This window comes from Poecilia mexicana, unplaced genomic scaffold (assembly GCF_051168715.1).
Source record: "Poecilia mexicana isolate PSO_F unplaced genomic scaffold, ASM5116871v1 scaffold_22, whole genome shotgun sequence".
NCBI lineage: Eukaryota > Metazoa > Chordata > Actinopteri > Cyprinodontiformes > Poeciliidae > Poecilia > Poecilia mexicana.
Genome location: NW_028263391.1, coordinates 22756485 through 23044842, shown reverse-complemented (window position 1 = coordinate 23044842; position 288358 = coordinate 22756485). Strand labels below are relative to the sequence as shown.

The 288358-nt window shown below is 37.7% G+C and overlaps 15 protein-coding genes across 21 annotated transcripts; 9 read left to right on the top strand and 6 right to left on the bottom strand.

Moving 5' to 3' along the window:
* The first annotated feature begins 26801 nt into the window (after positions 1-26801).
* Positions 26802-51480, top strand: begain (brain enriched guanylate kinase associated). Its single transcript, XM_088002902.1, has 6 exons — positions 26802-27036; positions 28137-28298; positions 31983-32049; positions 43142-43249; positions 46606-46689; positions 49619-51480. Exons 1-6 carry the CDS (start codon positions 26966-26968, stop codon positions 51149-51151), a joined length of 2025 nt encoding a protein of 674 aa, XP_087859028.1. The 5' UTR covers positions 26802-26965; the 3' UTR covers positions 51152-51480.
* Positions 51481-54570: 3090 nt separating this feature from the next.
* On the bottom strand, positions 54571-94375 carry wdr25 (WD repeat domain 25). Its single transcript, XM_014983431.2, has 7 exons — positions 94282-94375; positions 92065-92679; positions 68713-68860; positions 60727-60857; positions 56769-56939; positions 56487-56627; positions 54571-55759 (listed from the first exon to the last, which is right to left on the bottom strand). The coding sequence occupies exons 2-7, from the start codon at positions 92665-92667 to the stop codon at positions 55538-55540; spliced, it is 1416 nt and encodes a 471-aa protein (XP_014838917.2). The 5' UTR covers positions 92668-92679; positions 94282-94375; the 3' UTR covers positions 54571-55537.
* On the top strand, positions 83360-86863 carry LOC106915677 (uncharacterized). The gene is made up of 4 exons (XM_088002813.1): positions 83360-84622; positions 84782-85018; positions 85118-85216; positions 85328-86863. Exons 1-4 carry the CDS (start codon positions 83360-83362, stop codon positions 86861-86863), a joined length of 3135 nt encoding a protein of 1044 aa, XP_087858939.1.
* A 196-nt stretch (positions 94376-94571) lies between the features above and the next one.
* On the top strand, positions 94572-101257 carry wars1 (tryptophanyl-tRNA synthetase 1). The gene is made up of 11 exons (XM_014983433.2): positions 94572-94725; positions 95014-95137; positions 95858-96074; positions 96171-96279; positions 97212-97331; positions 97448-97630; positions 97706-97806; positions 98913-99025; positions 99106-99279; positions 100216-100356; positions 100429-101257. Exons 2-11 carry the CDS (start codon positions 95024-95026, stop codon positions 100585-100587), a joined length of 1431 nt encoding a protein of 476 aa, XP_014838919.2. The 5' UTR covers positions 94572-94725; positions 95014-95023; the 3' UTR covers positions 100588-101257.
* Positions 101258-104470: 3213 nt separating this feature from the next.
* On the top strand, positions 104471-115410 carry slc25a29l (solute carrier family 25 member 29-like). 3 transcript variants are annotated; one of them, XM_088002711.1, is made up of 5 exons: positions 104473-104813; positions 109557-109600; positions 109759-111154; positions 112057-112140; positions 113148-115410. In XM_088002711.1, the coding sequence occupies exon 5, from the start codon at positions 113148-113150 to the stop codon at positions 113901-113903; it is 756 nt and encodes a 251-aa protein (XP_087858837.1). In that variant the 5' UTR covers positions 104473-104813; positions 109557-109600; positions 109759-111154; positions 112057-112140; the 3' UTR covers positions 113904-115410. The 3 variants fall into 3 exon arrangements, with proteins under 3 accessions (XP_014838924.1, XP_087858837.1, XP_087858838.1); XM_014983438.2 differs by lacking the exon at positions 109759-111154 and having other exon boundaries at positions 104471-104813; XM_088002712.1 differs by lacking the exons at positions 104473-104813; positions 109557-109600 and having other exon boundaries at positions 109608-111154.
* A 105-nt stretch (positions 115411-115515) lies between these two features.
* On the bottom strand, positions 115516-162732 carry fancm (FA complementation group M). 3 transcript variants are annotated; one of them, XM_014983435.2, is made up of 24 exons: positions 161636-162732; positions 160163-160335; positions 159136-159213; positions 158875-159033; positions 139749-139880; positions 139231-139363; positions 139031-139123; positions 138454-138549; positions 137532-137698; positions 136843-137049; positions 135852-136092; positions 135617-135765; positions 134795-134959; positions 124794-126195; positions 124051-124136; positions 123542-123610; positions 122191-122310; positions 121416-121581; positions 121110-121216; positions 119710-120119; positions 118884-118962; positions 117612-117975; positions 116805-117099; positions 115516-116343 (listed from the first exon to the last, which is right to left on the bottom strand). In XM_014983435.2, the coding sequence occupies exons 1-24, from the start codon at positions 162327-162329 to the stop codon at positions 116214-116216; spliced, it is 5715 nt and encodes a 1904-aa protein (XP_014838921.2). In that variant the 5' UTR covers positions 162330-162732; the 3' UTR covers positions 115516-116213. The 3 variants fall into 3 exon arrangements, with proteins under 3 accessions (XP_014838921.2, XP_014838922.2, XP_087858836.1); XM_014983436.2 differs by having other exon boundaries at positions 124051-124133; XM_088002710.1 differs by lacking the exon at positions 123542-123610.
* Positions 144746-155965, top strand: soul3 (heme-binding protein soul3). The gene is made up of 5 exons (XM_014983440.2): positions 144746-145354; positions 150257-150351; positions 152205-152346; positions 152506-152689; positions 153662-155965. Exons 1-5 carry the CDS (start codon positions 145111-145113, stop codon positions 153831-153833), a joined length of 837 nt encoding a protein of 278 aa, XP_014838926.2. The 5' UTR covers positions 144746-145110; the 3' UTR covers positions 153834-155965.
* iqcc (IQ motif containing C) lies at positions 162620-166157 on the top strand. The gene is made up of 5 exons (XM_014983442.2): positions 162620-162716; positions 162875-163018; positions 164127-164385; positions 165283-165404; positions 165986-166157. Exons 1-5 carry the CDS (start codon positions 162675-162677, stop codon positions 166043-166045), a joined length of 627 nt encoding a protein of 208 aa, XP_014838928.2. The 5' UTR covers positions 162620-162674; the 3' UTR covers positions 166046-166157.
* Positions 166158-167567: 1410 nt separating this feature from the next.
* dcdc2b (doublecortin domain containing 2B) lies at positions 167568-176539 on the top strand. Its single transcript, XM_088002351.1, has 13 exons — positions 167568-167836; positions 167920-167971; positions 170369-170439; positions 171286-171417; positions 171959-172093; positions 172207-172246; positions 172856-172921; positions 173156-173324; positions 173959-174068; positions 174749-174817; positions 174985-175044; positions 175132-175176; positions 175834-176539. Exons 1-13 carry the CDS (start codon positions 167568-167570, stop codon positions 175924-175926), a joined length of 1311 nt encoding a protein of 436 aa, XP_087858477.1. The 3' UTR covers positions 175927-176539.
* A 363-nt stretch (positions 176540-176902) lies between these two features.
* Positions 176903-179892, bottom strand: tmem234 (transmembrane protein 234). Its single transcript, XM_014983458.2, has 5 exons — positions 179512-179892; positions 178534-178685; positions 178375-178441; positions 177514-177606; positions 176903-177422 (listed from the first exon to the last, which is right to left on the bottom strand). The coding sequence occupies exons 1-5, from the start codon at positions 179522-179524 to the stop codon at positions 177313-177315; spliced, it is 435 nt and encodes a 144-aa protein (XP_014838944.1). The 5' UTR covers positions 179525-179892; the 3' UTR covers positions 176903-177312.
* Positions 179893-180241: 349 nt separating this feature from the next.
* Positions 180242-199950, bottom strand: ncmap (non-compact myelin associated protein). Its single transcript, XM_014983454.2, has 4 exons — positions 199682-199950; positions 190859-190962; positions 182071-182155; positions 180242-181066 (listed from the first exon to the last, which is right to left on the bottom strand). Exons 2-4 carry the CDS (start codon positions 190947-190949, stop codon positions 180793-180795), a joined length of 450 nt encoding a protein of 149 aa, XP_014838940.1. The 5' UTR covers positions 190950-190962; positions 199682-199950; the 3' UTR covers positions 180242-180792.
* On the top strand, positions 182540-190028 carry LOC148152850 (uncharacterized). The gene is made up of 3 exons (XM_088002811.1): positions 182540-182786; positions 183104-189617; positions 189935-190028. The coding sequence occupies exon 2, from the start codon at positions 183406-183408 to the stop codon at positions 189328-189330; it is 5925 nt and encodes a 1974-aa protein (XP_087858937.1). The 5' UTR covers positions 182540-182786; positions 183104-183405; the 3' UTR covers positions 189331-189617; positions 189935-190028.
* Positions 199951-203838: 3888 nt separating the features above from the next.
* rcan3 (regulator of calcineurin 3) lies at positions 203839-246270 on the bottom strand. Of its 3 annotated transcripts, none has more exons than XM_014983455.2 (5): positions 245428-246270; positions 243528-243770; positions 210001-210174; positions 209190-209361; positions 203839-206299 (listed from the first exon to the last, which is right to left on the bottom strand). In XM_014983455.2, the coding sequence occupies exons 2-5, from the start codon at positions 243735-243737 to the stop codon at positions 206145-206147; spliced, it is 711 nt and encodes a 236-aa protein (XP_014838941.1). In that variant the 5' UTR covers positions 243738-243770; positions 245428-246270; the 3' UTR covers positions 203839-206144. The 3 variants fall into 3 exon arrangements, with proteins under 3 accessions (XP_014838941.1, XP_014838942.1, XP_014838943.1); XM_014983456.2 differs by lacking the exon at positions 245428-246270 and adding an exon at positions 245211-245416; XM_014983457.2 differs by lacking the exons at positions 243528-243770; positions 245428-246270 and adding an exon at positions 227252-227675.
* Positions 246271-246408: 138 nt separating this feature from the next.
* Positions 246409-252683, bottom strand: nipal3 (NIPA like domain containing 3). The gene is made up of 11 exons (XM_014983449.2): positions 252458-252683; positions 252158-252226; positions 251642-251813; positions 251480-251539; positions 250112-250257; positions 249881-249977; positions 249663-249798; positions 248895-248983; positions 248710-248773; positions 247507-247601; positions 246409-247418 (listed from the first exon to the last, which is right to left on the bottom strand). Exons 1-11 carry the CDS (start codon positions 252491-252493, stop codon positions 247231-247233), a joined length of 1152 nt encoding a protein of 383 aa, XP_014838935.1. The 5' UTR covers positions 252494-252683; the 3' UTR covers positions 246409-247230.
* A 2775-nt stretch (positions 252684-255458) lies between these two features.
* grhl3 (grainyhead-like transcription factor 3) lies at positions 255459-287309 on the top strand. Its single transcript, XM_014983461.2, has 16 exons — positions 255459-255509; positions 276006-276098; positions 277383-277548; positions 277648-277700; positions 279055-279304; positions 279392-279631; positions 280116-280227; positions 281190-281284; positions 281764-281922; positions 282025-282100; positions 282502-282623; positions 283409-283434; positions 283554-283639; positions 285163-285248; positions 285361-285425; positions 286350-287309. The coding sequence occupies exons 2-16, from the start codon at positions 276082-276084 to the stop codon at positions 286465-286467; spliced, it is 1671 nt and encodes a 556-aa protein (XP_014838947.2). The 5' UTR covers positions 255459-255509; positions 276006-276081; the 3' UTR covers positions 286468-287309.
* Positions 287310-288358: the final 1049 nt, after the last annotated feature.

Here is a 288358-nt window from a genome sequence, read left to right as displayed (position 1 = left end):
TGAAAAGGCTCCACCTGCAGAGAGGTGCATTTGGTAGCAGCACAGTCCGATGAAAACACGGCTGCTTCCTCAGCATCAGAGCTGCAGGTCAGCTGAGAGCCGCAGCCTCATGAGCTGCTGTCGTTTCTAATCCTCTAATGATGAAACAGAGATTTTCATAAATACAAAGGAACTCCAGTAAGAGCAGCACCGCTTCAACGTGTTTTTACTCAAGTAGTAAAAATATTACTTTTCAAAAAAGTTACTTAAGTCAATGAAGTTGAGTCAGTGCAGTTGCTACCCAACTGATAAATAGAATAATTTAATTTAAAATATACATGGTATTATTATAACATATGCTGTGGAAGAGGATTATTTGTTTCTTTAAATATTTTACATAAAAAAAGCATCTATCAGTTTTTGAACAGCGGTGATACTAGCTTGGTTTCCATTCATCATATAATTGCGCAATTTGACATTTTGAAAATAAATACATTAAACAAAACACAGAAATTTTGCTAAATGTTTTTTGATTAAATCGTTTTGCTGCTATAGGATAAAGTGTTTTTCTTTTTTGGTCCAAATTGGTTTATTTTTGCAGAACCACATTGGAAACATTTATTTGCATCAAACGAGTCATGTGATCAACAACCAGATGTTGCCAGTAGCTGCGTTTCCATCACAAATAAAACTCTGTCAATACTCCACTAGTGTCAAATAAACGCAACTTTGCAATTGCGATGAATTAAGAAAAGCAATTAATTAACACGTGAATAAGTTTGTTTATGTGACAAATCATTAAAAAAAAACATCCTCCTCTTTTTTCCTGTCGTCTTCTTTGTCGTTTCCGCCAGTAGTAACATCCAGTTGTTGGCCAGATGACTATTGTGATGCGAAAAAAGTGTTTCCATTGCAGTTTTGAGAAAAACATAAATTTCGATATGGCCAACAAAAAAACAAGTCATACTAACACAAAAATGTTTTATTAAAAAATGTAAGTTCTGCAGGTTTCCATTCAGCAAACTTATTTTTGTAATTCCAATTTGCGCAAATTTATGGTTAATGCTACGCAAACCAAAAAGAAGAAGAAAACGACAGGAAAGGGTTGAAGGACGATGTTTTTTAATGATTTATCGTGTAAAGAAGCTCGTGATTTTATTTGCATCTTATTTAAAGAAATTACCGCAATTGGAAATTTATTTATTTTTTATACATTAGTGGAATATTGATAAAGTTTTGCAAACATTTGTCACAGAAACGCAGTTGGCGGCGTAATAGTGTTTTCATTGTGGTTTTATGAAAATAAACTGAATTTGTCATGGCCAAATAAAACAGCTTATCCACCAAAACTACTTTTTAAAAAAAAAAAACTTAAATTTATTTTAGAATCGGCGTGTTTGTTTCCATTAAGTGTATTTATTCTGAAAATGTCAAAATGTAAAATTATATGGTGAATGGAAGCCCAGCTAGTATTTACAGTGTTCTGGAGATGCTTTTTTGATGCTAAAATATTGAAAATAATAATAAATAAAACAAACAATCCCCTTTCACAGCTTATTTTATAGTAATGCAGCCACTGCCAGGATTCTGGGTTGTTTGAGTTTTGATTCTTTGTTTTCTGTTTCTTCTCTTTTTTCAGTGCAAGTCCTTTGTTAAATTTTTTCACTAGAAGACTTTTTGATTTATCTGTTTTTCTGCGATGGGTAATAAATTATACGCATCATGACAGATACAAAGTTTTTCCACCAGCTTTCTGAATAATAATCCATAATTTTATACTTTTCTTTTGCTGCAAACTGTTTTAAATGAATAAATGTATTCATGCACAGTTTTAATTTATTTAGCGTTCTTTAAAGTCACCATCAGGTCAGACGTTTATTTAACACCAGAGCTGATGAGATGCAAGTACATGCAAAGATTTTCTTGGTAATGTCAACCTTGCATGTTAATAAGAGAGAAGACGGATGCTACATCAAAAACTTCAACAAAAACTGGATGAAGATGAAAAACTTAATTAAAATTCTTGGTGCCGGCTCCTATGGGGTTATATCAGTCCCTTTATGATTTATTTGAGCCGTTCTTTATCAAACATACCACTGCAAACATTTCAAAATAAAATGAATGGATTATGCTCCAAAGATGAGTCCATGACAGGAAAACAACCAAATCCAATTAACTCTGATTGATTCTGCTAAAACTGGTCAAAAACAGCCTGAAATGTTGACAAATCTTATTTTTATGAGTGATTTTTTTTTTTTTTTTTTTTTGCATAATCATGGTGATTATGGCCCTACTTACTAAGGCAAAGTTATCCAAATGGAGAAAATACAATTTAGTGTCTGTGTTTAGGTCTGAACTTGGTTTTGAGTGAATAAAATCTGCAGTAAACTCTAAATTCAGTTGTTTTTAAGGTGATAAATAATTTTCAACACGTTCCCAGTGATGTGTTGTACCGTTTTGCTCCACTGATTTCTCAATTATGTGAAATGTCTTTCAGATTATTACACGGAAACAAATCTTCACTTATTCTGTGTTTGGTTGTTTTGCAGCTTGATTAATGTACATTGACAAATCTGTTTGTTTATAATGTTCTGCTATGTTCAGAAAATGAAAACAAAACTCGATCTTAATGATATACCTGTGCTTTTCTGTTCATTTCTAATTCAAATGTTGTTTATGGCTGAGGAAGGAGTAAAATGTTTGTTTTTATTCAGAAAAAAATCATTTAAAGAGCTTTAAATCCCCCTTTTACAGAAAATAGTGTTCACCTATGAGTTCATTCACCATTATTTTAAATATAGCTTTGGATAAGATTTAAGATTTGAATTCATTTTGATTCTATTGAATTCAGAAAGGGAAAAAAATTAACTAATTTTATTTATGTTTATTTCAAAATTAGACTACTTAATGTAACATTTTGTGGATTATTAAAATTGTAGTCCATACAACTTTGCAAACAGAAAATCTTACAAAGTATTTTTGTAGTTTCTGGTGCAAATACCACAGTTCACAAAAATAAGACAAAACAAAGTAACTTTTCAGAAATAGGGGCTTGTTTTAAGTAACTAATACCTTAATATTGACAAAACAGTATTTTGCCTATAACAAGAAAACTTTCACATTTTATAACTGAATAATCTGTTAAGGAACTAGTCATTTTTTATCAATACTAGGGAAAAACTAAACCAAACTTTCTGGAACGCTGCTTGGGTTGCTAGGTAACGGGCTGGCTCTTCTACGGTTGCTAGGTAACGGGCTGGCTCTACTAGGGTTGCTAGGTAACAGCCCCAGCGCCTGGGAATGTGGCTCAATACATTACAAATGAAATAATCTGCCAGTGGAGCTAATAGTTTTTTAAATGAAAAAGCTCCTGTATCTTGCTGAAACATTACTCATAAGTTAGTTTGTCTTATTTGAAGTGAACTCAGATATTTAGTCTATAAACTAGAATGAGAATGCTTGGTAAGAGTTTGTGTTTTTTTACTTATTACTAAACACATTTTTCACATTTTTCTAGTCTTTATTTTCTAAAGTTCCTTCTCTTCCCCTTTAATTTTTTCATTTTTAACACATATATACATAAATAACTGTCAGGGAGCAAAACTGTCTTACTTTGTCCGTAAAAGTGTTGGTTATTTACATTTTTCTCTACTCATGTTTTCTTTATGTGAGTGGAGGCTGCTTGTCTGGTTTTCTTTCTTTTTGAGTTTGTTATACAGAAAGTTAAACAGTTTGTTCACGATACGATAATGTACTGTACAATACTGTACAATTTGTTAAAAAAAATAAAGTTTAGAAAAAGTTTGTCTATTATATAATGTGATAATTATATTCTCATTTTATCACATAAGATCTGTATTTTATGTGATAAAAAGTTTAATTCTATTGTGCTGTTACTTGAGGAGGGCAGAGTACCCAGAAATTGTACTCAAGAGAAAAATTTCAACTTATTTTTAGTAAATTAAAAGCAAATTGTAGCCAAAATTTTACTCAAGTAAGAAAAGCTCCAGTCTGAAATCAAGATGTCAGAATTGATTTCACTGGACTTATTTCGAGCGATTCTTAAAACTAGGCAACGAGATTCTTTTAAACACTGTCACTGTTTTCACATTGTTTTCTACAGTTGTTTTCTATATGTATTATGTATCGCAGACTTCTGCCCAGGTCCTTCTTGAAAATGAGATCTAGATCTCAACTGGGTTTACCTGGTTAAATAAAGGAAATAAAAAAATGCTATTCTTCATAATAAAATTACAGAAGTAAAAGTAACAAGTACCCAACTCTGATAATTAGAGTAGGATTATAAAAGTATCTAAACCTCAGGAAAACTTTGGGGATAATCCCTCATATTTTAATTATGAAGTGGGATTAAGACCTTCTCTCTGTGAAATTACTAACCTCGCTGCGTTCCTCTTAGCATTGCCATTCCAGGCATGCTCTCCTAATCTGCACAATTACTGCTCATGGGTTTCACTATAGCTGTATTCCTCTATGCTGCTCTCAGTTTTCACTTATTCTGAAACAGATAATTGGTCCCCGTGTGACCAAAACCCAGTCATGTACTCTCTCTATATGCACAGATCGGCTCTGCGTGGCCATGGTTACAGAGAGCAGGAAACCCCGGCTACGTTTGGGCACACATACATCAGTAAACCATAAATCCCTCTGTGTTCACATCCAGCTCGTTTTAGAGCTCATCTTTGAGTTTGTCCTTCTTTTTAAACCCTTCGTTGTTCGCCTCAGGTCCAGCAGGTTCACTGAATTTATTCTAACAAAAGAGGAAACAAAGTTAATGTACAGGGGCAGCAGCTATACATTAAATAAAATACAATAAATAACCCTAAACAAACTACAGACCAATAACTCCCAATGAGCAAAAATTAAACATAGCTAAAATGCACAACAACAATAACAGTTAAACACATAAACAAAAAATAGCAAAGTTACTCATGAAACACTGTATACGATTAAATTTGTCTAAAATATATGTTAAAATATAATACTTGTAAAGAAAATACAGAGCTGATCCTGATACACGGTTACCAACGGCAACAGAAAAAAGGGGGAGGAGCTGTAGGTTGCTGGTTGCTATGGTAACACCAAACAAATTTTGATAAATTTGACATCTATAATATTGTTAAAATAAAACCTTTTCACAAACAGTCGTGGGTTTGATGGCTTGTAGGGAAAAAAGCTGCAGCATGTTAATGGTTTGACTTTAACTGAAGATAATATTCTTACAGCTTGGTTCGATTTTTTACATCATAAAATCACAGCTCCCACTCACCACTGCGATATATTTATTAAAAAAAAAAGATCCATTTAAACGTTTGTTTTTGCCACGTTTGTTGGTTCGTCAGCGAGAAACAATGAGCTCCAGTCTGATCCTTTGCCACAATGAATATTGACTTTACTGTGCAGCTACAGGTTGGAGGCCTGACTCCATAAAGAGGCACCTGAGCAGCATGCAGACCTGCAGGAAGGTCTGCCTCTGCATGCAGGTTGGAGGCCTGACTCCATAAAGAGGCACCTGAGCAGCAAACAGACCTGCAGGTCTGCCTCTGCATGCAGAAGCAGACCTGCAGGAAGGTCTGCTTCTGCATGCAGGTAGGAGGTGTGACTCCATAAGGAGGTACCTGAACAGCATGCAGACTTGCAGGAAGGTCTGCCTCTGCATGCAGACGCCTCTAGTCTCAACAAATACAACAAATATCAATGCTTTGTTAGAGGGGAAAAAATAACGGATTCAGTTTCTAGATTTATGCACTTTTTGGACTACATTAGTAATTTACTGCACTGCAAAAACACAACATATTACCAAGTAATTTGAGTTCAGTTTCTAGTGCAAATGCCTTATTTAGTATTAATGCAAAGGTGCTAGTTTCTTTGTCAGATTTTGACAAGACATTTTCCCATGTTAGAAGTGAAATAATCTGCCAGTGAAACCAGAACTTTTCATCAAGATGAAGGAATTATTTACTAAAACAAGCTCCTATTTCTTTGCTTAAAAGCTACACATAAGTTAGTTTTGTCTTATTTCAAGTGCACTAAGATATTTACACTAGAAACTAAACCAAACATACTGAGTTAGATTTTGTCTTTGCACATGTTTAAATAAATGTGTCTTACTAGAATACTTTATCGTTTTTCCCCTCAATCTATTCCCATCTGTCTCAGAACGCTCCTTTTCTTCTTTCACTTCGCTCGACCACTGGGAGATAATTTATCATTCAAGCCTGTTTTAGACTTTTTAGCTTCATTGATGCACAAATTGAATCGTTGCTGCAAAAAGCACAAAGCAAGCTGAAGGAAATTAGCGTTACAGATTAGAAATGGAGGTAATTTATGGTAAATTCTTAATCTGAAAGACTCACATTTGATCCTGTTTAATATAATTTCAATTATTCTGACTAGTTTGCACAATTATTGCTACGATTTAGAGTTATGTAACTACAGTGGCTCTCAGACCAAAAGTCTAAATAAAAAATCAGTAACTAATTATTGGACAGTCAGCGTCGCGTTCCTTCGTTTCTAACAGAAACTCTTTATGAACGATGCAACAAAAGGTTATTTTAGTAATGGAATATTTTGAGAATCGGATTAAGAAACTGGGACATTCTGCAGATTATTCATTTCCCCTCTTAAGCTTATTTTGTACAAAATTAGAAATTTACAAGACAATGCAAATAAATAGTATTTTTTTAAAATAAAGAAATGTACATTTCTTTCACCTAAAATGCAATAATGTAGCATTTTTTATTGAATGTTTGGTCATCTGTAGCAAAGGATGCATCTGCAGATAAAAGAAATATGTTATAAATAAATTTATATAAATAACTTAGATTAATCGTGATTAATTGTGGTTAATCCGATTAATCGTTTCATTTATAGTTTCAGCTCCTCAAATTTAAATTTAAAAATAATTTATTGATCCCAAAAGGGAGTAAATAAATAACAATAATAAATTTGCACTAACTGTTATGGATTATTCCTGTATTTTCTTATTTTATCTCATTCTAATCATGAATGACTGTTGTAGACACATTAATGCAAATAATAAAGTTTTTAAGTTGCATAATTCCTTAAAGTCATTGAGAAACTTAAGAGAAAGAATATACTTTAATATAATTGTGAATAAACACAATTAAATTAAAATTAATTAATTGTTTCTAGTTTCTCCAGATATTCAGATTTTGTATATATAAAAAAAACTGGTTGTCTTTCACCACTGTGTGATAAATGAAACAAATATTGAATTTGTTGCAACTATAAAGTCACTTTTCTCATCTAAAAGCTAAAAAGAGTCTCAGCCTTGAAAAATAGTTTTGAACTTCTAGGAAAGAAAATAAATCACTTTTCAATTAAACCTTTTAGTTTGTGATAATAGCATGAAATGTGAAAGGATAAAAAGTTAAATTACAGCTAAAATCATAGAAATTCGAGGTATTTCTGATTAATATTTTAGACATGTAGTGGAAATATACGAGAGCTTTGAATAATTATTTCTGAATTCTCCTGAGAATCTCATGGCAACATTTTCCTTTCCATTCCTGCCTTTCCTGTTTGTCTTCTGTGGAAATGCGGCGTGTTATTAACTCGGCGATATTCATGAATCCTGCCCAGGCATATAAACTGATCATTACCGACAGCGCTAAACGCTCAGGACAGCTCTATTTCCCATTAAACCTCGTTTCCCTGCAGGGTTCTGCAGGAACCACTGGACTCGTCTCATCTCCGTCTCCTTTCCTTCAGTTTATGTTGTTGACACAAACAATCACTAAACCTGCTGCTTTGAGCTCCTAATTAATGCTGTTTAAGATGCAAAGCAGGAACATTATGCTGGAAAAATAATAACAATAATCAGAATATTTATTCAGTTATCCCATTAGCATCTGAAAGAAATAAACTCCCCAAAAAAGAGATTTTACACGAGTAAAAATGGGATAAAACGTAAGAATTTTTCTAAATATATTCAGGTTTTTGAAAATTTCTTATATCTTAAAGCTTTTCCCCAAAACATGTTAAACCAAAAAGAAAATGTCAGTTTAGACCAATTATTAATTTACTCTGTAGAAAAACCAGAATGTTTGAAATATAAAGCATAAATTTATTGAAAAAGGAGCAACATGTGAAATTCTTGAAATTCATACAAGGTGCAATCGTGCAATGAAAAAAGAGTAAATTTAAAAAGGACAGTTCTGACATTGACAAATCTAAAATTTGAAAGAAAAAAAGTCAGAAATTTTGAGTTTAATTTTCAAAAGTTGAAAATGTTCAAATTTTGTCAATTTTCTGAGTTTCCAAAGTATAAAATTTTCAACTTTTGAACTAAAAAATGTCCAGGTTTTTTCTAAAAAAATTCTTTTTTTGATTAACATCAAGTTTTCTTCATTTTTTTCTCATAAATTTTTGAACTCTTCAAACTCAGAAATGTTCAAATTTCCTTGGACAATTTCTGAGATGAATCTAAAAAAATTTTTTTTCTCGAAAATTTTACAGTGCAGGAACTCAAAAATTGTCTTTGTTTGTCTAAAAAATTTCTGAGATTAATCTCAACATTTCTGAGTTTTTCTTCACATTTTTTTTACTTTGGAGCTCAGAAATGACCACATATTTCCTAGAAAATTTCCAAGATTAATCCTAAGATTTCTCCTATTTTTGGTGGAAATTTACTCTCCCTTTTTTTTTTTTTTCTAAATTTAGTTTGGAAACAAACTATCTTTGCTTCAAATATCAAAATTGGTTCTCTCATTTCATTGCACGTTTGAGGTTTTAATGCACAAATTATTCAAACGTCTGAATGAAAATGCTTTGAAAAACATAAAACCATACAGAGTTATTATGCAAGATGTAATCAAATGATGTCACAGTTTGTCATTCAGAGGAATTTGAAGACGAAATGACCAGGAAACAATAAAAAGGCGTTGTTTCCCGGTTTGCCACATGAGGGCGCTGTTACACAAACATACATAAACACGTAATCACTTTGATAAACCAGAGAAGACCTGCGACGTTTCAGTGACGTCGCGCTGATATATACAAAGTTTTCACAAAGCAGAACCATTCATTTCATTTTGAGCTGCTTTAAAGCCTTTCCCCCTCTTAAATAAAATATTAGTTTTCTTTTCTTGCCGTTGAAGTGAGAAATGCGGCTCAGTTGGGCCATCAGGTTCCGTCTCTCAGCCAGAAACTGGATCTGACATTTCATGTCCGCTTTGTATCGCTTTGACATTTGAAAAAGAAAAAAAGAAAAAAAAAACATGATACTGATTGCTCAAGCACACAGATAAGAAGAACTGATCCAAATCGTAAGCCGCTGTTTCCATGGCAACGTCAGTGTTGACAACGCAGTGGAAACGGGGAGTTTGTTGTTGTTGTTGTTGTTGTTGTTTTTCACGGCTCTTTATTCTGGATTTTCATAAGAGAAATAAAGTTAAATGAAAGAGTCTATTGTTTAGCTTTTTTTAAATCAGTTGGAGAAATTAATATTATTCTCAGCCGAGTTTAAATGTTTTTTAAATGTAATTTTTTTTATCAAATCTTGAGCAACATTTCAGTGGGAGCATCTTGAAAATTTTATGTAGGAACAAATAAGACATCAGATTTGTTTTCTGCTGAGCTTTGAAAACTGTAGAGAATCTGGTTAAAAAATATATTCAGTATTCAAAGAGAAATTAATGTGATATTGATTCAGATTTCCAAATTAATATAAAAAATAATTTTTTTAAAATATTTTTATTTATGCATCTTTTTATGTATGGCTTTCTGGTCAGGGTGCTGTACAAAATGAGAGAAGCCATTGTAAAAAAAAAAAAAATAAAATAACAATAGATGTATTAGTTCTACTGAAGGAACATGTTATTGCTGTCAGTAATAAAAAAATTTTTTTATACGTTTTTAGATTTTATGACAGTTTTTTGTGACAGTTTAATATGAGGCAGATAATTAGTGAAAATAAGAACTAGCTTCTGTTTCTTTTCTTCCAGTGAAATTTAGAAACAACCAATCAGAGCCAGGAGGCGGGTCTTACTGCTGTCATTCACCTCCTGTCGTCCCCTTTGCCCTCTGCTATGCCGCAGCTAGCATAGCCGATTGTGAATGCTAAAGCTAGTTTGCGTAGCCCCCGATGGCAGCGGATAAACGGTTTTCCTGTAACGGTAAGTTGTTTCTCTGGTGCGAGTACATGAGTATGATTGATAGCGCTAAGCCCCGCCTCCTCGCTCTGATTGGCCAGTTCAGAGAGGAAGTGGAGGAGATGGATCTTTTCACAGATTATCTCATATTATTCTGTCACAACATAATGATATTTTTAACATATGTAAAAAATAAATATTTTTTTATAAAAGTTACAAACTGCAGCTTTAAGCTCCGTAAGAAAAATATTCCTGAACAGTCTGGGAGAAAATACCAAAAATAACAAAAAAATATTTTAAACTCTACCCTCCTGATTTAAAAACGCATATTTGGGGAAACGATGAGATTTATTTTTGTCTTTTGAAGTAAAGCCGCCTTGGACAAAACTGAAGTTGTGGCTCGTATAATCGCTGTGAGGAGTGGAGCTAAGGACCAGATTTATCACAGAGTAACCGTTCTGCATGTGGTTAATGGACGAGTCGCCCTCGGCTCTACAGCGCGCTGTAATTAACGGTTCCACTGGTTGAATTTAAAATATGATTAGTGCGAAACAACTACTCCTCAGAGGCAGATCGCTGAACAGCAGCACTTTCTCCAAGGGTTCATTTCGTCCTCTCTAAACTCAGCCTCCATCATCTCCGCCGTCTGATTGCACCTTTTAGGGTTTTATTCATGAGAAAGGAGCGGGTTCATTCAGCAATACCTTCTGAAATATGTTCTTTACTTTACAGAAAAGGCCTAGCTGAACACTCTGCTTTAGCTAAATAAAGTTCTGTGTCCAATCAATGAAGCAAAAAAAATGAATAAAATACAGACATATAAAATAAATATGTGGATTAGTAGCTCATATTCACATTTAGTCAGGTTGGTTCAGTTTTTTCCCTCTTAATTCATGAAATCATCATTTGGAAACTGCTTGTAAACTAAATATCTAGATCCAAACTAAATATTAATTTTACAAGATTGCTCAGTTTGAAGCTGAATATTTAACCTGTTGGTAATTATTTAGCTTAAAACTGTGACTTTTATAAATATGCTCATTTGTTTTTCTTCTGTGAGAAACAAATTATTTAGCCCAATAATGGGCTAAATAACCCAAGTTATTGCTGCTAACTGTGTAGCATTAAAAAAAAACTAAAATAGACTAACATTATATTGAAGCACCACTGAGCTGTTTGAGAAGCTTTCAAATAATATATTTAGTCTTGAACTGTTCCACTTTTTCTGTGCATATTCCTTTAATGATTATCAACTATAGTTTGCTTTAAAATGAAAATGATACGAGACACTGTTGCATATCTGTCTGATCTTGTGCGTAATTAGTTGTATTTTTAAGTTCCCAGTAACTTTCATTATCCTGTGAGCTTCAGATGTGATGCTCCTGATCACAGCTGGCGTCTGGACACACAAACATCTGCTTCAGGTTCTCCTTTGCATCCAATCAACAGGGCACAGATGCTGCTTGTCAACCGCATCACTCTCACAGAAGGTTTCTCTTGAAATGTACATTTTCTGCTTCGTGATGAGCTCGTTAAGCCTCATTGTTCCAAAGCGTTACTGGCAGAACGACCGACAATAAAAACGACCATGTGGGACCAATCAATGCTTGGCTACTTTGATTCCCTTCTGCAAACAAACCAGATTTCACGTGGTTTGCTTTCGTCAATGTTCCTGACCTGAATACTGTGCTGTACTTCCACAGCACCCATGTCAATACACAGATTCATTACAGACGGTGAACAGCTGCTAATCTATAAAGCTATTTTCAGAAAGAAGAACTGAATGAGAGAAGCAATGAGTTGTTTGACTATCAGATGCTGACCTCTTTGTGATTTCATTGTGCGCCGTGTTGTGGCAGCAAAAGTGTGTCACCCTGCAACAGCTTGGGCGCACCGTCGGACGCCAGGGCAACTGGGGCGGACAATTAAAACTGGGCAAACCCAGAGGACAGGAAACCATCGGACAGGGTCTGGCATGGTTAAGTTGCTCGTGTCTATTTCAGACGATGGTCTCAGGCTCGAGTCTGTGCAGAAAGGATCACAAAAGGTTTTTCAGAGCAAGAGAAGGAAGGTGATAAACATGGCCACCTTGAGGCGACAACCGAGATCCAGAACCGGTTCGACTCGACAAGACCGGGGATCGTGCTCCTCAACTGCGTCTTGTCCAGTCTTCTCTGGAGCCTACAGTGACCAGGAGGACGAGTGTCCACTGCGCCGCCAGTCCTCCCCGGTCCTAAAGGGCTCTCTTTCCAGTCTTCGTAGCGCCACCAGTCCAAGTTCAAAAGGCTCCTTCCCCAGCCTTCAAGGATCCGTTCCGTGTCTGCAAAGTTCTTTGCCAAGTCTTCAAGGATCTTTGCCAAGCCTCCAAGGCTCGCTACCCAACCTTAGGAGATCGATTTCTCAGCTGAAGAGGCGGTCGCTGGGCAGTCTGGAGAACGCCAGGCCCAATGAGTGGACGGCAAGTCTCCACAGTTGCAATGGTAGTTCAAGTGACGAAGATGGCAGCTGGGATACCAACAGCTGGAGCTCAGGGGCCACCTGCCTCTTACGGACGCCCATCAGTCAAGAAAGCAGCCAAGCTTCGAGGGAATCGGACGGTAAAAGTTGCCCTGCTGACCAAACGTCCTCTGGCGCCAAATCTGAGGACGAAATAATTTACCAGAACATTGTTTTTTCACGTAAGGCTGAAAACAAACCAGAATCCACTCTGGTAAAGGCTGTGCAGCAAAAAGACACCTCTTCATGCCCAAGTAAGAAGGCCTCTACAGTTTTGCCACCTCAGCAAGACAAAAAGGCAGCAGACAGGCGCAAGTTCTCCCAGTTTCTGAACGAAGTGACCTGCAGGGTGTTGAAAACTGATGGTGAGTCTCCTCAACAACCGCCCACGCCTCTCCATCATGACAAACCTCTACCAGCGCCAGCAGTGGCTCGGCTGCCCCTTTACCCCGACCCAATGAATCCTCCGCCACTCTCTACATTGGCCACAAACTTGTGGTACAGCCCTACCAGCTGTAACCTTCAAACCATCAGGGAATACGACTCCAAAGACCTGAAAAACTGCATCCACCAGTGGAGCAAGACGCTTCCTAGCTGCAAAGTTTTGGAGCCTGAGGAAGTGCTAAGAAAATTAAAGAGTGAAAGTCTCTCCAAACCAGAGCACCATGTAAAGATATGTACAAAGATCCAGACGCAGCCGACCACTGGGAGGTTTTATCTGGAGACGGACATTGACAGAGTGAGGCGGCTGGATGAGCTTGTCGCTAATGGCACCCTGGGGAGAGAAAAGAGCCTGAACAGTTTGGAGAAAGGAAAGGAGAGAGGAAACCGGATTCCATGGGAGAGAAACGGAGGCTTGGGATCAGAGAAAGACAGGAAGGACCGAGAGAAGAGAAAAGATTACCCATGGGAGCGAGATCGAGGAGGAGAGAAAGGCAGACAGAGTGACAGAGAGAGAGAAAAACCTCCCTGGGAGCAAAAGGCGGAAAGAGGGAGAGAAAAGGACAAGAAAGCGGGATTTCCAAGTTATGAGCAGCGTCCGTGTCAGCCGTGTCCAGTTTTCAGCTGGCCAGAAGGATTTCCTAGAGTCTCCTACAGGTCTACGTCTCTGCCCCGGCCTGCGAACATCTCTGTGAGTACATCCGGACAACCGATCGATCGGTTTGTCACCGACTTCTGTCTGACGTTCACGCGTTTTAGTCAAGTTCAATCAACTTTATTGGTACAGCAATTCAAAATGCTTTACACCATAAAAACATTAAGCATTACTTCAACATATTTTTACTTAACAAAAAGTATCCAAGAAGTTACTCAAGTCAGAGTAAAAAAGTATTTGGTGAAAAGTTTAATCAAGTACTGAATAACTGATCAAATTATCAATCATTTCTGCAGCTGTGTGTCTGGTGAATTTCTGGTTAAAACATGTTTGTTTTTCATTCAGTGGACAGAAAACCCAGAAATTTTACTCAAGAGCAGCGATACTTCAAAATAAAATTACAGCTACTTTTTACTTTTACTTGAGTTAAAATATGAAAATATGTTGAAGTGGTGCTGCTCTTACTATTTTTGGGTGCTCTGTCCTCGTCTGTCAGACGCCAAATGGTGGAATAATATCTAATAAAGCTTTATAAGCGCTGGTGTCCAAAGTGCGGCCCGGGGGCCATTTATGGCCCCTGGACTGATTTTGTACGGCCCCCAACTGGAGTTCAAAAATGATACAAATTTGGCCTGTTTAATTTATTCAATTGAGCCCAAAAGAAACTAAATCGATTTTTCTTTTAATACAACAAACATGCAGGGTAGTAAAAAGTAATACATTTCTGCCAAAAATTTCACAAGTTTTGAGAGTAAGCTAAAAAAATTTCTAAAAAAAAACAAGGAAATTTGGTAGAAAAAAAATCAAATTTTTAGACTGCCAGAAATTTTCTTGAAAATAAAACAACAAAACTACGAAATTCTCCGAAATTCTCTAGAAAAAAAAATAAAAAGATTGATAGAAAAAAAATCTAATTTCTGGAATAACATCAGAAATATTCTAAAAAAAATCAAAATGTAGAAAATTCCTGAAATTAATTACAAAATTTCAGAGTTTTTTCCAGAAATTTACTCCTTTTTTCCAATTACCCTAATACAACGTCGTAAAAATCCCTTTCAGATTTTGGATCTAAAATAAATATCGGACTTCTTTATTAGATTCATTTAAGGTTGATGTTTTTTGTCGACTTTGGAGTCAAATATTTTGGCCCACATTGCAAAGCTTTGGACTCCTCCTGTTAGAAGCAAATCAAACATCCAGAGGTGATGAATGCGTATTTTGTTCCCAGTTTATTGGCTCCATTTTTCCAGGCTGCCCTCTGCAGAGCAGGAGGCTGGATGGAGGGATGGATGGAGGGGGGATTTCTCTGCTGTCTCATTCAGGGGCTGTATGAGTCATCCTGCTGTATCATTCACTATGTTTGTAACACCCACACCGCAGCCCGGCTACACGCGCTCACAAACGCTCTCCCTGCTCCCATAAACTGCATGTTCCTGCTGCGTACCTGTGACATTTATTAATACACCGTACTGATTCCTCCACATTAAACCCCAGGGGCTGGCTGGAGCCGTGCCTGCACACAAACATTCTCCAAAAACACACACAGAAACGTGTTTTATCACTCATATGTTGGTTCTGCACCAGAAATACCAAATATTTTAGCCGATACGTGTCTGTAAACCTTCGTTTCATGCATAATGCATGGCCACAAACACGACTTGCTTTCCTGTTTTCCTTGCTGATACATAATGCTGCATTCGTGCAGGCGCCACTTTGAATCAGGATGTAACTTTACAATAGGTGGCTAATAAATATGTGATTCATTCATTTACAAACATTTTATAAATCATCAATGACTGTTTATTATGTATTTATTAAGGGTGATAAGGAGACAAAATCTATCAGTTTCTTGAGCCAAATCTGCTAAACATTTAGCATTTACAAATGCATATTGTGGCTTTATGTCACAATAATAGCTATGCTAATTTAGCATGTTTTAATTAAGCATAGATTATATGCTAATGTCTTTTAGCATGTAATCTCCTTCTCCCCTTTATTTAATGCTTAATAAGCAGTTATTAATGGGGATGGACGGTATATCGGCGCCAACTTCGGGATCGGCCGATACTTGTCATATTTTAAAGTATCGGTTTGGTAAATAAAACTGCGCTGATGTGAATAACCAAATTATTTTTATCTTGTCGCCTTCTGTTATATATAAAAAGTGGTGAAATATATAAAATATTGGTAAATATTGGTAGTTGGATATAAAAGCAATATTAAAATTGGATATCGGCTCAAATTTTCAGATTGGTGCATCCGCAGTTATTAATGGTTTATAAAGCATTCATGGATTAATTAATGACATTTCTTTGCCTGTTTATTATCCATAGGGTCAGAAATAAAGACCTAAATCTAATTTTGGATCGGTGTATCGTGTCGTGTCCAGGACACTTGGAATCCAAATTTATTTACCTTTTCACTTATTTTCCTTTAAGTTTTTTTGTTTTTCTGCGTTCCGATAAGTAAAAAAAAACCTAATTTATCAGCTTTTGGTACTTTCTCTGCCTCTGCAGTACAGCATAAATAAATTCCAGTAATCAGCTACAACAGTAACATTAAAATCGTATATTAATATCGGCCCAAATCCCCAGTTATTAATAATGAATTATAAAGCCTTCATACATTAATTGATAACATTTCTGTTCACTTATTAGCCATAAAGCTGTCAGAAATAAACATAAAGACCTAATTCTAATTCAAACCACACTTGGAATCCAAATTTATTTACCTGTTCACTTATTTTCCTTTAATTCTTTTTGTTTTTCTGTGTTTCTGATAAGTAAATAAACCCTAATCGATCAGCTTGGGTACTTTCTCTCTGCCTCTGCAGCACAGCATAAACATATCTTCTGTTCCCCTCCTTCTTCCATACAGAGAGTAAAATAATGGATATATTTGTTTGCTGAGGCGCAGAGACCCTTTAAACAGCAGATAAGAGGTGCAGCAGCAGATAAATCTGCCTGATAAATGCACGCAATCATTTCATCCCGTGTTCTTCTCCTCCTCCCAGGAATCTGATGGAGAGATGCGGCACGACAAGAGGTAAGCCACTTCCACTGTTACCTCCTCCCTCCATCACTCCCACAGCTCCTCCTCCTCCATTCAGTTCGCGGATCTGCCCCTCTCTCCGTTTTCTCCTCTCCGCCGAGTCTCCAGTCAGAATTGGAGGAGTCTTTTTTTTTTCTAAATGCAATAAGCTCCGAGGAGGGATTTTTGTGATCTTATCTTTCCGAAAATGAGGCGAAAAGCTCCTAAGCGGTAAGGCTGTGATCCGGACATGACTGAGTGTAGTTGCTGTGTCACATAGTGATTGTTTGGAGCGCGGTTCGGTTCTTCTGCTGCCCATGTGTTGCATAGAGACAGGGCGCCTGCAGAGACGCAAACGGTGCGCTACGATGACGGCAGGATGGGGAGTAAATTCAGTTTAACTGCTTCTAAGTCACTGCAGCAGAAACAGCTGACGGTTAGTTTCACTTGCAGCAAATCTGCGCTTATTTATTCAATTATTCAATTATTTATTATCTGCTGTCACTATGATTTTATTAGTGTGCGAATGATGAGGCGCCAAGTGTTCCTCACAGCCCTCAATTAGCTGCTGTATTGACGGGGAAGATGATGCCACAGAGAGGCAATTACAGCTGAACAAGCACATCATGAGCAAGAAAAAACTAAAAAGTTCCTCTCACCTGGTGCAGACTAAATACGTGTTTAGCTTAAAACTGTGGGTGTGAATGAGAGCTAAACATCTGAACACAACAAAGTGAATACAGCTTGTAAGTTTGTAAAAGAAATATTTAATTTGGTAACAAAATATTTAGTTTGCATCTAAATATTTAGATTGTAAAAAGAATGTGAAGCTTGTTAACTAAATATTTAGTTTGGAACTGCAGCATTTGTTTAGTTTGGAGATAAATGTCTAGTTTTTAAATTGAAAACAGCTTGTAAGTTTGTAAACTAAAAAAATACTTTGGTAACCAGATATTGAATTTCCAAGAGAAATATATAACTTGATATCTAAATATTTAGTTTGCATCTAAATATTTAGATTATAAACAAAATGTTAAGCTTGGTAATTAAATATTTAGTTGAAACTGGCATTTATATATAAATGAGAGCTAAACATTTAGTTTAAATATTTAGTTTTTAAGCAAAACATTTAGTTTGTAAAAGTAAAATTTAGCTTGTTAATTAAATATTCAGTTTGAAATTGTGGTAGTTGTATATGAATGTTTTAGTGATATTTTAAATATCTTAAAATGTTAATAAATATTATTGTCTAGTTTCTAGTGCAAATATCTTAGTTCACTTGTAACTAAATTACTCAGCAAGATACAGCTTGTTTAAGTCAATAATTATTGAATATTGATTAAAAACATACTAGGTCTGTTGATTCTTTTCCTCTTGTAACATAGAAAAAACGTCTTATTTTCTATGTGTTGTTTTCAAAATGTCCTCCATTTTTATAAACCCTGCTTTGGTGTTTTTAGTTCATCATTGGTCAATAAATGGCAAACAGTTATTGATTGATTGATTGATTTTAAGGAAGTATTAACATAAAACAAGCTTCTATATTTTGCTGAAAAGTTACTTGTAACTTAGTTTTTGTCTTATTTCAAGTTGACTAAGATATTTAGAATATAAACTCGACTAAGAATACTTGGTAAGAGTTTGTTTTTGCAGTGCATTTACTTCGATTTTCCAAATACACTCTTTTTTTGTGATCTATTACAAATTCAAAATATAATTCAAAAATATTTCACTGATCATAAAGGGAAATTAAATGTTGTAAGTCAAACAGTCAGATTCTTCAGAGAGTTATTGTAGAAAGATTCCTCGTAGCAGTCTGTATTACAGCGAATCTGAAGAAGCCTCTGACTGAACACACTCTGTTTTCCCATCAAAGTTTTGCCATCACATATGACAAAATGTAAGAAAGCTTAAATGGTTTTAAAACTTTTTCAAGGCAGTAAAACGGGTAGAGCAGCTTATTGAGACATTAAACCTTTTGATTAGACCTCTACAAATGTTTCACCTCCACTTTCGACTTTATTAAAACTGTCAACACCTGTAAGACGTCACAAACCCAGGATTTGAGAAAACTGCTTAAAGTGTCTTTGTTTATCCGTCTGCAGGCTTTCGCTAAGCCGGGCACGTAGCCCACAGAAGCAGATGCTCTGTGAAGTCTCCCTTCAGGTTCGCCTGGAGCAGTTTACCACCTCCTTGCTCTTTCATTCTCCTGCCTAATTATTTCCAAGACAGGAAGATCAGAGATTTACGCAGGCACCGTTTCTGAGGGAGGGCTACTGTAGCATCCGAAACGGGTCTCTGAACGACCCGTGTTGGAGAAAACTCCGGAGATTTTGGATGTTTTTGCTTCTTTTCTTCAGCGTGTGAGAGAGAAGGTGCACCGGTGTTTGAATCTTTTAAATTATTTTTATTTTGACTTGTCGCTCAGTCGCCCTCGTCACTCCAACGACTGATTCTGATTATCATTATTGTAAAAGTTACACAGTAAAAATTAACTACAATAATTTGGTTTGTGTTAAGGAAGAATCAACATTTGCTTAGCCTGTCAAAGAAAAAATGGAGGTGAAACATTTGTAGAGGTCTAATCAAAAGGTTATGCAGGGAAAAATAATTTCATAAAAAGCTAATGAATACATTCATGAACACAAAATGAATGTTATTGTATCCATAATTTCATTTTGTTTCATTCAGTTTAATAAAAGCATGACAGTTCCAGTTAGTCATAGTCTTTCCTTATTAATTACCGTTTTATAAATGTCAGTTTTCGTCCTATTTTTCATTTAAGTTTGATATTTCAAGCTTGTGAATAAGTTGGTTCAGTCCGTTTTGTTTTGAAGGTTTCGAGGAAAGCTTTAACTTCCTGTCTCATGCCTTACACTGCAAAAACAAAGTTTTACCAAGTATTTTTGGTCTAGTTTCTAGTGCTAATATCTTAGTACTCTTGAAATAAGACAAAGGTAACAAGTAACTTTTCAGCAAGACATAGGAGCTTCTTTTAAGTCAATATCTAAATATCTGTCACAAATTGTTGACTTAAAACAAGCTCTTATTTTGTTGCTAAAAAGCTACTTGGAAGTTAGTTTGGGTTTCAGACAATTGCACTGGAAACTAAACATGGGAAATACTTCATAAAAATTTGTATTTTTGGTTTCTGAATACTAAGACAACAAAGCAAGTGTCTCTTCCAAAGTGACACAGTGAAAAATAGCAGCTGACCAAACATGCTGGAGCTCCACTTGGGTTGCTAGGTAACGGCTGGGGTTGCTAGGTAACGGCTGGGCTAGGCTGGGGTTGCTAGGTAACGGCTGGAGTTGCTAGGTAACGGCGCAGTGCCCCTGGAATGTGACCCAACATGTTACAATCAAAATAATTCCCCAGTGGAATTAGCACTTTTTCATCAATATTAAGAAATTATTTGCTTCAAACAAGCTCCTATTTCTTCCTTCGGTACTTCCTCAGATGTTTCTTTATGTACAGTCTGTTTAATTACATGGATCTGTTCCTCATTCATGTGGAAAAACATTCATAAAACATTGTGTTTATACCCAACAGTCGGTCGTCTTACTTTGAATTTCCTCTCCCCGTTTTCTGCCAAATACAACTGTGCTAATTATCATCTAATGATTCAAACAATTTGAAAGATTTGGTAAATTTACTTCTTTGAGCAAAACCTGTGTGGATAACATCAGAACAAGACAAAGATAAATGCGTAAAATCAGGAAGCATCCTGCTGAGACTCCTGCTGTGGCCTCTAGCTGCGCTCTGACCTGCTCTAACGTACCATGAAATAAGCTTGCAACAGCCGTCAAAGACAACCAGAAGCTACTTCTTCACATGTTTGCAGAGTGCATGTGTTTGAAACTAAGATCATTATCAGCTCCAGCTAATTGATGCTGATAAGTTTTATCTTATTATGGATGTAAAAGGCACAATTATTTACTGTTATTTGTGCAACTTTTTAACATTTTGATGATTTCATGATTTTTGTTCAAGCTTGCAGTTCAGGATAATTTTATACGTTTCCATATCTAAAATTAGGAAATAATTTTAAAATTTGTAAAGATCTTTAAATTTTAATACAAATATCTCTAAAGTAGCAGCACAAAATTTTTGATTTGACTGCAAAAAATTACAAAAACCATTGAAAAATCTATCCTGTATATATGGAGGTGCAGATTCAGACACTAAAGGTTTTAGTTGTTGTCCAAAAATGATTTTAAGGTTTTATTTGTACCTTTTAATATTTTTAGATCCCAAAATGTTGTAATATTTGGACATCAAGACATAAAGTTTTCCTGCTTACCAGATCCTTACAGTTTATGCGCTGGAGTTTTTGATCAGCTATCCTCCTTCCAAAGTGTTGATATTGCACATCAGTTGCAGTAGTTGCCTCAAGGCAGCAAATCTGGTTGATTAATCACTGCTGTTGCTCCAGTGATTTAATCCCTAGAGGTGTTTTTCTGACATGAACAGGAGACAAACGTGTTTCTGGAGGGAAGAAACGTTTTGTATCCCCTCATGTAAAGCCTGAAACACGGTGAGGCGGCTGCAGCTCAGGAGGAAGGGTAAGCATTCAGTTGGTAGAAAACGCAGAAATGTTACTCCAGTAAGAGAAGAAATACTTCATAATACAAGTAAAAGTAAAAAGTGCAGCGAAGTAAAATTACTCCTAGATCACTTCCAGTTTACTACGATTCCTACAGTAAAAGCAGATATCATGAGTAGCGTAACATGGTTAGCTAGCAGAGTTAGCAATGGCGTCATTTAGCACAGCATTAGCTTATGCTAACTGACAAATCATGTTCCTGCCAAACAACAATACAAACACAGAACATTTAAAGGGCAGCAGTTATTTAGTTGTTTTGATAAAAATGCAACAATATCAACTACCTCAGTTTTCCTTCACACCAGTTGCTGGTGGATAATTACATGATTATGACTTGATCATTAACCTTCATATTGTTATTACATTTTCATTATCAAAATGCAGAAGTTTTCTCTAATTATAACCAAATAAATGATTGCACCCAACAAAAACGCAGCTCCAGTTATCCTTCTTGCAGTGATAAAATGCGTAACTATTTACAGAAGCTGATGTATTTGTGCTGTGAGTTCAGAGGAGACGGCACTGTGGTCATTAAAGTTTAAAGCCCTTATTTGGCCTCTGTGAGCGGCGTATGTTGCAGGTAGCAGCTCCCATACTGTAGCTTGTTCCCAGTAAATCAACATGCTAACGTCTCCCCCTTGTAAAAGGAGAATACATGTTGGCTGTTAGAGATCTTTATGCGTTCTCTCCGGCTCTGCTTCCAGAATTAAGCTGCAGCTGAGGCCATTATTGAGAAAAGCAGATGATGTGTTATTTTAATCATATCATTTTAACGGTGTTGTGTTTTACAGCCTTGCAGCCATTTATTGTAGCCTCTGTAGAGCATGCTGTCAAATAACCGTGACAAGTTCGAAGGCATTTCAGATTAATGGGTTCACTCGTACTTTCATCTGCACTACAAACCGGTCTGAAAACCTGTGAGGAAAGGGAATAGTGATTGATTTTCAAATCTTTTGCTGTCAAAATGTGTTCCATTTGCCAAAACAATACCTCAAGCACCATAATCTGTTTGTCTCTTAGAGAGTTGGGTCATTTAAAGGTGACCTATTCTCTGCACAGGTTAGGATGTGTCTATGGACTATAAAAACATTTTCTTTAAATTTATTGCAAACCATTCTTAGATAATGAGGCCACGGCAACCCCAACTCAATGTTTACACTCCCTCTTGAAAATGGCGGCAAACAGATGCACAATTATGCGACCGTACACCTTTAAAAATCAGAAGTAGAGCCTCCTGAAGTAGAATGCGGCAAGTGGTTTTTGGATGATAAGTCAGCAACAAACCACTGTACAGTGCATGCAGTGGTAAAACCAACTGACCAAATAAGCTGAAACTCAGCTTTGGTTGCTAGGTGATGGGTGGAACTCAGCTTCGGTTGCTAGGTGATGGGCGGAACTCAGCTTCAGTTGCTAGGCAACAGGCTGGGCTTCATTTGTGTTGCTACATTCTGGAGATTTTTTACCCTCTTTATTTTCCAGAGAGTAAACAACATTAAGTTATTGCCATAAAATTTTCTAGGTGTTCATTTTTGTATTTTTTTATGCTTGGGCTATTCTTAGAAGCAGCAGAGACCCAAATGGACGTACAAAAACTTTCAAACTGTGAATTTTGCATAATAGGTCCCCTTTAAAGCCCTCACTGTACCCAGCTGGGCAGCAGTAATTGTTTGCATATGAGGACAAAACAATTCAGGAACTATTCCTGTCCCTTTTTTGTGCTCCTTTCCTGCTACTAGTAGATAAGAAAACAACCATAGCAACAATATTAACCACGCTTACAGAAACAGTCATTGTTTCTTAAGCCAATGCTGAGAGGCAATTAAAAACAGTAAGAGTAGTCCTGGCATTAGAAGTGGCAGCCAGCATCAAAGCGTTTATTATGGCCTATTGTTGAACTGCTAGCCTGTCCGCTCTGATAAAACATGCTAAAGCATGCATAAAACAATTCCTCGGTCTGTTTTGATGCCATGCCTCCTTGGCTCTCAAGAAGACCCCTCAAATATTAAAAGCCATGAAATGTGGCAAAATGTTCTTGTGAGTGATCTTTTCCAATCGTTGGCGTTTTGAGACAGAGATCCTCCTTCTTGAGGTGAGCATCTAAAAGGTGCGATCTGCTGCAGCTACATCCCATAATGCTCAGAGAGAGTGCAATCACAGGTAAAGCAAAAAAAGAGAAAGTGAAATAATGACTTCTGGTGTGAGTTTCTAATTGTCAGGGTGACAGATTTATATATGGATGTTTTATTTAAACACATCAAACGAGATGTTGGCATTTCTGTGTCATAAACCAGAGCTGCACTCTGCAAAAAAAACAAAATCTTACCAAGTAATTTTGGTCTAGTTTCTAGTGCAAATATCTTAGTACTCTTAAAATAAAACAAAACTAACTTACAAGTAACTTTTCAACAAGAAATAAGAGCTTGTTTTAAGTCAATAATTCCTTAATAGTGATAAAAAAGTACTAGTTCCAAATCGCAGATTATTTCACCAACATGGGGAAAATGTCTTGTTATAAGTGAAATAATCTGCCAATTAACCCATTTAACAAACACTCAGAGAACTATGTTGTCTCCATGCAGCTCCTTGCATGGAAACGACAGTTTGAGAAATTCTGCTTTAAAATCTTAAATAAATCTGCGTCAGCTACAAGTCGTAGAAATAAGACCAAATCAAACTTTTTATGCCGCTAAAACCATGAGCTAGCCTCTTGATGATTAGATAACCTTCCCTATAAGTATCTTCACAGCAGCTTTGAGAAATTATGTTTTTATTTTATCAAGCCCTGTTAAATTATAGAAGATGTGTGGCCTTCAGTTTGTTCTGTTCATTTTTGACACCCATTGTGGAGAAGAGCTGCTTGCAATCCTCTTAACTAAAGTGGATTTTATCCATTTGAAAGAGCAGAGTTATTGTTCATTTGGACATTTTATCACATTGCTCGGAAACGTGTGTGTTTTGCACTGATAGCTGCAAGTCTCAGCAAATCTGATTTAATAAAGAGAGATGTGCAGCTCATAATTGCAAGTGACAGGTTATTAAGTTCTTACAGCGTGTGAGATCCGAGTTCAAGCCCCAGGAGATCAGTTGTAGTGTGTAAAGTAAATTAATGCAACTGCTCAGACTCTTCCAGCACAACATGTTGATTTTGAGTTTATTTAGATAGAAGTATCTCCAAAATTGCTTAAAAATTGAAGACCTGCCAACACAAAGACATAAAAATTAAGAGCTAGCCTCATGTCAAGTGGTTTTCCACCTTACTCAAGATTAGCCACTTAGCTTTTAGATATTTTCATGTTTTTTTGGCTCCTGTAAATTTTGTTTACTGACTACATAAATCTGCTCTCCAATGAGTTTGTCTTGTGCATCATCTTCCACAGCTGCTGTGAAAGAGCTGCAAGCGATCCACTTAAGAAAAATGATTACTATCCATTTGAAGGAAGTTTTTTCTTCGTTGTCTTACGTTGCACCACTAACAAATGCATGTTTACACATAACAACGAGCCTCAATCTGGCCTTAATGAATAGAGATGTTCACCTCACCCTTCAAAATGGCGGGTAATGGAGGAGATCCAAGCTCAAGCACCAGCACTGCTTCTGCAAAGCACAAAATAAGTCAATGCTACCAGCCAGGTGATGACACAGCAACATTATGACCAGGAATGTTATTAAAACAAGGATGTCTCTGAAATTATTTTTTAAAAATGGTTGTTTCTCTGGTGAAATTTTGCTCCTTTTTTTTTTTTTTTTACTTTTGGACAGTTATGATGCATAACCATTTCAACCAAGTGTTTGTTGTTTAACAACTTTAAACAGCTGAATTAGCATCTCAAAGTCTTGAATAACTCCTGAACTACGACCCCAAATTAAAAGGAAATTAAGAGCAATGCTTCATGGATTCGAAGAGCAGAGAAAGAAGCAGGATGTTCAAACCACCAAGCATCAAATCCCCTACTCCAGCATCTCTCTATAACACAAACAAACTGAGGTTTAAAAAGTAGAGACAAAAACAAACGAGGTGGAGTAGCAGTGTTTGCCAAAGGCTGCTGGTGTCATCACGATACTGTGGAATATCATCATCTGCTGCCTGGAAATTTAGCTGTTAGCATGTCATGTTAGCATCTTCAGTCAGAGGCTTCTTGAGGTTTGTTGCGAGACTGACTGCTACCAGACATCAACATCCACAATGACTCTGAAAAAACAAAGCATTCATCTCCCTTTGGGACGGTGTTGTTGAATTGAACTGAAGACAAATGTTAAAACAAATGTCATATTGCAAAACCCAGAGTTCCCAAAAATTGTACTCAAATAAAAGTAGCAGTACTTCAAAATATTTTAATGTTGAAGCAACTAAATACTCAAGTAAGAGTCAAAAAGTAATTGAGTTACTCAATTACAGAGCAACTGATCAAATCATGAATCATTTAATGTTTAAAACTTACATCATCAGAACCAAAATATAAAGTTAAGAGGAAATTTTGGTATTTTAAGGACCAAAATGACAATAATTCTCATAAAAAAAAAAAATAATAACATTTTTCTAAATCAGTTTCTTTCAATAAAAAAACTGACAAATTTAACAAAAACTGCAGCTTACTCAAGTAAAAGTAATTGAGTAAATGTGACTAGTTACTACCCTACTCTGGCTAAAGCCAGTAAAATAAAGAGACTACCTTAAACAAAGTAGCAGATTTGGGAAATTACATCATGTTGTTACACTATATGTTAATTTCTTTTTATGTGTTTTCAGCTTTTCAAAAAAAAATTAAATGCAGAAGACATTTGTCTTTAAAATGATCTATAAACATGTCTCTTAACTAAAACAGATGCTCTACATTTGGAGGAATGATTTTTTTTCTCTCTCTCTGCAAACATGTCGCCTTGCAAATGCATGTTTGCACTGATAGCAACAAGTCTCCACAAATCTGGCTAGACGAAGAGAGACGTGCGCCTCACGCTCACAAGTGACAGGTTATTAGGTTCCTACGATGTGGGAGATCCAAGTTCAAGCAGAGGAAGCAGAAACCCACATGCATTAATCATAACTGATTTATTGAGAAATAACCTCAGAGGGCAGCTGGTCAATTTCTCTGTGCCCCACAGGGCACTGCGGTTTGCTGCTGCTGCATTAATATCCTCACAGCAAGACAAATCATTTACCAATTCACTTTAAAAGTGAACATAAGACAAAAATGTTAGATTTAGTTTCAGTATCTTTTAAACAGGTGATTAAAGACATTAGAAAATAAGTTAAAAACTTTCATAGAAAGTGTAAATTTAAACATCATCTATTTTTGTTTGGTTGTTGAATTTATGCAATTGATGATCCAGCTCCAATCTGTCATACTCTGCAGACTCATGTTCTGAATGCAGATAAAATCAGTTTTTCTCTGCAAAGAATAAAATGTGCTGCCGAGTCTGTGAGACTTCAAAGCTGTTTTTCTCTGCTCTCTTGCCAGGGTCATCACAGATAGCCGGCAACTATCTGGCTCCCCAGGCAAGACTTAAAGCTTTGACTAGTGGTATGCGGTTAGAATTCAAACCTCGGTTCAGCATTCAGTCGAGCAGCAACAACAGCAGCAGAAGTAACAGCCGCACACACATGCAAGCTGAGGCAGAGTGAAAACTATGAAAAAGATATATATTGGCAAAACAGCCCTGAAAAGCCAGAGAAATGGATGCAAACATCCAAAAAGAAGGTAAGAAAAATCGGCTTGAACCGTCGTTTTAAACTTTAAACATTGTTCTCATTGTTCATCTGCACATCTTCTATTATCCACCATCTGCTTCCACTTGAACAAATAAACCATTAATCTGATTATGGTGCTTTCTCTAACTGAAAAAGGGAGGAATCTAATGAAGTTAGGGTCATAAACAGTGGCGCCCCTACAGGGGGGAAAAAGAGGGACCATAACCACTACTGTTGAAAACAACAAAAAATAAACAGCTATTTTGCTGACTACGAATTGTTGTCCTTCCATCTGATTGTTTTGTTCTTCCGAAGGTCTGAAATAAACCTAAAGCTAACAGCCACACAGCCGAAGGTAACAGGTGGAGCTAACGTGTGAAGCTAACAGTCAAAGCTAACATTTGAAGTTAACAGATTAAGCTAACTGTTGTTTTGCTGATTCTGCATCGTTTTCTTTCCATCTGACTGTTTTGTTGAATGAAATAAAGCTGAAGCCAAAGCTAACAGCACTTAGAATTGCCTTGATGCTGAAAATGTGCTATATAAATAAAATTACCTTTACTTATCCAACAGATGAAGGTAACAGGTGAAGCTAACGGTACCCCTTAGTTGGCGGTGCAGAAACTTTGAGATGTTGCGACTCAAATATCCATCAGTTCAGCTAAAAGTAAAAAATGAAGCATCACTGGGTCTCCAGTTAGTGTGTTTTTATTGGAAATTCTTAATTTCTTCTTCCATTTTACCATCTAGCTAAAAATAGAAGCACAGAAAGCTTCTGTCCTACACTTTTAGACCTCCTTGTGACTCACCAGTGGTCTGTGTCTGTGGCAAAAATCCGGTCCTCTACATTCTGAGATTGGATTAGGCCGATGTGTAATGAAATTCACCGCTACACCAATGGGAGATTGGGAGATGTTTGTCCTGGTCATACCGCCTCACTCCGAATGAAACATTTTTAGTATTCTTCCTCCATCCATCTCCTCCTTCACATTTCTCCAAATCCAAACTGAGTTACATTTCATCTATGCTTCACTTCCTCTCCCTTTCTTCGCCGTTTTCTCTCTGTTGTGACGATGAGGTTCTCCTAACCGCCCCCTAACATCTGTTCAGCTCTTTCCACGACCACAAGGACGACCTCCGCAAGCGCCTGTCATACACCACACACAAACTAGAGATGGTAGAGACAGAGTTCGACTCCACCCGGCAGTACCTGGAGACGGAGCTGCGGCGCGCCCAGGAGGAGCTGGAGAAATTCACAGAGAAGCTGCGCAGGTGTGTGTGTGTGTGTGCGTGTGTGCGTGTATGTGTGTAATAACTAAATCATGATGTGCTATGTCAAATTACTGCTTGGTATCACAAACAACATGCTTGTGTTTTAGTATTCTGTTTCTATGGTGTCACATTCCTGCCAAAATCTGAGACAGATATACAACTTCTTTTTTCTTACCATACTTGTTAAAACTGTCACTATGTTATGACAGTTTGCTATGAGATAAATAATCTGTGAAAAAAAAATCTATTTCCTGCAAGTCCTCCCTGAGATACTGAAGAAATGCACCCAATAAAAACCAACCAATCAGAGCCAGGAGGAGAGTGTTAGCGCCGTCAATAATCCTCATGTACTCGCTCAACTTACAGTTACAGGAAAGCCGTCATGCCGCCATTATCTGAAGTCATAACATGCTACGCTAGCTGTAGCGCAGCAAAAAGAAAAGAAAGTGGTGACTGACAGCGCTAAGTCCCGCCTGCTGGCTCTTATTGGTTGTTTTTAGTTAGCACTGGGAGAAGGTAGAGAAGCTTGATTTTTTTTTATGTATTATCTCTCTAATGTCACAATAGTGACAATTTAGACAAATATGTAAACATTTTCTGTTTTGTGTCCATAGTTTAAAAAGAAAATGTGCCAAATATTAATATAATACACATCTTCAAACAAGTTGTCATCAACGCTCCTAAGCCTTATTTTAATCATTTTATTTTAACCATTGTTTGAGTAAAACCTGATCAATGGAGAGTGACCAAGAAAACATGCCAAACAAAAATAATTAAATCATCATAAAGACTTCATGCAATAATTTGAAAAAGGTTTAAAAACACCAGTTATGATTCTCATTTAAACTATTTCTAGGGAGAATTTTAAATCAGTTTCAATGACTTTTGCTAATTATTCCATAACCAAGGAGCAGCGTAAGACAAAGCTTTTATATTTTTTATTTCACTCCTGACACGTTTCCCAAGGCAGCCTTTTAAATAAATAATGATTTTTGCCACAAGAGCAAAGCAAAAAGTTCAACTTAAATGTGAAATCAGAGTAAAAGTAAAATCTGAGAGGAGACCGTTACACCTTTACAGGACATGACGTAGCATAATTTAGCTTATTAAACTAGATTAATGTTATTAATACTCCTCTCAGTCTTATGATCTCTAATCAATCTGCAGGATTGAATCTTGACCTTCGCATTAAGTGAATTAGCACTAAAAATGTACTTCAGTTAATGATTGCCTTAAAAATCTATGGGAACTGGTAATCAGCTCAGTTTTATCATTAATCACATTAAGATCTGGAGTGCAGTGAAGAATTTCCTCTCTCGTTAAGAGTTTTCTTCTGTTTTTGCTGCGGGTGTTATTACACTCCAGGACTTACTGATTATTGCTTTTAAAGTTTTCACAAAATAAGCTTCTTCATATAGGAGAATTTTTGACATTTAAAGGGGGGATAATTATGCAAAATTCACATTTTGTATTTTTTGTACTTCCATCTGGGTATCTACTGCTTCTAAAACCCCTCCAAGACAGTTTTTGGTGATAAGTTAACAGAAAATGAGCTGCTTTAAAAACATCCAGGATGTAACGTACAAATAAGCAGGAACTCCCCGTTACCTAGCAACCCAGCAGAGTTCTGCCTGTTACCTAGCAACCTGAGCTGAGTTCCAGCACACTTGGTCAGCTGGTTTTACTGCTGAGTTCAACGTTTCCTGGAAAAGACAGTGTTTTGTTGTTGACTCTCCATCCAGAGACCACTTGCTGCATTCTTGCTGGTTGTGCAGGACGCACCACTTCTGCTTTTCAAGGATGTATGATGGTATAATAGCACATCTGTTTGCAGCCATTTTCAGATGCGAGTGTAAACATTGATTTGGTGGGCGTGGCCAGCAGCAGCTTATTAGGATTTAAAGTAACAGATCCCTAAAACAGTCAGGCAGAACTGAACAGACTAAAATCTCATTATCCAAGATTAATTTGGTACAAAAAAAGTAAAAACATGTTTTGTAACGCCCACAGATCTGTCCTAACCTGTACAGGAAAGCATAACAGGTCACCTGTAAGCTTCGAGTTTATTTACCTGCTTTGTAAATAAACTTCAGAGCAGCAAGATTGAAAGCACCAGGATAGTGAAATAGTTTAATGTTTTCTGCAGCCACAGTAAAAATCAAAGCGATGAACCTGATCCCTCAACAGACTTTCCCATTTTGGCAAAAAAAAAAAAAAAAGGGAGAACGCAGTTAAAGGTGCATAAAAAATGTTCAATCCCTATTTATTATTGACTTTTAAACTCTAGAATGGTTCTGATTAGCTGATCTCTGTCGTCGCCCTCAGCGTTGCCTCTGAAGATGACGGATTTTATTTCCCCTCGTTTTCCTGCCGTTGCTTTGTTATGTCCAATTATAATCCTTATTTTGCCTCTCGCGCCTCTAACAGGCCTGAGTTTTATGACTTGTTTTGTTTATGGTCTCTTGCGCCCACACTCCCCAGATCTGTCCGGTTAATGGAGCCATAAACGGCTGTTTATAAACCACATGAGTTAATATTATAATATGTGCTGAATAAAAAGGCGAGGTAGTAAAAGAAATGCTTGGACTGTAACTATTGATTCTTGGAAGTTTAATAGGAATACTGAAAGCAAGCCAGGGAGAAAAAAGGCTGCACAAAAAGCAGAAAACAAAAACTTTTACGTTTTACTTACTCAAATGTGGTTGTAACTGATAGATGTGGGCAGAAAGAATCTCCTGTAGCTGTCTGTGTTACAGCAGATCAAAAAAGCCTCTGATTTGTAGCATTCAAATCTCATGAAGCCAAAATCTGAGTTGAGTATCTTGAACAATAATCTCCAGATTAGATTAGACAGTCTCCATTTTACAGAAAGTGATGCATGGATGAAATTGAAAAGCTTTAAAAAAAACAACTATATCACATAGAAGCTGTGTTTCCATTGACCAGTTGCACAATTTGGAATTATGAAAATAAGCTTTCTTAATGGAAACACGTAAATTTAGTTAAAAAAAAGGACATTTCGCTAAATGGAAACAGTTTTTTCGCATCACATCAAACATGTGATCAACAACCAGATATTAATACTGGCGGAAACGCCAAAAAAGACGACAGGAAGTAGTTGGAGAATTATGGCGCAGCTTGTTTTTTAATGACTTAAACTTATTCCCATGTGATTTTAATTGCATTTCTCTTTTAATGGAAATGCTGAAGTTGCAAAATTGTGTTTTTTATTTTCGACAATAGTGGAAAATCGACAAAGTTTTGCTAACATTTGTAAGAGAAGTCCAGAAATCTGATGATCAATTTTTTACTCACTGGTTCTGATCTGTCACCAGCTGTTTAGAAGCTAAAATTATATATTTTTCTAGTCTGTGAACGCAGCACACCTATCAATTTGCACTAACGACATTTTTCCAGTGGAAGAAACTCAAAGTTAGATATTTTCTGTATCTGTGGAAGAACAGAAAATAAAAAAGCTGCTAAAACAGAGACAGTTCACAGAAAGCAGCTGATTACATGTATGTACCTTTCTTTTGTTTAGAGAAAATTTCAAAATTTGAGATTAAAATTCACCCAAAAAATCTCTGATCAGTGCAAGATGATTATGGTTATTTTATATAATTGTTGTTATGAATGTTTTAGTTCATATTTTTCTTGTTCTTTATTGATTTCTCTGTTTTTTAGGATCCAAAGTAGTTACTCGTCTCTTCAGAGGATCAACCAGGATTTAGAGGACAAGATGTGCAGAACGGTAGGAAAACCTGATATTTTATAGCACAAGTCTCACCTTGGTTAGCCTTAGAAAACATGTATGTCAGAAGATGCAATCAAAGTGTATTGATTATATATTTAATAGATTGGTTTTTACTTTCTGTTCTTCTCCACCTTCTTGGTTTTTACATAAAACCATTTCATTGTTGCTTTTTAATGCCTTCACTCAGTTTTCATATTTGAAATGTTCCTCTTCATAAACAACTCACATTATTTTTGATATAATGAGCTGAATTTTATTCAGATGGAATATAAAATGAAATTTGTAAACATAAATGCATTGGAAATCCATGTGTTTTCTTAAGAAAATACCTCAAAATTAAGCCGTTGTGAATGTGTGTTGGGTTGTTTTTTCTGGTATTTTCAGTGACTTTAAAAGAAAATAAAGTATTTTAGTATAATTTAATTTTGAAAGGCACATCAAACATTTACCTAGTTTGGGCTGGAATTACTTCAGTCAAAAACATGAAATTGTCCAGTTACCAGGAAACCAGGAAAGTGTTAGTTTCTGTTTTTACCTCTGAAGTTACAGTTGCCTTGGCAGCTTTTCTCTCCTGATGTTTCAAGATTGTTACCCTCACAGATTTAGCATAGCTGCAGCTACATCACCACATTTTGTCTCTAAACTAGGAGAAAATTTAAGTTTTTTTTTTTAAAATTGAGACAATATGTGTTAATGCACATTTACACATACTCTAATCTTACTCTATTTAAGTTATTGTGCAGAAATTTGGGGCAATAATTACAAAACTACACAACAAAATAAGAGCAGTAGGGTTGTAGAAGTTGCTAACCGCTGGTCTAAGCAAACATAATTGGGAACTAAACATTTTTGTCAAAGTTTCAGGGTGTTTTGGTTCAACTGGGGACCAAAATTGCAGCATTTGTAACATTTTCAGCTGCTGCAGTTCGCTTTCACGCAGAGCCAAACCAATTGAAACAGCTGTTCCCCTCCTCAACTGTGGGGGCGCTGCACCAAAATCTACTGAAGAAAATGACACAAAAACCTCTAAAGAAAACATGATCACAACTTCCTTCTTTACAAAATATGAACAAAAATTAGGTAATTCCAGATTTTAGTAGCTGTAGGATTTCCCTTTTGGCTTTGGTATAAAACTGCAAGCCATTTCACAGCCAAAACACAAAATCTTACCAAGTAATTTTATTCTAGTTTCTAGTGTAAACATCTTACTACACTTGAAATAAGACAAAATTAACTTACAAGTAACTTTTCAGCAAAATACAGGATCTTGTATTGAGCAATAATTCCTTAATATTAATAAAACGTTTTGTCTTATTTCAGGTATACTAAGATATTTGCAGTAGAAACTAGAGCAGAATTACTTTGTGTTTTTGCAGTGTTCTCCCGCTAACAGTAGACTATGTTCACCATCTCTGGGAGGAAAACTGGAGAAAATCCATGTATGCATATGGAGAAACTGTGAACTCCAGCAGAACTACGACTTATTTTTACTCAAGTAAAAGTAAAACGTAGCCAAGAAATTACTCAATTAAGAGTAAAAAAGTATTTGGTAAAACATCTGTACTCAACGCTGAGTAACAGATCTAATATCAATCATTTAATATTTAAAATTCACATTACCAGACGGTCCAAAATAGAAAGTTAAGTGAAATTTTTGGTATTCTACGGACAAAAATTACAATAATTCATATAAATATTAAACAAATAACTAACATTTTTCAAATCAACAAAAACTGCAGGTCTGGTGAATTTTTGATTAAAACATGTTTGTTTTTCATTCAGTGGGTAGAAAATCCAGAAATTTTACTCAAGTAAAAGTAAAAAGAAAGCAGAATTTTTTTTAACTGTTACTCAGGTAATTGAGTAAATGTAACCAGTTACTAGCCCTGCATTTCCCATAACTGTTACTCATCTTTAATTCACTAAGAAAGCTATCAGTCATGTTTATGAAGGTGCAACTTCACACAAAAAAAAACAATCTCCCAGTTTTCAGATTTGCTCAGAGGAGTAAAGAAAAAAAGTCTTACATTTGTCTAGCCCTGTATAATATGCTGTTGTTCTCACGCTTTAATCAATGACCCTATTAAATCTTTTCAACTGCGATTCTTTAGAAAAACCTACAATGCCGACCAGGATTTTAAAACCTGCTGAGGTAGAAAGAAAAGCCTAATGAGGATAAATACAAGCACTTCACATTATCATATAATGCAGAGATTATAATAAATGATATACTCCAACAATAAATTAACATATTTTCTGGGTAACAACTGTCCTCCGTTGCTTCTCAGAGATTAGAAAGCCGCTAAAATCAATTCAGCTCACCTGTTCAGCCGCAGAAACGCACTCATCTCTCTCGCAGCAATTACACGATCAAAGGTGGCTTCGTGAAATCGATGTCTGAAGTAATTGGTCTCAGCTGCTGTGCAACCTTGTTAGGAAACTGTGAGAGTTAACAGTTCAGCTCTCTGATCAGAGCAGGTGAAGCGATTTTCAGCCGTTTTCCTCCCAGTTTTAAGCTATGAACTCCCTGCATGTTATTGTTTACGTCTGGAAAATTCGCGCATGCGTACAACGCTGTAGGGCAAAAAGACGATTCTTTAAATTGACATCCATTATATCCGCGCTGGCGCGGTACAACGATTCCGTTAGCTAAATGAAACCTGGAGATGTAGGTGGTATTAATTTAGTCCAGTGCGCCACAGCAATAGGAAAAATAACCTAGAAAATCACTATAGAACAACTAAAACCCACTATTTTCTCGCTTTCTGTGTAGGCTAAGCTACACGCAGACTCGTTGCCATAGCAACAGACGACAACGCCCCTTTATGTATCAGGATTCAACACCAAAAAAACAACAACACTCAAACATTTCCCATATAAGTATCAGAACATTCAGTCCATTACAGTTTTATGTTTTTAGGCTCGATGTTTATTTTTGCGATTATCAATAAGTGATCGATGTGTTAGCTTAGCTACCGCTGCTAGTAGCTAAGCTAACAGCGGAGGTTGATTAGCCAGTTCTACTGATGATCGGTCAGAGTTGGTGTTAGGTCGCCTGTTTTCATTTTTTAACTGAACCGAAACACTGAATTTCTCATCACATCTACATGTTATGGTTGTCGTAGCTAGCATAAGTCCTGCTTTCCTCTCCTTTGCATTTTTTCTTAGTTAAAAGTTTTTCCTGATGTTGCTAGTTTTCGCAAAGCACTGCGTCCCTTTTTCTTATATATTATCAGGCCTACATTTAAGATTTAGCGTGTAATATTGATAACTTAACAGAAAAAAAAACAATGGTAGTCATTGTCAGCAAGCACTCACTGGTCTTGTATGAAAATTAAATGTGTAAGAACAAAAAGGAAAGAGAAAACTGTAATGAGAAACTGAAAACTGATTTCCACAAAATAATTAATTTAGGTAAAAAATTATGCAATTTACCAGATTGAGGTCTAGGCTTTAACAAGGCCACTCCAGAACTTCCACTTTGTTGTTTTCAAGCCATTTAGTTCCAACTGGACGCTAGAAACAAAATATTCTCTTAGATTTCTATATATCTTACTGCATTCATTTTACCTTCACTTATTTAATATGGTATTTATTCATTAATATTTAGTCTTTTTTTATTTTTAGATACATCAGTTTTCACTTTAACATTGAAGGGCTTTTGGTACTTTTTTAATTTAAAAAATAATCTGTGAAACCAAATAAATGGGTAAAAATATTTAATGCATTTATACAAAATATTTGTTTTTGTAGAAAATATGTCACATTAAAGTTGGAAAGCTTTTTTATGGATTTTGTTGCTTTTCTTACATTTTTTCAGTACAGAAGCTGCCATTTCTAATTATGTGTCTCAAAGTGAAGCTGTGTAATATGTATTGCTTTGTTTTATATGAATAGACTGAAAGCTTACATAATTTCCCTTTCATTTTTTTATCACAACACTCATGGATCATTGTGTTCTGCTGATGTGAAGATGATTTTGACTTTTCAAACAGATTATGTTCTGAGCTGAAGTCCTTCATACCAGGAGACAGTAGCCTGTGAGATTTATTTTTATTTTTTAAAGTCAGGCCTCACTGGGTTTGTCATTTCTTTTGATGTCATATCATGCAATGACATTTTAAGGTTAGGAACATGCGCTGTTTTTGAAAGACATCACCAGAAACCGAATCAAATCCGACATTTTATCAAAAGATCTGATGGGTCAGAACTGTGGAGATTAATTGAAAATAATAGCAAAGAATAAATTTTATTCATAAAGAGCAAAGTGAGAAATGAGAAGAAGTGACAAAATGTCTGCAGCAACAACTCTGAGAAAATCATCCCAGCTTTGATTGGGATGTGAGTAAAATGCATAAATTAGCATTTCTTCAAATAATCACCACGCTTAAAAAAAAATCTAGTTTTAGTAATGCTTGGTGATTTGTTGTAACATTTAGAAATTTGGAGCTTCTCTTTTCAGACACTGTTTATGCATGAATAAATTTACATTCTGGTTGCGTTTTTATCTGCTGTGTCCAAAATATATTCAGCTTTCACTTAAGAAAATATAAAAATAAAAGAACACAGACTGTATAAACAAGGAAATATGAAAAATAAAGGCTTCATCTGAAAAAACAATTTATACTTAATACCATGTTGGATCTGTGCAGGCTGAAAATTGTTTTTTTCTCTTATTTATCGCAATCTGTCGCAGTGTTGGTCAAAATGTGAGCAAACCATGGTGACTGAGCTTTTACAGAAATCAATAAAAAAAACTAACATTGTGAAATCCATGACTTGGTGACAGAATAATGCATAAAACTTTACAGGAATGCAGAACTTATAATACCTAAACTTTTTAAGACAACAAAAAAAAAATCAGATACTTTATTTTTATACTAAAATACTAAATTATGTTTGAAAAAAGTGAACAAGTCTGACGTATTTTGTAAAAAAGTTTATTTTAATGATGAATTTATTGTGAAATATTTATAAAAGGTGTAATTACCTACAGTTGGTTTTGGTTTCAAAAGGTTTATGCGCAAAAGACACGTTTCTCCTGTCTGAATTTGTTTTGATGTCACGTCACTGTTCTTTTTATTTTTTAAGACAAAACTTGCCCTTAATATTATATATAAATTATAATTTTTATATGTTGTCTGTCTGATTACATATTTTTACAAGTTAAATCAGATTAATCAGTATCAAATGGATTACTAGTTTATTGAAGCAAAAAAAAATATTTGATCCAAAATTATCTTTGTTTTTTTTATTATTTTTGGTTTTTTTACAAATTTTATTGCACTGAGACACAAACCTTCTGCACTGAAAACAGATTTAAAGTTTGAAAGTAACATAGTATTCTCCTGCTGCTACATGCATGTTTGCAATTTTCTCTAAAACCAACTTCATTTAGTTAAAATGACACTTTTCTTATGAGTTTGGAGGGAATTGAAGCCTGTTTTGATTGTAATTGCCATAAAAAGTTGTAAAACATGGCTGCAGAACAACAGGTTATAATCACAATCAGAACTTCAGTTTATTCAACACAAATGATCTGCATCCATAAAGATTAAAATTACACCTCTGTGCAGAGTTTGGAGAAATGATAGAATGAAGTTCGTGTAAAAGAATCATCAGTTTGATTTACTGCTAAACATGGCAGATTCTGATGCTGGCAACCGAAGACGCTTTTCCTCTTTCTGCCTTAAATGCTTGGCAGGTTTTTTCAGCAAACGTTTGGCTGATGAGGAGCAAAGGGGAGCAATCCTCCCAGCGTCAGCAAACTTACTTTACATAAACAGCGCAGGGAGTCAAACGCTCCCACTGGGAAGGTTTGGAAGTGTTTGGGGTGAGCCTAATTAAATTTAAGGGCATAAATGGGTAGCTAAAGACACAGAACATGTTGGAAAAATGGTAAAAGCTTTAGTATTTGCTAAAAAGAAGTGTTGCAACCATTCTGATTAAGAAAAACCAAAGCAATATAGAATGAAAATACATTTACTAACTTGTCCATTCACAAGAAAAGAAAATGTGAAATAACATATTTTTGATTTTTTTTAGTATAGCTGCATTTCCACTGACAATATAAAATGGTGCAATTTCACTGCAAAAACAAACATTTGTTATCCAATAGATGTAGCTATCCAGATGCGCTAGCACAGCTCATCAGAACAACAGATTTTACAAAAAGAAAAATAATGTGGAAAAAAACAGAAAATCTGACCAAAGAATTTTAAATGTAACATATTGAGTCATATTCCAAGGGCACTGCGCCGTTTCCTAGCAACTTTTCCTATCCCACTATCAAGGGATTATTGACTTAAAACAAGCTAACATAACTTGCTGAAAAGTTACTTGTAAGTTATATTTGTTTCATTTTAATTGTAAAAATATAGTTGCACTAGAAACCAGACTAAGAATACTAAGATTTCCTGTTTTTGCAGTGCATTTCTTGGGAGCTGAGTCTAAATGCCAAGTTTTTTCAGTAAAATCCGATGCTACATAAATGTGTTCTATATTACACGTTTTTCTTCCTCCTCCTTCATCTTGTCCGTTGACTCGAGCTTTTGTTCTCCTTGCTGCTGTTTGCAAATCTGGTTTCTCCAGGCCACTCCAGGGTATTGTTGGTGTTTTGATTTGAAAATCCTCTTTAACAAGGTCAGAAATCTGCTTTGTTCCTTTTTCCTCTAAAATAAGAGCGTGTTTAAAATGGAGTAGCGAATTCTGCTCTCCTCTCTGAACCAGCTTGCTCTGTAATTGCCCCTCTTGGGACTCGGGCTTCATTTATTGCCCAGTGAGGAGGCAGAATCTGCTGCAGAATAAGTGAAACAATTGAAGGTATCTTAGAAAACAAACTTCTTCTTTTTTTTTGTCCTGTTATGTCAACAATCTGTCCAATCCACCATTAAAACAAAGTTTTCAAGTTGGTTATGTAAAGATTTTAATCCACTAAGTTTCAATGTAATTGCATGGAGTTACAATCAAAAGAAAGAAGCGAGGCTTTGATTCGTTAAAGCGCCATGTATTGACTAAACAAATCCCTTTTCACCCACTGGGTCAATTGCTTGTCCAGATTTGCATATTCATTTTCCTAGATTGCGTCGTCTTTCATGTTTGAAGCCAACTGATAAGGATGTTTTGGTGATTACATGTTGCAGGAAGAGATATTTAAACAAACCCTCACCCATCACACAATACACTACTAGATAATATTCATAATTTTAAGCCTGCTAAGACTGTCCTTTGTTCCTCCCTGGAGTCAGCATGCTGTTTCTCTGTCATTATGCACAGTAGGATTGTCACTTTTTCAACACGAGACATTCAAATATATACTTAAAGGTGGAGAATCATGTATTTTTCAGGCACATAATTCCATTTTGTTGCACATTTAAGTAACTATTTTACCTTCAAATATGACTTTCTAATTATGCGTCTGTCTGTTTAAGAAACTCTTGCTCTTTCTGAAACTCTGCCTTCAGGAAGTCATCTCAACATGGCTCCCCTATTGTGAAGCATATGTGGTTTTGTGGCATTGTTTTATTTTCCAAAAATTTAAAAACAAAAATCCTCCAGAAAACTAAAAATGAGTCATTGTTTGGGGCTTCTGCAGGTTAATGATCTAAAAAAAAATAACCAAACCAACAAACAAACGGCTCACCAAACATAAAACCAACCATCTTCCACAGAAATCTCAGTCCCCAGCCCGACATCCAATAGAAAACCTTTGCAGTAATTTGTTTTTTGTTTATTTCTAACATGAACTTTTTTGGCATTTCAGGCATTCCATACAGGGAAGCTGGATCCCTACATGTGCCAGCACAGATTTGCTCCACAAAAAATACATCTAATCATAAATCCTAATTTGATTGAATTTATTAAATCAAGACAGGATCCATCGTTAAGTAGGCGTCCCACACTGATGTAATAATAACCTGCGCTTGTCTGACCTTCAAGTTTGACCTTCAGCCGCTGGGATTATTTCTGTCTCTCTTCAAATCACCTTTGCAGTGATTGGAAGAGAAGAGAGAATAAGTTAGGATGCAGAATTTTGAAGGATTTAGAGGGATTATGCAGGTAAGAGCCATCTAATGAAATGTCAAAGAAAACAAAGAACCATTTATGAAGATTCTCACTCATCCAGGGGACGCACTACAAAAAATACAAATATTACCAAGTATTTTCATCTAGAATCCAGTGCAAATGTATTAGTACATTTCAAATAAGACAAAGCTAACTTTTTAAGATGATGGGAGCTTGTTTTAGGTCAATAATTCCTTAATATTAATGAAAAAACAGGAAAAAACTAAAACCAAGCAAATAAAATTGTCTGATATTTATTGTAGATCCAGAATTTTGAAGGGATTTTTTACGACGGCATATTAGAGCCTTTGTAGATTAAATAAAAGACTAAATTTCCACCAATAAATCAGAAACTCTGTGATTAATCTAAGAAATTGTTTTTTTTTCTTGGAAGATATTTACTACTTGTTACTATTTTAAGTTTTCATGTTTGCTGCATTAAAACAGACGTCCAGTTTTCAGTTTCTTTTGGGCTCGACTGAATAAATTCATTTTCAGTTACAAGAACAGGATTTGGGTCATTTTGTTTCAAAATGTTCTCTATGTATAGTCAAGTTTAACAAAGAATAAAATCTGATTTGGGAGCTGCAGAGTCGGCTTTTCAGTAAAAGTCTCTTCATTGGTTATAAAAACATAAAACTTGGTTATAAAAACACAAATAATTTGTGTTGTACTTTACTTTTTCCTGTGTAAAAGAAAATTACACAAGTTTTACTCTGATTATAAATTAAAAGTCTCCATCTGCATCTAATTGGGCCAAAATTTGTTTCATTTCTGAGTTGCAGTTGGCCGCTCTGTGGACACCTCTGGTTTAATCCGTCCAAATCCTCTGAATCACAGTTTAGCTCAATAAAACGGATGAAGCTGTGAGGAGCAGTGGTGCTGCACAAAGAAACGGTTGGCAGCAAACCGCCACAATTAGCAGCTAAACAGACATTTCCCTCAGCAGCAGGCGTCGACTAAACAGAGGTAAAAGCAGAGTAAATATTGAACCTTCAGCAGGTGGAGCATGCTAATGCTAATGCTAACGTTTCATGACTTGATACTAAATAAGTTACTGGATGCTAACAAGTTGTTTACAGCTACAAACAACACTAAAGGAGGGTAGATTTTTTTTACAAAAGTGGCACTCTGTCAACATATTTCTACTCATGCAAAAGTAGAAATACTTCATAATAAAATTACTCAAGTAAAAGTAAAAAGTACAGCACAGTAATGAGTAATTTTTTTTAAATTAATTTTTAAAAAAGTAATTTTTTTTTCTTAAATTAATTTAAAAAATGAATTAAAATTGAGGAAAAAGTTCTAGTTATAAGTGAAATAATCTGCCATATATTTTAACTTATAAATGACTTGCATTTATAAATTAGGAAAAAACTGGCAGATTATTTCACTTATAACTAGAACTTTTTCCTCAATTTTAATTCATTTTTTAAATTATTTTTTTACTTGAAAGAAACTCCTATATCTTACTAAAAAGTTATTTTTAAGTTAGTTTCGTCTTGTAGTTTATTTATAGCAAATTATGAAACACTTAATCCAACTGAACTGAAAACTTAACTGGCTGTTAGTATGTAAATAATAATGTTTTATAATAAAATGTACCAAAAAGTTAAAACTTTAGAAAGAAAAAACGCTTTATTTCCGTGTTTCAATGAGTTTCAGATGCAAAATAATTGTAATGATCAGTTTTTTTAGATTGCTGCCGTTAATCTCTGCTGTTAGTAAAACTAATGGCTGGAAACCCAGTAAGTGTTTCATTTGTCATTTTCTCTTCCTGGTTTTATTTCCGCCTACTCCCTCTGCGTCTTGTTCTTGTTCTCCCAGAGTAATTGATGCGATTTGAGCTCTGCCAAATGTAATCTTCTTTTAATTAAGTCGTGCTGGAAACGTCACTTTCAGACTCTTTCTTCTTCTCATTTTTCTTGCTGTCTTATCATCTTTTACATGATTTGGTGTCATTGTTTACATTATCTCAACTCTTTCCTTTAACTCTTTGCATCTTTCACCTATAATCTACTACAGGGTTGTCCAAAGTGCGGCCCGAGGGCCATTTGTGGCCCTCTGGCTGATTTTGTGCGGTCCCCAACAGCAATTCAAAAATTATACAAATTTAGACTTTTAATTTGTAATTAGGGTAAAAATTATTACCAGCATAATTTTTTTACAAAGGAAAATGTAAAGTACAACAAAAACTATTTGAGATTTTATAACCAAGAAACTTTTACTGAAAAAACAACTTTGATTTTCAGTAAAATCAGCTTTTATTCTTTATTAAAGTTGGCTAAACATAGGAAGCGTTTTGAAAGAAAGTGACCCAAATCCTGTTCATTTTACTGAAAATAAATTTATTCAATTAAACCCAAAAGAAACTGAAAACTCTCTTTCTTTATGAAACGTGCAAATCATAAAAAGTAGGAAATTTCTGCCAAAAATTTCAGAAATTTTGAGGAATCTTAGACATTTTCTTTAAAAAAAAAAAAAAAAAAAAAAAACAAGGAAATTTGACAGAAAATAATTTAGATAAATATCAGAAATTTTCTGCAAAAAAAGTGAAAAGTTCTGAATTTCAAATGTTGGAATTTTTTTGAAGACAATTTTCAAGAAAATGTATAACTTTTTGGCACTTCTTTTTTCGTCAACGTTTGCCCTAAAACACAGTTGTAAAAATCGCTTCCCAGTTTTGAATCTTTAATAAATATATTTCTTTTCGCTCTGCGTCTCCTGCATTAAGTGTTTTGTTATTTTCTCTCCCATTTCTGACATGATGTAGCCTCTGCTAAGTGTAATCTTCTTTTCATTAAGACGTGCTGAAATCGTCACTCTCAGTCTGATGTTATGCTTTCTTTTCTTGCCCTCTTATCATTTTTATCGACTTCGCCGTCATTGTTTTCATTATCTCAACTCTTTCCTTTAAATCTCTCAAACTTTCATCTACAATCTACTGACTCATTCCTGTTTTTTCTGCTTTTGTCTCTGATTTCTCCTCTGCTGTGCTACGTCCGTCCTTTCTCTGGCGCTGCAGTCTCAGCACCACGAGGAGGAAAAGCGAGCACTCAGCCGGGAAATCATTGTTCTCAACAATCACCTCATGGAGGCAAAGATCACCATCAACAAGCTCAGAGAGGACAACGTGAGTAAGCGCCTCCCAGGAACTGATTTCCGCAGATTTGAGTTTTCTGAATGAAACATTTTCCAGCTTCGCCACGAATGAAAAACCCACCTACAGCATATTTTTGGGAGGGGACATATCTGCGTTTTCTTTGCTTAGTCAGTGATTTTTTTGGAAGCAGAAATGACAACTCTTCAAAAATCTGCTTCCTCCCTCTCACTATTGATGCTTCAAGTCGTCGCCACTGTATTTCTGCTGCATCCTGGATATTTGTGCTTCAAGGTGCCACAGCAGATAGAGGAATTAACTCTAAGCCACTGGGTGTTTTATAGTGATTATACAGAAATCAATGAGCTTCCTCGGGGCGGGGAGAAGTCGGAGTCTGATTCTCAGCTCAAGGGCACATGGCAATCTAGTGCCTCGCTTTCTTTGAAGTGATTTTACTGGCTTTCAGTGTGCAGCCTCTAAGTTCGGTTGGGTCTTTTTTCCTCCCTCTTTCTCCTCTATGGCCCTTATTAGCACTTCTGAGGTACATAGCACTTTGCCAATTCCCCTCGATCCATCTGAGCCAGCAGTTAGGCAGACATTTCCTCCAGAGGAAGAGTGCAGAGAGAGGGAGACGTGCAATGCTTTGACTCCTCGTAGATTGCATCTGATTTATTTTTGTCAAACTAGACGCTTTAAATGGGACCTTTTATGTAAAATTCACATTTTGGATGTTTTTATTCTTCCATTTGGGTCCTAGTATGTTTTTTAGAAGCAGTTAAGTGTTTTAATAAAATCACCCGATTAGCTTTTTGGTGACTGGAAAATGAGCGGTTTCACAAACCTCCTGATTGGTAGGTCATGCTTCGCCATTACCTAGCAACCAAACTGGAGCTTCAGCACAATTGGTCAGCTGGTTTTACTGCTCTACACTGCAAAAACACAACATCTCACAAAGTATTTTGGGTCTAGTTTCTATGGCAAATATTTGAAATAAGACAAAACTAACTTGTAAGTAACTTTTCAACAATATATAGGAGCTTGTTTTGAATCAATAATTCCTTAATATTGATGAAAAAGTTGTAGTATCTCTGGCAGATTATTTCACGTACAACAATTGTTTTGGTATAAGTGACATAATCTGCCAATGGAACTAGATCTTTTTAAATCAATATTAAGAAGTTATGGACTAAAAACAAGCTCATATTTCTTTGGTCAGCTGGCTTTACCGCTGTACAATGGCTGCTGGAAAAGACAAGTGTTTTTTGTTATTGGCTCGCCATCCAGGCTACTTGCTACATTCTTGTTGATTGTGCAGGAGGCTCCACTTTTGCTTTTCAAAGATGTGTGGTTGCGAAATTGTGCATCTGTTTGCGTGAGTGTTAATGTTGAATTGGTTGTTTTTTTAGAAGCAGTTAAGTGTTTTAATAAAACACTTAACTGCTGATTGGTGAATCAGTAAATTTAAACTATTATTCCAACTGTCATCGACTTTAAATGACTTTATTGCTCATAATCCAACAAATCTCACAGATTACCGGAATAAAACTGTTATAACTGAAGATAATTTATCTATTTATAGAAAGAATCAACATGTGACATTGAACCATTTAAGGATTGTGAAGAAAAAATCCCGCCTTACATTAATGAAGCAATGCAAAATGTAACAGTTGGTTCATGCAAATGTTTGTTTAAAAATGTAAAGTTTGCTTTTGAATAGCGGCTGGTTGGTAAATATCAGAGCTGGTCTGAAGCTGAAGCACTCAGAAGTGTTACAAGAACTGACCTTTTTAAAATGAACAGACCCACTAGAAAGGAACAAAGGCAGAGGAAACCACATAACCCTTCATTATCGTTTGGGAAATATTAATTAAAACCCCCCCAAAAAATCAAGATTTCATGAGACGGAGCGCAGAAGGAGGAATAGTTTTCTCTTGTTTCCTGTTCTGGAGGGCGCAGATAAGTGAATGTGCTGCTTTAAAATGCTTTAACAAGATTAGCAAAGCCTGCTCTGCATAGATAGGAGACGTTCATATTAAAAACTGGTGATCGTTTCAACAGCCTGCAAGCCGCTAATGTCAGACAAGCTACAAAATATGACAGCATAACAATAAATCCACTAGTTTCAGCTGGATTTTATTTTATTTTTCAGAAATGAAAGAACTAGTTTAGTCGTTTAGTGTTGGCTTTTATGCACATAATAAATATCTAAATGTGTTGAAGTCTGGGTGATTCCAGCAGTTTCTGTTTTATCCATTATCAAACCAGATTAAATGTGTTTGAGTCACTTTTCAGCTTCTGCTGTTGATTCTAAGTGAAATGATCCCTCAGCATGATGCTGTCACCACCACACTGCAAAAACAAAGTCCTACCAATTAGTTTCTAAAGCAAATATCTCAGTACACTTAAAGTAATAAAAAAACTAACAAGTAACTTTTCAGTAAGATATAAGAGCTTGATTTCAGTTAATATTGTACTGGTTCCATTGGCAGATTATTTTCTTATAATAAGACATTTTTCCCATGTTATAAATTAAATAATCTGCCAATAGAACTGGTACTTTTTCATAAATATTAAGGAATTATTTACTTAAAACAAGTTTTCAAGTTAGTTTGTCTTATTTCAAGTGTACTCAGATATTTGCACTAGAAACTAAATCAAAAATACTTGGCAAGATTTAGTATTTTTGCAGTGTACTTTGTACCAGAGTTATTATGGCTGTTGATTTTAAAAGAGCAACAAACTAAAAATAATTATTTGTATTTTGAAATGCAGAGTAAAGTGCCACATTAGTTTAACAGTTTGAAAATGACAGCAGCTGAGAAACAACAGCAGTAAACAAGTTTGATGTTTTATATTTCCCCAACTGAGGCAGCAACAGCAAGAGACGAACCATCATTTATGTAACAACGTTAAATTCAATACAAACTTTGGTTTTCAGTGTTTAACATTTAGTTTGTATTATTTAATGTTATGTATTTATGTTTTTGTTGCTGAAAATACTAGTAAGAAAAGCAGATTTAGAAAAAAATAACATTTTGAAGAAAAGTCTGAATTCTGACTTTAATCTCAAATTTCTGACTTTTTTTCCTCAGAATTTTAAAGTCAGAACTCTGCAAGATTCACAAATCCCTTTCCTATAGAAATCAGACGAAAATATGGTAATATTTATCTTATTATTGAACAAAACATCTTCATAAGTTTTTTGCAGAAGAAAATATGATGGAGGTATATAAACGTCTGATTTGCACTGATGAAGAAGAAGTTATTTTGTAGATTTCTAATCATTCAACGCTTGTTACCGTGGCCATCTAAGCCAATGTGCTTCCATCAGAAAGTGTTGGAGAACTTCCTGAGACTCAGTATTTTCAGTGATCTTTTGTCTCTTACAGGACCTGTACAGGAAAGACTGCAACCTGGCCGCCCAGCTGCTGCAGTGCTCCAAGTCTCACTACAGAGCTCACAAGTCATCTGAGGTGAGCAAATGTGCATCAAAGCAAGGCAGCAGGACTGAAAAACTTCTAAAACATACAAAATGTCCTCCATGTCGATTAGCAGCTTCTAATTGGTGCACGAATCAGTCTGGAGTTGTTTCTGTGATAGAGAGAGAGAGCTGCTGAGCCAAATTGAAACCTTGATGAGTGGATTTCACAAAGAGACGGAGCAACGGCGCTCTTGGCCTCTTCAGTCAGACTGATGGAGGTCTGCTGTCTGAAGAGGTGTCTGCATAATGAATCAGCAAATAAAGGGCTGTTTACAGACAGCAGCTGATGCACAGGACATTAAAACAGAAGCAAAGAGGAAGGTTGAAAACTGTCTGGCTCTGCATGCAACATGATTTGACTGTTTATGCAACATAAAATACATTAAAAAGGAATTTCAATCTCTAGTTTCTCATGCAAACATCTTAGTACAGTTAAAATAAGACAAAACTAATTTATAAGTAACTGTTCAAAAAGATTTGTGGCTGGTTTTAAATCGAGATTATTTCACTTATTTCATGTTAAAAGTGAAATAATCTGTTTTTGTTCAAATTAAGGAATTATTTTTCTAAAAACAAGCTCCTGGAAGTTACTTGTAGGTTAGTTTTGTTAGGTAGTTACATTTACTGTAACGTTTTTGAAAAAATGTACTTTAAGGAGTATTTTAATGGAATACATCCAAAATAAAACAACAGAAACAGCAAATGAAATCAATTATGAAGTCTCTGTAAATAAAATTGTCCTTCATGGAAAGAGCTAGGTGAGACCAAAACTCCAGACTTGAGTTTTATAATCCAGTTTTTGGTAAAAAGAGAGAAAAGCGATGCATCATGCAAATGGAAATTATTGAGCTTGTTTTAATTGATTGTGCGATTAATTGATTTATTGTTTATTGCACCAGACTTAACCAACACAAATTAGTATATAAAAGTGAAGTGGAAGAGAAATTGAAAACTGTTTTCAAAACTATAAATCTGACAAAGTGTGTCAGGCGTTTGTCCTCAGCCTCCCTGGATCAAAACTTGTTGGATCCATGTTTTTCTGCAGTTATAGCTGCAACTTTTGGCGTTTGTCTCATCTATAGACTGAAATATTTGCCCACTTTTCTTTACAAAAATCTCTCAATCTCTGTCAGATTAGATGTAGAAGATTTGTAAACATCAAACTTTCCAGATCTTTAATCCAATTACCTACTTTTTACCTCAGTGTCTGATCTCTGGTTATTGACATGGAAAGATCCAGATTTTGAGTGGAACTAATGACTAATCAGTTTTCCTTAAAAATAACAAAATGGATCAATCAGTTTATGGTTTCCTGTCCCACTCCGGTTGGAATCACACTGTGATTGTTAATTAAGATGTGATTTAGATAGGACACAATGCTGAGTTGGCTCGCTTGCAGAGCAAACTCCACATTATCATACGCTGCTCGTTCAAAGCCTCACCTACTTTCCATCTCTGTTCCCTGTGGGAGAGTCAATAGCTACTAAAAATAGCTCCAACTTTAAAAATGCAGCTTATTTCATGCAAGAACCAGCATCTATTTCTTAACAAAGCCAAAAAAGACAGTTTTTTTAAAGCCCAGCTGGAGACTTAGACCACCAGTTTAATTTAAATATGACTTGGTCCCTGAGGAACCGATATCTGAGGTTTTTTTGATGGCAGATAGAAGAAAGAGACACTGAGAAAATACAAAGGGAGGGGGAGAGAGGGCGTCTCGGCTGAGAAGGCAACGAAGCTACAGAGAAAAGATGAAAGGATAAAAAAGAGGGGAAGAAGAAAGAGGCTGGTGTGGCAGCAAAAGTTTCTGATCAATTTATTGGCTACAAAGAACCAGCAGTTTTTTTCTAATAAGCACAGAGAGAAAAAGAAAGTCTGAAGAAACAATTTAAAAAGACTTGGCCTGTTAGGCAGAACTACTTTTTAATTGAAACATAGCTAGATGTGTTTCCATTAACACAAATTGCACAAATTGGAGTTACAAAAATAAATTTGCTCCATGAATACACGGCAATTTCGAAAACAGTCAAGTGGAAGACGGCAAGAAGTGGTACGGTGGTTTTAAAAAAAATCTTATTGCATGAACAAACTCGTTTTGATTAGAAAGGTGTGCAGGGTGGGGCGGGGCAACGGTAGGGACCTCCTGGTTGGACGAGGAACCCGAAATAACTGCTCGCAGTTCTAGTTTTGATTGTGTTCCTTATATTTTTTTACATATTTGTTGAAACTGTCACTATATGGTGACAGTTTGGTATGAGACAAATAATCTGTGAAAAATTCAAGTTCCTCTACCTTCTCCCAGTACTCCCAGGGCTGCCTAGAAATGAGCAATCAGAGCCCAGAGGCAGGTCTTAGCGATGTCAATCACAATCTTGTATGGTGCTGCCCACTTTTCCCCATCAGCAGAGCCTGTTGTGAGTGCTCAGGCTAGTTAGCGTAGCCACCGATGACAGGAGATAAACTGTTTTCCTATAAGAGCAAGTTGTTTCTCCACCATAGCACATTTAGCAGCATGTACATGAGGGTGAGTGACAGCACCAAGACCCTCCTCCTGGTTCTGACTGGTTGGTTTTGGTCAGGAATGGTGTATTTCTTTAAGTGGCAATAACAGCACATGTAGATGGTGGAGATCGATCTTTTCACAGATTATCTGACTCAAACTGTCACAACATGGTGACAGTTTTAACAAATATGTAAAAAAAAAACATTCTTTATAAAACTTACAGCAGCTTTAATGGAAACACCACAATTGCAAAATTGTGGTTTTTTTTGACAAACGCAGCTAATAAAACAAGTACAAGAAAAAAGTGAAGCTATGTACAAGTTTGTGGAAAAGAAGACAAACCTCAGGAGTTACAACTATATCAAAACACTGATGTGAATCTAAATTTTAAACCCAAATTTCTTTGGCTTCTCTTCCTTAGCTGCCGCTGGACTTCCAGGAACGCATCAGCTCCTACATGGAGAAACATAGCCGGGGTAGAGGAGCCACCATAGCAATGTGTCACCCTAACTACCCTGAAGAAGTGCCAACAGCCGTAATTGCCAAGGTCCTGGAAAAGCCTGAACCTGGAAGAGATTCCCCTGTAACATGTGCCACAACCTCCCATGATCAGGATGGAGACTTTCTAATAGGAACAGGAAGCAACGATCACCTAAACCGCCGCATTTCGTACAAGACATCGGACCTGTACTGTAGCGACACGGCCTTGTATTGTCCTGAGCGATGGCAAGACACAGAGCGCAGGCAAAGCGTTGACCTCCATGGTACTGCCCTGCTTCAGCTGCACGCCCAGACCTCCTTAGAGAGTAACCCAGATGACGATCCTTTCCAGTCCGGCAGCTTCTCCCACCATGACCCCCCAGCGTCTTTCCACCACCACGACGAGTTTGGGACTGGCAGCTTCCCTGCCTCGAGTTCGTACTCCAGCTTCAGCCTCGCATCGGATGAGAAGGGAGCAGTTAGCGGTGGCTGTGGGCGCACTGCCAGCAGCGCCTTATCCTCGTCCCACCAGGGTCTCTACATAGATTGGCGAGATGGTGGCAGTGGGGACTATGAGCGCAAGAGTTTGTCTACATATGACAAAGAAGTTCCCGGGTTCTCCAAGTCGCACAGCATTCAACATATGGTGACCTCTAGGAGTCCCCAGAAGGATACGTCACCGTCGTACACAAGGACAGCTTCGTGCTTCAGTGAACCATACCACTCGAGCTCCCCTCGCCTCGCCTCATCCCACAGCATGGGGTCTACAACTGGACTGGGCCAGGCTCAAGGTGGAGCTTTGGATAGCCGAAATGACGTACCTGAGGATGACTTGAGTGTCCGCTGGAAACAGCTCAGCGTGGAGGACATCCACACTTTCTCGTCTTATCGCAACATTGCAGGGCGGATCTCACCGTACAGCTTCTCTGAGAGACAGTTTGCAATGGGCCCTTCCAGTAAACTCAAAGAGTCTCTCTACAGCAGCTTCCAAGAAGGAGATGACGTCTTCCACAGCCACGTGCTTGACCAGTGTTTTTCTATGGGCTCCCTTTCACCCAGCCACAATCCGAAACCCAAGGAGCATCGCAAGTCAGAGAAAACCTCTGTGCTGTACCGAGCCAAGAATGACAGTCAAGACTCCGAGGGAAGTCTGTTCCTCTCAGGAAGCTCTAAAGACAAGGAAAGCAGTGGGGCCGCAACAACTGCGAACAGTGCAAAGAAGGACTATGTAAACCTGAGCGTGGACAGTTCGGCCGAGTCCTTACACCACAGCTCACTGGAGGCCTCGAGTCTTCAGCACTACCCGGTGCCGAGGCCAACGATCCGTCCTCGCCCGAGTTCCAGTTCCGCTCTCAGCGTAGGCCCCGCGCTCCCAAAGAAAACTTCTCCAAGGTACCAAAAATTTGGGAGCACAGGATTGACAAGGAAGGACAGCTTGACCAAGGCACAGCTCTACGGTACACTCTTGAACTGAGTGCGCAAGAGAGGCTTCAGTTTATGCATGACGATGAGTCCATACTGTTCTGCACTGTATGTCTCCCCTAAAGCAAACAAATTCGTGCGATAAGGTGTTAAGCTGTGGTCCCTTTTTGTATCTTAGCCAAGGCATGCTTCATGCAGTCTGTAACATGTTTTCTATTGTGCATCTTGATACACTGTAGCAACCAGATATACCAGCTGTAAAGAAAGTTTTATTCATAATTTATTTTCCAGGAATGGCCACCAGTATGCTGCTAGCACAGTGAGGAGCTAAACACCATATATCACCAACAACATCATCAAAAACTCTCATTCAACACTAAAACCGGCACAAATCAGAGAGAAATTGTAACTTCTGCTTCCTTGATGTGAAGAGGCATGCGTCTGCATGCTATAAGTGTGCAAGCCTCACTTTTCTCCACATAATTAATGTTTGCTGGGGAGAGGCTACTCACACTGCAGTAGTAACACTTTCAAAACGACACCGTCTGTCATGCTACTTGAGGTCTGAGTTTTTAAGCTGCACTTATAGAAGTTAAAATACTCGTAAACAAGCATACAGCAGCTTCAGACATGAAGAAAAGGACAAACAGAAGAAAGTGATCTGCAGATATCAGCAGATGTTTTGTAATGAAAAATGACACAAAATTGATGTAAAAAGAAAGTATTTTCTTACCTGAGGAACATTATGCTCACAAACAACACATATGCAGAGTCGTTTGTGAGCATAATGTGTCAGAGACAGTGATCTGATTGGTCAGTGGTTGTTTTCCAACAGAGGAGGCTGTTTCAAAGGGTGAGAATCAATCCATTCATTTATTAATGTTTCATAGTTTATGTCTTTTATGATGATAATGGACAACATGTGTTACAGAGTGTCTTATTTACTCATGTTAGCAAGAGATCTATGGTGTGTTGTACACTGTGCTGACTGTAAGCTGTTAAAAATCTTTATTTTGTCATATGCAAATAATGCATGTTTCATTAAACAAAAAGAAAAGCCAAATTAGTTTGCACAGGCACATTATCAGAAAAAAAGTATTTTTTTAAAGTCTGCTTTATTTGGCATTTAATTTTTATACATAAAAAACATTTATTCTCCTTCAAGCTACATTTAAAACTTGAATACTGAGATAATTAATTGTCTTATGATAGGATAAAAATAAAGTTAAAAATGCACTAGTGAAACAATTTATAGATTCATTAGAAATAACTAAAGTGCAGTGGAAACAAGAAATTTGACAATGTGACATTAAGTCATTAAATCAGGCTAAAGCGTTCCTGTTTTGTGTCAGAAATACCAGTGATTTCTAAAACAATAAAATTTTCTTCAAATTTAGAAGTTTACTCACGTTTCCCAGAATGTGCGTAAAGCACACTTCTGTTAATTTGCTAACAGCAGAGCTAATATTTTTTGTTCAGTTCTTTAGCAGGTTTGCTAACTCTGAAGAGATTTAACTCACTAAGCTTTTACCTACATGGATTTAATTGAATTTATAAAGTGCTAATTTGTTGCAACACATGATGTGCTATGAACACCCGATTGAGTTTAGCACTTTAACATTACCTTCTGATAGATACCTTGTTGGCAGCTTTAGCGTTTGTGGAACTTGTAGAATTACCAGTGATTTCTAAATTAATAAAACTCCTTTTCTTAGATTTTTCTTCAAATTTAGAAGGTTACTTACATTTCCTGGAACAATGGTAAGCACGCTTCTGTTAATCTGCTAAGAGCAGAGCTAATTTTTTATTTATCACTGTAGCGTTTTTGCTAACTTTGAAGGCATTTAGCACATTTAGCTTCCCCTACATTGATTTAATTGAAATTCTAAAGTGGAAATTGTTGTAACACGTTATAACTAATAACATACATTGAGTTTAGCACGTTAGCATTAGCATCTGATAATACCTTTAGCATTCATTAGCACTTTAGAGTTAGCGCACCTAACTTTTTCATTAGCAGTACATCAGTTCTGGAACTTAGGAAACAATAAATGATTTTTTATATTCTGCTAAGACCTAAAATAGGGAAAGTTTAGTCTGATTTGAAGCCAGAAAGTGAGAAAAAAAATGGTTTTGTAATGCAGCGTGCATTAATTTTTGCGGTTATCTGCAAACAAAACAAATAACAGCACAGTAGGAATATAAATATAAGCTGCAGGAGTCTGATTTTATACGGCTGGAGTTTTTCATATTTTTATATCAAAATTATATGTTGAATTTGGTGGCTGTACGGCACAGTAGTTAAACCAGGACATTTTGCCTTAACCTCTTTCACTAGACAAGCAGAACAGTTTCCTGTACAGACTCCAATATGCTGTGTACATACTGTATATCTGAGCTTCTGTCTCTGGATGTTCACAACATCTTTTCTGCATTTCTTCTTCCTGTCTGCAAGAACACAAGGCAGATTTGTCAAGGATCAAACCTGCTTCAAACAGAAGACATGTTTATCTGAAATATTTCTTCTGTGCTGGTATAACATCCAACACTGTTGCCCACCTGTAAGCCAAAGTAAAAGTGCAGCTACATTAATGTTTCGGCCGATTCCTGTACTGATAGTTTCGCCCAGATTTTCCCCATCAAACCAGTAAAAAGATGAACTGAAAAAGAACTGGTTGAGTCTTCAACCGTAGAGTCACTGTGTTGCTTTAAACCAGCATGCCCAGTTAGGCTAAACACTGTGAGAAAAAAAAAAGACAGATGCAGTATAAACATAAACAGATAGGCATGTTGTCCTGTTGGTAGGTGCAAAAAAAGTAAAACAAATACGAAGAAAATAAATATAATATGGTTTATTTAAAAAGAAGAGCTGGATTCTTTTGCTGTTCAGTTTCATATTAAAGTTTGCAAAGTGACCAGGGTGCAGCATCAGTTTTCTTCCTCCACTGATGTAAGCAACGCCGACGGACGCGTTGCCACTAACTTCGCCCTTGATTTGTGATGGACAGATTTTATTTTGGATGCCTCTACCTCCTTAATTCACAGAGATCTGAGAACTCATTCAAACTATCAGAGATGTTTTAAAGATTTTGTACGACTATGAAACACAGAAATCCTTCCAAACTAGAGTGATATATAAATAACAAGATGGTGGAAAATATGAATGACTGCACAGAGGGGATGATATTTTTGTTGTTGACACAATGTACAAAAGCTGATATTACATATATATAATAACTGTTACACCTATATGACTATTTTTATCTAGTTTTAGTTGATGTTATATTTACTGAGTATTTTGACCCTGAATGATAGGACTGAAGCGGTTCTGTTCTGTCCGACCTCCAGCCCGGTTCTGGGACCTGCAGGCCCGTCGTCTAAACGCCAACATGTCTGTTTGTCTGACGCATGGTTATATATTTTTTCTGTATGTTTATTTACTTAATAAAGATGAGTGTTTGGAAAAAGGTAATTATTTCACATGGTTTGTCCTTTAATGTAGATTTTCATTACAAGACAAAGTTCATTTCCCCCCCAAAAAAATCACTAAATGTAGTTTATTGTGTGAAAACAGAATGTGAGATAAAAATAATTAGTTTGATGAGTAAAACATTTCTCTTTATCTTTTATTTTACAAAAAACAGGGGAAATGCATGGGGTTAAGTTAGAGCATTTTACAACATACAAATTATTTTAGGAGGTAGAAATCCACAGTAGACTTAAATACTCCAACAATCTTTCTGCAGGTTGTTCTGTGATGGTGAATTAGGGCCATCATGGCCACAAAAAGATAAAAAGATAAAAAGAGGAGTAAATTCATGCCAAAAAACTCAAAATTTCAGATGACTCTCAAAAAGTTTCTAGAAAAACTTGGACATATTTGAATTCCAAAAGTCAAATACGTCTAAATAAAGCCAAATTATTTTTAAACTTTTGGACCTCAGAAATATCCTTGTTTTTTATTAATGTTTTTAGCAGATTTTAAACTTTTTAAACTTAGAAATGTCCTAATTGTTTTCAAAATAATTTCTTAGATTTATTTCAAAATCTCTGAGGGTTTTTTTCTCGTAAATTTTAGACTTTTGGAGCTCAGAAAGGTCCTTGTTTTTTGTTTTTGTTTTCTGGAAAATATATTTGATTAATGTAAAACTTAATCTAATACATCTGAGATTTTTCTAGCAAATTTTCATCTTTCCAAACTCAGAAATTTCCAAGTTTCATTCTGAAAAAATTCTGATATTAATCTGATATTTCTCTCAAATTTTCAACTGTTGGAGCTCAGAAATGTCCTTGTTTTCTCCAGAAAATTTCTTATATTAATCTTAAAATTTCTGTGTTTTTTGACGTAAATGTACTCCTCCTTCTATCTGCCCCAATATGTCGTCGTATTTTTGTCTTTGCACACATTCTAGAGTGAATCTGAGCATCTTTTTCCAGTTCAGTGCCAGATCTTGATTTCACCTGCCCAGTCACAAGTGGCCGCCGTCGCAGGAAGCACAGGATGCAGCGAAACGCACATGCATGGCTGGCTGTGCACCTGGATGGCGTGCAAAGCGCGAGTGCTTTGGTAGTCGTAGAAGTGGGCCGAACCGGTCGAGCTCCCCGAGGCCAAGATGGCTCCATCCAGGGAAAAGCCGCAGCGGACAGCATATCCTTCCACCTACAACCACATTCATGTTGTAAAACCTCCATTCAAACCTGGTTTTAAAATCAGCAAGTTAGAAAAAAATCTATTTTTCTTTATATTTCCTGAGTTTTTAGTTTGTTTTCTTAGTTCTCAGTTGATTTTTACCACAAAGCTGAGGCAGATTAAATTGGCTTTAAAATCTGAGCTTCTTTTCTGTGGTTTGAAGATGGAAATATTTACAATTTAAAAGGCAAAATAGATCCAATCTACCTATGATATTTCAGGGTTACTGCTTGTTTTAAGTGTTTTAACAATGAAAAATATGAAATGTTTAGCAAGTATTGTTTTTGTAGGACGGAGTATTAGGGCCACACTAAAATAAAAATTATAAAAATAAAATTAAAAGTACAAGTACAAGAAAAAAGTCATAAAATTACAAGAATAAAGACGATATTTCAAGAATAAAGTCACAATATCACTTATTCTCATAGTATTATGGCTTTGTTCTTGAAATATTATGATTATTTTCAAAATATTACAACTTATTCTGATAATTTAATTTTTTCCTAATATGGCCCTGCATTTTATTTAGTGAAATCACAGTAAAAGAGGATTGACATAAAAGCATGCCACACTTTTCAGAATGTTGCTAACCTTATATAACTGTCCTTTCTGTTCACAGTCATGCATTTCTTTGTGCTGACTTGTCACCGTTTGCAGGAATTTGTCCTGCTGAATCCAACCTGCGGTATTTCCTGACCTTATGTCCATCGAATCGTCGCCTCTTGTTCATCTTGAAGGGCGTCTGTGAGGAGAACAGCGCCACGTAGTTCCCGTTGGTTTGGGCCACAAACGAATCCTCCACAGGGTGGAGACCCAAGCTCGGACACGTGTATCGCTCCTGTTGGGAAAAAAAGAGTTCCTTCAACACCAAAAACAAACAACTGAAATCCATCGATCCTTCATTCCAAACAATTCCTTCAGATTCAGTAAGATTCTGCGAGATGGAGCCAAATTTCATTTTATTTTTAAATCTGCTTACGTGGTAGATCTGGTTGGAGATCTTGGCTGTGCTGCGGTAATCCCAGGCGATCAGCGTCCGGTCGGCCGAGTCCCGGCTGACGCAGTCAGAGCTCGTTATGAAATCCGTCCCACCGCGAAGAAACAGGATGTCCAGGGTCTGCTGGACGGCCGCTTTGTAGGTTTTTACCACCTTCAGGTGAAAACACACGCACAAATATTAAAACCATGACTGTAACTAAAAGTGTAGGTTTATTTCAATTAAAAACTTATAAAACTTTAACAAAAACTGCAGGTCTGTGAATTTTTGGTTAAAACTATAGTAAATGTTGGTTAAAACTATAGTAAATGTAACAAGTTACTTTATTTAAAATGTCTTTCAGTTCCAGTGGTAAATGTTCTATTAAAGTTTAAATAATATGGGCAAAATGTCTTGTTATAAGTGAAACAATTTGTCAGTGGAAAGATAGTTTTGTTTTATTTCAAGTGTTCTAAGATATTTGGACTAGATTAACAATTTTTTGTAAGATTTTCTATTTTTGCAGAGTAACATAAACATTCCTTAAAATCTACTAAATATCAAACCTAAAGTTCTGTTAAGATGCAACAATGATCTGCTTTTGCAAATAAATCTGATTTTATGATTTACAGTTTCTTATACATGAAACTGATGATACCCTTGAGTACAAAAAAAGAGAAAAACAGTTGTGGTAAAACTAAAAAGTGATAACTGTATTTAATTGGTCAAGTTAAGCAGCTGCTTAGCGCCTCCACACCACCAGGGGGCCCTCAAGAGCACCAAGCTAGCATAATAAAAGAGATGTATACTTAAAATAATATTGAACAGTACAAACTAAATGCTATTACACATGACAAAACAATTTCTGTATTATGTTTTTATAGCTGTTGCACAAATAATGGCTAATCTCTTCTAAATTCATAATTTTTTAGTTTATAACTCCTGTAAGGTTGAAATCAATAGCTGTAATAACACTGGTTGCTTTTTCACAAATGATGCTAATGATAGTAGTTACGTATAGATAGATTAGCTTAGGAATTACAAGGCATTTGATGTTAGCATGTTGGTAAAGGGGACCCCAAATAGAAATCTGCTTAGGGCCTCAAAAAGGATTGGGCCAGCCCTGAGTGTGACTTTCCCAAAGGAGCTGAGAGCAGAAATGGATATTATTTCAGAGTTTTTCCTCAAATATTAGTCAGAGAAACGCTTCATCTCCCACTCTGCAGGTCAGCAGCATGTTAAACATTAAATATCAAGTTAGGAGGATCAGAAAATGCAGGCAAGTACGGCTTGTTTGCAAAGTTTGATCCCTGTTTGCAAACCAGGGATCAACTTTGGATCGTTGTCCAAAGTTGACCTCACACTTCCTCAGTCGGAGCACAAAGTGTTGATCACACAAAGATGGCGTCAAATCTGAGGCCATCTGTCCGACAGCTGAGGCGTGATGGAAACCGGGACAAAAATCACAAACAAAACACTTTGGAGTGACTTAAACTTTTCTGCATGGCATAACACATATTTAGAACTAATTTGAAAGGGAAATCAGTTCTTCTGAGTGGAAGTTCAGGCATGTTTGTGTCAAATAGATGCACGGTTATACAATCGTACATCTTCGAAAAACAGAAGTGGAGCCTCCTGCACAACCAATAAGAATTCAGTAAGTGGTTTCTGGATGGAAAGTTAACAACAAAAAACTTTTTGTATTTTCCAGCAGCTATTGTACGTTGACCATCCTCTTCGTGAGACTGTCTTGAGAAAACAGAGTATCTTCAGTGAGAGGCTTCTTCAGATTCGCTATAATATAGACCGCTACAAAAGATTTTTCCAGCCAGAAGTCATCACAACCTTCAATAACTCTTAGAAGAATCTGAATTAATGAGCTACAACATTTAACTTCCCTTTGGAATTAATAAATTATTCTTGAATGTGAATTTCAATTTGAATACAGCGGTAAAACCAGCAGACCAAAAGTGCTGAAACTCAGCCTGGGTTGCTAGGAAACGGGCAGAATTCCACTGGGGTTGCTAGGTAACGGCACAGCGACTTTTTGAAACGGCTAATTTTCCAAACACTCAAAAAAACATGAACTTATTGCCAAAAAATGTGTTTGAAAAAAATTTAAAAGAGTTGGGATGTTTTTAAGAAACAGCAGAAACCCAAAAACATCCAAACTGTGAATTTTGCATAGTAGGTCCACAAATTCGACCCAAATCAGTTAAAAGAAAAGCTAAGTAATACTCATACATATAATAAATTATGTGAAACAGCTACAAACAGCAGGGGAGCCTTTTTCTTACTGTGGAAGAATACTTAATTATTCTGGTTTAACAGATCTGATCTCAGTCGGAGGCGGCCGCTCTCACTCCACCTGCGCCAGTCTCCTCTTTTGCTCCTGTCAGAGAGCCTTGACGTAACACAGGAGGACCTCCGGAGTCCATCCGCCTTCAGACTAAAGGTTGACTGGCTGAGCCTCTGGGCGGACTGGATCTGATCCGTCGGGGTAGTTTTACTCCACAGAACAGCAGCTGAAGCCTGAAAGCGAGCCACACCCCCGGCTCTGCAGCTTTACCAGCCTGTTTTCAGAGAGGACTGCGCTACGCTCTGTTTGCAGCTCATATTGACTCCTGCTGGCAGCAGCATTTCCGCTGCGTTAAACCTAAAATCCCTGCTAGGAGCCGAGTCGGGTCGCTCAGGGAAGAAATTACATGCAAACACATAGATGCAGAGGAAGTGAGCAGGATTATCATATAAAGCAACCCATTAGATTTAATAGAAACGCCAGGTTGCAGCTTCACAGGAACAATTTATGAGAATTAAAACTGTTAGTTATACACAGAGTAGCTCTACTTCAACTGGGAACGCACCAATACGAAAATCTGGGCTAATATCCGATATTAATATTTCTGTTATGGTCAGTAACTTATATTTACCGATATTATATTTACTTCACTATCATTTCAGCACATATGGAAAAGCCCAACTAGAAATAAATATCGGTTGCTCATATTAGCCCAGTTTTATTTTTCAGACCGATGCCGATTTGTTAAAAAATGACTAATCGGCTGAATCCGATGCTGAGGGTGATGACATGTCGTACATTTATAACTTACATTTACTTGAGTAACTTTTTGAAAACATTTGCTTTTAGGAGTATTTTTTTCTACGCTGTACTTTTTACTTTTACTTGAATAATTTTATTATAAAGTATCTCTACTCTTACTGGAGTAAAATTTCTGGATTTTCTACTCACTGGATGAAAAATAAAAATGTTTTAACCAGAAATTCACCAGACACAGACTCACACCTGCAGTTTTTGTTAAAGTTTCATGAGTTTTTTATTGAAAAAAACTGATTCGGAGAAATTTATTTTACCTGATTTTGTTATTTTTGTGACTTATATACATTATGGCCATTTTCATCCTTAAAATACCAAAATGTCCACTTAACTTTATATCTTGGTTTGTCTGATTATGTATTTTTTAAATACTAAATGACCTTAATTTGATCAGTTAATCAGGACACTTTTCACCAAACACTTTTTTACTTTTACTTGAATAAAAATAAGTTGAAGTAGTTCTACTCTTATTTGAGTACAATGTTTGGATACTCTGCCCATCTCTGATTTTTTTACATTATGCTCACAAATTTCAATCCACTTTAGGAAGATTTATATTAATACCACGTATGACATTAACACAAACAGCAATGATGTATGATTTTCACATTACAAATACATTAAACGTTTCTTAATTTTTTTTTTCAAAATTAAACTGATCTACATGCAAATCTAACACTGTTTTCCTAAAGTAAGAAATGTTGATGGCAACAACAAATATGCTAGCTTCTGAAATAAATAAAAAAAGTTTGTGCTTGTAAGTTTGTGATAAGAATATGGAAAAGTTAAAGCGCTGTGAAAACTTTTTCTAAATCTGACGAAGACAAAGGGAGATGAAGGTTTCACCTTGCAGCAGCGGGAGTCCCAGGCTTTCACCACCGAGCTGTGACCTCCACACAGGAAAACGTCTGGGCTGCCGGGGTGAAGAACCACACACATCACCTTAAACTGGTTGTCCACTTTCACTGCTGGCTGCCCTGCAAACAATAAAACTCCCATTTAAAGCCCATTTTTACAACTGAAAATCATTAAGTTGTACAAATTAATAGGTAACATAATAGATTTAATCAGTGGAAGCAGTTTGACCCTGACATATATTTATAGTTAGGAAATGGTAGGATTTAAATGTCGAGATATGAGATTTTAAAAAACGGTGATCTTTGGCAATGTGTTATTTTATTAATTGGTGCTTAAAACTTGTGAATTTAGACAGAAAAAGTGCAGGTTGGTGTTTCTGTAAGTGGCATAATAAAAAAAATATGTGTTATGTAATTCTAAAAATGATATCAAGTGGGTTTTCTGGAACATTACTGAATAGTGCATCTGTATTGGGATCAAGAGTGTGGAACTTACCAGAGCTGGATACTAACTAGTTACTTTTAATCAATTACATTTACTTGAGTAAGTTTTTTTAAGTATTTTTATTACTTTTTACTTTTACTTGAGTAATTTTGCTATGAAGTATTTCTTCTCTTGAGTAAAATTTCTGGATTTTCCTCCCACTGAATGAAAAACAAACAGGTTTAACCAAAATATTCACCAGACAAAGAAACAATAATTCCTTAATATTGATGAAAAAGTGCCGGTTCCATTGGTAGATTATTTCACTAATGGTATGGGAAAAATGCCTTGTTATAAGTGAAATAATCTACCAATGGAACAAGTATTTTTTCATCAATACTAAGGAATTACTGACTTAAAACAAACTCCTATATCTTCCTGAAAAGTTACTTTTAAGTTAATTTTCTCTAATTTCAAATGTAATTTGATATTTGCACTAGAAACTAGACAAATATGATTGATAATATTTTGTGTTTTTGCACTGTTTTTGCAGTGAAGGCAAACGATGTTGGTGTTATCTGTGTCTAAGATGATGAAGAAGATAATTTTGAGAGAGAAAACCATGTAAAAGAAAAATCCTGTTTTGGCTAGAGGCTGTGTTTTCTATGTTGACTTAGAAATGTCATATATAAGATTAAAACAAGAGCACAGAGGAGCTTAAGTATAATTAGTTGTGACAGGGTGGGACCAAAAGTGAGTTTTCGGAGAAAACATGAGGCCCGAGTATGAGGATGAACTCAAAAGGTTGCTCAGGGCTCAGCGGCTCTTCATTAATTCATCGAACAAGCGACATAGACCCACTGCAAGCCCTCAGCACACACACACAAAAAAACACTTTATTATGAAATTCTCCCTACCAAGTGTCTCTCAGTTCATTGTGAACTAGTTTGGTCCAAAATGGGACTGAGTGGATCTGAACCAAAGTTTTAACAGGTTCTTTCATCAGCTCCACACGTCACGCTTAATTGGCTTACCCGCAGCAAAGATTCCTAACAAAGATTTGAAACTCATGTTTGGAGCGTTTATTTCATAATAAATGGGGCATCCTCATGTTTTAATTAGGCTAAATTAATTAGCTGTCTCAGGATGTCGGATAAGCTAACGGGGGCGACCCATTTGGGATAGTTTATATGTTCAGCTGACATGGCTTTATGACCTATGGAGTGACTGCAAGGCCCTCAGGGCGGAGAGTCACATTAAACCACTGAAGAACTCATTCTCAAACTGTGGTCCACGGGGCCGTTTATTGCCGGGACATGAGCTCAATGTGTGACGTGTGACGTTAGCATACCAAAGGATTACGTAATCCAGTAGACTCGGTTCGATTAAGGGGCCAAACTTGCAACATTTGTTACATTTTCAAGAATCACAGAAGGAAACAACACAAAAACCACTGAAGAAGAGCACAACTTCCTTTTTCACAAATTGTAAACAAATTTGGAGTGGTATCAGGATTTCTCCCTTGATGCACATTACTGGTTTGGACATTGCCTGTTAGCCGCTAAAGCTAGCGACACTCCTGCAGGTGAGTCATTGAGTCGTCTCTGCAAAACCAGATTGCAGGATGAGGAGGAATCTGTCACAAAAATGGCTGTATCGTTCTTACTTCTTACCCAATTTCTATAAAATCTGGCTTGTAAAATATGTAAAACGTTATTTTCTCTGGATATAAATTTACAAATAATTCAGTTTCTGTCAAGATGCAAGAAAGCACTAAGCAAATTTCTCTTTTATATTGGTCAATAATTCCATTTTACTTAGTTGCAGCTGTTAAAATTACATTGTTAAAATTTAACAAACCATGGCTCCAATCCTTTATGAATATTTCATCCGAGTTGATGATAACTCGTCTAGTTTCTGTCTTTAATAAAGGTTTAAAAATTACAGAGTGCAACAGCAAACAGAAAATAAACTATAAACAGGTGAAAAACAACTTTAAACCCTTTATAACCTGCTTTTCCTCACTCTCTGTGTCGACTTTACTCTACATGCAGACCTGTTGCCATGGCTACCGACAACACCTCCGCTAACCCGCAGAGCAAAGAGTAAAATAATGACCAGAAGGCCCAGAACTGCAGTCAGCTTCCCGCTTTTGAAGTGGTCTCCAGTCCGCTTACATTCACACTTCATTCAAACCGCATCAGAGTTTACTTCAACTGAACTGAGACTTGGTGGACCAGAGTTTGCTTTTTCAGTCCCCATTACAGGTCAATTGCGCATCCACCCCTCCCCAAACAAACGGACTTTCTAGACAAACAAACTAGAGTTCAATTAAGCAGACTAAACAGGGCTGATGTGAATGCATCCCTAAAATAATAATGGAGAAGTGGCTTAAGACCGAAGCGGAAGATACAGATGAAAAGTAAACACCACCAGGAATACCGTTATGATTGGAGGAATTCACGTCTGTAGGAATATTTTAAAGTTTCTCAGGTGAGTTGCAGAACTTTTCTTTTGTAGTATGACATTAGGCCGGCTGTGTTGAATGGGATATGACGGCAATGAGGCAGTGAGCAGCGCTGCGTCCGCACTGACTAACTGCATCGTAACAAATAAACGCGGAATAATTTTAAGTAATTCAGTGATTTATAAACAAACATAATTATTTTAAAATCTATTCTTTGAGTGTAAGGACTTTAGAACTGGGTGATGCACTTTGTCTTCCTGGTTTTAGTGAGAACACCAGCAGCAGGATTCTGGATCAGCTGCAGCTGGAGGATTTTCTAGGCAGAGCTGTGAAGACACTGTAATAATCAGTGCGACTAAAGATAAACGAATGGATAGTTTCTCTAGACCTTGTTGGGTCTTTAGTCCTTAGGCCTGTGACAAAAACTAATTTTTCTTGACGACAAATTGCCCCAGTAGTTACTGTAATAAATGATAATGTTGTTGTTTTGAGACCAACATTGTATGCCATTACCATACAATGGTAATGGCATAATAATTCAAGAACATATTCTCAAAGATCAATAAACTTTAAATTCTAAAACTTTTTAAATATCCAAAATAAATAAACAAAACAACAAAAACAACAAATAAAAGGAATCAGGAAGTCTGCAAACAAATTTTCCCTTCAAAATAAGGGTTAGTTGAGACCAAAACACCAGACTGAAGACTTTTGTCATCCAGTTTTGGTAGAAAAAGAGAGAAAAGAGAAAAACGATAAATGATGCAGATGGAAATGACTAAGTTTGTTTTAATTTATCTTATGATTAATTGATTTGTTGCGTATTGTGAATGGCCTGTTAATATTTTAAACCTAGATATGTTCTTCAAGAATGGCTACAACATAATTTGCCCATATCTCCATCCAAAGCAATAATTGATATGAGAACCATAGCAACGGTCAGTCTCCATAGCAACCATTTAATTTAAAGCTTTTCTAAATGTTTTTAGCAAACATGCCAATAATTGTGGAGGGAAAGGCTCAAAAAGACACAATGCATCTAAAACACTTGGAGGGATTTTAAGGATGTTGCTCATTTTCCTTGTTTTCGATTATAATCAAGTTTAAAGTGTCAGCGACTTAATTTCAGCCCTTTCACATTAAAGTGCGATGAAGCCATGAAGGAACCGGGCTGCGTTCCCAACTCCCACATTAATATGCAACTAAATTGAATTCCCTTCATCTCGCGCTGCCATAGGAACGCGGCCTTGTTGCCCTTTCCAGGAAGCACTCGCTTGCAGGATTCTCGCTCCTGGAAACAATAGACTTATAATTAATTTCTAATATGAATGAATAATAGTAGTGGGAGGAATAAAAAATGTTATAAGAGAAAAAGGCTTTCATAGGATTATGCATGAGAGGTTTTTGGATGTGTGGCATTTCTTTAGCTGTTCCTTTGAAGCCGCTTTGTCAGTGGCGATCAAATAAGCATTTGTCTGTTTACGGTTGTGGTTAGCGACGTCCCAGTGTAAGGTCATGGCAGCTGCCCCCGTGGTGATGTATCCATTATTGATTCCCTTCCTGGAGCTGCCTGCGTGTTTAATGGGCTGGCCAAGCTATTATCCGTAGGCTTTATTGACAGAATCGACAGACGCTCGGAAAGAGGAAGTGCAGCCATGTGCTGACCCTAAAGATGCAGATATCATGGTGGCTTTATTTTTTATTTTTAGTTTCGGTCATTCTCTTTGAGCTTGAAAAATAAATCGCAGTTTGTAAAAGTTTGACCTACGATTGATCCAACGGATTTGGAGAGAAGTGAACTATTTATTTTTTTAGACAGCAAAACCATGTTGCTGATCTTATTAAGCCGGATTCTTTGTCATCATATATATGTATTTATTTCCAGTTAACACAATAAGATGTGTGTCTGTTTCGCTAAATTCAACTTTTATCTTTATTGGTTGAACTCAGGCAATCAAAAAAATATATATTTGAGGATAAACTTAGCTGCTGATAACTGAACTATAAAATGCTGCTTATAGCACTGCAAAAACACAAAATCTTACCAAGTAATTTGGTTTCTAGTGCACATATCTGAGTACACTTTAAATAAGACATAACTGTGTTACAAACAAATTTTCAGCAAGATATTGTAGCTTGTTTTAAGTGAATAATTCCCTAAAATTGCATTTCCATTGGAAGATTATTTTCACTTATAACAACACATATTTTCCATATTATTAGTGAGATAATCTGCCAAAGGACTTCTAGTTTTCATTTCATTTCTCTGGTTTTACCTTTTGTTAAAACTTGGTTGTAAAAACATGAATACTTTGTGTTGTACTTTACATTTTCATGTGTAAGAAAATTATGTTGGTAATTTTTATCCTGATTACAAATTAAAAGTCTCCATCTGCATCTATGAAATTAGAAAATGAAATTAGTTTCATTTTTGTATTGCAGTTGAGGGCCGCACAAAATCAGTACAAAGGCCACAAATGGCCCCTGGGCCATACTTTGGACACCCTTGTACAAAACTAAAGTGAAATTTGTTTTGCAGTCTGTGTTTTGACGGTCTGTTTCATACATCTGCCTCGTATGAAACCATTTTGTCTTGCAAAAAGCTGGAAAAGGAAAATGAAAACAGGTGAGAGAGTAATGTCTACTTTAGGTAAGAAACTGGTCATGAACTCCTGACAGAACAAAGATGTTAAGAAGTATAACACATTAAAAAATGGGCCAAAAGCATAGTTTGTAAACATTTTTTGGAGGGAGCAGTAGACCACTAAAAATGCACTTTGGTTTTCATGTGGAAAAGCAGAAGTAATTTGCCGTTACCCCTGGAGACACTCAGCATCAGCGAGTTTTGTTTTCTTGTTCTGTCTGAAACACAGTGTGGAGAAAGTTCTGGTAGGTCAGCACTAAAAACATGTCTGGATTAACCGGACCATCAAGTGAACAGAACTCTGTAGGGCTTGTCAACATTTTCCAGGTCAGAAAATAAAACATACTCCTGAAGCTTGAAACAGAGCCGTCATTCCTTTTGATAAATATATACAGGGTTTTGGTTTGACAATGTTATGCATGTGAAGTTTGTCAACATTTGTTTATTCTTTGAATTTATTTTATCTGGTCAAGAAGTTGTTTCCCCGGGTGTATTCGGTTCTGTTACGCTGCTCTTGACAGTTGGTGGTCACTAGAGCTGTATAATTATATCGATTCCGGTTATGTGAAAGGGAATGAGCTTCCAAACGTAAAAAACGAAACGCAACATTAGATTCCTTTGTTTTTGGAAATCTCAAATCTTCAATAAATAATGATGGGCTCCATTTTGTCGCTGAGAAACGAAGTAAAGTTGCGCAAGTAACCGTGAAAGAGAAGCGGAACGGAGAAGCGGCAAAAGCAATGAGATTGCGAAATGAATGCAAAGTTCGACTGGTGGCATCCACTTCGTAATTTGTTTTTAGCTTAGTGGTTTCTGTTCTGTGTAGCACATTATCATCCAGTTTTCTGTAAAAACTGAATGGATTTTCCTATGTTCTCCTGGACAAAACATTTCATCGGTTCTCATTCATTCTTTTATTCCTACAGATTAAACAGAAATAAAATCACTGTGGGCAAGGAGGCGTAAAATGCATGAGTACTCACATGTTCTTAATGCAGACAGTGCCGACCTTTGTGTGAATGTGGCCACTGCTGGGCTCCACACGATTAAACGAAAGAGACTTACCGGCACTTAAAACGAATCGAGGGCACAAATTGGAGGCAATTGATTTGTTGTACGGTTCTGCAGCTTTAACAGAGCTACATTTTAAGAGAAGTACGCCACATTTCTTTCACTGCACTTAAAAAAGCCTTTACAATTTGACAATATACCCCAACTTCAAATGATTTGCAAAGATTTTCTTTCAGCAAGGGCTTGAGAGACAGAGTGAGAGAAGCTGTTCTGCAACTTGAGAGAATGATATTCACATCCCATGCAAATTACAAGACAAACTGTTGAGAAGAAACACAAGGACTGCAGGAGGTACAGCTGCCAATGTGCTTTGTTGTCCCAAAACGCCAGCAGTGCGGTTGGAAAGTGTTTAATAAAAGCAGCCAAGAAACAGGATTTCTGTTAAGTCAATACAAACTGGAGAAATATACACAGTGGTGTGAAAAAGTGGTTCACTGACAGGTTTTTCTTTCTTTTGCTGTTTTTGCTGAAGCTAATTGTTTCAAATCACAAAACACAAAATGTTAAAATCTGACAGTGTCGTGGCATGGTGGACTTATTTTATGATGTAGTAAAGTTTGTTGCATTAAGAGTTGCAGTCTCTAGTTTCTAAGTTTCTCATTTGTAGTTTTCTGTTTTGTTTTGGTCAGCATGATCCTCACTGTTTGATAACGCAAAAAAAAGAAGCAGTTTTCAAATGGTAATTTCAATTTTTTCCTCATAATGTAGTTTGTGAAGTGCCGCTGGAAAGCTGAAATACTTGGTCACAATGCTATGACATCCTATTGGTTCTCATTTGCAAAGCAGCCATTCCAAGAGCACCATTAATTTATCTTCTTTAGTGATGATTGGCACCAATGTTGGTACCAAATGCATATGAAGGTATATTCTGTGTTTAAAGTATTACAAGCAGCTATAATCAATTTTAGAGTGTGTCAAGTGTTGTCATTTTAGCAATTACAAAGTGCTTATGAAATCATCTGTGCATCTCCAAATTGGGATTATACGACTTTAGAAGAAAGTAAACTCTCTCTTATTCTTAATCTGGTATTTAGGAAATATTATATTATTTATTATTTTGGTTATGCTCTTATTTTGACGACCAGTTACAACACAGCAGTTCCGTTTCCTCTCTTCACATTCCAAAAACTTTATTAATAACAAGAAATACAGAGGAACACAATATCTAAGGGAATTATATATTATTTTGAGATAAATTATAACGTCGAAGTTAAATTACTGCTCCAGGATTGCAGTCTTTATAATTTGAACGGAAGCTAACATCTTAGCAATAGCTTCCGCTATATACCTGTTGACATTTATCAAAGCCTAATGAAGACCCGAAAATAAAACCATTGTTTCATTTAAAGCGAGAAGTGGTGCAACTCACCTGTCTCCACATCAGTGATCACAGCCGTGTTGTCAAATGAGCCGGTGAGGAGCTGTCGCCCACAGGGGGTCCAGCAGGCGTCACGCACAGCTCCCGAGTGGCAGGTGTAAAGCCTGAGGCGTCGTCCACTTTCTGCTCCATCCCACACCTGTCAGACATGGACACGGGCCAAAGTCACAAATAAACCCACACTCCTCCAGCAAAATCCTTTTTTCCCCTTTCTACTGTTAAGATTATGAGAAACGTCACATTATCTGTGCTTGAGAAAAAACATCCAGCTTTAAAAAAATAGCATGCGCTTATTTAAAAATAGAATAAAATAAAAATTCCAATTTCTTTAGCTAATTTGATTTTCAAAGCAGAACTCATCAAAGGGAGATATCTCCTCCTAACTTTAAATGAACTGTAACAAACACAGTTAGACGAGAAGTGGAGAGTTAAAACAGCACATTTGATATTTAATTTGTGCTTTGTTGCAAACTTCAATAAAAACAATGAGCCGGTAACAAGTCCTCAATCCAACATTTTATATCATAAATATGCATAACTCAGCTATTAACATCAAGGTATACCAAAGGTAAATTTACATTTTTGACAGGAGGTTTCTCTTGGTGGTTGCCTACACCAGGAGTGCCAAGTTTTCATTTCTGGCCATATATCAAAATCATAAATATTCTTAAAGGGCCGGTTGTGCTTGAATGTACTGATGAAACCCATTTACAAACAGTCAGAAATATGAATAAATAGCTGCCTCTGCATTCAATAAGTGCTTTTTTTTTACATTAATGGGATTGTTTTTTTTTTATTTTTTTGCAAAATGACACATTTTGTGGAGCTAATCTATAAATATTGGCCAGGTATTTTACAATATTTGCAATTATGTATAACGTTCAATGTGATTTTTGTTACTTCCCATATTGATCACGGACTAATTTGATCTGAAGTAAGACTGGAGTAGAAGTAAGAAATACTGCCACCTGCAGGTGAAATTTAGCATCACTTGAACCGAATGTTTTTGCTAATTTTCTGCAAAAAATGGTCAACAAACTCCCAGTTAGTGCAAAAAATCTGGATTGATGTCATTTGGCATCTGGAGATTAGAGGGCCACATAAAAAGCTGTGGTGGCCAGATTTGGCCCCTGGGCCTTGAGTTTGAAACATGTAACCTGCAACGCATCCTACATGAACCTCCTTTTTCAGTTTAATTTTAAAAATGTTTCTTTTGATATTCACAATCTCTGATAAACTGAATTTTGTATTTATAATTTTCTAAATTTGCAGAATTAATCATGACATGTATCAATGTGTGCAATGAAACTGTTCATTATTAGTCTTTTTTTAACTGAATTACATCAAAAATAAACATTTTGATGATATTCAGACATATTCACATGCATCTGGACTGCATCACCCAAGGGTTGTGTGTATTTTTTTCATTTTCCAAACATTACAGAAATCTGATCTACATGTAATTTCGCTAATTATCAAACCAAATTAATTTACTCAGAGAAATGTAGAAGTCAAGTGTCATAATCCTTATACCTGAGGTTTGTTATTCGGGTTTAAAAAAAGAAACACTTTCCTAATTAGTTTCCTAATTAATCCCATTAAATTCTTTTGAGTGTGGTTGTAAATCAGGTGTAATGGATTCCTGTTGTGAAAGGTTTCTCTGATAACAGCTGAGAAAAGCAAGCAGCTGCCTTCTGTAATTATGACAGTAAAACATAAAGCCTCGCCGCTTTGAATGATGAAAATAACACACATAAATAAGGCCACCTTCACACTGCAGCCCGAAGTGACCCAATTCCTTTTTTTTTTTTTTTTTTTGTCAAATCAGACGTTTTGGCGTGGTCGTTCACATTTCCAAATATGCGACTTATATGTGAACTACAAACAACCTGAAAATGTCCCGCATGCGCAGTAGAGGGCGCAATAACGTCACACCGTGCTCAGTGTTTGCGGAAGTAAACATGGATGCTAACAGTGGAGAACAGCTTACGATTTTGAAGTTGTTGTCCAATCAACATAATCCTTATTGTCGTCCGCCATGGTTGCTGTGTTTCTCATATGGTTTTTCTCATAGACATAATATAAGAGTAGACCCCGCATTGGCTGCTCCGGCGCAGGAAATACGGCGGCCATCTTGGAGCGGTCGTCCCTCCTACATTGCTCAATCAAAACACCAGAAGATGCCTCAGCACTGAGGGATATTGTTGTTTGGATCGATGGATTATTGATGTGAGGGCTCCACAAACAACATTTCACAAGTAAGATGAACATATTATTGTGTATATTTTGTGATTAGAATATTACTTTACTGTATTTATGTCCACCGGCGAGATACCAGCTAATATTAGCTACAGTGCTTTGTGTAATACCGGGGTTCAGCGCCGCTATGAAGGCTAACTGAGATTCTGTAAATCTAAAAAAAAATAATTATTCTCTAAAATTGACTTTGATTATCTGACACAAGGGCCTATATTAGAAATGAAACAATATAACATATTATAAAACTTATATTATGTGTTATAATATTCACCACCAAAGTTTACACAGGTGGTAAAGACTATTATTTATATGTAATTATTTCACTAGTAAGATACATCCCAAATCTTCCGTTTTTGTTTTGAAAGTTTCCTAAAGACACGACGTGAGGAAGAAGAGGGAGATATCTATAAAGAGAGACGGATTCGCTGCTGAATCACTCTGAAGCTAGAACTCGTCGGCTGAAAAACAGACACACACACACACACACACATATATATATATATATATATACATATATATATATATATATATATATATATATATATATATATATATATATATATATATATATATATATATATATACCTACCATACCATACATACCATGAGAGACATTGATACGCATAACATGCCGGCTCAGACGTCGCCCGGCCAAACAAGGTCTGCGTCAGGTGCTGGGGAACCAGAGCACCTTGATGAAAAATGGGCTACTGGAACAAGACGGAAATGGGCGAGAGATGAAAACATGGATCTGTTGGAATGCTACTACTCAAGTAACCCTAGTCAGAGGGGTTACATGCAAAGACTGAGGGTGGAATGGTTACTTCGACACCCACAGTCTACAATGACTGCCAAACAACTAGTAGCTCAGTGTTCCAACATCCGCAAACGGCAACTGCTATCACAACTTGAGATTGACGAGGTACAACACAAATGCTACGGCAAAAGGGAGGAGCCCAAAGGTAAGGTCAGGGGGGAGTTAACTACTCCCCACCCCGAGACTGGGTATGCAGCCCCAGTAATGAACGAACTATCAAAGCTGAACGAGACAGCAACTGACCTGAGAGAGAGAATCGTGGCCCGAATGAACACCAGGCAACCCCGACGCCAATTACAACGGCTGAGTGAAGTACCATCAGAAAGTCTCATTCAAGATGTGAATGCAGCATTGAGAACAATCCCTACCAACACCATAACAGAAACCAATGAGCTGATATACAACTCAGCATCAGTGATCCTTGAAATGCTCGGCTATAAGAGCAACCATGAGACCCAATATCCATCATGGAAAAGACGGTTAGAGGCTAAGATCAAGATAACAAGGAGGGAAGTGAGCCAACTGTCAGAGCTCCAAAGAGGTGCAATGAAAAGACCAGTACCTAAGAAGTACAACCAGATGCCCATACCTGAAGCACTCGAAACTGCCAAACAAAGGCTCCAAGCCTTGGCCAGCCGCCTAAAGAGATACACAAGAGAGAATGAAGCCAGGAGGATTAACCGGCTCTTCTCCACCCAACCAGCTAAAGTGTACTCTCAATGGCAGGGTAATAACAACAGAGCAGACCCACCAAGGCTGGAGACTGAACAATACTGGAAAGGCATATGGGAAAGGGAGGCGTCCCACAACAGCAATGCACAGTGGCTAACCTCTCTACGAGAGGACCACAGCAACCTCCCTGAACAAGCCCCGGTAACCATCACTGTGGCAGATGTCCAAGAAAGAGTCTCGGGTATGAAAAACTGGACAGCACCAGGGCCTGACATGATCCATGCCTACTGGCTAAAGAAACTCACTGCCCTCCATGAGCGACTGGCAGTTCAACTGAACCAGCTGCTACAGAATGGGACTCACCCTGAATGGCTAACTGAAGGGCGCACAATCCTGATCCAGAAGGATCCCTCAAAGGGTTCAGTCCCATCCAACTATCGGCCGATAACCTGTCTCTCTACAACATGGAAGCTCATGTCAGGCATCATAGCAGCTAAGATAAGCGGGCACATGGATAAATACATGAACACGGCACAGAAGGGCATCGGCATAAATAGCAGAGGAGCCAAACACCAACTCCTTGTAGACCACACAGTCACCCGAGACTGCAAAACCCGACACACCAACCTGTGCACCGCTTGGATTGATTACAAGAAAGCCTATGACTCAATGCCACACACTTGGATCATTGAATGCTTAGAGATGTACAACATCAATAGGACTCTAAGAGCCTTCATTGCAAACTCGATGGGGCTGTGGAAAACCACCCTTGAAGCCAACTGCAAACCACTTGCACAAGTATCCATCAAATGTGGCATATACCAAGGAGATGCTCTGTCCCCACTGCTGTTCTGCATAGGCCTGAACCCCCTTAGCCAAATCATCAACAAGACTGGCTACGGATACCGACTCAAGAATGGGGGCCACAATCAGTCACCTCCTCTACATGGATGACATCAAGCTGTACGCCAAGAACGAGCGAGACATCGACTCACTGATCCACACCACCAGGATCTACAGCACTGACATTGGGATGTCATTCGGACTAGAGAAGTGTGGCCGGATGGTTACAAAGAGAGGGAAGGTCATCCACACAGAAGGGGTCTCACTCCCAGAGGGAACAATAGCAGACATAGAGCACAGCTACAAGTACCTGGGAATACCACAAGCAAATGGCAACCTCGATGAGGTCACAAGGAAAGGAGCCACAGCCAAATACCTCCAACGAATAAGGCAAGTCCTGAGAAGCCAGCTCAATGGCAAGAACAAGATCCGTGCAATAAACAGCTATGCCTTACCAGTAATCAGATACCCTGCCGGAATAATTAGCTGGCCAATGGAAGAGATAAAGGCCACGGACGTTAAGACTCGGAAGCTACTAACCATGCCTGGAGGGTTCCACCCCAAATCCAGTACCCTGAGACTGTACACAAGCCGTAAGGAAGGAGGCAGAGGACTAATGAGTGTGAGAGCCACTGTCCAGGATGAAACATCCAAGATCCATAAATACATCAAGGACAAAGCCTTGATGGACGATGTGCTCAGCGAATGTCTCAGACAATGGGGAACAGAGGACGAGGTGCTGGAGGAACCATCATGGGAAGACAAGCCCCTACATGGGATGTACCACCGACAAATAACTGAAGTGGCTGATATCAGGAAATCCTACCAATGGCTGGAGAAAGCTGGACTCAAGGACAGCACGGAGGCCCTCATCCTGGCCGCCCAGGAACAGGCACTAAACACCAGAGCAATAGAGGCTCAGATCTACCACACCAGACAAGACCCAAGGTGTAGGTTGTGCAAGGAGGCCTCTGAGACAGTCCAGCACATAACAGCAGGGTGCAAGATGCTGGCAGGGAAAGCGTACATGGAACGACATAACCAAGTGGCGGGCATAGTGTACAGGAACATCTGTGCAGAATATGGACTGGAAGCCCCGAGGTCAAAATGGGGGACACCCCCAAAGGTGGTGGAGAATGACCGAGCTAAGATCCTGTGGGACTTCCAGATCCAGACAGACAAGATGGTAATGGCGAACCAACCGGACATTGTGGTGGTGGATAAAGAACAGAGGAAAGCCGTTGTGGTGGATGTAGCAATACCAAGTGACCACAACATCAGGAAAAAGGAGCATGAGAAACTGGAGAAATACCAGGGCCTCAGAGAGGAACTGGAGAAGGCCTGGAAGGTGAAGACCACAATGGTGCCTGTGGTCATCGGGGCCCTCGGGGCAGTCACCCCCAAACTGGAGCAGTGGCTCAAACAGATCCCAGGAACAACATCAGACATCTCAGTCCAGAAATGTGCAGTTCTAGGCACAGCCAAGATACTGCGCAGAACCCTCAAGCTCCCAGGCCTCTGGTAGAGGACCCGAGCTCAGAGGATGAAAGAGACCACCCACGGAGGGTGAGAGGGGAATTTTTTTTTTTTATATATATATACATATATATATATATATATATATATATATATATATATATATGTATCCAATATATATTATTCAGTATAAATCATTATTTATTTGTGCCATTATTCATGTTTATTTATCAGTGTTTGTATAGTTATATAAATATGTATTGATATTACTAAATAATTTATTAAATAAATTATGAACGGCTGTGTTTTGTAATATGCTCTTCATACATCGATATCAGAATATTCCATTCCTATTCTATTGTTATAGCCACTAAGCATATTTAAATATGCTGAACTATGCATTAAAAACATACTTAAAAAATACAATTGTTTATAAATGTAGCTTTGATAGATGTTTGAATATGGTTTCCAGTAACAAAAAAGCGTGTTATGATCGATTAAATGTGCTGATACGTCATTGTGCTGCTAAACACATAACGCTGAGTGGAGTGGTGTACCGCTCCAAGATGGCCGCCCTAAATCTCGTCAGCGACAATAGGCAGAGCGGTCCATGAGGCGTCTATCCTTATATTATGTCTATGGTTTTTCTTCCCGCTTGCGCGTATCCGGGCGCAGAAGAGTGACGTTTATCGAGTATTGATGACGTTCAGGTCGGATGAATTAAACCAGATTCAGGTCACAAATAGATCGGATATGAATTGGATTTCCACGTAGTCTGGGTCCCAATCGGGGAAAAAAATCCCACGTGTTGTTCAGACTGTCATGAGGAGATAAGATACAGGTCGCATTACGGCTAAAATAAAAAATGAATACAAAATTGGGGCTGCAGTGTGAATGTAGCATAAATACAGGAGGTGTTAATCATTTGTTGTCACTTCTGAAAAGGGTCATCTGGTGAACATGTTGATCAGTGTCATGTTTTTTTTCTCCCCTCTCCCAGCTTGAAATCCAACGGGGGGTCCAGTCCGGAGGTGAGGTTCTGCGTTAATGACGGGAATATTTTTTTTCCTTCTCCGGTTTTACCAGGCAGCAGAGAAACTTTGAAGATCCGCCTGAGCATGGCTGATCACTCTCTGCCTCGCTCCGCGCTTCATTATTTAGCAGCATATGAAACACTGGGAGAAGAGCTGTACCGCTGCTGCTCCCAGAGGAGACAAGAGAGAAGGATGGATCAGGGGAGAGGGACATTTTAATCCAGCAAGTAAAACAAGCAGAATCCCAGAAAGTAAGAGATGGGTGGAGAGTTGTACTTTTAATTGCAGTGTGTTAAATCTGGGAGTGAGCCGACTATGAGGGAAGCTGCTGTTCATTCAGCAGGATGTGGCGTTTCTGTGTGTGTGTGTGTGTGTGTGTGATGTTTGGCTTAGAGAAACACTGCCATCTCTAGGCAGCAGGAGAATCTGAGAAAATATAGGGCACATTTTAACAAATAAAGTTCATATACTGAGGACATCTGGACGTTTCTGTCTGGTGGGATAAGAAAATAAAAATATGTCCAAGTCAAGTAAATAAAGTTACGATGCAGTATTAGTGATAAATAAGAAAATAAATTAAATTACAAGACGGAAGTTGTACGAGAATAAAGTCATAGTATTACGGGAATTAACTCAGAGAATTACAACTTTATTCTCAAAATCATTACTATTTTCACATTGTTTAAACTTTTTTCTCATTATTTTGATCTTATTCTCATATTATTTCATTTTTATTGTCATATTACTATTTTATTCTCATTATATTATGACTTTTTTCTTATATTATTTTGACTTTATTCTCATATTATCATGATTGTATCATGTTATGAATTTTTTCCTTGTATTATTTTGACTTCATTCTCGTAATATTATGACTTTATTCTCAAATTGTTACGACTTTTTTCTCATATGAGTTTATTCTCGTAATGTTATGACTTTGTTCCCAAAATATTCTGATTTTATTCTTGTAATTATATATTTTTCTTATTTTTTATTAGTATTGCCCGAATACTCCATCGTGTAAAGTAGTTAAAGATTTTTTTTTTCTTATTTTATTTTATTGTTTTGGTAGGAAAGGTGAAGTTAAACTTTAAAAAGATTCTGCATGTTTTCTGTATTGCAATTTACATACTTTATATTTATAGATATGTAGATATAGATATATACGGTTGGGTAAACAAAGTCCTGCATAAGATCAGTAGCTCTTAGCGATCAGTATCACACTGCTGGCGGACGTTTAGTGTTTCTCCCTACATCCAGTGGGTGGCGCAGTTTGCTACAATCGATAGTAGCCACACAGGCACACCCACTACAAGGAAACAAACGCACCCAGTACAACACTTTCTTTCTATTGGCTGAGAGGTTGCCAGGCTACTGTGCCAAAAGGCAGTTCCATGTTTCGTAAGCGAGCACAGAGTCCCAGCAGACACTAAGTGTGAGCCCAAGGAGAAGTTTTGAGCACAAGCGTTACAAGTTTTGAGAAGAAAGACATGAAGTCCTGTTTTCAAAATGAAAATGTGTGCTCTTGGATTATGGCAGGAAAATCCCTCCATACACAAATGGCCCCTGAGCATAACAATGGACACGAAAATAGAGTCACAAAAGTTTGCGGTGCAAATATTATCAATAATCAAAAACAATCAGAGATTCATCCCGTTTAATTTACTCCTTGGGGCTTCCTTAAGGTCCTCCTGGTAATTAAAACTAAATTGGTAATGCGGTTATCAGCCTACACCTGGAGTAGCCATGGCAACAACAGATAAAAAAAAAGAAAACAGACAGACAGGAGGGAGGAAGCATGAAGGATGTCAGCAGCACAGAGAGGACAGTGAAGACTTCATTGATTACATCCCGGCGCTCTATTCACTTCCCGAAGAATGGAAAACAAAGGCTGGAGTCGGAGCGGTAATAGATCATCGCGGATGTCAGAGAGGGAACAATAATGTGTGACAAGACGGCATAAATCAACAGAATAAACACTCCTGCATAAGAAGTTTGAATTTATCATGATTACCTGCAATTTTCAGCCTTACAGTGGAGTGCTGCTAAATAACCGACAACCCTGGAAACGTTCTTCAGCCCTGAATGCTGAATTAGTGTTTTAAAAGGAAATATAAATGAGCCTATTCTGTAAAAATTTTAAGCATTGCTGAAAATCAAAACACTTGCTAATGAATGACTACAGAAACGTTTTGATTCAATCAAATCAGTTCCCAAGATGTGACTTTTGTTGGCATTCTTTGAACTTTAATGCGTTTAGGGCTTCTTTATTATTACTCTTTAGCCTTCCACTTATGAAAAATTAAGGATTATCACATTGATTCCAGTAAACACCAAAAAAATTATTTTTTTTCTCTTTAAACCAAACTTTTTGTCACATGAGCCCGACAAATATGATTTTTAAAAACTAAAAATCACACAAAAAAAAAAATCATGATTTTTGTTTTTACTTAACCTACTCAATTAAACAAAGAAAGTAACACAAGATTGTGATTGTATGTGTTTGGTTGTTAGATGAAAGGCATCCAGTTTATTTTTTATTGCGGGATCGGTCTATTCCCACCAACAGAAACAGGATCTGGGTCAGGCTTTATTTGAAAACATTTGCTGCATTCAGCCAAGTTTCAATAAAGCAATTAAAAACAGATTTGGGTGCTCCAGGGTGCAATTTAGAGTATAAGTCAATGAGTAGACGTGGTCCTCGTTACCATGACAACAGAAGGAAATCAGAAAGCTGCCAAGAGATGATCATTTTGTGCTGCATATAACATTTTTGTAAGTAGACTTAGTTAAAAAATCTGAGTTTTGTCCTAATTCCTTTCACTTTTGTGGTCTGGTGGGTGGGGGAAGTGCACGAAATCTGTTTAGGGGCCACAAATTGGCCCACACTCCCCAATTTGAACACCCTTGATTTAGACAAGAGATAGACAAAAAATATGTGAGAAAAGTTAGGACACTCCTACCCCATGAGCCTAGCATAACATCAATAGTTGTGTTTCTATTGACTTTAAAATTGCATAAATTAGAATAATAATAATACAAATTTAAAAAAATTGTGGAAGCATGCAAAATTTGAAAAATAATTTTTTTGAGGGAGGATGAAGTGGTTTTTCAACTGTTGATATTAGAAGTTAATGTATTTCACAAAACTATAATGGGAAAACCTTTTTTCACATGACATCAACAACAGAATGTTACTACTGGCAGAAAAGACAAAGAAGATGACAGAAAGTGGCTGGAGGATGATGGAGCCACATGTTTTTTTAATGACTAGCAGCAGGAACAAGTTTATTCACATGAGATTTTAATTGAGTTTCTTATTTAATGGAAACACTGCAATAACAAAATTGTGTTTTGGCAACTTTAAAAAAAAAAAAACAATACTTTGCAATTATTTGTAATGTAGACGCAGCTACACTGCAAAAACTCAAAATCTAACCAAGTAGCTTTGGTCAAATTTCTAGTGCAATTATATTAGTGAATAAAACGAAACCGTTCAGCAAAATAAAGGAGCTAGTTTTAAGTCAATAATTCCTTAATATTGGTGAGTATTCACAGAAAATTTCACTTATAAAAAGCTTTTTCCCCATGATAGGGATGCACTGATATGAACATTTGAACCGATATTGATATTCAATTTTAATATTGCTGTTATTACCAATATTTACCAATATTATATATATTTCACTATCATTTCGACAAATTTAGAGAAAAAATACCAGAAAACAAACTGCAACAGGATAACAATAAATATTGGTTGTTCATATCGGTCCAGTTTTACTTACCGGAAAGATATGGATATGTTAAAAAAATGACTATCGGCTAATACCGATATATCGTGGCTCTCTACCTCATGTTATAAGTGAAATAATCTGCCAATGCAACAAGTATTTTTTCATCAATATTAAGGAAATAATGACTTAAAACAAGCCTCTTTTATTTTTCTAAAAAGTTATTTGTAAGTTAGTTTGGCCTTATTTTAAATTGGAAAAGGAGATAAAAATTACTTGGTAAGATATAGTGTTTTTGTAGTGTGACCTTGGTTGGTGAGAACATCCACAGTATTTCAGAAAAACAGAAACTACAAGAGATTTCTGGAAAAAATAAGCATGCTAACCTCCTATTTTAGTCTCCATTCAGTACATTCATAATGCAATAGGGAAGAGCAGCTAATTATTGCACAGAAACGAGTGTTTCCCTCCATCCATCCTCTGCCAGTCTCCGCCATCTGCTACAAGCAGCTCCCTCTCCAGGTGCCAGGCTCGGTACTAGTGCCATATCTCTTCCACTTGTATGATTATGCAAATGAAATCATTCATATTTAAATTATTAATTAGTCAGAGTTCTCAAAGGATGTTAGCGCGGCGCACGATTTCACAGACAGTGCCAGAGAAATGTTTGGGCGCTGGCAGGCAGATAGCTGCGTTGCTTGACCTTTACAATCGTGCGAGGAGGGATTGTTTTCCAGGTGTGAAATAATGAAAAGGAGAGGGAGGGAGACGGAGAGACAAAGAAGAAACGAAAAGGGAGAGAGGCAGGAAAATCCCGTGGGTTCTGACACACATTCAGCTGACAGTGACGGACATGATTCTGAAACGGCGGGTTGTTGTGGTGAATGTTTGAATCGATGCAGCAGAGCAGGTATCGGGTTTCAGGCTGAACATGTTCTGATAGGCGAGTCTTTTACCCAAGTAAAAAATAACTGAAATTACTCTGACAAGAAAGGATTTCAGGGTGCACTTACTAAGTATTTTAGTGGAGTTTCAAATGTAAATATCTCTCTACACTTAAAATAAGACAGGATTAACCAGTAACTTTTCAGCAAGATATAAAAGCTTGTTTTACGTCAAAAATGACTTAATATTGATTAAAAAAATACTAGTTCTATTGGTAGATTATTTCACATATAACATTTCATGTTATAAATGAAATATTCCACCAGTGGAACTAGTAGTTATTTTAGTCAATATTAAGAAATTATTTACTTAAACAAGCTTCTATACCTTGCTCAAAAGTTACTTATTAGTCAGTTTTGTCTTATTTTAAGTGTACTAAATTATTTTCACTAGAAACTGGACAAAAAAAATACTTGGTAAAATGTTGCCTTCAAATGATACAAATTCAACTTTACTGATCCCAGAGGGAAATTAAATGTTGTTGTAACTTGTATAGATTTGGTTAATGATAACATTACCCAAACCATGAATTTCAGTAATTAAATTCAAACTAATCAAACTCAATTTCTTAGAAAATAATCCTAAATAATAACTCATTAAAGTGGATGCTAAACACAGAAATAGTCTGAGCAATATTACAATATCATGAAATAAGGGTGCTATATCAGTCTGTGTCAATATTTGTTATTAGTTTTTCTGGTTTAAATATTTGGAATACTTTCCCGTTTTATCCATAGTTTTCACACTATCGTGTTTTTTTTTACAAAGAATGGCTGCGAAATCTGAAACTGCTGATGTGCATGTGACTCAACAGGCTGTTGCTAGGTAACCAAAGAATGAGTGAGTTGCTAGGTAACCAAAGAGTGAGAAAGATCGTTGGTTCCACCAATCTTGCTTAGCTAGGCCGTGAGAGGTTGAGCCACAGACATAATATACGAATAGACGCTTCATGGACCGCTCTTGCCTACTATCGCTGACGTGATGTAGGGCCGCCATCTTGGAGCGGTTGCCCGTTTCACTCAACGTTGTACATTTGTCAGGCACAATAAAGTGTCAGCGCATTTAATTAATTATAACTCGCTAAATACTAAACAGATTTTCCCACTTTTTTTTTACTGGAAACCTTATTCAAACGGCTACCATAGCTATATTTACCAGGAAATTATTTTTAAATTGAACTGATACATGGATCAGCATAAATATTAGTGGGGACTACAGATGTTAAGGCTGTCGGTCGGTAGTCATTCAGGCCTGTCACTGTGAAGCGCTTGGGAACAATAGTGGTGGTCTTTAAGCGGGAGAGGACAGGTGACGGTAACAATGAGGTGTTGAAGATGTCAGGCAGAATGTTTCCTTTTGACCGTTGGTCCTTGCACCCTGCTGTGCCAGTCCATTGTCCTCAAGAGCCGCTGTCTCCCAAGTTTCACCAAGTGCGCAGCGCACTGATCCTTCGTTTTTCGCGGGGGTTGTTCTGAAAATAACCCGCGATAAGCGAAATCCGCGAAGTAGAGTTACCTTTATTTTTTACAATTATTACACAGCATAATTAAATACTCTACATTGAAACCAAAGAACAAAACCTGTTTTCAGGTCGGCGGATGTGCGTGTTCATCAATCGGGCTTTAATGTGATCCGGAGTCATGCCATTAAAGCGTCTCCTCCAGGCTGCTTTGCGAGATTCACAGCTACGGCAGAGCGATGGATCTCGTCAAGCGAGTCTCCGGTCGGGTTTTGCGCTGATTCTGGCCACAGTTTTTTTTTTTCCAGCAGGCATTCAAAGTTTTCAGCTTTCATCTCCTGAATGGCCAAGCTGTATTACTTATATTTATATACCGTAAAGTTATTGGCACACAGGGAGAGAAAAACCGCAGAGAGTGTTTAGCCAATCAGGACGCAGGACATAATGCACTGTAAAACAAAACTGCACAAAAAAAAAAAAAAAATCCGCTAAGCAGCGAGACCGCGAAAGGTGAGCCGCGTTATAGCGAGGGATCACTGTACCCCAAATTATTTGGGATTATTTATTGTATTATTTGTTGTATTCCCCTTTTTGCACTTATTGCATTTACGTCATTTTATTTTTTTTTAAATATATGACTGACTTCCGGTTTGAACTTGATGCTTTTATTTTGATAAGACAGCTTCCTTTGTTTATATTATAGCACTGCAGCTTAGCAACAGAACAGAAGACAAGTTGGAACAGGTAGTAAAATGTATCTCGTTATTAGCGTCCAGGTAGGCACAAGTTACGTTTATTTTGTAAATAAGGATATTTCTTTTATTGATTGATTTGGAATTGTAATTTGCTTTATTGTATAAGAATACTGGTTTGATTTTTGAATAAGAGTCGATATTTTAGTAGTGAACGTTATGTTATAGTTCAAACGTTACAGTTGTAAGAGCGTCGTTTGTAGCTTACACTGTCTTTTGTTTGTCTTTGTGCACACAGCTCTTACAGTGAAACTCAGGGTTTACTCCCAAAAAACCTGTTCATCAGTAAAGCCAAAATCCTGGATTTGAGGGGGGTCTGCTACATTACCAGTTGAACTGTCTCCAACGGCCATCAGTTAAGCCGAGCTGCATTCAGCTGTAAAGTTTGTTTTTGTTCAAACTTCAGCAGTTTTCTAGTTGGCCTGCTGAGGTAGTGACATCAATTTGTGACATCACGCAAAATGATGTCACAAAGAGTGACAGTCTTGAATTCTACGGTAAAAAGCATTGCAGAAGTCAGAGAGCAAGCAGAAGGATCATATCCTAACAAGTAGAGATTGAAAACTAAAGCTTTTAAGGCAAAAGGCGAATCCTAACAAACCAGTAAAGGAAAACATTTTTTGGACTTGTAAAGACAAAAATAATCTACAATGAGTCAAAGCAATAAGCCTTCTTCTTCTGGTTCCGAGAATGATAAACTACAACGGACCGTCGCCAAAGAGACACAGAAGCTGCAGGGTATCTTGAAAGAAGTCGGCCTGATGTCTGTTGAGAGACAGACTCTGATAAAGGCAAATGAGGATCTGAAGACTCAAGTGATCAACATAGAAAAAGCTGCGCTTGAAAAAGACAAGTTGCTTCACGAGAAAGATGAGGAATTAAAAAGACTGTTGGACATAAACAAAACTCTAAAGGACGACAAAACCATCCTGGAGCAGATAAACACTGCCCCGAATAAGGAAAACATGGCCCTGGTGAAGGAAAAGACCGCTCTAGAGAAGAAAAGCACCGACCTGGAAAAGGAAAAGACCGCTCTGGAGAAGAAAAGCAATGACCTTGAGCAGAAAAACACTGCCTTGGAGAATAAAAGCACCTCCTTGGAGCAGAAAAACACAGTCCTGGAGAAGGAAAAGACCGCTCTGGAGAAGAAAAGCATCTCATTGGAGCAAAAAAACACAGTCCTGGAAAAGGAAAAGACTGCCTTGGAGAATAAAAGCACCTCCTTGGAGCAGAAAAACACAGTCCTGGAAAAGGAAAAGACTGCCTTGGAGAATAAAAGCACCTCCTTGGAGCAGAAAAACACAGTCCTGGAAAAGGAAAAGACTGCCTTGGAGAATAAAAGCACCTCCTTGGAGCAAAAAAACACAGTCCTGGAAAAGGAAAAGACTGCCTTGGAGAATAAAAGCACCTCCTTGGAGCAGAAAAACACGGTCCTGGAAAAGGAAAAGACCGCTCTGGAGAAGAAAAGCAACGACCTTGAACAGAAAAACACTGCCTTGGAGAATAAAAGCACCTCCTTGGAGCAGAAAAACACAGTCCTGGAGAAGGAAAAGACCGCTCTGGTGAAAAAAAGCACCGACCTGGAACATAAAAGCACGGTCCTGGAGAAGGAAAAGGCCGCTCTGGAGAAGAAAAGCACTGACCTTGAAAAGGAAAAGACTGCCTTGGAGAATAAAAGTACCTCCTTGGAGCAGAAAAACACGGTCCTGGAAAAGGAAAAGACCGCTCTGATGAAGAAAAGCACTGACCTGGAAAAGGAAAAGACTGCCTTGGAGAATAAAAGCACCTCCTTGGAGCAGAAAAACACGGTCCTGGAGAAGGAAAAGACCGCTCTGATGAAGAAAAGCAACGACCTGGAAAAGGAAAAGACTGCCTTGGAGAATAAAAGCACCTCCTTGGAGCAGAAAAACACGGTCCTGGAGAAGGAAAAGACCGCTCTGATGAAGAAAAGCAACGACCTGGAAAAGGAAAAGACTGCCTTGGAGAATAAAAGCACGTCCTTGGAGCAGAAAAACATGGTCCTGGAGAAGGAAAAGACCGCTCTGATGAAGAAAAGCAACGACCTGGAAAAGGAAAAGACTGCCTTAGAGAATAAAAGCACCTCCTTGGAGGAGAAGAACATGTTCCTGGAGAAGGAAAAGACCGCTCTGGTGAAGAAAAGCACCGACATGGAAAAGGAAAAGACTGCCTTGGAGAATAAAAGCACCTCCTTGGAGCAGAAAAACACGGTCCTGGAGAAGGAAAAGACCGCTCTGGTGAAGAAAAGCACCGACCTGGAACATAAAAGCACGGTCCTGGAGAAGGAAAAGGCCGCTCTGGAGAAGAAAAGCACCGACCTGGAAAAGGAAAAGACCGCTCTGGAGAAGAAAAGCACAGCCCTGGAGAATAAAAGTACCTCCTTGGAGCAGAAAAACACGGTCCTGGAGAAGGAAAAGACCGCTCTGGTGAAGAAAAGTACCGACCTGGAACAGAAAAACACGGTGCTGGAGAAAGAAAAGACTGATCTGGTGAGGAAAAGCACTGACCTGGAAAAGGAAAAGACCGCTCTGGAGAAGAAAAGCACAGCCCTGGAAAATAAAAGTACCTCCTTGGAGCAGAAAAACACGGTCCTGGAGAAGGAAAAGACCGCTCTGGTGAAAAAAAGCACCGACCTGGAACAGAAAAACACGGTCCTGGAGAAGGAAAAGACTGATCTGGTGAAGAAAAGTACCGACCTGGAACAGAAAAACACGGTCCTGGAGAAGGAAAAGACCGCTCTGGTGAAGAAAAGTACCGACCTGGAACAGAAAAACACGGTGCTGGAGAAGGAAAAGACCGCTCTGGAGAATAAAAGCAACTTCTTGGAGCAGAAAAACACGGGCCTGGAAAAGGAAAAGACCGCTCTGATGAAGAAAAGCACCGACCTGGAACAGAAAAACACGGTCCTGGAGAAGGAAAAGACCGTTCTGGAGAATAAAAGCACCTTCTTGGAGCAGAAAAACACGGTCCTGGAAAAGGAAAAGACCTCTCTGATGAAGAAAAGCACCGACTTGGAAAAGGAAAAGACTGCTCTGGAGAAGAAAAGCACAGCCTTGGAGAATAAAATTACCTCCTTGGAGCAGAAAAACACGGTCCTGGAGAAGGAAAAGGCCGCTCTTGAGAAGAAAAGCACCGACCTTGAGCAGAAAAACACTGCCTTGGAGAATAAAAGCACTTCCTTGGAGCAGAAAAACACAGTCCTGGAGAAGGAAAAGACCGTTCTGGAGAAGAAAAGCTCTGCCCTGGAGAAGGAAAAGACTGCCTTGGAGAATAAAACCACCTCCTTGGAGCAGAAAAACATGGTCCTGGAGAAGGAAAAGACCGCCCTTGAGACGAAAACCAACGACCTTGAGCAGAAAAACACTGCCTTGGGGAATAAAAGCACCATCCTGGAGATGGAAAAGACTGCTCTGGAGCAGAGAATCACCTCCTTGGAGAAGGAAAACACCAAAATGCAGCAGAAAAACACTGCCTTGGATCTGATAAACACCGCGCTGGAGCAGGAGAACACTGCCCTGAAGCTGAAAAGCACAGCTTTGGAGCAGGACATCACCGCCTTGGAGATGATAAACACTGCCCTGGAGCAGGAAAACACCGCTCTGGAGCAGGAGAACACAGCTCTGAAGCTGAAAACCACAGCTCTGGAGCAGAAAAGTGCTGTTTTGGAACAAATAAAGACTGCCTTAGAGCAGATAAACACCCCCCTGGAGGAGAACAACACCACCCTGGAACAGAACAACACCGCCCTGGAGCAGAACAACACCGCCCTGGAGCAGATAAAGACCGCCCTGCAGCAGGAGAACACTGCCCTCGAGCAGGAAAACACCGCTCTGAAGCTAAAAAGCACCACCCTGGAGGAGAAAAGCACCGTCCTGGAGCAAATAAACACGGCCTTGGAGCAGGAAAACAATGTCTTGGAGAATATAAACACCGACCTGCAGCTTGAAGTAGAACAGCTGAACAAAAGGCTGAGAGACAAAGGGGAGCAGCAGAACCAGCAGCCATCCGAAGCAGAAACCCACGAAGCCAGCAGGCCACATGTATTAAGACGTGTGGTCGGAGGCTTCTCTGATACACTTCTGAAAATGTACCAAACCGACAATCTTAGGTACTGGGTTGAAAGATGGTACTTCTAAATAAAGAAGTATAATGAGGACTCCAAGCTTCATGAATGATTATCAATGGCAGAAAAACGTGAGGACAACAGGACTGCGGAGTCAGGGGAGCGTGACAGTTGGGGGCTTATGGAGGAAGAGCTTGACAGATGTTGGCAGGAGATCTTGAGGACCGCAGGACTGCGGTGCCATGGGAACTTGATGCCATCAAACTCAGGTCTCTTTCGTCACCAGACCATCAGATTCCCGCGAGCGCCAAGTTCCCTGTCTGGCATCGCAGACCTGCAGACGTCATATCCCTCCAGCCTCCCGACCTGCATCCAGGCCTTCATCGCGGGTCCTGTAGGTCTCCGGGCTGACCTCCAGGGCTTTGTGAGAAGTCCCATTGGTCTCCGGGCTGACCTCCAGGGCTTCGTGAGAAGTCCCATTGGTCTCCGGGCTGACCTCCAGGGCTTCGTGAGAAGTCCCATTGGTCTCCGGGCTGACCTCCAGGGCTTTGTGAGAAGTCCCATTGGTCTCCGGGCTGACCTCCAGGGCTTCGTGAGAAGTCCCATTGGTCTCCGGGCTGACCTCCAGGGCTTCGTGAGAAGTCCCATTGGTCTCCGGGCTGACCTCCAGGGCTTCGTGAGAAGTCCCATTGGTCTCCGGACCTCCAGGGCTTTGTGGCAAGTTCCGTCAGCCTCCAGGTTTCTGCTCCACTGCCAGAGTCCTCTCAGGTTTCTGCTCCGCTGCCGGCGTCCTCTCAGGTTTCTGCTCCGCTGCCGGCGTCCTCTCAGGTTTCTGCTCCATTACCTTTAGTCTTCTTACTCCTTTGTGTTTGTATTTTGGTTGTTTCCCCTGGTGTAATCTTCCCCCCTTTCCTTTGCCACTTTTTCTATCCCTTCTCAGTCTCCTTCCACTCCCTCCACTCACACTTGCTCATCCTGCACAGTGGTGCACTTTGTAGCACTGTTAATTTGCAGCAAGAAGGTCCTGGCTTCAATTCCCAGCCCCAGGTCTTTCTGCATGGAGTTTACATGCTCTCCCCATGGTGCGTAGGTTCTCTCCGGGTACTCCGGCTTCCTCCCAAAGTTCAAAAGCATGACTCTTATGTTAATTGATTTCTCTAAACCCATCTTTAGGTATGGATGTGTGCATGGTTGTTTGTCCTGTCTGTCTCTGTATTGCCCTGCGATGGACTGGTGACCTGTCCATCGCAGTTTCCTTGTCATCTTCCTGTGTCTCCTGTTTGTCTTTGTTTTGCCTTTTTTTTTTTTGTTCCCTGGATTTTTTCATTTTTGTAAGTTTGATTATTCGTTTTTTCATTAAATATTCTTAATTTAACTATGTCTCTCACCTGGTGCACTTGGGTCCATTTATAACACACATCATAAATGTATTTCATCAAACAACCAAAAATAAGTTATGTGGAAATTCTAGTAATTTAAAGACCACCCATCCATCAACCCACCCATCCATCCATCCATCCATCCACCCACCCATCCACCCATCCATCCACCCACCCACCCACCCACCCATCCATCCATCCATCCATCCATCCATCCATCCATCCATCCATCCATCCATCCATCCATCCACCCACCCACCCACCCACCCACCCATCCATCCATCCATCCATCCATCCATCCATCCATCCATCCATCCATCCATCCATCCATCCATCCATCCATCCATCCATCCACCCAACCACCCATCCATCCATCCATCCATCCATCCATCCATCCATTTTCTTTACACCCTTCTTCCTTAGTGGGGTCGGGAGGAGCTGCTGCCTCTCCAGCTATCGTTCCGGGCGAGAGGCGGGGTCACCCTGGACAGGTCGCCAGTCTGTCGCAGGGCAACACAGAGACACACAGGACACACACACAGACACACGCACACCTAAGGAGAATTTAGAGAGACCAATTAAAAGACTAATACAAAAAATGTTGTATTAGGATGGATGGATGGATGGATGCGTGGGTGGGTGGGTGGATGGATGGATGGATGGATGGATGGATGGATGGATGGATGGATGGATGGATGGATGGATGGGTGGGTGGGTGGATGGGTGGATGGATGGGTGGGTGGGTCGGTGGATGGATGGGTGGATGGATGGATGGATGGATGGATGGATGGATGGATGGATGGATGGATGGGTGGGTGGGTGGATGGATGGATGGATGGATGGATGGGTGGGTGGGTGGGTGGATGGGTGGATGGATGGGTGGGTGGGTCGGTGGATGGATGGGTGGATGGATGGATGGATGGATGGATGGATGGATGGATGGATGGATGGATGGGTGGGTGGGTGGGTGGATGGATGGATGGATGGATGGATGAATGGGTGGGTCGGTGGATGGATGGATGGATGGATGGATGGATGAATGGGTGGGTCGGTGGATGGATGGGTGGGATGGATGGGTGGGTGGGTCGGTGGATGGATGGATGGATGGATGGATGGATGGATGGATGGATGGATGGATGGATGGATGGATGGGTGGGTGGGTGGATGGATGGATGGATGGATGGATGGATGGATGAATGGGTGGGTCGGTGGATGGATGGGTGGGATGGATGGGTGGGTGGGTCGGTGGATGGATGGATGGGTGGATGGTCTTTAAATTACTAGAATTTCCACATAACTTAGTTTTGGTTATTTGATGGTTGTTTGACCAATTAAAAGACTAATACAAAAAATGTTTGAAGGGTTCCTAAATAATAGCCTTCATAGCCCAGTATTACACCAAGCACTATAGCTAATACAAAATATAAACAATAATTTGTTCATCTTACTTATGAAAAGCTACGCCCCGAGCCTTCACGTCAACAGTCCGTCAATTTGAACAAAAATATCCAGCAGTGCTGAGGCATCTTCTGCTGTTTTGCTTTAGCCAAGTAGGACTGATGACCGCTCCAAAATAGCCGCCATATTTCCTGCATCCAAGCAGCCAATGTGGAGTCTATTCTTTTATTATGTCTGTGGGTTGAGCAGTTAAACCCTCTTCTCAGCCTACATCTCCCAGAATGCTGTGTGGTTCTGGAACAGAGTTCAGTGAATATTTCTTAATACAGTGGTCCCCAACCCTGGTCCTCAGGGTCTGCTGTCCTGCATGGTTTTGATGAGTCTGGACTCCAACACAGCTGATTCATATGATTGCATCACCTTCTTTGCATTCCTGCAATTGCTGCAGAAGCCGGTTAGTCACCTATTCATTTAACCCAGGTGTGCAGCAGCAGGGAAACACCTAAAACATGCAGGACAGTGGGCACTGAGGACCACGGTTGGGGACCACTGCTAGAATATTGGATATTTTATCCAATATTGAAATTGATCGAAATTGACACTTGATCAATTTCAATAGAACATAATCTATTGAAATTGATCGAGTGTCTATCACAATATGTATTGTTAGCCCTAAATTATGGTCAACATAATCATGGTAAAGATTGCTGACTCACCAATTGTAAGCCACAAAAAAAACATTACAAAAGAATCTAAGCAAATTATTGTAGAATTGAGTGGAAGGAAAAAATGCGGTAGACACAATGATAACAGCCTAGATCCTGAGGGAAAGTCCATTCAAGAGTTTTGGACAAATTCATAAGGTGAAGACACCACACAAAGACAAACTTATGTTCAGCCACTCCTGAAACAGGAATAATGTCATCAAACTTCAGATAAAAGTAATGTCTGCATTTCAAGAAGAAGATGCAGACATCAACAACCCAGATGAGCACATCTGGGTTGTTGGAAGATCGCTTCTTAAGGTGACTCTGTATAATTCCTTATAATAAAAAACTAAGATCTATGGGCTATGCAAAATATGTTCATTATATTTTTTGCACAAAATCATTCTTAAATAATGAGATTGTAGTTCTGCTCAGTTCTGCCTGTTTTCAGCTATTTAAGGCCTTTGTCACTTTAAATCCTAATAAGCTGCTGGTGGCCATGGCCCCCAACTCATCATTTAAACTCACAAGTGAAAATGGCTGCAAACAGATGCGCAATTATACAACTGTAGATCTTTGAAAAGCAGAAGTGGTGCCGCCTGCACAACCAACAAGAATGCAGCAAGTGGTTTCTGGATGGTAAGTCAACAACAAAACACTTTCTGTCTTTTCCAGCAGCCACTGTGCAGTGGCTGCTGGTCAGCAGTAAAACCAGCTGACCAAACCTGCTGGAGCTCTGACTAGGTTGCTAGGTAACAGACTGGGTTCAGCGGGGGTTGCTAGGTAACGACGCAGTGGAATGTGGAATGTGATCTAGCCTTCAGGAGGTTTTTGAAATGATTCATTTTCCAGACACCACAAAACATTAATTTATTGCCAAAAAACAGCTGGGTGTTTTTTTTAAGCGCCTGGACTTGCATTAACAATCCTGTAATATTAAAGTTTTGTAATAAACTGAATTTTGGGTTTTATTTACCTGTAAGTGATTAAAATAAATAAACACTTGAAATATATAATTCTGTGTTTCATAAATTTATATGTTTTTTGTTTAAAAAACAATCTTTTCTCATTTAAAAATTGTACTCAAGTAAAAGTAGCACTATTTCAACATAGTTTTACTCAAGTAAAAGTAAAAAGTAACCATCCAAGATATTACTCAAGTTAGAGTAAAAATGTATTTGGCAAAAATATCAAGTACTGAGTAACTTGATGTAAAAATCAGTCATTTAAAATTTAAAAATTACATAATCAGACTGACCAAAATATAATGTGTAAATGTTGATATTTTTAAAGACCAAAATTAAAGCAATTTGTATAAATAATATAATTACAATGTAACAAAAATATTTCCAAATCAATTATTTTTAACATAAAACTAACAAGAACTGCAGGTGTGTGTGGTGAATTTTTGGTTAAAACTTGTTTGTTCTTAATTCAGCGGGTAGAAAAATTAAGACATTTTACTAAAGTAAGACTAGAAATACTTAATAATAAAATTACTGAAGTAAAAGTAAAAAATTATAGCATTGTAAAACTTCATCCTTTACTCCCCCCCGTAAAATGGAAATAAATAAATATTTCAATTCAAAGTGTGTAAAATAAAATTGTTGCTCAGGATAAAGCAGGCCTACAAAGTGCGTCATAATTTAAATTCCAGTAAATAACATTCAGCTTTGAAGGCTGTTTAAATAACAGAGGCCAGTCCGGTGGGTTCTGGCTAAAGGTTCTGTGTTTCATGGCCGTCCATCCTAAATGTCATCAATTCAGCAGTAAGTGGGGGCTGTCATTACCTTAAAGGTCTTGTCCATGGAGGCGGACAGCAGCAGGTGGCTAATGTGAGGCACAGGGCACCACTGCACCGTATTGACTGCCCCCTGGTGGCCCTCCAGGCTCATTAAAAGCTTCTTAGGCGTCCCTGATGATCTGGGTTTTTCACCAAGGTAAGGTTTCACTTTCGGTGAAACATCTGAGAGAACTGGACCTTTCCTGGTTGGATTCTCCACACTTTGTTCTGGGTGATTCTCAGGCTGTTTTGCTTGCTCTGATTGTCTCTGTCTCTTTGGGATGTATGGTCTGACACCAAGGAGGGAGGATGACCGCCTTTTAGCGGGATTTGAACCATCAGCGACAGTTTTTGGGAAAGTGAGACAAGCAGGTCTGTCTTTAAAATGTTTCCCTTCATTTCCACCATGATATTCCCAATCCCAGTGTTGTGTCTTAGGGTAAACATACAACGAAGAAGAGCTACTTTGTCCTAAAACAGTTTCTGAACCTGCAGGTCTGGGCTTTAAATTAACGCTATTAAGTCCAGACGGGTCTGATTGTTCTTCCTCCTTCTGATCGCAGGACTCATCATCATCCTCTGAATCATCATAGGCCACCAATGAAGACATCTTCACCTGACACTGAAAATAAGGAAACAAATATAAGTTTAATTAATTCATCTATGGTCCAAATGCGGCATCTAGTGGCCAATTCAATACCTACAATTACAACAACAAAGATAAAATCACAGAAAGAAACAAGAAAATGTTTAATTTATTAATTCAAATAGGACATACAAAGGATTTCGCATTTTGAGGTTTTTTTTTTAATTATAAAATATATAATAAAGTGGATGGATTTGTTGCAAACTAATAAAATAAATCACTTTCAATGCAGTAGCATAATCTCACACTAAAGTCAAAATTTTTATTTTAATACATTTATTCAGCAGGCCTGTGATGATAACAACTTTTACTGGATGATAAATTACCCCAGAAGTTATTGCGATGAATGATAATATTGTTGTCTTGAGACCATTTTCAAGTAACACAATGCTAATGGCATAATAATGCAAGAACATATTCTTAAAGATCAATAAACTTAAAATTTTACTGGATATTTAACACTGTAACTAAAGGAAATTAAAATTTCAAAATAAATAAAACAACAAATAAAATTAATTATGAAGTCTTTGTAAACAAAACTGTCCTTAAAATAAAGGGCTAGATGAGACCAAAGCACCAGACTGAGGAGTTTTGTAATCCAGTTTTTGGTAGAAAGAAATCACGCAAATGGAAATTATTGTGTTTGTTTTAATTTATCATGCAATTAATTGAATTATTGCTTATTGCAGCAGGCCTAGGAATAATCAGCTTTAGCAAAAATAAATTTTAGGTGCAACTAAAAATCTCTACAACAATAAATGTAAGTGAAGAATTTGTTTTAAATATGACAGATTTTTCTACATCAAACAGTTCCTACAAACCTTTCACAATGAATCCAGTACTTACCGTTTCTAAATGTTATTAGATTTCCTTAAGATATTACATGATGCAACAGTTGAAGTATAAGAATACAGGAATTTCACAAATCTTACAAATACTGTTCTAAAAAGTGTTTCATTTATATTTATCACCACACCTAACTATGCTGCTCCAAAATAAATAAAGTTCAGCCATTTTAAGTTGTTTTTTATTTATTTTTTTTTTAACTTCATTACATACTTGAAAAGCTGAAGTCAGATTTAACTGGAAGATGGGTGAAGCTAAGTACAAATGCAGGTCACACTTCTCAGATTTTTCTTTATTGGAAGATAAATGTTTTAAAACCACGTTTCATTTTATATTGTAGTTGGCGATCAAATATTTTCATCACCAACAACTAAGCCAGTTTTTTTGCTTTATGTGTGGTATTTTTTCCCCAGACATGTTTGCTAATAATAAATGAAAATATCACATTTAGAAGCGGTAATTTTGCTTGTAGGTGCATATTTCTGTTGGTCTATGCCATAAATCACAATAAAATTAAATTAACTTGAGCTTGTAGCTGAAATGTGACAATATGTACATCCATATTTGTAAATTTAGCGTGCTTGTTACTAGCAATGTCTGCTATCTCAAAGCTTCTCATATTTATTAGCTAGCAGCTATCAGATCCAGCTAACGTTCATAGTTTTCCTTTCCAGTTTACGAGCTAATAACAGAAAATAAAAGCAGATGAATAATTGCGCTACGTTGTTGTACCTGAACTTTGGAGAAGACCTTGATTTCTCTCCGTGGCGTTTATGTTAGTTTGTTTTGTTTAACATCCCGCAAAAATAATGTCAGTGAGAGAATTTCAGAATAAAAGCATTGTTTCGTTTTGTTCCTATAGGGAAAGCGCCTTCCTACGTTTAAAAGCTTTTATTTTGAAACCAGTGGGTTGGAACCAGAAAAAGGCACTTTCTCCTCATAAAAATAATAATTTCTGAAATATCTTTAGTATTTTTTGTTATGAACGAAATAGCATGGATCTTTTGTATTCTCCTGATAACATTTGTAGGAATTAGACCACATTTCTTGACTGCGCGGATTCGTGATGACCGGAACCTTTCGAACACGGGGTGTTTGAACGGGGAAGAAGTAAATCCGGACACCGGGCTCTTTACAGGCTGATGCAAGTTGAATGAGGGAGCTGTCAGCTTAACGGTATGATAGAAAAACAGAGAAACTAACCGGATATTTCTTTGACATGCCTTTAAGCTCAATAGTTTTTAATTTAGGAACCCGCCGGCTGTCAATTTTCTCATTTTGATGGAGAGTATTAGCAACGATTAGCCAGATTTACCAAGCTAGCTTTGATAAATGCTCACATATGGGAGCCTTCTGTGCTACGGAAGGAGGAAATATAGAGATATCAGAGCTTTAAATCTGTTTTATTTTTCTGTTTAAAGACTGATTGTAACATTTGTTTATTTTTTTTTAACATCATGTCAGGGTGAAGGAGATGACAGACTGCCAAGGAGACGTGGAAGGAGCCAGCACTCCCATGGAGCTTTATGAGAAACTCAGCGAACAAGGGGTAAAAGTGAGGTCCCTGAAGTCAGCCAAAGCTGATAAAGTAAGGCACATTTCCAACAAAAAGAATAATAAAATGATTTTCTTCCTGCTTAGGAAAGTTAATCAACAACCGTAAAATAAATATTTCCAAAAAGGGGATGTAGTCTGTCTCTTCATTCATCGACATGGTGTTTATATAGTGTTTGTATATAAGACATATTTGGGAGTGAGTCATCAGTCTGCTCCATGATTTTTGCAACTTCCATTTTTAAAGCTGGATTTATCCACCTTGAATTTACGGTTCACTGTTATATTTGTACTGTAAACATTGACTGAAAAGAACTGAGAACTTAACTCTGGAAAAATGTAAAATTTGGACATGAACAACCTGTAGGAAAACTAGATTTGTTTGTTTTTTATCAGTAACAGAAATTTTAAAAGTGAATGAGATTTTAATTGATCTCTTCTCCTGTTTCTAGACATTGAAGGAAACAGGGCATATATATATATATATATATATATATATATATATATATATATATATATTTTTTTTTTTTTTTTTTTTTTTTTTTTGAATTACCATCTGATCTTTCAGTGATGAACAAATGCCCGTCCTTTCATGATAATATAAAAGATAATATTGTTATACATGTTACTAATCTAGAGACAGTAAAAATTAAGGAAAATAAATATAGATAATCTTACTCAGTTTTGTTGTTAATTTTTAGCCTAATAGATGATATTGTTGTTTTTTTTGCCCGTTTTATTTATTTTTCTACAGACTGAGGTTGACACTGCTGTCCAGCTGCTACTGAAGCTGAAAATGGACTACAAACAGATGACAGGTCACGACTACAAAGCAGGATGTCCACCGTCAGAGAACGATGCTGCGCCGAACAACGGCCCGGCAGCAGATGTCGCCGGTGAGGACGACACGGTGGATCCATGGACCGTTTCAACCACCAACGCCAAGGGAGTCGATTATGACAAATTAATAGGTGAGAGTCCAGTTAGCTTTAAGTCTGACTGGAGGGGTAATCCATCATGGCGGATTGATAAACATTGTTTCTCTTATTTTTATTTTTATTTTTTAGTGAGGTTTGGGAGCAGTAAGATCGACCAGGAGCTGGTGGATAGAATAGAGAAGGTCTGTGGACAGAAACCGCATCGCTTTCTACGAAGAGGAGTTTTCTTCTCACACAGGTGTTTGTTTTTCCAATTAATAACTGACATATTAATCACATTAATACAACCTTTTCATATTACAACTATGAACTTCAGTATGGTCTATTTGAGTGCGATTGGCATAATTTTTCCACATCTTTAGGAAATAAAAATGATTTCCGAGTGTTTCCAGCTTCCTCACTTCAAAAACACAAAATCTCACCAAGTATTTTTGGTCTAATTTATTGTGCAAACATCTAAGTACACTTAAAATAAGACAAAACTAACTTATGATTAACTTTTCAGGAAGATATATGAACTTGTTTTAAGTCAGTGATTCCTTAATATTGATGAAAAAACACTAGTTCCATTGGCAGATTATTTCACTTATAACAAGGGAAAAATGTTTTGTGTTAAGTATCATATTGTGTCAATGCAACTAATATTTCTTCTGCAATTTTAAGGAATTATTGACTTAAAACAAGCTCCTATATCTTACTTAAAGGTTACTTATGAGTTAGTTTTGTCTTATTTTAAGTACACTAAGATATTTGCACAATAAACTAGACTAAAAACACTTGGTCTAGTTTATTGTATATTCACCAATTTTCACTGCAGTTGAATCTGGTAGAAGAAATTTATCACAATAAATGATAAACAACATAATAAACTAATTTTTTTGTATCCCCTTCTGCCTTGTAACAAACTGAAACAGGACTATACATTTCTTTCTCTTAGTATTCATGTTGTTTTCATTTTTTTACTAACGCTGAATATTTATTACGATAAAATCAGACACAATTCAACTTTATTGCTGTAAATTTTATACAGTGAAACAGATCAAAGAAGGTTCAACACTAAAAGCATTTCATTTCCCTCTTTGCACTACTTTGTGTTGACAAAATAAAACCACAGTGAATTATTATTGGATACAGAAGAATAAACTTAATCTTTCTCCCTTTGCTCTGCAGAGATATGCATCAGGTTCTGGATGCATATGAGAAGCACAAGTCGTTCTACCTGTACACTGGCAGAGGGCCGTCCTCAGAGGCCATGCATGTTGGTCACCTCATCCCTTTTATCTTCACTAAGTAAGTTTTTTCCCTGCATAAATACGTCACTACTACACCGTAGATTTAAAAATCGACCAAAACGTTCAGTTCTGACTATCAAAATGGAGCAAATTGCACTGAACTCCTGGTTCCAGATGGCTCCAGGACGTGTTCGACATCCCACTGGTGATCCAGCTGACAGATGACGAGAAGTACCTGTGGAAGGACCTGACTGTTGAAGAATGCCACCGCTTTGCCATAGAAAACGCCAAGGACATAATCGCCTGTGGCTTCGACATCAACAAGACCTTCATCTTCTCTGATCTCGACTACATGGGGTAAAACAAAACTGGAGACTAAAGAGAGAACACTGTCAGATTATAGTGTTTTATAGTGTTTGTTTTTTACTTCAGTTCCTCCCCTGAGTTCTACCGAAATGTGGTGAAGATCCAGAAGCATGTGACGTTTAACCAGGTTAAAGGCATCTTTGGCTTCACGGACAGCGATTGCATCGGTAAGCAGATGAAAACAGTGAAATGACTGACCACGCAGATTTGAAAAGTCTTTAATGGATAGTATACATCTAAAATTAAGGCCTTAAAATTTCTTGAATTAATTTAAAAGAAGGTAAATTGGCATTAAATACATTAATCACGGGTCTTAAATAAGTCTTAAACTCGTTTGTCTAAAATTAAAGCTTTCAAATGTCTTTAATTAAAAAAAGGTAGGCTGGCCATAGATACTTTACTTACAATTTAATTTTGTATATTCTATGTAGTCTATTTCTCATGGACTTTTCAGTCAGGCAAACCTTTTGGTCGCTTATTATTTACGTTCTGTGACTCAGGGCGGTTGATGCTACTTGTAGCTAGCTGCTAATAAACACTTGCTAGCCAGCAAAGTTACATTAACAGCAATATGAGCAGGAACCATTGGTTCTGGTTCCTACAGTGGAAACAGACAGAGGAGGAAAAACTAAAAAGGCTAACTAGCTAGCAAGCTCACTTTTTTGCATCTGTCATGGATAAGTGCGAATTTGTCGCCAGTTGACTGGACGATGTTTGTCTTTGCCATTTAATCACTTCTGTTTTCTACATTTCTGACGTTCCATTCGTAATGGTCTTAAAAAGGAGACGCAGCAAATATGTGGAAGAAGGTGGAGCTACAGAAGTAGCTGCGGGGGTTGCTAGGTAACGGGCCGGGCCTTATTGGGGTTGCTAGGTAATGGGCTGTGCCTTGGTGGGGTTGCTAGGTAACGGCAGAGTGCCTGTGGATTGTTAGGTTACATTCCTGAGGTTTTTGAAACAGCTTATTTTCCAGACACCACAAAACAAAAAAGGCTGGGAGTTTTGTTTTAAGAGCTTTGACAGTTTTTAGAAGCAGTTGTGACCCAAACAGAAGCACAAAAAATGAATTTTGCGTAATACGTCTCCTTTAAGGTCCAACTTTGACACTTTATCTTTCTGAAAGTAGTTCATCTAGGATTTAGTTACTCTTTAATTCAGCCTGTTTAGATTAACTTGAGAATAGATTTCAGTCTCCAGATTAGCAAATCTGTTAAGAGTCTCGTATTTTCCAGGTATACGTTTGAACAGATATTGTGTTTTGTTCTCCATCCAGGAAAGATCAGCTTCCCGGCCATCCAGGCCGCGCCATCCTTCAGTAACTCCTTCCCTCATGTTTTCGGAAGCAGAAAAGACATACAGTGCCTCATCCCCTGTGCCATTGATCAGGTCAGAACCACGAGATGGAGGAAGGGATGCACAGATATGTTTATTGTACAAAATAATTTGTTTTTCTGTCCGTCACACAGGACCCCTACTTCAGGATGACCCGCGATGTTGCTCCGAGGATTGGTTACCCGAAACCAGCCCTGCTGCACTCCACTTTCTTCCCCGCCCTGCAGGGGGCGCAGACGAAGATGAGCGCCAGCGACGCCAACTCCTCCATATTCCTCACTGACACGCCGAAGCAGATCAAGAACAAGGTGATTTAGGGAGTTTTCACCTGGTACTCTGGTGACAGTGTAACATTTTACATTTTTAGCTGCTGCGGTTCGATTTCACACTGCATCAAACGAACCAAACTAAATGAAACATCTGTTTCCCTCCTCGCCTGTGGGAGCTTTGCATCAAGAAGCACTGAAGAAGATAACTTCCTCTCTTTTAAAATCTAAACAAAAATGGAGTGGCGTCAGATTTTAATGGTTGTATGATTTCTCTTTTGTCTTTGTTAAAAAATATCAAATAATTTCTCCTTCTTTCACTAAGCCAGCATGTATGTTTTTTACCCAGAATTCCCTGCATTTTAGTCCACTTCCTGCTTTTGGAGCTTTTTCCAGTTGGCTTGTATACACTTGTGCATTCAAACTGCATCAGAGTTCACTTTAACAATGATATAAATATGTTTATTAAACTTTTTATTTTAAATCTGGGTAGAAATATAACTGACTTAATTGTCTTGCAATGGAAAATGTTAAGTACAACACAAAGTACTAACATTTTTACAACAAACCTTTTGTAATAAGTAGAACCACGTTTATCCAGACTTATACTGACTTTGTTGCACCCAAATAAGCTTTCATTTCATTTATTAAACTTGTCTAAATATAGCAATAATTTTGAAAGAAAGTGACACAAACTGAGCCTAAAATAATTGGGTCTGTGTTTGGAAAAAAAAGACAAAAATTTATTTGATTAATCTTAGTTTTTCTTTCTTTATTTTTTGGCCTGCAAAAAAATAGAACCACTTCACTCTTTTCAGAGTTTGATTGCGCATTCTCACTTCCCTGAACGAATCAGACTTTCTAAACAAACTGACTGGAGTTTGATTAAAGCAGATTAAACTGGGCTGGTGTGAATGCGTGCTTAATCAGATTAGGTTTACGTTGCCGATTTCCCTCACCTCTGATTATTCCCTACAGATTAACAAACACGCGTTTTCTGGAGGGAAGGACACGGTGGAGGAACACAGGAAGTACGGCGGGAATGCAGACGTAGACGTCTCCTTCATGTATTTGACTTTCTTCCTTGAGGATGATGAGCAGCTGGAGAAAATCAGACAGGTGAGGAAGAAAACAGACTTTTTTTTTTAATCCATCTTCCATCTAATCTTACTCATCGTCGTCTCTCTGCAGGACTACACAAGCGGCGCTCTGCTAACAGGCGAACTGAAGAAGATCTTGATTGAGACTCTGCAGCCGATGATTGCGCAGCATCAAGAGAGACGCAAACAAGTCACAGATGAATTAGTGAAGCAGTTCATGACACCCAGGCCTTTAAATTTTAACTTGTAGCTCACAGATCCGTGTTTATTTTGCTCGGCTTTTTTTCTCCATTTGAAGTCGTCTGTAATGGGAGCAAACAGAAAAACTGCTCATGCTGCAGCAAATGCACATATTGTTGTTGAGGAGTGAAAGTGAAAGGCATGTTTTCTGAATCCTGCTTAAAGACAAACAAAAATCATCCGCTTCGGAAGTCTTCTGTGAAAATTTAACTTCTCACATCAGTGAACGCAACCCTGTATTATCACACTAATACGTTCACAGTTTGAGCCACTAATGCTTTGTTATTGGTCCTAATGTTCCAGAAACAAAGCAATGAAGGTTGTGATTACGTTTTGGGCTTTTAGTGATGCATTTTGTATGTTTTTTCAGAGTTGAACGTCGTGCAGCACATAATTGAAATGAATTTTTAGGAAAGCAGAATTGGGTGTAAAGATAGAATCAATGTTGTACGTTTGAAAAAAATGTTTGCATTAATATAAATCAGATGGTTAAGCACCAAAAAAAATCGAATGGATCGAGGCTTTGCTTCAAAAGCTTCATGTTACCCACTCCATGCATTTAAAACACAATTATGATGTTTATATCAAAGTATTGTTCCTATTGAAGAAATATGAGTCATGGGTGTCCAAAGTGCAAACTGACATTTTTGTGGCACTGAATTAAAAAACTATACAACTTTTTTCTGCGCAGCAGCACAAAATAATTTCAAGACTGTATGATTTTATTTTAATACTGCAAACATGCAAAATCCTTTTTCAGGTTTTGGATCAACAATGAATAACATCTGTGTCCTACACAAACAAAAAGAAAATCTGATGACTATATTTACTTGATTTTGACTCAATATTTTTGACCCATGTGACAAAAAGTTTGGACACCCCTGTGCTAAGATATTCCAGCTGCTCTGTGCAATTCTCCACCACAGGCAAGAACCCATGACTGCATATTAGAGCAATCAGTTTAAAAAAATGCAAGAAAACAGATGGAAATTTCTGAGCTAGAAAATTTGCTAGAAAAAAATCTAAATTTGAGAGTAATGTCAGAAATAAGAAAAATAAAAAGTCCCCAAACTTTAAAAAATTTTATGGTGGAAATTCAGTCCCTTTTTTATCTACAATGGCTAAACCTTTAGCATAATGCGACCATCGCTATGCTTAACTGTTTTCACAGTGTTCTTGGGCTTATTAAATCTGTCACTCAGTATTTCTTATAAGATCATAAAACTTCTCTCTAGAAAGCATTTGGTTTGTCCAAATTGATGAAGTTTGAATGTTTATTTCCATTTATATAGACCCACCCAAAGTCTGATCTTATCTCTACTGCCAGATGGACCACAGAGACAATCCTGACCCCCACCTCATGAACTGTCCCTCACCTCTTGGAGGGGACGGTTTTATGGCAGGAAAGAGCTGATAAGGATTTCAGGAGAAACTTCTAATTCTTCTTTGTCAGTTACTCCTGGGTTCAGGTCAAACCAGGGTAAAAACTACATTCCACACATGTCAGTCCAATTTCCAGATCAAGCATTTTACCCAACATGTCTTCAGGTCTCTTCTGCTGTCACAGCTGCAGAAACATCTAAACATTATCTGGAAACTTCTTTAATGGAAAAACACACCTTGCAGAAATACAAAAGCACAGCAGATATAACCGGTAAATAAATGGTAAAAAGTATCATCAGTTCCATCAAAAATGAAATAATGGTAAAAATGAAATGTTCTATTACTGCCCATATCAAAAACCGGCAATCCCAGGTGAGGTAAGTCGAACTAGTAATATTAAAAACACAAATCATACAAACAGTTGCAAAAGTAGTTTTTTAAGCTGCTTTTCCTTTATCGGCTTTTGTTTTTAAAGGTCCCATAAAATTGGATGAGTGGTGTTTTGGTCAGAAAGGTGTAAATAAACGCATAAAATGAAAAACAAAAATAGTAATCGCATATCCAGCCAGAATGATGACTGAGAAAACAAGGTAGTTTCTCTGCATTTAACATTTAACTAAATGCGTATGTACATTTTTTAACCTCTGTTGATTAGAGAATTAAAATATGTTCAGCTGATTCTTGTTTTTAAAAATAATTTCAGTTGTTTGTTGCATGATCATCCAATCCACGAGAAAAAAATTATTCAAATGGATTAAAAAGCCCAAATTAACTGCATTTATGCTCATGAGTGTATAAACTTCAAACACTGCATGTCAGTGCATTGCCTACACAAAATAAAGACCTGATGATGTCCAGATCCAAAACTGATGAATGTAAAAAGAAGAAAAAATAAATGATTAAATAAAACAAAGATTTGTGTTTTAACAAGCAGATCCAGTAAAATGAGTGAAATTAACCTGCATACACAATTTTTATAATCCAAACAATATCATTCCACATAATGTACAAAACTCTACCATGCTGATAAACAGAGAAAATAAAGGACTTTCCATGAATCACTGAACAAAAGCTAGATTTCACCGCTGGCTTCTTGGAGGAACCAAAACACCAAACAGAAGTGTTTGTCCTTAAACAGAAGACAAAAAATAACAGATAAGTTCATTAATAACATTTTAAAATAGCAATGCTTGTTTAAAAAGTCCTGCCAACTAATCAGTAACTTAGCAGATCTCACTGTTCTGCACTGTTAGCAGCAAGTCGTTCTGTTCTTCAATGAGAAATCTTTCGTTGTTTGTGGTGCTTTTTATATTGCAAGAAGGGCTAAAATGCAAAATGTAAAAAACTACATGGATATTTGATATTTATATGTTAAAATGTCATATTTTATGAAAACACATAACAATTTTTCCATAAAAAATGTGGTTGTACTTCGCAACAGTTGAGGAAATATTGATTTTACTTATTATTAATACAGATAACTCAACTTTTTTGTGAATTTCACTCAAAAATTTAAATGTTCACAAATTGATCCAATCAGCGGCTCATTAAAGCTGCACTATGTAACTTTTATTTTTTTAAAATATTTGTTTTTTAACAAATTTGTCAAAACTATCACCATATCGAGACAGATAATCTATGAAAAAATTTAACTCCTCTATCTGAAGAAATGCACTGTTCCCAACCAAAAACAACCAATCAGAGCCATGAGGAGGGCCTTACTGCTGTCAATCAACCACATATAGTCAGCGAGTATATGTGATGTTATTTACTCATCAAAATCATGCCAGGAGTTTTGCTTTGATTCTTTCATGCATGTTTGAGAAATCCTTTAATTTCCATGGCAACCATTCCGCTGTTCAAAACGCCAGGGTGGACCTAGCCCCGCCTTCGAGGCATAGCTCCTCCTCAGAAATCCAGTTTCCAAGTTTCACCTGGCAGAGCAGCTCCTTCAGACTAGCCCTCAACAATTAGCAAACATCTGCTGATTATAGGAGCTACTTCTCAGTGAACCGCTAGTAAAACGTTACTAAAGGGTTAATAGAGGAGCCATGTTGTGATGGCTTCCTGAAGGCGGAGCTTCAGATAGAGACAGAGGCCCAATTTTAAGGCAAAGTCAGGTTGTTTTAAGCCAGATTTGATCTATACAGCATTTTTTTAGAACATACTTGCTTGTGTTATAAAATACTGCCTCCAAAGATAGTTAAACTTTTCAAGAATATTCCAATAATCTTGTGGATGATTTTACTGTGTATCCTTTTTGCTCAAGTGGCTCTGGGTAATTTTGATGTTGTGTTGCCTCAGAATCCTGCGGCTCACGTTGCTCAGAGGTCACGCAGTTTGCAGCAGACCATCCTGCTTCGCAAACTCACGCAAGCTGCTGCGGACCACGGCGATAACACTGTTGATTTTGACGCTGTGGGATCAGCCGCGACAATTTTAACCCACATTTAAGCCGCTGCAGCCAATGGATCCGGGGGGCGGTTAGGGCTCGCTAGGGGAGTTGTCTGCTTACAAGTAAGCCGATTGGGCCGCCTTAAAAAGGGCACACCTCCGCCTTCTGCTGCCGTACAGAAATAGAAAGGTCTGGCAGGAAGAGCAGCTCTAGTAAGGAGGACAAATTAAGACGATTTACTCGGAGTGAGAGCCGGTTTCATTAGCTGTAGTAACTGTTTACCTTCTCCAGCCGGGCTGACCACCGAGCCGGGGGGTAAATCTGCTGTTTCGTTCAGATCCAAATACAATTATTTTCTATAATTCATTCTGAATTACAGCTTAAATCCACTTGAAGGCTTCCAACTTGTTAATTCTCTAAAGGAATGGCCCTAGACTTCGCCGCTGGATGTGTGGGAGGTGAGGTTGTGTGTTTTTTCCTATCAGTGAGTTAGCATAGCTGGTTAGCATTAGCTTAAGCCTTGCCGGTGATTTTCCATCGCAGGAAGCTCATCCAGCTGGAAAATATAAGGAAAAGCTGCGAGTTTCAAACCTCTTCCGGGTCGACATAATCTTTGATAGCAACAGGGAGTGATGATGATAAAGTGGAAGCTGTGAATTAGCATTTATTTGTTAATTTATTTATTTTGGGGGGCTGGTAGTAACCCGGATGCAATTTTTGGGATCTGCAGCTCAGACGGGGAGTGGTGATTCTCAGCCTGTTTCCAAATATCCCATCAGCTGCATTAGGAAATGCCAGCACTCTGATCTTTCTACAGGTGACACAGAGTTTAATAAACTCATTTCTGTCCTCGGTTGACTGACCATTAGTCATCATCATTACACATTGGGGTAAAGGGATTGGTTTCTTAAGTATGCAACCAGTTTATCCACATATTTATCTAATATTGGATAAAAAAGAAAGAAAATTGACTGGAAACGTTTAATTTATTCATTTCAAACAGTTAAAAAATCAAAACAAAGAAAATAAGTAACCAGTAGGATAAGTGAGAACAGCTAGAATAGTTAGCTTACCATTACTTAGTTTGAAAATAAATAGGAAGAAGTTAACATTTATTATGATTTGGCTTCCAGATTATTTCTTATGATCGAAATAGATTGAAATCTTGTATTTTAGTGAAAAGTTAGTATTTCAGCTTTAAAGTTTGGGAACTTTTGTTCAATAAATTAATTTGAAACAAGTATGCACAAACAAGAACACAAATAATTAGCTTACCACTCCTTTTTGTTTGAAACAGAGTAAGAAGTGAAGACTTTTATTATGTTTTAGCTTTCAGATTATTTCCTATGATTCAAAAGATTAAAGTCTTGGGTTTTTATGGAAACTTATGTAAAAGTTGTCTTTTAACTTTAAAGTTGGACAACCTTAGTTCATTACACTATTTTTGGTGTTTAAGTAACTGACAAAAAACTTAAATGCACAGTAAAAAATACAATATTTTAGTTTTTTCCTGCATCAAGTTTCAACATTACAGGGGTACCGTATGGAGAAAATGGTTGCCAACATGTGCTGGGTTAAATTTGCTCCACCAAACTGAAGTATTAAGATGGTATAGTTGCTTCTTTTTATCAAGACTGCTTGCAGCATTGAAGTAGACGAGCTGTATGTTTTTTAGTTTTTTCTTTTTAGAAAAAGTTAAATTTTTTTGGTCTCTATAGCATCTTAGAATAGCACTTTATAACTATAGTTGCAGTCCTGAAACTGGATTTCGTTTAGATCCCAAAGAAAGTGTCTTTGCTATTGCCTCAAGTAACTTTGGATAATTCATTCGTGGATGTTGAATTATAGATGATCAGAGTGGATTCAGATTTCAACACTGTTGAATGAGAAGCTGAGAAACGGCTCAACATTTCAGGATTCATGAAAGATAAGAACAAAATAAAGTAGATGTTTTTTCCTAAATGTTAACTGTTGCAATCTGGGAGTCCTGAATCGTTCATTCTTGGTAAACTGGTTTCCACAGAAAAGCAGCAACACAAAGGTTTGGGAAACTTGTCAGCTGTTTGGTTCTTCCCTCAAGGCCGTGCTGCTAACATCTGAAAAGAGTTTGGAGGGAGATACGAGGTGCAGGTGGCACCTTAAACAAAATCAAGTTAATAATAGAAATGCAAATATTTCAGAGTCTAGAGATTCGATTCAGACATTTTTTTTAATTGAAAAGCCAGTTTTTGTATTTAAACTGTTTAGAGGTCAAATTATGTGACGAGGAAAAGACAGTGTGAACAAATAAAACATTTTAAATTCCTTTACTTTGTATTTAAACAAAAATGGGTGGGCTTAGCTGCCTAGTTTTTTTTCTTTCTTAAAATTATACTGATAATATAATTTCACAAAAAAACAAGATTAAAATTGATTTTTGGTTTTGTAGGTAATGTGCCAATTTAAATTTAAAATACTTTAATTCCTCCAAAGACAATTAAAATGTTGAGTCGTTTTGGGTGGTGATGCTGTGGACAGGAAGGAGCTCCAGTAGCAGTCAGTATTCCAGAGAATCTGTAGAAGCCTCTGACTGAAGTCTGTTCCTGTATGCTATGCTAGCAGCTAAATGTCCTGGCAGCAGAGACGATATTCCAGAGTAACTTGTTCTGGATGAAGCCATGAAATGTTGACAAGAATTGCTAATCCACATCATTTGTTTTCGCCGCTCCCTTTAAAATCTCTCTGCTTATTTTGTTTTGCAACAATGGACTTCTCAAGTAGCTTTACAAGATGTTCAACTCCAGCTTATAGCAAAAAAAAAAAAAAATAGGAGGCTGTTTTATAGTAAAATACAATCAAATCCAGTTTATAACATAAACTGGTAAAGTTTCCTCCTGGGAAAGCATGCGGTGACTGTAAGCAACTCATTTAATCAAGGTTTTACAGCTTGTTTTGATTTGGATAAATTTCCCAAATGTTCCTGGAAACTAAATAAACGTATAAGAGTTGTAGCTTTCACATTTAAATTTTAGTTTTAAAACATCACAATGTTACAATGGTGGAAAGTAGAAATACTTCTCAATCTAGAAAAGTGAAAGTTCAAAACCCTGATAGTTATTGGTTCCGAACAAAAAAAAATCCCCTTTTAAGTAAAAAAACAACAACTTGGTACTAAACAATCTTAAAGTATTTTTGTCTAGTTTTATCTTAGTTTTGTCTTATTTTAAATGTTCAAGCTTTTCTAGCTTGTTTTAGGTTAATAATTCTTATTATTGATGATAAAAGTGCTAGTTCCATTGGCACATTATTTAATCTATTATGTGGGAAAAATGTTTTATTACAAGTAAAATAATTTGTATTTTTTTAAAAACAATATTAATGAATTATTGACTTGAAAAGCTGACATTTCTTGCTGAAAAAATACTTGTAAGTTAGTTTTGTCTTATTTAAAGTGAAATAATATATTTGTAATAGAAACAAGACCAAAAATACTTGGTAAGATTTTGTTTTTGCAGTGCAGCGTCTGTTTTTTCTGCGTGTACTAACTCACTATAAATAACCACTTAGGGTTTTCTGAGAAACATTTCTGGGGAATGTTTCTCACAAAAGTCCCACATAAGTCAGCGAGTTAAAACCATCCCAGAATCAATCACAAAAAGTTTATTTTTACGCATGTTTGGATTTCAAATTGTGCTTTGGCTCATAAATTGATATAATTGCTGTAAAATTGAGTTTTGGGATCATTGACATGAGTCAAGGACAGGCCGCATTACGACTGACGTCACTGCTTACGGAGCAGCGACCGACTGATAACTCAACACCACAACACCTGGCAGGATTGCAAAGGGAGCAAAAAACAAATAGATTCCACAAATGTATATAAAAAAATACATTTATAGCTGCAGAAATGTGTGATAAAACTTGATTAAATGTCAAAATGTAAACGGATTTGCTTAAAAATGTCAGTTTGGTGTCATTTGAACAAATATCTCCACTCCTAAGAAAAATAATTTGCTTTTTACTTTTTAGTGTCAGAACATGAGATAAATATTAACATCACATGAAAAGATACTTAAGAATTATTTAAATTAGGGGGGAAAAACTATCAAAACCAACCTGTTCAATGTGGAAAAAGTAATTTTCTCTTTAAATTTAACTACCAGAATCTTTCAGTAACTGTCTGAAATATTTATTTTACTCTGGATGGATTTTGAGTCACTATTCTTTGTTTTAATCAGCCACATTGGATGGTTTTCTAGCAACATTTAATTGAAAGTATGGATTTATAGTAATCCCAGAGCGAATTTAAGGTGCATGCTGGTTTGTTTTGGATCATTTTCATGCTAAACAACTCAAATATAATTTAAGATTAAAGTCACAAACTAATGGTCAAACGTTTTCCTTTGGGATTTTCTTCTTGTAACTTTCTTCACTTAGCTTTCACGCTGTTATTGTCCGTGTTTTCAAGACCAGAAATATTTCCAAATTGCTGTATTGGATTTTTCTGATATGATTTGATAGTTTGGTAGATTTGATTGGGCAGCAAAATTGCAACATTTATTAAATTTTTTCAGCTGCTGCGTTTGTGTCAAACAATTTGAAAAACCTGTTCCCCTCCTCGCCTGTGGGGGCCCTGTACCAAGAACCACTGAAAAAAAAACCCGACGTGAAAACATCCAAATAAAGACAGAATTAAACTTCCTCCGTACAAATGTAAATAAAAATGTTTGTAGGATTTTTTTATTTTTGTAAAAAACTACAAGCCATTTCTCCTGCTAGCACTAAGCTAGCGTGCTTTCTGGTTGCATTTACCCAGAATGCCTTGCTCTGTGGTCCACTTTCTGCTTTTGGAGTTAGTGGTTTAATTGCAGATTCACACCGGACTGTTTAGAAAAGCAAACTACAGTTCGATTAAATCGGACTAAACGGGGCTGGTGTCGATTCACCGTTAGCCGATTTCAAATTTATTTGTCGCACATTTAAAACAACTGCAGTTGACTAAAGTGCTTCGCAATTTACAACAACCATAAAATAAAGATTAAAACACAGATATTAAACAGAAACGAAGCAGAGTTATAGTCAAAATTTATTTGCTTTCTGCTTGGATTTACTTGTTGCTATATTTAGTGATTCTTCTGAAAAAAAAAATAATCAGGAAGTCAGAAAACTGCAATCAGTGCACAGATATACTCTTGTATATATTAAGTTTTATTATTTTGCAGGTGCTGCTGGTGTTTTGGTCGGCCATCCATTTGATACTGTAAAGGTGGGTGTTTCCTAATACTTTCCTTTGATTTTCTTTCACTCTTGTTAGGCAATAAACATAATTTAGTGAATTTACATTTTTTGAATAACAGAACATAAACATTTTCGACATAAGGATGAAGTTTGTAATCATTTTTCCCATGTATGTTTTATTTTTAGAGCATATTTCACTAAATTGGGGCCAGAAAATCCTCTGACGGGACAATACTTCCTAATCCAACCCAGTTATTCATTTTCTTAAACTACAAAACCCTAAAAAAAATTTAATTTCCGGTGTGTTTACCTCAGAGAATGTGTGTGAATATTAGCAGCATTTTGCATGAATCCAGTAACTCATAGGATATGTTCACACTGCAGCCTGAAGTGACCCAAATCTGATTTTATTTCATTTTTTTGTAATTTTTTTTTCCAACTGTGACTTTGTATTTAAATAAATGACAAGTATACAGAAGATTTACATAGGAATTTTCCTGAGGGCCTTTTCATTAGTAGACTGTTATTGTTTTAACCTATAGTTCCATATCTTTATTTACATGAGGAAAACATGGTGCTTTATTGGTAAATTTACATTTATAAATGTAAAAAGTTCATTATAAAAAAAACATTTAGGATCCTTTCTGGAGAATTTAGAAAAACAGAATAAAACATTTCCCTAACTTAAGTAAAAACACCTCAAAATATGGTTATTAATAAATCTCCTTACAAAGGTCTGTGCCAAAAGATGTGTCACAGTATCTTTAATTTTGACCGCAGGGTAAATTTTGTAAAGAATTTTAAATCACATTTCCTTCACATTGTTTACAATGAAATATTTATAGGGGATCATCCAGGCAGTTTTCCAGTTGATATCCGTCCAAATATGAGACTTTAATGAAACTGCGAAAGACCTGAAATGTCCCGCATACGCAGTAGAGGGCGCCACGGCGCAGTAACGACCCAAATAGCGAGCATGCGTAATGATAAAAAGAAGTGTTTGCGGAAGTAAACATGAATGCTAATATTTTACGATTTTAAAGTTGTCCGACCGGAGTCATCACATTAACAACATAACCCTCATTATTGTCCGCCATAGTTGTTTTTTCTTTGTTTGCGCGTATCAGGACGCATAATAGTGACGTTCGTCGAGCATCAGTGACGTTCCGGTCGGATGAATGCGACCTTATCAGATACATGACGGATTTAGAGCCACATATCCAATCAAAAAATCCAGTTTCTATTGTTCAGACCGTCATAAAAAATCGGATTCTAGTCACTTCCGGCTGCAGTGTGAACGTAGCCGTCATAAAGTAAATAAATATCTCCGTGCTGGAAAAGCGTCCGCTGCTGGCATGGTGAGGAAGCTTCTTCACATGAAGGGGAATGTTAGCGTTGCAGCTTGTTGTAGAGGCTGAATGGATGTTGGTTGTAGTTCTTTTTACACCTTGCTGTTTGATGTCATTTCTCCCTGAGCCGGTGTCTGCTTGGGGCTCGGGGCGGCTGTCTTTAACAGCTACAGTGTCACTGTGTTGTAGATGAGAGAGAGAAATAAACAACCTCTCCACGGAAATGTGACCTAGTAAGTATGGTCCAGGTCTTTCTTTATCTCACCCAATGTCCTGTCTTGAGCTATAGAAATATAAAAGCCAAGAAGGCATTTTTATTTTTTTCTCCTATTTATTTTTATTTTATTTTTACTCAACGTTTTACTCGGTAATGTTGCACCCCATAAGCATTTTAACCCTTCAAACGAATGATTGTCTGCTTATTTCCCTGCTTCGTACACTGAAAAAACACAACCTTACCAAGTATTTTTGGTCTAGTTTTTAGTGTAACTTTAGAATACTGAAGCTCTTTAACTCTTTCTAAATCATTAATAATAGTTAATGTTACTAAAAAATTAAGCTTACAAATGCTTATTGTGCTTACAAAATAGTCTGAAACATTTAGTGTAATAAAATAAATAGGTGAGACAAGAAACTAGTAGGTTTTATCGCCTTCTCACAATTAATGCATAATAAATGGTTATTAATGATTTAGAAAGTGTTTAGAGATGAATTAATGACATCTATAAGGGGAGCCTTATGGAAAAGTGGTACCTTAGTACACTTAAAACATGAAAACTAAGTTATAAGTAAGTTTTCAGTAAGATACTGAAGCTGGTTGTAAGTAAATAATTCCTTTAATATTGACAGAAAAAGTACTGGTTAAATTGGCAAATTATTTCACTTAAAACACTGAGAAAAAATTATTATAAGTAAAATAATCTGCCAATGAAACAAGTACTTTTTCTGCAATTTTAAAGAGCTATTTACTAAAAAGTTACAATTTCTTATTTCAAGTGTACTAAGATATTTGCACTATAAAAACGACCAAAATTACTTGGTAAGATTTTGTGATTTTTGCAGTGATATATAGTCACTGTGCTCTTTATTTTGTGCCTTTCAAATGCTCCGCTAACGTTAGCGCTGTCGTCCCCAGGTGCGGCTTCAGGTTCAAAATGTGGACAAACCTCTTTACCGCGGGACATTTCACTGCTTTCAGTCGATCGTGCGCCAAGAATCGGTAAGTGTCGCCTTCTCTGTTATCCTACTTGGGTTTTAAGTGTCAAGTTTCAGCTCCATCTGCGATTACATGCATCAGCCCCACCTTAGAGAGAAGAGTGTCTTCCAGCTGGGATCAGGGAGCTAAATAAGGCTTTGGACTTTTGTGCTATTCATGGCGTATGCTCGGTCTCATCGCTTTCACACATGGTGGAATTATGATTGTCATTTCACTTCTAGTTGATTCAAAACTTAGAAACTTGGTTGCATTTAGTTGGAGTCATGATTGTAAGTTAATGCAGCAGAATATTTAAAAAATCTTTAAAGAACCTAAATTGGCATAGATGTTCCCAGGAGCCTGCTTGTTTGAAAAATTTAAGATGGTTGCAATTAAAAATTTATTTTTGAGCTATATTTGCTAATATTTACCATAGATGGATATTTTGGCGTCAAATAAGGCATGATTGGACAATAAAAATATTTACTGAGATTTTTTTCTGATTTTTCTGGATGTTTGCACTAAAATATCCAATTAGATGAACGTGTTTGTCAAATTATAGTCTGCATATACTGAACCATGGAAACCATTTATATTTTCTTTGTATGTTTTTTTTTTTTTTTTTTTTTTTTGGTGGACATACGTCAAAATGGCTGCCATGGTTGTAATGGAGAATAAATGTTTGCACAAAAATCGGCAGTAGTTATTGCCAGTAGGAAACTAGCTACCACCAATTATTAGCAAACTCAGTAGTTAGCTATTACATTGGTGGTAGCTAATGCTACTATTAGCTACCACCAATGTAGTAGAACAAAAATTAGTAAAATCTGTCAAACTCAAAAAGTAGTGGAAGCTAACGCTAAGCACAAAAAAACATTGTCATAAACTAACGCCAAACTGCTAAACACAAATTTATCAGGAAATAATGCAAACAGTTAAGATGTCTTCATCTGTTGCACGTCTGCGTCTCGTTTTATGTTTCTTTTATAAACCCAGGCGAAAGAAAACCTCTTTGTTTGTCCTGTGTACAGATGCTCGGTCTGTATAAAGGGATCGGTTCTCCAATGATGGGGCTGACGTTCATCAACGCCATCGTCTTTGGCGTCCAAGGCAACGCCATGCGGAAGCTCGGCCGCGACACGCCCCTCAACCAGTTCCTGGCGGGTGCCGCCGCCGGAGCCATCCAATGCGTCATCTGCTGCCCGATGGAGCTGGCGAAGACGCGCATGCAGATGCAGGGAACCGGCGAGAAGAAGTCCAAGAAGAAGATGTACAAGAACTCCCTGGACTGCCTGGTGAGAATCTACAGGAAGGAAGGGTTCCGGGGCATCAACCGCGGCATGGTGACCACGCTGCTGCGCGAGACGCCCGGCTTCGGTGTGTACTTCCTGGCGTACGACGTGCTGACGCGTTCGCTGGGCTGCGAGCCGGAGGACCCGTACATGATCCCGAAGCTGCTGTTCGCCGGCGGGATGTCGGGCATCGCCTCCTGGCTCTCCACATACCCGGTGGACGTCATCAAGTCGCGGCTGCAGGCCGACGGCGTCGGCGGCGTCAACAAATACGGCAGCATCGCGGACTGCGTCAGGCAGAGCTTACAGAAGGAGGGGTACCGGGTGTTCACACGCGGCCTCACGTCCACGCTGCTGCGCGCCTTCCCGGTCAACGCCACCACCTTCGCCACTGTGACTCTGTTTTTAATGTACATGCGACGGGAGGAGGAATGCAGCATGCAGAACACTGAGCCGCCTGCCGTGCAGCTGCAGCCGCAACCAACCAGCATGTAAGGTGCAGATTAGCTGATGCGCACCTCTCCATCCGTCTGTGGTATTTAAAAACTTTTTTTTAAAACTAAAAGCTGAATTTGTGTGTATATATGGCTTCTTTTCTCACCCATGCTTTTGTACAATAGTTATATTGGGAACAGTAACGTAAGGGTGCACCGATTGCAGCTTTCAGGCCGAACTCAGGTCTTTAAGAAACATACATTGGTTCTGCAATCATGTCAACGGTTAGCATTACTTTCTGCTAATTTCATGTTTAGCGATTTGGAGTTAGTTTCTGTCAATGCTCTGTATCTTTAAAAAAAAGCCGATTTCGATTTTGGACGATACTGTTTGTTTTTTTTGTTTGAAATGTTGGTAAATGTAGCAGTTTGTAACATTGAGGTGACTATTGTTAACTGCAACCGTGCGGTTGAAATAAGATCGGCTTTACATGCAAGTATCGGCCGATCACCCAAAACAAATCGGTGCACCCCTACTGTATCGTTACTGTAATTGTTACAAACAAGTTTAAAAACTATAATGCTGTTTAGTAAGGATGCATCAATATGAAAATATGAGCCAATAACCATATTTGATGTTAGTATTTAGAGATATTATCTATATTTCACCACTTTTACGACACATTTGGGGTGAAAAATGAATATATATTGTTCATATCTGACAAATATTGTCCGATACCGATGTTGGTTCCGATACTATCTAGGTCAGATAGTGACTGCATGCATGTAAATTGGTGCAGTTATTCTGGTCATTTTTTATGATATTAACTTATCAAAACTATCATGATTATCTGGCATCTTGCAATAACGGAGAATAGTTTACAAAAACGTTCCCAAAGTATTTTTAACAGGTCGGCTGGCTTTGTGTGACTTTAACCTCCTTGTAGTGTTGCATAAATACATTTTTGGATATTTTCTCAGATAAAATCAAACATAAGTCTGCGTTTTAAAGAAGCACCTTATATAACCACATGAATGGTTGAAGCTAAGGCGAAATGTTTGTTCTTTTTTTTGCAGTAACTACTTAAAACACTGAATGCTGTGTTTAGAGTTGGGTTGGAAGAAATGAAAACTGTTAGCAGAAGTCACTTTGTCCACAAGGGGGCAGCAGCAGACCAGCTACGTTCACCTATTTGCATCAATAGCTGCTCTTTTTACATGACTGCATATTTTACTGAATAGCATGGATTAAACTGGATGAATGTTGAGACTTAAGAGCTTAAATGTGGGTTAAATTTCCCAATAATCATGAGTAATATCCCTGTATGTAGATGGTGCGTGTTGTGTTGGACATAATGTACATTAATGTGAAAGTGCTGCTGATTGTTGAGGCTTTAGAATGACTTTTTTGTAATTTTGTTTGCCTTTTTTCTAAGTTGGAAGGACTGCTTTAGCTGTCGAATGCTGCTTTGTATCCTGTGCTTGATTCTGTACGATACTTTGCACCAAAGTAGCCATTCAAATGTAGATCTTTAAAAAAAAAAAATAAAGATTTGTTTTCTAAGACAGTTTGCACAAGTGTTAATTGTGGAAAATTAAAGCAGTTTGACTCAGTAGATGCTGACCCCTAGCGGTGAAAAGCAATATTACAAGTATAAAAATGCAAATCAGAATAAATAAAAAAATATTTATTGTACTTTAATGCATTATTTGACAAAAGTGCTTTAGAGTTCTTGATCAGGACCTTGGTGTTAAATTGGTCAAAAAACGAACGGCTGAGAATAAAAACAAACATTTTATCCACTTTAATGTTGAGGTTTGTTCCTTTTTAACTCTGGGGTGTCCAAAGTAAGGTCCGGGGGCCATTTGTGGCTCTTGAAATTATTTTGTTTGGTCGTAACCACAACACAAGAATGATCATTTTTAAAAAAAAGTTTTTCTTTTAATGAGGCAACAATCCGAAGTCCTATTTTAAGTTCTGGATCTTTAATGAATGTTGAGGCCTGCCAGTAGATAAAATTAAACAGCTTTGGATCCTGGGGCAAAAAGTTTGGACACCCCTGGTTTACTTGTGCAAAAGATGAGGTGTTTCTCTCACTGAGGAATTTCAACAAAGTTACACAGTAACTGGAATCAGCAAATCAGAACAAAAGTGCAATAATTCCATAATAATCAGGTGACTATTAAATGTAAATGAAATGTAACAAATTCATGATGCATTTAAATGTTAATGGATGTATTCCCGTTTTTTGTTTTAAATATCCTCTGCAGGTTTTTATTTTCTGAATATTTATTGAATTGTTGCACTTCTGAGCCTTGATATTTTTGCCAAAGCGGCTGAATAGATTGACGTCGCGTCTCCTTCGGGGCTCTAGCCGATTTTTCCAGCTTTGGGTGTTTTGGTGAAAAGGGTGCAGTCACAGGAGCGACGCAGGAAGCGGTAGATCTCCTCGGCTCTGGCTCGGCTCATGCAGCCGCCTTTCTGGATCGACTCAACGGAGCTGGAAGAAAAAACCGAGGAGAAAATACAGAATTATGACGCATTTATGAGTTTTCCTGATTCTCTACTGACTCAATTATAAAATAAATAAATTGGTCTATTCACAGATTGATAAATAAATGGATGGATGGATGAGGGATAAACTGTTGCATGGATAGAAGGATGAGAAGACGGATGAATAAGGGGACAAATGAACGGAGGAATAACTGAACCGATGGATGGATGTAGGAGTGGATAAGAGAAAGAGGTGAACACCTTCACCAAAAATGAATGGATGAGAGAACAAATGGTCAAAAGGAAGGATGGGTGAATGGTTTCATGAATAAGCAGAGATTAATGGATGAACGCACTGATGAACAGAAGTATGGATGAATAGAGATGAATAGAAAGAGGCATAAACGGATAGACGATCCATTTAAAGGGACGGTGCCGGACCCGTCCCGGTTCTGTCAGAACCTTTACCTGTTCATCAGCTGTGCGACGCTGCTGAAGTTGTGCAGCAGGTTGAGAGCGTGAACATGGCTGACCGAAGGCAGACTCAGGTACATCTGCAGCGCCTCCTCCCTACGCTGACCTTTGACCTTCAGGGGCACCGCGATGCCCTGACCTTTACGGCTCTCCAGCTTGGCCAGGTCCACCAACAACCCAGCGCTCTCCTCGGCACCGTCGCTCCACAGGAGGCGAATCCCGGCCCGGACCAAGGCCACTAGAGTGTTGTCATAGTAACGGGTTCGCTGGAAAGGGCGGGAAACTTCACCTACGTCGTAAACAAAAACGGTCAGGCTTGTTTGTCACTTTTATAAAAAAAAAAATGTTTTTCACTTGTGTTATTGTCGTCTGGAGTCAGAAACAGCCAATCAGAGCCAGGGGGAGGGGCTTAGCGCTGACAATAATCCTCATGTAAGCTGCAGCTGGTGGTTCACCACAACTTACCCTGCCACAAATGCTAATGCTAGTTAGCACAGCCACCGATGAACAGCCTTCCTGTAACTGCAAGTTGTTTCTCTGCCATTTGGACATTGAGCAGCGCATACATGAGCCTGATAGACAGTGTTAATACCTTCCACCTGGCTCTGATTAGTTGTTTGTGATCAAGAAGAGGTAAACAAATTTTTCATATTTATCTGTCTCCATACCATACAGTGAAAATTTTAACAAATATGGAAAAACATATTTTTTAAACATAACTTTATAGCTTTTCTTGTAAAAGTAACAACTTTTAATAATACACTGCAGCTTTAAATCAGGCCGTAAATCTTTAAAACCCACCCTGCTTGGACCGATCTTTCTCCACTATCAGACACACTCGCTCAAACAACCCCTGCATGTTGCTCAATCTCTCCGCCAGTCGCTTCCGGTTCTGCATCGCGGCCAAATCCGATTGGCTCTGCCTCATTACCGCCATGCGGTTGCTCACGATGAAGTAGTTGCTGTCCAGCGAGCAGACGTGGACGTCAGCCCCGTGGCGCTGACGCAGACTCATCACCAGCTCCACCATGCCGCCGGTGGAGCGGCTGTCCATCAGGATGCTGACCGACCCGGGGAGAGGCGGCGGCGGCGGCGGCTCGGTCACCGCCGGTACCGGATCCTGAGGAGCGGACCCCTGAGCCGCTGAGGACGCGGAAGGACTTCCCTGCAAAGTTAGGGTGAGAGGTCACAAGCTGCGCTTCCGTTACAAGTGTGCGCAAATTTTTGTCGATGTTGTAATAATAAAATAAAAAAACAGACAATTTAGCAACAGCTGCGTTTCCATTACGCAAGACGATATTAAAATCACACGTGAATAAGCTCGTGCTCGCGATACGTCACTAAAAAAACAATGCAGCGACGGGTGACGCATTGAAGTTACGCTCATAATCAGTAATCAGAGACGTCGCGTCAAACCCCTTAAAATTGGGAGCGGCTACAAATGAGGCATTTTGGGGAAATTGTATTTGCTAATTTTACAGAAAAGCGACGAATTCAACATATTTAAATGGCACACAACTTTCTATAAACTGTACACACAATCCGGAAGAAAACTAAACAAACCATCATGCTCTTACTACTTCCTGTCGTCTTCTTTGTTGTTTCCGCCAGTAGTAACATCCGGTTGTTGATCAAACTTTATTATTAATATTAACATCTACAATCAACCTCAAAAAGATACCATACTTTATGTTTTCACAACACATACAGAAAAAAACAAACAAAACTAAAAAATAAGAAAAAACCAACACAACCCAAAATAAATCGAGACTTTGGCAGAGCAACTTTTAATACACAACATAAAAGAAATATATAAAAACAAGAAAATTCAATGTTAAAGTGCTAATGTTTTCAAAAAGAAGTTGAGTCAAAAGCATGCGACTTAACAAAAGTGTTTTCAGTACAGTTTGGCAAAATAAATCTGTTGCAGCTGGGAAAAAAACACCTCGTTCGAGCACAAAAACGGGAGTTTTTTCTAAACTGTTCTTTCTATTAAGCAGATTTGTTTTTGCAGTTTTATAGTGAATGGAAACACAGCTATTGTTTCTCTTAATAATTGTGGAGTTTCTTTACTGTTATTGAAGTCGGCTCTTGCTCTGCAAAGTCGAGCTCATCCGAGAGCAGATGCTCATTCTCTAACCTCTGACGATACCTGCAGAAAACAGAAAATTATTAGCACTGGGCAATAAATCAATAACATATATCGCATTAGACACATAATATCAAGAGAAAACGAGTTAAATAATAATTTAAGTGAAGTCTGATCCAAAGTAGGTAAAGGAAGGGCTTTAGCTGCTCCTGACTCACTCATGTTTAGTTACCTTGCAGCAACATGTTGACAAACTTTCTAGAAACTTTCTTGTTGTTCTTGCTTTGAGTTTGTCTCTCCATAAGCCTGTTACAATAACAATATTGCTGGACGATAAATTGTCCCAGACGTTATTGTGAAGAAGCTAGTTGAGACCAAAGCAACAGAATGAAGACTTTTCTCAACCAGTTTTTGGTAGAAACGGAGAAGAATGATAAATCATGCAAATGGAAATGATTGAGTTTTTTTAATTTATTGTATAATTGATTTATTCCTTATTGCGACAGGGCTATATCTTCAAAAGCTTAAATAAACCTTAAATATAAAAAAAGCTTTCTCTAAGGGGAAGGCGTCAGAGGAATATTCGATTGAATTCAAAATACGTCATTGATCAAAAGGGAAATTAAATGTTGTAACTCATATTAATTGAAATTCTTCAGTGTTATCGTAGATGGTGACGGCTGTTGGAGGACAGATCTCTTGTAGCAGTCCGTATTACAGCAAATGTGAAGAAGACTCTGACTGAAGATACTGTGTTTTCCTAAGATAGTCTCCTGAGGAGGACGGTCAGTATGTCATCAAGCTACTTACCTCTCATGTTGCTGCTCTTCACTCTGTTCTTTACTCAATAATGAGACTTTAGATGCTACGCTAGCATAAGCAGAGGACGCTCTTTTCTGCCCGCTGGGATCTGGATTCTGATTTTTGCCCACTTCCTCAGTCTCCTCTTCGCTGGACTCGTTCAGGCAGATGACTCGCGAGCGTTTGGTTCTGGTTCTTTGCTCTGCGGCGGGCTGAGTTCTGGCGTCGGTTTCGAGTCCCGCTCTGGCTTTGTGCAGGAAAATGCGCCGTCTGGTTGCGTACTGCCGTCTCCCGTCGGTGAGCGACACGTCAGGCAGAAGTTCGACATCTTCAGGCTCTTCCTCGTTACTCTCCCCATCTTCTTCATCACTGCCAACCACAAAGCTGTCCTCTGCATACGTCTCATCCATCTCAGGCACCTGCCAACAAAAGGTCACTGTTTGTGTGTTTTCCAGGCATATAGTGGCATTTTGTAGCACAATTAAGTAATGATGTAACCTTCAGCTGCTACTCAAATACACTGCAAAAACACACAATCTTACCAAGTAGTTTTAGTCTTGTTTCTAGTGCCAATATCTTACTACACTTAAATTAAGACAAAAGTAACTTGCCACCAAGGTATAATAAATTGTTTTATACTTTAATATTGATGAAAAAGTACTTGTTCCATAAGCAAATTATTTTACTTATAACAATATACTTGTACTTATTATAAGTAAATTTATGTGCCAAAAGAATTAGTACTTTTTAAAGTTATTTACTTAAAACAAGCTATTATATCTTGTTGAAATGATACTTGTAAGTTAGTTTTGTCTAACTTTTTATGTATAATAAGATATTTGGATTAGAAACAAGAATAAAAACACTTATATTGATATTTGGTGTTTTTGCAGCGTATGACTTTAAAAGAAATTTGACTGTAATTTAATGCCTTGAAATTGGGCCTCTGTCTCTTTAAGAACTCCCACTTCTTTCTGAAACTCTGCCTTCAGGAAGCAATCACAGCATGGCTCCTTTATTAACCCTTTAACAACATTTTTGCCAGCGTTGCCCTGAGAAGTAGTTTGTTTAATGAGCTCAGCAGGTGTTTGCTAATTGCTGCTGGCTAGTCTGAAGGATCTGAGTAGGGGAGTCATGGGGGAGGGCTGCTCTGTGGGGCAGGAAGCTTGGAAACTGTAGCTACGCTACGCCTCGAAGGCGGGGCTACGTCCACCCTGGCGTTTTACACAGCTGAATGGTTGCCATAGAGATTAAAGGATTTCTCAAACATGTATGAAAGAATCAAAGAAACACTTCAGGTATGTTTTTAATGAGGGAATAACATTATAACACAATGTAAAACTCAAAAAAGTTAATTTTACATATTAGTGCCTTATTAAAATAAAAGTAGAGAGTAAAACATGAAATACCTGAGAAAAAATATCCATGTTTTGATGGTTTTTATAGGACATTTTGAATTTTCCCCGGACTGCAGGGCTTCTCACAGACTTCAGGTAAACTCCACGCATCTCTGAGTCTGATGTGGAGCAGAACAGAACCAGGGTGAGATTAACAGAACCAGGGTGAGATTAACAGAACCAGGGTGAGTTTAACAGAACCAGGGTGAGTTTAACAGAACCAGAGTGAGTTTAACAGAACCAGGGTGAGTTTAACAGAACCTAATGAGATCTGAACAACGCACAGCAAGCAGTCTACCAACCGTTCAGGCTACCAACCGTTCAGTCCCTGGGAAAGGTGCATGTTGTCCACAACGAAGCCTTCCAGGGACCGATCCAGATCTGCGCTGTCCTCTTCGTCAGACGAGACATCCGCTCCCTCATCATCTTCTGACAGCTCCGCCTCTTCATCCAGAAACTGACGCGCTTTCTGACCTCTGGGGTTCTGATACAGAGCAACAACAGCTAAATCTGAATTTAATGGAACGGTGCAGCTGACATGAAACAAGCATGTTAAAGCTAATTAAGAAGACCAGAAGAAATACACTCCTGTGACTCTGCTGGTGCCACCAGACGGCGTAAAGTACCCAAAAAGTGTACTCAGGTGAGAGTAGCACTACTTCAACATAGTGTTAATATTTAACAATTACATAATCAGACTGACCGAAATATAAAGCTAAATGGAAATTCCAGTATTTTAAGAACAAAAATGACAATAATCCATTTAAGTAACAAACAACAATAAAAATCAGTTTCTTTCAATAAAAAACTTTACCAAAACCTACAGGTGTGTGTCTGTGTCTGCTGAATTTTTGGTTAAATCATTCAGTAGGTAGAAAATCCAGAGATTTTACTCGAGTAAGAGTTGAAATACTCCATAATAAAATTACTTAAGTAAAAATGAAAAGTACAGTGTAGTACAAATACTCCTAAAAGTAATTTTTTCAATGTAAGTTGACTCTGGGTGTCACTGAGCTTCTTAACATGGAAATCTAGAAGCTAATCAGTTAGCTTCACCTCACTGCCCTGCAGGCCCATCTGTTGCTGTTCTGACCTTGTTGCTGGGCTGCTGGATTCGTTGCCTCTGGTCTCCAGTTGTTGTTTTTCTGTGCATGAAGATGGAGCAGTTCTGGAAATCATCATCCGAAAAATCTCCAGCTTGAGTTTCGTCAGTCTGGATGACAGAAGAAAAGACTTTATTAATGATTTCTCATTTACAGAAATGATACTTGTACATGTTTTTTTCCCCGGTTTATGTATTATTGATTTTGGCCTGCTCTCCATGCCGAGAAGCAAAGCAGCATTCAGGGTTTCCCCCAGTGTAATATAAGCCTGGCGGGCCTCCAGGCTTTACTTGTGCCCCTACCAGGCTTAGCATTATTTATTTAAGTTTTTTTAAATGCTTGCATTTTTTAAGACTTTATAGTTGGTGTTCAGATATTAATCTTCCAATAACACATAATTATCGAGTGATATTTTCAAATTTCCTGTCAACTTTAAACATTTTTTAACTCATAAACATGGCGGGCCGCTGGATGAATGACTGCCGAGAGCCCCAACCACCGGGATCAGCAACTTTTCTGGGGGAAACCTTGGAAGTATTAATAAAATTAAAATTGTTTGTTATTGAGCACATAAAAAAATGCTTGTTTTAAAAATGTTGGAAGTCCACCAAAGTTACCCAGACATAGCATCACAAACTGAAAACCTTCTACCTCTTTGTGTATTTCTCTCCAAAATGGAATGTGAAGCTAGCAAATTAAATTCTTCCAGCTGAATTTATCAATTGTGTTTCTACAGAAAAAATGTTTACAATTATACACTACGCTGTGTTGGTCTGTCACCAAAGGTAATTAAAGTACCCAAAAATTTTACTCAAGTAAGAGTAGAACTACTGCAACGTGTTTTTACTCAAGTAAAAGTAAAAAGTAGTCAAGAAATTACTTGAGAGTAAAGCAGTAAAACGAGTAACTGACAAAATTATCAATCATCTAATAACTAAAAATAACAATCAGATAGATTAAAATATACAAATTTGGTATTTTAAAGGCATTAATTTATATAAGTAACAAAAAATAATTTTTTTTTTTCCAAATCGGTTCCTTTAAATAAAAACTTATGAAACTTTAATAAAAACTGCAGGTGTGTTTTTCTGTGTCTGCTGAATTTTTGGTTAAAACATGTTTGTTTTTCATTCAGTGGGAGGAAAATTCAGAGATTTTACCCAAGTAGGAGCAGAAACACTTTATAATTAAATTACTCAAGTAAAAGTAAAAAGCACAGTGTAGTAAAAATACTCCCAAAAGTATTTCTTGTTCAAAAAAGTAAATGTAACAGAGTAAATGTAAATAGTTTCTACCCGACTCGGTGAGTGTTTGTTTCTCTGGTAATGTCGATATTCTTACTGTGTTCAGTACAGAAGGACGTTTCTTCTTCACCTCCACCGGTGAGTCCACGTCACTCAGGATCTTAGACTGGCAGAAAAGAATAAACATTTTATGTAGCATGCTAATGCTAATGCATCCTCGTAACCGTGGCAACCAGAGCTAGCCTGAAAATTACATGTCTTGTGATGGGCTGCTTTTTCTTCTTCTTCTTTTTGGTTCCACAGCAGGGAAATTAAACTTTGCTGTGGTTCAGGACAAAAATGTAAAATTGTGAATGAGGTTTGATATTTTTTGTCACTTGTTTCAGAAAGTGAATCTTTTAATTACACAAACCGTAAGCTAAATAACCCAAAACACCAATCAGCCACAATCATTGACACCTTACAAAAATAATGTGGGTTATGCTGTTCTTGTAGCTTATATATATATATATATATATATATATATATATATATATACACACATATATATATATATATATATATATATAATTCCTGCCTTTTATGAAAAGAAAATGTTTTGCTCACCACTTCTGGGGAGGACAAGGGGTTGACCTTGTGATGTCTTCTTCTGAGAAGCACGACTTCCTCTTCACTGTCGCTGCAACACTCTGCTAATGAGAAACAGAAAAAATACATTCGAGCTGCAGAATCAAACCGATTTATAAAAACAGAACAACAAAAAGTTTTCTCATTTATTAAATTCAAAAAGTGAAACTCATATGTAGATTTATGACTGTTATCAACCTTTGTTTTACCAGGTAAAATGTTTGAGAGCTAGTTCTCATTTAAAAACAACCTGAGAGAAATGTATAAAATCTAAGAGGTGGAAAACATCACATAAGTAAATAAATCATATGAACAATATAAAATGACAGGGATAAAAGAACAATATTACTCATGTTCAGAAAATTGCAATATTATAAAAACTAAGCCTAATCATTGTGTTTATCTACGTTTTTCACCACATTTTTCCCTTTTCACTCAACTTTCCACTGATAGTAAAGGACACAATATTCCTCTTTAGTAAGAAATGAGCTTTTGTGGCTTTTGAGAGCTCCCCATTTTGATTGGACATCTGTGTGGTACAAGTCCCTTTGCATAGGTTTATTCATTCAGTGGAAAGTAATTAGCTGTAAACCATAATTGCTGCAATTTATTGAAATAAACTCTTGCAATCTGTCAATCTTTTGTTGATATTCTAATTTATTGAGGGGTTTCTGTTAATCTAGAGACACAAACGAAGACAAATTGTTGTTTTCTGAACAAACCTGGATGAGGAGAAGACTCTCCCGCAAGGATCGGTTTTTGCAGTGAATCATCTTCAGCTGGTTTTTGCTTCGCTCTGGAAGAGTCCGGTTCTGCAATCCTAGACAGGAGCATCGGTCTGGGTCCCAGTAACGTAACTGGAGAAGGGAGTTCCTCAGCTTTAGACTTCCAATTATCCGCTTTAGTTTGTGAAGATGACTTGGACTCTCTGAAGAGTCCGGCGAAGCTGCGGCGAGGAGTAGAGGAATCAGAAACAGCTGACTCAGCTTGTTTCTTAGGCGACGGAGATGTAACTTCCACTTCTGCCTCATCCTCAGAGTCCTCCAGCGAATAACCGAGGTCAAAGTTAACAGAGAACAGATCATGAGAGGAATCTAGTGGCTCAGGATTTGCTTTCGCTAAAAACAAAGCTTTATTGTAGTGATCTTCTGCTGAGTTGTGAATGTTTAGCCTTGTGTCTGAGGAAGGGGTTTTGTTTGGAGCGATTAAGATTTCTGTGCAATCTTTGTCTTCATCTTTGGAAATCTTCTCAATGCCTTCGTCATCAATGGTTGCCTGGGCTGTAATGCTATCCTCAGGAGTAGGAATATCTGGAATTGTCATTTGCATGAACGCCTCATCGTCTTCAAACAAGTCCATGCTCTCATCCATCTGGGCATCAACTCCGTCTTCAATCGCACAATCAGCATCCATGGAAACACACTCCTCTGCATCGTCAACACTTCTTAAGTCTGTCTCCTTCCTGTCGTATCTGATATTTTCATCCTCAAAAACCTCATCCCAGGTGGGACTATCAGGCTCGCCATCCTTACTGCCACCCTCAACATCGTCCTCATCGTCCACTTCCAAGCTGAACCTGACGGGGAAAGGCTGAACGCCCAGCTGTGGTGAAGGTGGAAGAAACGTCAAAGTCCTTCCTGCTTCTAAAATGTTCTCCGGCGAAGGTGGAGATCGAGAGAGAAGCTCAGTTACGTTAACAAGAATGTTGTTCAGGTTCTTGAGTTTTTTTGGCGACAGCGGCGCAGGATACGCTTTAGGAAGGTAGAACATCTCCTGAAGATCATCGTCTTCATTATTTTTTGTATTAACTTCTGGAACATCGTCTGGATTTGCAGGATCTCTGAGGGTTTGGTTAACGACGACGCAGTCGTCATCAGAGTTGTGTGATGGAGAATCAGCTTGTTCATCTGGGAGCCTCCGTTTCTCTGGGATCGATCGTGAAGCTGCATCCTCCATCTCTGCTTCCTCGTCGATATATTCCAGTTCGGACCGGGATGAGTGAGACGGTTTGCTCTTATTGTTTTTAGTGCAGTTCTTTGGGGCTTTTGGTTTCTTCTGCCTCTTTTCATCAGCATCATCACTGCGGAGGTGGGGTTGAAGCTGCTGTTCGTAAAGAGATTCCCCCTGAAGATAAACACAAACAGTTTATAGAATTATACTACTGACCCTTTGTCACTTAATCATGATGGACGTCGAAAGTGATTGACAGGACTGTTGAACAGAGCAACTGAAATCGTTTTCCCAAGTTTATTTATGCTTTTATTTTGGTGAGCTGAGTTTTTTTCCACTTTTTATTCAAACTGTTACCACAGACTAACTCTCAGTTTATAGAGGTTAGTGCAAACTGATTGGGTCACTTCACCAATCAGAACCGCTTTTCTGCTCATGTTCATAATTTAATCCAATCAGGAAGTCCCTCATCATTTTGCAACCACATACAGGGAAGCAAAACTCTGACATAACATTTGTTATTCTCAGCTTTTATGACGCGGTGAGGACATTTAAAATTTGTCTAAGACGCTAATTTCATAAAGTAATACACTAATACATGTTCCCGAACTTTTATTGCTTGAGATTTGAGGTGTAAATACATTTGATTGCCTGGCACCTGTCAAACCTTTGACCTGGAAGTGATTCGGCTGAAGTGGGAACCCCATGGGTCTGACGGCTCCCTGTCGGACCCGAGAGCAGGAGGTGGGAGATGCTCAGTGAACCCAGAGGAGAGAGGAAAAACAAACACTTTCCTTTCCTAAACGAAGCAGAAGACATTCATCCACCCTTTGGAACTAAAATCTACCCATTTTTACCTCTGGAGAAAGTTACTCTTTCCCTCATGAGTTAATTTTCACCACAACATAAACAAGATAACATATTAACTCAGTTCTTCCAAAATATAAACCAAAGGTTTTAATCACTTCTGAGCCACCAAATGGTTTAAATCTGAACAACTTCTAATAAAAAGCGGACATGCTAATGTTTTTTTTCTAATTGTCATTAATAAGACACATATTTAAGTTTTAATGTTCTCCCTCAAATATTGAGGAAGACATTTTTTTGTACATTTACTCAATTATATTTACTTGAGCAACTTTTTTTTTTTTTTTTGGAAAAAAATTATTACTTTTAGGAGTATTTTTTTACTACGCTGTACTTTTTACTTTTACTTGAGTAATTTTATTATAAAGTATTTCTTCTCTTACTTCAGTAAAATTTCTTGATTTTCTACCCACTAAATGAAGAACAAACACGTTTTAACCAGAAATTCACCAGACACAGAAAAACACACCTGAAGTTTTTGATCAAGTTTTTCTAATGAAAGAAACTGATTTGGAAAAATCTTTTTAGCAGGATTTTGTTATTTTTATATGAATTATTGTCATTTTGGCCTTAAAATACCAACATTTCCATTTAACTTTATATTTTGTTCCATCTGATTATGTAATTTTTACATGTTAAATAATTGTTAATCTGATCAGTTACTCACCTACTTCAGATGTTTTACTAAATACTTTTTTACTCTTGAGTAAATTTTTCCCACCTCTGATTAAATTAGAAGAATGCATTTAAAGTGGATTTAGCCATTAAACTTAGATGAAGATGCAGGCTTTTATGACAAAACGCAGCGTTCTCTGAATAAAACTTTTTTCTGCTTTCTCTACTCCGTTTACAACTCAGATAATCTGGCAGCTTAACACTGAGCTGCTTGCTGCTACCTCTTATTAACATTTTAGTATTTTGCAATTCACACTAAAGGCCAAACATTTCCCACTGAAAACAACAACTGTGGATTACTTTGGCAAACAAACACAAATTTGTGCATATCTGCAAACTGGAGGGAAAAGGACACGGTTTTCTTTACTTGTTTATTTTTCTTTACAAATAAAGATGCAGCTGCAGGCGTTTTAGGGTTTGTTTATATCAGCATAACTCATCCAGAGGCTTAAGTTTTTGCAGGTTTCTCTTTTCAGAATGTTATAAAACGTATTAGTACAGAATACGTCAAAATTAGGCCGACAGAAACCAAACTGCCAAAAACATACGAGTGTTATTGCCACATTGCTTCCGACACTTGGAAATGGTTTACTTTTAATAGATGGTGCAATAAAATATAAAATGTGGAGCTTTCAGACCTGCAGAGTCAATATTTTTCAGTTATGAAATAAAATTCATGGTGGATTAAACTGAACTCTGCCCCAATTAATTAATGACCACATTATGTCTAAAAATACCGAAACCCAAAATAACCTGGATGATGAAAATAGAAGCAGCAGAGACTCGCTGTTGGCATCATTTTATGTTGCATATTGATGAAAAACAAAGTGGAAACCCCTCTCTGCAGATTATCTCATCACATTACAATAATTACATGAATTTGATGCACAAAGAAAGCAGCATTTGTTTTAATCAAACTGTATTTTCCAAAAAACTGCACACAACCCTGCTAAGTTAATTCATTAATTGCAACTGATGTGATCAGTGTGAGGGAAAGTCTATGGCTCGACTTTATTCCAGTTGGGATTATAAACTGAATTTGACTGCACTGTACTATAACTTGGATTAAATTAAATTAGAATGTATGTTATTAAATGTAAATGTTTCTGGAGGTAAACTGGAGCAACATTTAGCAGCAAAAGAGGCTAAAAAACCAACAAGTATTGTATTTTTCCTGTCAGATTTTATTAAACTGGAACTTGTTGTATTCTTACTTTTGGCTCAAAAACTAAATTCTTGTGGCCTAAATAAATATAGAAAATAAAAAACACTGCCGGAGTAAAATAATGGGATACTGATTAAAATTCAAAAACACAAAATCTTATCAAGTATTTTTGTTTAGTTTCAGGTGTACATACTTTAATACACTTGAAATATGACAGACCTAACTTATAAGTAACTTTTTAGCAAGATACAGCAGGTTATTTTATGTAAATAATTTCTTAATATTGATTAAAAATTGACTAGATTTTGTGTTTTTGCAGTTAAAACCTTATGGAAAATGTTCTTAAATGGTACAGTCTGCTCTAATTTTACCATGACTAAGTTTTAACCGAGTATTTTTAGCGTAGTTATAGCACAAATATCTTAGTTTACTTGAAATAAAACAAAACTAACTTAGAAGTAACTTCTCAGTAAGATATAGGAGCTTGTTTTAAGTGAATAATTCTTGAATACTGATTTTTTTAAAAAGTAAAAGTTCCACTGGTAGATTATTTAATTTATAAAATGGGAAAATATCTTGTTATAAATGTTAAACTCTGCCAGTGGAACTATATGAAGGCATTTTTTACTTAAAATAATCTTCATTTTGCTGAAAAGTAACTTTTAAGTTAGTTTTCAAGAGTACCAAGATATTTGAACTAGAAACTAGACAAAAATACTTGTGAGATTTTATATTTTTGCAGGGTAAATCACATTATTTTGGGTCACTTTTGAAAACTAAAGCGTAAAGAAAAACAGAAGTGATTTGCCGTAGTTTTCTAGTTTACTTGTGTTAAAAACTGAATCTTTTTCGAATCAGTTTTCTGATCTCCATGTGCATGTAGGTCATCCTGGCCTGACCTACTTCCATCTTCCTGGGTTTATGTAACGGTTCAGAGAACCGTTACATAATCATATAAGAAGGGGGGGTCTGCTTCAAACCCGGCGTCTGTTTGCTGTAAAGATCGCGGCGCGATTCAAAACAAAAAAAAAAAATCAGTCTGGCAGAAGCCGGGTCTGGAGGTCGAATGAGTTACGGGTGAGCAAGAATCAAACCAAAAGAAAATGTACCTTTTTCCTACAGAAATCAGCTGAAGCAGGTGATGTAGTAAAGGTGTTGTGACTTTTTAAGGTGCGTACGCTGGACCAATGGCGTTCGGCCATTTTTATGTTTGCTTGAGGGTTTGTAAATTTGAACATGAGGACAGGAAACGCCCACACCCCACGTCACGACTCACATTGTGTTCACAAGCTTCTGTCTGGATTCGGAGACAAAAAACAGCGAAAATTATGTTTAAAAGTTTGAGGTTTATTCAATAACTGATTATTTTTCATTAGGGATTCAATGGGTGCCGTTTTCTGGCCGATCCTTAAAAAGCCTGACCTGCAGATTTTGGATGATATACATTTTTTTTAAGTATTGCTAAATATAGCAAGAAAGTCGCTAAGTTGGTAATATTGGAGTGTCCAGTAAGTAAAAAAAAAAATCAATAAATCAATTCATTTCATGATAAATTGAAACAAGTTTAATAATTTCCATTTGTCTGATTTATTGTGTTTTTCTTTCTAACAAAAACTGGAGGACTAAAATCTTCAGTTTGGTGTTTTGGTCTCATCTAGCTCTTTTTTGAAGAACAAATGTATTTACAAAGACTTCATGGTTCCTTTTATTTGTTGGTTTGTTTATTTAATTTGGATATTTAAAATGTCTTCCAGTTTATATTGTATTTCATAAATACAATATAAATAAATGCCCCTTTAATGGAAAAAGTCAATTAAATTTCAACTTTTGTTCAAAACAATATTTGTTGTTTCTTTTGTGAGAAGCAGATCAGCTGCTGACCCAGAAACTGCAATCAGTTTTTATTGATTTCACAAGAATAGTTACATAATAAAAAGAATATATATCTTTTGTTTCCTGTATATTTTACCGGATTAAAGAGCAACAGGTCGGTGACACAGACAGTTTAGATTAGACTGAAAAATAGAGATTTTCATGCCTTGATGAGGATTTTAATATTCAAATGAAAAGTCAAGTACTTTCTGAACAACCATAATCAGAAGGACTTTAATTGGTATTAATGAGGTGCTTTTCTCTCAAGATAATTTAGGAACATTTACTCTTCCTGTGATTGGAAAAGTGTTTTCCAGTTATTCCTAATTTGGCTCAGTTCCCTTTTTAAGCAACAACAGTAGCAAAGATAAAGGGCGAAAGCAGTGGGGTCTACTCAAAGGTTAAGGTTTGAAATTAACTGGAAAATTATGATTAATTATGAGCAACAATGAGAAGAAAAATACGACTTCATACAACTCTAATTTAACATTTGGGAGCTTGACTCATTTCAGTGTTTCTCGTTTTATTATGAAGTATTTCTTCTCTTACTTGAGAAACATTTATAGATTTTCTTCCCACTGAATGAAAAACAAACATGTTTTAACTAAAAATTCACCAGACAGACACACAGCTGCAGTTTTTGTTAAAGTTTCATAAATTTTTATTGAAAAAAAAAAAACAATTTGGAAAAATTTTAGTCTTTTTTGTTGCCTGTATGAATTATTGTCATTTTGGTCCTTAAATTAGTAATTTTATGCTTTGATCCGTCTGATTATGTAATTTTCATATATTAAATGATTTATAACTTGAGCATTTTATTTGATCTTTTTATTTATTTGTTATTTTTGTTGCCTACATGAATTATCATCATTTTAGTCCTTAAAATACCTAAATTAAATATGAAATGATTGATAATTGATCAGTTTCTCTGTACTTGAGGAGACTTTTTACCAAATACTTTGTACTTTTACTTGAGTAAAAGTATGTTGAAGTAGTTCTACTCTTATTTGAGTAAAATTACTCAAGTATTAATCATTTAAATTATCTTTACTGTTGCTTACTTGAAATAAAAAAGGTAATTTCTTTAGTTCTGCACCAAACAAATCAAATAACAGGAAATATTTAGATTCAACAAAATCCACAAATTTATAAAATATAAATTTAGGCCTTAATTTTTACTGTAGTTTTAAGATTTACTACAGGTTGCACAGTTTGCAAGTTATATGATTACGTGAAGCTTTTTATCCTTCTGTTTTTTCTGTATTATTCCTCTTGGATCCATACAGGTGATTGTTTGTCTTTTATTATTCAATAAAATAAAGAGGTAACAAGAAACCACCTAACTATAATCTCTGACCCACATACAGGGATTTGGACAAATTCAGGGTCTCATCTGAGACATGAGCAGATGGTGAGGCAGAGCCACGAACTATCTGGTTTTCCAAACAAAACCAGTTATGTGATGATCGGTAATGGGAGCCCTCCAGGTACATGCAACACTTACTGGGTTTTAAATTACATCAAAACAAATTGGCCTGATTACTCATTTCTGTTCCACATGCTTTCAAGGTTTATATCATGGATGATGTGCAGTGGCTTGAAGAAATATCAGAAATGTCAGCATAAGAAAAGTAGAAAATATTCAACCCAAAACGTTATAAAACTTCTTTTATGAAGGGAAATATTTTTAGAAATATTTTTTCTCTAGCTTGTATAATAAAAAAAGTTCTCCAGTGTTTGTACTTTGGTGAGTTTGGTTAGTAATAGAAGTAGCAGAAGTACTTAAAAGTAAAAAAATAAATAAAAATAAAAAGAGTAGAAAATATTTGACCCAATATTTGGGACTCTTTTTTAAAAGAATAATATATTTTTCTCTAGTTTGTATCATTAAAATATTTTATTTTGTCCTGAGCAGATAAAAGAAAAGCATTTACAATAAAATTATTTTGCATTGTTTTAAAAAGAGAAAAAATCAAAAAGAAATCCGGCCCTTTGAGAGTTTTCATTTTGCCCAGAACGTTTGAACAAAAGTTGCACCAGTATTGGTGCCGATCACCGATCTTTAAAAAGCCGGTTCCGATTTTGTCCGGTACGGACTCTTTACCTGAAAAGTCAGCGGTAAAGTCAGTGACAGTGTTAACCGCATTCATTCTTCCTGATTAACCTAAAATAAAATGGTTTGTAATTTGTGTTTAGGTTACAAATGTGATAAAGTTCAAGCAGCATGAAACTTTTGCACGGCTCTGCCTTCAAAATGACCAATAACATCTGAAAAACCATCAAATACAAAAGTATTTTTTCCACCTCATTTTTTCAGTTCCATCATCAAGTTATAGAAGGTTGGCTTAATTACTTTTGCGTAATTCTGCAGATAAGCCGTCACTAATCATATGCCTCTGCCATGGGGAAACAAAAAACGGGAAAAATGTGATTCTGAAATTAGATTTGAGTTCACAGAAAGGTTAAAATAGATTTCGAAGAAAGCAGCTGTTGTATTTTTAGTGCCTCCCCTTTATAAAATGACGGCTCAGGGGTTTTTTAAATTTATTTTTGGATGTAACTGAATGGAGATATGACGCTACAGACCGGAAACAGACTTCTTTTTTTTCTGTTTTTTTGAACCAAATCCACAATGAAGCTCGTTTATCATTCAAGGAATTTGGCTTTAACGTCACAACACCACATTTAGCAACTCCAAACAAACCACAGTTGTATGTTCATCAGCAAAGCAGCTGACTCCTCTCATCCATGTGAGTTTATAACATTTGGGTTTCCTTTGGCTAAATGCTCACTACTGTCTCTCCATTATGAAACCAAGCAGGATTTACGCAAGATGCTTGGCACCATTTATGAAACCATTTTCCCATCACCAGGCACCTGATCTATGTACACTCTGAATTACAGGACTGTAGATAGAAACAAAATTCAATTCATGATAATTAAACTGCACCAAATTGAGTGAAATGTGTAAAAAACTGTAAAGCTTTAACACTCAATTCCATGAAAAACCTGCTGCACTTGATAAATAAGTTGTTAAATACGTTATAAATCTTCAAAATTGTTTTTAAAAAGGGAAAAGTGGTGTAAGAGATGCATTACTTTTTAAAGATGATACTTATATATGTCCATTTAAAAATATATATTTTACTCAGTTGCGCATTCTTTGGGTTGGAGTATGCTATTTTTGTTAGCAGGACAGTATTTTATGTTCCCCTTACCGTTCAATATATCATTAATTTTGTGTTTTTAATATGATTTATCACTTTCCCTCATTTCTTTTGAAAATTACTCATTTAAAAAATATAAATACATATTTATGTTCAAATAAGATTAATAGAAAAAGGTAAACGGCTGTTAATGTCATCTTTTTTACTGAATCAAACAGGAAGTGCTTTTAATTTGAAAAGAGAGCAAGTTGTCATAGTTTATTTCATTCTGAGCTCTTTTTGGAGGCTAAACTTTCACACCAACCATTGTTGTATTGAAGAATGTCGTTTGGTTGCATTCACACAGTTCGTCCTCTTAAATCCCCCCAAGCTAAATGCTAACGCTACAGACGGCCATTGTCTTGGATTTCTTAATTTCAAAATGTGACTCTCCCATGAGACGCAGAGTGAAATCTTCTGAGATGCAATTGTTTTACTACTAGACTGTAAACAAAGCCACCATCTGAGAAACTATTACAACTGCAGCTAATGATTATTTTAGTAAACTGATTATTCTGAGTTGTCTGTCTCTGTGTTGCCCTGCGACAGTCTGGCGACCTGTCCAGGTGACCCCGCCTCTCGCCCGGAACGTCAGCTGGAGAGGAACCAGCACCTCCTGACCCACTAAGTAAGTCAGTCAGTCAGTCAGTAAGTCAGTAAGGATGGATGGATGGATGGATTATTATTCTCATGATTAATCAGACAGAAAAAATTCTGCAAATTTTTCATTTAACCATTTAAGCGTCTTTTTTAAAAACTAGAAATGCATAAAAAATGCAACCAAATAATAACTGCAGGCAGTTATAATGGGTTCCTCGCCCGACCCAGCAGGCCCAGCTTGTTGCCCCTCCCCCGCCACGCGAACCTCCACACGCGCTTCCTGTCAGCCATTTTTTGGGATGTTTTCCACTGAATGAATGTGCTTATTTAGGTCAGACTTTATATTATTTTAGTTTTTTCATACATCTTCAAACTGGTGCTTACTCACCTCACTCTCGTCTCTCATGCCGTCTATGAGCTGCATCACCGCAGTGAAGTGGCGGCAGCGGAGGGAATGATCAACGGCATGGAAAGGAAGCGGTTTGTGCTGCCAGTGTCTCCATTCCCACAAAGACAGCTCTCTGCATGATGGTTTGTCCCTGGAACTCTCCTCCTTTTTCACAAAAACAGGAATTATATTCAGGTTTTTTATCTCAATTTTCAAATTTTTTGGACACATTCAGAAAGAAATGCTATCTGTAAAATTAGCACCGAGTTCAGAGATGCACCGGTCCTCTTATCTCTTCCAGTGCCGATACTGACAAAAATTCTTTATCGGTATCGGTGACGATGTGGCTGATCCATAAAGGCAGATCTATTCAGTCTAATTCTATGCTTTGTGCTCTGAGCAACATCAAGCTTTATATATTTTAAATTCCTAATTGCAGTTTCTGAACCATTTGAAAGAAGGTTTGTTGCAGTTTATGTTCCACGTTTCACCAAGGTGTTTAAGCTACTGGTTTTGTCTGTTTCAGTTTCTTTATTATTTATTCTACATTGACTAATACTCCCAATTACACTGACTGAACCAATTAAAGTTGGTTTTATATGTCTGACCAAGCTTGTAAAGATATTGGTGTGTTTAAGTGAGCTGTACTGGTGTAGTTATCAAATAAATGTGTAATTCAGTACTTTTATGTCTGTTGCATCATCAGGTTTAGTATCGGATCAGTACTAAACCTCAGATATCCGTATCGGTATTGGAAGTGAAAAAAGTGGATCGGTGCATCCCTAGATGAGATGCTGGAAGACTAGAGGAAAAGAATGAAACCTGAGGTGTTGATTCACTGGGAATGGACATGAAGTGGGACGGCTTCAGAGTTGGATGAGCCTCATGTTCTTCCAGCCTCATGGTGGACGACCACAGAGAATATTCTGTTCTGCTCAGAAAGCCGTCTGAAGTAGAACTCTCCTGTCGAACTGCACACATACAAATTCCAGGAAGTCACATTCAAACGAGCGTCTGAGACGTTCAGGGTGGAGTTTCCTGCCATTGAGACACTCACTCAGGTTTTGAGGGTGGATGAGTGAAGCCCGTCCCTCAGCGTGGGACCTTCGACCTCTGATGGACCTCCTGCTGCTCTCTTTGTGGTCAAACTGGCCTGAGGTGATGTGCATTTTATGCAGCTGGGGGTTCACGCCCTCAGGCAGCATGCGGGGGCTGCTGGGATACATGCGGAACCCGTTTCTGTTGCCGGTGATGGACTTGTACACGCTGCGCTTGTTGCTTTGACTCTGATTGTAGGTCTGTGGAAAACAAAAACTGTCAACTTGCAAACCTAAATGAAGTTGGCCTCCCAACATTTTTCAAATTTAACAAAATTGGTGTCCGATGTTTTTGCAGAAATGTTTTTTGTTTGTGTTGCTTTTGTTCTGAAGATATCAATAAATGTTTCCAGGCGTCATCGGAGGTCAACCGGCCAACCCACCTCCTTCAAATCAGACAAATATGGTGTTTGTGGAGCAAAGATTTTTGTTAGTGCTGCTTTTGTTTTGAAGATATTTATATAAGTTCAAAGGTCAACCAGCTACCCCAAATTTGCAAAATAAAATAAAAAAATTGGTCTGAATCAACTCCTCAACTTTTGTGCTATGTTTGTGCAGCAAAATATTTTGTTGGTGCTGCTTTTGTTTTGAAAATATTACTGAAAGTACTGAAAGTATCGTCAGAAGGTCAACCAGCTCCCCCAACTTATGACCTTTCATGACCTCTGAAAATGATATGAATAGCTTCAAAATGATAGCGGCACAAACAGAAATATTGCTGCACAAACGTTTTGCACCAATTTTGTTTGACTCAGGTAAAGTGGGGTGATGGCTGTCCTTTGGATTTTTAAACTTTCATTAATTTCTTCAAAACAAAAGCAGGACAAACAAAAGAATTTGCTGCACAAACGTAACACAAACATCGGACACCAATTTTGTTAGATCTTAATAGAGTTGGGAGGTTAACCTCCCTCAGGTCAGTAAAGGTGCCGATCACAGACGGAGGCCCACCCTCTCCTCCCGCCCCTCTGTCAGGATGACGACGATTCGTCCCTGTCGTTTACGGCCGGTACGCCCCATTCGCTGCACCAGGCGGATGGGACTCTTCTGAGCGTCGAAGCACACGATGAGGTCCACCTCACCGATGTCCAGCCCTTCTTCCCCCACACAGGTAGAAACCAGAGTGTTAAAGCCCCCCTGCCGGAACCTGTGGACCACCTGTAACATAATTCACCAGGGATTTAATGTCCTGTCTCTTAGGGATAGGCAATAAATCAATAACAATATATATCGCAACACAGACATGATCAATATCAATGGATGATAAAGCTGATAGAAAATTCAATATAGAATATTCACTAAACTCAATTCCACCCGCTCAATTTCTTACAACCAGGTAAATAAGTAAGTTCAACTAACTCACTCACTCTTTGGTTATCTAGAAACAACCCTGATGAGTAACATGCGAAGGAGCAGCTTAAGGTTTCGCCTCAAAACTGCTTAAAAATAAACAACTGCATGAAGTGAAAACTGTCGATAAAACAGGAAAGGTTATACCAGCATTTAATCCAGTTTTTGTGGCATCCATGTATAATTTTGACTATAAATCTTCTGCACAAAGACTGATAAAATAATTGGCGATAAAACATTACTGTCGACACTTTGTCTCCTAATGCTGTACAGAGAAAACCAGGTTTGACCTCCAGTTGCTCCTTTTGGGTGAAGCCTTTGACGCCCTTCCCAGCAGAGGCTTGGCCCATAAAGGTCATGACCCTTATCAGTGGAGCATGTCGGTTTAGCATGCTAGCAATCTCCTGGACGCTTTCCCGAAAAGAGGAGAAGATCATCACACGTGTGCTTACTCCGTCTGCATCAGAAACAAGAAAATGGGACAGAAAATGCTGAATAAACCTGAACTTCTTCAGATTTATTCAGCATTTAATGTGCATGGTAGTAGGGCTGTGTAATAATATTGATTTTGTGATATATATCGATATTTTCTTTGCTAGAAAAAAAAATCGATATTCATCCGCAAGTATCGTAACATCCAACTGTCACCTTGCTCACTCACTGCTTGCTTCACCGGGAGAGTGATCAGGTCATCAGGCTTAGAGTGATTTCTTCAGATGTTAAGTGTTGAGGTTAAAAAGGTATCAAACTATTCAGAGCAGGTACTTGGTGCACTTTATTTACTTTACAAATGCATGTAAGCTACAGTTTGTACTGTTTTAATTAAAAGAAACGTGTTTTCTCACCACTTCTTTGATTCATTTTGTCCAGCTGTCGACTTTAAGTCTGTGTCCATGTCCAACCAGAGCCAGGTATTGTGTAGTTGGTGCTTTTAATCAGTTTTCAGTTAAATTAATTCAATCCAACTCTATAACAGTCACCAAAGTCACTCTGTCCCTCTAAAACCTTTCAGAAAATCGCAAAAGTGTATTGAATTGTATCGTTTGCCGAATATCGCAATATATATTGTATCTTGAACAGAATATCATGTATTGTATCGTGAGATTATTGTATCACTACAGCCCTACATGGTAGTGGAATAAACATGTCTAAGCTCGAAGAATCATTCAGTTTATGAGTCAGGGCTTCGTAGTGCTATATAAAGGAGGTTACCATTTGTCTCTGCTGAGCTCTGAGCCCACGCGTTAAAGTGCTGCAACACCACCTCCTCCAGTTTTTCCAGTTTGGGATGGCTGTAAATGAATGGACCTGGAAGAAGTCGTAAGAGATGAAAAACTGGTCAAAAATAGAAACCAGGTATTATTTATTTTTCTTCCAGAATGGAGGAAAGAACAGCAAATGTCTTAGGCAAGTTTATTTGTGTAGCACAACTCAGCAATAATTTCTGGAAAATGCACAATGTTTCCAAACTAATGACATAAAAATTGATCTAAAAAATATTAATGTTGCATTTAGTATTATTCTGTGGTGTCTATTCAATGTGATTCCATTAAAAAAACAGCATTTGTTATTATGTATATATTTTAAAAAACACAAGTTGGTTCTTTATCATTTTAGCCAAAGCATTTCTTTATTTGCGTTTGTGAGGCTATGATTGCAGTTACTTAAAAATGAGCTTAAATTATTTTACCAAAACCAAAAACTGAACAGTTTGAACGAAAGTTTGTTATGAAAGTGCCATGCTTAAAAAGTTTAACCTGAGTTTGAGTGTAATGAGTGACCCATGTACCGTCTGGTGGCGTCAGGAACATCGTCTCCATCTCCTGGTACAGAACCATAAACGTCGGAGTCTTCTGTAATTCATTCTTAGCTCTGGACATTTCTGAGCAAAACAAAGCAGAACACAGACTCACGTTACACACAAACCAACAAAATCAAGCTGAAGTGTGGAAAAATGCTCCTAGCATGACATAAGAAAAAGGAACAGACCTCTGGATCCGTCCATGATTCCCTGGATGTAGAAGAAAAGCGACCGGAGGCCCATCTGGGTCAGCAGCTCGTAGCCGTGGTACAGGCTGATGCAAAGGGCAAAGTCGCCCTCCAGCACTCCCTGGTGAGAACCCTGAAGGAGCAACACGCCATGAATCAGCCAGGAAAAACCCAGACCAGCTGGAGGATAATAATACGTCATATTATCATCAAATGCATTAGCAAAAACATATCAAAAATATATTCTGTGGAATCCAACAGTTTGACAAATCTAGTGAAGAACCTCATGTAAAAGGCAACATTTAAAAAAAATATACTTGTTAGGAATTAGTGTTTTTGCAGTGCAGTATTTGAAAACCACACATTATTTTCTGGTCTGTAAGGTGACAAAATGTGGAAAATACAGGAACACTTTTCTTTTCTGTTTCTTTTGAGCAGTGAGAATCATACGGATGATGCAGATGACCAGTTATAAGTTAACAGAACTTGAAAACAGAGGTTTCCAAAAGAGTGCATGCCTTGATGTGCGGCGGCGGGTTCTTGCGGAACTGATCCCTGGCGAGAATGAGCTGGTACTTGCTGAGCGTCCGCAGGTCCTTGTGGCCCATCACTCGGCTCTGAACCAAACGGGACATGAACTTTTCCAGAACCTAGCAGGATGCAGGGAGAAAAAAACTATAATTTAGCGATACTTCCTGTAAAGAGAGGAAATAAATCAGCCCAACAGCAGCAGCATGTCCACGCAGAACAGGTTTGACACAATCGTTACCGCTATTGCCACAAAGCAGACCCACTGACAGGTTTTATTCTTGATAAAAAAATAAAAGATGTTGAATTCTTTTTTCGTTTTGCTTGTCCTCGTTTCCAGCTAATGGGAAAGCATCCATCCAATTTCACAAAGGCTTTTTATCCTCACAACTGCAGATAATGACAGACGGGGTCATTACGACTTCAATTCCGTCTGGGTGAAATTTCTGCTCTACAAATTGAACAAAACAAACAAAAAGAATGAAAGAAGTAGGTTATTCACCGAATTTATGTGTACAACAAATAATAAATCCAGCTTTGTAACACGTGAAAGGCAATTTGACTTGCTTTGTGGCCGTTACAGCATCACAATATACAAGAGAAGAAAACAAGCAGGAACCATCCATTAAGCAGAGCCCAATTATTCCTGCTCTTATCAAACGCTTTCTCTCGAAATGTAAACTCTTCCTTACATCTGCCCCACTTTTCTGAGCAATGGGTTGAATAATCTGAGCTACAGATTGAATGATAACCTGAAAACCTGCTGACATTTCAGAAAACACCAACAGCCAGTCCAGTGCATTTAATCAAGCAAACACCAAGAGAACCGACCATCTGGTTGGATCTGAGCTTCATAACAACACTCAACATCAGCTGTGCTTTAAGAATAAAGGACGACTAGAAAGAAGAGGAGCACAAAATAATAAAAATCTCATTTTTTAAATCCTCAACTCCAGTTTTTGAGTTGCAATAAAATGTAATTGTCAGATATCATTAAACAGACAAAATTATTAAGCTGTTTCATGTTATAAATGAAAATAAATGAATTACAGACGCAACTTTAGGGTAATGAAACCAGACGGAGATGAATTAAACTGAATAATTTGACACAGAGAAGACAACAAAACTTTCCTCTGACGGAGGCGAGTTTCATGTCAAGTTTTCCATTAATGATCTCTGAACACTTCCACATTTTTTCTTTTATTGCAAAAATAAAGAATAAGTGAAAAGAAATTATAAATCTGATAATGCCACACGTGTAATGTTTTTATTAACTGAAATATTTAAATGCATCATTTTCCTTCCACTTCACAAATTTGCACTTCCTTCAAAAACTTCCTGAAGTTTGTTGTTGACAAAATGTGAAAAAATTCATGGAAACTTTTGCAAGGCCCTGTAAATATCTCCAGAATCACGCCTGTCTATTTAATGCCTCTTCAGCCATTATAGATGAATATATTATTCACTCTTGTCGCATCTAATTTGAAATTTTACTCAGAATTTATTTATTTTTTGTAAACTTTTGGTTTAATAAAACTAAGCAGCAAACCATAGGTGGGGCTACTGCTGTAAGTTCAGGTGAGATGTTGACAGACAGGAAATCCAGGTTTTAGAAATGAGTTTCTTGGCTCCAAACCACAGAAGTTGGTTTCTGCCTGGTGAAGGTGTGAAAGGAATGTCAACACAAAAGAAAATTCAAACCTCTGTTTTTGTTTTGAAATCCCACATCAATTAAATTCAGTGAGTAAGACAAATGTTTGAAGGCGACCTATTATGCTCTCCTGAACAGGCTAGAAAAACACATCCATTACAGATTTTTGCACAAAAATCATTCTCAGATAATGAGATTTTAGTCTGGACAATTCTGCCTGTTTTGAACTGTTTTAGGGCTGCCTGTCACTTTAAATCTAGTAAAACCAGCTGACTGAACGTGCTGGAGCTCCGCTTGGGTTGCTAGGTAACGGACGGGCTTCGCTGGGGTTGCTAGGTAACGGACAGGCTTCGCTGGGGTTGCTAGGTAACGGACAGGCTTCGCTGGGGTTGCTAGGTGAGAGGTTTTTGAATCAGGTCATTTTTGAGATGCTAAAAAACATTAACTTATTGCCAAGAAACTGCTTGGGGTGTATTTGGAAGATGTAAAGACCTAAAAGGAAGTACAAAAACATGCAAAATATAAATTTTGCATAATATGTCGTATTATTTTGGTTATTAAGTCTTTGTACAGAAATTAAGGATCTATATAATAAAAAAACCAGCAAAAATATAAAACAACCCTTTTTGTTTTAACGTACAAGTATAAGCTTTGGAAATATAAAATTAAGTTTTCAAATAACTTAATTTGCTAAAACATCACTATTTGAATCAACCTGAAAGAAAAAGGATTTATCATTTTTGTTGAATCATGACTAAACCACGATTAACTACATTTTTTGGAAAACAGTTCAGAGCCACAAAGATTCAAGAAATTGTGAAAAAGTGTTTGGAAAAATGTGTATTTATTATGATTTATGTCTGCTTTTTATTGATCTTCAATCATTTTGGAAGCAGGTTAGAGTAACTAAAATATGTTTTGTTCTGGAAATCAGTTCATATTATTGTCTCAGAATAATAGTGTGAAGCCGACGTGGTATATTTTATAATTTAATAAAAATAATTATGCTAATTTCTCTTCCCAGTAATGTTTGGAATTTCAAATGAGCACAGATTTAAATTTATCCAGTAATTTAAGCCCAAATGGTGACTTATTTCCACATTCCCAGCAGAAAATAGCCCCAGTGCTTTCCACAGTCGGCTGACAGACAGGTGGAGCTCAGTGTGGAAATGCGTACACAACGGTCAAGCCCAGATTATGAGATTACACAGAACCAGATTACTGAGGTCAACATTTTTGCCTGGACTGGTTGGAACAACAGGGAAAGTTCAGAAGAGAAAACTGCAAGTTGTTTTATACTTTAAATAAAATTTTTAGCTAATTTCTTAAGTGTTGGTCTTATTTTTTTTTCCTTCAACTGCTGTAAATACTTTATGTTAAAGTCAAAGAAAGAGAGTTTGATTATATCAATGTGGCATATTAACAAGAAGTTTTTATTAGTAGTGAAATTAACAATTTATTTATAAGATTAAGTGCTTAAGAGCAAAAATCGCTCAAGCACAGCGTTACCAGCTATTAACATCAAACAGACCACTTTCCTTAAGAAGACGTCCAGTCTGAGCATGCTCAGTGTGAACTTGCTGCTGCCTGGCTAAAAGGCACGGAGGAAAGAGTGAAAAAGCTTCGGCTAAAATTAACACAGCCTGACCTGAGCTGACATGCATCTCGACACCAGGATGGACTGAATGCAAAGGCCAATTAGGTTTGTTGGAAATTCCAACATTGATCTAATTAATGGTGTTGTTGCTGAGCACTGCCAGTCAGTAGGCTGAAAGAAAGCTATTCTTGTCAACAAACTGATAAAACATTGAAAAATTGTTGTCTCTGCATTCGATAAGTACTTCTTAAAGTTAAATAATTTGAACATCTTTTCACATAGATGTAATTTGATGGTATATAAATAATAAAAACTGATTTGAATTAATTTATACATATAGTTTTTCTATCTATGTGGCTATCTAGAGTGTTGAGGGCCACATAAAAAGCTGTGGCGGACCGGATTTGGCCCCCGTGCCTTAGGTTTGACACATGTGAACTAAGTAGGATCAACTTATCAGAGCATAAATGTAAAAATAAATCACAAAAAATAGAAAGCTGATACTAACAACAGATACAATATAGATAGAAGTCAAGCTGATCAAATTAATTATTTTTTAGAAAGAATTTCTAAAATAAATTAGAGATAATCAACTTTTAATGTGTATTAATCTGTACAGATCGATGAGAAAAGTGAAAAGTGTGTGATAAGATCTCCAGCTGACCTTAGCAGGTGTTTATTCTTTATTTTTCTTATTTTTTTTTTTTTTTTACAAAAAGTAAGAGTATATATTCACTGTATTAATGCAATGCAATTTATGTAAATATTGTTTCAGTAAAGCATTGGACTCAGGAGAAAAGTGAACAGGTATAATAATCTGTGTTTTTAATTCTTTGCTTTTTATATACTCTCTCTTGTTTTACTGGGGAATAAAGGAAGAGACCAGAAATAAGTATAAAAATAAAAAAGAAACCATTAAAAGAGAAAGCTTATATAAACACACTTACAATAAAAATAGAAATCAAAGCTTGCATTTCTTTAAAAAATAGACTTAAAATATATGTATTTAAAATTTTAACATATTTATGACTTGGATGATAATATCACTGCAAATATGGGCAGAGATGATCATTTATGAACTGATTTAATTAAATTGTTGTTATACAAACTTTTAATGTAAATACTGTTGCTGCAAAGCAGTGAGGGCCCCATCTGTGCTGATTGTAGTAGAGCCATGGGGCCATGCAGTGAGCCTGAGAGGTTCCACCTCCTTGTGGAGGATTGTTAGCGTGCATATCAGTCTCAGTGTGGACTCACACAGACACTCCCCTTCCCAGAACATAGTGGATTATATAATGTCCTCCTCACTACGTGCATGTTGAAGGGTACAACATGGTGGTTAGCTGTTGCAGCGTTGACACAGATCAGAGAAAATCCTGTCTAGGCTGTCCCCTAGTGCTCATTCTCAGTTTTGTTTATAATAGTCCTCTGTTTTTCAAACATATTTTATCTTAAAATAAGTAAACATACTCTTCAATTCAATGCAAATTAACTTCTTTATGGTCACAAATACCTCCAAAAGAGTCATGAAATGATTAGAGGATTTATAAAACACAAATAATATCACATAATGTTTCTTTCTACATATAAATATGTGGTTTAAGGGTGAAACAGAAAGGATCCTTGTGTGTGAAGTACTGGATGTACTCAGACGGACACAGGAGTCAGAGGTGCTAAGACCTCGGACAGCTCGGAGGGGCGGGGACTGTGGAGCGCGCAGCGTCACGTGACCCGCGGCCCGCCCTCATAAACATCACAGACGCCTCAGCTCCGGAGCGTCACGCTCCTCTGCACGGGAGACGGTGGCGGCTGCTCGGCTCGCTGTGGTTTTTAGGGGTTTCTTTTAAAGAGTCACCAGCTGAGGAACATGTTTCATTCACGTCGGATGTAAACAAGGGATTGAAAATATGGCTGAGAGCGTCGGGTGTAGTTTAGGAGCGCCTAATTTGTTGACTAGAAAGTACTGGTTGTTCTAATCTGGACGACACGAACACGAAGTAAAAAGAAAAACAACAGTTACTTCGACAAAAAAAAAAAAAGATTCGGCTTGTTTTAGCTGTCATTCGAGGTCTGTTTCTCTCAGTAGACGGTTAATACTCCTGATATGGACCGAGGAGGCTGTCAGATGAGCGGCGGCGGAGGAGGAGGAGGCGGCGGCGACGCCATCGACCAACACGGGATGATCACCCTGGAGGACCTGGAGTCCTTCTCCGAGGACCAGCTGTCAGATTCGGGCAACGGCAGCTTGGAAGAGGAGGGAGAAACTATGGAGGCAGAGGACGGTTCAGACCGACTGCTACATTACTGGCAGGAAGTGGCGAGGGGCCACCAAGTCGAAGTTTCTGCAGGTAAAAATCCACAAAAACTACGGCTTACACAGCTTACTCTCACTAATAAATGCTTTAAAGTGGCCTCACCTCTCCAGGACCCTTTACTTTTTAAGTATAAACTTTACTTTGGGTGTCTGATAAGTTAAAAAGGTCAGGATGAACTTTAGAAAACAAACGGTCTTAGGTCTTTCCACAGCGCAGAGTGACCTAGTTTCCTGAGAAACCAGTTCCAGACAGGACAGTCCCAGCGCTTCAGGCACCCAGGTGTCTCAGCTACATAGTGCTAACTACTGAATGCAATAATTACACTTAGGATTATGACAATTAAACGGTTTTCTTCACGCAAAGGGTTGGCTAAAAATAGACATTTGTGGAATAGTTTCCCAAAGTTTTGAGTCACAAAAAAACAAAGTTAACAAGAAATTGTAATGGAAAATTACTATTTATGCTATAAATGTTACAATAAACCAGGCTTGGGTTGAAATTCTCACAATGTAGCAGCATGGTATTTACACACAAACATAAAGAAATATGTATTTTTGTATAAAATTGTTAAAATTATTTTGTTTTTAGTGTGCAGCAATAGGTATGGGAGGGCAGGGCAGGGCAGGGTGGAGGACACTCCTATCTCTGTCATTAAGAGACAGAAGTTTCAAAATGTTGCTATTTTGAAACCTTAACTTTGCTTGAAAACATTGAGTTAAAGATAATTTTGTTTATTTCAAACAATTCTGCTTACCTACTGTTAATTAAACAATTAAAACTTGCAGTGCAATTAAACATAATAAAGCTCTACACTAAATGTAAACCACATTGTTCTAGTCTGGTAAATAAAGTAAACGCAGGCAGCACTGAGTGATATATCTTCAAACTTGATTTATTTTTGTAAGGGAACAAACTAAAAAAGTATAACATAATGGTATAAAGTTATATTTAACTAGAAAAGAATAAAAATAAGCAATATTAACTGACTTGGTAGCATAATAAACCTACAGAATCATGCATCTCTTCCTTTTCCCTGATTTAAACTTGTGGGATTAAGTTGTAAACAAAAAATGACTGAAATTACTTTTTAACTTTTATTTTAATGTATTCACTTTTCTAGATGTCCACAAACACAAGAGGTAAACAAATTACAGTGTGATGCAGTTGGAGATTTCAAACAGCTGTTATCCCAAAAATATTTAATTTTCCATCCTGTCAAATGTATACCTAAACTTTTCTAAATTAATGTTTTGTTTAGTGATTTATGAGACAGACTTTTGCCTTGTGAAGCCAAGAAATAATAGTCTTAAACTGCTAATCACTGATTAGACATGCAGAATAAAACAATGTACCTATTGAGACTTGCTAAACTTTAACATTTTAATTCCTGCTTTAATTATAAAACACTGTTTTTAAAACAAAAGTTTGCTTGTGTATGTCAAATAAAATTAAGCCTTTGCAGTTTGGCTTAGTTTTGGACTGTAAGTGAATGTTTAGGGGATACAGACGAAATGTTTCTGAGACTCCAACCTACATTTAAATGGGAGTTTTATATTTCTTGTTTACCATTGTCTCACTTTTCAAATGCAGACATTGTGAGAGGCATATTTCCAAGTAAAACAAGAATTTTCCCAGAATGTTTGTAACAGATTCATTGGTTGTATAAAGAAGGAATTGGCACCATTTTAGTTTTTCCACCATAACAAAAATATGTCTTACCTCTGTTGGGGCAGTAGCACAGATGGTTGTAAAAAAGTTTGTGTCTGTCAGTTTATTTTTCTCAAAGTAGCTTCTTGTATTTGTGAACTCAAGGCTGGAATCATGATAAAATTAAGGTCACTAATATTGAGGGCTAAACCGCTGACTTTTTCCATGTATGTAATTAGTAATTAACATTTTTAATATTTTTAATTTTCATCTGGCAATAATAGCTATTTCAACTGACCATTTATTCAGCAATTATCTATTGCAAAAACAATCATCCAACTCTAGGATCAGCTTTTACATGGATGTTTCCTCTCATAACTAAAGTTGTAATTCAACAACTTCTCTAATAAATTTGTGGGTGTAGTTCTGAGTTTTTTGGGTAACTTCCTGTTTACTGCTTCAGCTTACAGCTGCTTTGTAGCAACAGAAATTCAGAAAGAGGAGGCTGCCTTCAAAAGACAGTTAGTTTTTTGGTGTTTTTTTTTTTTTTTTAAAGAAGCGTTAGATCTCCCTGAAAAACGAACATTTATAGATGTTTGAGTTCAAAGCAAGCTCCTATAGAGAAAAAATCTCTCCACTTGATGCATTTATTTTTACCAACTTTTGGCTGCTGTTAAACATTTACAGATTCTAAAATCAGACTTATATGTCACACTTTCCATCTTTAGCCACCAGTGTTGGGTCTATATCCAACACAGTAAGGCAACCCACAGAAGTAGAACATTAAAAATCAAACAGCTGATTTCAGATGTATTCATAAGTTTAAAAGCAAGCCTTAGCTCTGGTCAGTTAGCACAATTTAAGCCTTGTTCAAGTAACCGAGTCTTTATAAACAAATATATTTCTGTGACATTGTGTAAAAAGTAACATTTTACACACAGGATCGGTTTCAGGAAAGTTTTCATCCACATAAACCAGCACAAATCCACCCTGAGTGTTGTTTTTTTAAAACATGCAAACCTGAGTCAGCCAATCAGATCGCATCAAAACAACAATGACTTCCTGTCAAGAACTAAACATGTAGTTCAACCTGTAGGTTGAACTACTTTTAAATATGAAGTTAAAAACATAAGACAATATCGATTGAGAATCATGTGAAAGGAAGTATATTAAACCGAGTTTTTGTGTGGATAAAAGGCCAAAGTGCATATAAATGTATTTGTTGTATTAATCTGTGTGAACTGGGCCTGTAGCTTTAGACAAACCACAAACATGGCGCCCACTCCTGCTCTATTAATCTGTCTGTAAATGCAGTTAGTGAGGCCACTGGGTCCCAGTAGAAGTGTCGGGAACATAATTCTCCCTTTACCCTCAGACCTTCATCATCAACCGAGAACAAAACCACTTGCAGGGATTTTCTAACTGAGAGGATCAGCGTTTTAAAAACTGATGACAGAGTTAGCACCGTCCAAATAAACGTTAAAACGGAGCCAGTAGTTTCCCAAGAGAATGAGTTCTGATACTGTGTTGCACTGATATGACCACAGTGCTCCAAACAAAACAAAACAAATCGATTTCTGCAGCTATGCAAAGTAATTTAAATTTAATTCACAACAAACTATTGCATCCCAGCAGCTCTTAGCATTCACTGACATGCAATTAGTTGCAAAAATATAAAATCTTTCCAAATATTTAGTCTGGTTTTTAGCATGAATATCTTAATACACTTGAAATAAAACAAACCTACCTCATAAGTAACTTTTCAACAAGATGAAAATGCACTTATTTCATTGGCAAATTATTTAGCTTATGGCATTTTGCCCATCTTATGAGTGAAATAATCTGACAATGAAACCAGTCAATATTAAGGAATTATTTACTCAAAACAAGCTCCTTTTTCTTGCTTAAAAGTTACTTGTAAGTTGGTTTCATCTTATTTTAAGTGAACAAAGATATTTGCACCAGAAACTAGTCCAAAAATACTTGGTAAGATTTTGTGTTTTTGCAGTGTGGCAACTGCAGTTAAAAATCTAGTGCTGCTCTAATGGCCACTGATCCGTTTCTGAAACAAAACATGCCAGTGGCAGTGAAGGTATCTCGCCTTTTTGTTTTTCTTAAATCAGCTGGGAGGAGGAAGCTGATGAGTGAATGAGAAGAAGAATGGGGCCAAGAAAATCTGTTGCAGGATGCAAAATACTTGACTACGGCTGAGGTTTACCTTCCCTAAATATACAGCTAGAGATTGAAGCATGGCCTAGTCAAAGTCCAGACCGACATTCAACTTTAGAATCTGAGGCGAAACCTGAATGTTAAAATTTACGCCATAAGACTTTTCAGGAAGGAAGCTGAATGAGAAAACACACTTTTCGGATTTAGTAAAAAGTTGAAATCCTTTATATATATTCTTTCACTTCACGTTTATCACGTAAAGCCAAAGCCTGTCGTAATAACTAATAAACCAATAAATCAATTAACTGCATAAAAAAGTCAAATGAGCTCAATTTCCTTTTGCATGATTTACTGTTTTTCTCTTAAAAGCTGAATGACGAAGTCTTCAGTCTGGTGCTTTGGTCTCAGTACAGTTTGAAACTTACAGAAACTTCAAAATTAATTTTGTTGTTTTGTTTATTTTGCATATGTCAGGTCCAGTGATAAATGTTAATTAGAATTTAAAGTTTATTTATATTTATATAAACTGGATGGAAAAATGTGGAAAAGTACAAGCAGTACAAATACTTAATCAGATAAAACAATATTTTAAAATGGACACACATCAGTTCTCAGTTGATGGCTCTCTACAGCAGCTTAGTTGGCTGTCGAATCATTGATCCTCTAAACACGACAGGCCACTTTGACCCAGTTGCCCTTCACTGCATTGACCGACAAAACCCAATTAAACTACGACGGCAAGTTTGAACTCCTGTGGCTGAATTCAAGTTGGTTCGGTTAGAATCGGACGCTGACTTGTGCTGCTAACGCCGGTGTGTTCCTGTTCCTGGCATTGGGCCGGGTCGGCTCTAACGAACGAAACTCCCAGCAGCATCCTGGCATGCGCTCCGCCCTACTGGCAGAACCTCACTCAAAACGCAAACACTGCCAGCCAAGAAGCTGCAGGGGGCGAAGGCATTGCACGCAGATTACAAACAGGAGGACCACATGTGCTGCGCTGAACGCAAAAAATAAAAAACTGAGAGTTGGTTCATGGATTAAACTGAATTTAATTGACCAGGTTTGAATGGTTTATATAGGCCTTAAAATTGATTAATTTCTGTTTTGTCTGCTCAACAGATATGGCAGAACCAATTCAGCAGCTAAGTAGCGACAACCAAGGACGTAGTCAAAGAGAGCACATCCCATTCACCCTCCTACTGCGAAAAGAGAAGGTATCCATCTTTTTTAATCTTCTTTAATTACGTAACCCGGTCTTTTTATGCTGTTATTCTAGTAATTATAACGGTGACCTGGTTTGAAGTACCTAAGCGTAATAGGAACAGGACCTAGAAAATTAGAGTTCAATCTTTGTAGACGTTTGAGGATTTTACATACCAGGGCCAGCCCAAGCCTTTTTGGGGCCCAGGACCCCCATACCAACATGTCAACACCAGATGCTTTATTGTTCCTGAGCTACTATAAAGCTAATATCATTAGCATACTATTTTTGTTGTTGTGGCCATTGATTTTAACATTACAAAAGTAACAAACTAAACAATTAATTATTTTGATTTTAAAATTAAGTGTGGCATATTATTTTAACTATTTGAACATAATATCAGCAGACAAACACTGAATTTATAGTAAAAAAGTTAAGTTTGAAATCTGTTTACCCCAAATGTGGCACCATAACTTTAAAAATAGAAATAATTTTTCCATGTGTAATAGAATTTAGTTTGAATTATTCTGTTATTAAAAAATGATCATGCTAGCTTTTTTCTTATCATTTATCGTGATAAATAAATTTATTGTTATAATAAATTCCAATTACTGATGGAATTCTAAACTGCACTGTTTGTTCAACAAGAGTATCAATAAATATGATATGATAAAATGCAGTTACTGTGTGCAGTTTAGTGATGCAAATCCCACTTATTTATGTGACTGGAGTCATAAAACAAGTGTATTACAAATGGGAATGTTTTTCCAGAGGAGTATTTTTGTTTGTTGGACTGAAAAGAGGAGTAATATTGTCACTTTTATCATTACCAAAAACCACAAAATATATTGATAAAACTTTAACCTATTTACATGCAACTCAGAATTTTACTGGAATTGTAGTTTAAGCCTAATTAAGCAAATATTTTAAATGTTCATTTATTTTATTTCATATTCATAACATGCACACACTTACAGTCAGGACATAAAAATGCTCCGCCCCAGTCATGTGCAGACATTCTGAGTCACCCAAGCTCTTTAAACTCCTTAGGGAAGTGTATAAATAAAAGAGGGCTAATTGGTTTAACTTGAATTAATTAGTTCATTAGAACTTGGATGGAGACTCCGGTTGAACAAAGGCCAAGCGTGGCAAACTGTTCTTGGAGCGTAATGTGACAGCAACAAATCCTGGGTTAGTCAAACAGCCAATTAGTTTCAAGACAAAGTGAATTTTAAGTGAACTAAAATGAAACGATACACAGATGCATCCCAATAACTTAGAATAACATTAAAAAGTTTGGCATTTCTGAAATTAAGAGCTTTTATTTCTATTAATTTTACTCTATGTATTAAAAAACTAATTGAATAGGAGATTTTTTTAAATAAATAAATGTAATAAAATCACAGATGCAGACTTCTACTTTGCAAATGTCCAGCCCACAATTGATGGTACACTCAAAGTGTATCCAAGTATTTTAATGGGAAGTTGAGTGGAAGGAAAAAGACTGGTCCTTAGAACAAAGTCACAGACAAATCTAGAAAATGGTGTACTTGAATGAAAATTCAAGTACACCTATTGAATTGTGTATAGAGATAGCATCAAGAGCACTTGAGTAAATTATCAGAAGTAAACTTTTGAAAATATTTCTCACTGTGTGAATCTGAGTTTAATTTTTTGATGATATTCTAATTTACTGAGAAGCAGCTGAACATTAAGGCAGTAACCAAATGCACATAAATTCCCAGAGTAAAGAAATATATCAATAATAAAACTTAAAAATGTTGACATTTCTCACATGTTACGTTTAATTTTATCTGTAAAATGTTTGCTTGGATCTTGTTTACATTTCTGCCATTTCCTTCTCAGTGTGGGGAGCAGCTATATGAGAAACGCCACTACGAAAAGGGCCACTGGGCTTGCATAACTATGCGTGAGGACACATACGAACAGAGCATCTGCTACGGTTTCATGAGAATAATGAGATACATCTGTCAGCAGAACTCCTTAGGTGAGTCCAAAAGCAACGCTGCATCTGACTTGGAAAGGATTTTCCATTATTTATTGTGATGCACAAGATGACAGATATGACGGTATTTAACTTTATAATGACCCATCAGAATGGATCATGGAAATAAAAGTGTCCTGTTCCAATGTCTGTCTGATTTAGGAGACTACCTTGGGATGACGTTGCCCATCGTGACAATAGTGCGGACAGATGAGAACCACTCCGTGATCTCCCAGGATGTGACTGTGGCGTACTACCTTCCTATTGAGCATCAGGCCCAGCCGCCACAGCCATATGATGGCGAGATTGTCATCGAAGTCTGGCCAGCCGCTACCGTCTACACAAGGTTAGTAGAGAATAGGAGCTGTGGGTTTCAGCAAGCCAAATTTAAGACCTTTTTAAGGTCACCTACAATTAAACTTAAGGCTGAAAAATTATATGCAGGGGATGCATATGGTTAAAAGTATGCAACAGAAGTGAACAATTGGCAAAAACAAACTAAATTTGTGCTTAAGGTTTGCAACAATTGCTTGCCCTCCTCCAGCTAACCAACCAATGACATTATGCATGTGAAATTGTTAGTTCGTACACGTAGCTGTGGTATCAACGCGACACAAGAAAGCTGAAAAATGTTAAACTTTCGTCACCATACCATGCTGTGTGTTGGGTTTCTCCCCGAGTGGCGGTAATTTTTGTCTGTCGCTCCATGGTAATAATTTGGGTTTGCTATGTTCTTGCTAGCTAATATGTTCTTGCTAGCTGGTAAGCTGACTAGAGGCTAGAATAGCTTGCTATCTTGATATTACTAGAATGGCTATTGTTGCAGTAGCTACTGCTAACTAAGCTAGTTACCAATATATTGGTTGCTAGAATATAATTTAGCTTGCTAGTCAGACTAGCAGGTAATATTCTAAATTTGCAGGTACCGGTAACTAGCAAGAACTTATTTCTTGCTAGTTACCGGTAGTCTAAATCGCCTGTAAACACATAGTGCCGTGAAGATGTTGACACATGACTCAAACTTTTGTAGGGCTGCAACTAATAATTTTTTTAGCGATCGATTAATCTAGGAATTCTTCTGACAATCGATTAATCTGATAAAAATTAGATCAAATATTGTGTTTTTTTTTTTTATTTAACCATTTAATCTTATTTTAAACAATATCATTATTTAAGGTCAACTTATGTTATTTTATTAAATTTAAGACCCTCTTAAGGCCTTAATTTCCAATACATGAATGTAAGACTTTTTAAAGATGTGCAGACAGCCTGAGAATAAAAATAAAACCCTGAGACGTTTTCTTCATCCTTCCACCAGGGGGTTTACTGGTCCCACCAACGAAGTGACCATCATCAACCAGATCAACGCCATGGCGGAGCTGCTGGACTCCCCTGGCATGTGCGTCAACAACTCGTTCATCGTGGCCGGCTACACCAACCCGGCTCACAGCAACCGTGAGAATGAAATCTGGTTCCTGGAGCGACGCTGACCAGACAGAACCATCCTACCTGTGACCCTCAAGCCTCATGAACTCTTGACACTGCCCCAACTAGCTCAGCTACAGTCTCAGGTTCCAGACCGTTTCAAGTCACCATCCTTCCCCTGAAACAACCACCAGCCTAGCATACTACAAAACCGATAGGTTTTGAGTTTAAAACTACAAAAGAGAGAAAAAATCATTCCCTTTCCTTCGTTTTAGATCGATCTTTATTTCACCTGATTTTAACCACTGCCATACACCCATTAACACGAACCAATGCTAAACGAAGCAGTTTGTTCTCCTTCTAGCTGGATATAATAAACCTTTCCTCACAGCGCCCCCTTTGGTAAAGTGTGATAGTTTCATCTGTTAGCGCTTTGTGATCCACTGAGGTTAGGTCAGTTAATCTACAGGAAGCAGCTCCCAGTGGTCGCACAGTTTGTTGCGTAGCCATAATAACGTTCATTCATGTTGAGGACAGCGCTGTTCCTCTGGAATAAAATAAAACACATCTTACAGGTGAACGGGATGCTAAACACACTGCATACTTTCCCTCAGCAGTGAGTGCAATATTTCCTAGATGACTTAAAAGCAACAAGTTGGTTCTGTAGGCTGGGGAGTGTGAAGCAAGCTTAAGGCCCTGATCAGATCAGATCCAGGAGACTTTATCCGGACCGAAGCTAGTGGCCTAAGCTGTATTTAAGCTAAGCACAGAAAGAAGGTGACGTGTTTGTAAATGAATGTAGAGCTCCAGGGCATCACACTTCAACAAACCAAATGCCAACAGATCTATCTGCTAAATGACAATCAAAACCAGCACCAGATTCTGTACAGCGTGTTTCTTCTAGTGATCCAAGATTAAGGCATTCCTCCGGCTCCAAGACTTGTTTACACACAAACTCAAGTATTTCTAAGTACCTGTTGTCTATTTCTGCTGGCCACTCTGTGTCGGTGTTAGAGTTCGCTAGTGCATCGCAAACACTACTGCTGCTAAATAGATGATTAAGTCACAGAAATCCTGAGTATATTTGCTGTAATTAGAAAAGCTGATTTTAATGTTTTTAAGCTGACGATGTTTCTAATGTTCTTTCTCCGATTAAAGAAAGCGTTTCTGTTTCTGCAGGGTGTCGAAATCAAACTGGATGTAGACCTGATAAATGATCACTGTGTGATGGTTTTTCTCCAGAATGGGGCTGTTTATAGCTGCGTTTCCATTAACCACATGCAGGGTTTCCCCCAGAAAATCTATGCTGATTTGCATATTGGAAACATACCAGTTTTGGGAAAAAATTTTGGTGCTATAATGATGTGGTATTTTGGCCAAATCGAAATTGGTTTATTTGACAAAACTGCAATGGAAACATATTTTGTTGCATCACACAAGTTATACCCGGATGTCGCTACTGGCGCAGACCATGAAGAGGAAGACGACAGGAAGAAGCTGGTGGATGATGGCGCGAAAAGATTTTATTTCCATTTCTTATTTAATAGAATCACTGCAATTGCAAAATTGTGTTTTTTCAACATTAGCTGTTGAAATTCTGCTGAAAACTGTTTTAATTTCTGAAAAAGAAAGATTAAGGACTAAGTTTGCTCGTTTAATAACACGTAGGGCTGTACGATATTAGAAAAACATGACAGTGAGGTATTATTGTGGAATATTTCAGAGTCGCTACCCTCTTTAATCACAACTCACCCTGAGCTTCAACTCTGAAAGCTGCTGTGTATTAAATGGAGGCATTAAAGACATAATGTTCATCCAACTGGCAAAACACATTGGCCAGCAGAGTTTAAGCGCCTGTTGTAGTCTGTCCTGCAATTTAATACAATGTACAGTTCTAATAAAATGCATCAAAAGTTGTGCAAAAATGACATTTTGTGTTAGTGTGAAGTTGAGACTGTAGAGCAACTACATCCAAAGAATTCATTTAAATCAAATGATAGTAGCATTAATGTGCATAAAAGCCATTGAATATGCAGATTTTTTCCCCCTTTGAGGGTTTAGTTATTGCTCTGTTTTCATGCTTCTTTTTTCTTTAGTGTTTTGCAACGAGGTGATAATATGTACTGTGAAAGTTCAAATGCAACAAATGAGTGCTACTGTGTTCTGTTTGTTCAATAAAATGTGCTGGTGTCCCGTCTTTTGACATGTGCAATCTTAGCACCTGACCAGTACCTCTGTACGACGCAGCTTTACTCCAGGATTTAGTCGTAGTGTTAAACATAAACAGTTTATGAATTTAAATAAGGAGTTTAACTACGAACCGCATTCACAAACTGCATATAACGCTGCTTAACACAGGAAAGACAAAATGGGTGTGTGTGTGATTTCTATCAAACCAACAAGCTGCTTTGTTTTTATTAGACCAAATACAGAAAACAATCAAACCCTGCTTCAAAATGTAACATCAAATATCAAGATGGTTGCCAAAAAAGCAACATCTCTCCAAGAAAGGACTGAGGCAATTTTTTTTCTACTTTGCAACCCTTCAGACTCGAACATGAAGGAAATGTGAATGATACACAAGTATTAAGCAGTCGCTGAGGCTTACCAAGGGATAATTTTACCTAAAGCACTGTGATACATGAGGAGTAGGATCAAAATATTCTCCAATAATCAAGTATCAAACTGGTTATAAATTATGTTATTCCACTACAACTGGGCATCAAACCATGGAGGCAAAGAGATGAAACCATTAAAACTTTTGGTTTATGTCCAGGAAACCCCAGATCTTAATCCATTTAGAACATGGTGATGCTTTGCATAATAAAGTATTTCTCCATAAAAACTCCATTTTATGCTTATTGCTGACCTTCAGCATCCCATAGAAACATCTTACAAAAGATCTGACAAAACTTAAGCAGGAAAGTTTGTGGATAAACAAAACTGTAGTGAAAGAGAAGCCGTTAAAATGTTTACAGCTTTTTAAAACATTGCTCTCAACCTTAAAATAAATAAAACATTACTTCTGAGCTACTACATGTTCACTCACAAAAAACTCCCTCTGTCTCAAAAACAACTTGGAAAGAAGAGAAGCAGTCAAGATGAACACTGGGGATTAAAATCAGCCAATAACTGTCGCTGGAAAAATTCAAAACAAGCACCTGCCTGCATGACTGGCTCATTTTTCTGATTTTCTCAGCAGTTGTTTAATTCTGTCTGCTTGGCTGCAGTAATGCTCACTGGACGCCAAACTGCAGAGGACAGAAGCTGGTCGACCAGCAGCTGATTGTAATTAAAGACAACAAACTAGAAAAATTAAATAACTTAAAGTTCAGTTATGTCTAAGCTTTAAATTGCAGACGCCATGTTTCAGAAAACCCCGTCTCACTGCACATTTACAAAAACACACGCAGACACTGAGGCGAGACGAAAGGAGCAGCAGCAGGTCGGCTTCTTTAATAACCCGAAACGCAGTCTGGCAGCACTAACAGCTTGACCACAGAGTCAAACAGGAGGATGCTTTCAAGAAAAATCAATCCTTTTGATCTTAGCTGACCCAGAAAGAACCACACAGCCTGGAGAGAGCCATGTGATGCTGAGGTTTTACCACAAATTCAAGACTAAAAATAATAGAAATAACCAGAAGGTGGCAGCAAAACACCTAAAATGGATCTACAGTGCATTACACAGCATCACAAATTAAACCTCGAGTTATTTAACCTGCAGTCTTCACAGACAACCACACAAACTACCTATAAAATAAATATATTCTCATGGGAATCTTACCTAAGATCACATTTTTTATGTTTTTTTTTTACTTTAAATTTGCTATCAAATATTTCACCAGCAAAAAAGGTCAGAAGGAAAAATTAATTTGTAAAATTTTACCTGCAAAAATCTCTACTGCAGGAAATTTGCCTACAAAAATTTGGATGCAAATGCATTGATTCAGTCAGCATAAGATCAACTCAAGCAGGTTTTAGTCAATGAAATTACAGTCAGTTGATCACAAGTGAAACAGTTAGAGCAGCTAAATGCTAAAAGATGATGTCACGTCACCAAAAAGCGTAAGTTGAAAGGTGAAAAGTCGCTCAACTCCACTTGGTCTTGATTAATTTGGTCACCAAAAAGTCACCATATTTGCAGGTAAATTTCTGCAGATAAATTCCTGCAGGTGAAACTTTTAATGCCAAATTTAGAATGAAAAAGAAATCATATGCATAACTGCACAGGTGTGCAGAAAAAAGAAAGTCTGATTCTAAAGAGACCATTTTTTTCCATAACATGTTTGTTTCACATCTGAAAGACCGAGGAGAAAAAAAGCACCACTTGATGGAGGAAACTGAAGACTTTCTTAGAATTCAGGCAGAAAATATTTCTTTTCCACTCCTCTGTAAAATGAAAGGAGTGTAATTTTTCTTTTGCCATATTCGGTTGTTTATTGGTTTTTGGATCTAGTAAGCAGTGTCAAGAGGAAAATGAGAGACAGCAGAGTCTCTCATTTTCTTTATGCAGTAATTCATGCAACAGGCAGCCTGAACAAGTGGATAAACTTCAGGAAGTCCATATTTCTGCATGAAAAATCGTTCTTTTTGTTCTTATTTAATATAATTTTATGGGAAAATTAAATTAGGGTTTTAATTACATGTAGGGCATAATTATCAAGATGAACACTGTGACCAATCTTCAAAAAGCCTCACCTGCCGATTCTGATTTCGGCCGATTTTTGTACGAAATGTCGCTAAATGTAACAAGAAAGTCGCTGAGTTGGTAATAGGGGATAACTATTGTTAACTGCGAACATGCAGATGTGACCTGGTGGGCCGATCTGTCAGTCAGCCCTCTCTCACAGCAGATTTTTTTTTTTTTTTTAGACCTTTGCCGAGGTTGACAAGATCGGTGGATAAGATCGACTTCACATGTAATTATCGGCCGATCACCAATCTCCCAAAATTATCAGTAATGAATCTATGCATGAGTTTTATTTTGAATCAGATTACTGAATGAAATGGGTGATATTCTAATATTTATCCATTGAATTAGAATCAATTAGGTGAGTCCTTCAGGATGAAGTGTAGCTATATCAACTGTTCTGCGTGTTCCTACCTGGAGGTATCGAGTCTGGTGGTATGAAAGTTTCTCCCCCAGAGGAACCACCACTTTCTCCACACTCCGCTGGTGGGAATGAGCCTGGATGTCTGGGCTCTCCTCTGACCGCAGCTCGATGTGTGAAATCAGCAAATTGGAAATCACGGACTGAACCGACTGGAAAAAGGACACAAAGTGACGAAGGGTCAGAGATTTGTTACCGTGACGATTTAAATTCAAGTCACATTAGTTACAGAAAAACAGACGAGGTGATGTCACCTTTGTGTCTCCTCCTGGAGTGGCACTGAGGGCCAAGACGCGAAACTGCAACGTCTGACTGCTCAGCTGTCTGATCACCTGAGTGAGAGAAAATAGGTCCAGAAAATAAAGTGTTTATTTTCAGTCCCATTAACCCCACCAAGTTGAACTATAGCGAACATGGTACAGGTAGATAGGTAGATAGGGAGGAAACATAAATGACAAAAATGTGAAAATGAAGTCCACGCAGACAGATCTGAACTGAAAAGTGTCAATATATTGACTGAGGAATGATGATAATGTCATAAACAAAAACATATTAGCAGTAATGCAAACACAAGATTGTACATATATGTAGAACTAACTGCTTCTACAAAAGTTCAGGACAGGGACACACCACATACAAATATACATACAAATAAAATATGTATGTATTTTATTTGATTATTAAATACATACATATTGTTAATAAAATAGAATAATAATAGCTACTGCAGTGTGCGCAGAGCATTACAAAAGCAAAGAGCCGGTTCTCAGTGAATTATCGTTCATCGTAAAGAGCCACTCAGAATGTCACATCACTATATTGAAGACTTTGGTCACATTGTCGTACATGTGACACTGGGCTTTACTTAGGAGGGCGCGGAAACATGGGCTTGAGCCAATGTGTGCCCTACACAGTAATCAGCCATTGTCTCCTTTTGCTCTGCTATGAGAGAGGGCCAACCAGGTCAACTCTCCATTTGAACAGTTTACAACAGTCATTCCAACTTTTTGCTATATTTTGCACACACGCACACACAAAAAAAATCAGCAAGTCAGGATTTTTAAAAATCGGTGATTGGCCAGAAAATTTGCAATCAGTGCACTGCTGCTTTCTTTATGATCTGTCTGAAGAACAGATGATTACTGTAATCAATGTAAAGATTGTTATTGCAAACAAAATACATTTAGTAGTTATTAAATTACTTGAACATCTTGACTGCTATAATAATCATTAGCTTCAGCATTTACCCCTGATGGAAGTAAAGATCTGAAAGCCGGTTACCTGACAGTAGGCATGGTTACCCAATGCCTTGTGAGCTTCATCGATCACCACACACTTGATCTCTTTTGCAGGACAGGTTTCTCTAGAAAGATCGTTCACCATCACCTGAGGGGTGAGGAAGAAGACGCGTTTGGACTTCCACACCTCCTGCCTCTGCTTCGCTGCCGTGCTGCCTGCAAAAGCCACAAATATCAACCATGTTAGCAGCGACTAAAACAAATATGATGGGCATCATCTGGGAATGCACTGATATTAATATCTGTTTGATAAGGGTGGACGATATGGATTTAAAGTTTTATCACTGTATTTTTGGATCCTAAAGTGCTAACTATAAATGTAGCAATGAAAATTATTCAATACTCCTCTTTTAGGTAAAAACATACCCATTTGTAATATGTGTTCTTTAGGACTCCCGTCACATAAAAAAATGTGATTCATATCACTAAACTGCAAACAGTATCTGTATTTAATCATATTTTTAAATGTATTGATATTTATTGACTGTTATTTCTAGCCATCTGGACAGCTAGAAATAATCTGGACAGTTTTGGGGTTTTAAAAATCACTAATCAGAATTTATCGTTGAAACGATAAATCAAAATTCTTATCATAATTAGAAATTTATCATGATAAGTAATACAATAAATGCCCAGACCTACTATATCAGTCCCAGTATTGAAAAAAATTCTAGATCGGGTATCGTGACAATTTGTCCAGTCCTTAAGGGCAGATCTATTCAGTCTAATTCTATCCTTTGTGCTCTGAGTGACTTCATGCTTTATTATTTATTTTACGTTATATATAGAAGTTCTAATTAGACTTTATGAACAATCTGACAGAATGTTTATTGCAGTTTATTAAGTTATTGTTTTGATCAGTCGGTTTATTTATTTTACATTGGCTGTTGTACTCATAATTGCACTTATTGAAGACATTAAATTTATGTTTTTATTACATGTTGGATCAAGCTTGTGAAGCTTTTGGTGTATTTAAGTGTGTTGTACTGGTGCAGTTTTATCAAATATGTTTGTAATTCAGTACATTTATGTCTGTGTTCAAAAAAATAAACATTTTAAGTCAATTCAGCTTTTTTTCTGTATCAGATTGGTATCAGCCAATACTAAACCTCAGATATCTGTATTCAAAGTGAAAAAAGTGGACTGTGCAGCCCTATATTAAATCCAAAATGTATATATATTTTATAGTTTTAGTTTAATTACTACTGTGAAAAATGTTGTTTCAGTGAGTCTGCATATTCCAGTTAATAATTACTTCAATGACTGATTAAGCTGGCTGATTATTAATAGCCATAATCAGGTGTGTTATAAACCAACTATGTGTGTGTTTTAAAAACAAGAAATGTTTTAAGTCAAATCAGCACCGTTTTTTAGTATCGGCCAATACTAAACCTCAGATATCTGCACTGGTATCGGAAGTGAGAAATGCAGATTGGTGCATCCCTGGTGTGTTTACCTGTCAGCTCAGCCATGTGGTCCTGAGGGATTCCCATCACTTTATAACAGGCCTCGATCTGCTGGGCCACCAGAGGTTTGGTGGGAGCCATGAACACAATCTTTCCTGCTGGATACCAGCGGTAGAAGTTGTACATAACCACAGAGGCTATGAAGGTTTTTCCTAAACCAGTAGGGAGACACACCAGTGTGTTCTGGAACAGGGAAGCCTCCGATATCTTCAGCTGATAGTCTCTAATAGGATAGTTGGTGGGGTAGATCCACACGTCAGCTGAGGAGCTGTCAAAACCTGGAAGATGTGGATATATCTTCTTACAGGATGGGCTACTAAAGGGAGCAACACTTTGTCCTTTTGCGTGGTTATTTTGTAAACCGTCGCTGTTCTTAAACTGGAGGCTCCTTTCAGCTTCATAGACAGCCACCACCATTAAGTCATCGTCATCTTCATCTTCATCTTCAGGGATGACGTATTCTTGTCTCTCTGCTGTATGTGTGCTATTCTGACCAATTACTGTCCATGGAGATTTTTGCTGATGAGGAGAAGGGTTTGTTGGAGCTACCTGAGCTCTGCTGGAGGATGTCCGGATCGCCCCGGTAGCTTTTCGGGCATCTTTCCCCGATTGGACCGCTTTGTTCTGGGACACAGAAGCCCCCCAAGTCTGGAACAAAGTTCTCTGATTTGAACCACCACTCATTTTTATCAGCCGTGGCACAAAACTTTAAGAAAAGTGCCATGTGACTAGCTGCTACATCTCAACCCGAACACAAACATAAAGTCACTTCCGCCGGCATGCTTTCCAAAATAAAAACCCCCCGACGATAGCTACAGCTTTAAATTTGTGGGTGTACCTCCGTTGTTTTAACATAATGAACAAAATGTATAAATCGTAATAATTTTAGGATAAGCGATTGAGAAAAGCCTACGGACTTTATATTTTTTATTGAAATGCTTTTAGTTTGTAAGCTAGTTCCCGGAAATGGGTAAAAAAGTTTGAGATAACTCCCGCTCTCCGGTTAACTGCTGTCATGTTACCATAACAATGGACAGAAGCAAATTGGACAAAATAATTACACATTTCCAGGTAACAAATACATTCCAGTAAAGCGGAAATGTTGGTTATATTCTTTACCTAACGACTGACTGTTGTTATTGCTGTTTTTTGTTCGGGCCCTGTAGATGCTACTAGCTGTTAGCACAGCTGTAGAACTTACTGCGATGCTAACTGTGTCGTCTCTGCAGGCGCGCGCGCGCGGATACCTCACGAGAACGGAAGTGCGGCGCGCGCGTGAGGACTTTGAGGAGATCGTAAGGGAGGTAGAAGGAGATCTGACCCATTTAAGGTGGACTGATATGACCGTATCCTTCCCACACTTTACAGACACAGTAAGTAACTTCCTGTCCTAGGCTGTCACTTTGTATTTAATTAAAGATACTACACTGAAAAACTGGATATGACTTCAATAAGCAGATTCATTATCGTTTTTTTTATATGAACAAAGGTGAATTAATATGCCTGCAGTCTATTTCAAATCAATAATCATATGCTACCTGGTGCAGATAGTTAATAATGTTCTAACACTATGATAAAATGAATTTAAGCACACAACTGTTATGTTCAAGTTTTATTTATGTGATATTGAGGGCCACATAAATAGTTATGGTGTGCCAGATTTGGCCCGCAGGCCTTAAGTTTGACACATTTGCTCTACAGGTTGAAATGTATAAAAAAATTTTATCTAAAGATTTTGGCTTCTTTATATTGAGGACTTTTTCTGCCGCTTTCACAAACATACTATTTTATTTTATCACATTATTTTTGTCCTGTATTTTGTTGCTTTTCCTTATGTTTTTTATATGTTTATATTGTCTTAATATAATTTTATTTCTCTGTTCATTTGTGTAAAATACATCAGTTGTTGCATGTATGACTAGTGCTAACCAAATAAAGTTGCCTTCAGTATTCAGGAAGAAGAAAAACATAATGCCAAATAAATCAATTAATTGTATGCTAAATTAAAATGATTAATGATAAACAATTTATATGTTTGGAAGGGCAGTTTTGTTTACAGAGACTTCATAATCAATTTTATTTATGGTTTCTGGTCTTTTAATGCCTTTTTGTTTATTGTTTTTGGTCGTTGTGTTTTATTTGGGATATTTAAAATGTCTTCCGGTTCCAGCGTACAAAATTAAAGTTCATTAGTCTTTGCGATGGCAAGCTTGAATTATTTTTGCAATTATGTTTAAATTAGCTGAAAATTGTTTCAAAACGACAATATTATCAATTAAACCAGTGGTTTCTGGGATAATTTACTGTCCTGCAAAATAGAATAAATTAATGCACCAATTTAAACAATAAAAATGTTATGGTCCTTGTTCTAGCATCAAATATCAAAGCATCACTTGAATTAAATTAAAAGAGATATGGAAAATGTTAGCAGATTCAGTCAAAAATCCAATGTTTTCAAGACTTTCATCCTTGTACTGACAGGATGGAGCATGTCTTCAACCTGCTAGACGTTTACGGAAACCACCAGACCCAGAACTAGACGTCACTACTTCCCAGAGTCCAGATTCCCTAGAAGAGGAGGGACAGGAGCGCTGTGTCCACCTGGAGAGGAAAGAAGCTGAAAGGGAGGATTGGTCCAGCATTCCTCTGAGATGTGATGGAGGGATGATGGAGAGCACAAGAAGGTCCTCCATCGTCTGGAGCAGTCCAGAGCTGGACCATAATGTTTACCCTCAGAAAGGTGAAACATTGTTTTACAAGTTTTATTTCAGCTGTTTCTCAATTTAAAGTTTCAGGCTTTGATCTTTAAAAATAGGAGGACAGGGCCTGCCTCCACACTGTAAAACATTTGAGTCATGCTTAGTTGTGTCTACTATGTTCTCTCCTTTAAATCAAATAAATTCAGTGTGTTTTAGATTTTGAACCAAAATGTGTGAGTTTGTAAAAGATAAACTTACAGTAGTAAATAGTGTTAACTTTTTATTAATTTAGTCAAACACCCAACAGTTTAATAAACTAGAGTTTTTAGGTTAGCACTTAAAAAAATGAAAGAAGAAAAAGACAGGGGTGGGAACTATTTCCCAGAATGCTTAGTGGCATGTTTCCACTGAGATGGAAGTGCGTTACATTGATCTGACTCTAGTTTGTTATTAATGTAAATGTTTATTTTAATGTCCTGTTTTCACAAAATGTTTTCTATCTGAATTAATTGTGACGTTTAATAAAATTCATTATCAGATCAGAAATTTTGTTCATGCAAGAATTTAAATCATTCTAAAGTAAAATAAGTCGTTATATAATAGAGAAATGTGGCTCTTTAGCTGGGTGAAGGAAGTTGTTTCTTGCATATTGTGAAATAATTTTTTGGCTTAAATTGCAACTTTAAATTAAAACTAACAATTCAATATTAACGAACTGAAAAAACAATGTTTAAACAACTTGTCTCTTGTTAAGTCAACTTAACGAACTTTAATTAAAACCAAAACAATTTTCTTGTTGAATTAAATTGCATTTTCAAGGCAGCAGGTGGACTTTCATTTTCAAGTTAAACCACCTTCAAATGTTTTACAGTGCAGATTTGAGTTGACATAAGACTGAATCTGTATTTGTAGTGTTGAGTTTGTAATCCTTCATTCAGGTTTCCAGCAGTACTGCCTGGCGCAGGAGGTGCCCCTAACTTCACAGGCGCTGCGTCTCCATAGAAACACTTTGACCATGGAGCTGGTCTGGCTCCAACAAGCTATTGACAGCAGGAAGAAGGTAGGAGCCAAAAATCCCTCTATGCTGTCATTTTCTGAAGGTTTTTCTAAATTTTTCTTTGGATATCGTTTGAAATTGCAACACCTGGCTATGACTTAATGTTGGCATGAAAAGGTTTCTAAACTAAAGTGATAAAGCTGATGCATATCAGGAAACCTTTATTACGAACGTTTGTGCTTAAATGTGGGAAAAAGTGATGATAAAAAAAGCTTAACGTGGAAAATAAACAAAAGGAGAAAGCAACGTCTCAGGAAATCTACTCAACAGGACAATTTTTGAAAGACTTCAAATAATTGTCTCATTTGAAGCAAAGTCTGAAAAATAAACCTTTGTTTTTTTATTTTGAGTTAGATGCTTTAATGTATTTATTACTTAAGGAAAACACAGGAAGTTCAGGGAAAGTACCAACTAAGTTTCAAGAAAGCTTTGCAGAAGCATTTCCAGATTTCAGAAAAGCTTCAGCAGTGTTAATATTTTGCATCTTTCTGATGGTAGGAAGAGCTCATCCTACCATCTAATTTTAGCCTGTAGCTGCACAACAATCACTGTTTTTACTGTGTTTTTCTTATGTTTCTTTACAGTACCTATCACTGAAGGACAGACTTTACAACGTTGAACTTTTGGCTCCTGACTCACCCTAATATCATCTTTGTTGAAGATTATTTGTATTTATTATTTATGATGTAATATATAATGTAGTGCATTTAAAACATGCATGTAAAAGGAAATAAATTATATTTTTCTACAAAGATATCTCTGCTTTATCTGATGGACTGTTGTATTATTTTCCACCAGTTAGTCAGGAAAGTAGCTCATTCAGCTTAATTCAAAAGCTAATCTTTGGTTAAACCTGATCCAGTGTGAAAAATTCTGATAAAATGATCATTTAGGAGGTATGTTGTGTAATTATTCCACCATAATGGTTTGTAAATATCTTTAAAACAAGGCCTGAAACAATTAATCGTGATTAATCGTCAACTAATTTAGTAATCAATTAATTGTTAATTGGAGTATAGAGACTCAAATATATGCATTTGCTGACACAATAAACTACATACTGAGAGCAATAAGTAAGTCAAACCTGTACAAAATATACATATTTTATGATTAAGATAAAAATAAATGTCTGTAAATATGTTCTACCCAAAACTCATTGTCAGTTTTAGCTTCATTTTGTTCAAATTCTGTAACAGAATAAATCCTAGTAAGCATGTTTTGCTATCCAATTATTAATCAGCTAACAACAAAAATAATTATCATATTAACCCTGCGCTGTGTTAATGTAACTTTTCACATGTTGATGTTAGAAATATGTTTTGCTTCAAGCGTGCACTAAAGGAATGCTGTGTTGAGGAGTTTTAGTCATAAAATGTTTATTTTCTTATTTTAATAAGGTTTTGGATTATTTGCATGTATTTTTATTGTCGCATAAAAACCGATTAGGTGGTCGAATGAAAAATGTGCAAAATATTCAAATATTTTATTCGATTAATCATCAGAATGATCAATTACTAAAATAGTCGTTAGTTTCAGCCCTAATTAAAACTCCTGATTAATGAAGTTTATACCCATTATGAATGTATTTTTAAACATCCAATAGGAGCTGTAGGTCTAAAAACCTGCTGATAGTTTTGTATTTGAATGTTCTCTGTGTCCCAAACTTATTTAATAGTTTTTGGAGAACAGATGAACAGGTGTGGAGGTTATCTTATTGATTCAGCCCACAGCGCAGAGACCCACCCACTCTCCCCTCCTCTGTCACTTGCTTTTGTTGTGGTTTCTGTCGATGGTTTGGCCCACAGAGCCAGCCCTTGCTGGCCCTGCTGCCATGGCAACCAGGAAATACTCACCACCGTCAAAGTAGTAGTAGTGTCCGCGAGAGAGGGGGGCAGAGATCGGAGCAGAACGTGGGGAGCGGGAGTCTAGACGGACCACAGCAGAAGAAGGGATCGATTTCCACATTCGGCTGTGCTGAACCTCGTCCTCCTGTAGGTTTGTCACTAAACAGTGTTTGCTGCAGTTAAATCAGAAGTAATCTGTGTAAAAATGTGTAGCTGCTGAACAATGTTTTGAGAGAGTTCAATGTGCTGTTTTGGGATTTAGAATAGATGTGTGGTGAGAGTTTATTAGTATTTTCCTTTAATAAATGGATGTCGCTCAGAGATGGCTGCCAGCTCTGCTGCGCCGGTCAAAAACGTGGTGGTGTTCAGGAATGGAGATCCTTTCTTCGGCGGACACAGGTTTGTGGTCAACCAGCGTCAGGTGGCCACCATGGAGGCCTTTCTGAACGAGGTGACCCAGAGCATCGGCGCCCCGCTGGCTGTCCGGACCCTGTACACCCCCCGGCAGGGCCACAGGGTCTCAGACCTCCACGACCTCCAGACCGGAGCGCAGTACGTCGCTGCCGGCTTCGAGAGGTTCAAGAAACTGGAGTGAGTACAAAAAACATTTCTATCAGAGAACTTTCTGATTCTTAATCTCCCAGAAAACATCACAATCTTCTGTTTTGTTACAGCTATCTGCATGCAGGGTTAAAAAAGCAGCCTGGAGCTCGTAATGAAGCACAGGTAGGCTTCTCACTTCTAATGTGGCCTCCTGCACTGTCCATCACTCATTAACAACACACTAACTAAGGGGACTGCAGCACAAGGCAAGTAAAATGTTGAACACATTAACCTTTTCCATCCTGTTGACATGAAGCAAAGTAACTCATACAGGTGATAAAATCACTCAGAAGTAAAGTTAAAGGGGACATTTTTACACTTTCATTTTGGTTTCCATGTCTTCTAAAAACAGCCCAAGCACTTTAAAAACTCCACACAACCATTGTTTGGCAATAAGTTAATCTGTTTTTTCAGAAAACCAAAACAGATCCAGAGGTTGTAACTTTCTGGACGTTACAACCTCCATAACGTAACGTCACAAATCAGCAGACTCCGTTACCTAGTAACCTCAGCAGAACTCTGCCCGTTACCCAGCAACCCAAGCTGAGCTCCAGCACGCTTAGTCAGCTGGTTTTCAATGGCTGCTGGTAAAGACAAGTATTTTTATTGTTGACTTGCTGCATTCTTGTTGATTGTGCACGAGGCTCCACTTTTGCTTTTCAAAGATGCATGGTTGTATAATTGTGCGTCTGTTTGCAGCCATTGTCACGTGCGAGTGTAAACGTTGGGTTGGGGGGACGAGGCCAACAGCAGATTATTTGCATTTAGAGTGACAAGAGACCAAGAGGTTCGTTATGAACTGAGTAGACTAAAATCTCATTATCTAAGAATAATTTTGTGCAAAAAGTGTAATGAACATGTTTTGTGTAGACCATAGATCTATCCTAACCTATTCAAGGAAGCATAATAGGTCACCTTTAAGAGAGTTAAAGCAGAATGGGACATAGGGGAATTATTGAAGACACTTTTGAAAGTATGTTATTGTTTTTAAATCACAAAGGTTATTGAGATCTTCAGTTCTTCTCATATATTTTCAATTGGATTGAAATCAGGGATTAACTGGGTTATTCCAGCTTCTTCATTTTCTTTTTATTGTGAAACTAACCAAGAGTTTTCTTGGCTGTTAGCTTGGGATCATTGTCTGTTTTGTCAACAATGTCATGGCACATTTCTCCTTTTCTTACACGAGTCCTGCCTAATTACCATAAGCTGAAAACAAAAAGTTAGTAGTGTTTTCATGGCATTCCTACCACAAACCCAGTGTGTACGATGACATCCAAACAAAATATATTCTCCCAGTATGTTTTGCAGCAAACTTCAACCAAACTTGAGCTTTTTCTTCATCAGTGGAGTCTTGTGCAGCGAGCACATAATTTAATCTGCAGACATATTTGTCTCAATTTCTTTGTTTACATCAACTGCTTGAGTTATTATTAACCTTTGCTGCAAAATGTCATATAAAAACCCTATTAGAAATATGTTGATTGGACAAAAATGTTAATTTCTTCAGCACTTATGTTGCTTACTGCATCTAAAAACTAGATAAATCAAATATGAAAGTAATTTTAATGTGTTCAGTTACTGAGATAAGCTCTTATTTGCCTATCAGTTGTAAATGGATCAGCCTTTTGTGCTTGCAGTACTACTGATGTCAGCGGTTGTCATGTAAATTGCTTGAAAAGTGGGCTAATCATTACTGCGTCTCTCATTTTCCCCTTGAATTACTATAGAGTCATTAACTACAGGTGGATAATAGATTAGCCTTGCAGATTAAACCAGTTTTTATCAGAAAAAAGTTCTGAGTTACAGCTGAATCATTTTTTCTGCAGGTTTTTGCAAACTAAACTAAAGAGTAAGAAGAGAAACTCTTGTGTTTTGTTGCTTGTTTGTATTCTGATCAGCTTCTTTGCTCTTGGTCGTAATCTGTTGGTGTTTTGTGAAAACCATAAAACATTCAGGAATAAATGTGTGACTCTTTCATTTGGATTTTTAACCAGAGTCATTGGGTTTTAAAGTCTTACATGCCAGTGTTGTGGTTACCGTGGAGAAGTGTAATAAACGTCTGTGTGTGTCCATTTAATCCGCTTTTCACACAATCCTATCAGGGCCATGTGCGAGTCCAGGCAGGCTTGGTTTGATGCTCAGACTGGGCGTGAATTAATAAAACGAGTGCAACCTCACAGAAATACAGAACAGCTTCTATATTCTGATATCAGCCACATATTTGCGTCTGATTGCTGTTATGTGAAAGATCATTGAGAGGATAGCTCAAATCAGACACGGTAAGTAAATATGCCATCTAAGGACTCTTAGAGCGAGCGTAGTTTCCATGGCTGCTGCTCTTGAGTTTACATGAGCAGAATATCTAAATAGTCATTACGCGTTTGGGGAAAGTGAGTTTGCTGGGATGGATATGGATCTGGAGAGTGGAGGAGGCGTAAATGCGATGAGTGGTGTTTAAATTGATCAGACTGCCAGACTGTGATGTTCTGCATTTGATTTTCTAAATATCGCCTCCAGGTAAAAGTCATCCAGAGGCCCAACGTTTCAGCCAAATGGAGGAAGTTTATTCCTGTTCCTTGCATTATACAGTATGTTTGATAAATCTTTTACACTCTTTTAACTTTTTTCCTGTTTTCTTATCTGATGATCACAAAATGCAAAATAGTTTATTTTATGTGAAAGGCTCCATGTAGTTCATAAATATTCAACGGTAAAGAAAACAGTACAACGTTTTTTTTTAAATAAAATCTGAAAAGTGTGGTGTCCATTTGCATTCAGCTTTTCTGAGTTAAAACTTTATGTCTCCACATTTTACTCCAGTAGGTACATCTAGAGCTGATGCAGATGAACAAATTTTGTCATGTTTTTACATTTAACATTTTCAGTTACAAATGTATTTTTTAACAGAAAATGCTAGATGCAATAATAAAGTATTTATGTTTTTATCCAGGTTTTTGGCCTTATATTATGCAAGCAAGATCTTGTTACTTGTTAGTAACTTGGAATAAGACTAAAAATTTTCTAGAACAAATTTGACCCTAAAGGAGAACATCTGAAATCATTTTTCAAACACACAATAACTTATTTTTTAACTTTGAAATATTTCATGTTGAAACTCTGATTCCCCACACCATGATACTGCCACCACCATGCTTCATTATTGTATGATGGATTGAACGTAATTAATATTTTAAAGTTATTAAAACATGATTTAATTAATGCAAAATAAAGTAAGATGAAACGATTAAAGTCTTTGTCAACTAGTGATGTGAAGAAACAAAATTTTGGAGTTTACCTGCAGAGAAGAAGTTTTTTGTATTTAATCACTGATATAATACATAATTTGACTCTTATCTTAAAGTAAATTGAGTTCAGTATCTTATCACCGGTAACTTTTCTAAATGCATTCCTCTCTTTTTAATGTCCCTGCTCAGTGTATTCCGTAATGGAGATCTTCTGTGTCCACCTTTCCGGTTCATCATTCCTCGGAGTTTGCAGCAGGACCTGGATCAAATCCTGAGTCTGATCACCGAGAAAGTCAGCTTACGGACTGGAGCGGTGCGAAGGTCAGGCAGAAGGCAAACATGCGATGTCGGGTTAGGGCCAGCGTACATAGAAAAGAAGTAGTACGATTCTGGCAAAAAAAATCTCAGAAATTTTCTAGAAAAAAGGGAATTTCTGAGTTTGAAAAGCTTAAAAGTTTTTACTTTTGAAATTCAAAAATTTCCAACATAAAAATTTCAGATCTCCGAAATTTCCAATTTTTTTTCAAGAATATTTCTGAGATTCATTTCAGAATTTCTCTGTTTTTTCTCACAAATTCTCAACTTTTGAAACTCAGAAATTTCCTTTTTTTTCTTTTTTTTTCAGAAAATTTTTGAGATTAATCTTTAAAATTAATTAATTTTATGTAGCAAATTTTTAACCTTTCATCATCAGAATTTTCCGTGATTCTTTTTCTATTATATTTCTGAAATTAATCTTAAATTCTTTAATTTTTTTTTTGCAAATTCTTGACTTTCTATATTCAGAAATTTCCTTTTCTTTTTGAAGAAATTTGTTCCTTTTTTTACGTAATATGCTGGGTTTTGGTGGCGTTTTTTGCAGGCTGTGCTCTCTGGATGGAGTCTCTGTTTCGTCGGCTGGGGAGCTGCAGACCGGCCGCTGCTACGTTGCTGTGGGAACCGAAAGGTTCAAGAAACTTCCATATGTGGAGCTACTGGTTTCAAAAGCTACAGAGAGGTATTTTACATTTTTTATCTGTATGTGCCTGGAGATGATTCCACCATAAAGCATCAGAAAACTGGAAAACTTAGCAGAAATGGCGATTAAGTCTTCCTTTTTGTTGTTTTTAGACATTATCCTGAGAAGAGGAAACTGCTGAGGAGAACACAGGTTAAAAAAAATCACCTTAGACGTTTAATTAGTTGCCTTATTTTGTTATGAATGAGCATTAATAGAAGAGTACAGCCTACAGTGATGTGTGTGAAAAGTATGATGGCGTATTGGTAGATTTCAGTAGATTAAAAAACAAAAAAAAAACTAAAAAATCTTTAGATTAAAACCAGAAACTTTCTAGAACGAACATGAAAATGTCAGATTTTGGAAAGACAAATGTTTTTAGAGAAAATTGTAGAATTTTTTAAAAAACCAAAACAAAGTTTTTGGTTGAAAAGTAAAAAAAAAATAAATTAAATTAATCTCAGAAATTTTCTAGAAAAAAATAAGGACATTTTTGAATTTGAAAAGTTGAATTTTTTTCCCTCAAACTCAGAAATTTCTATGTTTTTTCTAGAAAATGTCTGAAATTAAACTCAAAATTTGAGTCTTTTGGTGGAAATTTACTCCTACTTTTTTCTACTTAAAGCCCCTAATACGCTGTGACAGAGAAATAAAAACGGCATTAGTTATAAAACATAAAGCAGAATGGCATAACATCAAGTTTCTGTAGAGATGTACAGGTAAACTGAATATTTGTCAGTCAAATAATTATTTTTCTCTCAGAACAGAAAAGCAGGAAGCGGTCCTGAAGACCGGTACAGTGACTCAGCTCTCCTCGACTCCTCAGAGGTAACTCAAATTTAACTCAGACACTGCTCATCCAAGAGGAAAATTAAATGTTGCTGTAACTCGTATTAATTCAAGAAATAAAGTTATAAAATAAGGAGAAGCTCTCTCTGTTTCATTGGCTGATGCTGTGACTAGTTTTTATATTAGTTTAACAAAAGATTCAGAGAGAAACTTCAGGTGTAAATCTGTATATTTTTATCAGAACGTATATTGAGCTGTAAGCCTTACTTTCAGTCCGAGGGCCAGAGGGTGAAGTCAACAGGAGATGAAGCTGCAGCTCTTCAGGCGTCGCAGCGGCTGAGCAGGAGGGAGAGAGCGGACGAGGCGTCCGGATACTTGGCCCGGCCCGTTAAAGTTCGCAAGAACAGAACGCAAAGCAGACTGCTGCTCACTGACGGACCTGGTAACGAACGCCGCTAAATCTGACCCAAACCCCTCAGAACATTTTACCACGGTGTCGCATTGAAACATCACACATTTGTGTTTTTTATTTGGGTTTTATCTGTCAAAGGAAACAAATGTAAAAGACAAAATTAACATGCAACACTGCAAAAACACAAAAGTACTTTTGGTCTACTGCAAATATCTAACTACACTTAAAATAAGACAAAACTAACTTACAAATAACTATTCAGCAAGATATAGGAGCTTGCTTTAGGTAAATAATTCCTAAATGTTGATGAAAATGTACTCATTCCATCTGCAGATTATCTGAAAATAATCTGCAGATTATTATTTGTGCAGCACATTTCAGCAACAAGGCATTTCAAAGTGCTTTACATTATAAAAACACAAAAATACAGTCATAAAACACAAGGTAACAATTGAAACTTTACATTTAATCAAAAATGTTGGTCAGTGTTTCATTTACTATGGTCAATACAGAATTATTCACTAAAAACAATTTGTAGAAATATAGTAAATCCAACCGTTCCCAAGTTGAAAACTAGCAGAAACAACCTTTATTGTGGAATTCTATTATATATATATATATATATATATATATATATATATATTTATATATATATTTACTACAGGTAAGCCAGGTGTGCTCAAAGCAGAGGAACAGACAAACAGAGAGGAGGCTCAAGGTGCAGAGGAGGTGCAGGAGGACGAGAATACGGCTACAGAGCTTCCTGTTGATCAGGTCGGCATCCATGTTTCATTACACCAGAATATGTCTGAATTACAGTGAAATAAAAGGCAGCAAGGTGTTTGATGAAGAATAAATCAAACATTTTGAGATTAATCTCAGTAATTTTCTAAAAAAAACAAGGATATGTCTAAGCTTGAACAGTTGAAAATAAACTAGAAATAAACTCAGAAATGTTGAGCTTAATCTAATCATAGGATTTCTAGGAAAAACGTGGAAATTTCTGAGCTTGAAAAGTCAAAAATTTGCTGGAAAAAATGAGAAATTTTCAGATTTATCTCAGAAATTTTCTCAAAAAAAATAAAATAAAAAGGACATTTCAGAACTTGAAAAGTCAAACATTCAATAGAAAAAACCCAGAAATTTTGAGAATAATAAAAAGAGCTTGTTAATCTCAAGAAAATATTTGACTTTTGCAAATTTTCTGAGTTCCAAAAATTAAAAATTTTCTGAAAATTTCCAGAACATTTCTGAGATCGATCAATTTCACAGTTTTTTCTAGCATTTTTTTACTCTTCCCACTCAGACATTTTCTCGTTGTTTTTCTAGAAGATATTTTGGTGCAAATTTATTCTTTTTTTCCATCTGCAATGGCTTTGATACGTCACAGTAAAAAAGACATAAGCCAGAGGTTTGGATAAAATTTTAATCCGATTCCCATTGTTTCCCTAAAGACAGTTGCAGAAATAGTTGAAGATGAAGACTTAAGCAACACAGAGGCTCCGGTGCAGAACTCTCCACAGGTGGGCAGCGTTTTATCATAATAAATGAAAAGTAAAGGGAAATAACTCTTTGTTCAATGTGATTACACCTAATCCCAGGCTTTCTGACCAGACTGTATCTATTTATTTACTGTTAAAAGAACAATGCATTATGTTTCTCTAACTATAAAACATCAATTTCCCTCAAGAGACATGCAGAAAAGAGCGAGCAGCAGCAGCAGCATCAACAGGAGCCCAGTGGAAAGCAGGTAGAGTGAGAGAGTGGGTGTTTAAATCACCAAATGAATCCTGTTTAACTGGGTCATTTTTATGGATCATTTATTTCTGTATGAAAGATGAAAGCATCTGAACAGCAGCAGGAGTCAGCAGCTCAGATCCTGGTATAAACACCCACACATCAATCTGTCTGTAATGAGACCACGGACTAAATTTCCACTAAAAATTTGGAGATTGTCAGAAATTTTCAAGAAAAAATAAAGACATTGTCTGAGCCCAAAAAGTCATTTGTGAGAAAAACAGAAATTGAGATTAATTTCAAATATTTTAGAAAAAAAATCTTTAAAAAAATTAGTTTTTTTATTTTCATACGTTTTCAAGACAAAACCTCAAAGTTGTCAATTTTCATGAAAAAACACAGAAATTCAGATTTCACATATTTAAAAAGAAAAACTAGAAAGGTTTCTTCGAAAATTTGTGAAATTCATAAAAAATTGTAAAAAATATATTTTTGGAGCTCAGAAATTTTCCAAGTTTTTTTTATATATGTATATAAAATTAAAATTATGTTTTTTAGTTTATGAATTTAGAATTCACACATTTTTCATGAAAATTTCTGGAATTAATGTAAAAATTTCTCACAAATTAACTTTTCAACCTCGAAGAATTTCTGAGTTTTTCCTTGAAGTTTTCTGAAATTAATATCAAAATTCCTGAGTTTCTTTGCAAAAATTTACTCTTACTTGTAAAAAAAAAAGATCTACAGTGGCTCTTGTACAGCGTTGTAGAAAACTGATCACAGTTTCTGTTTTTGTGTTTAGAAAGAGGCTGAACTGAAGCCGAAATCGTCACCGTCCCACTCAGAAGGGAAGATCAGGAAAGAGCAGGCGACTCTGCCGACTGCACATCTATAAAATCCTTTGCTTTTCTACTGATTTTAATGTTTTCCTGTAGCAGAAGAGCCTGCAGGACGTTTAATGCCGTCTCTGACTGAATGAGTGGTACCTAAAATGTGATATTGAGAAAAGATTTGTTTGTATTTTGTCTTTTTTTAATCATAAGACATAAATCTGAATCAAAATCCAACAAATCTCTGAAAAACCTGCTGAAAGTGAGATTATTTAATCTATTCATCCTGTTTAAAAGGAGCAGGAACCAACATTCAGTCCTGCATCTTAATTTAATTAAACTTAAAATAATCTGTAAAGAGCTGCTGTGTCAACTGAAAACCCTCTTGTGCACAAGGAGAACAAACATCAACACGTTTTTCATTTTTGTTCACTCTTCTTCATTCAAAGCAAATATTCTTAAAATTCTAGAATTTTCCACCCTTGAAATATAATTTTTGTGGATTTAAGTCTTCATTTTTTCTGGGTTTTTTGTTTTCATGTCTTGGCAGGAAGGAGAGCATCATTTCTGATGGAAAGTCAATGAAAAGTCAGATGTTTTCATCGTATGCAAATTGTTAGTTTAATACATGAGCAAATATTTTTTGTTTGAATCAAATAAAAGATGTGTTTGAGGAAACTCATGAAACAAGCAGTTTCTGTCAAAGTAGTTTAGTACTAAAGTATATGACATTTAAAGTGACAAAGTCATTTGTGTCTTAAATCCATGAAATAATGTAATTAAAGTTTATATTCCTTTGTATGTCAGCTGTCCTTTTAATTTATTGTTTCTTATAAAGTCATCTCAGCAATTTAAAAAATAAAGGCTACTTAGTCATGTTTATGTATTAAAGTCTGATATTTAATCAAAAATAAAATGGAGTGAATTGTTTTTATTTTCATTTAAAACAAAATAAATGAGATTCACTAAATTGTAGTCTTAACCCTTCATTTGAAAATAGGTTAACGGAAATATTCGCTAACAAAAATAAGGATGAACCGATTGGTAATTACACCAAAAGTATTTTAATAATTAATGTCACACAAAATCAGAGCAACAAACAGGAAATCCACAGAAATTCAGAAGAGACGGAAGAACATTTGGTTTTATTAGTGTTACTTTACCCGACTTTGGAAAAGAGGAAATAATTTAGTTACAGCAGGCCGTGACATATAAAAGGTCATTTTCAAACAGTTTTGTCGTCTCCCACAGAAGTAAAATCTAAAAATCTTTTTCTATGCGAGCTCCATAAATCCAGTCCATCTCTGGAATGAACCCACCTCCTCTTCCTCTTTTTGAAGTCCAACATGAGTAAATCTGGAAGAGATTGTCCTTCCAAGACTTTTTCTGCCTCCAGTCCTGCTAAAGATGAAGCTTTGCTTTTCTTTTCTTCAACAACTGCTTTATCTCCATCAGAGCTGAGGTTGGCTCTCACTCTGCCTGTCAGTATCTTTGGCTTCAATGGAGCTTATAACGCACAGAGTGACGCCTGTCATAGTGAGGAACATTCCCACTACGGCTCCTGCAGAAGCAAGAGGAGGAAAAACATTTTTACTGACGCATGAAGACAGAAAACGGTGAATAATAGATGCTGCAAAGAACATATGACTCACGTTTGCCTCCAAATTCTTCCCCCAGCAGCTTTCCCGTCAGCAGAGTGCAAAGGAAGGTGAGTGAGTTCGCCACAGGAACAGCAAGAGACAAATCTGGATGGAAAAGGCTCTGATTTATTGAGCTGTGTTTGTTTGGCCGCAAATTAGGGCCGTTCTAAATGTAAAAAAAAAAAAAAAAAAAGGAGGAAATGTCCGCTTAAAATCTAAGAAATTTATTTTAAATTTTTTTAGAAAAATGCATGGAAATTTCCAGTTTGAAAAGTCAAAATTTTGCTAAAATTTTTTTGATAAATTTTCAGGTAAAAACTTGGAAATTTCTGACTTTGAAAAGTCAAAAATTGGTGAGAAAAGAAAATCATCATTTGAAATTGATCCAACAAAAATTTTAAAAAAATATGGAAAATTTCTAATTTGGAAAAGTTAAAATTTGGACAGAAAAAAATATATATTTTAAGAATAATCTCAGAAATTGTCTAGAAAATTCTGGGTTTCAAAAGCCAAAAATTTGCTTGAAAAATATCATATTTTAAGAATAAATTAATCTCAGAAATGTTTCCTGGAAAAACTTGAAAATTCTGAGTTTGAAAAGTCAAAAAAAATAAAATAAATAAAAATCCAGAAAAACCGTGGACATTTTTTGAATTTTTTAAAGAAACATTTTAAACTTTTCAAACTCAGAAATGTCATGTTTTATAGAAAATTTCTGAGATAAATCTCAAAGTTACAGAGTTTTTTTCTAGCAGATTTCATAGATTTTTTTTGGCATAAATTTCCGTTTTTTTTTTTTTTTTTTAATCTAAAATAGCCCTTATGCCATTGTACACATGAGACATCAGTCATATCACCTCTGAATTTTCTTACCAGTTGTTGACAGCGTATAATAATAAACCAGAGAACCACTCTGGTTTATTAGAAATGGGACCAAATACTAAAAAATAAAAAAAGTAAAAATAAAAGGTTCAGCAAATGATAATAAAGATTACAATTAAATAGTAAATATTTCAGAGTTTTACACCAAACCTTTATGTTTAGAAGAAGAAACTTGATTTCAGCGAGCAGCTGAAAGACTCGGTTGGTTTCTGTCACATTTTCTATCCCCTCTGAACCTTTTTTCAGGAAAGGGTTTGTGCAGCCCCACAGCAGCGACACCAGCACCAAACTCAGCACCTCCGCTTCAAACACACAACACAGTCACATCTCAGCATCACGGTTTACTTTATTATCACACAGCAGAAATACACTGTAGCTCACTGAAAATGGAGCTAAAATGAAAGCAGCATCTGCTACTCAAGTCAAACCTGCACAGAATATATTTCACTACTGACAGACTAAGTAAAATAGTCTGTCAGTAAAATAGTCTGTTTATGATATTTTTAAATCATAAATAATGAAAAAGCTAAAAGCAACAAAGCTAAAATGACTTTTTCCTTTTGCAAACTGAAGGAAGTTTTCACATTTTCCCTTTTTCTGTTTTCAAAAACACACAACTGTGTATTGAATAAAACACAATTAATAAAATAAAAAACGATCTGAGTTTTGGAAATTATGTGGTTCGTGTAGAACAAAAACTTCCAAATTAGCTTTTTTGAGTTTTCGTAAATTTTTTTCACAAAAGACTGTTTCGTGGAGTAATTTCTCTTTAGATTTAAAAATTATGTAATGTAAAATCAATAATGACTACGAAGCAATTTAACACACATTTTAACCATTAAACATTTTTAAAATGGAGCGAATAAAAGCCAGATTTGTTAGAAATAGTGAAATAGCCTTTTTAAAAACCGACTGGGTCGCTAACTTCAGCGTCAGAAACAACAAGCAGGAAGTTAGCAACTCGCTACACCTGATAAAGAGCTACGCTACTTCCTTAGCATCGTCTGTGTTAGCTTTCCAGCTAGCTAAAAAGAAAGTTGAACGTTTGAATAAACTCAAATCCAAAGACAACTATAAATATGGCTAATAGTATTTTAAAACAGCACCAATCGAACCTATTCCTCTCACCTATGGTCACCATTGTCACGTCAACTGCATCTTAGTCGCCTAAAAGTTGCGTTCAAGATCACTCTGGTTGTTCGTTAATATTTTTAAAACAACCAACATTTATTTATATTCTCACGTAGCCTGTGTATGGTATTTAAGATGATAATTTAAAAATATAAAACCAGTTGAAATATATACCAATTTTACGTCGACTTTATTCTTATTGCACTAAATGCCATTTAGTTATTTTGTTAACTTGTACCCATGAATTTACCATTCGTGCTTGTGTAGCCAAGTCCTTCCACCAGAGGGCGCAGGAACTCCTAAACAATAGTTGGCTGAATACATTTGTTCTCTTACAGCTCACTTTGAGCGCTACACATTACATTTTTAAGGGTCAGGTCATCCAAAATTGTTTCTTTGTAGATGGAAGGGAATTGATTTCTAGCCATTTTGTCTAGTTTTTAGTTGCGCACTTGGAAATTAATGAGTCTTGTTAAATTCAATAATTAAATTGCACAATAATCACAGCAATATTTGTATTTAAATACAGCAGTATTCTATATTTATTTGTCAACCAGCAGAGTTAAAATGAACCAAATTGCCTCTGCAGATGCCAAACAGCTTGTTCTGCTAATGACTCTGATTTCTGATTACTAAGCAACAATAAAGGGATTTAGCCTTTTTCTACTCCATATATTATTTATCTACATAGTGCATCACAATGCTTCTGGAGAAATGAAATCCTTGGTTAAAACACAAAACATAGTATTTTTTTTATTATAATCAAGACTCAAAAAGAAAGACAAACAAAGACAATGGAGCAGTGAAAATAAAGTGCAAAATACTTTAGTGTCAAATGATTAAAGATTCACATCAATGGGTTTTGCTGACAGATGCTAAAGAAAACATCTTCATTGATTCTTCATTGAAATACGTATTTACTTCCTGTAAACCTAAAGCTAATCTGTGAGGAGAACACAAAGATAGAATGATGGGAATTAAATCTGTTACACTGTCATCTACTAAATCCATAACTGCTTTCTACGTGATCATTTTGTTTCCAAACTAGTGAGCAGCGAACAACTTCATGGATGTTTGTAGAAAACGTTGAGAACCATTCCCTGGATGTTTTCTCAGAAAACACTTTCTTCTTCAGATTGTCTTTACATGATATCCTTCATAATCCACAGTTTGTTCCCTGTAATCTGAGCACTCCAGTTTCCCGGCTGATGAAGATTCCCGCAGGGTTCAGTCAGTCGTGTTGGTTTGAATTCAAACCTCGGCCAGTGGAGCTGTTTGCTATGTGTTCAGTGGGGAGGGCGTGTCGTGTACGGTGACCACGGTGGACTCGCTGTAGTCGCTGGTGGTGCTGAACTGCTCGGAGTGATTCCCGTCCGCTCTGGACAGCTGGAAGCCGTCCTCTGACACCGGGTTGGAGTGGGTGATGCTGCCCGACACGGAGCTGACCCCCATGCTGTTCAGAGGAACGCTGCCGTTAAACGTGGACTGGGACGTCTTCGGACGAGGTTTGGAGCCCGCCCGGCCCCCCAGCAGTCTGGACTCATGAGTCCGTCTGGCCAAGAAGACGAGAAAAAATACATTATTTTTCTAACCAGGCTACAAACATGTCGACATTTTAACAGCACAATAATGTAAGAAATCAAGTAAGTATAAAGGTGTGTTAGAGCCATTGTTGATGAGTGAATTTTTGCCAACAAACTCAGAAATTTTGAGATTAATCTAAAAAAAAAAAATAATTCTAGAAAAATGTGTTGATTTCTGAAAAGTTTAGACTTTTTTAAAGTTAGGAAATGTCCTAAGTTTTGACTTTTACAATTTTCTTTTAAATTGTTGAAAATTTTCTAGCAACAAAAAAACAAAACAAAAAAAAAACAGAAATCTTAAGAATAATCTTAGAAATTTTCTAGAATTAAAAAAAGAAATAAAAAAAATTGCTCGAAAAAAAAATCATAAATTTTTAGATTAATCCCTGAAATTTTCTAGAAAAAAAATTACATTTTAAATTTTTCAAAACTTTTTTTGACTCTTGAAGTTTTTTTTAGCACATTTCTATTATTCTAAATGTTTTTAAATTAACTCCTTTTTTTCAATGACCCTAACTGTGTTTCCACTGCATATATTATATTTAAACTTTCTCCACTGCAAAAACACAAAATCTTACCAAGCATTTTTGTCCAGTTTCTTATGCAGATGTCCAACACTTGAAATAATATAAAACTATCTAACAAGTAGCTATTTAATAAAAATATGGACGTTTATTTTAAGTAAACAATTTAATATTTGTCTTATGAAAAATAATGTTTCCTCTGGCAGATCTTTTCACTTATTACAAGACATTTTAAAAATGTATGTCCAAGAATTATTGACTTAAAACAAGTTTATTTATCTTGATGAAAAGTTGCTTCGTCAGGGCAACAGAAAAAATCAGATATTTCACGTTGGGCTGGATGAAAAGCCTGAATGCTGCAGAAGGGACCCAGTTCTCCCTGAAGTGGGTAAAAATAGATGCAGCTCTGTATAATCAGGCCAATTCAATATGCAGGAATGTCATCTTACCTGTTGTACGTCTTCAGGACGATGAGAACAAGAGCAAGAATGATGATGATGCCAATGACGATGACAGCAATCATAGCCCCAGAGCCTGAGAACCGGAAACAGACGTGAGCCTGACGAACGGCTGCTTTTCACTTACATTTACAGAAATCACATTTTATCTTCTGGCTGTTTAGAGGCTCAAACTTTAAACTCTCCTGCACTTTAGACCTCCTATAATGGCTCTTTATAACTTTGCAAGTTTTTGCAAAAACTGAAGTGTTTTTTCCAGTTTTCCTGCCATATATGCAAAAACTATGTGGAATCTGGAAATGTTTTATTTTTTTTCCATCTCACAGAAAAAAAAAATCCATCATTGTTTTTGCAAATTTTTATAATGATCTTTATTTTAAGTTATAAAAAATAGAAATAACATGGTGATTCTTTACAAACTACAAGCTTTTTCAGCAATATTTGTGTTGAATTTCTACAGAAACTGTTCAAAAGACCCTTATATATAGTTTAAGTTTGGTGTTGAGTATTACTCTTTGTATTATGTGTTTTCTGTTCAGCGTTACTATTGTCCCTTAAGGGATACCGTAGTTAGGGCAGTGATGACGTCAACACCTTGCCGTAGCCAACGTATCTGGTGTGGAAGTTTGGGTAACCGAGCCGCTGTGCTAACACGTGGGAAAGACCATCGTATATGTGTTCTCCTTAAGAGTGTGCGTCATTGATGAGTAAGTTGCAATGTTTGAGTGTTTACTGCAGCTAAATGAGTGATTTGAAGTTTATTTGTTTGCTATTATTTCACCTGTTGCTAAGTCCGAGCTATATGCTACGTGTGTATTGTAGAGCATTGTGTCGCACATGCATATCTATTCTCAGTAGAGCAGAGGCATGGTTATTAGTTAACTGTGGAGTTAACTTGCCTAAGTTTGCTTAGTAATATTGACTTAGAGGTTTCCTTCTTAGTTTATCTAAGGTATAATAGCATGGTGTAATGTGTAATGATAGGACACCTTGAACTTATTTTCTGTATTTTTGTTTATTCTAGGAAACCACACACACCTTCATGTAGACACATTTATGCCCATCCATGTTCAGTGGATTATCTGTGATACAGTTTGGAATACAGAACAGTTAAAGGATCCTGCCTCGTGTCTTCATTAAACTCCTGCTGCACCTCATCCAAAACTGGTCCTGAGCTGAATCCTGGCCTGAGTGGTGTTCTGGCCGACACTCCAGGTTGAGAGCGGTGACAAACCTGAACAGCGCCTAACAGTCCTTCAACTTTAGAACAAACTCACTTACATTAATGGTCCTTCGAGCCGGATTCACTGCCTTACCCTAGTAAAGATGGATGAAAATCAGGACTTCAGAAGTGGTGCACGTCCTAAACGCCAGATTCGTCTCCCACAACGTTATGAAGATTACGAGCTTGATTTCAATGGTCTCAACTCTTACCAACACAGAGTGGAGAGAGGAAGGATGGCTACACAGGAGGGACTGGCCGAGAAGACCCCCCTCACCTCGCCATATGCTTCCCCAACAGCTGCTGAGGCATCGGTTCTCAGCGAACCTATAACACATTATACAGTAGGGAGTCTGCTACGGTTCAAAGAGGAGCAATTAGCCCAATCGCTAGTCCCTGATGAAAGGCCAGCAAGGATATGGAGACATTCTACCCCCCCCAGTTCTTTACCTCCCACCTCGAATGAAGCTATGGCTCTAAGATCAGAGTTAGAAGAGCTCCAGCATGAAAGGTTCCTCCTTCAGCAGTCACAGCAGCGCATTTCAGCAGACCTGGCACATTTAAGAGCTATACAGACTGACATGTTACAAATAATGAATGTTGCCCATGAAGCTCAGCAGGAACAGCTTAAAGGAGCAGTATGCTTCCAGCCTTCTGACCCACCTGTTAATAATGAGGATGAGGAGTGGCCACCGCCACCACCACCAGCTTGGATGACTGAGGATGAGGAAGAAACACCAGTCCTGGAGCGCCTGGACAAAATGATGAGTGAGCTTCAGATTTTGAAAGGTGAGGCTTTGCTAACCAAACGCAATCAGTCATCAGCTCAACCAGCAACACAAATGGCCTCAGGTTATCAACAGACAAGGAACAACTATCAAACCAGCAGTCAGGTTCCTCTAGTAAACCCACTGCCGTATGGATCAACACATCCTTCAGCTACCACTCCAAGATTTAGCTCCACAACCAATTACAGGCCCATGAGCATTCAGGCTGCTCCCCCTCAGCAACCAATTCAGCAAGCACCTCTTCCGCAGACTCCTCATGCCCCCCAAACAACCTCTCCAAATCCTGGGCCACCCTATCAAAGTTTCAGCTCAGATACAGCTTATCATGGTCCTCGTCCAACCATCCCTAACCTATTTCACAGAGACCCTGGTGAGTTTGCCCACCTGAAGATGGCTCTGGAGAACTTACTACCACCTGACAGTCCAGAGCTCTTCAAATATCAAGTTTTAGTGGACCATCTAAAGTTGGAGGATGCCAGATTGGTAGCGGAAGCCTACCTTCACTCTCCAACCCCATTTACAGATACCATGATGGCCTTAAATGAGAAGTTTGGACAGCCTCACCAACTGGCCCTGAGGAGGATTGCCGCTGTGATGGACTCACCTGACATCCGGCGTGGTGATGTTGTCGCCTTTGAGAAATTTTCTCTCCAGATCCAGTCACTGGTTGGCATGCTGAAGACGCTCGGTCCTGAGGGAGAGGTGGAGCTATACTGTGGCTCACATGTTGCTCGCCTGCTTAGTAAGTTACCCCCTGAGCAGCGAGCGGAATTCCGTAGATGCATGTTTAAGCAGTCTGGACGTAACCACACCCTTATTGATTTGTCGGACTGGTTAAAATATGAGTCTTGGTGTCAAGATTATGATGGCCAACTACCTGCCAGAGGACTAAGAGAGAAACCAAGCAGCCTGAAAGGAGAAGGAAGATTTGGGAAACGGTCAGTTGCTGTGCTCCATGGTGCGGACAGCTTATCTCAAAGCATTAAACCACCAAGTAATTCACTGAATAAAGCCAAGCCACCCCCTTATTGTGCCTTTTGTGACGTTAAAGAGCACCATTTGAGTCAATGTGCAGCCATAAGTCAACTGACAAAGGAACAGCTGGCAGATTGGATAAGGACCAACAAAAGATGTTGGCGCTGTGCACGTGCACATCATGCTGCACAGTGTAACCTGAAGAAGTCTTGTAACCTGTGCCGGGGCCGACACTTACAAGTTCTTCATGATGTCAACACAGGGCCATCAAAGGGGCCATTACCAGCATCACCCAGCCAAGAGAGAAGTGAGAATCCAACAGGGGTGTTGTATCTCGATCGACCAACAGAGGGCAGCCGAGTTCTGTTGAAAGTAGTTCCTGTTCTCCTACGTCATGGTGTCAGAACTCTGGAAACCTATGCAGTCTTAGATGATGGGTCAGAAAGAAGTATGCTCCTGCCTTCAGCAGCTCAGAAACTGGGACTTCAGGGCATACCAGAGTCTTTGCCTCTACGTACCATCAGGCAGGATGTTCAGACACTTAATGGATCCTGTGTTTCCTTCACTGTATCCCCCAGAAACAGGCAGAGGACTCAATACCGCATCCATAATGCTTTCACCACTGAACGTATTGACTTAGCAGATCACACTTACCCTGTTGACTTACTCAGGAAGAAATACAAGCACTTGACTGGCTTGCCAATCCAGCCCTTTAAGAAGATAAAGCCTTTGCTCCTGATAGGTAGCGACCACCCACATCTCATTACTCCTACAGAACCTGTGCGACTTGGTCCACCAGGAGGTCCAGCTGCTGTTCGCACTAGGTTAGGTTGGACACTACAAGGTCCTTCCAGCGTCCTACACCAATTTGAAAGATCACAGCAGTGTTTAGTCACCTCCATTCCCCCTCAAGTGAGTGAGTTAATGAGACATGTGGAGAAGCTCTGGAGAGCAGATATCATCCCTCTTAGGAGTGATAAAATGGTGACACGCTCCAAGCAAGATAATCAAGCTCTGGGCCTCCTAGAGGCTAAAACAGCCCGAGTGGAAGTCGATGGCATTTTACGCTATGCCACCCCCCTGCTGCGATGCAAAGACATGCCTCTCCTGCAGGCCACACCTGAGGCTGTCATGCCGAGCCTGAGAGGAGTGGAGAAAAGGCTTCACAAAGACCCAGAAAAAGCGGAGATTTACAAGGCAGAGATAAACAAACTGATAAAGGCTGGATATGTGCTGAGAGTGGAACCTAAAGAGCTGGAGAAAGGAGATGAAGCATGGTATATTCCTCACCACCTCGTCAGCCACAATGGAAAGCATAGACTAGTATTCAACTGTTCCTACCAGCACCGAGGTCAAACCCTGAATAATTATCTCCTTCCTGGCCCCACCCTCGGTTCCTCTCTGCTCGGGATCCTTTTAAGGTTCCGTGAGCATGCCGTGGCAGTAAGTGGTGATATAAAGGCTATGTTCCACCAGGTCCGCTTACTACCTGAAGATCGCCCTCTTCTGCGCTTCCTGTGGCGTAACCTACAACATGAGGAACCACCTGCAGTGTACGAGTGGCAGGTGTTACCCTTCGGCACCACCTGCAGCCCATGTTGTGCCACATTTGCTCTGCAACGCCATGCCAAAGACCACAGTCGGCCAGGAGAAGAGGTGAGGACTTCCATAGAGAGATGTTTTTATGTGGATAACTGTCTCCACAGTGTGCCAACAGCTGCCGAGGCCAGAGAACTAGTGGAGCAACTAAGAGCTCTACTGTCATCGGCTGGATTTCTCCTTAGGCAATGGGCCAGCAACGAGTCATGTGCCATCAGTCACCTACCAGAAGAAGATCGATCAGACAGTGCTGAGCTCTGGCTTGCAGAGAGTAAGACGGAGAGCCCAGAATCAACCCTGGGCCTTAGCTGGCACTTCGCTTCAGACATGCTTGGCTATAAGCACCGTCCAGTCCAGTATGAGGCTCCTACCATGCGCATCATCTACAGAGTACTGGCCAGTCAGTACGATCCACTGGGGTTCATACTACCATACACCACCAGAGCTAAGATGTTAGTCAGACGTCTGTGGGATAAGGATCGGGGCTGGGACGACCCCCAGCTGCCACCTGACCTTCTTCAACAGTGGGATATCTGGGAACAGGAGCTGCAGTTCCTTCCTGAAATCCGTTTTCCCAGACCATACCTACCCACTGATGTAGCCTGGGAGGTGAAAGGAAGAGAGCTGCATGTGTTCTGTGATGCGTCAGAGCAGGCTTATGGTGCTGTGGCGTATCTTAGAATGATGGGAGAGAATGATCAAGCACATGTATCCTTTGTTATGGCTCGCTCCAGAGTAGCTCCCAAACGTTTGCACTCCATTCCAAGGCTGGAGCTATGTGCAGCGCTTGTGGGAGCTCAGCTTTCTAAGCTTATTGAGGGTGAGCTCTCTCTGCATATTGAGAAAACAGTGATGTGGACAGACTCTACCACGGTGCTCACCTGGCTGCGATCTGAATCCTGCCGCTTCAAAGTCTTTGTGGGCACACGCATTGCTGAAATCCAGGAGTTGACTCATCTGCAGAGTTGGCGCTATGTGGAATCTGCCCAAAATCCTGCTGATGACATAACACGTGGCAAAACACTGCAGGAGTTAGCAAGACCAAACCGATGGAGTCACGGTCCTCCCATCCTACATCTACCGAGAGATCAGTGGCCGAAAGACCCCACTGATACCCTTGAAGTCTCCCCAGATGTATCTGAGCTTCGCAGATCAACCTTCTGTGCCGTGACATCTGCCTCCCCAGCCTACATGAGTCAGTATGATACCTGGCAGGAGCTGCTGGATGCAACAGTACAGGAGCTTCATGGGGCGGCAAAGGACATTTGTCCCACTGCTGAGGACTACCGTCAAGCAGAGAGGCTTCTCATTAAGAGGGCTCAACAAGAGAGTTTCCCAGATGAATTTCACCTTCTGACAGCAGGGAAACCAGTTCAAAGAAGTAGTCGTCTTTTAACACTGTCTCCAGAGCTGGATGAAAGTGGAGAACTTATAAGAGTGGGTGGCCGTCTACGTCGCGCCGAAGACCTAACCTTCTGCAACCTTCACCCGCTGGTTCTAGATCCCTCTCATCCAGTGACCAAGCTGCTCATTCAGGACTGTGACCGTCGTCTACGGCATCCCGGACCAGAACGAGTTTTTGCACAACTGCGGCGCCATTATTGGATCCTAAAGGGCAGAGAAGCAATTCGGCGCTTCCAGAGGACCTGCGCAGATTGCCAAAGATGGAGGGCGAGACCTACTGTCCCTAAAATGGCTGACCTGCCTTTAGCTCGACTCCGCCTCTTCAAGCCAGCCTTCTTTTCCACTGGAACTGACTGCTTCGGTCCCTTTGAAGTTAAAGTAGGCCGCCGTTTGGAAAAGAGATGGGGGATAATATTTAAATGTATGACTGTTAGAGCCGTGCATCTGGATGTACTGACCTCCATTGACACAGACTCCTTTTTGATGGCTCTGCGTCGGTTTATTTCGCGAAGAGGGACACCAGCTGAGCTTTATTCAGACCAGGGCACAAATTTTAGAGGAGGTGATGCTGAGCTGAGGGGAGCGTTTTCAGCCATGACATTGGAACTTCAGCAACTGCTAGCTCCACACAAGATCCAGTTCCACTTCAATCCTCCTGCAGCTCCGCACTTTGGAGGCGTGTGGGAGCGAGAAATCCGCTCTGTGAAGACAGCACTATATGCTACAGTCGGAGCTCAGCCCGTCACAGAAGAGGTCCTCCGTACAGTACTTGTGGAAGTAGAGGGGATCCTCAACTCAAAGCCGCTGGGCTATGTCTCATCCGATGTAAGAGATCCGGATCCTGTGACACCAAACTGCCTGCTTATGGGGCGGCGGGATGGTTCACTGCCACAGGTGGTTTACTCCAAAGATGAACTTCTGAGCCGTCGGCGGTGGAGGCATGCCCAAGTGCTCACTGACCATTTTTGGGCACGGTTTATTCGTCTATATCTACCTGGACTTCAGACCCGCCAGAAATGGCAAACCTCTACAGATGACATCAGAGAAGGGACGGTTGTCATGATTGTGGATCCTCATCTGCCCAGGGCTCTCTGGCCCGTGGGTCACATCGTCAAGGTTCACCCCAGTCCTGATGGACACATCAGGTCAGCAGATGTGAAGATTAAGGACAGAACTTACACTCGACCTGTGGCTCGGCTTGTGATCCTCCCTGCCATACCTGATGAGGACAGTGACCCCCAGGCGCAAGGTCGCCCTATCTAGAGTCTTTTGTTTGAGCAAATGTATTGTACACATTTGGGGGCGGCTGTTCAAAAGACCCTTATATATAGTTTAAGTTTGGTGTTGAGTATTACTCTTTGTATTATGTGTTTTCTGTTCAGCGTTACTATTGTCCCTTAAGGGATACCGTAGTTAGGGCAGTGATGACGTCAACACCTTGCCGTAGCCAACGTATCTGGTGTGGAAGTTTGGGTAACCGAGCCGCTGTGCTAACACGTGGGAAAGACCATCGTATATGTGTTCTCCTTAAGAGTGTGCGTCATTGATGAGTAAGTTGCAATGTTTGAGTGTTTACTGCAGCTAAATGAGTGATTTGAAGTTTATTTGTTTGCTATTATTTCACCTGTTGCTAAGTCCGAGCTATATGCTACGTGTGTATTGTAGAGCATTGTGTCGCACATGCATATCTATTCTCAGTAGAGCAGAGGCATGGTTATTAGTTAACTGTGGAGTTAACTTGCCTAAGTTTGCTTAGTAATATTGACTTAGAGGTTTCCTTCTTAGTTTATCTAAGGTATAATAGCATGGTGTAATGTGTAATGATAGGACACCTTGAACTTATTTTCTGTATTTTTGTTTATTCTAGGAAACCACACACACCTTCATGTAGACACATTTATGCCCATCCATGTTCAGTGGATTATCTGTGATACAGTTTGGAATACAGAACAGTTAAAGGATCCTGCCTCGTGTCTTCATTAAACTCCTGCTGCACCTCATCCAAAACTGGTCCTGAGCTGAATCCTGGCCTGAGTGGTGTTCTGGCCGACACTCCAGGTTGAGAGCGGTGACAAACCTGAACAGCGCCTAACAGTCCTTCAACTTTAGAACAAACTCACTTACAGAAACAATGCTAAAAGTAGCTAAAAGTAATATTTATTTAGATAATATTTCTTTAGATATGTTTCTTGGGATCTTCCAGATTTCATGCAATGGAAAAAAAAAATATTTTTTGCTGAATTTTATGTTTATTTTAAATAATAAAAATCGAAATAAAATGATAGTTCTTTAAAAAGTTTCAACAAATTTCTGAGAGTAGAGTCTAGTAATCTTTTTTTTTTTTTAAATCCTTGTAACATTTAAGTTTTATTTCATTAGACTGAGAGAGAACATGACTTTTCAGGCTTTAAAAGTTGCAGCGACACATAAATAGAACCTTCAATAAAGCAGTTTTCTTATTTTATCAATCAAATCTAAGAAGTTTTCTTCTCTATGCTGCCAAATTACATCACTGTGAGAAGATTAATATTTAAAAAGTACTTATTGAATGCAGAAACAGTGATTTTTTCATATTTTGTCAGTTTTATGGGGTTTATCAATATATTCTGCCACAATGAGGACAAAATGAAAATGATTTTATACTAAGTGTTGCAACACAGCAACAGCATCACTCACAAGTAAACAAAACAGAGCAAATATTTTCTCCTGCATGCATGACGGACTGTCCAGTTCACCAGACATAAAGTGAAATGAAACAAAAACATGAACAGACTGTAAACTTGCTTCTTACTCTGGATCAGAATTTGTTCTCTAGATTTTGTCACTGAGGTTGTGTTTGAAGGAACTGTGGTGCTGGGCGCAGACGAAGCAGATGAACTCATTTTCAGCAAAAACCTGCAAGAAAAAGAAAAACTTTCAGCTTTTTTCAACAAATCTGAGATACCGAAGAACATCTGCTTCAGTTTTCACTCAGATGAAGACGAGAAAATAAATTTGCAATGAAAAAATAGAGAAGAATATGTGGCACAGCAGGTTTAATTGTCCTGCTCTGTTTTGGCACATTCAAAGTGCTTTCATCAGATAAAATGGAAAGCCACGTTGGACTTTCCTCCTCAGCGTAGATTTCAGATCTCCATCTAATCCAGTGTTGTGCGTTGTGCGTCACGCAGAGATCCTCTGTTGTTTTGGAGGATCTCTCACACTGTTCAGGAAATGAGCCGCACACAGCCGTGGGTCAGGGCTGTCCCTGCAAACCATCCCTTCCCAGAGGAGACAAACTTCCTATTTGTGAAAACATTACACCAGCTGTCATTCAGTGGTTAGATTTACTATGAGATTTATGTAAAACTGCAGTTTTTACATTTTATAAATAAAAATATGTTTGCTACATGTTTGTTAAAACTGCCACCGTGTTGTTATGAGACAGATAATCTGTGAAAAGATCAAACTCTTCAACCTCCTCCCTGAGCTGCTTTGCCAATGCACAGCTCCCGACCAAAAACAACCAATCACAGCCAGGAGGCGGGTCTTAGCGCTGTCAATCAACGCTGCTAAATGTGCTAATGGCAGAGAAACAATTTACTGTTACAGAAAAACTGTTTATCTGGCACAATTGGTGACTATGCTAACTAGCTATAGCATTCACAACATGCAGCATCTCAGCAAGGGGGAGGAAGGATTAGCAGCCCAGCATGAGATTGTGATTGACAGCACCAAGACATCAAGTCTCCTGGATCTGATTGGTTGCTTCCAGTTAGCACTGAAGGTGAAGGAGCTCAAACCTTTTACCATTTTTGTTTAAACTGTCACTTGGTCATAACAGTACAATATGAGACAGATAATCTGTGAAAAACATCTAGCTTCTTTCTCTTCTCCCAGTGCTAGCTAGAAACAGAAGGCGGGTCTTACCGCTGCCAATCATCCTCAGAAAAGCGCTATTATGTGTGCTAATGGTGGAGAAATAACTCACGGTAACAGAAAAACCGATTATCTGCTGACTAACGTAGCGGTAGCAGAGAGCAAGGGACAGAGTCATGATTGACAGTGCTAAGACCTGCCTCCTGGCTCTGATTGGTTGTTTTCTTCATTGCAGCTCAGGGTAGAGGAGGTTGATTTTGTCACAGATTACCTGTCTCATACTGTCATGATATGGTGACAGTTTTAACAAATATGTAAGAAACATTTTTTTTTATTAAAGTTGCACACTGCAGCTTTAAGCAGAATTGAACAAAATTAAATTTTCTCTTATGCAACATGGAAATAGAACTAGAATTCTCAAAATTATACCTAAAGTATCACATTATATCTCATCACATAATGTGCAGTAAACATTTTAAATTCAGGTAAATCACAGTAAAGCTGCAAAGCACCGTTTGAGGCTGAACCACAGCGGTCAGGGAAACAGGTGGAACTATCTTGTCAAATTTGCATTGACAGTAAAAAGCTGAGAACCCGGCGGATGGAAACTCAGGACATAAAACCAGTCTGCTGCCGTCTAAATCTGATGCACTTGTCTGACGGTTGCAGTCAAATGAACTGGAATTTATGCAAAACATTTCAATTCACAAAGATATTGTTCAGCTACATAAAGTTATAAACCACAGAGGTTAATCAAAAGATGCTACTGACTGCAGTTATTATAGGAAATTTTATTTTAGTTTGAAAAGTAAACTTCTCAGTGGAATTAAATATGAAAATCTGAGAATGTAGCTGGTGCGTTTCTAAAAATTTCTGTAAAATTCCCTTTTCAAACTTAAATGCTGTTTGTTTTTATTTTTAATTTTATTAACACTTACATGTAAACATTCATTTTATTCAGGCAGCTGCAAGTTTAACCCATAATCAGCTCAGATATTTTGAATTTTCAGCTAAATCAGCACCGGTAGCAACTGAATTAAACAAAGACTGACGTTTAAATACACAGGGAGGGTAATCAGTTAATTGGGAAGCAATCAACGGGGAAGACGCAGAGACAACAGAGACTCAGGACAGAAACTGAACACAGAAAACCCTTAAAAATAAATACACAGAAACACGGATCATGACAGGTTTTATTTATCAAACCGATACGATACATTAAAAAATGATTAGTATTGGCTGATATCGATCCTAATCTTTACATTTAAAATAATGAAGTAAAAATTTTCATCCCGCAGATAGACTGTAATTTTTGTTTTTATGTTCAGCCACATATTTAATCACTTATTTTTCTATTCACAATCAGCTGCATTTATTTTCATAGTCAGCTATAGCTGCATGATTGAAAAAGAAAAATATTTGTAGTTTGTAAGCAATAATAAACTTCTCCTTCACGTCTCCTTCCCACGTTTATTACCAATGTTTTATCCTATAATTTATGGGAAACTGCAGCGGCCCACGCTGGTTTATCCATCAAAGTTTACAAGCTTTGCATGTCCAGGAGACCAATGGGAATTTTCCATCTAAAACTGAAGAGCTGATAAAAAACCCCGACTGACATGAAAATGAAGAGACAGAAAGTTGAAGGAATCAAGATTTACTTTTTATTACCTAGAGATGAGAGCTGTGTTGGATGTTTCTGTGTTATGCAGCTTCCTGCTCATCAATGAATCTTTACGTGTTGACATTAAGCACAAAGGTTAATAATGACATCTATCACTCACTGTTTACAGACCTGACAGCTAAAGATAAGTGATTGGATTGTACGCCGAAAAGGTTGGCAGCGCAACTGCTTTGGCAACATAACGGAGGAAGTTATGCAGCAAACAATGGAGAAGATTTATGAGAGCAACATTAAACGGAAAAGGACAATTTACTCCAAAAGTATTCATGTTTAAACGATGATGAAATCCCTTTTGCCTCTAGACAAATGTATGTCAAACTCAAGGCCAGTGGGCCAAATCTGGTTCGCAGAAACTCCTTCTGTGGCCCTCAGAAACAGAACCTGGAAAAATGACATTTGTGAGCTTGAATATTATTTTATCAGTCAAATCAACTTACAACTTTATTCTCATAATATTATTCTTGTGATATTATGACTTTTTTCCTCATAATATTATTTTTTTCTTGTAATACTATGACTTTATTCTATTGAAACAACTTTTATTCTCATAATATTATAACATGATTCACATAATTTATGACTTTATGCTCGTAATTTTATTTTATTCTTAGTTCTAATGTGCTGTCGTGCTGTTCAAGTCTTGGATCGAGTGAATCAGAGGTTGAGCTTTGGTTGAGTACAGACAGTTCTTGGTCTGCTGGTGTGGGAACAATCATCTTATCTTGAATGTGAGCAAGACAAAGGACATGGTTGTAGATTTCAGAAGAAACAGGAATGTGGCAAACACTATTTCCTTCATGCAAGAAGAAGAAGAAGAAGAAGAAGAAGAAGAGGAGGTGGAGGAGTAAAATGCCCTGATTTCCACCTCGATAACAGTCTGGAGGCGCTACAGACAGATATTTAATTATCACAGAATCTAAATATTTGCAGCAGATTTTCTGTTTTGGCTGTCTGAAGCACAAATGTTGAGTTTGTTATTTAGTTAAAAAGATGTTTACTGAGCAAGCTAGACAATAAAGACAGAGAGGTTTCTTTTTTGTGCTAGAATTTAACTTTTTGTAAATGTTTTATAATGTAGTTTGGTGGTTTTCTTAACATTGTTTTATATCTGTAGTGACTTGTAAGTCACTCTAATAAATACATCAAATCAAAATATGTAATGTGCTTTACGTCATGCTTTACTATTTATTTTACATCATATTTAGAAATAATTTTAAAGGTTTGTTGCTGTTTATTTTATATTTTATTTTATATTTTTACACATTTTACCAAGACAGTCAACTTATTGTTTTCGTCAGTTTCTAGTTGTTTTACATTAGCTGGTGAAGCTTCTTGTCAGGATCCGTGTTTTTGTGTGTTTATTTTTGAGTTTTCTGTGTTCAGTCCTGTTTCCCTGTGAGTCTCTGTCCTGTCCTGCCCGTTGATTGCTCCCCAGGTGTGTCTCATTCCCTTAATTACCCCGTGTGTATTTAAACCCACCTGTTGTCTGTTCCTTGTCGGATCCTCGTCGTATGTGTCGTTTGTCTCACGTCTAGTGTTCGCCTCCAGTAGAACTGTTAAGTCCTGGAAAGCGTTAGCTCTCGTTTAAGTCCTGTTTACCAGTTGCTACCGGTATTTGGCTGTGTGCCTGTCTCTCTGCCGTGCTGCCTGTGTTGGACTATTTGAGCATCTTCATCATTAAAACCTTCATCACTATAACCTGGGTCTCAGCGTCTCTCCTCACCACCCACCAACAACACCTTATGACACTTCTAGAGTATTTAACTGAGCTGTACTGGTTCAGAGTTACAAGATAAATGTGTAATTCAGTACATTTATGAAAAAAAAAGAAATATTTTAAATCAGTTCTGCACGTTTTTCTCTGTACCAGCTCGGTATCAGGTGATGCTGAACCTCAGGTATCGGTATCGGTATCAGAAGTTGATAAAAGTGGATCGGTGCATTCCTAATTGCAACATGATAAAATCTGAAAAAGTGAATCTCTCTTGTGGTGAATTGTCCCCAAACAGGCTGCATGACAGATATGTTCCCTCTGTAGTTTCTGCGTCACATAAAGAACAGATAATGCTGATTGAGATGCTGCAAATTCCTTGGAGAAACACCCACTTTTCACACCTTAAGCTAATCACATGTAGCCACTCCCTGTCCCTGTGCCACTCCATTGTAATACAACTACTCATGGCTCAACTCTGACTAATAATTACACACTATTTCCTCTGACGAATGCTGGCTGAATGATTCAGGAGAGAGTTGGACTTGCTTTACTGGAGGCGTGAGGTCACTTAATCTATCACTACTGTAACTGGAGAGGCGGTTTCCAGGCTTTAAATGAATGAATCACTAGAAGTGATGTCCTTCTATAAGCTGCTCTAGTGTCGCGGCTCTATTTTTAAATACTTCCCCAAAGGAAATTAAATGTTGTCATAACTGGTGTCATTAAAGTATCTTCGAAGAGTTGCCATAAACAGAGATGCTGTAGGCAGGAAGAAGCTCCAGTAGCAGTCAGTCTTGCAGTGAATCTGACAGGCCTCTGACTGACTCTTTTCAACTCCATATTTGATGGATATTTGGGGATGTAGTTCAGGTATTACTTGAGCTTTGGAGATAGTGATCAGCTGCTCCCAGCTGACAACAAGACAATGCCTTGTTGTCACGGTTACACAACAAAACAACTACAAAAGTAGAAAAGTAAGAGAAAAAAACCACTTCCAGCTGCATAGCCTCCAAAACAAAGTTCTGGTTTTCAAAATCCTGCTGTAGCCCTTCAGTTCTTTAAAAAACAAAGTTTGCCTGAAGAAGTGCAGAAATCTCCCTGTTTCACATAAATCTCCCTGTTTTGTTTTCACCAGCAGTGCAGGAATGGATTACATGCCTTCGGTGTCCCGACAACTCCAGTTACAAGCGAACTTTGAAAAACAAAGAAAGAGCACTCTGAACCCGGAGATAATGTCTTCATGTTCAAGAAGCGAGCAGGTTGCTTACTCAGAAACAACAAAAGGGCTGAGCGAAACAAGATGCACCGAGCGAGAGAGAAAAACCTCCTCCAGACTGCTAACGATAACGCTAGCTAGCACAGCATTACGATAAAGCTAGCTAGCATAGCATAGCATTGAGCAGAGGACTGGGAAAAACACTGATTAACATCCAGCTCAACATGTTTTAGCTTTGATTTATTTTTGATGTTTCTTTGGTGCAGAAGCCATTTTGTTAGAGGACCAGATACATTTCTGTTGTTTTCACTCATATCAATAGTTCATGTGATAAACAGCAGTGATGTTAACGTCTATTCTTTTAAAATGTGTAACTTTATGTTTACTTTAGATTAAAAAATGCTTTTTATTAATTATTACTACTACTCTTTTTAAGAGCTTGTATCTGCATGTCACTGAAATTCATTATATTTATGGAAGAACCTAGCATTTACGGCTAACTTTCACATATTTTTCTCTCTGTCTCTTTTCAAATAAATCATCAACAATGTAAGAAACATTTTTCATGTAGTCCATTTTTAAAGACCAAATCCTTCATTTACTCAAATTTTACATCGTATCTACAGGTTATATTGCTCAGATTTATTGTAAAAGTTTGAAAAATGTTCATGAAAAATGTTTTTCATGAACATTTTCAATTGTAAACATGCTTTTTTTTTGTAAGTAATCCAGTTAGATACAAGTGCTGCTGATAAATTCACTTCCCCATTTGCTGGTCTTTTTCCCAGTAATAACTGTTTATTTCTCTTTCTGCTAACTGCTGCTATTCTCAAATGCTACAAATTCAATATCCTCTTTTCCGCCGTGGGTGAACAAATCATGAGCTCCTTTTGTTCAGACCCAGGAACTCTTCAGTTTCCTCTTTTCTTTCCACCGGGGGAAAGAACAGGCGAAGCTGAAGGGCATTCAGGCTTTGCTCTCCACAGAACTGTAAATACAGAGCTCTCCATCTCCAGTGCACATAAACACAATCAGTCTGACCTTTACCAGATTTCGCCCGCTGTCAATATTTGAGAAGGTTAATGAGGAGAACAGAGCGCCTATTAGCAGCCTTAGGAGAGCAGATATGAAATTTGAGTTCAAAGAAGTGGACTTCCCTCTTCATTTGTTTTCCAGCTGTCGCATTGATGAGAGATTTAGCGGTGACATTTATTGATCTGGATCAGCAGAGTGACGTCTCATGTCGGGACGCGTCATTGGCTGAGCGATCGGTGGAAACACTAGCATAAAAAGAATAAATATGAAAGGCAAATCTTAAACTTAAAGGCAAGTATTATGACTCTAGAAGCAAAAATCCCTCACAAAACAGGACATTTTATTTAAAATACAAGCTTCCAGTGTTCAAAACCGACTGTGGAGGTAAAGTGTTTGTTTCTGAAGCAGGAGTTTGATTGATGCATTCACTGAAAGTGTCTAAAGCGGCCTGTCGGGTGTGAAACAAAAAGAAAGAGAGAAATGGACGAGCAGTTTGGAAAGGACAAAAAGACTTGACTTGTCTTCACAGTTTGTGTAGCTACTGTTAAAAGAAGCTCTGCTGCTCATGTTTGGGACACCAGATTTGTTAACAAATGAATAAAGTTACTTTTGTTATCATGTTTAAAAATGTCACTTTTATGCGTAGTGAAAAGCCCAAAACTCTTCAGCAGAAACATCAAATCTTACCAAGTATTTTTGCTTAGTTTTTAGCACAAATATCTTACTACACTTGATATTATGAGACAAAACTAACTTACAAGTAATTTTTTTGGCAAGTTATAGGAACTTGTTTTAAATTGATAGTTCCTTAATATTTAGGTAAAATACATTTTCCCATGTTATAAGAGAATAATCTGCCAGTAGAACTAGTACTTTTTCACAAATATTAAGGAATAATTGACTTAAATCTCATATATCTTGCTGAAAAGTTACTTTTCATTTAGTTTAATCTTTTCTCAAATGTAGTAAGATATTTGCAAAAGAAAATAAACCAGTGTAATTGTTAACATCAGACAAATTTAATGTGTCTGAATGCAAAGCGTTGAAGTTACACAATAATTTGATTTATTAAGGAGACATCCATCCAGATCAACCTGGCTCTGTGCGAAAGAGTAAAGGCTAAACCCGATAAATCAAAAATCAATTGTTATTGACAGTTTTTCACCATCCATGAGATGAGAAACAGTCATTAGCATCTATTAGCATAGAAATGTTTGCAAAACCTGTGATAGGGATTTAAAAATGGCTGCCACAGGAGAAAGACCAAAAAGAATACCAACATCTGACCGAAAAACATTTTGATTTTCGTCAAAACTATTAGGAATTTCAGAAAAAGATGCTGACAGGTAAATGTTCCTCTCTACCTGGAAATGATGAAACGACTTTTAGGGTTACGCAGCAGAACCAGGATCCCAAACTCTCTGAGTCCAAATCTGAATGAAAAATTAATGTGTGGCCTACTCAAAGTTCAGACTTAAATCCGACTGAGATGTTGCAGCATGACCATATAAAGGCAATTCAACCTCTAAACCCTTCAGGGTGGCAGAAGTTTAACGCTCTACCAAGGTTATTACCGGGGTGTTCAACGTGCGGCCCGGGGCCCATTTGTGCCCTTGAAATGATTTTGGATGATATTTCACTAAGAAGACATTTTATTTTGTTATAGTTGAAATAAAAAATAGTTGAAAAGTAAAACAACCCTTGAATCAGTGAAGTAATAACATATGGGTTTTTGTTTTCTTCCCTTAGTATAGATAAAAAATAGAAGATCCTCTGGCAGATTATTTCACTAAAGACATTATTCTTACTTTATGGGTGAAATAATCTGCCAGAGGAACCAACACTTTTTCATCAATAGTAAATGAAATATTGACTTAAAACAAGCTGAAAAGTTACTTATAAATTAGTTTTGTCTTATTTGCACCACAAAGTGTTTTTGCAGTGCATTGTTCTCACTCAGGTTCAATCACAACACACACACACACACACACACACACACGCACACACACACACACACACACACACACACACACACACACACACATACCAAAACACAGCAGCGTTATCTCAACAATCATAAAAGTGTAGAATCAGTTGTGTGACCTACCAAACGGACTCCTCTGTGTTCCAGCTCAAGCCCTTCCCAGGTGGGCGCTGAGCAGCGATGGTTCCCCCGCTGTCAGCTGGCCGAAGGAGGCATAGTCCACCTGTACGAGCAGGTAGATCACAGCAGGTCTGCTCAAGGTGTCGGACAGGAGAAATGGAGGAAGACAACACAACTTCAGGTGTAATAAAACTAAAATATGAGACAGGGAGAGGGTTGAAAACTAAGCAGAGGTGCGTCGGTGCGGTTTCAGTGAGTATTAAAGGAGGGAGGAGAAAGAAGGGGTAAAAGAGGAGGAGACTCCACGTTTGCTGTGCCGAGAGGAACCATCTGAGGCAGCTGGTTTTTCTGGTCCTTCTGCCCGGCCCGTAGGCGTGCCTTTTCAAAATGAGCTGCTCTCTCCATAGCCTGGGCCTCTGCAGAGTGTCATGTTTGCATCTCACATGAAAAGGTGCAGAGTGCTTGAAGTCTGCATGCAATAAAATCATAAATCAGTTTGTAGGCCAAGTTAAGCTTATTTGTAGAGCACATTTCAAAAGTACTTTACGTCATAAAGATGTAATACAGTCACTATTTATGAATCAAGCAATAAACTTTATATTTGATCAAATGACATCATCAACACAGTATGCAGAAGTGGGGAGAGTGGCCAAAAGTTGTGCTTAATTAATAAAAGTAGCACTACTTCAACATATTTTTACCCAAATAAAAGTAGTAGCCAAAAAATTACTCAAATAAGAGTAAAAAAGTATTTGGTAAAAAGTCTACTCAAGCATTGATTAACTGATCAAATCATTTAATATTTAAAGATTACATCATCAGACAGGCCAATAAATAAAGTTCAGAGGAAATTTTAGTATTAAAAATTATAATAATTTAAGTACCCCCACCACCCCACCCCCGAAAAATAAATTAAGCAAAAGGAAAATGTTTCCAAATCAGTTTCTTTCAATAAAAAATTTATGAAACTTTAACAGAAACTGCAGGTGTGAGTCTGAGTCTGGTGGAGTTTTGTTAAAACGTTTGTTTTTCATTCAGTGGACAGAAAATCCAGACATTTTACTCAAGTGAGAGAAGAAATACTTCATGATAAAATTACTCAAGTTAAAGTAAAAAGTAGAGCGCTGTAAAAAATAATTACTTGATACTGTACTGAGCTCATAATATGTTGATTAATTGCTGCATTTCCACTGACCATATAATTTGACATTTTAAAAATGGGAACATGGTGATTAAAAAAAAAACTCGATAAAAAGTTCTTATTCCAGGATGAGATGCGTTTTTTTTGTTTTATTTTGCAAAGCAACAATGGAATATTTTTTTTCTGCATCACACAAGTCATGTGATCAACAACCAGGTGTTGTTGATCACGTTGGACAATCATGTTTTTAATTACTTTTTGTGTGAACAAACTTCATTATGTGTGATTTTAATTGTGTCTCTTGTAAAATTATGTTTTTTCTACTTTAGTGGAATATTGACTTCAGTTTTGTGCACATTTATAATGACAATGCAGCTACAGTGTTTCCACTTACTGCTAATCAAAGGCAGATCCAAACAGGTCTTCATTTAAAGGGACTCAGTGTTTCGGTTGTTTTGCAGTTTACTGAAAGTTTGTTCCAGATCAGAGGAGCATAAAAACTGAATGCTGCTTCTCCATGTTTGGTTCTGGGGATGCAGCTTAAACCAGGCATCAGAGTAATAAACCTGCTAGTCTTTGCACTAACACCTTTTGAATGGAGTTGAAAATTAACTAACGTGTCCAAAAGGTACTGGATGGAGGAGAAAACATGCATCACTCCTGTTTTTTCTCTTATAATCTCCATTTAAGCGCTCAGTATTGAAGGTATTCCCTGCACAGGAATCGCCGTCATCAGTCTGCGGCTCCAGGATCGAGCTTCACTTTCCCTCCAGGGTTTGGGTGGAGCCCATCATGACAAAGCAAGCAGCATCATTGCTTTTGTACAAAACAGTGTAACTAAACTTCTCCTGCATTGTCAGGAATCCCATAACAGGACGAGAGTGATGCGGATGACCCGCTTGTGTGTGTCCCATTATGTGACCGTGAAGAGCTTAAAAGGTGGAGGTCAGGTTTCACAAGGCAGGAAAACCACAATAGAAAAGGGAATCCATCAGTCTCCATCCAGTGGTGCTGCTGCAGACATCACTGTGTTTTCATTCAGACCTGCAGGAACAACAATGACTGTCAAAATGTGATTTCAGGAAATTCTAGTCTGTTCAGTAAGAATGACAGGAATCCTTCGAGAGGGTCTTCAACAACGCTTAAAAAAACTAAACGATGGCAAAACAGCTTTGGCTGTTTAAGCTTTTAAAAGACAATTTATAGAGATAAAGTGCACTGCAAAACAATATATTGTTGAAGTAAAAATATGCTGCCAGAGGAATTAGTACTTAAAAAAAAATTTAAATTAGGGAATTACTGACTTAAAAACAAACTCGCATTTCTTGCTGAACAGTTACTTGTAAGTTAGTTTTGTCTTATTTCAAGATATTTGCACTAGAAACTAGTCCTGAGTCAAATAATGAGGTCGTTAGCAGGACTCTGGAGAACCTGACTGCACCGAGGAGGTGATTGGACCAGGGAGACATCTAAGAGTTGCAGGACACCGGCCCTTGAGGACCAGGATTGGCCTGGATTGCCCACCCCTGAACTAGACCAAACATCCATCCATCCATCCATTTTCTTTACACCCTTGTCCCTCAGTGGGGTTGGGAGGGGTGCTGGTGCCTCTCCACCCAACGTTCCAGGCGAGAGGTGGGGTCACCCTGGACAGGTTGCCAGAGACAAACAACCAAGCACACTCACACCTAGGGGCAATTTGGAGAGGCCAATTAACCTGACATGTTTTTGGACTGTGGGAGGAAACCAGAGAACCCGGAGAAAACCCACCATGCACAGGGAGAACATGCAAACTCCATGCAGAAAGACTGGGGCCGGGAATCAAACCCAGAGCCTTTTTGCTGCAAGGCAACAGCTCTACCAACTGCGCCACTGTGCAGCCCTTAGACCAAACATATTTAGTAATATTTTGTTTCTTGCACAAAAACACTTGGGAGTCATGCACTTGATTGACAAGTTAGAATTTCTGAACATAAACAATAAATAAAAATATTAAGGCTTAATTCCCATATTCCCAATGTTATGACGTTTTCCTGTAATTTTCTTTTTTTATTTTCTTAGCATGGTCCAGTATGCCATTATGATAACTCATAACTAGTAATATAAGTTATGGTTCATGAGAAAACCTATAACTATTATATTATGGATTTTCTCACAATGTAAGAGAAAACTCAAGTTTTATGAACATTTCTGCCAATCAATCATTAGTCAATCGATTTTAGATTAACTCATTAATCACTAACTTGCATCGATTGAAGGGACGCAACTAATTTCATATTATTCATAACATTTAAAAAGTGAATCATTTTGCTCTTATTCTCGCATAAGAACCAGTTTCTATTGTTCTGCTACATAAAATCCACATTTGAAACATTGAAATTTGTGGTTGTAAAGTGAGAAATTGCGAAAATGTTTGCAGAGCGTGAAAACTTTTGCACAACACCTGAAGCTTCTGGGCCGGCTAGCACCCACCATGCTAACCTGATCTCTGGTAGGTGTGCACACATCGACACATTCAACAGTGAGGCTCATTGTGAGGAGGAATTCCCCGATCCGCACCCCACGAAGAGAAAGAGGGGCTTTTCGAGCCTCACCTCCCAGCTGCTGCGCTTTTCACCTCATGAGTGGCGCTCTTTGTCTTGCAGCTGCGTCACAGGTGCTGCAGACATGAAGTTTGTAGTTGTGCCGATTGCGAAAGCAGCAGTGGAGGTATTCTGTTGTTTCTTTCACCGCCACAGGAGGAAACTACAGCTGTAAAATACAGCAACACAAAAAATCCTCCTGCTTGCATCCTTGACTTAATCATTTATTAAATCCTTTAAATAAGCAACAACTTTAAGGATATTGTTGTGCGTTTGTTTTAGTTTTCAGCAGTTTTGTCTGAAAGCATTAACCAGCCCCCCAAAAAGTAACCATCTGTTCCATCTGATTTCTTTTTAAACTTGACAATCAGAACCGACTCATCGAAAGTTTTTCTCTGCAGCAGAAAAACACCCAGAAAATGAAGGACGTAAAGGCGTGGCTTTTAAAAATGAGTCTTTATGTATTTCTCTATGGGAAACAAATGGACTTCCTTACTACACAAACAGAAGCAGATAACTGTCAGAGACAGAGAGACCATGTCTGAGAAATAGGTACAGAACATGTAAAATACACATACTGGTATCATACAACTGTAAATTATTGCTTGTTTTTGCTACGTTGTTTTCTGGATTTCTACGATATTCAGACAATATTCAGATCTCAACAGAAACGTTACAACAGTGACAGTATTAACAGTATTATTGAGCTATTTAAGTTCCCCAGAAGTAAATGAAACATTCAAACCGAGTCAATGTCGAACAACAACACCAAGACAGTTGGTTTTGATCGAGCATCTTCAGGTTACATGTGGTTTTTTGTTTGTTTTTCTTTTTAATGTTTTTTTTCTCCCCATTACAACAAAGCCAAGGAAAAGCTGTAACAAACTGCACACTGAGACTGACCTCAGCAAGAAAAGAAACAAAACACTTGGCATATGTACATAAATATACATCTTCTTCTCGACTGTGACCAAAGTGCACCAGTTTAAATCTCCATGATTACAGAGTAAAAAATAAAAAGAAATGCGTTTCCTCATGCTCTGCTGCTGCGTTTTCCTTTAAACCATCGAAATGCATCGGCTCCAGTAAAACGTTCACTCTGTCAGAGAGCCGTTTCTCAGAAAAACAGATGCTTAAGACAAACAGAAACACAAAGTAGATATATATTTTTAAATTCCTTCTGCTGCGCCGTCCTGCTTCCCGTCAAGCCTCAGGTGAACATGCATCCCAGCAGCTCGCTCCTATAGATCCAAAAGGCCTAAAGGGTTCACTGGAGTGTTTCACTCACTGCAATATAATGTGCTGGTGAAAAAGGCTGACCAGGTGCTGAGCTTGAGATAAAAGCTTTGCCTCAAATAAAGAAGAAACTCACTCGCATACACACAGACGCGTCTTTTTCTTAATGCTTTACAGCCAAACAGATATAAAGCTGCCAAATGACGTAAGATTCAGACACCTGTTACAAGCAGTTATTCATGTTTCTTCATCTGGTTAAACAAGCAGGTGAGAAATGCAAAGAAACACTAAGAATCCATTTGCGAATAAATGCTTTGGTCGGTCCATTTCATGTTTTTTCTTTTCTCCCCTGCATCAGTCGGCTGCAAAAAGAACCAGAGAAACCATTTTGACATATTTACACGGCAAGAAGCAGCACGTTTCAATTCACAGAGAGAGAGAGAGAAAGAGATTCTCAGTGCAAAACAAGCAGTTTGTCAGAAAACCTGACATGCAGAAAGCAAACGAAAGGGATGTGAAAATACAATTTAAAAAAAGAGACACAAATATCACAAAACTCCTTTAAGAAAAGGAGGGATGAACTGTTTTCCAATCCATCAAGTTTTAGCAAAACTCGCCGCCAACACCAATTCCCTGCCATCACGAACAATAGCAAAAAAGCTTCAGCTTCTCGTCTCCAGAAGTAACTAGGCATGCAAAAATTGTTGGGTTATCAAATACAGAGTATGAATACACATCTAGTTAGCAAAAACACCTTTCAAATAAAAAAAGAAGACAAAAGAAGAAGCAGAAATAAAGAAAGTCAAACATCCAGCGCATCTTTGTTAGTCACGTATGGCGCTTCGTGCGGTGTGTGACGTTAAATAGGTTCCTTTTTCTTCGTATGACTTGTTAGTATTTGTGTTTCAGTACATATTTTTCATAACAGAGTATATACATGCAGAGAGGAGCGGCAACATCACACACTCGGTCCTGATGCAAGACAGCAGATTTGAAAAAGAAAGTCTAATATATCTTGAAAGGAAAAACAAAATGTCCTGGGTGATCGTTGTACAAATGAAGGGAAGAGGTGAGGGACGAGCAGCGATGACAGCTGGGAGTGATACGTTACAGGTGCCTGTGTTCGGACAGGTATGTTCGCCCCCCGTGTTGCTGAAAACTGAGGAGGGGGGGAGTTTGGTGGGTGGGAGGCCAGGCCGCCGCTCCCCACGCTGTCCGCAGAATGTGATGAGTGTTTGTGTGTCATCCATTCCCTTCCGGCCGCCTCATTCCATCGCCGCGCTCCACCACAAACGCCGTCGTTCGAAGCAATGTTTTTGTTTTTCGCTTGTAGTTGAACTGAAATGAGGGGCGTCGACGCTCTCTGTGAGTGCAGAGACGAGAGAGAGAGAGAGAGAGGAGGGGGGGCAGGTGTGTCACGGGTTTTTTTAAAGGGTGCGGACGCCGCGCCGCAGTCGGGAGGCCGAGGAGGCGGGGTCGGGGCGGAGGCTCCCCACCGTCCCCCCGTTTAGTTGAAGACGGCGGGAGGCCCGTCGGGACGTCTGGTCTGGACGATCTGCTGCTTTGGCCGCACCGCCTCGTCCTCCTCCGTCTCACTCTCGCACACGTGGACGACCACGCTGGGGGTGGACTCTGTCCCCGCGTGGAGCTCGTACTTTTCACCTGGAGGGGAAAGAAGAAGACAATCAATCAATCCATCAAGCTTATTTATGTGGCACATTTCAGCTTTACATCATAAAATGACAAGAATAATGAAGTATTCTAATATTTAACAATTATTTTATTAACTGATTAATCAATAAATCTGACGATTAATCATCATAATATGTGATTAATCGGATAAAGAAATGGCACATTGACTGCAAACACAAAATCTTACCAAGCATTTTTAGTCTAGTTTCTAGTGCAAATATTGAAATGTGAGAAAAGTAAATTTTCAACTTGTTTTAAGTAAATAACTCCAAATAACATGGAGAAATGTTTTGTTATAATAATCTGTCAGTGGATCTAGAACTTTTTCATCAATATTTAGGAATTATTTACTTAAATTAAGCTAATTATCTTGCAGAAAAGTTACTGGTAAGTTAGTTTGTATCATTTCAAGTGTACTTACATATTTGAACGAGAAACTGGTAAGATTTTGTGTTTTTGGAGTTCTGCAGTTTTTTGATTTAACCACTTAAGCACTAAAATGCAACTCAATAACATTCTTTTGTGAATTTGAACCGGGTAAAAAAATCTTCTTAGACACCTTTTTCTTTCTAGTTATTAATCAGTTATTTAAAAAACTACTCAACAGGTCAGCTGTACATTATATTTGGCAAAAAATGTTTGTTTTCTTATTAAAAATAAACAGATTTGTGCGTTTATTTGTATTTTGACAGCATTTCTAATGTCTTAGAAAATAATCTTGAGTGGTTCAATGAAAAATTTACTGAATGTGACAATTTTTAAATGTGATTAATCCTCAGAATAATTGATTACTAAAATAATCACTGGGACACCTAACATCTAGAGCTACAATGGCATGGTTTAGATCAAAGCATATCCAGAATGTCCCAGTCAAAGCCCAGACCTAAATCCAATCTAGAATCTGCTGCAAGACTTAAAAATGAATCTGAGTGAAACTGAAATTTTCATTTTGCAAAGAATGAGCAATTTTTTTTAGTCTCTTCAATTTGAAAGAAAAAAATGTTGAAAACTGTGCATCATTTCTTTCCTGCTTTACAATTATTCACTTAACTGTGTTGATCTGTTGGAAACACGGAGAGATTTGTTTCTGCAAATGTAAAGCCAGGTGAGAAGGGAGTGACTCCTTTAGCAGGGAACTGCATGTACCAGCCAAACTGAACATCAAGCTAAAACAAAAAGCTTCTTCCAAAAATAATCCAGATGAACTCAGACTGAAAACACACTTAGATTGTATCTCGGTTGCCATGTAGATGCGATCAGGCAGCTGGCAGGCAGAGGGAAATGGGTGCTGCGGCGCCAAACACAGAGATGGGGCGCGAACGGAGTGCTGCAGTTACAGCAGGTGGCAGACAGAGGGAGCCACCGAGCTGCGCTGCGCCCTAATCTGATTTCAGACGCCAGGATATGAGGCGAGAAACAAAGCCATTTCCTGATGCCTCGTGTTTCTATGGCAACGGCACAAAGTGGCCGTCTGAGCTAGACTCGCTGCCTGTGTGAGTGTGAGTGTTTGTTTGAGATAATGTTTTTTTTTTTTTTTTGATGGAGATAATAAAAAGTATTCAGCCGAAAGCAGATTTGGAAATGTGTTTTTCATCCCACACAGCTGCTGCAAACCTGATGAAAATCTGCAAAACAAGTGTTTTCAATACAAATGTGCGCAAATCTGCATTTGCTGCCTTTACATTAAATAAGAAATGAAATTAAAATCACATGTGAAGCAATTCTTTAAATGATAAGTCATTAAAAATCTTGACAAATTTAAACATTTACATGAAATATATTCATATTTCAGCCATTAGTGGAAACGTTGGCGTCTTATTCACACTTTCTCCTTGTCTGCGGCGTTTTGAGAAAAGTGTAGTTAACGATTTTAAAGAAGAGTATTTGATTCAATAAGTTCAAATGATACTGAAGTTTTTCTGAACTGTGCAATGCTGTGAGATTGAGCCATCCTCCTCCTACAACTTCCTGTAGTCTTCTTCGTCATTTTCGCCAGTAGTAACATCCGTTTGTTAATCATGTGACGTCAAAAGATCATTGATTTCGATAAAACCACCTCATCCTAGAGGAAAAACTTCTTATAGAAAAACGTGTTTTTTTTTTCGAAATTGTTGTTTCCAGTTAAGCAAATTTATTTTTGTAATTTCAGTTTGCACATTTTTAATAGAAACACAGTCGATGACTGCAAGACATTGTGCTGCAGAGCTGCTCTATGACGCCCTGTGTTTGACCTCACATTACTGCTGCAGCACATGCAAGTCTGCAAAATCAAACTTTAGCAGAACCAACTCATTGCTGCATAAGCTGTGCAATCCTCTGCCTGATTAAACACTCCACTGTAAGCTTTCTGTGTTACTTTTGCACCCTGTCAGCAGTCTGATGCATACAGATGGTTAATAATCACTGCAGAAACCGGGCTTGGTGCAAAACGCAGCAGCAGTAGACATCTGAGCTCAAAAAGCTTTCAGATTTTCACCATTAAAGGAAGTTTTTATAATGACAAGGCATCCAAACCAGCTCATTAAAGAAACAGATTCATGACAACCTTAAAAGAGAACACTAGCTTTGAGGAAATTAATTACAAAGGCTTGCAAAAGTATTAGTGCGATTTTACATGATAGACCAAAACAAAAACATTACATAAATGTGAAGTGGGAGGGAAACTATGTGGTTTTCAACATTTTTAACCCCCAAAAGAAAGAAAAAATCTGCAAAAGTGAGTCAATTCATATTTCCTCTGATTACTTTAAAGCTTAAAGATTTTATTTTTACATCATATTGCCCAGCCCTGATTTCAATACTACTGCAAAAAACTCATTTCATTTTTCCATGAGAGTAACAATTACAAAGCAGTACTGACCAGGTCCGAGCTTAGCCACAGCACACAGCAGGTCATAGTTGATGACGGGCGTGGCGTCTTCGCTCTGACTCCAGCCGACAGGCGGAGAGGCGGGTGGAGAGATCAGGAACTGTTTGACCGGCTGCGGAGGAGCCAGATACGACTTGTCGATGTCTTCATCGCCATTCTGGATCTGTTGGACGGAAAACAAACACATGACGCGTGTTGTTCCTCTACGGAAGAGGTGAGTGGCAGTAAAATGAGCAAGAAAACATATCATGTCTGCAAAAAATAAAAAGAACAAAATAAGATCCATGAACCTGAGGAAGTTTTTAGACTTCCTGAGTTCTTTATGTGCAATTTTCTAACAAAAAGTCACAGTTTGAGGCCTCTTATGTTTAATAGCAAGCTTGTTCAGATAAAGGGATTTTGGCGTTTTGATAGCTTGCAATTGCTGTAATTACAATACCTACATGAGGCCTTTATCGGAGCTCTAAAATCCATAATCCTCTTACGTCAAAGTACAAGAAGGTGCTGCAGGGTCATAGTGGGTGAAGCTTTTTGGAAGCTTTTTTGACATATTTTCCTACGATGCAAAACCCTGAGAGGGGCTCACCCTGAACTGTCCTGCTTCACTGCAAAAACACAAAATATCAAGTATTTTAGGTCTAGTTTCTAACGCAAATATCTACTTGGTAAGATTTTGTGTTTTTGCAGTGTACTTTTATTTATATTTAGATGGAAACTAAGTGGAACATAAGCAGAAACACGGGAGATAAATCACAGTAATGTAATGTAATGTATTCAGCAGCTCCCCTGGGCATTTCCTCACCTGAGCGAAGTAGAGTTTTAGCTTCTTGCCGTTGAACTCGGACTCGTGCAGCTCGATGCGGGCGCGGGCCGCCGCCTCTGGGGTGCTGAAGTTGATCCGGACTCTCCTGAAGCTTTTGAACAACTGGAAAGTGACCTGGTCATCATAGATCCTGAAGAGCGCTTCAAACCTCTCCTGCAAAAAATCAAAATAATAATAAAAAACTATGAAATGTTGAACAAGCTACTCTGCTTTCCTGCCCATTTCACGTGGCAAGGTAGATTATATTAGAAAAAACAGCATCTTTCTCAAAATATTACACTAATTTTGCTGAAAATAGTGATGCTCTTTGACATTAAGCAAGAGTGTTAGCCATTAAAACTATCAAACTGCAGCTGTTTGCACCATTTGTGTGGCTTCTGGTCACTTCTACCAGTCAAAGTTGCAGCTTTTGAAAGCCGACATGCTAAAACAAATTCAAGATTCTTTTTACTTTTTCCAAGAATGTCGCTGTGAATTTAGTTGATGTGTTACTATTTGTTCATCTTGTTTATTGAGTATTTTATCAGTTATTTAAGCTGGATTTTAATTTTTAAGTAAAATACACACTTTGATATTGGATGTGATATTTATCCTTTTAATCATCAATCAACTGTTAGATTTTTATTGTAATTTTTCCACCGCTAATAATGAATTTAAAACAGAAATCCCTCTTCGTACAATTGTTAAAAAGTCTTGAGATTTTTTCATAATTTTTGATAAGCAGTGAGATTTGTTAACTTTATTTCCTGACTAATCATCACAGGAAAGACTAACTCAAATTTCACTTGTTTCAGTAAAGGTCTGGCTTCTTTCCTTGCTCTTCTCCTTCTGCCTCAGGCACCAACCTTTAGTTTTTCTTTTTTGTAAAACTAATTTGTCTTCTTGGGCACCAGATTGCCCTCCTCGGCTGTGAACTCAATCAAGCAGCTCAGCAGGAGGGCAAAAAGGAAGAAGGCCACCAGGAGAGCTGATTTCTGAGTAATCAGTGGTGCTATTCGTTGTTTCCTTGTCGACCATCTCCCAGCCGCTCCAGTAGCTCAGATTCAGTGGGAAACATGAAGGTTGATGGGCAGGTTGCAAACTTGCAACGATCTTTTCACTGCCACAAAAACAGTGCTAATAATTTGCACTTCATGATTGGATAAACAATCATTTTGTGTTTACATTTTTTCTCACTTGAATGTTTCATACCATAAGACAAATTGTAATATTAGAAAACGATAAAAATGTGAAAAAAAGAAAAAGAAAAAGAAAAAAAAATATTTTAAAATGATAGTTCCATGTATTAATGGGAAACAAAGCTACCAGCCCCAATCAGCCTCCCCTGGTTAAATAATGAATTAACTGAGTTCAATTTCTTTAACTACATCCACCCCTGATTACTGCCAAATTGGTAAAAATCAAGAAATAACCTAACCTTAACCTGTCTGATAACAGGATGTAGGCTAAGAGATGTCAAAAGAAACACATTGCACTCAACAAAAGAAATTCGAAAACATTTAGAAATAAACTTTGATATCTTTCACCTTATAGTCCAGTAGACTCGGTTCGATTTGGTAACATTTGTTACATTTTCAGCTGTGTGGTTCGTTCACAATACCCTGTGTCAAACGATCCAAACCATTTGAAGAACCTGTTCCCCTCCTCACCTGTGGGGGCGCTGCACTGAGAACCACTGAAGGAAGCGACACAAAAATCTCTGAAGAAGACACTGAGAGCAGCTTCCTTCTTCATAAAGTGTAAATAAAAATGGCGTAGCTTCAGATTTTAGCGGTTGTAGGGTTTCTCTTTTGTCTTTGGTAAAAGACCACCAGTTGTTTTTCCTACTAGCGCAACACTAGCATGTTTGTTGTGGTTGTATTTACCCAGAATGCCTTGCGCTGCAGTCCGCTTCCTACTTTTGGAGCGGTCTCCGGTCCACTTGGTGAACCAAGACTGAGGTTTCTCTGCGGATCAGAGTTTGATTGCACATTCACACCTCCCCAAACGAACCGGACTTTTAGGGAAACGAATTGGAGTTTGATTAAAACGGACTAAACAGGGCTGGTGAATGAAAGCACCTCTGGAGGGTATCAACAACCCAAGAAGCTCACAAAAAATGCTGGACTTTGACTAATTTATGAAGCTGCTGCCCTAAATAAAGCTCTGGATGGATATTTGACCAATCATTTTGTCAGAATGGGTAAAATGCATTTAAATTGTCATATTTTCTGACTTTTTCTCACTGTTTACATGATCAGTAGGGCTGAGGTTAGAGAGTTTCAGTTTTATTCCTCCGAATATTGCAGCATTTTCTTCCTATCGTCATGTTTCAGTTTCATCTCCGACTCGTCTCACCATGAGACTTTTCTCGTTAAAAACAGCAGCTCAGGACTCAGAAAACAAACTTTCCTGAAGTCCCACATGAAATGAGATCCGCATGTTTACAATCTGAGGCATTACTGTCAATTGGTGTCCACTGCTCTTCAATCAGCTCTGTTACTGCATGGCTGATCTCAACTGAGAGATACTCTATTTTTGCCAGATATTGACAGAATTTAAAATCCTCACTCTTTTAGCTTTTTTACACGTCACTTTTCAATCAGCTTTGGGCACGGCTCTTTCTTCATGTGTGTTTGTGTAAAACCTGGCAAATTTCAATCAAAATGGATTCAAGATGTATTGTTTTTCATGCATACACTCATAAAAGGACCTCTGACCAGAACTGTAACTGAAGTGCATTTAAACACAGTGAGTCTGCTGTAAAATGACAGCTTTCCCTCTCTAAGGACTTCACATCATCAACGTCTCTGACGCACTGAGCAGTAGATGATTCAGCAGACTGAAGCAGAGTCTGATGTTCACTGCGGTCAGATAATCAGGACATCAGAAATATGCACAGGCCCTTTTCCTTTAGCTCTTTCCTTCCCTTATTGCTTTTCTCAGTTTTTCTCCCCTTGTAAGAACATCTGATCCTCCCTTTTCAAAGCAACTGGCTTTACTTCACAGCAGACTTGACCTCCATCCTGCTTCATGCCATTTTTAGGCAGATTTCTGGTGAGTCCTGGAGTTAAGGAAAAGGGGTCAAGTCAGTAAAAATGTGAAACATTTCCTGCCTTAAGGGGAATCAGGACAGATTGGAAACATCTTTGAAATAATAGAAAATTGTGATCAAGATTTTAATTGAATTTGCTTACATCTTTTATTCCATCCATTCATTATTTGTGTTAATTCTTTTGAAAACTTGCAAGATTTTAGTTCAGTCTTTTAAAAAAATTAAAAGCTGCAAGATGTTCAATAAACAGGAAAATTTCTATTATAATTATTACTGGGTTTGATATTGGACCCGCTCCTGAAAGTTAACTGCAATAAGCAATAAATCAATTAATTGCATGTTAAATTAAAATGAGCTTAAAAATTTTCATTTGCATGATTTATTGTTTTTCTTCTTTTTCTCGGTCTGCCAAACCTGGATGATAAAAGTCTTCAGTCTGGTGTTTTTGCCTCAACTAAACCTTTTTTTTGAAGGACAATTTGGTTTACAGAGATTTCATAATTAATTTTTTTTGTTTTGTTTATTTATTTTGAATATTTAAAATGTCTTGCAGTTCCAGTGTTAAATGTTCATTAGAAATTACAGTTTATTGATCTTTGAGAATGAGTTCTTGCATTATTATTACCATTATATCATGTAAAATTATCTCAAAACAATATTATCATTTATCGCAATAACTTCTGGGACAATTTATTGTCCAGCAACATTTTTTTTTGTGACAGGATGAGGAATTTAACCAAGTATTAGTGAGGAAGAATGCATATATTTGAAATTTACTACAGCTGCTGTTGTGTAATCATTCCACCTCAACTCAAATGCATAAATAAAACTGTCATATTTACGTATGTAAACAAGACTTTACACAAAACTATCAGCTCTCTTCTCAGCTCTACAAAAATAACAGAGTTCACAAAATTCACCTTAGAATAAAGTGGAGATGTTGCAGAGGCAGGGGATTATTTTGAGCACAAACATGCAAACGTTGCAGCTTTGTCTTACATTTCAGAGCACTGAAGCATTGTTTTCAGGCCCATCCTCCTCCCTGCGATACAATCATAGTTTTCTTGAGAATGACAACACGGCGCTTGTTTGGCCTTTCAACAGAGCCCACTTAAGCCCTTATTTAAGCTATGAATTTTCCATGAGCCATGCCAGCTACTATGACTCACATGTCAGACGCCATGAGTAAAACCGATAAGGTTTACAGTCACCCACGCAGGCGCTCCGCCGCGGCTACTTCCTTAAGCTAAATGGATGTTTTGGCGTGAGCGGAGATGTAGGAAAGCTCAGAGATCGAGTTGCATAAAAGCACACTGCGCTGCGCCGATGTTTGATAAACCTATGGCTGATTGGTGCGTAACAAGTGAACATGCTGATCACTAATTTATGGGCTCTTCATGAGCGAACATCCTGAGGGAACGAGGGGAGGGAGGTGAGGGGCGAGCAGGAGAGGGGTGTTGAGTTACGCTCGGCCCGACCTGCGCTGTTTGTGCGAGTACAAGCGAAAGAGCAACAAAGTTTGGGATGAATAATGTTTGGACAAAAATATTTGCTATAGTATTGTTGGACACTGAAAGGATCCACAACTTCTTCCTGTCTTGCCCAAAAAAGATTCCAATCTTTTCACCTCCAAAACATCAGATCTGTGCTTCTTCCATATGTGGTACGAATTCAGATACAGAGGTGGGCAGAGAGCCAAAAGTTGTACTCAACTAAAAGTAACACTACTTCCACATATTTTTACTCAAGTAAAAGTAAAACGTAGCCAAGAAATAACTCAAAAAAGAGTAAAACGTATTTGGTAAAAGGTTTACTCGAGTACTGATTAACTGATCAAATTATCAATCATTTCAAAATGAGATAATCAGATGGGTCAAAATATAAAGTTAAGAGGAAATTTGGGGATAATTTATATAAGTAACAAAAAATAACAAAATCGAGCAAGAAAAAAAATTAAAAATTAATTTCCTTCAATAAAAAACTGCAGCTGTGATTCTGTGTCGGGTGAATTTTTGGTTAAAACATGTTTGTTTTTCATTCAGTGAGTAGAAAATCCAGAAAATATGCAAAAGTAAGAGTAGAAAAACTTTATAATAAAATTACTCAAGTAAAAGTAAAAAGCACAGCATAGTAAAATACTCCCAAAGTATTTCTTTTTCAAAAAGGTTACTCAAGAGAATGTAACCGAGTAAATGTAACTAGTTGGATATCCTGTAGCTTTCAAAGCGTCAGCAGTCTGAGCAAAAACAATGGTTGAAAATTATGATTTTAACTTATGACAGAAGGGTCTTCTGAGTAAGCGGGTCGCTTTGGGGTCGTAAACAGTTCAGACAGAAGTCCGATTTTTGTCGGCTTTAATTAGTAGCTTGAACATCCATGCCAACAAAAAAAATAATAATGATAATAACTAACATTTCAGCAAAACTAATTCAGAAAAGAGCATCAAAAAATGCTGTGTGAAAATTGCCAAGTCACTAAAATCTTTATCACATCCTGTTGACCCAACATTTTATTGCAAGTGAAATATATTAGCTACCACAGATTTTGTAACGATGACTCCATCTTAATATAAAGTATATTTTTAAGAATATTCATTTGAAGAACATTTATAGTTTACAACATTTTTACATAAAATAATCTGAGAAGTGTAAAGTCGTTTTCAGCCTCCCTGAGCAAATATTCTGCAGAACCAGCAGTTTAAATTCAGTCAGATTGGATCTAAAGAGTCTGTTTTACTCTTTAGATCCAAGAGATCTAAAGATATCTTAGATCTAAGGTATTTTATTTAAATTTTCTCAATTTAAATAAAATAGTATGCATTTTATGACAGCTTGGCTTTTTTCTTTAAGTAAAACCAGAATAACAGGCAGAATAAGTGCTCCAAAAATAGATGCATTTTAAGATTAATCAAGAAAAATATCATGAGAAAATGCGTCTGTTTTGTTCACAGCTTTTGCTTATGCAACAAGAGAAACTTTACACATTTAGGATGGAACAGGAAGGGAAGGAGGAGAGGAGTCGGGGCTCTCAAGTATCTCCCAGTTTGGCTTAATTAAAGTGGAAACTGTGGTCATCATTACTGACCACAGGGTTCTATAAGTTACTGTTACGCAACACGCAGGGTGTGCAGGGCAGGGTGTGCAGGGTGTGCCTACCTCTTCCTACTTGAGCCCCGTGCAACATGTTGTTTTTGTCATAATGAATGAAATTACTCAACTGAGACTCAAATTGAAAGTCAGAATTTGAGTCTGATTTAAGATTGACCCCTTGGCAATCTTAATTCAAATCACCAGCAGATTATTAGAAAGAACAAAGAGCTTCTGTGCCTCATGTTTCCACGTTTCACGTCCCGTTGCCCTTTGGAGCGACAGACAAACTTCTGACCTTTTTATTAATCAACAACTGAAATTTGGTCTTCTCCCATTAGATTAAAAACATTTGATAATTTGCCAGAGGAATGATTCCTACCTGCTTTAAAACTAGTGAATAAAATAATTTTGCTTATCTTGGCTCAGTGTTATTGATGGTTTGGGTAGGGGTTGAATCTGAACCAAAATAAATGGAAATGTAGAGTAAGAAAACGTCAAGATGGTTAAACTGCACGTGGACTTTATGAATATTTACCTCCATAATTAATCAAAAATACTAAGATTATGAAATATTACAACATATCTTACCATCTCGGCAAAATATTTGTTTATAATTACTTTCTTAAGGTTTCTTATGATTATTTTTCTGATTAATTTCTTATTTTTCAAAGTAATTTTTTCACTTTTGACCTTTCATTTCTGTTGAAATGAGGGTGAATTACAATTATGCAACTGCCTTCTAATAAATGAGGAGTTCAGCGTTATGCGGTTACAAATAGTGACTTTCTCCGTCTTTTTGAAGGTATAATTAAGTTTTAATAAGGTGCAAAGACCACCGACTGCAGGCGTTTAGATCCCACTGATGTAATGCAGTAAACACAACAGTGAATATACTCTAATCTACACAAACTGTGTTCACTAGAGTCTCTGATAAGCTGTCAGCTTCTACTGCTGTGCTTTTCAGCTTGTTGGTCTTTTGTTTCAAGTGACGCAGCTTCATGTATCGTCTCCATGTGGATCATTTGAGTCACATTCATTAAAATTCAGCCCACAAAAGAAAACAAACTGCAGTGAAATTAAAAACCTTTTAGATTTGTAATGAGGGTTACTAGCTAACGTTCATAATTATCACTAGCTTTTCTCTGTAATTATCAACTTACAATTCTCTATTTTTGTCGATTCACATGTTTAAGCCAGTATCCTGAACTACACCACTCTGAGTTCAACACAATATGATTAACTGAGTCCAGCTGAGATGTGAAGAAGGTTTATTCTTTTCTCTCTTTCTCCCCCTGTAAATTAAAGCCAAGCACATGTCTTTATCTCAATCTGATCCAGACCCTCACCACTGGAGAGGATGTGGGGGAAAACCACGAAAACTAGGTCGCACAGTAACAATGCTATACCAAAATAGACTCTGCTGGAATTATTAAGAAATTAATTTCTTAACCGTTTGGAGCTTCGTGTTTAATTACTGATCTCCTTAAAAAGGGAGGAATGGTAACTAAACTGGTGGGAGAACAAGGGAGGCAGAATGTTGAGGCGGTAAAATATCGAGCAGTTTTCTCGCTGCAATCTTTTCCTTATCACATTTTGAGATTTTTCCATGACTGTTAGAAGTTAAATGCAAATTTTCCATTGGAGTAAGTTACGACTGACCGTCTGCTGAAACGCAGCCAACGTTAAACAGCCAAACGTTTCCAACAACAACAAAGCATGAGGGCGTTTCCAGCACTTCCTCCTCATTTTCAGACTCTTACGGTTTTTACCAACCTGTGGCGCCGCAACAATAATCTAATTTTAATGTAATTATCAGCCACATTCAAGGTTTATGTTATATTTATAACTGTTAAATTTGCTAAAAGTTCAGTAATTTACAAATTAAACAGAATACATTTTCAGTAAATGTAGCACCCAAAACAAAACCCAATGTAATAAAAAATACAATAAATAATATGTATATAAATATAAAATAAGGTAAAAACTAGAATCAACACAACAAATAAAATGTTTACTATAAATATTAAGCACTTCATAACTGATAATTTTAATAATTATTATTTTATTTTACAAACTTCAGAATAAAATAAATTAATATAAATAGAAAAAAATCATAAAAAATAAAGGTTTTATTCAGATGATTAAGATAGTTTTAAAATATAAATATCTTCTGCACAGAATTTGGCTCTCCTCTTATATTAAATTAAAAAATAAAATCCTCTAAGAAATGCTAACTTGCTAGCCCAGCATAATTAAAAATACAGTACATATACACATGATATAAAATAAGATAAAACAAAACCACAGCCAACAGAACAAATATTTAAGGTAAATTATCATATCCTTATTTGAAAGTTATAAATATAATTTTAATTTAACCATGTCTACATTGCAGCTCTCTAAGTTTAGTATCTATTACACTTACAAAAAATAAATGAATACGCCATGACTAAAAAAAATTAAAAAATTATTTAGAATAAAAAGATTTCACAATATCTGTTGAAGAAAATTTAGCTCTCCGTCTGTGTTGAATTTTTAATAAAAAATCAAATCAAACCTGCTAGAATAACCTTTAAATGACTGACATCTGCATTCAGAAATAAATATTCACACAACAGACTCTGGGAATGACAAAACAACCAAAAAACAGCAGGATTAATCGTTTGTCTGCCTCTAAACAGTGCAGGTGTTATTACAGTGGAATCAATATGTTGAATAAGGAGCTGCATCGACAGGGGGCCGCCACGCCGGCGCTGCTGCCGTTCCCTTCAGGCCTATGCGTCCACATTAGGGAGCTTGAAATCAGTTTATGGCATTTGGGGACACATTAATCCTCTTAGTACCAATTTGGTCATTATGGATTTTATTGAGGCAGAAGCTTTTCCTCCTCTGCAGCACTTAGGCGTGGGGCTAAACGGACACATGGAAAACCTTCTCCTTTGACACTCTTAACATACAAGTATGAAAACAGGCTCCCACGCAGACCCATGCACTTTAGAGGGACTAATGCAAAGTGTTATACAACATCACATAACGAGGCAACAGCATGGAGCAGGTTTCACCCAGAACACAGGGATACATGCGGCCTAATCGCCTCCTTTTTCAGAAGTTTCTGCCTGATTACTGGTTTTAATATCATTTGCAGTGAGTCATAGGCGACTAATTTTCTGTCAGGGGAGAAAAATGACTCAAGTGTTGAAGTTCCAGAAGTTTCTTTATGTGATTTTAAAGTTTTGTTTAGTTTTGATGCATTTAATGAACATGAAAAACAAAGTCTTATCTATTACAGCATAGCGCTGGAAAACATGGCAGAAAAAGTTTTATATCAGTCAATATCGCTAAATATTGATTAGTTTTTTGTTTTAAATATCTGAAATAATGCCAAACTGGTGGAGTGACCTTTAATGTTTTATCCCACACTGTTGTTTATTTTTTAGCAGTTATGAGGCACAGTGAAGCTGCTACTGGCAAGTTACTTAGCAACCGGTTGTTGCTAGGTAACCAAGCAAGCTGAGTCCACCAACCTAGCTTAGCTAACGCTTTCCTTTGCCTACATCTCCCAGAATGCTGTATGGTTTTAGACCATAGTTCAGTATTGAGTATTCTGTCACATATAACAAAGTATATTGTTGATTTATCGTCCAGCCCTAATCTATCATGATTGATCAACAGAAAACTGATTGATTTATTGATGGATCCCTACTTAAAATTGCATTAGTGATCTTTAGTTTACAGTTTGCTTCATGTTTGTGCAGAGTAAGGCCAACAAACTCCAGTTACTATGTGACGAAATTTCCTCCGTCCACATTTTTGTTGCGTTAAAAACAGAACTCTACTTTCCATCAAGACCTTCTAGAGTTGTCTGATTACTGCGCAGGTCTTTTTGTCACATGGTAACCGGACCCCCCATCCAGGAGACAGTCCTTTTGTTCTGCGTCACCATAACGGACGCGGATCCAACCCTTTATCTGACACATGAGTCCCAGTGCTTCTCTAGGGTTTCAGGTCAACATGAACTCCCCGTCTCCACCTGCCCGGCGGCCGGACCGAGAGGAGAGGGCACACCTGAGCCTCCAGGCTCAGAGTCAGGATCGCTCAACCCTGCCAGGACCCAGATCTGGTTTCCTTCAAGCACCGAACACGACACCATCAACCGTCTGTACGCATCGGCTCTGTCCTGCTAAGCGCCAAACATCTGGTCAGGGTCCCACAAAATACAGTTTTAAAGGCTGGTTTGAAATTTTATTAACATTTACAAAGGCTTTATGATTAATTGATCAACATCAATGATTAATTCCTGATGTACATCAATGTAATTCTATTGTTATTGACGTACGATAAATTGCCTCAGAAGTTCTTGCGATGAACGATGATGTTGCTTTGAGATCATTTGACTATAATATAATAATGCAAATTCCCAAATATCAATAAACTTTAAATTCTAATGAGCATTGAACACTGGAACTGGAAGACATTCTAAATACATAAAATAAATAAACAAAAATGACAAAATGAATTATGAAGTCCTTCAAAATAGGTTTACTTCTGTACAGTAGTCGATGCGTAACCGTGGTAACAGGATTTTGTTTTTAAAGCTGTGAGCAGCTGATTAGCTTCTGAAAAGCTCAATTAATAGCTGAAGTTTCAAAGAAAGAGGAGTTGAATTGGACACTTTAAGGATGCAGATGGTCAGATGGAGATTTTAAGAGGAGCAGCAAAAGCAAATGACGTGGATTAGCTGTCATCCAGGACATATTAGCTGTTAGCATGTCATAAAGGAACAGTGTCTTCAGTCAGAGGCCTTTTAAGATACAATCCAAAACTGACTGCTACTGGAGATTCTTTCTGGTCACAGCGTCACTCTTTTGAGATAATTTAATGATATGAGTTACAACTGTCCTAAATGGGAATTTAATTTCCATTTAGGATAAATTAAGTATGTTTGAATTTGAATTAAATTGAATTTTAATTGGATCTTGCTTGTCTGATTCTGGTTTTCTTTCATAAAGTCTGACCTGCTAAATCCAATTTCAATCGATGCCAATTTTTTTACTAGACTGTAAGAATAATATTCCTATTTATGCTTCAAAGTAGACAGTACAGGTTTTATCAGATTTTTTGCTAACACATCATTGTGCGTCATGATGTTGATATGTTTATACACTGAAAATGCTCAGACTTCTGAGTTTTGATGGATTCCATTAAAAAGGTAAAACATTATTATAAATCAAATAGAGCAACTATCAAAGGATGGTTAGCGTCATCTTACATAAAGCTGCACAGACGGGGAAAAAAGCATCACAAATGTCAGCAGAAATCCCTTCTGTTTGGCTGAACAAACGGCACACAAGTCAATAAATGCCTCCTTCTGTGTCTGAAGTGACATCATTACTGTGAGAACAAGCCAGACACATGAAAGAAGACACAGACAGGTAGCAGGACAAACACAGAGCGACCCGGGTCGACGGAAATTTCTCCCGAGTCTTCAGTGAAGAGTTGTTTGTGTGTGTGTGTGTGTGTGTGTGTGCATGTGTGTGTGTGTGTGTTTGCTGACAGAGACGTTTCTCGGCCTGCAAGTCTGCTGACTCACTGTTGTGGTTGAGGTGTGCGAGTGTGGAGCGTGTGACTGCCTCAGTGTTACTACAAAACTTCAGTTTGTAGGACCTGAAAATGGCTGTCCTGTTCATGCCTGCAGTGGTTGTATGGTGGAAACAGGCAGAGTTAGAAATAAATTGTTTGTCAGTAATGGACCCAAAACCTTGCAAATATTGAATCAGATGGATCTAAAGCTGGGCTCAGCAACTTTTTCAATTCAAAGAACTGCAAAATAGACAGATTTAACATGCACTAAATTAAATGTTTCAGTTTGAAGATTAAAAATGTAAAATTAAATTTACGATTTGGAACCATTTTCCAACTTTCAAAAGAAAAAAATATATATTTTATGAGTCCTTTCCATAAAAATGCAAAACATCATACAGCTTATCCACTAAATGTATAAAGCACATATTGAAGCCAATTAGTTACTAAAAGTTCTTTGTATTATTACACTTCATTTGCATATTTTGCATAGAAATGCAAAAAAAGCTAAAACTACTTTATTTTCTTTATAATTGAAAACATTTAATTGATTTTTTAGAGCCACACTCTAAGGCACATGTGTCAAACTCAAGGCCCGCGGGCCACATGTGGCCCGCCATGTCATTTTATGTGGCCCACCCCAGCATTTTATAGGCCAATGATTGACTTAAAATAGGTTTTGACCACGAATTGATTACAAACTACATCTCCCACATTCTCTTTAGTTTTCTCTGGTCTGTAATGGAGACATGAATTTAATGCGCCATTTCAACCAAAGGTTTGTAATGCGCTTCCTAACCATTTTTTATTTGTAAGTATTGATTTTATTTTTTAACCAAGACTTTGTCTCTGCTAATGACATCTTCAATACATTTTTTGATCCCAGGCTTAGTTTATGGACTGAAAGACAGAAACAGTTACCATTATACATTTTGAACTGTTGATTTTATTTTAGAACCATTTTTAATTTTGAGATGTTTATTTTATTTTTGAATCATTTTTTAATGGTTCAAAAAGACATTTTACATTTTTAATTGTAAAGTGTTGGTTTTATTTTTGAACTATTTTTAATTTTGATTTTGTTTTTGAACCATTTTTATTGTAAAGTGTTGATTTTATTTTTGAACCCTTATTTATTGTAAAGTGTTGATTTTATTTTTGAACCCTTATTTATTGTAAAGTGTTGATTTTATTTTTGAACCCTTATTTATTGTAAAGTGTTGATTTTATTTTTGAACCCTTATTTATTGTAAAGTGTTGATTTTATTTTTGAACTATTTTTTATTTTGAAGTGTTGATTGTCTGAAAGACCTTACACATGAATTGCCCCATGTGGGGTTTGAACCGCTGACCTCAGCATTACCAGCACGGTGCTCTAACCTGCTGAGCTAACTCACCTACCTTACAAACTGTTGGGTTTCCATGGATTTAAGAATAACTTACATGATCTTACCACAACAAAGATTTGTTAACAGTGCTTATATTCTAATGTTTTTCAAAACAACATACATAATATTTTATTTTCCAGAGATTTTGTATTTTGAAGTGTTATTTATGAACTATTTTTAATTTTCAAGTGTTGATTGTATTTCAGAGATATTTTTTATTTTAATGTGTTAATTTTATTTTTGAACCATTTTTTATTTGTAAGTATTGATTTTATTTTATAGCCATTTAGCCAAGTCTCTGTAGAACCATTTGTCTCTGCTAATGACATCTTCAATACAATTGTTTGATCCCAGGCTTAGTTTATGGACTGTAATGTGAAATTAGGCACAAGTCTGACAGTTTGTTCACCAAGTTACTGTGCTCTCTGAGAGGATCTGTAAGTATTTGACATTGTTCAATGCCCATCGTTATTAGTCTCTAACAAAATGTGGATCATCTACCAGGAACAGTGGAAAGAGCATGAGTTTCTGTAGTGTAGTAGTTACCACGTTTGCTTCACACGCAAAAGGTCTCTGGTTCGAAACCAGACAGAAACAGATTTAGTCTATTCATCACAGGTGTTTACTAAAGACCAACAAGGGTTCTGTGGTGTCATGGTCTGTACTCTGAATCCAGTGCAATCCTCAGTTGAAATTTTCATGCTTTGCATCTCACATCATCAACTTTGGAACCTCAAACTGAAACAAAGCAGGGAAGTTCAGTTCCTGTAGTGTAGTGGTTATCACGTTTGCTTTACATGCAAAAGGTCTCTGGTTTGAAACCAGACAGAAACAGTTTTTGTAGGTTATGCATCTTTTGGGGTGCAGTGAGACAACAAGAGCCTTCCTCTTTGGTGATGGTTCATTTGCCAATCGACTTCAATGTCGGCTTCTTTGAAATCGAAGTTACTTTACTTCATTTGCCTATTGGCAGTTCTATGGTGTAAAGCACATGTGTCAAACTCTGTAATTTTATTTGTATTAATCTACTTTTTCATGACACGTTAAGTTATTGAGATGATGTCAGATTTAACCGTAACCATAACGACATGCATGTGGCCTGCGCTCCGTCACAGATCCACCGCCTGCCAACATGCAGTGACCTTCACAGCTTGTCCTGCGCGGTCATCTGCTGATGCCAGCACATTTTCCAGGTAACATTAATGTTGTGACAAACATGACGGCCTCTGTCGTCAGCTCCCGTCTCACTCAACACGACAACAAACTGAGCCGCCGCTATGATTTCACTAAGGCAGAAAGGAAAAAGCTCTTCTGATTGGCGCCACCAGCTCTGGGGTTACTGTGTAAAAACAACCTGTTCAGTCCAGAATCGCTCCGTTCGGCTCGTTAATGATATAACCAGCAGGGACTGAGCCAAGCCGCTTCACCAGTGTCAAAACAATGACTCCACAGAACCGTGGCCTCTCACAAGGCATCTCTGCTAATTTTAAACCCGACTATTTGTTTTCCTTCCATTCAAGAAACAAACATCTAATCTTTCCCTGGAAGATCTAAATATAGCAGCAAACCTCAGACCGTGTCCGATTGTCCATCCTCAGCCATCACATTAATAAACACAGGAGCAGAGCTGATTAATCGGATTAATTGTGATGAATCAACTAATTAGCTAATTCAGTAATTGATTAATAGTTAACTGGAGTATACGGACTCCAAAAAGGCCAATTTGCTGAAAAAACAACATAGCAGGAGCAGTAATTAAGCCGAAACTATACAGTTTTAGCTTCACCCGGTTCAAATTAGTAAGTCTGATTAGTCTTAGTTATTAGGGCTGTCGCAATAAATCAATTAATCACATGATAGATTAAAACTAACTTAATTCCCATTTGCATGATTTATTGTTTTTCTCTTCCTACCAAAAACTAGACGGTAAAAGTCTTCAGTCTGGTGTTTTGGTCTCAACTAGCTTCTTTTTTGATGGGCAATTTTGTTTACAGACTGCATAATTCATGTTATAGTTTCTGTTTTGTTTATTTTGGATATTTAAAATGTCTCCCAGTTGCAGTGTTAAATATTCATTGGAATTATTTCATTATTATGCATTGCATAATTATATTACTTGAAAATGGTCTCAAAACAACAATATTATCGTTTATCGCAATAACTTCTGAGACAATTTATCATCCAGCATAAATTTATTGTAACAGGCCGTTTTAGTTGGAAAGTGATTTATTAAGCACCTTTCACTATCCAATTAATCAGATTCTTCTTTAGCTTCAAATAAGTATTACTAAAAGAATGATCTATTATAGCATTTTAGGCATTAAAGGTGTTTATTTTCATATTTAACAGTAGAGTTGAATTATTTATTTGCATCTTTTAATGAGTTTAAATGAAAAATCTGCAGAATCTGCTAATTTTGTTATCCGATTAGTCAATTAATCATCAGAATAATGGATATTTATAAATAATTGTTAGTTGCAGGCCTAACAGGAGCCTCAGATGGGGTGAGATCATGAGAAAATACAGCAGGTTGACAGCGAGGTGAGCTCAACCAGACATCCCCATGTGCGCGGTTTTAATCCGTCCTCTTCCTAAGATCTCTCCATCGCCAACTGTGTGCCAGAAACCAGGATTAGTGGCGTTCTTTACGCCTTTTAGAAAGTCAGCCCCCTGTCTGCTCTTTTAATTGTGCACAGGCTTCTACTTTTTGGGCTAAATCTGGAACAGGTGGATGAACAGGAGGGCTTAGTGGTGATAACATTTAAATGCTGAAGCTCGAGTTAACTTCATTTTCCTTTAATTCTCACTCTCCTCTCAGGCCAATCCTGACTACAATGACTCAGGTCACTCTTAAAGGAAAAAAGTGCACGGTGTCCCACTGGTGCCGTTCACGTCGCCCGCTCTGCAGTGGACTGGAGCTGTAATGAGAGTTGGGAACGAACGCAGCAGCTGCCGGGCTCAACGGGAGAACGCACAGTGAGTGGTCAGCACCCATTGTTTGTGCGCTCCAGATATTTTCAGTCCCATCAGACAACGAGCTCTTGACATCCAGAACAGAAGAAGCGAACGTGTCAAACTAGAGATGCACACGCAGCTGCCAGAAAAGTGACAAGACGGCCGAGGTCTGAATTTGAATCGGAGCACTGACGTAATCTACAGTGAGAAATATGTTGCATAAAAAAGCTATAAAGTGGAATGTTGCAGAGGTTAAAACTCTCTCATCGGGTCAGCTTTACCTGCAGCTGCTTCTCTAATCTGTCATTTATGATTAGGGACAGAGGGAAAACATGCAACTGCTATATTTTTAATCAAGACATTGGTTGCAATTAAACCACATTTTCCTTTTTCTCCATCTGCATCATGATGCTCCATCGGTTTCCATGACAGCACAATCTGCAGGGGCATCAAGGGCAGAGAGAGTCATTCCAAATGCTTAAATATATGATTTGGTTAATATGAATGCAAAATGTAGTTGCATGCAAGCAATCCTCTGCGATTTTGATATTGTAGCTGCAGCTGAAGCTGAAAGGTGTTTGGGTTTAGATAATCCTCACACCAAATCAATCTTTATTCTTATATGCATAAAGATGAATATAGATTATATTAATACTATTGCAATAATACAGCAGTTTGCACAATCTCTCCTTTAAATGCCACTTTTTTGGTGGTGCACCTGCAATGCTGCTGTGATGGGAGGGCAGAGATAGACAGGAGGGGGGAGGAATGGAGTGTGTGTGTGCGTGTTTCTGTCTTCTACTGCGTCTAAAACCGACCCCAATTCTTTCCCCTGCATGCGTCTTTCATAAATCCCACTATCCATATCAAATCCATCCAGTTCCCAGCGCTCACACCTGTCCCGCAAAGCCACCTCGGCTCCCGCATTCACAGAATTGAACCAAACAATCTCCGTGTTCGCTTTTCATTCATCGCCGTGCAGGGGGCGCGGCGTCGGTGCGTCTTGGAGAGCTGCGGATCCCATTGATAAAAATCCTCGTCTGGAGGGGGGGAAAGGGCTGCATTCAACGTCACTAAGACATGCATTCATCTATAGGGCAGCATGCAGCAGCAGCTGGTGCACAGCCGCAAAGCAAGGGCAAACTCAACAATTTGGGTCGCAATGTGTAGGATGCGGAGCGTACCTGCATTTTGTCTGATGTAAACACCTCGGTGTCTACCTCGCAGGCGATGATGGTCACCATCTCCAGTTTCATATTTATGGATGGCATTCCCCTGTGTGGTTGGTAGGAAAAACGCAACGGAGCCAAAACTCTGCTCGTTCCTGTCAGCGGGTCGCAGAGGAAGCGCTTCCTCCGGGAGGAGCTGAGGTAGCGTCCAGAAAGACGGAGAGCTGCAGCAGCCGGACTCCTCACTGCACTGAAACGCCGCTCAGAGTGATGCTGCAGCAGCCGGACAGATCTCACTCCCTCTCCGACCCTCCCCTCTTCGCTCCCCCCAGGTTCTGGCTCCACATTGACGTCATCAGCAGCCTTACGTTAGTCCGGGTTTACGCCACTATAACGAGCTTGCTCGCTGCTCGACGATCCGAGCAGGGCGCACTGCAGAATTCACCGTCCGGTTTTTTCCGCTTCATCTCGTTATTATTATCGTTTTATGTTTTCAGGGCTGCCGCGCTGAGAAATGTGGCGCAAACATTTGAGGGAATAAATTAAGAAATGGCGCAGCTTCAAAATAAAACAGCTAAGAGGCTGCTGCCTTAAATCATCTTTTTTAAGCTGCCAAAAACAAACAAAAAAAACAAACATTTTGGACTCCGAAGCAGTATACGAAGAGAAAATATATAAATTTGTGAGAATAATGTCACAATATTTCGAAAATATAAAACTAAAAATCTAATATTACTTTGTTCTAGTAAATATGACTAGTTTGTACTTGTAATTTTATGACTTTATTCTTGGAATTTTATTTTTTTAAACCTCTTAGTGTTACCATAATACTCATAGTATCGAAAATAAAAGTATTCACACCCTTTGAAATTTGTCCAATTTTGCCATATTGCAACCATAAGCCAATTTTGTCCACTTTCGGGATTTTATGCAATAGATCAACACAAAGTGTCTTTACAAATAAAAAATCTGAAAAGTGTGGTGTGCAATTTTTTTTCAGAGGGCTCAGGCACAAAATAATTCTTCAGGTAGTTGATCATTTATATTCATGCTCTTATTGTGAAGGGGGCAAAACTGTTTACACAGTTGTCTGTTTTCCCCCAAATAACTTTACATCAAACAAGAAACATACAGGAACAAAAAACAAACAAGAACAAGATGCACAATATCTAAGGAGATGATAGCGTATGTAAATTATGTCAAGATTAAACTGGTGTTTGAGGGTTGTAGTCTTTCAGAGGCAGATATAATTTCTCTATAAGATTAACATCTGTCTACATGAAGAAACTTTAAGTTTCAGTTATTTTTTTCCTCTTACATCATCATATTGAACCACAGCTTTAGCTACGTTGTCAAAACTGCTGAGCCTCATGAACGTTTTTTTCCCCTGTAAAGGCAAAATTGCATAACAACGCATGTGACACTTTATAACTGCAGATGACACAGCTTGAGGTTTCAGAGAAACGGACTTATCAGCAGTCGTGTAAATATGTGCTGCATGCTAAAAGTGGTAGATGATACTAAAACCCAAATTACAGATGTATGAATTTTCTCTGCTTTAGGATTCAGAGGTGGAATCTTTGAAAGAACATCTTTCAAGCTGGATTGTTGATTTTAGATAAACTGTGTTCCCTTCATTATCCTGTTAATCTGAGTTTCCAATACAGCGGAGGACAATCATTCCAAATATTCCCAAACCCATTACAGAGCTGCATAACAATCCATGTCTCCTCTGCATCACTGAGATCATCTCTCTTACCAGCCCTTCATTTCATAACGATAATAATAATTGCTCAAGCAGCTGAGACAGCTAAGTCTCCATGAGCCATTAATATTGAGGCCCTAAGCGGTTAAAGTTATTTATGTCTTTGTGTGTGTTAGGCAGCGTCCAAACTGAGCAGACAGAGAACATGAGGAAGATATGTGCAAATGACCGTGACATGCCTCCAGCAGACGGCCCGTCAGTCACTCCAGTTTGGAAAAATCTGCCTGTAAACGGCAAAACTGGCCACACACATCAGGAAGTGCGACACGTCTCCCCGCAAGCAGAGCGCCGTCAGATTCTTCCTCTCCTGGGAGGAAATCTTTTCATTTCTTCAATTCTCGGCGCTGTGAAAAGGCAGCGCGGTGGATGTAACGCGACAGATTTAGACATTCTTTCCAAAGCCCTCTCACAGCTCATTAATCACGCGCTCAGAGGTAACAAAGCAGTATGACAGTGTCATCTTTACTTTCAAATCCTCTCTGTTCTTTGGAGGATAATAAAGCCTCCCTCTCGTCAAAGGTTCTGATCATTTATTTATGCCATATAGAGACATAGGTTTATAAAGGTTACGGACAAACATTCAAAGTCTGGAGAAACTTAAGTGAAAGAAAAGCTTCCTGGTGCATCAAATCTTGGACCATCATCCTCCAAGATTGCTGCTTTTGAGGCTGTGTTCATACCAGCCATTTTTAGTCCGGTTTAATCAAATTCTGTTTGTTTGGGAAGATCTCGGTTCGGTTGAAGTTGAACTCTGTTGCAGTCCGAGTCCATATGTGAACATCAAGCCGACTGGAGATCGTTCCAAATGCATTAAGCGGACTATAGCAGAGGGCATTCTGGGTAAATACAACCAAAATAAATGCTAGCATGTCAAGTGATACCGGGAGAAATGACTCGCAATCTTTTCCCAAAGACAAAAGAGAAAATTCCTACAACCGCTAAAATATGATGCTACTCCATTTCAGTTCACATTCTGCGAAGAAGGAAGTTGCGCTCATATCTTTTTCTTTTTAGGTTTTTGTGTAATTTTCTGCATTAGTTCTTGGTTTAGCGCCCCCACAGGCAAAGAGGGGAACATGTTTCTCAGGTGGTTTGGATCATTTGACACAGAGGAGTGTGACAGCAAACTGCAGCAGCTGAAAATGTTATAAATGTTGCAAATTTGGTCCTGAATCTGAGTAAACACCCTCAGTTATCCTGGTTTTCCTTAATTTTATCCAACGCAGTCCAGCTTAGTCTGTTCAGCAGAGACTGAAGAGCGGAACGATAGAGCAGGGGCTTCTTGTATGTTTCAAATGAACTTCACCATCATATACCAATAACCAGAGTAAACACAAAAAGCAGTTCTGAGTAATTTATTTATGGGAAAAAATCTTAAAAATGCAACAAGTCTAAAATCACTGGAGGAATTTTTGCCACACAATTTTTATTTGAGCCACATTGTTGGAGGGTTTGAGCTTGAGCTGTCTGTTTTATTTGTTGTCACATCACCACAAGCAGATTTAAAGCTGGACATTGACCAGGCCACTCCAAAATGATTCTTTTGTTTTTGTTTTTTGTGCCATTCAGAGGTGAACTCCTGATGAATAACTTCAGTGTAAAAGTGCAGAAACTCGTGAACTGACAGATTCATTTATATCAGGTGTACAGCAGCAGGGATGAACAACTCTGTTGCTTCATGAAAACAAAATGCCTTGCCTGGGTTTTCTCCAGTCTGACTTCTTCTTATATTGGGTAAAAATATGGACAACACCAGTTCTATTGGACTGATGTATGGTTTCAAGCAGAGAGCTTCTTTTACAGACTTTCATACTGAGATTGTTCTTCAGTTTTATTTAGCTTTTCTTGGTGAAACAAGAACAACATGACCTGATTTTGTAGCTTAACACAGCTTGTAACAGCTTCAGCAGACAGGAGACATGAAGTATTCTTTTGTTTGTGCAAAGAATTGTGAATGAAGAGGAGGAACAGCAGGGCTTTGAGAATGGGGCGAGAGAGAAAGAAAAGAGCTTCATCATCCTGGGTGACCCATTCTTCTTATCAGGAGCGACAGAACGGATCAGAGGAATGCAAAGTCGAATGCGATGCCCTGCATGGCGCGATGGTGGCAAGGGGTGGGTTGGAAATAAAACCATTGCTCCAGTATGGATGGCTTTTGTCATTTTGTAATATCCTGATTTATTTTATTTCATGTAAAAGTCATGATAGCTAGAGATGCATTCTCATTCTAAGGACGTTAACAGTTTGTGTCACTAAAAGCACGCTGAGGAGGTGATGTTGAGCCGGGAACGATCACATATCATTTAGTTAACTGTGATTGTTTTGCATCTTTGAAATGCAGCTTAAGTGATTGTCTAACCTCAGTGGTGCGTTACTGGGACTTCTCAGGACATTCTGCAGCATTTCAAGTAGAGTATGGATGCTGTTGATGCTTGGAAGGTCTATGAGATTCTTGTATACACAAATGCAGGAGCGTTGTCTGAATTCTGATCACAAAATTAAGTTTAAGACTCCAGGATAGACCCAGAAGTCACTGAGGGGAAAACACAGCGAAGCACCACCTACTCACGGTTCAGTATTTGTGGATTTGTCTATTCCTGATGGATTTTTATGTGGAACGAAACTCCAAATTATTCATGGAAAATTAGCCTGTTTGCAGCTTTCCTTTTCCATGGCGCTAACTGACTGTACCCGAAAGAACAAAAATAAGGAAGACTGTAGATATTAGCTTCTGTGGTAGTGCGAAGACAGTTTCCGCTGTGCGTATGAAAGCATATTTTGAGTTTGGACTATTAAAAGAGACAGTTATAATTGTTTTCAAAGGGGAGTATTTGCAGATCTCCACTATGTACAGGAAGTTGTGGTTCCTAATACCAGGAGTCCTCTGTAGATCACCGCTGCTCTGGGAAGCTCTTGGGATCCCCCAGCATTAGTAACAGCTTGTTTGGCTGAAGGATGTCTGGATTTCCCAAGTGAACTTTTTATCATCATGATCCAGAAAACAATGAATGTATATAACTAAAGCAAAAACCTACAGAACCATTTTTTTTTATATTTCAGGCACTTTTTGAAGACTGTATCTTTAAGAAATGTCATAAATTAAAATACTGTTTACATTTTCTTGCAAGCTAAATTTAGCAATTATAATCTTTCAAATTTGCATTACCTACAAGATGGCGCTAACACTGTGAGAGGTAAAAAAAAATTATACATCAAGCCAGCTTCTGCCCAAGGGACATAAAAACTGACCAACAACACCCCTATAATGCATTTCCTAAAATAGAACCATTCCCTTAAGTATAATCCATTTGCCTAAGCTGTAGCTAACCCACAAGTGAAGCCGTTAAAGCAAGAGTCTTTTTACTAAAAAGACCTACAGAAATAAAAATATGTCACATCACAATCTTCAAAATCTTTGGTCAGCGTGAGTTTATGCTCCTTAAATAAGGATTGCGTCTTTAAAAATGGTAGAAATGTATATATGCAGCATGCATGACATGCAAAAACAGAGAATAAGAAAGCAGGAATGCAGCAGAGATGCTCAAAGGATGAGATGCAAGCAGAATTTGTATTCTGTAGCAAGGCTCTGCAGGGAAGGGGGAAAAAAATCAGGGCAGTGGATCATCATGCTGCTCTGATTTATGCATCATCATGGTGCTCACATACATGCAAATCCACGCAAAGTCGAACAAAGCATCAGGGGAAACAATGAGGCATTTTTTACTCAACGGAGAAAAAACACACAAAAAAAATAAGTACAACAAATATGCAAATGTTTCGGTAAAAACAAGCTGAAAAATGAACGCAATAACCTTTAAAACCAACTTCAGAGTCAGAGAGCTGCAGAAAGGCAGAGACTCTCTGCAGGTATGAGCTTCCTGTGGTCTTCAAGAGGCTGAACCCAAACACACCTAAACACAGGAAACTGCGTCTTCTCCATCGCTCTGATACCAGCCTCTCCTTACCTCACTTGGCCCAGCCAAACCAACTCACGGTGCCAGTGCCAATGCAGCTGCTGTAATCTAGGCCAAGCTATTTATAAAGCAAGCAGCCAAGTAAAGGCACAGGGAGCCAGGGGGAGACAGAGGGATGGGAGGATAAAAGAATGTCTACGGGGCAGAGAGACGCATCTACAGAGCGTAGGTGAGTAAGTGCGGGTGGATGAGCGGCGCAGCCATAGAAGGACTAAAAATGAGGAAAAAAATAACAGAAAGAGACAAAAACAAGGCGTCAGTGTGCTGCTGAGCACAAACACCTGGTTAAATATTATTTTTGTCATGTGTACTACTCATGTACATACAATTATTTGGATTTAGGATAAATAATTAAGAGGTTCACAGATTCTTTCCCTTAAATTCTCCTGGTTAATTAATATTTAAGGGCCTAAAAATGGAGCTAATTCCAGAAGTAGTCATCTTCCTGAAATAATGGCCTAAGTCACTTTTTGCCAAAAGATAATTCAGGCAAAGAAAAGAAAAAAATAGAAACATCAGTTTTGGCAAAAAATGCTCCAAACAGTGTTTTGGTTCAAACATATCTTCAGTTTAAAATAATAAATGAATGTTAGCTCCTTTTCCAGTCTCATGGTGCATAATTGAGAGGTAAAATTATGAATGACTTTCAAAATAAAAATGTGGCATGTATTTACTCCAATACATCTAAATATAATCCTATGCATTTTTGTGTATTTTAACCTAATTTTCATTCACTGACACTTTCCATCCAATCTGACTGAGTCTGAGGAAACAAATAACAATGAACAAAAATCTCATATTTGTTGATAACATACAGCGAAAAACCTGGAGCTGGAATTTCAGCAGAAGTGTTAAATCAGTGGAATCAAATGCAAAAGCATCCAGAAAAAATATGCAGCATATTATACAGAAAGAGTGAAGATCAAGAATCTCCTGATTATTCCACCAAATATTGATTTCTGAACTCTTCCTGAGTTAAAACATTAGTATCATTTTTCTCTAAATGAACATGAACTTGTTTTCTTCGCATTATTTGACGTCTGAAAGCGCTGCATCTTTCTCATTATTTTGACTGTTTCTCATTTTCTGCTAATAAATACAAAAATTTTGCTTGGAAGTTCGGAGACATGCTGTCAGTAGCTCATAGAATAAAAGAATAAAGTTCATTTTACTAATACAGAGTAAAATCAGATATACTGGTAATTTAAAGTGGTCTCTTAATTGCTTTCTTCAAATAAAATTCCAATAACACAGTAAAAAAAAACAAAAAAAAACATAAGTTTATGCCGCAACATGACAGAATAAAAAAGTTCAAGGGGTGTGAGTACTTTTGAGGTTTTGGATCAGAACTTACACAAACAAATGTGTGTCATCCATGTTGTTTCACCTACAGTCGTCACAAACTCGGCTGAAACATGGGAACTGACAGCATAGTGTGTTTCTGGTTCACAGCCCACATCTGGTGGGCCACCAGCAGCTGTTTGCCGTTTTAACTCGGTCCAGCAGCTTAGGAGCTGCAGAGATGAGCTGCCTTATAGCTGTGAGCGTGGGGGGCGGGGGGATCACAGACTGACACGTGCCGATGGTCCCACTGATTGCTTTGCTTAGAAATCAGGTCAAATCTTTGTACAGGCTGAGGCACTCTCTCCGACCCGCATGCAAACATCTCTGCAGCGACAACAACAAAAAACAACAAAGAAGAAATGTAAGTTGGACGTGAAAGGACCTGAGGCCGTCTCTGAGTTTCCAAGACAACACAAAGCTTGGAGAAATGTGTCCCATTTTCCAAAGGAAGCAAACAAAGAAGAAGAAAGAACTCAAAAGAATTTTACCAGCGGATGAGAAAAGTATTAAACATCTATATTTGGAATTGATGAGCTCAAGTTGTGAGTTTGGAAAATATAGTCTGCAGACTTTAAGTGAAAACTTTGGCACTAATGAACAGTAAATGCCAATTAAGCAGCAGCTTCCACATGTAACTGAGACAAATGCAAAGAGTTCAGCTTATTTAAACTTTGATCTCTTTGGATTGAACCACAGTGCTCATAAAAACAATCAATATTAATATAATATTCTGAACTTGAACAGCAGGGGTATTTTAACTGAAGTAGATATTTTAAAGCCAATTTAAAAATGTTTCCATGCATCTTGTGTCTCTACATATGAAAACATTTTTAAATATTAAGAAAATATGCAACACCTGAGCGACCAAATAATGTTGATGCATTTAAGAACATATGCAGCCTGCAGCTCCATCCAGTTGTCGTCATTTTAGACATGCAAAATTCCAAATATAGAAAAAAATTTTTCTTACACAAATGAAAATGCACACAAAGCATTCAAAGGAAGGGCAGGACAGCCAGAATAGAACAACGGTTGACATCTGGTGAGTCATTGTGGAGAGACGCAAAGAGCCCGACTTAAATGACAGAGAATAAAAGGAGGAAAATAACATGAATGAAAGATTTGTGTGGAGACGGAAATAAACAAAAACTGAATCAGCGACACGCATGACTGTTTTTCCATCTCCAAGAAAGAAGAGAGACAACGGCAAAAACACAAGAGGGAAGAGAGAGAGGGAAAAAAATCACTACACCATCAATAGTTCTTTTCTGTACGAGACAAGTGGCAGAAATTGATTTAAACGCCACTCTCCACACCTCTCCCCTGATAAACACGTCTGGAAAAACAACCTCGGTGACTAAAAGGTAACAGCAACAAGCTGCTGTGACCGAACAAAACCTAAAACTGGAATCAAAGTTAACAAACTGGAAGGATATATGTAGAAATATTTGCCTTTAAAACATATCTACAGCCAAAACAGAAAGACGAAAACCACACTAAGCCAAAATTTGTCATTTATTACTCACAGCTTCAGTAAGCCTGCCGTTCACTGTGGGTTTATTTCAGCTCCTTAATTCTCCTCTTTCATGCCTAAAAGCAATCACCAGCACAACATTTTTCAATTTCATGGCCTGGATGATTGCATTTATGTCTCAATTCATTAGAGTCCATTTATTCTTGGCATCTGTTAAATAAGAGCTCATGGTTTTATTGTAGTGCTATTTTTGAGAACGCCCACAGAAGATTTTCCTTTTTTTAGGACTGATTGAAACACAAAATAATCTTGATTTAAATAGCATCACAGAGGCATGACAGAGAACAAACATCACAGTTGCTTAGGCTGCATCCTTAATCTTGCTGTTTTATAACCTTGCATGTAGTGGGAGTGTGGGTCCGTGGAAAGAAACCATCCGATTTTAACCCTGAAGAAAAACAGCCAGAACATCGAAGAGACAGAAATAATATCTTAAAAATAAGTTGTAATTTGAAGATGAGAGGGTGGAAAACAGCTGCAGGAAACAAATATAATGGGGTTTAAACATATTAAGTTTAATAGATGAGCTTTAGGAGATATTTCAAAACGGTGATATTTTTATCACTTTCCCACTGTTGCATATCAACCTTGCATTTCAGTACCGGATGAATCTGGAATTGGGTGGCAACTAGTTACATTTACTTGAGCAACTTTTTGAACAAAATGTGGCTTTAGGAGGATTTTTACTTCTTTTACTTGTTATTACAAAGTATTGGTCTTACTTGAGTAAAGTATCTGATACTCTACCGGCTGAAAGGAGAAGCTTGTTTTAGCCAAAAATGGACGAGACCTGTAGTTTTTGTTAAATTCATATTTTTTTATCTTTTGCCTGATTTTATTATATGAATTATTTTCATTTTGATCTTTAAAATACCAACACTTCCACATAACTTTAGATTTTAGTCCGTCTCATGACATAATTTTTAAAAATTTAATGATAAATAATTTGATCAGTACATGAGTTTTACTAAACACTTCTTTTACTCTAGACTAATTTCTTGTTTACATATTTGAAATATGTTGAAGTAGTGCAACTCTTACTTTAGTACAATTTTTGGCTATGATAACACACTCCTAAAGCTGAAGCGTTCAACAGTCCCGTCCTGTTTTATGCCCACCTGTGTTTTTCCAGTGGAAACAAACGAGCGTGAGAAGAGATGCACAGAGTCCAGGCAGCAGATACCAGCTGACATTTAAAAATCCATTACATGACGCGCTGTTGATGCAGCTGAACTTTGCTTTACTCTTATCTTTTCCCTGAGTCTAATCTATAACGCTGTGGAAAAGAGTTTTGCTTACTTACAGGTTTCTTCTGTTTTTTGCCGTTTTGTCACAGATTTTAGCTCATCAAAGCATTTTTCATATCAGGCAAAGATATAAAAAATGCAGCTGTTTTCCACCTGAGTTGAGAATAAGCAGGAATGCAAGTTATGGATTACTGAGTTAATCTAAAGTTGATTTATATTATTGATCTAGCAGCAGTTAATTCCTTAAAACCTGCGTTTTCTCTTATATCATGAGAGTTGACTGTCTTTTAGTGCTGAATTTTAAAGAAAAGAAGCACATCATCATATTTAAACTACTTCATGTGTGAGCTGTATGAAATTGTGGTTTTCTCAGATTAAACTTTGACATATTTATAAAATATAACAAAACAGGAAATGTAAGAAGGACAAATACTTTTTCACAGCGCTGCACGCCATCTGGTTTTAATAATAGGGTGGGCCATGTTTACCAAGAGTTTTACGGAGATATTTTGTGGTATTATTGTGATAACAATTAAGATTATGATAAAAAAACTATTTATTACTTATTTTTAGGTAAGTGCCTGGCACATCATTCATGCCACCACAACAACCACAAGAAAAATATTCTTAATTGAAACCAACTTCTTTAGGACTTCGCTTATTTAAAAATTATTTCTACCACAAAACAACATTTAATCATATTTTAAATTTACTGATATCTGTTGATGCAAACATTTCTGATCATCCTTTAATGTTTTTATTTACAATCAATAACTGAAATTTATCTTGACAATTATAAATCAAAGTTCCTATCAATATTAGAAATGTTTTCACGAATAATGATCAACAATTCGATAAACAACCACCCCATGACTAGAAATTCAAAATGAAAAAAAAAAAAAAAAATGCATCTTGGTTTTATTTTATCCATCAAAATTAATTTCGACTTTGTTCCGTAACGTTTCCTTTCAGTTGTGTTTTTTAATGGACCCATGTTCAAGAATTTTCCTTCTGCAAACTAAACTCATTATGCTGGAATAGTTTGACGCACATGATTAAGGTGAATATTGTTTCACCTTAATAGACGAAACTAGAGATAACATTTGCTTTAACCACTTTAATTATCTTCAGCAAAACATCTTTAATTAAAAAATGATTCATGCTCTGCAGATAATGACCATTATTAATCGTACAGCTGCAAGCGAGAGAAAAAAAGGTCGTCATCTTGAAAACGGCTCGGTTTAGTCGCATTGTTCCATCTACTGCTGTCAAGTTGGCTGAAATTGCTTTCTGCTTTCCTGAATGTAACAAATAAAGGAAAAATAAGCGCAGTGGGTCGCTCAGCACACCAGAATAATATCCAGGCCGCTGCAGGAGCAGGAGGCCAGGGGCGTTCGCTCACTCTCCACCGCATTATGTCTGACCTTCAGTCTGCCAAGCACCCAAGGACCCACACCCAAAAATAGATTATAGTCTCACACATGCAAACATGTCACTGCTACTGTCCATGCACACACACACACACACACACACATGCATTTATAAGATGCACACACACAGTCACTTTCTCACTGTTCACATCCTTTATCTTTCTATTTTTAGTTCCCAAGGTTTCAGGAACATTCTGTGCCGGAGTTTTCTTACTGTGTCGCTCGATAACTGTACGTACGGCGGGCTGCATCATCAGACATCACAACGTCCACCAGAGCAGTCCAGCTCCTCACATACGTTCAGCAAACATCAACATTTCAAGAGGAAAATCTTTACAGAACGATCAGTGACCGTCAAATATACAGCTGTAAGGCGTAAAAGTGAAGTGGAAGGCCAGTTTTGCAAAATAAAAATCTGAAAAGTGGGCTTTGCCGTTTTTAGAACCAGTACAGTTACAGCTGTGGCGCCTTTACCATCTCCAACTTTCCCCCATTCTTCCTAACAAAGTTACAGCTCAGTTCTGGACTTTGACTAGGCCGTTCCAACACATGAACATGTTTTGATGTAAAACATTAGCAGTTCTCGCCGTGTCTTAAAGGTTACTGTCCAGCTGGAAGGTGAACTCCATGGATAAAACAGTCTGAACGGCATAGTCAAAGTCAGCAGTAAGATCACAGGAGTCCAGATGTTAGACCTGAGGTCTGCTTGGAGGAATAAATCATAAGCCTGACCACGTCCTTAGAGCTCAGTTCGTGTTAATGACCTCATGGGGGCGCCACCAATCATTACTCAAACTCCTTTATTCCTTCGGCCATTCAGCTCGTTTGTAATTTTGTTTTCTACTGAATTTAAGTGTCTTTTAGTCTTTGTTGCACTGGCAGCGTTTGTTCTGATCCTGAAATGCCTGCATGAGATTATCAGTATTTTTCTTTGTTATGTTGACCTGAGAGATACAAACTGAATTTCCCTTTTTGGGATAAATACAGTTGGTAGATTTGAATTTGGATCAACTCCAGTCTCAAGCCCTTTGTTGCTTCTAGCAGCTTATTTTTTTAGGATTAATCTGGATTTTCCCACCAACTCTGACCAGCTTCCCATGATGCTGCCACCACCGTGTATCAACTGAGGATGATGTTTCACCACCCCCAGTGTTTCTGTGCTGAAAATCAACCTACAATTTTAAAACCGTTCCATATGAATGAGGTTTTACTTTATTTAGTGGGAATCCCAGGAAGAAGAACTGACCGGAGGATTTTCTGCAGTTTTTGTCAGACATGTTGAACATTTTTTTTCCACTTCACAATGTTGTGTAAGTTTGTGCTGCAGCATTACATAAAACAATTAAGAACGCTGAAGACTTAGCTGGAACATGGTAACGTAGGAATACCTTCACAAGTCACTTAACGCAAAACACAATTTTTTGGAATAAAAAAACGACTTGAAAAATAAAATTATTTGCAATCATTTGACATTTGTATCTACAGAAGTTTTTCGAATCAAAATAGAAAGCTTATATCCTATATATTTATTCTCCTTTTGTTAGAATACATATATACAAGTTTAAACTGGAAATATTTTGGATTTTCATTGCCTGCAAGATTAAAAAACCAACTCCTTCATGTTGCATAACGCTTGCAGCTGGTTGATTGCTCTGATTGTGGACAAAGCAAAGCTCAACCAGACAGCAGCAGGAGCTGCACTGAAAGCTTTGCTCAGCGCTGATTAGGCCTGATATACAGCGGCACTGTATGGAACGATTTATAATGGCTTCTCTGACCTTCGTCTCAGCAAACACAGAAACCACCTTGGCTTGTTACTCTGCCCAGACACCTTTTTTCCTCTCACACTTGCTTACTTTTTACTGTGGAAATCCATCATGTCCAAATCAGAATCAACACCAGCTGCAGTGATACGTTACGGGGATGATGCTGGAAATAAGGAGCACAATAAATCCTAAATGAATGTTTAATTAAATCTGCTATAAAATATAGTGGAGATCAGAAGTTTACATACACTAAATAAATAGACAATAATTTTTCCCACTCAGGTTACATACATTTCCTCAGCTTTGCCTTTGAACTGTATGAAACCTTTTTTCTTTCCCCACAAACGTCTCGTAATGATTTGCTGAAGTTCTGGTTTGTTCCTCCCGACAGAACCAGTGGAACCTGGTCAGGCTTATAGGCCGCCATACGCACATTTGCCTTTTAAAATAAATCACTAAAGAACAATTTCTCTCATTATTGTGGCATTTGGCAAATAGAAATAATTTTGGTAATTTTATCTGACCTATAAAAAGAGATATTTGGTCTGATTTACCTTTAGACAGTGAAGGAAAAATTTGCATGTTTTCTATTTATATTGTGGGTAAACATCTGGTTTTGGACAGACAATGAATTTACCTTTCAGTTAAAACACAACAAGATAGCACAAATCTATTAGCTATAAATTAAAATTATGTCTTTTTAAAAATGAAACTTTCCCAAACTCTGTGGAGATCCAGATATTTGACTCTTTTGAAACATTACAAAAATAAAACCACAAGATTTATATAAAATTTTGGCGAGGAAAGAAAAAAATAATAATCAAGGCCCTGGTAATAATTCAAGTTATTATATGTTGTGCTGCAGCTCCGTTTTGACCATAAGAGTTCCTGTAAATGGGTAAATAAGCAACATGTATATCACTGGGTTGATGCAGCACGTTAAGGGCGTCTCTGTTTCAACTCAAAGCAGGTCAAGGGAAGAAAAAGCTGCAATATAGAGTAAAGCTGCCGATGCAAAAGAAAGCAAAGAGGCTTTTACACAAAGTGTGCAAAGAACTTCTGATAGACGCAGGAGCACTTTCTGCTTCCCGAACGCCGCCTGCCTCCCTCTAGAAGAGCGCGATTACAGAAACAGGCCGTCCTTCTGCCTGCATGCAGCCTTTTGAGAGCAGACACAGAAGGTAATGTCTGTGTTGGAAGAAAGCCAAGAGCCCAAAGACAACAACAACAAAACAAACAAACAAAATATGTAGGTTGCAATGTTCTTGCTCATCACAGAAGAAATGGACTAGATGCCATGTTTCAGCAAACAGGAAAGCATTGAAGTCTCAGAGGGTTTATGTGAAGACGATGAGCGAAGCCGAAAACATCTTCATTATGTTCTTTTGCACTTTAAACCAGAAATAATAATAAAAACATATTTTTGCTGTCTGCAGTTAAAGCAGACAAAACTTCTCTTGTTTAGGTTGGTTAGACTAAGAGAGAATAAGTCATATATCTATTATTAACGTCTTCAAAATCAAAAGTTTACACAGGATGATTATTGTCTCAGATGATTGTCTCATGTAAAAAGTTATGTATGGTTAACTGAAACATCTGAGTTAACTGGGTGGATTTTTAGGTCACTCCTGGAACAAACTGTTTTCTTGTTTGACACAACAAAGTAAATGAGTCAAGATGTCGTTAGAGATTTGTAGAGCTGAACATCACAGACATGATGGGAACGTCCAGCCGTCAAACCGCTCAGGAAGGAGGCCCAGGTGATTCCAACTGACCAAAAACAAGACAAGTTTGGTCTGATTTACCTTCACATGTGAGACAAATAAAGTTTATACAGTGTATGTAAACTTCTGGCTTCAACTGTATGTTCTTACTGCAAAAAGACTAAATCTTACCAATAACTTTTTTGTCTTATTATACTTAAAATAAGACAAAACTAACTGAAAAGTAGCTTGTTTTAAGTGAATAACTCCTTCATATTGAACTAATGTCAGATCATTTCACCTAAAATGTGAAAAATCTCTTTTTATAAGTAAAATAATCTGGTTTCGTTTTGTCTTATTCCAAGATATTTGCACTAGAAGCTAAACCAAAATATTCGGTAAGATTGAGTGTTTTTGCTTTTCTCATCCCTGCTTGCTGTCCTCATTTACCAAGTTTGAATAAATGTCTCAGGTTCTATTTTTAGAGCAGCTTGTTTGACTGAAACATACAGAGCATTCTCCATTGACATGTTTCTATCTGAAGTGTGTGTGTGGGCGTCATTTCCACTTAAAAGCCAGAGCCTGAATCGTAATGAAGTGAGAAGGCAAAACAAGCGTAGGGAACGGGGGAGAGGAGGGCGCCACAGCTGGGAGCAACGGGCGTACAAACAACCTCACAAAGCAGGAGTGATTCAGTTAAAGGGATTCTGTGCAGGAGCCAAAATTAGCCTCTCTGCTTTGTATTTCAACAAAAAGTGGATCAATCAAGGAGAGGAGGAGGAAAGTTAACGAGAGATATTGTCATGCGGGAGGCGAGCTGGAGAGATGGATGGACCTGACGGAAAGAGAAGAGGTCTAAGGATGCCAGCTGGAAGGATGATGAATCTCAGGACAGCATAATTAGATTAGAGGGCAGAAAATTACAAGTATTTCCTTTTGCATCCTCCTCCAGAAAACGGGATCCAATGATCCCGAAGCTTCCTGCTTTAGGAGTTTGATCAAGCTGTGACAAAAAAAACCCAAAAAGCATCCTGGAGAGGCAGAAATCTGTTTGCAACATGCATGTGCGTGGGTTTGTACACGAAGCCTGCAGAGAAATCTACAGCACAGACATAATTGGGGATGAATAACATGCAGCCTGGGCTGATGGTGGAATGATATCCACTGACAGATGGATTAAGCCCTGAATGTGGCTTGTGATTCTGTGCAAGTCATGTTGTAATCCGCTGACCTGCATTCATGCCTCCTGCTAAATAAATTTTAGCAGCATCAGGTGTGTGTGTAGTGGTGTGTGTGTGTGTGTGTGCGTGTGTGTGTGTGTGTGTGTGTGTGTGTGTGAGATCAGCAGGCCAGCTTGAGACAGGAGCATAAGCTCTGAGTAACACCACGCACGTGTTGCTGGGATTTTCAATCTTGGATTGACTAAAACAGCAGACGAGATGACTCAAACATGAATAAATTGATGCACCGACTCAAACAAACTCACACACACACACACACTCGTCAGAAATGTGGAGCAGCGGCTCACCCTGTGCATGTCCTCCTCAAACACAGCGTCATGGACGCTGCATGCGAACAGTGCGGTGGGAAGGTCGCTCAGGTCCATCATCTCGTCCGCCACGCCATCCTGGTCGCTCTCACCGAACACCATGTCCTCTTCCTCCTCCTCATCCTCCTCAGGATCACTGCTGTAAGCCTCCGACCCGTTGCTCCAGGCCTTACAGTTCTCCCGCAGCATCCTGGATCTTTTCCTGTCTATTTGCTGCTGAAGCTAGAAAATAAAACAAGAGATTAAAATGTGTGAAAATGAGAAGAAAGTGGTGAAAAAAACTGATTTGTTTGTCATTTTATCGGATTCAGTTGATTTTGCAGCAGGTTTTTAAACCAAAGTTTTACTTTTTCACTTATTCTGCTGCTTTGCTAATAGTGGGACTTTGATGCATTTGATTCAACTGCATATGAGAGAAGAAATTTTTGATAATCTTAGTGATAAAAAAAAATCTAAAGGCAGGTAAAAGTGTTCAATAATATTTGCAGGTGCATGTCAACAAATTAAAATGGCACTAAAAGTTTTTTTTTTATTATTATTAATTTCCTTTATTTAACCAGTTAAATAAAGGAAATAAATTGAGATCCTGATCTCATTTCCAAGAGGAAAATCTGCAACACACAACAACCTGGTGACGACAGAGAGAGAAAGTATGGATGACTGGAGAGGAAGATGAGCTGAAGGCTGCTGTGAAGCAACCTGATCAGCTCCATGCTATGCTGCCTGGATGCAGTAATTCAAGCAGAAGGAGCCCCAACCAAACACTAATGCCTTCACTTATTTGCATATCTTTCAGTATGCAAATAATTTTTATATACAGAGACGCTGAACAGTAAGGTTGTCATTAATAATCACCACAGAAAAGTGCTTGAAATACATTAAAAACAATTAACCTGTAAAACAAATTTCACTTTTTGAATTGAATTATGATTATTTTCTGAGATGCATCCGTTTGAAGCCGTAAAGCACATGTGTTAAACTCAAGGCCCGGGGGCCAAATCTGGCCCACTGTAGCTTTTTAAGTGGCCCTCTAGACTCCAAATAAGTCCTTACAGTTTTTCGCAAATCTGCAAAATTCACACAAAATCAACAAATCTCTACATTTTTTTCTGATTTTACTGCAAATTTTCTCAAAGTTGGTCAAAAACATTGAATTGAAGTGACTGCTGCCTCAGCCTTACTGGACGTCAAGTTACAGTCCGTAATTCATACGGCAAGTAATAAAATTCCTTACAAACATTTCTAAATTGGCACCACAAAATCTGTAATTTTGATTGCAAAAAAGCACTAAAACAATCACAAAATCTTGGAAGAACAGCTGTTTACTGATATTTTAACAGTTTAACTGGTTTTATCAACACATTCAGAGCATTCAGATTTTTGATGCGGCCCAAAATAAAAAATGAGTTTGACTCTCCTTCCATAAAGGAAAAACGTTGGATGCTACTTGACCCCATTACTTTCATTAGAAGAAAAATGTCAGCGTTGGCTTTAGAGTCGAGTGCCATCTAGTGGTATCGAGTGGTAAAATGTCTCAAAACAACGCTCATCAATATTTTAGGAACTACAACACATCTAACCGCGCCAGAAGGACGCGGTTTGAAATAACAAGAACGAATATCACTGCAACATTTGAATTAAACCATTATTGTCCTAAAATACCTAAACTAGAGCCAGGAGTGCAGCGAGGAATCCTGCAAAACGAGTAACTCCTGCACGGCGGAGACAAGCGGAAATGAGGCTGGCAGGTTGGTTGTCGGAAGCGTTTTGCTTTTTGTTGAAAGTGTCGCTTCAGCAGCTCAAAGTTTGCACTGATCCGCGTGAGGTTCCTGTTCTGGTCGCGTCAGATCCAAATGCTCCTGTCATCATCACCACTCACCGAACCGCTGTCAGTGAACGCGACCAGAACCCTCCATCACGAACGGAAGGAAACCAGAATCTTCCCGTCACTTTGCTGAGTCAATCGGATTGGTGATGCTGTTATTTTTGTGGATGCCGTCAGATGCGTGGGTGTTTGTTGTCCGTGGATTATCATTGGGGGCATGGTCACGGCGCAAACTCCTCCGGCGATGCCTGGCGCAGGTGGAACCAATGAGACGCCGACGGCGGCCCGCAGCGACCAATCAGGCCGCCGCGAAGGGGAGGACGCTCCGCAGCAAGATTGGTGGAGGCCGTGGGGCAGAAAGTGGCTCTGCTGCAAACTGCTTTAAATACCCGGCAAGGACGTCTCAGTGAGTCACAGCAGTTAAGATGAGCTTAATGTGCTTAAATGTTTACAGACTGATCACACTTTGCAGGATCCACCTGTTCAGCTACCCAGAGTTAAATTCATCATAAAATTGACACTTAAGATTTATGCATCTTGCAAGTCCACAAAACAAAATAAAACCAATAATTACAAAAAAAATGCAAACAATCTTATTTACTTTAAGTGTTTTTCACAATAAAACTTCAATTTTGCTAATAAACCCTGCATACTTTTACATAAGCTTCTCAAATCTCACATCTGGAACTGTCCAGATCCAAAAGGTTTACATCTATTCTCCACAAATGCATTTTGTGTGAATAAAAATCAAGGATTTTATAAGCAATTTACTTTTTAAAATCAAGTCAACATTTACTAAGAGAAGCTGCACTGGTTTTCAGACTCACCAGATAAAAAATCTTTTAGGACTTTTAGCCATGTTGATGGAAATTATAAGGAACTAAATAGAAAATGTGAAGAAGGGTAAACCCTAAATAAATAACTTTGCAAACACGCCACAAACGCCATTTAAAATATGCATAGAAAAGTTTAAACTATGACAAAAATTACACTTTTCCCTTATTTGCTTAAATTACATACATTCCTTGAACAATATTCAAGCTTGATGTTTATTTAAACACCAACAGTTAACAGTCACCATCATCATGCACTTACCCTGAATTTATCCAGCAACAAACTTCATTTTAAAAATGTACATTAAAACCAGACAGAGTTCATAAATACATCACAGTAAATTAAACACAGTGGTCAAACTGGGAAACTGGTCCCAACAAGAAGAGGCAGTTTAAACTTCATTTAAACAGAATCAGAGGCAGTTTTTCAAAGTAAAGACAAACTGTACAGCTGCAACTTTACACTGTTTGGTCAAAACCCTGAAGTTTGATAAGTTTTCACTTTTACTGGAAGAACAGGTGATGTGCTGCGTAGCCCTTGGAATAAAAAGGTTCATGTATTTCACTGCTATCAAGTTTTTCAAAGATGACAAAACTCCAACATAAAAAAGTAATAAGTTACTTCATTCTGCTGCCAATCTTTGGTTCCTCTGAGATCAACAAATGTCTTCAAAACGCAGAATTCACAAGTTATTAAAATATGTAAAAAGATAAGCCAGCTTTACCAGTTTGTGCTCATCCAGACTTCCTCATGTGCTTTCATAGAGACGGAAAAAATCCTCAATGCTACAAAAAAAGCTAATTATTTCCAGGGAAGAAGTGATCAAGCAGAAATTAGTTAAATCCCAAAGTTTGAGGCAGATTTTCTCTGTTTACAACTGTTGAACTTAACACAGTAATTAAAAAGCTTTTCCCTGACTAGCTTTGGTTTAAAACAGGAAGCATGTGTGAGAGTTTAAGGCGAGAAGGTTTGGTGAAAACGCCCATTTGGGTTGATTTTTTAATGTGAGGCAGCGGATAAGTCTCAGTCTTTCTTCAGGTCGGGCTGACCATGAGGCGGATCGGTGCCTCTCACGGTCACAGTCGGGTGCTCCAGGTTGACCGGTAGCGTGGTCGGCGCCACGCCGTCGTTGTTGACCAGAGCGCCGTATGAGAAAGAGCCGTTATAGTCCGGCTGAACAGCAAGGCCGTTGTCATGAATGGTCGGCACGCCTGAGCAGAAAGACGTGCAAATAAGAAGATGAAACGTATCCTGACTGTTACACAAATGTAGAGTTTAAAGTTTAGTTTTAATACAAACCGTTAGCCACATCCATGGTGACGTACGGCTCAAACATCTTCGCCTTCTTCCTGGATTTGGTGACGAGAAAGACGCCGAGGAAACAGAGTGCAGACCTGCTCAAAAAATAAAACATAAAAATCTTCTTATTTTTATTCAAATGCTGATGGAGCTTGAACCTGAGCAGCTTCAGGCCTAGTCCATACACAGATGAATATCTGGGAAAATAAATGTATTTTTATGTGCTTTGGCTTTTCATCTGCACAAAAAATCAATAAAGTTTTATAAAGTTTTTATCAATAAAATCTTTATAAAAAAATCCAACCAAAGTGGAGATTTGAAAAAATACTTCATATTTGTGTTTTTGTGTGTGTGCAGTAAAATTTAGGGTCTTGTGCATTACAGTGTGCAACAAATAATGCAGCAATAAATCCACATACGTGACATGATTTCCAATCATCGTCTTGTATTCTAATAACTTTATATTCTATTTAAAAGTAGATCAACCTAAATGTCTGTCCACACAAATTAACATCCTGTTAACCTGTTTAACAAGGAAGTCATGGTTGTTTTAATGCAATCTGATTGCGTGACATAAGTTTCAGCTTTGTGCTACACTGCCCCCTATGGATTCGGCATGTTAAAACAACATTCAGCTGCATATTTGTGCATGATGTGTTTAGAAGATTAATTATTTCCTTATCTTTAAATCTGATGCCAAAGTATAACTTTACAAGATTCTCAAAATTCCTTGTTTTAATTTGTTATTGTTCATGTTGGAGTTGTTGTAAAATTGCTACTTTATTCTCCCAATATTATGACAATTTTTGGTAATATTACAACTTTATTTTCGCATTTATTCGACTTTATTGTTGTACGAATTTATTCTTGTACTGCAACTGTTTTATTGTAAAATTGCTACTTTATTCTCAGAACTAAAAAATTGCCAGACCTAGTATTCCATAATAAGGTTGACATGAATTCAAAGTTCAAATAAATAGAAGCTATAAAATACCTTATTTAACTATGGAAACACTAAAAAATGCGTTAATGAAATAAAAAAAAATAAAAAAAATCCAGATTCTTCAAAAACCAAAAATTCGATTAGTTGATAAAACCAATTTAACTCCCTACATTAATCAGTGAAAGACACTGAAGTTTGCAGTTGCCACTGGCAAACGTGAGCAGGTTTAAAGTGTCTGAATACTGAACGCTGCCACTCACCCAAGGAGAAACATGCAGATGTGAAGAACATCTTCCTTCTGAAACTCCAAGTAGAAAACGGCTCCTACGGATGAAAAGAGAAGTTCTGAGACGTGTTGTGACTAAAAGGAGAGCAGCTGAAGCAGATTGTTGTTAGATTTTATTTCTAGACTCATGTTTACAGGCCCAAAGAAGCTGCGACTCACCAGCTACCACTGCAAAGATGGTGGAGAAGATGTAGTTGACGCAGGCGGCCAGCGAGGGGTCATGCAGATTACAAGCCTGGGAAAGAAACCTGGGAAGAGAGCAGCAGGCCCAACAGCTTTCAAGCCAACCACATAACCCTGGAGCAATATGCAATACATTAGTAAATCAATTAATTTTATTTACAGAGACTTCAGGATGTATTCACTGCAAAAAAACCAACTCCTGCCAAGTACTTTTGGCCTACGTTTCTAGTGCAGACATCTTAGTACGCTGAACTGAGACAAAACTAACTAACAAGTAACTTCAGCACAATATAGGAGCTTTTTTTTAAGTCTTAACATAAGCATTAGTGTTGATTAAAAAAGTTCTAGTTTCATTTAAAACATGGAAAAAATGTTTTGGTGTAAGAAAAAAAAATCTGCTGATGGAACTAGTACCTTTTAGCTTTTATATCTTGTTGAAAAGTTACTTATAAGTTAGTTTGATTTTATTCCAAGTGTAATAAGATTTTTAGAAAAGTAGACACAAACACTTAGTAAACTTTATTTTGTCTTTCGGTTGTTTTTAGATATCCAAAATTAAAGTTTGTTGATTTGCGATTATATTACTAGAAAATGGTCTCAAAATGAGAATATTATTATTTATCACAATAACTTTTGGGACAGTTTATTGTCTAGTAAACTTATTGTGACAGATCTACACCCACAAACACAAATTATATCAAAGATAAATGGATATTGATTATTTTTGACGTCTCTGCCTCTTACCTGGCCTGGAAGATGACAGACGCCACCATGCACACAAACATGACGCTGAAGATGGGGTAGTCGAGCTGCATGGCGCCCTCCAGAGTCAGGAGCAGCATGCCAGAAACCGCCTTTACTGTGATGACTGTGACCGAGCCTGTTCCAGAAGATTAAAAAAATCAAAAATCAAAAAATCAACATCTGCAGTGGCAAGATTTTAAAGACAGGAGGAAACTCACCCAGTAAAGCCACCAGCAGCAGGATAACAACCAGGTAGTTAGCATTGCGCTGTTTGTAGAAGTACAACAACAAACAGAATGCGATAATCTCCAGAAGCTGTCAGGATGATAATAACATTAAATTAATACAGAAATACACCAAAAATCAACTGTGCCAGACTGAAAGAACCCAAGATAAAAACTACATCTGTTTGTAGAATATTAGCTAATTATTTACAGGAAATATCTCACCATATACAGGAGAACAGGCCATCCAACAAGGTGCTTCACAATGTTCTCTGCTTGGAGTTTCTCATGAGAGTTTGGACCAAATGACACAAACAGATACGTTCCTCCTATAATGAAGATGTAGCCCAGGAAGGCCAGCCCATGGCTCTCTGAAAACGCAAAAAACCAGAAAAGATTTGAAACAATCTGTCAAGTCAGACTGGAGAGGAATTAAAGGTTTAAACTGCTGCAGTATTTGCACTTAGGGGTGCAAATACTTATAGGTTATTACTTATTGTGAAAGGTTTCTTAGTATAAGACCTGTGAGTTATCATTAATATGATAAATTTCAGTTATTGGTTGTAAATAATAACAAAAATTCCAGTATGATCAGAAACATTTTTGCTATTTTTGCCAATGTTAATTCCACGGGAGCATCAATAAATATCAGTAAATTTGAAAACGGTGCTGTTAGTTTTTACGGTTTAGTGATATAAATCACACTTTTAAAGTATGTGGCATCCTGAAAAAGCCTATTTCAGAAAATAATGATTTTCACGGATAATATTTGCATATGTGGTGGTATGAATGCAGGCACAGCCATAGAGTTACCTAAAAAAGAAATAGTTTTTTTAAACGCAAAAAATAAACAACAAATAGGTTTTTTTCTTTATTATTATCACAACTGTATCACAGAATATCAGAATAAAATTCTAAGTCCTTATCGCCCACCCCAATTTGTACTCCTACCAATTTCTGGTTTTGCTTTTTGATGCATTTATTAGTTTTATTAGCAAAAAATAAATAAAAAAATATATATATATATATATCAGCAAATATAACACGAGAAAATACAAAAAACAGATTTTTTAAAATTAATTTCCTTATTAAGGGAATAAAAGCTCTGCAAAACAACCTGAGCCCATCTGAAAAAGTAAGACTTCCTTCTTGCTGGTCTTTGGTCGCACAATCAGTGAAAAACAACAACTGAGCCTAACATATTTATCTGCATTTTAAAGTTGACACATTGAACACAAATCAAAATTCAACTTATGATGGATAACTGGAGAGTTTTTTCTGAATTTCAAAATTCTAAAAATATGAGCACCAATATAAGAGGTAATTCAACAAATATTGGATTTTAGGATTGTCTAAAAGGTCAGTTGAGGTTGTTTCCAAAGTAATTTAATAAACTGTTAAGTGTGTGTGAAAGGTCAGATTTGAGTTGTTCACATTCACTGAAACTCCACTAATAAAATTTGCACATAACAAAAAAATACCTTGGCAAAAGTGTAGAAGAGAGGGCAATTAGATTTGCATGAAAAAGCAGCAGATCTGAAATATTTGCATGAGTTATTTGTGCAGCTGTATAACCTTTGTTCCACCACTTACTTGCAAAGTCCTTTGCTTTAGATTTTTCACGCAGGAATAAAAAACCCAAAATTGAGCTTGCTGCAAAACATTAACAAAAAAAACAAAACGTTTTTGGTACAATTTAAGGTATAAATCTGGATGTTTTTACAATTTATGGAAGGTTTAGAGAGTGACACTCACTCAGGACAGACACAGCGTTCAGGGGCGCGACAACAGCAATTGGGGCAAAGGCGTAGGACACAAAGTTGGCCCCCTCCCCGATGCAGATGAACACGAAACCACACCACCAGGTCTTGGTGTTGTAGAAGGTGCGTTGCTCCTTTGTTTCTGCTAGTTTCACGTGGCTGTACTTCTGCAAGGAAATGCAAAACTGGGAATGAATTTAAAGCAACACAAACACCTTCCAGGAAACTCGCAGAAAGAGCTTAAAGCAGATTGTGAAACAGTTTCACCAAAGAAAAGAAATGCAGATGGGATGGTCAGCAACACAATGAGAGTGACGCATGACGATCACGTGACTGTCTGTCGGATAAATATTCAGCAAACACAGCCTTTCCCTGAGGGTTATGCAGTCAAACATGCACCAGAAACAGAAGAGGGCATGGCAAGGTGGAAATTAAAAGCTTCTGTCTGGATTATAATTATGAAACAGCTGGTTTATAACGCTTTTAGTGGTGAAGTTTAAGCAGAAACTACCTGAATACTGAGAGAGATGCTGACAATCACACTTCCAAAGATGGCTAATAATGTCCCGATGAGATTATCCTGAAAAACAAAGTGATCAGTTCAGTTAGGAGACAGAAATGTCCACAAAATAACAACAAAACAACAGAAAGTCGCTTCTGAAATTCTGTTTATTGTTTCCATCGTTTTATCTTGAGTAACCAGGTCGTAACATTGTAGCAGTTAGCAAAACCGAGTTTCTTTTTAGCACCACTAACAGATAACAAAGCAACTCTTTAGTAACAAATGATGGTTATAATGAAGCTGTCTCACCGTGTAGGAGTCTCCTTCTTCTGTTTGAACGTCCATATCTTTAACTTTCAGAGGCGCTTTTTCATAACACGTACAATAAACATTCAGTCAGTTAAATATTCCCGCTGTTTCCTGTTTGATATAAATATCTATGGCTCATTTTTGGATTTTCTGCTTTGATAATAAAGGAGACACCATCTTCGGGGAGAGAAGCATCTCACTTCCGGGGACTAAATTCACCTGCTTAGGGCGACGAACTGAAGCACGCAGAGGATTCGCACCATTCACCAGCCAGAGAGGCAGCCGGCGCACCGGGCGGCGAGGTCAGCGTACCCTGAGCTACAACTTTTATTATTATTATTATTATTATTATTATTATTATTATTATTATTATTATTATTATTATTATTATTATACATCTTAATTAAATTTTGTGGTTTGCAGTATTTTAAATAAAATTTACTTTAGGTATATTTTAAACACAATGTGTTTTCTGTGTTTCATTAATAGTCTTTCTTCCTTACGGTAGATATCATTAAATTCAGGTCCTAAATTAAAATATTACACATTTAGTATTATTGACTTCTAAAAATAAATTTGAAAATTTGTTCTAGCTCATAAAACTCGGTTTCCAAGTGTGAATCTATGTCTTTCAATCCTTTAATTGTACCCAAGAGCAGCAGACACACTTTCACAATGGGACTTAAATTAAACAAAGCCCTTTTTTTGGACTCAGACTTATTTTGGAAAAAAGTTGTTGCTCTTTATTATCTATTTACCTACTATAAAACTTTGACTTAAAATAAACCACGCTGCTACTGATGTGATGAACTCAGATAAATCTGGGTCCTGTGAAAACCCCGCCCACAGCTTCTCGTCATCACTTCTGTGCGAGTGATCCACCGGCGTACTGTAAGGAATTGCGCATAGTTACGCCACAAAACACGTCACCATTCACGCTCAGTAATATATTTTTTCTTAATTAAAACAACAACAACAACAGCAATAAATAAGTTGTACCATACTGTTATTTTACCTGTTGGGTAAATTATTATTCATAATCATTACTTTTACGATAGGATCTTCCGTTTTCGTTAGTGCCACAAACTGCCACTAGGTTGTACTATTAAGCTAAAATTAGCCAAAATGTTTTGTTCCTGATTTTGAATGCTTTAACTATTAGCAGCATGGCAGCAGATCTTTGGATAAGTGCAGATTTTAGGGTAGTTCCTGCTTTTCTTCCGGTACCTGAAGGGGAAGGTCAAACCCTCCTGTGACCTTGAAATGGAAAAGGGTATTTATTGACGGCAGTTGTTAGGACATAATTAGGGTCACCAGGTGTGTGTTTCTCTGTTTGCCCTCTTTTACTTTTTTATGTCTTCCAACAAATTGAGAATATTTTCCTCATGTTTGAGGAAGAGATATTTGTTTTCATGGACTGAGGAAGTTAGAAGATTTCCATAAGATTTAATTTTTGTCAGACAGGGCCTTGTGTTTACTGGTAGTGCTGGAAGCAAATCAGCTTGAATGATTAGTAGCAAACAGTTTTGTGGAAACAAAGATAACTTACAACTTACTGTCCAGGCTATAGATAAAAAACAAAACAAACAAAAAAAAACACAGAGAAGACGAAAAATACAAATATGATAATTTACACAATGGGAACTAGACTGATTAAATACTTAGCACCTAACCTAAGAAGTGATATGTTTTCTTTTTTTCCCAGATTAATAGCTGCTACTTTTCGGACTAAAAGCCGCTACTTTTTTCCTACAATTTGAACCATGTATGGATTATAGCCCGGTGCGGCTTTTCTGTGGATTTTTCTTCAACCACCAGGGGGCTCTTTAGCAGGAAGTGAATCATTGGAAGTCAAAATTGGAAATCAAAGAAGAAAGCACACATTAGGTGGCGGTAATGCACACCTTTAAATTGCTTGCCAACCGCCATTAAACTAGAAGAAGAAGAAGAAGCAAATTTTTATTTAGAACAAGTACATGCTACCAGCAGGCACGATGGAGAAATTTCTTCAAACTCAGACCCCCTCATCATGGAAACCACACGAAGAAGTTCATATGATGCAGCTTTGAGGGCTACCGATCTGGCAGGAGGGAAATGGAGCCGCTGTAGTAAACAATCCATGGTTCGGCGACGCAGGGCTGCGTCACAAAGACGCTGCTGCGTCCTTGTGAAAAACCGAGAGCAGATATCAGCGGCTTATATATGTACGTTTTCAGTTTTTTTTTTTAACTTTGTAGATGCGGCTTATAGTGAGGTGCGACAATACGGTAATATAAAATGAATTTGAGCATACTCAGACTAGTTTGTAAGACTGCACTGGATAACTGTTCATTTAGCTCAGTGAATCAAAATGTCAATTTTCTCAGTAATTTGAAGACTAAAACTCTGAGTGCGCTCAGACGGATATATTTGAAATGTTTCTGATTATATTAATGATTCTGACTTGCAGTTAATGAATACCACAAATTCTGTATCCCAGGAAATTGGAATATTACATAAGACACAAAAATGATAATAATAGAGAAATGAGATCTTATGTTCTTGCCTGCAAAGTTCAGGGGAAAACTCCTGACTCAACTATCGTTGACATTCTAATTGCTACAGAAGCTGAGTGCTGAATCTAAACATGTTAGTGGAAAGTTGAGTGGAAGGAAAATAACTGCAGCAACATTATTAGAGTTCCTTCAGGCTCTAATATAAACCTTCCACGGATTTCAGGAGCTATGCTTTCTGCTCTGAACATTTCAGAGCACTTCCTGCTAACTTTGCTGTGACTTTTGAACATACCCTCATGTCTGTTTTCCAAAGTCTTTTTCTTTTTGTAATTATTTGAGAAACTGAATCCTGGGTGCCATCTTTAAGTGATCAAACTCACGCTCACCTCTGTCACGCATCACTTGCACAGATGTGTTATTTTTTCAAACTTAACAATGACTCAGTAATCCTGACTAATTCAGATGGCATGTGTTCTCTGTGTGTTTGAGTGAAGGAAGGACAGCACGCTACGTCAGCAGCCATGATTCTAGAACAGAAGCCTTGGAAATAAACAAAGGTAGGTCAACAGAGGGCGTAGCTACTGTTCTAACACGGATGACTTTTATCTTTTTACTTTGTGTCACAAAAGCAGATGCATATCATGTGATGAATCAATGAGTCACTGTTTCCATTAATGACAGAAATTATGATCAATACATGAAAAAAGATGGTTGAATCTTATCTGGAACATTATGTGTAATTAAAACTGTTTAAATTATTATGTGTTATTAAAACCCATTGAAACTGTTTTAATGGGTTGAAAGGTCTCTTTCCATCACCCTAATCTTTAGCTCCTTTTGCAGCTTCTCTGTGTGAGTGAATTCAGCACTCGGAAAGTCAGAAAAGTTCAATTTTAACCTTTTAAACTTAAATCTGCTGGTGTTATGAAGTTTTTGGGTTTGCACATTTTTGACTATCGATGTTACCAATTTTCAGCTTCACCCAACAAGAAGAAAATCAATTTGTATATCAGACTGGTAAAGAATGAGACTTGTTAATGAAAACCAGGATTTTAGGGAGTAGAAAACTGAAAATTTGTAGCTAATAATGGAATTTATGAAAACAAATATAGTTGACTCTGTGTCTGGAATGTTATTTATTATTAATTTTCCAAACAAAAACTGTTTGAACGTTTTTCCACTCATGTAGGAAATTTGTAAACTTGATCTTAACATTTTAACTCTGTGGGAATGTGTCATTATTGGATGATTAAAACTTTAGTAACTTATTAAAATCTGATCAGAAATGATCAAAGTTTGGTTTTAAATCTAACCCCCAGCTGCCAGTGGGGGGAGTGAAGAGCTGCTGTTGGGCAGCACGCTAACCTTGACGTGAAGATGAATAATCCACACTTATCAAGGTGACTTTCCATCACAGTTTGATGGTTGACTGACACGTCAGCTCAAATGTTTGAGCATGACTCTCGCATCGTAAATGCTTTTTATCACTGAAGCAATACGAGACACTGAGTAAACGTTCTTCTTCTTCTGTTCTGTTGTTGTTTGTGACAGTAAAGGTGCAAGAACGTGCTGCACACTGATCAGCTCCACTGCTAGAGTGATTTTCATTGCATGAAAAGGTGCATTTAATTGGTTGCTGCTTCCTGTTTGCGAAACCTTATAAAATCATCATGACTTGCTGACAGCATTTATCTTTCATCTTTGTTGTGGATTGTTTTTACGTCTCGCTTGAGCTCTGAAAAGATTTTTTTTTTTGAATAACACTTCACTAAGTTTAGCAATATAACATCTTGTTTTCCCGAAACTGCAAAGTCTTTCCTTCTCTCCAGACTCGTCACACTTTAACGCTCCTGAATTAGCTGCAGGAATGAGATGTGGCTTTACAGGCTGGGTGTGTTAAAAACACACACACACACACACACACACACACACACACACACACTGATTAGAGCTTTGAGACTGAAACAGGTGAAAAGCACAGGTGTTTCTTCCTCTAGGTGGGAACAGGTACACACACCTGCAGGTGGGACAAATTCTTCCACTGTCCTGCTTTTTGGGATGCACAAATCAACTTAAGGCTATTGATTTATTAACACATATGGAGGAAAACTGCAGCATTAACATGTAAAACTCATCAATGATAACAGAAATATTTAACACTCTTATTCTGTTGTCGGCACTTTTATTACCAGTTTTCAAGAAGGTTCCTGCTGTAAAAAGTCCCACAATTATGATCTTTGTGATCCCGACACTTAAGATATAAATTACTGTGTTTGGTTTAAAAAAAAACGTATATAAAGCTGTGTGAGATGAAAACCCTGTGGGTTAGAATTCCTTTCCCGTAAACGTTTGTGCCTTTGTTAGGAGAAAAGGCATTCAGCTCAGCGGAATGACCAGTTTACTGCCACAGGCCTGAATGACTGACTGGCTTTCTTCTGCAGACATCTGTGTGCTTTTGTCTTTCAAGCTTATTCCATGAGGCGTTTTTTTAAAGGTACATTAGATCGTCAATGTTGTTTTAACAGTAAAAACAGTCATTTAGACTTATTCTTCTTGTCGTTTTCAAATCTTTTCAATTCCTGTTGGCAGTTTGTTGAAAAACAAAGAAAACTGAGTGAGCTACTGAACGGATAAATGTTATGAAATTTAGAAAGCATGCACATTTTGTGGCCCATTAAAATGTTTGTATCTAAAATAGAGCAAGCTCTGTCTGCTTTGCATTTGTTTGTGCAATAACTTGCATCCAAAATGCATTTATTAATACACATGCAGTATATTTTTTGTCATTCCCTCAAAAATAATACTTTGTTTTCCACAAGATGAGGATATTTCTACATGGGCTGTGAAAACATTTTGGTATAAGAATAAAAGTTTTGTTTCATTCTGAAAATAAATTAATTTCAAATAGAGAATGAGATGGATAGCTCTTAAATGTTGCATCTGTTTTTGAAAAGGAAAAAAAGTTTATTTTCTCCAGTTTTCTTTTTTTTAATTTCATGTCCAGTTATTTCTGAAGCTTTTTTATTTTCTAAGGCCTCCTTGCCATCACCCTAATCATTAGCTCCTTTTTTAGATTATCTGTCAGAATGAAGTTGGAAAAAGTAAGATAGAAGAAGAGACTCAAAAACTAAAACTGAGATTTTAGGAGGCTGAAAACAGTTTGAAACTAAGTGTGTTTTTCTTTTTTCCTGCTAGCTTCTCTTGTTCTGCTGCAAGAGAATGCAAAACAGAAAATGAAACAATTTGAAAAACAATGTTAACATATAATGATTCTTGTATTTAAACCGTGGTAACATTAAAGTTTTTATTTACAAAGACTTTAACTTATGTCTTATAACATTTAAAGAAAACAAAACAAAAAAAAAAAACACTGAAATGGTGGGGATTGAAGCTTATGCTGACATTGGAAAAAAAACGTAAAACATTTATTGTTTTATGATAATTGTATGCAAATCTTTAATGCAGTTTTTTGTTTTTGGTCTTTAAGATTCTCCAGCCTGCATTTCTATACGCATAAGATGAATTAAACTTTTTGCATTGTTCTTGTTCCAGGTTTTTATTTTCCAAAAGAAAATCTTTTCACTAAAATTTAAGTTTGAAGATCTGATTTGCATTTTTGTGTCTAAGAAACAAAGGTTGACAGAAGACATGTATTTTTTGTTGTACCTAAAATCTAAAACCATTACATAAAACAGACATTTCTGAGGTGTTATATGGTGGAACATTTTTCGTTTTTCATGTAAAGTCTTAATTTTAAGATGTTTTTTCAATTTTTTTTTTTTTTTTTGCATTAACTTCTTTTGCCTTGTGTCGGCACACAGTTAGTTTCTCTTTCTGCCTTTCCTTTGCGGTTTGAGGGCGACGTCCTCTGTCCTTCGGTAAGGAATGTAAAAACGTTGCATGTATTAACTGCCAGGCCTGTTTTAAAAACCAAACAGAACAGCATTCACTTGTAATGAGTAAAGAATGTGAGTACGTTAGCTAGGAAGAGGGAATGAAGGGGACACTTCATTTCAACACCGCAAACTGCAACAGGAAGTTGCTTCTCTTGAGCGATACTCCAGATTGGGAACTTTGCACGTTATGAAAATGTGCTGGTGGCAGAGCAGGATTTTCCTAAATCCTGTGCAGGTTCAGACTTGTTCGCGAACACTTGTCATTTGCAGTGACAATGACAACCCTGTAAGGAATGCTAGTTTTAATAGCTGAGCTTAATTATGCACAGCTTAGTGACTGTGGGCGTAAAGCTCTTTGACATGTTCTGACCCTAAAAACTGACACTAAACTGATAGTATAATATACTATCATTTTAACATGGACACCTCCTGAGACTGTGAAGAAAAGAAAATCATTCATTGAGGTGTTGCAGGAATTTAAACGTTTCTTCTTTTGAATAGCTGGAGATGTTGCTGTTTTGACCTCTATTAAACAAACTGATTGATTTTTAAAGACCTGCAGAGTTTTATTTTTTTATTTAATAGCTGAGATCACTGTAGAATATGATTTCTTGGATGATTATTACACCACAGAGACTTCTGGGTTTATAAGGCTGGAGCCAGAGTTCAATTTAATAGGTTTTAATCTCGTCTGCCTGTAATTTGAGATGGATCCTTTTAACGGGGTTATCATTGCCTTAAGCCAGCTTGATGGTCTTTTAAACTGTGAAATGACATTTTGGAAAATAAATGAAGCAATAACCAAAGCAACCAGGCTGCAGTCTTCCTTATTCTGGTGTCGCTGTGCAGGCCGTGCTCATCGGACGCCATAAGGGATGATTTTATTTTCTTCTTTTGGCAAAAACACAGTTATAAAGGTTTAAAACTCAATAAACTGACAATCAACCTGTCAGGAAATGTTGGAAAATCACATTTCAAAGTTATCAATTTATAAATGATTGTTTGTAATCATAAGACATTGTCACTGTCCCCTCAAATTTCATTCATCCTGATCTGTGTCAGGGAGATGTTGCCAAGCTGCAAAACCCAGGACAGGTTTCCAGTTAATCATGGGACAAACACACACACACCTAGAGAGACCAATTAACAATTAACTTGGGGAGAAAATAAATGCCAACTCCATGCAGAAAGACCCAAAGTTGGAATTCAAACCCAGGATTTTTTGCTGAAATGCTGTGCAGCATCACGTTTATTTAGTGGGATTCCTGCAACCTGTGGCAAAAATCCTGAAAATAATAAAACCCGTTGTTGCTTGATTAGATAATCGTTCTTGATCCCAAATTCTTCAGCTAACACAACACTGCTGGGAGGATTAAGTTCTACAGAATGTCTAAAACCACAAACATATTTGAGCCATCAAACAGTCATTCTGACTCAGGCTGGGGATTATTGCTGGATCACTATGCTGTCATGGAAACCTCATCCTGCTAAATGGCTCATGATGCAATTATGTTTTCATTAGAACTAAAAGAGGCCATAAAATGTTTTACATCATTTTGCTAATTGGAGAGTTTGTGGTGTTCAGTTGGGCTAAAAATTAGCATTTGTTAGTTCACAAAAACTGGTAACTGAATGAAATGAGTATGACCCAAACGAAAACAAGATAAGAAAGTGTTGTGAAAACCCACACTGTGCATAACTCATGCGTTGCAGTGTTTTCTTTCTTCTACCTGTAGTTGTGAGGTTTTGACAAGATTGCATCATCTCAACTGTTGACCTCAACAACTTGTATGCAGGTGCATCTCAATAAACAAGATCGCCAAAATAATTTAATTATTTTAACTTAAAAGTGAAACTCAATATGTAAAGTCATATGAAGATGCTTTAATCCACGCTTATCATGCAAAGTCACCTTAAGCATCAAAAATTCTGAAAATGTGATTTTCTACATACGTTTTCTTTTTTTGTCTCATATTGGAGGTCTACCTATGATGTCCGTTACAGACCTCCCTCATCTTTTTAAGTGGGAGAATTTGCACAATTGGTGGCTGACTAAATACTTTTTTTAACTTTAGATCAACATTTAGCTTTTAGCTTTTAATATCGGAGCAAGATCAGAGAAACAACTGTCAATTTTTAAGTTGTGGATTACGAAGAACAAGAATCAAACATGTAGAGCCAACATTTAGCTTTATTCTTTACAAATCTAGAGCAAACTTAGAAAATACCATCTGCTTAGCAACCCAGAACATTTACTTTTATACTTACTAATATTCAGCCCTGAACAAGAACCAAACATGGAGAGCCAACATTTAGTTTCATGCCTCTCTAATCTTCTTTTTTGTTACCTTTCTTTGGTTTTGTTGTTTTGTTTGTATTTTTTTCTAATTCATGTCAAGCACTTTGAACTGCCTTGTTGCTGAAAATTTGCTACATAAATAAATTACCTAACCTTACCTACCTTATGTACCTACGTGCTCAGTGTAAACTACTGATCAGGTAGGTAGGGTTAGATTTTAAAGATAAAAAAACCCCTAAAACCTGGCAACATATATGTTTAACCATATATGTATGTAAGCATATAAATGGAAAGTTAAGTGGAAGAAAGAAACCTTGTGTCCAAGCGGTGGGTTAATACTGTAAAGTCTTCTTGTAGGAGGTTGTACTGATTTTGAACTTGATGAAACACGATGCATTGACACATATTTTTGTACCCTGAAGGTCATAAATCTTTTTGATTATATTCTGATCTGAGATGCACCTGTACATATGATGACGTTATGCATTCAAATGTTTTCATACATTTCTGATCTCCAAGTGGCCATATCTGTCATAAATGAGATTTTATTTGCTTTAATTTACCAAATGATTCTATTTGTAAATTTCACCTACTTTAATTTTTAGAATGTTTTTATTCTAAATGCTCCTCTGTATAAATGTCTCCTCCATTGTTCACTGTGCGTGTTTCTTTTTCATGCTTGTGCAGGGAAATCTTTTCACCAGGCAGGTTCTCGTCTAAGAAATGCTCAGACTTGGATTATTTTTTATTTCTATTTTTTCAATTTAATCCGTCTGGCAACTTGACCTTGCATGTGAGGTTGTTCCTTGTATTTTGTGTTGCATGGTTGGATACACTGCACACTGCTTTATCCGTTTTGAGATGGTGTGTTGAAAAGGAAGACAGCCAGGAGGGAGAGAGAAATCATGTCTGAAACCTGAACGGAGGAGACTGAACAAAAGCTAGTGTTTAATTCTCTCCTTTTTTTTTTTTTCTTGGTGGTTACTTCATATTTTCAGCACCCTGCAATCACAGCATCTTGTTAGCTTTGGTTCAGGTTAGACTTGTTGCAGCAGACAACTCCCTTTCCTATCTAACACCCCCACAGCACACACACACACACACATGCGCCATCCTCTTTCCCTTCCTCCTCTCGCGTCTCTCCCGGTCGTCCATTCACACCTCAGATTTAAATTGCGTTTCTTTTAAAACCGCAGATGAGCCACATTTGTCTTGAAGGCAGAAGTGTCCCTCTCTGTCTTTTGTTTTCTCCTTTTCCTCCCGTGCTTCACCGCCTCCCCACCCGTCTTTGCACTGGCAAGTGACTTGCTGTCCCAAAGACTCCTAAGCCTCACACGAGCAGGTGCATGTCTGCCGGATACACATTTAATTTTATTTTTTTTGTTTTACAAAGAATCGGAATTACTTGGATCCTTTTTATTTGAAAATATGCAGGTTGTCTAAACAATCTCGTAATTTACCGTTAACCTATTTGTTACAACAACTTCAGCTGCAACATCACAGATAAATGCTAAAATAAATTTGATAAAAAGAAGACAAAGGTAATAATATAATGACTAAAAACAAAGACGTGCTTCATTTCAGTTGCAGAAATTTCCTCATGGTTTCTGCCTGGTTGCAGTATTTTCTTGCGGTAGTACCAATCTATTTAACTACTTTCTATATTATTTTGGACTTTATGTCCATCAACCTTAGCTTTGACTTGTGCTTGTGTGAACTAAAATGTTTTGATTTGATGACTCGTCCAGAATCTTGTTTAGGTGTTTCAGTGAAATCAATGATGGTTAATTTAAAATGAAGATTTATGTAGTTTGTGCTCATGGTTTATTCAGTGAGATGGTGGAAGTCATGAGGAATGTGCAGCTAAAAACCACCACAACTTTGGTCCAGTGGATGTTTAAAATGCTCTGTAGATAAAGCTGGTCTGTTATGAAATCATACCTGAACTTTGAATCATAAATTGATCACAGTATTTGACTCAACATTGTAATTACTTATCTAGTTCCGCCCACATAGCTGTAACTAGAGTAATCTTAAAGCCTGTATCTTAGTGATGTTAATGGGAGAACACCGTCATGCAACTCAAACTCAGCAGATTGTATTTCCAGTCCAACACCATCGCCTTCATTTTGCTCAGGCACACAGAAAAAATGTGCTGCAGCTGAACCTGATTCTTGTTGCTAAACATGCAGGCGGATTGTGATCCGTTCGCTCGACGGTCTGGCTGTTGACTCCCCACTCAGGCTAGCTGGGTTAGCCGAGGCATGAATGAGTTGCATCAGCTTCGCTCAGGTTTGGACTGTTCTTCCCTTCACATCTGAGATTTCCAGTTGTTTAGGAGATGACTTCCTTGAAGGTGGATCTCTGTTACCCTTGATAATAATTTTCTTAACAGGAAGTTCTCACAACATCCAGTCATACTTATCTGAGCATTTTGAACATCCATATATGGTTCTCAGTTCCTGTTTTGCTTTTATCATTCACTTTTGATGTGCTCTTTAAAGACTTATAGGTTAGCTTTAAAATATGTTCATTCTTGAATATTTTAAAATTCTTGCTAATTCTTTAAGTCTGTTTGCTGCAGGTTAGCATTCAGATACCAAACTGTGACAGACACTCCTGAGAAAGTAATTTATTTAATTCTCTGCACACCCACTTTAATTAAAACGGTCACCCTCGATCTGCTCTGTGCTCTGAGTTTGAGCCACAGTGTGTTCCTTGTAAAATTCTCATCCACTTATTTTAGTAGATAATGGTCACCATTAACAGCTGCAACATAAAGTCGTCATATCCCCAACTTAATCTAGCATAGTAATAAACATAATGATATAAAATGCAACATGGTGAGGTATTTTCTTGGCACAGTCTAGGAAGCAATACCTTAGCTGACTTTTAACTGCTGGAGATGTTTTGTTTTTATTTCTGCAAACATTTGGAACTGCCATGAAGAGGTTAGCATTTTAACTTTTACTATTTAAGAGGGAGACTGAATGAATCGACATGCTAAAAGCAGCACATTAGCAAATGAAAAAGTTACAGTGAAAGAGAAATGCAAATGTAGATGTCCAACATAAATATTTCACAAAAACATCTGAGAATAGACAAATTTTCCACAAATATTCACAGAAAAAAGAACATGAAATACTGAGCTGCGTTGTATTTTATCGAGATATTTGTATAATGATCAATCACAAAAGATCACATCATTTTTATGAAAGTTAAGTTTTGACCTAAAAGCTCTTATATCTTGCCGAAAAGTTACTTGCAAGTTAATTTTGACTTATTTCAAGTGTTTTCAGATATTTGAACTAGAAACTAGACAGAAATTCCTGGTAAAATGTTGTGTTTTTGCAGTGTGTAGCTCCTCCAGTGAACTTTTGATTTTAACAGTCAAACATGGAGAATAAACCATCGTTGGTATTTTTTCCAGCTTGTTTCCCCCCGTGGGCATCTTGGCTGCTTCTCTGATTAATCCTCTCATTGTTATCTCTCCAGATGTCTAGCAGATCTACATAGATCTCTTGTTTCATATTCTACTTGTATGTCAAATCCAAATGTTTTTAGTCTGCAGCCAAACCTCAATAAGGCTTGCTGTTAAATCAGTTTTAACGGTTCTGTGCCTCCAGACGGAGAGGCTTAAATTAAGCAATTAAAAAGAAAAACACCGTTAAATCTTCAGATTTACCTTGTGAACATCTGCAGTTCACCAGGATGTTTTCCGGCCCTCAAATTAATTTTCTGTTTCTTTTTTGTTTGTTTTTTTGTCAGAGAGAGAAACAAGCTGGATAAAATCCCTCCCAAACAACAGTTCTCTTTGTTGTAAAACAATAAAAAGATCTCTATGGCAGCAGAATTTTGGCCGTTAATCAAAAGTAGAGGTCACAAAGATTGCACATACGTCAGTGTCTCTTGTTCCCTGTTTGCAACAAGGCGCACCCTGCTGCGGCCCATGAGCAGGGCACTGTGATTGTTTCAGCAGATGAGGAGAAAAGGGAGTGTACTTTTCCTCCAAGTCTTGGAGGAAACGTACAAGCTGAGACATGTAGACTGAAACTGGGTGCGAGACGAAGAAAAGGCCAAAGGAGGTGGGGAGAAAGAGAAACGGATTACAGAAAAGTATCACAGGTGTCTTTTCTTTGCTGAAAGTCACTTTTAATTCTTTAATTGATTCAAAAATGTATATTTTTGTAAGAATGTAAAGATAAACCAATGGAGAAAAGCATAAAATTAATCATATTTGAAGTTTTTACCTTTTTTTTAATTGTATAAATAGGTTGTAAGGTTAGAATTTGCATGAAAAGACAAGTAGGTAAGGTAAGCAAATAGTACGAGAGAGAACATCAGAATGTTCACATTGTAAATAGTGCAGAGTGCATGAGAAGGACATGCAAGAAGGGAAAAAAGAGTTTCTGTCTGTGGGTTTCACCTGTGAACCCGATGTAAGGTGGCCTGAACATGTTCCCTGATTTATTTGGGATGATGAAGCAACAGCGCCTGGAAAACTCTCCTCCTCCACTATCCCACGGGAATATCGGCAGCCATCCATAGAAAAAGAGGGACACAGAGGAATGGGTGGACTGGGAAAAAGGATGAGGAGGAAAAAAAGAGATGGTGAAGGGAGAGAGGTGGAGAGATGTTTATCTTCAGGGAAAGAAAAGCAGGTGCAGACATGTGCTTCCTAATAACTGGTGTATTTACAGCGATGGCTGACGGAAAATAAGCTGCCCGGAGAAACATATTAAACATTAGGTTAATTTACCTTTACCCAACAGCTGTTCTTTAGAGCCATCATACTGCAGATTAGCATGACTTTGCCTTGCAAAAGTATTCATGTACACAGTTAAAATCCAGTGCAACCGTTGGCCTTCATATGGTCACTAAGTTAAAACAAAATGACAAAGTCAATGTAATTCCACTTTTTAGGTTTCACTTTGGAACATAAAAATATCTGCACACCAAAATGGTACAGCACCACTTCAAACCAACTAGATTTCCACCTAAAAAATTTGGGACTTTATGGAAAAATGTCAAAAAGGAAGTCATTAGAAAGTGCTCTGGTTGGCTAAGACCAAAACACAACTTTTTTACTGAGTTATAAAACACTGTTTGGGGGGTAATTGCACATGCCCATTGAACACACATGGTAAAACATGGTGTTGGCTAGAGCATGCTGTGGGAATTACCTCTTGGAAACAGATCAGAGTGGATGGGAATATTTGTAGAGCTAAAAGAAGGGAAATCCTGAAAAAAAAACAAAATCCTGGGAACTGGGACATAACGGGAAATCAAGCGCAAACATCCAGTCAGAATTACAAAAGAATGGCTTAGATCAAAGCCTGTTCAGGAACGCCCTAGTCAAAGTACAGACCTAAATCCAAGTGAAAATTTTTGGCAAGTCTTGAAAATTGCCAATCTGACTGAGGTTTAGCCACTGAACACAAACTCTTAACTCCTTATTCATCCGACCTGCTAGAGATGTGCAGATGAATAAAACTGAAACAAGTGTAAAGTCCATGTATGTAAGTTACAGTTATGTCCTCCTTTCTGCTTGTTAATCAGATAAAAGCCACAGAAAAATACTATGTGTACTTTTGCACTGTAACAAAATGGCACTCAACTTGAGTCGTTTGAGACAAAGTTCGATTTCTTTCTTTTACCGTTTTCTAAGAAACAGTGAAAAGGAAAAGTGGAAGAACATTTCCTTGACGTAAAACATAAGAAATCTCAAAGATGACAAAAATTTACCATGTTTAGTTAAGAACACAAAGCGACGCTCCACTCATTATCAACTTGTTTTCTTTTTGCGCAAGTTTGTAATAATAGACGTGAAGCAAAGCAAGACTAGCAGGTTGTTTCCACTTTTTAAAGCTAAGCTTACAGACTAGTGAGAGTTGCATGATATTTACCATGACATTATCGTCGCCATTATTATTATTTTAAACTGCAGAAGACGGAGATGCTAGTTGTTTGGTGATGTAAAATAGAAGTACCAATACATGTACCAACCCTCCAACTGTAGAAGGAATGAAACATTGTTTAAGAGGTGAGAAATGTCACTTTGTTCCCAAACGATGCAAAGGCAAACCGCAGTTTCAGTTTGTTTTTGTAGTAATTTAAGCAACAGTTAGCTTCGGTTTCTGTGCTTTATCTCTGAAATGACACACCACTCCTTAATAGAGGGCTGTCTGCATGTGTACTTTGTTTGCATTGTCTTGCTGCTGGAGTTTGTCTTAGAAACTAGAAACACGTCGAACGCTGCCTGACTTCTGTCTGTGATTTGTACACACATATGTTACCTAATTGAGGCCGTCAGGGCTACAACAAGCACTTGTTCCTCGGTGGAGACTGATTGTGGCAACAATAAAAAAAAGACGGGTACGGAGTTCTAACATATGGACTGATATTTCTAAAGAGCAGCACAAAGCTTACACGTTTTCAGGATTGTAATATTTAAAAGAAAAACTTCTATTGGCATTGAAAAATGCAGTTTAAAGACACAATTGTACTCTATGAATTCAAAATTCAAAGCTGGAATAAAAATGACAGCAGTCAGAGCTCCAAGTTTTTCACACTCACTGACTTCAAATCCAACATGACTTCAGTGTCTCCACCCTTTGATTTTTTTCAGATCCACCTGTTCAATTGCTTGATGACACAAATAGCCAATCAGCCATTCACATAGCAGGAACTCAATAAAGATGAGCACAGCTGAGTGATAAAAAGGACAAAGACGGGTAACTTAAGTAACGTTAGGTTTAGTTTATTTGATGTGAATCACAGAGGCACACACATAATAGCTGTTACAGTCAATTTACAATCCAACTACAAAAGTAAAAAAAAATAATTCATAAGTCAAAAAGCTTACACATTCCTACCCTTCTGTGTCCATTAAACAATTTCCACTCTTTGTAGCTTTAATATAAGAAAAATTAACAGAGAAGAGAAGAAAAAAACACAAAAAACTTAAAGATTAAGAAGTAATCATGGAGGTTTCAACCATATTTCCAATATTCAAGTCAAGTATTTTAGTAACTGTTAATCTACTGGGGCTTTCATGCAACTACCTCTCACATTTACAATGTTTACATTCACATTTACAACAGCTAGCTTAAAAATGGTTTTGATGGGATAACCAGACTGGTTTGAGATATTTTGCATATTAGAATGAATATTCTCTATTCAAGCTTTTGGGTTGTGCTGGAATAATAATAATAATAATAATACAGGGGAAGCATCTCTCCTAATCTTATCTGTAACTTCAGGCAGTAAATGGTTCACTCTGGTTATGTATGCTTTTATACATATTGTCCTTATTTAACAGGGAATGTCTCAAGGGTTTGTAATTGCTGCTGCTTGCATATTAAAGATGGGTTGCATTTAACTGGCCTCTGGGCTCAGGATGAAACCTGATATGGAGATGAGTCCCAACAGCTGCTTTCTATAAGAAACAGGTCATCATAGTGGTGGTGATACTGTGAGATTCAGTTGAGATGTACTGTCTGTTTCTGCATTGTTTTCTACTTTTTAGCCGAATTTAGCAAAATGCTGGAGTTGGTTTAATGATGAGCAGCTGATTCTGATTGCCTCTGTAAAATGTCTAATCATTTGTTACAGCAAATGATTAGACGTTTGGTGTGTTCAGCTCTGAGTGTTTCTGCTTTCATCCAATAGAGACAGCAGGTCTTAAAAACAAGCCTACAGGTTAGGTGTTGTGTTGCATGTCTTTCTGCAGACTCCTGTCGATTGTGGTCAAACTGACAGTCCAAAGAAAGTGCTGGGAATCCAAAAGGAATGGCTGTAAATACAACACAGACGTCAAATGCCAACATTCCTTCCCAAAATGGCTCTAACTGCAGAGCAAACCTTCTGTACAATGCGGAGGCAATACTTTTACGCTTGAAAAAGTGTTTCTTTTGTAGGTTACATGCTGCTTTTTTATTTTACGGCCATTGGATGAAGCAGCCGGAAACTGTTTGTTTTCCTCTGCCTGAAGCAGAACTGAGAAAAAAAAAAAACATTGAGCAATGCCGCCATCGTTTCTGTGGAACGTCTCGAGGCCTCAGGCGTGTTTTATTCTCTGCGTAGCCAGTGAGCACATTCACGTCACCCCACTAAAACGCTCAACTTTAATCCGAACGCCTCAGATGCTGCTGGATCTGCTGCCTTAAACCCTTTTTCTCGCTAACATTTATGTTTTATAGCTTCTCTGCATTCTCTGCAGGTCCTTATCTCCTGTCCACCCCCAACTCTTATCCCTTTCTCCGGGCAATGCAGAGTTTCTGGGAGTGGCTGCAGCCTCCTTTCTGGGGGCAATAGGAACGAGGAGGAGGCAGTTGAGCCTCTCTGGTGTAGCTCAAATAAAGTGACGACAACGACGAGGCCTGCACTTTCTCCTCAGCTCTGTAGATCAACAGGTCATTCAAACATGCTCACACAACTCGCATTACAACACATTAATGTAATCATTTTCACCCTAAATTCCAGTTAATGCTGTTTAACCCTTTCATGCATAGTGGTCTCTACAGTGGACAGCTGTCTAAAAGCCATCTTCTTGTGCTTCTTGTGGATTTTTATGTTATAAGTGCTCACAGACCATTGAAGTGGACACTAATGTGTCATAAAATACAAGATCCTGGATTACGGCGATGTTTTAAAGATGAATGCTTCGACCAAATGCCTTCAGTCATTAGATACTGTTTATCGTTGTGGTTGTAGGTTTGTAACCGGTAGCAGAGTCTCACACATCATTGTGAGTTGTATGCAAAAGCTGAATGTCGTCCTTCAAGCGTACGGAGAAACAATCACCTGATGATCCTGATTTATAAATCTCTACTCGGCTTGGCTCCAGCAGACTTAAACTCTCTTTTACATAGATCTGTTACTTCTCATTCTTTAACAACATTTTTCTTTTGCATGTTCCACATTTCAGAACTGAAAAAGTGAAGCAAGAGTTTAGTGTGATGCTCCTTCAGCCTGGAATCAGCTCCAGTCTGAATCAAGATGTCAGAACTGGTTTCACTGGACTTATTTCGAGTGATTCTTAAAAACGGGCAACGAGATTCTTTTAAAGAGTGTCACTGTTTTTAAATTGTCTCATACTGTTTTACACTTTTGCATATGTATTAATTAATTTTATTTTGTAACCAGGTTGCTGTGTGCTGCAGACTTCTGCCCAGGTCCCTCTTGAAAATGAGATCTGGATCTCAACGGGGTTTACCTGGTTAAATAAAGGGGGAAAAAATACAATATTTTTTTAAATATTTTTTCCCTACCTTTCTTTTTATGCCTTCAGAAAATAAAAAATTGGAAAACAAAATCCTGACACAAAGGATCATAATTCATGCATGAAAGGGTTAAAATGGTCCATTACATAACTGTATTGTTTGGATTGTTAGTTTTATTGTTTTCTCCACTGGTTGATCAATGAGACATCAATAAAAATTAGTTAATTTGAAAATATGACTACAGTGTCCAGTTTAGTGATTATAAGAAGTTCTTATTGTACCTTTTAAAAAATATAGTGATAAAATATTCATATCGTCCACCCTTACAGTATGTTATTTCTGGGTTCATTTTTGTCTACAAGGTGTTACCATAAAATGATTTAGAGGATTTCCAATAGTCTCTTCAGTATTTATCTGAAAATGAAATAAATTTAACTTTGAGAGAAAACAAAAATGTATTATAAACTACTACAATATTTACAAAAATATTTTTACAGTGAAAGTTTTACTCCAGCAAGTGCATGAAAAGTTTAGTTTTTAAAAACAGATTTAAAACCTATTTAAGAAGCAAATATATATTTTATGTGAATTAAATGTAGAAAAGAGCTGACATCAGATTTTTTTTTTCCATATGGCTCGCTGGTCCCTCTGATAAAATGGATGATTATTATGATAATAACAAGAACTATGAATCATTTCAAAGCTTTTTACAGACATAATGTGACTTTTTTCTGTACAGTTCGACTGATGTGGATTTTAAACTCTTATCCTGATTCTTGCCTTTATACAGTAACTTGATCCTTTTCAGGATCTTTGCAGATTTTGGCTTCAGCCCAGGAATGCAGAAGAGCAAACAGGAAGGAAATCCTGCAAGAGCAACTGCACTTTTAATTAGTCTTTATAATAAATGCTGCTAAATGTTAACTCCTAAATTCTGGAACTGAATAAAAAGATGATTTAATTGTCTATTAGCTTAAGGGTGTGTACATATGAGCAAGCAGGTTATTTCCACTCTTATTTTTACATGTCTTTCTTTTGAATAATGCTTGATGTGTCATTAGGGGTGGAAAAGGTTAGCGTCTGCTTCACTTAAACCTGCTGCTTTATATTTATATAAACTGTAGCTGCAAGTCTCACCTTACTTTCACAAATGGGAGATACGATAGGTTATCTGCTCCATACGCTTGTGCCATTGCAGTAAGTTAATCTTCAAAACAATGCTTGTATTGTTTCTCTTACGTTTCCATGGATATAGAGTAACATTTGTGGTGTGATATTTCACAATAAAAGCCTCACGGTTCTGCTGATGTTTATCATGGACGAGGAGCTGATGACAGGAGTGATGTCTGGCTCCAGACCCGCATGTTGTGCATGTGCATGAGGCCTCCTAAATGTTACTATTTGAAGAAACTGTCAATCTTGTGATTTCTGTTTTTCCAAAGCCATGCGAAGAATAAACAGTTCAAGGACTGTAGGAATTTATTATCGGCAGCATAAAAGAAAGGAAAGGTTGCTGTAGACGTGACAGGTCTTTACCGGAACAGGTGCAGATTCATTGGTATGAAGCAGAGTTTCCCAGTTGGAGGAATAAGAGAACGCTACGTGCCTTGGGCTAATTTTGTTGTCTTAAACCTCCAAAACAAATTCCTTCATGACAAAACAAGGAGTCAGTTCAAATGGAAAGACAACACTAGAGTAAGAGATGCCAAGATATGCTTAGTGTGTAGGAGTCAACACAGAAAATCAGCCATACAGAAAAGAATAAAAAAAAAATCTTTTATTTCCTTTTGTCTTTTTTTTTTTTTGTCTTGTGTGTGTAAGAATACGAGTAAGTGTTTAATTTTGACCCATTGTTTAACAGTTGCAAGGGAACGGACAGGTGGGAAAAGAGGGTGACAGGAAGAGTAAGTGGGATATAGGAGGGTGAGGAAGGAGGAGACAATGGTTTGGAAAAGATAAAGGCGATGAGAGCGAAGACGTCTCAGCAGCAGTCGTGCGTGGAGCCGATGCCGACGTCTGTTTGTGTGCAGCCGAGCGCGGCGGAAAATGCACGCAAACTGCCACGCAGCTTAGGACCGAATTTCCTAGGCCTTAGTCAAACAGGCTGATGGTCATCCATTTTTACCTCACCTGCCATTCTCACACGTCAGATTTGACCTAAAATCTCTGGTGTGTTGTTGATTTTAGAGATGATTTAAGGATTTGTTAATTCAGCTTTGATGACATTGAGGTCAAGAGTTTGGTCAGATAATGTCTTCCTCTGCCGTCAGTAAAGTTAATAAAACTTATCGTAACTAGTTTGCTGTTTGTTCCCTGAAAATAAATTTGATGAACTCAACTTCAACTATTTAGAAAGGACACTATGAAACCAACTTTTGCAGCTTAAAGTTACAATTAAATATTTTTTAAGTGCATTTGTTTTTAACTTTTTATTCGTTTCAGTCTAAACTGTTCTGTGCATTTGCTGTTTAGCTTTCAGAAATGAGTTCTTTGCTCCTGGCTCATCGGGAGTGATTGTTATCAAGCCGAAGGTGCCGTTTGTCGCCCACTCTTTTAACCGAAAGGCACAGTGGTGATTTTAATTTGACTTTGGATGCCAGCCAAAATTCTGCTTGTAACTTAAATAAAGCACCAGGAAGTTCCGACAGCAAGCATCACGTGATGTGCTGTTAACTTAAAGCAGGTGATTCTGTTACAGTGAAGGATCAAAGCTTTTAAATGTGGTGATAGTTTTATTTCGCTTGAAAAGACGAGCTGTTCTCATGAAAGCAGAAAACGGAGCGGGGCAGTGGAGAAAACTGAGACTTCGCCGTGTAACTGATCCCAGCCAGGAACATGTTTGGAAAACTTCAAGCTGTAGCCTGTTTCAAGTTTAAAGATATAAAACTAGCAGAATGCTAACTGAGCTCAAGGACAACCACTCCTAGCACTACAAGCTAATAACAGGACACTGAATTATTTTTTTTAGTATTTTCTTCTGATTGCTGCAACTTTGCCTTCTGAACTTTTTTCTTTAATTTGGTAAAATTCCAGTTTAATTTTTCAACTTGGAACTTGAAAGTTTTTGGCTTCTAACTAAAACCTGAATGTACAATTAAACCACATCCTTAAGCTTCATGTACAAAACTGGCCACTTTATTAGGTACACAATTTAATGGCATATTAAACAAATAGCCAATGCATTTATGTATCAAGGACTCTCTGTGCCGACGTTCAACGTGAGCATTAAGATAGTAAATAGTTACTGAATGTGGTTAATGCATTTCAATCAGCTGCAAATCCATGATGTTAAATATGGACCAAATCTCTGAGGCATTCTGCAGACACCATGCTCAATCTATGCAGGAATAATTAAGAACCACAGCTTTAGAATGGAAATTATGTCAAAACACCCACTGTGACCTCATACTTCTAAAATTTTTAATACAAGACTAGGCATTGACCCTGAAATATAAGTATTTGTTTGACTTGGAGAAAATTGGAAAGCAAATCCTTTGCAGGATGGACCTTTATACAGATATAGTTATTTTCATATATGTTGTAACAAAAGGACTAAATGCACCTTTTGGTATCATCACACAGAAAAACGGGGACCAACCAGGTGCAGGTAACACTTTGCTGCACACATTTGGTAAATGATTCCTACCGTACACTCAGAGGACACCTGGTGGGCTGGTGTTAGTGGTATTACCAGGATCTTCCAGGATTTATGTTGTGGTTCCACACAAAAGAGACATAAAGATGGGCGGTGGAAAATTAAACCCAGATTAGGCAGCATTTCACAGCAAAAATGAGAAAATGTGTTCAGCAAAAACAAAGACACCTTTTGCCAAAAGCAGAGTAATAATGATCAAGATGAACCACTTATGTCTTGTTGAAAGGTATGTACCACAGAACAATGATTGCACATTTCTTCCTTTCTCTTTCTCTCCCAACGCAAAGATACTTTTTACTCCTCATTTATTTGTTTAACGAGTCAGGGTGGGCGTGTGTGAGTGTGGTTAGGATATCGAAGTGTTGCCACACCACATTCCCTCGGGTGTTGGGGCTCCCACGCAGTCATGTTAAAGCCGAGAGTTATGACAAATTAAATGTCGGCAAAGTTTGATTTGCTGACAACCAGGAATGCGGGACAAAGCTTTCCAGCTTGCGTACAGTTTGAGTTTTTGCTGCACAGTCATTGTGAAACTGAACTTTATTTGTATGCATCTCTACCCCCATCTCAATCCATCCATACTTTCACACAAATCAGTAAATGTGATCTATCCGTGCATTTGTGAATAAATAAGACTTGTTCTAGTTCTAGAGTCTGCAGTGTCTTACACCCCCATTTTGTCCACCATTTTGTCCAGTTACAAGAACAAACTTGCATTGAAGACTAAGCCTTCGCACGTTAAAAATGTTGCATTTTTGACGTCTTTCTTCTTAATACTGATCCATTAAGGTCATATTTGTGGGTTGGATTGTAAATGTGCATCGTTTGAATCCTGAAATATTGTTTTAAAACCTAACCCAACTTTAAACTCCACTGACCTGTCTGCTACTTGGTCTTCATGATGCTGTTTGTTCACGAAAGAGCAGAGAAAATGGAGTTATACTGAGATTAAATGACACAGAGACGGATATTATTGACCAGTTATGTGACTTCTGAAGGCAGTTGGATAAGAGTTATCAGAATTAAGTAGTAATTATTCTTCCACTTCCCAACTATCTCACACAATCTCAAAAATTTATTGAAGTTTATGGTTGCAATGTGACAAAATGTGACAAAGTTCAAAGGATGGGAACAGTTTTCTGCTCACAACTTGACTTGTTTTTACCCGCTATAGTATTTGCTTTTATTCTGGTTTTACTCTCTCTATATATTTTTTTATTTTTGGGAAAAATAATTTTCCTTACTGGGATCAATAAAGTAATCTTGAGTCTCGAATAACTCAGGATTAAATTTAAAAGAGAATGTTTTACTGTGCACTAAATATTGTTTGTAACATTAAAAAGCTTCCTCTTTCATTCCAACTATGTGAATATAAAACCAAGGTGTCACATTCACTGTAATTGTAGGCTGAACTCAATAATCTAAGCATAGACCTGCTTGTTTCATCAGTAAAATGGATTAAATGGTGGTTTTTATTACTATCTTCACCTCAGTCAGGATGGTTTGGAATAGAATTTAAGAAACAACAAAAAATAGGTTAACTTAGAAAAACAACCTTTTTTTTCTTTTTGAGGAGTTACAGAAAAAAATCAAAGACACCAAAACCAGAGTAGAGGTGAAAAATGATACTTAAAAACTATTAACATGTTAAAGCCAGGCTCCTTCCCTTTGTCTCTTTCTCAGTCGTTATCAAACCTTTCACACTTGATTGATCCCCAAACTCTACGTTTCTAATTCACCTAATGAGATGCAAGAACCTCCCACCACCTGAGATTGTTATGCAAAATAACCTACTAGCTGCAGTGCTCTCATGTGCAAGCATGCAGCTTCCCCCCTCCACCTGTCCTATCAGACACCTGTTGCAGAGCTCTCAGCCAATCAGATGAGAGAAGCAGACTCTGTTCTGGCATGACATAAAACTGGGCCTCATTCAGAGGAAATCACTACAGTTGACTAATCTGTCTGATCTTCTCTGCCAGACTGACACGGAGAGAGGAGTTCATACATACAGTGAATATCTAAAGGAGCCTGTTCAGACTAACTGGTACAGGAGAGATGACCAAAGAGACTGAGTGAGTTTTCTTTTTTAAATACTTTGATTAAAGTGTTAATTTAAAAAAACTGTACTTGTAAGTAGAAGTATAGTAGTGCTGTAAATGGTTTGTGTATAATTTCCTTTATTTTATTTATTTTATTTTTTATAAATTTTTTTTTTGCAATGGGACCCCCATGTGAAAATCCCTGCTGCTTTTTAGCTGGGATTTCTACAGGGAAAATTGATACGGACAAGTTGAATTAAAAGCGCAGAGGCTGACACACACTTTCTGGATCCGAGGCTGCAGTGGGTCTGTTTCAGCTTGTGTTGTTGCTAACCTAGGGGCCAAGGAGCACAAAGGGATTGTGGGAAATGAGAATCTCCTCTGGAGGTGTTGGAGCGCAATGACAGCATGCGATGCATTGAGTTACACGGCGGTGAAACGTTAGAAAGGAGCCCACCTTATCTGAAATCAAGGCCTGGTTTCTGGGTGAAATGTAGAATAAGTCTAAGCGGGAACGCTTATTTTGTCTGTTGCATCTCTGAGCATTTGGAGGAGTTTTTAACCCAAGTTGGGGAGAAATTGAAGTTAAAAAGTCCAGTTTCCAAACTTGGAATTTAGTTGGGAGTCACAACATACATGGGATTTCTTCTCCCTGTGCTCTGACTCAGACGTAGCTGTGAATAACTGTGGTCTCGTGTCTGTCAGCACATTTTATTAACTGTTTATCCAGGCTAAACTGCTGCTGTTTGTTCATTAGTGGCTCCAGACTCTCACTAAAGAAGGGGAGGGCAGGGGGCTTATCCTGGCAGGATGCCTGTTTACAATCCAATGTCACTGTGAGTCTTTCTAAACAAGTCATGTCCTCACGATCCCAGCCTTTAGTTATTTTACAACAGAGATGGAAAAGCAGAGCTAGCTTCTTGGTTGTAGATGCTGGCTTCTTTTTAGCTGAAAATACATTGGATTGCATTTGTGCAAATAAGGAGGTTTATACAGGATTTAAGCATGTGGTTTCTGCCCTGTTCACACTTGAAACCACAAAGCGCTACACCTGTGTATGTGCGTGCTTGTTTATGTGTTGTTGAATCCTTTTAACGCTGCGGCTCCTCAGGGTTCTTACTCAGCTCTGTGGTTTTGCAATCGAAACCCTCCATGCTACAGGGCAAGTATGTACAGTGCTCCAAGGCTCAGGAACCTCTGCAGCTCGTCTCCCTCTCACTACGGCTCTGTCAAAACCTCTCACACCAAGAAAATGCATGTCTTTTTATGCCGTTTTGTCCAAATAAATCAATCTAAACTCTGTGGTTCCTGCTGCAGGACTCTGGGACTGGTCTTTCAGAGCGAGAACTTCAGCTATAACCATTGTACAAACTACGTAATGGACTCCTGGCCCTACCTGGACACCCCCAACCCGGAGCAGAAGATTAGAATGCACCCTGGAGAAACCATGACAGCCTTATCAATGCTTCAGGAACAGTGCAGGGTACAAAATGTTACATTTTCACACCTTAATGAATTCATTTCTTGCTTATTTTGATGTTTTTATTTAATGCTTTTGAATTTTGTTCTTTTCCACAACCAGAAAGAGCAGAAAGCTGCTGCCTTCAACCGCAACATCTGCAAGCCAACAGACAGGTGAACTGAATTTTACAGAATTCCCAAATTTCCCCCCAGAATTCCCTAGAAGTCCATAATTAAATCATAAAAAAAATAAAAATACATTGACCGTGAGAAACTTGAGAAACAGATGTTCTTCGTGTCACGTTCAGAAATTTAATCCGTGTTTTTATTCCCTTCTCACTTGATGAAACTTATGACGGTCATAATTCATAAAGGAAAAATGGCATGGCTTTAGGAGGTCATAAACTCCTGAGTGGGTAATCCCGTAGCCAAACAGAGCGGGAGGGATTATTGTCTCCATTCACAGACGCTTTCTCCATCATCGTCTCCCTTTCTGACAGTTTCACAACAGGTTGCTGCTGCTCCTTGTTCCTCCTAAGGTGGCTGAGAAAAGGCCGCTGCCGGGGCGCAGTGTTGTCCCCTCAAACGCTTTCAATGGAGAAATGCAAACACAGGGCCGGGGAAAGAAGGCCCGGATTAAGAAACAAATAGTTCCCACCCACACGCAAAGCCTGCTGTTCTGCAGGCAGCTTTTGGCGCCTTAGCTGCTGCACGCGTCGCCATCTTCAGTCGCATTCAGTGGTGCTTTTTGATGTGGGAGATGTGGCTCTCCACCCAGGGCTTTATGCTAACAGAGGGTGGCAAAAGTTCAAGGTTTCTATAGATTATTTGTGTTTCCAGCTGAGTGGAAGTGCAACCCTTCCAAGTTAATTTAAAAAAAAATATGGACCACTGTTGGCTAACAGTGCTGAAGTTTATATTTTGCACAAAATTTTAAATTTATTTGGCAGAGATAGAGCCCAATAATTAACATTTCTGTTAAAAAAAGGCTATTTTTCATCTGTTGCCCTGGACTATGAGTAAATTATCTGGCTGAAAACACTCAGGTTATACAAAACAAGGTTAAAATGACGAAGCTAGACAAATATTAAACATTAAATACAAAACAAAAGACAATACAACAGAATTATTGTAAGAAATTATTCATATAATCCTTCATCAAGATGGCACACCACAAGTTGTCACATGGTAAATTAAAGAGATACATTTAATTATATTTAGTTAAGTTGAGAATAGATTATTCTCTAATGAACACCAATTTATGAAACTTAAATTTGATAAAAAAAATTAATTCTGTTTTTTTATACTAAATTGTGAAAAACATTCCCATTTGGACAAAACTGGATCAAGTTATTGTGCGATTTGTAAAACCTTTACTGTGTGAAAACAAAAAAAATGAGTTAAAATCCCTTCTCATTTCTTTGACCTCTGTATTTTGTATTATGTTTATATATATTCACATGTTTAGCTCACATAGCCGTAGTTGCTGGATTCTCTGTTGAACGTTTGCTTCTTTCTGACCCGGCAGGACTCTGACCGTCAACGACCCGGTCCTGAAGATCCTCTCTGAGATCGTTCCCGCCTCCCACCCTCAGGAGGTCCTGGGACTGAAGCCGATCTCCTCCCAGCCCATCATTTCCGCTCCCGGCTCCTCGGACACGTACGCCACCCTGAGCAGCGTCGTCGCCGACACGTACGACAAGCAGGAGCTCAGCAACATCTTCGACCTGATGCAGAAGTGGCCGGACAACACTGCGTTCGCTGACCCCAGCGCTGAGGTCAGCCCGCCGCCGTTGTCTAAAAGATGAATCTTTGTTGTACGTTTAAGTGTTTTTACTAACATATCTGCGTGGCGTGGGGTTCAGACTCTTCCCTATAGCGACCCGTTTCCTGAAAGCCACCCCAGCCCCGTCTACTCGGGCTCGTACGCCAGCTCCTCTCCGGAGAGGCCCAGGAACGACTTCCAGTTCGCTCTCGGATCTCCTGCTGCGTTGCCTCACAAGTCCAGCGAGTTGCCGATGGTTTACCTGAACAAAGGCCAGTTCTACCCCATCACTCTGCAGGGAGTCGACAGCAGCGCCTGCCTCACTGCCACCAAAGTCAAGGTGAGTGAGTCATTGTGTTAAAAAAAATCTCCTCAAAGTTTTGCTTAGTTTTACGTAAAGACATTAGGAACTCCTGTGGTATTTTTTCCCTAAGGGTTTGAGGAGCAGGTATTACTCTTATTTTATTTCTGTGTCGCAAAACAAGCCCTTCCCAAATGTTTGTCCCTCCCTGGAAGCCAGCTCCGTCGGTGACTAATGCCCTGCTGACAGCCTGCGGACAGGGCTTGTGCCATACAATTTGTTTCTATGGCAGTTAAATGGGGCTAGAGTGGAGGACAGCTCAGCTCGGCTGTGTTAATAAAAAGACAGAACAAGGAGGGGAGAAGGTGTGGTGTTCTCACTGCTCTTTTGTTTGTCAGAAAAATCAGAGGAGAAAAGAAGGATTTCCCGTCATGAATGAAACGTATTGTTGTTCAGTAAAAACAGAGATGCTCATTTGAGAAATGTGGCCTACTCACTGACCTTTCTGTTTTCTCCTCTCCAGACGGTGGTGATGGCTGTGTTTGAGAACGACAAGAGCCCAGAAATGCAGCTCCGCTTCTGGAACCACTGGCACGCGCGCCAGCCAACTGTCAAGCAGAGGGTTATTGACATCGGTATGTTTTTTTTTTTTTTACACACGCCAAAACACGAACGCGTGATCAGTCCGAGCATGTTTCTGGTTTCTGAACTTTCTCCTCAAAAACAAGCAACAACAACCAAAATAAAAACGTAAAATTATAAACCATTTTCACATTTTTGAGTCAGAAATGGACTTTCTTTCCCTGTTGAAAAAATAAGTGGCAAAGAGAACGTGTGCAAATTCTGTGACAATTATGCACTTTGACCTATAGGGGGAGCTATTTATACTTTCTTTACTTCTTTGCTAGCAGTTTTTCTTTCTTTTTCATATCGTCACCTAAAATAAAAATAATTTTTAAAAAATGTTTTATTTTTTGCCTAATTCATCATTTGGCAAAAAGTGACTCAGGCCTTTATTTTAGGAAGGTGACGATATGTGAAATAAAACTGCTAGCAAAGAAAAATAGTGTAAATTGTGCCGCCTGTTGGTAAGTCCTTTTTTTTGGCCAAAGTGTTTTTTCATCTTTTGGAAATAAAAATGAAGAGATTTATGACACACAAAAACAGGAAAGCGCGATGAGTCCCTGCATGTTTTTGGTTTCTGAAACTTCTCCTCAAAAAGAAGCAACAAGCAAAAATGAACTTTTTCCTGCTGAAAACTTATGTAACACAAAGAAAGTGTGCAAATTCTGTGACCACTGTGTGCTGTAACATTTAGGGGGAGCTACTTACACTTTATTATATGTATTGTCACCTTCATAAAACAATATTCTAAGACACGTTCTCTTTGCTTAAATCATCTTTCGGCAAAAAATGACGTAGGTCTTTATTTTAGGAAGGTGACAGTTTGTAAAAAAACTTTTTCTGAGAACATCCAGTTACCAAAACATGCATGGACCATTTTAAAATACGAGTTAGAGGCTGTTTTTGTCTGTAATTTTGACAAAATTTTACCTTGTAAGGACTTAAAATATTTATATCTCTTATCTTCACACAGCCGACTACAAAGAAGTGTTCAGTGGCATCAGCAACGTGGAGGAGGTGGCCTTCAACGCTTTCTCCTTCGTGTGGAACCCCAACGAGGAGGCGAAGGTAAAGACGGCACCTTGTCCTGATGCATGCACAGTTTCTCTGCTGTCGTGAGCTGCGTTAGCCGAGAAAGTTAAACGAGATGCGTTAGCTGACATGTTGAACGGCAGAGCAAGGGAAACGCTGGCAGTAAAACAAAACAGAAAAAAGAAAAAAGGAGCGGCTGAAGAGGCACAGCAGGAATGTAAAATATGCCTTTTCCCTGTCAATCTCCAGCAGACCTAGCCTCTCTGCTGGCCCCTGAGGTGTTAGGTGGGGCCAATAAACCTGCTACAATTGGGCACTAGTGTGGGAGACGAAAAGATAACTACTTAGAAATAAAATTTAAAAAAGTGCCGCAGGTGTTCCTGTTTTCATTCAAACTGAAGTCCCCTCAGGAAAAAGAAGGGGAAACTCACCTTCTTGTTCAATTTAACTTTCTAAATAATGCACATGAATAATAAAAAAGGGATTTAAAATATTTTATTCTTCTTTCCCCTCAGATTTACATTGGAATAAACTCCCTGAGCACCGACTTCTCCTCTCAGAAAGGGGTGAAGGGCCTGCCTCTGAACCTGCAGATCGACACCTACGACTTCAGCTCAGGAAACAACCAGCTCATCCACAGAGCTGCCTGCCAGGTCAAGATTTTCTGCGATAAGGTAATCCACTCACATTCATTCACTGTTTTTCCAAAAGCCATGTAAAACAGGTATTTGTGGGATCGGTGCCATTATTGTAACCTCCTGTTTGCGTGTCTGCAGGGTGCAGAGAGGAAAATGCGTGATGAAGAGAAGAAGAGATCCAAGAGGAGGGGAAAGAACACTAATGATGCACATAGTGAGTGTTTTTTAAAAAGAAAGGGATTATTATTACTTGTCCTGTTGCAATAAATTGATTAATCGCATAATAAACTAAAACAAGCACAATAATTTCCTGTTGCGTAATTTATCAATTTTCTTGTTTCTTTTTTCCTACTAAAAACTGGATGATAAAAGTCTTATAATTAATTTTTATTTGTTGTTTTGTTTATTTATTTTGGATATTTAAAATGCCTTCCCGTTCCAGTGTAAAATATTCATTAGAATTTAAAGTTTACAATTGTGTTACTCCACAATATTATCATTTACCAGAGTAACTTGTGGGACAATTTGCAAACTTTGATATTGTGACAGGCCTAATTATTACACTGTCCAATGAATAATAAGCTCACTTTGTTGAACCTCTTGGTTTGTTTGCAGCCAAGTCTGTTGTGAGCAGCTCCATCGGCTCCGAGTGCACCTTCTTCAAAACTCTAGACGACCTCGTCACTCAGCCAGTTCTCTTCATCCCAGAGGCACACCTCACCAGCTTACAGCGCATGGTAAGCCCCTCGTTAATAACCTTTCTTGTCTGCGTGCACAGCCCTGCAGGTGATGGGATAGGCACGAGCGAAGCAGGGAAAAACTGTGGGAAAGTATGCAAGGACAGGGGTGGGCTTGGGAAACTGGAGGAAGCGGGACGGCGATGTTAATAACACCAGTGAAAGTGAAGCTAAACACAGGCTTCGCATCAGATAAGCTAATTGGAGTCGAAACCAGGCACAAGTTCAAGCATCTGCAGCCTGAACATGTGGCGTCTGAGCCATGGGGGCTTGCACGAAAGCACGCAGACAGCCAGGGTAACATCCCCAGGTCGATCCGCCGCACGCCGCCCTCATCTTATTATTTTTTTACATGTCCTTCACTCATCAGAGCTACAACAACAGTGTGGTTAGAGAGCTGTTCAGACAGGCCAGCTTTCCCACAGTCCCTAAGCTTTACATGGGACACGTTGTAGAGTTTACGTAGGAGCCAGTAAATGTCAGGCTATTAAGATGCTAAATGGATTTAAAATGCAAATCATTTTAGATTCAGAATAATTAAAGTTAGAGTGACTCATGAAAAGAAGTGGATATCTGATTGAATGGTGTGATTAGGGGTATGATGGCATTATCTGCCTCTCCTCATCAGTGTCCACGTCAGAGTGGCTCTGCTAGAGGTCATGGGAAATAAACACTTCAAGCAACAATAAAATGTTGTTTTTTTTCATGAAGGATATTAGGCAACGTCTTTATCAGTGGAGCTGTATCTAATCAGATCTTTCTTCTCCCCTCCATTGTCTCACCAGGCCACTCCTATGGACGACATTGAAAGGTAAGCGCATGTAAAAACACTCCAGAAAAAGAAAAAAACACATTATCCTGTGGATGTCTGTCACCTTTCCATCAGCCGGTTGCTTTTGTCTGACGTGGCTGTTGGTTTTGTGTTGGCAGGAGTTGTCTGAAGAGGCTGTATCCAGACAGAGAGCAGAACAGCTCTCCGCCCAGCAAACAGACACGCAGAGAAGACCCACAAAGAGGTAGAACATTTAAAACAATCCTAACGCAGGCATGGGCTGGCTCAGGTTCTCACGCCGGGACGACCTTAAGGAAAAACATCAATATCATGGAGTTAATGCTGCCAAATTAATGTCATTAGGAACAGTTTATTTTGATCCTGATACCTGGATTTTCCCACATTAGTTAGCTTATTGGTTTATTTTTACGGTGGTGGTTAACGCAAATGAGGCAATGTCAATAAACATTGAGTGTAAAAGTAGGTACAAGACACACAAACAGAAAAAAACAAAAACTTAAATTGCAACAATAATGGCCAAAATCCAACAAGTAGGAATTTTCTAAATTAATCATGTGAATCAATGTGCATATTTTGGAGATTTGGCTTAAGAAACTATCTCCTTCCTTCAAGTGGAAGAATACTTTTTTTTTTTTAAAGGGATTAGCCTCCTGGAATATGTTGGTTTTATTTTCTGTTTTTTCCAGATTTAGACTCCTGCTAAGTTTGCATCTACTTACTGTGCATGATGCAATGCCACTCTTACCTTACCAACTATAAAACAGCATCACGTTAAATAAAATGATGTGATTCTCTAATTTTCACACCATTTTTCCATTCAACCAAATTCCTGTTTGTGATGAAAGCAAACATTTATTAGCCTTATTTTTAATATATGTGTGGAGCAACATATGTTAAACTTTTCATTTCATTCAGTTTATTCAGTTCAATTTGGTTTGATGTATATCCATCACTGATGTACAAAATAATATAATCTGTAGCCCTTTAAAATTCACATCCAGAAAGACATTACCAGATTAGCCCATTACAGTCCAGTCATGTGCTTTCAAACACATGCATTCCAGTAACTTAGTGATAATAAAATGCAGTAAAGTTGGTTTATAGTTCTAATTTCTTTTTAAAAGTCCTCATTATAAGAAAGTCCGCCAGAGAAAGCATGTAGTGACAGTAAAACTTCCCCAGTAGGACCAGTACTGTGCTCTTGATGAGCCGTCTTGACAACACAGGAAAAGAAAAGAGCAGAAGCAAAATGCAGTTTTCTAATCTCTGAAACATAACGATGCTAATTCATTCTGCTGAAATGTATTTAAATGGTGGCAGTATATAATTTGTACCAATGGCATAAAAGTTTGGATAGAACATTTTATGTAGAGACTAATTATTTAATTGGTTAGCTCCTAACTTGCTAGTGGTAGTTTTTAAAAGTGAAATCTTAATCTATGTGTGGCACGCTGTCACTCCTTTTGTTTTTTAACAGCTTTCTGTTTTCACAATCAGAGGTATTTCTAAACAACTTTTAGTTCTTCTTTTAGAAGCTAAGGGAAGGTGTTGCACCCTTCTTTAAGCTAGCAACAGGTGCAGGAGGGACAGATCTATAAATCAGGAGAAAGCCAGTTTTATTCTGACACTGATTTGCCTTTTGTTGAAAGGACATGACACTGTTTTTTCTGACCCAGCCCATGCCTACGCTCTATAAAACGTGTTTTTTGTTCTTCTTGGTGCTGATTGTCTCTCTTTCTCTGTTAGTCCTGCTGTACGTGAGAACCGGCGCTGAGGAAGTGTTCGACGCGCTCATGCTCAGCTCGCCGACGCTGTCAGGCCTGCGAGAAGCTGTAAGTATCAAATGAAGACGTTCGTTGATGTCTTCCTCCTTTCACAAGTGTATTATCTTTCTCTGAGCAAGAGCTCACACTCACTATCATCTCTACACCCTCCTCTCCTCAGATTTCCGAAAAGTACGGCTTGCAAAAAGACACCATTGGGAGAATCTGCAAGAAATGCAAACGAGGGTGAGTTCCTGAGTCTCGGGTGATTTAAAGGAGCTGACATGGATGCGTATGCTCAGGGCTTCGTTTCTGGCTTTATCCTGCTCATGCCAACAGACCGGGTCGGTAGGTTTGGCTCAGCCGTGGAATGTTTTAATTGTCTCTCCTTTACAAAAAGGCAGCAGATGAAAAGATTTCACAGGTAGTGCAGATGAGTCATCAGCAGTTGTTTTAGGTTATTGATGTTTTCACAACTCTATCTTGTTGGAACATCAGGAAGTACTATTTGAAGCGATCCCTTCTCGATGGAGGCCTCAGGGCTTCCAGTCACAAGCTAAATGTTGCCTATCAAGTTATCGACCTCCGCACATCTGACAGAGATCACGTAGTTTATACTGAATCTGAACCCTTTGAGTAAATATACAAACCTGCTTGAAACGTCTTTCACTCTGAGCTGAGTCAGAAAATGGCTGTTGGTTTTTAAACCTGTGTTAGTCTGGGTTGTTTTCCTGCGTGACACCAGGGCAGATATGAAGTCCGTAACTTGTGACCTGCTTGGATGAGCAGGAACACCTCTGGGTTTTTTTCCTGCCTCTTGCTGGCAGCCGACAGTGGGGGAAGCAGCCAAGCTAACAGGTTGGGTTACATTCTCCCAGCAGCTCACTCCCTTTTTTTTTTTCTTACTGCTACCTTCAATCAGTGCGGTCCCTGCAGGCGGTGTGCGTGAGCCGCAGGGTAGCTGGAGCATTAAAGCATCAAACGCTTAAAGGCTGACAGAGGCCATGTTTCTTACCCAGAACTCAAACAGATTTTGATTTCAGTGAAAAAATATTCATAGAAACAGGCACTGTGTGCTGTTTGGGGAAAAACTACAAAGATTGGCTCCTTTTAGATGTGTTTTTTTGATCAAACCTCTGAAGTATCGCCGTTTCTTTCATTATCTTGTAGAATATTGGTCAACATGGATGACAACATCATCGAACACTACAGCAACCAGTCGGCTTTCCTCATCGAGATGTCTGAGGTGGCAGCCGGACAGCTGCAGGTTACTCTCGTTGAAGTATAAACTCCCCTGAAGGACGGAGAGACACAGCCGGCGTTTGAAGCGTTGCAATGAGAGCTGAGGACTAAAAAACCCAAAGAGCTGGAGCCGGACTGAACAGACCCTCCAGATTTTCAGACTTTAAGATGAAAATGTTAAAACCATTTCTTGAATTTGTAAATCCCGGTCTGCCCAGTTCTTACGGTTTGTTTATTTGACTAAAATATTTTTAATGTAAAACATTTATGAGTTGCAGTGTACATATATGTAAATAGATTAATATTACAGTGTTTTTATGAGCTTGACACGATTTGCTTTGAATTTCAGTTTTCATTTTCAGAGCTCTAAACATCATTTGTGCTCAGCAACCTTTTTTTTAAGCATTTTTAAATGTTGTAAATTTTGCTGCTTTCAGTCTACACATCATTTCTTCTGCATACCCACTGGTGCGTTTTTATTACCCACAATCTGACTTTTCTTTTCTTTCTTTCTTTTTTTTACTGCCCAGCCTTTCTATTTGTTTTCCCTCCTAAAAATTGCCAGAAAAAAAGTCAGGTTGGAGTCGGAAACTAAAGTCAGACATTTCCACCGAGGTTTAGTATTGGCCATTTTTTTCTAGCCCAAATCTTCAGACATTTCTCGACTTTAACCTCGTTGAAGAGTTGATCCCCAAATTCCCCCAAAATACTTTCAGGTTGAAGAGGAGACTTTCAAGTCATGCATGTGTGTGTGTGTATGAGGGAAAGAAAAATATATTTTTTACGTAGCGCATCATTTCAAAGCAACCATGTATCCCTGCATTATTTCATGGCGACTCGTTCAGATTTTTCCTCTTTTTTCAAAGAAAATTAAAAAAATGAAAACAATTTTTTTTGTCTTTTTGTCTGCTTCAGAAGTTCCAACCGATTTGACAATCAAAGACTTTGGAGGTGAAGTGCATGTTGAAAAAGATGAAACTATGCACTTCACCTTTTGCAAATTTCTGTAAATTTGCAAAATGATTGTTCCTGAGCGAATATCAGTGATGCTTCTCTCCTACTCTATGCCCACACTATTGGGATTTTATGTGATGGATAAACACAAACTGGTGAATAATTAATGTTTAATATTCTTTGCAAATCTGAAGAGCAGCATATATTTTTATTTCACCACATTATGTTGCTATAATTACAGCTTCTAGTTTTTCGTCTACAGACGACATTTCTGCTCTTCTTTCTCTGCAAAATAGCTAAACTTTTGTCAAAGCCAATGTTTTATGAACATCAGTTTTCAAATTCTTATTTTACTTTAGGTCCAGACTTTAACTGGTCCGTTATAAGCTACTCCTTTGTGACTCCGTCTCGTATGTCCAGGGTTGTTGACCTGCTGGAAGGTGAACTTTGACCCCAGTCTCTAGTCTTCTGCAGGTTCTCACATGTTTTCTTTCATCTCTGACCAGCTTACCCAAAGCATGATGCTACCACCACCATGTTTCATCATTGAGGAGATATATTCAGAGAGCTCAGTCTCAGTATTCCTCCACATAATTTGCTGCATTTTGGCTAAATTTAACACAGCATCACAAATGTGATTATTTGCGTTTCTTCTTGCTTCTCTTCCATGAAGGAAGAGTTTTCATCTCGTTCTTGACAGATTTTGCAGCTCCTCCCTCCTCCTGGCTGCCTCTTTGATTTAATATCTGTTGCTTTAGGTGAATGACCATTTCATGGGAGGTTCAGAGTTGCACCATAGTCTTTCTATTTGACGGGTTAAACCACGCTTTTTAAGAAGTTCAGAGCTTGAGGTATTTTTTAAAACCAAACCTTTGTTTAAACATTCCTGAAAGGTTCCAGATGTGTCTCTACTCTAATATGGCTGATTTGGACACCAGTGATCAGAGGAAATCACAGAACAATTCAAATTAAAGTGAGAATAA

What these genes read in the sequence shown, in the direction of transcription:
- begain (XM_088002902.1), top strand. Translation starts at nt 26,966, where the DNA reads ATGAAAAAGATATATATTGGCAAAACAGCCCTGAAAAGCCAGAGAAAT. An exon ending in TTCACAGAGAAGCTGCGCAG is followed by an intron (nt 28,299 to 31,982) that starts GTGTGTGTGTGT and finishes TCTGTTTTTTAG; the next exon opens with GATCCAAAGTAGTTACTCGT. An exon ending in GAGCTCACAAGTCATCTGAG is followed by an intron (nt 46,690 to 49,618) that starts GTGAGCAAATGT and finishes TCTCTTCCTTAG; the next exon opens with CTGCCGCTGGACTTCCAGGA.
- LOC106915677 (XM_088002813.1), top strand. Translation starts at nt 83,360, where the DNA reads ATGAGTCAAAGCAATAAGCCTTCTTCTTCTGGTTCCGAGAATGATAAA. An exon ending in CGGTCCTGGAGAAGGAAAAG is followed by an intron (nt 85,019 to 85,117) that starts GCCGCTCTGGAG and finishes TCCTTGGAGCAG; the next exon opens with AAAAACACGGTCCTGGAGAA. An exon ending in AGAAAGAAAAGACTGATCTG is followed by an intron (nt 85,217 to 85,327) that starts GTGAGGAAAAGC and finishes GTCCTGGAGAAG; the next exon opens with GAAAAGACCGCTCTGGTGAA.
- wdr25 (XM_014983431.2), bottom strand. Translation starts at nt 92,667, where the DNA reads ATGTCTTCATTGGTGGCCTATGATGATTCAGAGGATGATGATGAGTCC. An exon ending in GATCACTGATGTGGAGACAG is followed by an intron (nt 60,858 to 68,712) that starts GTGAGTTGCACC and finishes TATTGTTTGCAG; the next exon opens with GGCAGCCAGCAGTGAAAGTG. An exon ending in GACGATTCGATGGACATAAG is followed by an intron (nt 55,760 to 56,486) that starts GTCAGGAAATAC and finishes ATGTGGTTGTAG; the next exon opens with GTGGAAGGATATGCTGTCCG.
- wars1 (XM_014983433.2), top strand. Translation starts at nt 95,024, where the DNA reads ATGACAGACTGCCAAGGAGACGTGGAAGGAGCCAGCACTCCCATGGAG. An exon ending in CGATTATGACAAATTAATAG is followed by an intron (nt 96,075 to 96,170) that starts GTGAGAGTCCAG and finishes TTTATTTTTTAG; the next exon opens with TGAGGTTTGGGAGCAGTAAG. An exon ending in ATCCCTTTTATCTTCACTAA is followed by an intron (nt 97,332 to 97,447) that starts GTAAGTTTTTTC and finishes TCCTGGTTCCAG; the next exon opens with ATGGCTCCAGGACGTGTTCG.
- slc25a29l (XM_014983438.2), top strand. Translation starts at nt 104,780, where the DNA reads ATGGCCCTAGACTTCGCCGCTGGATGTGTGGGAG. An exon ending in CGCCGCTGGATGTGTGGGAG is followed by an intron (nt 104,814 to 109,556) that starts GTGAGGTTGTGT and finishes ATTATTTTGCAG; the next exon opens with GTGCTGCTGGTGTTTTGGTC. An exon ending in CGATCGTGCGCCAAGAATCG is followed by an intron (nt 112,141 to 113,147) that starts GTAAGTGTCGCC and finishes TCCTGTGTACAG; the next exon opens with ATGCTCGGTCTGTATAAAGG.
- soul3 (XM_014983440.2), top strand. Translation starts at nt 145,111, where the DNA reads ATGGACCGAGGAGGCTGTCAGATGAGCGGCGGCGGAGGAGGAGGAGGC. An exon ending in CCAAGTCGAAGTTTCTGCAG is followed by an intron (nt 145,355 to 150,256) that starts GTAAAAATCCAC and finishes TCTGCTCAACAG; the next exon opens with ATATGGCAGAACCAATTCAG. An exon ending in TCCTACTGCGAAAAGAGAAG is followed by an intron (nt 150,352 to 152,204) that starts GTATCCATCTTT and finishes TTTCCTTCTCAG; the next exon opens with TGTGGGGAGCAGCTATATGA.
- fancm (XM_014983435.2), bottom strand. Translation starts at nt 162,329, where the DNA reads ATGAGTGGTGGTTCAAATCAGAGAACTTTGTTCCAGACTTGGGGGGCT. An exon ending in CCCAAAAGGAGCAACTGGAG is followed by an intron (nt 137,050 to 137,531) that starts GTCAAACCTGGT and finishes ATTATGTTACAG; the next exon opens with GTGGTCCACAGGTTCCGGCA. An exon ending in GTCGCACAGCTGATGAACAG is followed by an intron (nt 116,344 to 116,804) that starts GTAAAGGTTCTG and finishes TTTTTCTTCCAG; the next exon opens with CTCCGTTGAGTCGATCCAGA.
- iqcc (XM_014983442.2), top strand. Translation starts at nt 162,675, where the DNA reads ATGGACAGAAGCAAATTGGACAAAATAATTACACATTTCCAG. An exon ending in AAATAATTACACATTTCCAG is followed by an intron (nt 162,717 to 162,874) that starts GTAACAAATACA and finishes TCGTCTCTGCAG; the next exon opens with GCGCGCGCGCGCGGATACCT. An exon ending in TCCCACACTTTACAGACACA is followed by an intron (nt 163,019 to 164,126) that starts GTAAGTAACTTC and finishes TTGTACTGACAG; the next exon opens with GATGGAGCATGTCTTCAACC.
- dcdc2b (XM_088002351.1), top strand. Translation starts at nt 167,568, where the DNA reads ATGGCTGCCAGCTCTGCTGCGCCGGTCAAAAACGTGGTGGTGTTCAGG. An exon ending in GTTTCAAAAGCTACAGAGAG is followed by an intron (nt 172,094 to 172,206) that starts GTATTTTACATT and finishes TGTTGTTTTTAG; the next exon opens with ACATTATCCTGAGAAGAGGA. An exon ending in AACTGCTGAGGAGAACACAG is followed by an intron (nt 172,247 to 172,855) that starts GTTAAAAAAAAT and finishes TTTTTCTCTCAG; the next exon opens with AACAGAAAAGCAGGAAGCGG.
- tmem234 (XM_014983458.2), bottom strand. An exon ending in TTCTTCTTCTAAACATAAAG is followed by an intron (nt 178,442 to 178,533) that starts GTTTGGTGTAAA and finishes TTTATTTTTTAG; the next exon opens with TATTTGGTCCCATTTCTAAT. An exon ending in TTATACGCTGTCAACAACTG is followed by an intron (nt 177,607 to 178,374) that starts GTAAGAAAATTC and finishes TTTTCCATCCAG; the next exon opens with ATTTGTCTCTTGCTGTTCCT.
- LOC148152850 (XM_088002811.1), top strand. Translation starts at nt 183,406, where the DNA reads ATGGATGAAAATCAGGACTTCAGAAGTGGTGCACGTCCTAAACGCCAG.
- ncmap (XM_014983454.2), bottom strand. Translation starts at nt 190,949, where the DNA reads ATGAGTTCATCTGCTTCGTCTGCGCCCAGCACCACAGTTCCTTCAAAC. An exon ending in AGAACAAATTCTGATCCAGA is followed by an intron (nt 182,156 to 190,858) that starts GTAAGAAGCAAG and finishes TCCGGTTCTCAG; the next exon opens with GCTCTGGGGCTATGATTGCT. An exon ending in GTCCTGAAGACGTACAACAG is followed by an intron (nt 181,067 to 182,070) that starts GTAAGATGACAT and finishes CTTCTTGGCCAG; the next exon opens with ACGGACTCATGAGTCCAGAC.
- rcan3 (XM_014983455.2), bottom strand. Translation starts at nt 243,737, where the DNA reads ATGCTGCGGGAGAACTGTAAGGCCTGGAGCAACGGGTCGGAGGCTTAC. An exon ending in TAAAACTCTACTTCGCTCAG is followed by an intron (nt 209,362 to 210,000) that starts GTGAGGAAATGC and finishes TCCGTCCAACAG; the next exon opens with ATCCAGAATGGCGATGAAGA. An exon ending in TGTGGCTAAGCTCGGACCTG is followed by an intron (nt 206,300 to 209,189) that starts GTCAGTACTGCT and finishes TTTCCCCTCCAG; the next exon opens with GTGAAAAGTACGAGCTCCAC.
- nipal3 (XM_014983449.2), bottom strand. Translation starts at nt 252,493, where the DNA reads ATGGACGTTCAAACAGAAGAAGGAGACTCCTACACG. An exon ending in AAGAAGGAGACTCCTACACG is followed by an intron (nt 252,227 to 252,457) that starts GTGAGACAGCTT and finishes TTTGTTTTTCAG; the next exon opens with GATAATCTCATCGGGACATT. An exon ending in TCTGTCATCTTCCAGGCCAG is followed by an intron (nt 248,984 to 249,662) that starts GTAAGAGGCAGA and finishes CTCTCTTCCCAG; the next exon opens with GTTTCTTTCCCAGGCTTGTA.
- grhl3 (XM_014983461.2), top strand. An exon ending in ATCTGCAAGCCAACAGACAG is followed by an intron (nt 277,701 to 279,054) that starts GTGAACTGAATT and finishes CTGACCCGGCAG; the next exon opens with GACTCTGACCGTCAACGACC. An exon ending in CAGAGAAGACCCACAAAGAG is followed by an intron (nt 283,640 to 285,162) that starts GTAGAACATTTA and finishes TTTCTCTGTTAG; the next exon opens with TCCTGCTGTACGTGAGAACC.